Source organism: Mercenaria mercenaria, chromosome 17, assembly GCF_021730395.1.
Source record: "Mercenaria mercenaria strain notata chromosome 17, MADL_Memer_1, whole genome shotgun sequence".
Lineage (NCBI taxonomy): Eukaryota > Metazoa > Mollusca > Bivalvia > Venerida > Veneridae > Mercenaria > Mercenaria mercenaria.
In genome coordinates, this window is record NC_069377.1 from 59867213 (window position 1) to 60151062 (window position 283850).

The following is a 283850-nucleotide window of genomic DNA, read 5'->3' on the forward strand; positions in this document are numbered from 1 at the left end:
AAATAAAATATTTAACTTAATACACACGAAAAAGGAAACCTTCTTTCTGGCGCATTCATCAAACTGGAAACGAAAGGAATTTTCCACGTGATCTCCGACACAAATTGTTTTCTTTTCTGCTCTTTGATTTTTTTCCTGCGTCTTTTTTTCTAGTGAAACTTATTTTTCTCGTTTGTGTTGTCAAATCTGATGTCATTATTATGGGCAAGATCAGACATTAAAAATAAAAAATTTGCAAATCGAAATGAAAAAATCGTTCTACGACATACACTGCACTGGACTGCAGACATCACAAATACTCCGCGCCTGTGGGCGCGGAGAAATAAAGGTTTGAATGTATTTCTTGTAAAAGCACACATCTCATCATAAGAGTCTTATACCATAGGCAACACGAGTTAAACCGGTACTTCCACACCCGGAGCTTGAAATGACAACAGCAATGTTTATGAAAAAAATACTGAAAGCGGTATGAAATATATCTACAGTTTATCATATCAGTATCAGTTGCAAAATACAAAATAGTGACATTTACAAGTACAACCATTGCAAAAGCATGAAATTTACCAATCTCCTGTCTAAAATACTCTAATATATCTATTTCAGTTTGTTGACATCTGGACCACGGGCGTTGCTGGTAAAAAACTTAGAAGACGATGGCTGGGAGATGATTTTTCGTGCCACATCTGGTAACGGACAAAACGCCTATGAAGCATGGACAACAGGTGTTTGTTTTATTTACTTCATTTACACAACGTTACTACTGAGTCCATTTTTTCTACTGAAACCAACGTTTAATAACTAATTCCGTTTTACTGTGTATTTTCCCTGTCATCTGGATCATTTGGCAGTGTGATGCATTACTTGGTACTACAAGATAAAGAGCGGGTTGTTTGCCATTTTATACTTAATACGTACATAATACATAACAAGTGCGTGAATTCAGTTCAGCTCAGCTCAAGCACTAGGGTTGACTCTAGTACCTACTTATTATAACTTCCTCATAGAAGAGCTGGATTCTGCTAACTCTGCTTTGATGAAGGATTGACTGTTCTCGGTCTGTAATGGTCGTACACTTATTGCCAATGCCGATGTTGTGATTGGTCAGTTGCTTTATAGATTTGAGTAATCATATAAGCGTGAGAGCCTACCCTACTGTAGAGATTTTATGTATTTGAATTTGATGTATGACATATATCCATTAATGTTTACCCTATTTTTTCAAACAGTCTTCTGCATGCAAGACATTGTCATTTTTTTCTAATACTTATTATTCACACTTGACTGAGCAACTGATCGCGAAAACTGTTGTCTTTACAAGCTGGCCAGTCAAACTCCGTGACCTTAGAAATAATAGAAATAACCTCTGACGTTAAAATTATTCTTTTTAAATTGAGGCGACTCTCTGGCTGAACGCGCTCCGCGGACTACATATTACTAAACCCGAGCGAGGATGGAAAAGTGGCGCTGTTAAAACATGCCAAACATCTCATTTGTCACAAAGGTTAACATACGTTGTTACCTTCGAATGCATTGTCAATATGTGAAAACAAATCCCATTGCGACCTTTTCATTGTGCGCAACAAATTCAGGCATCGAATGCCAGGATGACACACTCATGAGATTTAGGACAGATACTACTAACTTACAGCCATGAATTACTTGATCAATGACCACTAAGTTTGTTGTGTGCGAGGACGTAGACTGTTAGCGCATCAAATCAGTACATTAGGATGTTAAACAAGAAAAAAGTAAGCAATATATGTCAATAAGGTATAAGCCAGGGCTCCAGTAACCGGATATCTAGACAACCGCCTAAATAACTCGGTGGTATCCGTTTTAGGTGCGAAATTTTAACTTTCCAAACAGACAGTTAAGTGCCGGTCCATTGCACAACTAGGTCACAGGAGCTAAAATAGATTTTTTAACTGAAACCTTTACACTTCTTATCTGAAACCAAAAGGCCTTTGATATTTGGTACATGTATATAGCATTACCTAGATGTCTTCTACCAAGTTTGTTCAAATTATGCCCCTAGGGTGAAAAGAGGTTCTGCCCAGGGGTCCCAAGTTTTACATAGACCTATATAGGAAAAAACTTTAAAAATCTCCTTGTCTGAGAATACAAGGCCTAAGCCTTTTATATTTGGTATGTAGCATTTCCTAGATGTCTTCTACCAATTTTGTTCAAATTATGCTCCTTTGGTGAAAAGAGGCCTTGCCCAGGGGTCCTAAGTTTTACATAGACATATTTAAGAAAAATCTTTAAAAATCTTCTTGTCTGAAAGTACAAGGCCTAGGCCTTTTATATTTGGTATGTAATATTTCCTAGTGGTCTTCTACCATAATTGATCAAATTATGACTCTGGGATGAAAAGTGGCCCCGTCCGGGGCTCACAAGTTTTAAATAGACTTATACAGGGAAAAAAACTTCTTGTCTGAAAGTTCAAGGTCTAGGCCTTTGATATTTAGTATGTAGCATTGCCTAGTGGTCCTCTAACAAGACTGTTCAAATCATGCCCTTGGGGTGAATAAAGGTCCCGCCCGGGAGTCACTTGTTTTACATAGAGCAAAAAGCCTTTATAACTCGGCAATTCTTAGGCCTAGTACTCTCCAACTAATAGGGAGGTTGACATTGAAGTCAAAGGTCAAGGTCACTGTAACCTTTAGTATCAAAAAAGATTATAACTCTGCAATGCTTACGACTAGGACCTTCAAACCTAGTAGGGATGTTGGTCCTGACCAGTAGATGACCCTGAGGGCAAAGGTCTTGGTCAAGGTCACCATGACCTTTAGTACCACAATGCTTGATAACTCGGCAATGCTTGAGGCTAGGACCTTCAAACTTATTAGAGAGGTTGGTCCTGACCAGTAGATGACCCTGCGGGCAAAGGTCAATGTCACCGTGATCTTTAGCACCAAAAAAACTTACAACTCTGCATACTTTGGGTCTAGGACTCTCAAACTTAGTAGGAAGGTTCTTCAAATGAGTCTGACATTCACTGACCTTTACCATGACCTACTGAACTACTTTCTGTATTTGAAGCTACAGCAATTGAATTTGGACCACTTGTACTCTTTTTGCATGATAAGAAACAAGTTCCAAAAATCTCCTTGGCCCGACCTAGATTTGAACCCGGGACATTTAGTTCTCTAAGTTGACACTACCACGTCGCCATAAAAGCTAGCTGATAGGCAAGGGAGTAGAAGTGCCGTATTATACCTCTACTTCACATGGCCCTCTTGTTATCTACAGTACCTAGAAATCAGAGCAAAACTTCTTTTGCCTTAAAGACAAATATATTGCAGTCATTGAAAGGTCTTCATACTTTGTGTCCTACATATCCTGGACTTTACTTTTTGTGCCCCAACAACTCGGTATTAAATTTGGTCTTGTCCTTGCGTCCAATCCTGGGATTCCTCACACTGATGGCCAATATTTAAAACAGACATTGCAACCGAAATTTTACAAGATTATCATTATATATTTATACAGATATGCCCTAGAAGAAACTTTTGCTATGCTTTAACTTGTAAAACTCTTCTTTTTATTTACTAGGTGTTGGTACTTGTGTTGACAAACCGATATCAATGGCAAGGTCATATGCGAGCCACTACAGAAATGGCATAATCTCTAACTGGGCTAATATCGGTATAAAATATGTCAAATATGCCTACTATGATAGCACGCAGGAAGTTGCCTACGTCATATTCAACGCAAGCGGAAGTGACATGAACTCCTGGTTTGACAAGACTCGTGTGATTTCATCCAGCTACTCGGATCTTACTGCCGTCAATAACTTCAACCACTTCTCGATCCTTGGGGATTTCAGGTCAGGAGCACTTGAACGACGTTTTCTCATTAACAGAAGTTATGGCGGCTGTGATGGAGACTATGGGCACCTTGTAGTTTCGGAAAATGAGCCACCTAACACATGTAATTGGGACAAACATCCAACATACCCACAGTTCCTTTATTCCAAGATCAACTCAGTGGACTACTGGGGCAGGAGAATGTTCGGACGTGCTGATTACATGGCAATATTCATAAAAACTAATTAAGCACTTCTTGAACACGTCATACACAACAGGAAATTTATATGCAGACTACAGTTATTTTCTTTGGTTTTACTTTTTTGTTACAGCGGAAATCGTTTATATTCGTAGGGGACTACTTTTCGTAGAAAAGAAATCAAATCCAAACGAACAAGTAAAATTCCCATTCATTTTATATTCAAAATTTAAAGACCCACCACGACCTTATAACCTACTTTTTTCACCCACAAAAACTTCATGAAAATCATTCTTATAATACAGGTAATATACAGCTATACTACAAGTTTTCAGGTGGAAAATTTAGGCCCTTCCTGAATAAATGTGTTTTCACAGGTTAGGGTTAGGGTTACTAACCCTTCATCTGCAAACTTATTCAGTCAATCTCTTTTCAGCATAGTTTTAAGAATATAGATGAATAACTATCTTACACTGTAGAAACAAAATGTGATTGAAATTTAACTAAATACAATGTACATTGATTTCTGTACATATTGCTATATTAATTCAATAAAATGTTCACATTAAACATATTGTCTTGGCATTATATGCCACTGTCAATTTGAAACTAAATACTTGTATATCTCATATTTTTCATGCAAATCATGTATAATTACCATCATGGAAATACAAAAGAATACAGTTATTTTGTGGCGCGTCTTTAAAAGCAGCGAATTCATATCCCGAAGAAATAGCAGTTCTCGCCAAAACCATGAAATTTTCGTGCTCACGAAATTAAATGATTTCACACTAATCGATTAACCCTCCTTGTAAAAGTGACATAATTTTTCTTTCATTTCACATATGCACTGAACTGAAACCGAACCGAAAAAGAGTCCGACTATATGCTTCTACATATTTTCATCCAGAAAATCGGCCAATTATCGGCTAAGATGTGAAAGCCTTAGCCTTTTCCAAAACGAAAAGAAAGCAGTATCAGTTCTGACTTGGTTTCAGTTCGGTGAATATATGAATAGAACAAATCATATTCACTATAAAAGATTTAATTTCATTTTGTCGCGCTTCACCATCGTACAGTCGCGCTTCGTTATCGCCCTGTCGCACTTCACCATCGTAGTGTCACCATCGTACTGTCGTGCTTCGCCATCGTGCTGTTGCGCTTCACCATCGTACTGTCGTGCTTCGCCATCGCACTGTCGTGCTTCACCATCGTAGTGTCACCATCGTACTGTGGCGCTTCGCCATCGTACTGTCGCGCTTCAACAACTTTCCAGGACCGACTTTAATGTATAGAATTGTACAGTCAGTCGGAGGGACGTGTTCTGGATTTAAATACTAATGATCTTGTTTAACATAAATCTACATTTTTATCCAATACGTTTCTTTAATTAAAACTGTAGGGTCATTGGTAAAAAGATAGGGTCGGTTGGTTAAGCGGAAACAAACAACTGTATTCTAGACCTAATTAACACTTTTGCATAAAATTTACCCAAAAGCTTTATAAGCAAAACTTATACAACAGTGTATTTTTATTATTTTTAGCTGACAATATATATGTTAAACGTTTCATGGCTTGAAATATATGAGCTGATTAAACAAGATTTTCTCACAAACAATTGATTACATGTAAATACATTATCATATGAGCCGCATCATGAGAAAACCAACATAGTGCATTTGCGACCAGCATTGATCCAGACCAGCCTGCGCATCCGCGCAGTCTGGTCAGGATCCATACTGTTCGCTTTCAAACCCTATTGCAATTAGAGAAACCGTTAGCAAACAGTATGGATCCTGATCAGACTGCGCGGATGCGCAGGCTGGTCTGGATCCATGCTGGTTGCAAATGCACTTTATTATACCTCTCTTTTGCCTACAATGATAAAATCCCATTACCCGAGAAAGAGATATTTTGACTATCAAAAATATTTTCTACCTTTTTGACACGTGACCAAGCGAAAGTGACTGTCAGGTCATGTGACCGCGCTGATATTTTGAATGTCAAAGGGCAATTAACTGCTTCAATTTTAGCCATATGATTGCCTCTCTTGTACACATATAGTAGTGATGTCACTATTCAATGTGTACACAGGCGTTTACAGCGCTAAAGATGAAACTGTTAAATTAAATGAATTAAAAACATTTTAAACATTTTTATGTACTAAATTTTGTTCAGTATAATAGAATAAATATCATATGGCAGCGTGTGCGACATTGATATTGTCAACCCTCGAAACAGAATGTCACCACTCGGGTTTCGCCTCGGGTGACATTCTGCCCTCGGGTTAACAATATCAATGTCACACACGCTGCCATATGATATTTATATAATGTTGGTTTTCTCATGGTGCTGCTCAATTTTATTTTTCCACAGAGAGGTTAATTTTGAATACAATGTTAGTTTGTTCATAAATAACACTCGGTTGGGTGATATTCGTTTTTATTATCCCTCAAGTAAACAATGTAAAATAGCCATAGACCTACAGAGCCTATTTTAGAATAGTACATTTCAAACAATATAAGGTATGATTTTTTAAATATCATCGTGTCAGATGATATTCATTTGAGAGACACTCTGCCGGGGAATTTTCATTTAAATAAACATTAGGTCTTGTGATATTCATTTCAGTAATACCCATGCCGGAGAGCGTTCCAATTATTTGAACATTGGAAAGAGATGACAATACGGAATTCCGTTAGGGCCATCGCCTTTGAATGTATTGATCTGAAACGCGATACTCGATAGTACGATGATGAAAACGCGAAATCACGAAACCACGATAACGAAAACGCGACAACACGATGATGATAACGCGATACTACGATAACGAAAACGCGATAATACGATAGTACGATGATGATAATGCGATACACTATCGCGTTTTCATCATCGTACTGTCGCGTTTTCGCCATCGTACTATCGTATTATCGCATTTTCGTTATTGTAGTATCGTGATTTCGCAATATCATTATCGTACTATCGCGTTATCACCATCGTACTGTCGCGTTATCATCATCGTACTGTCGCATTATCGTCATCGTACTGTCGCGTTATCACCATCGTACTGTCGCGTTATCACCATCGTACTATCGCGTTATCATCATCGTACTATCGCCTTCCGGTGCCCATGCGCACAGAAGAATTTCCTCTCCAGTGTTCTGGTTTCTATTTATCTTGTTATTTAAGCTCTGTTGAAATTAAAAATGATTTTTATTGCTTGCTAATGGGTTGTAAAAAGTTTTTTCAGCTAAAACCAAATATGTACTTAGGCAAAAACTCTGCAGGTCAACCGGTTTGAGTTTTCTATATAGTATATGATAACAAGAAAAAAAAAGAATGTTATATTGTACCATGATCAGGGCGTTTTTTGTTTGTTTTTATTTTGGTCTGACATGAATATTTTCACAAATATGATGATGAATATTTTCACAAATATGATGGTTTATATTTCAACACTGAAAAGCAAATGCATGTCTTGTAAAGCTCAGGTCATTGATGTTAAATTCCGTAAGACGCATAACAACACTGAAATCGGAGCATTGCAAATATTCGAAGAATATTGTTTGCAGTTTTCATGGCACATAGTTTCTTTTAATGCATCAAAGTCTGGCAATTTTCTGCAAAAATAAAATAAAAAGTAAAGCAGTTTACAACCAAAAGTGAGTTAACGCCCCCTTACTCAGACATTTTATTTATGATTTTACAGGAATGAGAAATGCAGTAAAATTATATCTGCACAGCATTCTGAACCTGTTCAACATCCAACGCGCTTTGTCTCCCTACATTCATTTTCTGTAAATGACTCTTAAATTGACGAAAGGTAAAAAAGCATGGAAAAATGTTAATTATTTTTTGCTTTTGACTAACTAGCAGCTGTAGCTATAGGAGGATCATCAATACAAATCGAGATTTTCACACACTAGCACCCGCGTTCGAATCTGCATATCGCCCTATCGCTAGAGCAGGAGCTGTAGTTCTAAAAGTATAACTTCTAATCTTCTCATTTTTAGCATGCACATGCGCACCGGAAGGCGATGGTGCGATAATGATAACGCGACAGTACGATGGTGATAACGCGACAATACGATGGTGATAACGCGACAGTACGATGATGATAATGCGACAGTACGATGGTGATAACGCGACAGTACGATGGTGATAACGCGATAGTACGATAATGATATTGCGAAATCACGATACTACGATAACGAAAACGCGATAATACGACAGTACGATGGTGAAAACGCGACAGTACGATGGTGAAAACGCGATAGTATATCGCATTATCATCATCGTACTATCGTATTATCGCGTTTTCGTTATCGTAGTATCGCGTTATCATCATCGTGTTGTCGCGTTTTCGTTATCGTAGTTTCGTGATTTCGCGTTTTCATCATCGTACTATCGAGTATCGCGTTTCAGATCAACACATACAAAGGCGATGGCCCTAACGGAATTCCGTACAATACTATACAATACAGAGTTTAAAGTCGGCCCTTAAGTAAACAGAGAAAAGATAGTACGATGGCGAAGCGCGACAGTACGATGGTGACACTACGATGGTGAAGCGCGACAGTGCGATGGCGAAGCGCAACACTACGATGGTGACACTTCGATGGTGAAGCGCGACAGTGCGATGGCGAAGCGCGACACTAAGATAGTGAAGCGCGGCAGTACGATGGCGAAGCGCGACAGTACGACGGACTGTCACCATCGTACTGTCGCGCTTCGCCATCGTACTGTCGCGTTTCGTCATCGCACTGTCGTGTTGTCCCCATCGTACTGTCGCGGTTCGCCATAGTACCTTCGCGCTTCGCCATCGTACCGTCATACCTTCGCGCTTCGCGTTCACAGGGAGCAAGCGCTGGCCCAAACGGCCTTAAGGGAACACCGTAAATGCCATAGATTGTACAAACCGCCTCGATAGCCTATTGGCTAAACGTCCGCTTCAATGCAGGAGGTCATGGCTTCCTCGCTTGACGTTCAGAATTATGAGAATAATTCTAGACCTGGTCAGACGGGCGTCAAGATAATGTCCCTGCGTGCGATATCATTTACGTGTCTATGATATTGCAGTGAGGCAGCACTATAAGTATAAGGTTGGGCATTGTGCATACTGTTACAAGACGACAACTGAAAAAAATGGTTGAAAAAGACGCTAAATACACACACACGCACGCACGCACTCACGCACGGCCGCTCGATTGCATGGACTCACGCACGCACGCACGAACGCACACACGCACAAAAAAAACGAACAACTCATATTCATCACACGTTTGACGTCGCGGGAGTGAAATAAAGAGTTAGTTATATAATTTTGATATTACACTGTTTGAAAAAGCTTTCACGTTGACGTATAGGAGACGTTTGTCGAATTAACTTGGTCTAGATTAGGAAAATAAAATAAAATATTTATGTTTCAGAAGGCAAAACTTACATTTAATAAAAAGAATATTGCATGTGTGTCTTTCCATATTGGATTTATTAAACTCGTTGAATAAATTTTATTATCTTATTCAATTCGTTTAATAGATTCTATATGAAAAGAAACTCCTATATCCTCTCTTTATCAAAATGGAAAAAAATGATGATTAAGGTGAAGCTGATACCAAATGAACATTGAACCGACAACCTTTCATTCTACAGCATAAAAATCTAATTTTTATTTCAAATATGACCCTATTTATTTATTTATTTTTAGCTTCATTGACCTTGACCCTGATCCAATTGACCTCAAATACATTCCCAACCATTTGTGTTTGATAAAAGCTATCTACACACCAAGTATATTGACAATAAGTGTACCCAAACTAAAGATATTGAGTGGAAGCCATTTTTCTATTTTAGTAACATTGACCCTAAAATTCAAAGCTATTTTTTCATATAAGCTTGCTGACACAATGTTTGGTGGCAGTAAGTAAATCCAGACTAAAATTATAAAGCGGGAACCACCTTTTTGATGATCACACTGAGAAAATAAATATATTTTGAGAGAAAAAAATTATTTTTAGTAACTGTGACCTTGACCTTGACCAAATGGCATTAAAATGACCTTTTTATTCACAAAATTTTTTTTTTTGGTCTCATGATGGATTTGAACCGAACATTCCAACATTGTGTGAAGTCTTATCACACACCCATTTGATAAGTTTAAATATTACCAATAATTTGGTGGACCAGTTGTCTATTTGTGTACTGTACACTGAATTAAAGCTATTAATAATAATGTAATAATTCTGTGATAATATCAGACTTTTAATTGTTGTTTTTGTGTTTTTTTTGACAGATTATTTTAGTACGTACTTGACCATGCCAAACATTAAATACCTTTTTTCCAAATTTTTTTGTGATGTAACAGTAAGGATGACAATAACCGAACAACTCCAACGCTCTAGACCACTGTGCCATCGTGGAATTTTCTATAGGCGTTAAGTTGGTCTGCAGTTTGCAGTTTGCAGTTCGCAATTCGAATTGCAAACCGCAAACTGTTTTGCATTTTGCAGTTCGAATTGCAAAATGAATTTTTGTTTTGCCTTTCAGAATTCAAGATTTCAATGTCAATTGCGTTTTGTAATTTGAATTGCAAACTTCAAAATATTTTGCATTTTGCAGTTCATATTGCAAAATGAATTTTTATTTTGCGTTTCAGAATTAAAGATTTCAGTGTCAATTGCGCTTTGTAATTTGAATTGCAAACTTCAAAATATTTTGCATTTTGCAGTTCGAATTGCAAAATGAATTTGTATTTTGCGTTTCAGAGTTCAAGATTTCAATATCAATTGAGGTTTGTAATTTGAATAGCAAACTGCAAAATATTTTGCATTTTGCAGTTCGAATTGCAAAATGATTCAATATGTATTGAACTGCGATGAAGTTGCTCTCAGAAAGATGGTATTGTTTGGTGTTCTCAGACTTGAAAATTTAACGTTTCAATCTTAGTTGCGTTTTATAATTTTAAATTGCAAACTCAAATTTTTGCAATTCAAATTGCAAAATGAATTTTTGTTTTGCGTTTCAGAATTCAAGATTTCAATGTCAATTGCGCATTGTAATTTGAATTGAAAACTGCAAAATATTTTGCATTTTACAGTTCGAATTGCAAAATGGATTTTTACATTAGATTCAATATATGTATTGAACTGCGATGAAATTTTCCAGAAACATGGTATTGTTTTGGGCTTTTCAGGCTTTTAATCTTATTTTCGCTTTGTAATTTGAATTGCAAACTGCAAAATATTTCAAAATATACGCAAATTATCGCAAATAACCTTCAATATCTACAACATCATACATATCTATATTGGTTTTTGATACAGAAAAAAGAGATTCTGTTTCAAGTAACTGGCATTCAGTGAGGCAAGTGTCAAATTACAGTCATTCGTAATACTTAAGACATCCTCCATCCCTATTGTCCTATTGGGGTTTTGCTTAGTCTGCTACATAGCCTGAGATTGTTTTTCGTGAGACCTCGGACGCTTGATTTCGTATCCAGACATTCTTTTTTGATCGTACCAAGTGGGAGCTCGTTGGCGCTAACTACGGTTTGATGGCGGGGATCTTGATTTCTGTTGCCCTGGTATTTAAGGGGAGTCAGAAATGGCATAGCTTTGTGCAACTGATTCATTTATACGGTTTCCAGCATACTGGGGTACATTGTTATTAGAAACTCTTGATGCTTGTGTTCCTGCACATAATATAGTCCCATTATACATTTTTCACATTTTTTTCCGTTCATACTTCTCTTTGCCGAGTAAACTAAACTAACCTTACCTACTTGATTGTGATCTGAGGTCAGTGTATTCAGCCCATATTCTTTTCCTAGCATCGCCAAAAAGACAACTTGTTGAATCTTTACCAGAATTGGAAAAAAGGCATTTGAAATTCGAACTGCAAAATGGAAAATATTTCGCGGTTTGCAATTAAAATTACAAGTACAGGAATGATTTTAAAGCCTGAAAATCATTTTCTCGGAAAGCAAATCGCGGTATATATTTTTTGAACCGCAAAATTAAAATCTAGCATAAAACTGCTGTTCTTGACACATTTCGAGGATGTTTTAACAGGAGAGTAAACGTGTTCTCGTGTTCACGTGCTATTAAAACAGTTCTTTTTATACATGCGCGTTTTATGCTAGAATTGCGTTAACGCATGTTCATTTCCCTCGGGATTCTGCAGATGTTATAACAAGAAAAAAAATGTGCGTTATCCATACATTCATTTTGAAATGCAAAGCGCAAATGAGAATGAAATGTTTAATTACAAATTCTGAAAAGTTCAAAACATTAACATCTTTCTCGGAAAGTGAATCGCGATTAATTTATATCTTAAACTGCGAAAAAAATCATTTTTCAATTTGAAAAGTAAAGCGCAAAATATTTTGTAGTTAGCAATTAAAAATACAAAGCGCAAAAGTGACTGAAAAGTTCGATTTTAAAGCCTGAAATATATTCATTTTTTTAAATACTGAAAAGCTCAAAACATCACAATTCATATATATAATGAATAATAAGTAAAACTTCATTTTGCCATTCGAATCGGAAATCGCAGAAAAGAAAAACGACGTGACTGAAATATTCAATGTTAAAGCCAGAGTTGCTCAAAATATTAACATTTTTCATGGAAAGCGAATCGCGGATTATATATATCTCTCGAACTGCAAAATAAAAGTTCATTTTGCAATTCGAACTGCGAAGTGCAAAATGCAAAATATTTTGCAGATTGCAATTCAAATTACAAAGTGCAAATTAGATTGAAATCTTTAATAATAAGGCCTGAAAGGCAAAAAATAATAGATTATTTCTTAGAAAGAGAATCGCCGTTCATATACATCTTGAACCGCAAAATAAAAATTCATTTTGCAATTCGAACTGTAAAATGTAAAATGTTTTGCAGTTTGCAATTCAAATTACAAAGTGCAAATTGGATTGAAATGTTAAATTTCAAAGCCTAAAAAAAAATGCGCTTCATATGTATCGTGAATCGCAAAATAAAAATTCATTTGGCAATTCGAACTGCAAAATGCAAAATGTTTTGCAGTTTTCAATTCATATTACAATGAACAAGTTAGATTGAATTGTTAAAGTTTCAATCCTAAAAAGCCCAAAACAATAACAGCTTTCTCGGAAAACAACGCGGTTCATACAAATCTTGAATTGCAAAACAAATTCCATTTTGCAATTTGAATCGCAAACTGCAAAACAGTTGGTGGTTTTAAATTCGAATCGCAATCTGCTAAACAGTTTGCAGTTTGCAATTCGAACTGCAAAATGCAAAATAGTTTGCGGTTTGCAATTCGAATTGCGAACTGCAAAGTGCAAACTGCAGACCAACTTAACGCCTATGAATTTTCTAAGTTTTTAAATAAGTTATCCTGACCTTGAACCTGACCCCAATGAAACTATATACAATCCCAACCTGGGATTTTCTATAAGCTACCTATAGGCCAAGTTTAATTTCAATCAATAAATGCAAACTTAAGTTATTGTGCGCTAACAAATTTTTCTATTTTTAGCATAGCGACCTTGACCTTGACCCAAATGCAATCCCAGCCTTTGTCTCCTTACCATCTATCTACAGGCCAAGTTTGGTTTCTATAGCTTGTTCCAAACTATAGTTATTGTGACGCCCGCCCGCCCGCCTGACGACATACCCCAGTCTAATATCTGGGTTTCTACGAAAACCTGGTTAAAAAAACGGAGGGCCAGTGAGAAATACAAATTTGTACTTCTATCGTGAAGAAACTCGCTGTTAGTAATGTGTTTGTTTTACAAATATAGCTGTTGTTCAAAAAATGGACGAATAACACGAAAAAGATTTTTATCTGATTTGCAGCATTGAAGCGATTATCTTATAGATAATGGACCCAATACATCAAATATACTAATTTCTTGTTCAATCCTATTTCTAACGTATGTTTCAAATGTTTAAAAATGATTATTATAGTAGAAAGTATTACTGAATTCATTGTTTCTAGAGCATGCAATCACACGAAAGTTTCTAAATGTCATTAAGAATGTCATAAGCAGGTAACCACTGTTTCGCGCTGAGATGAATATATGAGGTATAAACATGTTAAATATATACCAGGTTGTTGTTTTTTTTAGATGAATAATGATATGACTTTGGGAAATTTTGATATTATTCTTAACTGTCAGATTGTCTAATATTTGAAATTCGTATATTGTAATTGTTACTCTATTGCATGGTAAACATACGATACAAACTATCCAAAGCTAACCCTCCCCCAAGTTAGTCATTAGTAACAATATCAAAGGAGTTGGAGTGAGGGTTGTGGCCGCAGAGGTTAAATTCAAGGGGGGGACGGGGTCTGGGAAGGGTGTGTTCTACTCTCACATTATCTGCTGTAAGACCATTATCTTTTTTTTTTTTTTTGTGGAATTCAAGTTTTAATTATTCTATTAATTGGAGGTTGTTGATTGATATAATAATTAGGCATTTCCCTTAAGTAAATGAACACCAATAGTAATTTATGTCCTGATATGATGCAGATCTTACGAAATTATATTGTTTTTATTTTTACAATATGAATATCGTTTTAAAATTAAATTTCTACCGACGTTCCAAACAACCTTCTTATAGATTTTATTTTCAATTTAGGTATCGAGTGATGTGTTTATTAGGAAACAGTCCAGCCACGTGAAATATTTATTCGAGTGCGCACTAACTATGGCATTGATAGCTGAAGGGCAAAAGTCAGTAAGGCACATCAAAGACATCTTATTTGCTTCAGTAACTTTTATGGCCAGGTCTAATTAGGTGACATCCTCGAACAATGTCACGGTCTTGATCACCAAGGTGTCAGCTATGTTTTATCATGTCAGTTGCATAATAATTACATAACATTTCTGGAATATTACTAAAAGGGGCCTCCGTGTCCAAGTGGTTGAGGTTGCTGACTTAAAATCACTTGCCCCTCATCGATGTGGGTTCGAGCCTAACTCCGGGCGTTGAATTCTTCATGTGAGAAAGCCATCCAGCTTTAGCCAAGTTATTCCTTATAATAAATTGTCTGATCAAAATCTATTTTATAGTGGCAGTACAATTCGTAAAATAATGATAATATAATGAAGGTTTACAAATTGTTCAGCGGTCTTTTCTGCCACGCGTAAATGCGCATGCGCATGAAAATCAAAACATCGGTAGAACTACGGGGCAACCAACCGCATTGTAAACTCGTCTATTCTAAGCAAAAGAATTATTCATGAAATATTAATGTCAGAGTTTTAGAATTTACAAAATATGGTATGTTACGGGTGTCAATGATGAATAACTAGTTTAAGTTTGAGAGAAGAGGAATCAAATCTGTATGAAGATTGTTTGGAGTCCAAAACGAAGCAAACTATAAGCAAATTAGACCTGATTTTTCTGGTCACGAAAGGTAATGAAATATACATCACCACTCACAACCCAGCGATAACACTTAATTAAAACAAAAAAATACAGTAAAATTTATTAAAAGAGGTATAAGTCATCAATAGTGCTAAAGTGATTGACATTGTCATATATAATGCGAATTGTAATGAAAAACAACCAGTTTCAATTTAAACTGAGAAACTGGAACTGAGTACTTTCAAATTTTATGGGGAAGTGCAACAAAACATTAACCTGCAATTCGTTGTAAAAAGGAGACGAAATTCATCAAATATTGTTGTAGGAGTTAATGTATAAACTATCAATTTAACGACACAACAGCATTTGTGAGTTAATAATTAAAGAAAATTGAATATGTGTTATATTCTTCAATTATAATTACAGAACAACATAGGCACTCATTACTATTTCTTTCCAACGACTACAGAAAAAGAGTAGTTCTCTTGAAGCAAGGAGCCTGCAAAGGTACTGTAATATGCTCCCGCCATCGAAACGTCGGCATCCAAGTTGTGAATACAAACATATCTTCTTTACGGATTGATCTAAATAAAACCTTGCTGAAGAATTTAGAGGCGAGGGCACCATAAGTCCTATCTCGAGTAAATGTGAACTGGTGTACAAATGACATTCCGGAAACACAGACAGACGATGTTTGGCTTGGTGCCATAACGACATTTGTCCAGACTGCGTTCGAAGGGCGACCTATTGCGGGTTGACGTTTGACGATTCGACGTTCGGTAGGGCGACGTTCAGCGGGATGCAAAATACTTTTTTATGCAGAGGTCTCGTATTCTATATTCCGGCAAGGCTAATGTTTTCCTTGATGATTTGAAAGAAGGCAATGCATATAATAAATCATTAGTCCTCCACTATGTTTCACTAATAGTGCAGGGAAGTTACCGGTAAGTTGCATCTAGGAGAACGATTCATTACTCGTATAGCTTAAGGTTAATTGTGTTGAAAATTTCGTTTAAACCAAATAAAAGAAACAAGAACTGTCACTATTAGTGACAAATGTCCCCGAAGCGTGCCAAAGAATGCTACAGTTTTCTGCGCAAAATAAATAAACATTTAAATAATGACCTTGACCCGAGAGATCAAGCACATAGCATATTCACAGGCTACAATAATTATTTGCACAAAATGACTTCTAAATCCATAATTTTTTTTATTATATAAACAACAAAAACAAAATGAATGCATGCAGAAACCCGATATGTCAAATTTTGACCTTGTCCTAAGAGATCCGGATCATTGACACGACACATTCTGGGGATTAGATGAACATTTGTGCAAATTAATTTCAAAATCCCTCCATGTTTCAAAACGATATGGACCGGACATGAAAAAATACACATCATTTTGTGACCTTGACCTGAGAGACACGGGCCATTAGCGCGACACACCTTCTCAATATGGTTAACCTTTGTGTCAAATCATTTTCAAATCCCCCTATCAATGTTGAAGTTACAGACCGGCCAAGAATTTACACGGACGCACGCACACACACGCACGCGCGCACACGCACGCGCGCACGCACACACACACACACACACACACACACACACGGACGGATAGTGCGATTTTAATATGCCCACCTTCAGGGGCATAAAAAAATATCTAACTATGCAAATATACGTCGTCTGTAAGGAGAAAGAGGGAAAAGATTTCTTAACTGACATTTTAACTTTTAGTGTTTTGCAAATATCTTTAAATATACAAAGAGCATAGCTACTGATCTATACCGTTTAAGTAACATCCCTATCACTCAAATGTCTACACTGATTGGTCAGTTTTATTCTAACCGACATCAAATCAGAATTTTACAAGTAAACAAATACGAAAGGGATTAGAACGAAAGAAAACTTACTGCACTGATTGGTTAAAAAGGTTCAGTTAAAGTTGTACTTAAGCAACGCACGATTCTTTTATGATTATACTTCGGTGTTTCCGTAGTCCGTAAATATGTACAAATTAAAGTTTTTCTTGTGCTACATATCTATGATATTAGCAGGTGTTAAACATGTCTGCTCGGAGGAACCATATGAATCCAGATATATGGAAGAAAGACTGTTGGAGAAAATGACAGAGATAGATATTAAGATGCAGATAGCGTTAGGAAAATTAGATAAAATGGAAGAAACTAAAAACCGACAAAGGGGCGGCGTCTCAAGGTAGGCAAATTTACATTTCTTATATTATAAAAGGAGACTTACTTATGGAATTAGACATGTGACGTGTTGAAAAGTTACAGCTTGCCTACTAAGACAGACTTACTTATGGAATTAGACATGTGACGGGTTGAAAAGTTACAGCTTGCCTACTAAGACAGACTTACTTATGGAATTAGACAAATGACGGGTTGAAAAGTTACAGCTTGCCTACTAAGACAGACCGAGGGAATACGTAATGCATTATTCTTCCGCCTTGAAAAGAAAAGAATATATTATCTGGTAAAAAGTTCGTTTTTGAAAAATTCTTTTATCTTAGAATAAAAAATCGGTTTTGTTTCATTTCTTTGCGATGGATTTAAAACCACATTCATTTAAATTTGTTCATTTAAACCTGTAATTACACAGCACCACATTGTTATGTTGAGGAAGAAAAATAGTTCTATATGACAATAATAGATTTGTTGACATTGTAAAGGGTGTAAGGAAAGTTCGTTAGGAACGTAAACCACTATAGCAACAGTATGGAAAGTAAGGCGTGTTAAGATTTTATGGATGGTATGGTGATCTATTGTTAACACGCTTGACTGTCAGTCCAGAGGTCCGGAGTCCCAGTCCCAGTCGAGGCACTGGAAATTTCTGAGATGGGGTTGAAAATGTTAGAATAATTGAAACAAAAAAATGTCCAGAAGAAACTTTATTAAAAGATGAAGAAGGGAATAACATCAAAAATGTACAATGTATGTGGAAAATTTGTTTAAAAAATGGGAAAAAGCTGATAAAAAGAATGGAAAAAATCCCTACGATTTCAATAACTCTTATTGGACAATTATGGTTGTGCTTAACTTTAGGATACATTTGTATTTGGCTATGATAAAAAAGAATCTCCCTGAAGCTGACTTTATAATATAATTTGGAACTATTTGTCGTGCAAATATTTATTCTATGAACAAAATGGCGCCGTTCCAAAAAGACCGGCTACAAAAACAACAACAATAAAACGTTCAATGATAAGTCAAATAGTACTAAATAGGTAATCAAGCAGCACTTCCGGGCTAGTTGGATAACGGCGGAAAGAGAAAATCCTCATTTTTTCCCAGTTAAAGTGGCAGTTTCATGTTTTATGTAAGCCAGTTCCTGTTTTTATTTCATTGTGGACTTATAATTGCCATTTTCAAGCAGATTTTCTGCATTTACAGAATTGTAATTTATTTATTTTGTTGGGTTTTACGTAGCACCGACACAATTATAGGTCATATGGCGACTTTCCAGCTTTGACGGTCGAGGGAGACTTCAGGTGCCCCTCCGTGCATTATTTCATCACGAGCGGGCACCTGGATAGAACCACCAACCTTCCTTAAGCCAGCTGTGTGGCTTCCTCACATGCAAAATTCAACGCCCAGAGTGAGGCTCGAACCCACATCGATGAAGGGCAAGTGATTTGAAGTCAGCGAGCTTAACCACTCGGCCACGGAAATGTAAACAAACCTTATTACTCATGCGTTCATACCCACATTTTAGCTGTCAGTTTGGAAGATAGTCCATAGTGTTGACCTGTCAGACAAAAATCTCTCTTGGACGATAGATGAACCCTACTTTTCTTGGTGTTTCTTTTTTTTTTTTTGGTGGCTTATAGGTCGTTTTAAACCACAAGGCTAGTAACTCCTTTTTAAAATGGACCTGGCTATGTGTTACAGCTCCAAGAAGATTGTTAATTTTATATAAAACATATAGCAAATTTATTTACTGCTGTACAGCCTATAACATCAACTTTGTCAGAAATTGAGATTTGTCTAAACATAGGTATAAATGGGCTTTTTGGGACAGATTTTGATAGAAAATGAACATTTCATTGCAATTTTCTGCAAATATTGTGTAAAATTAAAAAAAAATCACATTTTCACTGTTTTGGGTGTATTCTATTCCCCCAGTCCCCCCCCCCCCCCCCAAAAAAAAAAGGCATATTCAGAGCCTAATATTATCCATTCATAGCTATCAGAGTAGAGAGTATATATATTTAACTGTATTTATATGTTATTTGCTTGCAAATTTGAGTACAAAACAAAAGTATAGGGCATAGATAAACTCCACTAGGAGAAATGGTTAAAAGTTATGTCGCGTCAAGTATTTTTGAGGAAAATTGCCGCAGTGACACGCGTTACTGAAAATGCCATTAAACCTTGAAAAATGATTTTATCAAGCTGGAACTTAGTATTTTCATGCAAATAAGTAAAACTGGCACTATTACAGAAAGCAGCTTCTTCTTAAAGGTCAAATAGTACTTAATAGGTAATCAAGCAGCACTTCCGGGCTAGTCGGATAATGGCGGAAAGAAAATATCCTCAGTTTTTTTCCCTGTTAAAGTGGCATTTTCATGTTTTATGTAAGCCAGTTCCTGTTTTTATTTCATTGTGGACCTATACTTGACATTTTGATAGCATTTGTAAGGAGACTTATTACTCCTGTGTTCATACCCACATTTTAGCTGTCAGGTTGGAAGATATTCCATAGTGTTGACCTGCCAGACAAAAAATCTCTCTTAGAAGATACATGACCCCTACTTTTCTTGTGTGTTTTTTTTTTTTTTTTTTTTTTTTTTTTTTTTTTGGTTTATAGGTCATTTAAGAACATACAGCTAGTAATTATCTTTTAAAATGGGCCTGACTATGTGGTGCAGCTCTCAGAAGATTGTTAATTTTATATAGAACATATAGCAAATTTATTTATTGCTGTACAGCCTAAAAGCTAAAACTCTTTTTCATATCGTTAAATATCAAAATAAAACCGATAACATTATGAGAGTTTTCCTTGGACTGAAGTAGTGTGAGCAGGATTTTCATTGTTGTATTTAGTGACCTAATTATTGACAGATCATGACCCATATGCGAAATTGACCTCTAAGTGTCGGTATATGGAATGAAATGCATTGCATACACAAGGTTGTACTTAAATTCAGACTTACGTAGTTGTTCATCCGAAATGACTGAGTTTCAAACTTAGCTAAGATGTTATCAAGACCATTATTCTGAAAAATGTCTAATCAGGAATATGGGCTCTAAATGATAATTTCAAGTTAAATGATGAGGAAGGACTAAGATGTAGCCATGTCTACATTAAAAAGACATAGCCTTGTACCTTTAAGGAGCTGCAGAGTGAGTTACAAACTTAATACATAGAAACAACGACATAGTAACAACACGATACACAACATACAACAATCCTTAACACAATAAAGTGGGTTTTAAAATTAGCATAAATTAACTTTAAAAAGCAGTATCCGGAATTTCGGTTGGAATAAAAGGCCAAACACCCCTATCATATGAAATAAATATGACAAATAACAAAGCCTACAATATAATAAATCAATATTTAAAATAAAATAAAATTAATACACACGAAAAAGGCAACCTTCTTTCTGGCGCATTCATCAAACTGAAAAGGAAAGGAATTTTCCACGTGATCTCCGACACAAATTGCTTTCTTTTCTGCTCTTTGATTTCTTTCCTGCTTCCTTTTTTCTAGTGAAACTTATTTTTCTCGTTTGTGTTGTTAAATCAGATGTCATTATTATGGACCAGATCAGACATTAAAAATAAAAATTTGAAATTTTGCAAATCGAAATGAAAAAACTCGTCATTTACGACATACACTGCACTCGGTACCAAAAAGACATCACAAATAGAAATTAAAGGTTTGAATGTATTTCGTGTAAAAGCACGCATCTCATCATAAGAGTCTTATACCATAGGCAACACGAGTTAAACCAGTACTTCCTTACCCGGAGCTTGAAATGACAAGAGCAAATGTTTATGAAAAAATACTGAAAGCGGTATGAAAGGTATCTACATTTTATCATATCAGTATCAGTTGCAACATACAAAATAGTCACATTTACAAGCATGAAATTTACCAATATGCTGTCTAAAATACTCTGATATATCTATTTCAGTTTGTTGACATCTGGACCACGGGCGTTGCTGGTGAAAGACTTAGAAGACGATGGCTGGGAGATGATTTTTCGCGCCACAGCTGGTAACGGACAAAGCGCCTATGAAGCATGGACAACAGGTGTTTGTTTTATCTACTTCATTTACATAACGTTACTACTGAGTCCATTTTTCTACTGAAACCAACGTTTACTAATACTAATTCCGTTTTACTGTGTATTTTCCCTGTCATCTGGATCATTTGGCAGTGTGATGCATTACTTCTAAAACCGTAGCAATGGTTTGCAAACAAGGAAATAGACTTGAAAACTTCGATGTATATTATAACAATGTTAAACTTAATGTTGTCAATAAATTTTGTTATTTAGGTATGATGTTATCAAGCAACGGAAGGTTTTATAATGCTCAGAAAACATTATCTGGCCAGGCATTACGTGCTTTATTTACACTTAATTCTTTATTTGATGTAGTATCTATAGCTGTTTCTGAAAAATTGAAATTGTTCGATGCTATGATTTTACCAATTTTAAACTACGGTTGTGAAATATGGGGATTTCATAAAGCTCCAGATATTGAGAAAGTATATATAAAGTTTCTTAAACAAATATTACATGTTAGACAACAGACAACAAATGTTACTGTATATGCTGAACTTGGAAAAGTCCCCCTTGATATTATCAGAAAAGAGCGTATTCTTACTTACTGGAGTAAAATTGTTAATTCTCCAGATACTTTAGAGTATAAATGTTTATTAGATAGTAAATTGAAAAATGTTTGTAATTCATGGGCTTTAGATGTTAAGTCCCTACTTGATAATTTAGGTTTTGCATATTTATGGAACGAAATGGCTATTAATAAGCATCAATTAAATATTGTAATTGAAAGACTGTATTGTCAATATTATCAAGAATTTTATGCTAAGGTTGATACTATGCCAAAACTGAGAACTTATAAAATTGTAAAAGATTGTATAGGCTTTGAAAAATATTTATCATGTGTCAAAACAGACGCATATCGTATAGCATTAACCAGACTAAGATGCTCTGCTCATAGACTGGCAATTGAAGAAGGCCGTTTTAGAAATGTAGAACAAGAAAACAGAAAATGTATATATTGTAACATGAATGCAATAGAAAATGAGTTTCACTTTGTACTTGTATGTCCGCATTACCGAGAAATAAGAAATGCATGTCTTCCTAAATACTATTGCCATTGGCCTACAACACAGAAATTTAAAACATTATTAACTACTCAACAATCAAGTGTTTTAAATAAATTAGCCAAGTTTATATATTTAGCAAACATAAAACGTGCAGCTTATACCGATTAATTGTACAGTTCACTGCGATTATTACATATACTGTTCATTTGTTTAAACGTAACATACAACTTTATTTTGCTTGGCCTTAACCATTTTTTGGATTAGCGATGTGCTATAAATATTTGCCCGATATATATTTGACCTCTTTTCAATTACTAGTAATCCGTAATTCATGATCCAATCTAAATTTAGCCGTATGCAGATAAGGTTGTGTGCGTACGAATTCATGTATCGTTTAAAGTTATCATTGTACAGTGTTGAAAATTATTATGTTTCATCATTCATTGTATATTGTCCATACTCTTCTCATGTTTCTTTGTCACCGCTTATGAATGAATGCATAGGCGAAGAACTGTATATATGTTCATGTGCCTAATAAAACATTGAATTGAAATTGAATTGGTACTACAAGATAAAGAGAGGGTTACTAGTATTTGCCATTTTATACTTATTACGTACATAATAAATTCAGCAACAGCAAGTGCGTGAATTCAGTTCAGCTCAGCTCAGCTCAGCTCAAGCACTAGGGTTGACTCTAGTACCTACTAATTATAACTTCCTCATAGAAGAGCTGGATTCTGCTAACTCTGCTTTGAGGAAGGATTGACTGTTCCCGGTCTGTAATGGTCGTACACTTATTGTCAATGCCGATGTTGTGATTGGTCAGTTGCTTTATAGATTTGAGTAATCATATAAGCGTGAGAGCCTACCCTACTGTAGAGATTTTATGTATTTGAGTTTGATGTATGACATATATCCATTAATGTTTACCCTATTTTTTCAAATAGTCTTATGCATGCAAGATATTGTCATTTTTGTCTAATACTTATCATTCATGTCAGGAAGATTAAAGCAGTGAAGGCAGGTCTATTTATAGCGTTGGATAGATCTTCATCATTAAGAAACCGATGGCTATGCTCCTTTATGACGAAGATTTCACTAAGACTCTACTCTATAAATAGTGAATATATTATTCATTTACCATGATCAAGGGCATTGTTCACACTTAGAATTGGTGAGTCACACTTGACTGAGCAACTGATCGCGAAAACTGTTGTCTTTACAAGCTGGCCAATCAAACTCCGTGACCTTAGAAATAATAGAAATAACCTCTGACGTTAAAATTATTCTTTCTAAATTGAGGCGACTCTCTGGCTGAACGCGCTCCGCGAACTACGTATTACTAAAGCCGAGGATGGAACAAAAAGGCGTTGTTAAAACATGCTAAGCATCTTATTTGTCACAAAGGTTAACATACGTCGTTACCTTCGAATGCACGGTCAATATGTGAAAACAAACCCCATTGCGACCTTCTCATTGTGCGCAACAAATTCACGCATCGAATGCCCGGATGCCACACTCACGAGATTTAGGACAGATACTACTAAATTACAGCCATGAATTACTTGATCAATGACCACTAAGTTTGTTGTGTGCGAGACGTAGACTGTTAGCGCATCAAATCACTACATAAGAATGTTAAACAGAAAAAATAAAGCGAATATATGTCAATAAGGTAGGGGCCAGGGTTCCAGTAACCGGTTACCTAGACAACCGCCTCAATAACTCAGTGGTAGAGTATCCGTTTTGAGTGCGAAATTTTAACTTTTCAAACAGATAGTTAAGTGCCGGTCCATTGCACAACTAGGTCACAGGAGCTAAAAAAGATTTTGATATTTGGTATATAGCATTGCCTAGATGTCTTCTACCAAGTTTGTTCAAATTATGCCCCTGGGGTGAAAAGAGGCCCTGCCAGGTGTCCCAAGTTTTACATAGACTTATATAGGAAAAAAACTTAAAACATCTTCTTGTCTGAAAGTACAAGGCCTAGGCCTGTGATATTTGGTATGTAGCATTTTCTAGATGTCTTCTACCAAGTTTGTTCAAAGTATACCCCTGGAGTGAAAAGATGCCCTGCCCGGGGGTCCCAATTTTTAAATATACTTATATTGAAAAAATCTTTAAAAATCTTCTTGTCTGAAAGTTCAAGGCCTAGGACTTTGATATTTGGTATGTAACATTTCCTAGTGGTCCTCTACCAAAATTGATCAAATTATGACTCTGGCCCCGCCCGGGGGTCACAAGTTTTAAATAGACTTATACAGGAAAAAAACTTCTTATCTGAAAGTTCAAGGCCAAGGCCTTTCATATTTGGTATGTAGCATTGCCTAGTGGTCCTCTAACAAGACTGTTCAAATTATGCCCTTGGGTGAATAGAGGTCCCGCCCGGGGTCACTTGTTTTACATAGAGCAAAAAGCCTTTATAAGCAATTCTTAGGCCTAGGACTCTCCAACTAATAGGGAGGTTGGACCTGAAGAGTAGATGACATTGAAGTCAAAGGTCAAAGTCACTGTAACCTTAAGTACCAAAATAGCTTATAACTCTGTAATGCTTATGACTATGACCTTCAAACGTAGTAGGGATGTTGGTCCTGACCGCTAAATGACCCTGAGGGCAAAGGTCATGGTTAAGATCACCATGACCTTTAGTACCAAAATGCTTGATAACTCGGCAATGCTTGAGGCTATGACCTTCAAACTTAGTAGAGAGGTTGGTCCTGACCAGTAGATGATCCTGCGGGCAAAGGTCAATGTCACCGTGATCTTTAGTACCAAAAAAAACTTACAGCTCTGCATAACTTGGTTCAAGGAATCTCAAACTTAGTAGGAAGGTTTTTCAAATGAGTCTGACATACACTGACCTTTACCATCACCTACTGACCTACTTTCTGTAATTGAAGCCACAGCAATGGAATTTGGACCACTTGTACTCTTTTTGCATGATAAGAAACACATTCCAAAAATTTCCTTCGCCCGACATGGTTTTGAACCAGGGACCTTGAGTTCTCTAAGCGGACACTCTACCATGTCGCCATAAAAGATAAAAGCTAGCTGATAGGCAAGGGAGTAGAAGTGCCGTATAATATACCTCTACTTCACATGGCCCTCTTCTTATCTACAGTACCTTGAAAACAGAGCAGAACTTATTTTGCCTTACAGACATATCTGTTGCAGTCATTATAATGTCTTCATACTTTGTGTCCTGCATATCCTGGACTTTACTTTTTGTGCCCCAACCACTCGGTATTAAATTTGGTCTTGTCCTTGCGTCCAATCCTGGGATTCCACACACTGATGGCCAATATTTAAAACGGACATTGCAACCGAAATTTTACAAGATGATCATTATATATTTATATAGATATGCCCTAGAAGGAACTTTTGCTATGCTTTTACTTTTAAAACTCTTGTTTTCATTTACTAGGTGTTGGTACTTGTGTCGACAAGCCGATATCAATGGCAAGGTCATATGCCAGCCACTACAGAAACAGTATCATCTTAAACTGGGCCAATATCGGTATAAAATATGTCAAATATGCCTACTACGATGGCACGCAGGAAGTTGCCTACGTCATATTCAACGCAAGCGGAAGTGACATGAACTCCTGGTTTGACAAGACTCGTGTTATTTCATCTAGCTTCTCGGACCTTACTACGGCCAATAACTTCAACTACTTCTCAATCCCAGGGGAATTCATTTCAGGACATCGTGCACGACGTTTCCTTATTAACAAACATTATGGCGGCTGTGATTCAGACCGTGGGCACCTTGTAGTTTCTGAAAATGAACCAATTAACACATGCAATTGGGACAAACATCCAACATACCCACAGTTCCTTTATTCCAAGATCAACTCAGCGGACTACTGGAACAGAAGAATGTTCGGACGAGCTGATTACATGGCAATATTCATAAAAACTAATTAGACACTTTAAGTCATCTACAACAGGAAATTTATATTACAGACTACAATTATTTTCTTTGATTTTACTTTTTTGTTACAGTGAAGATCGTCTATATTCATAGGGGGGACTACTTTTCGTAAAAAAAATCAAATCCCAACGAACAAGTAAAATTCCCATTCATTTTGTATTTAAATTTTTAAAGCCGCGGATTCATATCCCAACGAAATAGCAGTTTTCACCAAAACCATGAAATTTTCGAGCTCACGAAATTAAATGATTTCACAGTAATCGATTATCCATCTTCGTAAAAGTGACATAATTTTTCTTTCATTTCACATATGCACTGAGCTGAAACCCAACCGAAAAAGAGTCCGACTACATGCTTCTACATATTTTCAACCAGAAAATCGGTCAATTTTCGAATAAGATGTGAAAGCCCTAACGAAAAGAAAGCAGTATCAGTTCGGACTTGGTTTTAGTTCGGTGAATATGTGAATAGAACAAATCATATTCACTATAAAAGATTTAATTTCATTTTGTCGCGAAATTAAAAAAAAAAATACATAGATACACGTAAAATTCTCATCGTATCATAATCTTCTAACAAACGTTTTTCTTCCAATAAATGTAACAACTGAGAATGCATGATCTAAATAAATTTGATATTTACAATTAAGTACTTGTATTCATTATCTTTTGAAATAAAAAGATGTAATACGTGTTTAGAATGGCTTCATTTGGTTTATTAGTGATGATTGTAAACAAACGACAGTCCCATTCCTGAACGTTTGCTTACACTATTCTTTCAAATACTGTCGTTGAACAAGATAACGCGTTATCTGCCGTTTAATTATCCGTCTGCAAATTATCCACTTATTTATTAATTAAGAACTATCAACAAAAACATGTATGCAAAAGTAATTTCAAAACTGAACACTTAGCAATACCATAGATTGTACAAACCGCCTCGATAGCCTATTGGCTGAACGTCCGCTTCAATGCAGGAGGTCATGGCTTCCTCGTTTGACGTTCAGAATTATGAAAATAATTCTAGACGTGGTCAGACGGGCGTCAAGATAATGTGACTGCGTGCGATATCATTTACATGTCCATGATATCGCAGTGAGGCAGCACTATAAGGCTGGGCATTGTGCATACTGTAACAAGAAGACAACTGAAAAAATGGTTGAAAAAGACGCTAAACATACACATACATGGGCGCACGCACACACCCACCCACACACACACACACACACAAACAGCTCGTATTTATCACACGTTTCTAGAATAGAAAAGAAAATAAAATATTTATGTTTCAGAAGGCAAAACTTACATGTGATAAAAAGAATATTGCATGTGTGTCTTTACACATTGGAATTATTAAACTCGTTGAATAAGAAGGCAGAGCCTCACATTTTATTATTTTTTTTCGATTCGTTTAATAGATTCAATATGAAAAGAAAGTTAAGCTCATACAAAATGAACAGAAAATTAAACCCGTTTATTATCAATTATGCTACTAAAGAATTGTCATTTTGTTGACAAATAATGTCTTTGAATACGGAAAAGGGCTAGAGGGAGAGGATCACACTTCCGGATAGTTCAAAGTTTTCATATAACTCTATATAATGCAGTTAAACTAAAGAGACGTGGTGTGATCTGTTTGAGACAAGTGATGTGAAATAGAATTATAACATAATAGATATAAATTACAAAAGTTCTAAAGAATTCTTTTTGTCAAGAAAGTGTCTAATTTTAACGACACATTAGAATAGATAGTTTATTTAAACAAGAGGACCATGATGGTCCTGAATCGCTCACATCCTCCCACATGACCCAGTTTTGAGTATGACGTCGTTTTTTCTATTATTTGACATAGTGACCTAGTTTTTGAGTCATGTGACCAGTTTTGACTTATAGATATTACAAGATAAATTTGACCAATTTACATGAGATCCATGAAAAATATGTCTCTAGAGAGGTCACAAGGTTTCTATATTGACTATTGACCAGTTTTCAAGGTAGTAACCTGTTTGAACTTTACTAGATATCATCAAGGTGAACTTCTCACTAATTCAGAAGATCTCGTGAAAATTGCCTCTAGAGAGGTCACAAGGTTTTTCTATTTTACCTACTGGCCTAGTTTTGACCGCACGTGAACCCAGTTTCGAATATACCTAGATATCATCAAGTTGAACATTCAGATCAATTTTCATGAAGATTCATTGAAAAATATGGCCTCTAGAGAGGTCAAAAGATTTTAATAATTTTAGATCTACTGACCTAGTTTTTGACCGCAGTTGACCCAGTTTCAAACTTGACCTAGATATCATCAAGATGTACATTCTGACCAACTTTCATACAGATCCCATGAAAAGTATGGCCTCTAGAGAGGTCATAATGTTTTATATTATTTGACCTTCTGACCTAGTTTTTTATGGCACGTGACCCAGTTTCAAACTTAAGCTAGATATCATCAAGATAAACATTCTGACCAATTTTTATGGAGATCCAGATACAAGTATGGCCTCTAGAGAGGTCACAATGTTTTTATATTTTTAGACCTACTGACCTAGTTTTTGACTGCACATGACCCTGTTTCGAACTCGACCTAGATATCATCAAGATGAACATTCAGACCAACTTTCATACAGATCCCATGAAAAATATGGCCTTTAGAGAGGTCACAAGTTTTTCTATTTTGACCTACTGACCTAGTTTTTGAAGGCACTTGACCCACTTTCGAGCTTGACTAGATATCATCAAGATGAACATTCAGACCAATTTCATAAGATCCATGAAAATATGGCCTCTAGAGAGGTCACAAGTTTTTCTATTTTTGACCTACTGACCTAGTTTTTGAGGCACATGACGTCGAACTTGACGCTTGATATATAAGATGAACATTCAGACAACTTTCATAAGACAGACTTCATAAAAATGTGAAAAATGTGTACCCTAGAGTAGTTACAGAGAAGGACGGACGGACGACGGACGACGGACACCGCGCGATCACAAAAGCTCACCTTGTCACTTTGTGACAGGTGAGCTAAAAATTATGGACTTCCTCGTCCGCAACCATGATAACAATATAATACAAGTCGAACATATCTGCATAATTATAACTATGCATAGTATCGAGGATGAACTAAAAGAGAATACAGTTGAATATGTCATAACATAGAAAATCAATCGGGCCAGTGTGACGTGCACAGTTGTACTTCTATCTTTTAAACTGAACGTGAAATAACTCGATAAGTGGGTTTGCTTTAAACAGTTAAAACCTGTTTGTCAAAAGTGGAGAAAATGCTAGTTTTGAAATCCAGAAAAATAGTTTGTCAATTGATTTTGCGGCATTCATAACAATTACATTAAGATAATGGGCCCGTAATGTTATCTTCTCCGCATGCGCCCGGCTTTTACGGAATGTCATGCGCCTGTTGATAATGCCGTTGTCTATAATGTGGTTGCAACAATTTTTCACGGACATACAATATACTAATTTCTTGTTAAACTGTTAAATCCTATTTTCGACAAATCTTTCCCAAATATTTGTCAAATATTTGAATATTGATTAATATAGTAGAAACTATTACAGATTTAATTGTTTTATTGCCTCCTTTTCTAGCTCTAACTACATAAGTTCGTGTGCAGAATTGAAAGCAGTGCTTTTATGTATATTATCTATTTGGATAGCTGTTTTGTCTGTTTTTAACATAACAGTAAAGGTACAATAGTACTAAACATAATCCAATAATGACGGAAAGAAAAAAATCCTCATTTTTTCCCCGGTAAAAGTAGCGTTTTTATTCTTTATGTATGTCAGTTCCTGTTTTTATTTCATTGTGGACCTATACTAGACATTTTGGTAGAATTCTCGAGGAGACTTTTGCATTTATAGAAATGCAAACAAACCTCATTATACATGTATGTTACAAAAAAAAATATATTACAGAATTTCTTTTTTTTTTCTTTATAATCTTCAATGATACTTCATCAGAAATCCAATTATTACTGTGTAAGGTTAAAAAAAACTGTAATGGTTCTTGCATATTATTTATGGCAATCGTATTTACTAATTCTTGTTCAGCAGACACAACTCGTTCAAATGATACAAAAAAACATGGGGTCACCAGGCATCGAAATGTTCCCTGTCTGTGGATCGGATACATTAACCACTGTTATGCGCTGAAAACTGATATATTCTTAACATGACTGTGAGAACTTTTAATGTTTTTTTTCTTAACTACCAGGTTATTTTACATTAGAAATCTGACATTTTACCCAGTGCTGAAATAGTACATATGCACATACCCGTAAATGTTCTTTTTTTTTTTCTTTTTCTTTTTTTTTTTTGCAGCTTGTTCAGGCAATTTCGTACGCTTCGTCATTGAACAGCTTTCTGCTAATTAATAAATACTAGTATAAAGAAAACACACATGTCATGTCGTACATTTTCGTGAACATTAATTCCGTCAGTTGATTATGTCGTTACAGGTAATGTAGCAAAAAACATAGTCTAACATAGGAACAGACATATGAAATCATTAGAATTAATGAGGAAAACATAAACGCAGACGACATAATAGAAAAAACTTTAAATAGTAAACAAATTAATGTGCTGAAATCTGTCTCAATCTGATCACCTCGGTCTTTATGCTACGCGAGGAATACGGAGATATCCGATGTTTTGCGATTGCGGTTTTTCGAGGCAATATGGAATAAGGTCAGTAATTCGGTCGAAAATGTGCTTCCGTGGTGTAGAAAGAAGTCCATAATAAATAGATCCTAATTTTCCCATTTTTGCGCAAATTCGTGTAGAACGAGAGCTTTAATCACCGTTTTTCACTACTAGAAGACATTCTGCATGAAATGAGACGGTTTTCATGTTCATACACCCCACATGGCAAGTTTTGCAGATCGAAACCGGAAGTAGGTGTTTATTGCGCGGACGAGAGTAAATAGGTTACATTCTACCAGTTCAATTCCTTATATCATATATAACAACATGATCATTTTAGCATTTAAGATTTCATAATGAACATATGTCATTAGTACATTCTTTGATCAAAAATAGAACACAATATGACATGTTATGTTGAATATAAGAATAATTGTTTGCTATCTATATGCTCCATGTAACAGTTTGCATACCTAGTAACATTTGCAGAATAAACTTCTATCAAAATTACTGCCAAATGCTGTTTTCCAACATCTAAACAAAGCAAAAATTTATTACCCCCTGCACAACTTACAGGTTTACATTCTACCAGTGAATCTTATTATTTGACTATTACACAAACATAGTACCTTCTTTTTAGCACTCTAAGATATTGCCATTAGGACAGAACACAATGACTGGTCATTTAGTAGAATAACATTCTTCTTTCAATTTTTAGAATAATTATGTGACACTTTATGAAAATAGTAAGAAAAATATCTGTTCTAGAGAACTAAACCCTCTTAAAGTGCCCCATGAAAACAGCCGTTTAGCGTTACGCTAGTAGACATTTCGCAAAGAAAAAACTTATACAACGAAAATTTACATGAAATGTATCATGGTCTTTATTTCTTTAATATATAGATATAAACATACGTCAATAATATATAGTTACTGCACCTCCTCATAGTTATCATTTATACCAGATTTCAATCCATAGCAATGGATTACATGTTTTGGACTACTTCAATGTCAAACTGAGTAGTCACTTCCCGTGTTGTGTAAATCCGTCCTTAAAGAAACATTTTTTCATACTCAGAATGTGTTATTTTCATTTAAATTGTACCAGTAACCTAAATGCATGAAAAAAATACCAGTTTCAGTTTGATACAATCAATTTTCAAGGTTTTATGGCTTTTTCAGTAACGTATGCTAGCGCGCCAAATTTCCTGGAAAAAAGCTGTCGCGACAACATTTTTGACCACTTTTCCTTGCTTGAGCTTATTTTTGCCATATTTTATCAAGTTTTACTATAAACTGCACTCAAATCACACACTGTTACTGTAAAATATACCCAAACTAACCCCATACACCTAAAACATACCAATATTTAGTCAATAAAAATGCATTTTTTGAAAAAAATACACCCAAAACAGTGATTTTGAAATATTTTTAGTTTTTCTTCTTTTTCTCTGCTAAATTGCACTGAAATTGTCATCTTCTATCATAATCTGGCCAAACTAGCCTGTTTACAGCCACATCTAAACAAGTTTAAATTTTTACCCCTGCACAACTTATAGGTTACATTCTGCCAGTTCAATTCCTTATTTATTTCATATTAATAACATAACATTCAGACCTCATTTTTAGCACTTTAGAGCATTTCAATGATATGAAAACCATATATGGTCATTTAGTATAACATGTCTTCTTATCAAAAATAGAAAAATATTGACATGTTATGTTGAATATAAGAAAAATAATCTGTTCTGAGAAACATCACCCTCTAAAAATGCCCCCATGAAAACAGCCGTTTAGCAGTTACGCGTAGGTAGACATTTTTCGCAAAGAATAAAACTTATTCCAAGAAATTTACAATGAAAATGGTCTAGATCTATTCTCAATACTATAAGCAATAAACATAAGCCAAAAATTTAACTGTCACCTCCTCATGTCACTCATTATACCAGATTTCATCCATAGCATGGAACTACATTTTGGACTACTTCACATGTAACACTGAGTAGTCACTTCCGGTTTGGTGTAATCCGTCCTAAATATGCGCCATTTTTAGGGTAGCAGACCACAACTGACTGGCATTTCACTAGGAACTACATAACCCCCTATTTTCTTTTCATTTTTTCGTTAATTTGTGATAGAACTTTCATGAAAAATAGGTGTAGGAAAAAGTGATGTTCTCTAAAGATACGTAAAGACGACCTGAAGTTGTCGTTTTTTATATGAAACAAAGAAGGATTTGAATTACTGACCTTTAACCTGGAAAATGACAAACAACTTAAACAATTCATAATAATTTCAGAATCAGCTGTAACAGTGGTCCTTTATTTTCTTTATTATAAATATTATAATACGGTTAATATATATATAGTTATTGCATGCTGACTGATACTTATATTTTTGTATTGTTTTTCATATCCATGTATGAAATTATGTATGATTTTAACCATCTGTATATTGAGACACCTTAAAGAATCAAAGCGAGTGTTTTGTATGATTGCACCCGAATGTGAACAAAATATATAAATAGTCACGTTACACCACATCGGGGAAAAAAACGACTGAAATGTAAATATTGATGACAGCAAAGCATTTTGCATGTTTTGTCATGCTTCAAAATGTAGCATGCAATGATAATAAGCAAAGCGTTCTGTTGAAGTTTTATTAGCAAGTTTGCTCTCGAATATGAAAACAGCAGGTGCAAATAGTCATAATATGCAATATAAAGCACTGGAGGGAATGATACGTATTGATGATGGCAAAGCAGTTTGCTTTTTTTTGCCATGAAGATAGGAAGAGTGGCAATCGTATTTGTCCTTGATTACACAACTAAAACATATTTGATTGCTTAAGCTTGTCTGATTAATCATTTTTGTTGTCATTATGATGAAAATAGGAACATAAGAATTGCTTCTGATGATTTTGGTTGACGTCGTTACATTTTTTAGGCAACCAAAATGTAAATTCTCTGCTACTTGTTGCAGTATTTATATTGTAATAACATGTTGTTGCATGTTTATTATCTCTCAATACTTATATTACACTTTGTTGCCATTGAAACGTGCGCTGCAGTTTTCCCTAAAACTCTCCAGTTTTGGCAAATTTCTGGTAACTTTTTAGTCAGCAAATGTATTGAACACACCAGGAACTGTCACTACTTGAAAGCGCCGACGTAATATTGCTTCTATCAACGCAAAAGGTGTTCAATTGGTGAATGTTTTGTGACCGCACTGAATTAAACTTTAAGTTTATTCACGGACAGAAAAGTAACAATTGATTTGCAAACTTGAACCCTGTGTTTATGGCAGCAAAATCCTTATATGAATATTTCTAGTTTGCCGAACAAATACATCCACGTTATCTACAAGAAATCTTTTCAACATTTCAACATTTGTTTTTAATGTAGTAAACCCGTAACTATCTATAATCGGCAAAATACGTATTCTCCGTATATGAGTTCGGCATTCTCCGTATGTGAGTTCGGCATTCTCCGTATGTGAGTTCGGCATTCTCCGGTATCATGAAAACTTCCATGTGCGCGTTGATCTACATTTATCTCCGAACAATGCCGAATTGCCTAACGAGACTACGTAATCACACGGATATTGCATCGCGAATTCACTAACTGTAATTAAATGAAGATTCTCGAAAAAAAAACGACATTTCCTTAAACAACTAATATTTAAGAAATAGTGTATAGAAAAAATGGTGTTTTAACGTCACTAATACACAAAAAGAGGTTATATGTCCGCGACGTAATTTCATTAGGGAGTTTAACCGATATTGATTGTATTAATTTTAGCAAAACACGATTTTACTTTACATTTTTCTTTCAATTCTAATATACCATAACGCTCTTTCTTGGTCGCAACAAATACATTGATGTTATCGCCCGTTAACATGACGTCATTTTAGCATAAGCGGGTTTTAATAGAAACATGCATATTAGAATATTAGATAACATATCATTGTGTACATTCTTTTATAGCCTAATTTAGATACAAAGGACAGAAAAAAAATGACACAGAAGAAAAGAAACATAATGAATAAAAGTATTATGCTGTATCATTTGGGGAAGAACATGTTTAGAGTTATTTTCTCAGCGTGAAACACTCCAATCTTTATATATATGTAATACGTAACTGTATGTATAGTGATTTAGTACCATACAACCTTCTCCGTTTAAATGTTTTGTATATCAATGTATTATTTGTCTCGCCATTATATTGATTGTAAATCCTCATGGGCCTTTTGGCCTAATGGAATATTTGAAATAAACTTATCAAACTTATCAAACTTATACACTCATTAATAAACTACGAATACATATTTTTGGCAAACATTGCATTGAACATGCAAATATTTTCAAAATGTATTTACAAACACAGATACTGGTAAACGACATCATGAGCTATTGGTACTTTTGTAACAACCCTTCTTCTGATATTTTGTCTACGAAGCAATACGCCACAATTTTCACTTGTATTATATAAAGCATAAAACAAACAGATATTGCCAGTAAAATCATTTCGGCTGTTGCCGTGTGAGCATTATCCTCCACGCGAAAACATCGCGAGCGATACCTGTAGAATAACGCCGCGCGCTTCACGTGAATCCATTGGCCAATCAGTAATCTCTATATGGAAACGACCTCTTCTCGCGGAGGTCATATTGGTCCGATGCCTCGTTCTGGATCGCGTTACAAATATGGCAAGCTGTAGCAGAAGATAGGGTTTCTCTAGTCTCTCCCTGTATCTTGTCTACCTGTACGTAATTTTAATGTTCCAATAATAGAACCGACAGAGGTTTTCGACTCTGTGTATTTCTTTTTGAATTCTATGGCTTCCGTCTGTAGCTGAGCATTCAACTGAAGTCAGTGTTAGATTCTCGATTAACTCGATTTATACCTTCGTTCGATTATTCTATGGGAATTGATTCCATCTCGTACTAGGTAAGAGAGGCATTCTGCATGTATTTAGAGGTGGCTGTTTTAATTACATTTATTTGCTTTGATCTTTTGAAACCTTTTGGTATGGTTTACGTATACGAAGAACATACGAAGCAGGTGTCCGATTACGCGTGCACTTATCCGGGAAAACGTATGTTCGCTGCAAGCGCTGTTTTTCCTGGTCAAATTAAAGCATGCTACATGTAGATTTAAGAATTTTACTGGCTGATCGTTGTTTTGACAGAGGGTGTAGTGTTAAAAAGGGGATTTTTTACTAACTTTTAAATATCCCCGCGTGAACTGTGACAAAATGGCTGCTCTTTCTGGAATATTTTGACACTAATTGGTTTTCATTTTAAATTATAATTATCAGAACAAAATTGAATTATATACATTATATTAGCTTTCCTATTTATGATTAAACAGAAAGAATACAGATAAAGTATGTTTGAAATTTTGGGCAAGGAATGAAGACAATTTAATTTTGGAATATTTTACTTACACATCTTAGTGGTCATTGGTTGCTTACTAGCTACTTGACACATACTTTATTTGTTTACTACATGTATATATGTATTTTCTTTCTATCAGATTTCAATAATTCATTGATTTATTTTGAACAAGGACTCAACATTTAAGAATGTCCATGTTTTATAACAGGCATTTCCCTTTTGCAAGCATTGTGGAGGTTCAAAACACGAAGGCAAATAGAAGTCTACCGCAGTGGTTTAATAGATGTAATGTCTTTTACCACGGGAATATATAAATAGTCTTGGGGAATCGTGCATTTTCATTCATAATGGGTGTAACAAACCAATATAATCGTAAATAAATTTGCCATTTCCTTATACAGCTGAAACACAGTCTATCGAATTCCAATGGATCGACCGTTTTACTTCGAGATAACCGGAATTTTGTGCACGTGATTTCCGTACGGGGCTTGAACATGTCTTCGAGATAACCGAAATTTTGTGCACGTGATTTCCGGACGTGGCTTGAACATGCCTTCGAGATAGCCGGAATTTTGAGAGATATAGATTTTTAACTTATATTAAACATTCACAAAAATATAAACAAATTACCGCCCTTGATATAATTTATTTAAAAAAAATCTACATTTTTGGAGTTTTGTTCCTAAATAGTTAAATAGCAAAAATGTTTTGTTCTTGTTTTTGTTTTTTAGAAACTTGTTTATGTATTCCTTCAAGATTTTAGGACTCCAAATCATGCTGTACAGATAAGCACTGTGTTAGAAACCTCCACACAGTTATAGAACTTATATCAGTTACGGACACAAAGTCCTTAGATACTGGTTTGAGCGTAAAACAGAACTAAACGGTGTTCTTGCTATTCTTTTATAAGTTTCAAAGGTGTATACCTGTTACACAAAGTTAGTTTGCATTTAGTCGGTATATATCAGTTTCAAAAGATTACATGATATTCAAGCCTACAGGTTTAATCGGTATATATCATTTACAAAAACTGGGATTTTCAAGCCTACAGGTTTAATCGGTATATATCATTTACAAAAACTGGGATATTCAAGCCTACAGGTTTAATCGGTATATATCATTATAAATGGATATTCAAAACCTACGTTAATCGGTATTTCATTTGCAAATACCAGGTTTCCAAGCTCAGGTTATCGTATATATCATTTGCAAAACTAAGGTTCCAAGCTACAAATTTGATGTAATATATTACAATGCCTATTCGCGGTCAAAATTTCACGAATTTGAAATTATGTTCGCGATGTTTAATATTCGCGAAATTGTAAAAATGGTATCCTGCTTGAATTAGAATTATACTTATGGTAAAATTTATGCGAGGATTAATTTTCGAGAGATATATGGCCTCTTGAATATTGCGAAAATTAAATCCTTGCGAAAATTTCTGCTTTTACAGTACATAAACTAGAGTATTTAAACCTACAAGTTTTAAACGTATATCATATATCTCTTACAAAAGACAACTATGTTCTGCAAGCCTTCAAGTGACGGTACAGATATCACTTACGAAAAACTCGGTTATGCAAGCTTGTATGTTTTGTAAGGTACTGTGCACTTACGTAAGACAAGGTTTTGCAAGCCTCTAAGTCTTGAAAGTATATCTTACATTTTAAAGGTATGCTTTACTTTAAAAATGTTTATGCAAGCATACAGGTAAAACGTAATATTTCATTTACAAAAGAGTATTTAATGCAAGCTTTAGAGATACACATGTATATATCACTCACAAAGACAAGGTTTTGCGAGCCTGTTTAAAGGTATAGTTTTCAATTAGAACATCCAGAAAGACATAGGTTATGTAAAGCTCCTTTGGATGTGTTTATCATGAATAGGGCGCTACATAAATCTCTGGCATGATATATAAGAGTATCTTTTTGCCAAAGAGGCCATTTAACATTGGGTACAACCCACATTGATATAGATGACTAGCACACTTGACCCTTAACCTTTGACCATTAAGGTTCTTACATTAAAGTCTATGCTAGTATTTCAAAAATTTAGCTGACCCCAACAGGTCTTCAGAATACCGTGTCCTTGTTTATCAAAACTTGGATAGAATTCGTCTGCTTTCTTACACGATCCCAGATTGGAAGCAAAAGAAGCCATTATAATTATTCTTGGTCTTTGACATCAATTTCGTGTCATAAATAACAAATATGTATAAACAACCATTGCAACACTTCAATAACCCTTAAAACAAATGGTTTCTATAGAGCCATGAAATGCATCACAACAACAGTCTTAGGTATATCAAAACCTGCATAGAGCGATTGTGTTTCGTATGGTACCTATTATTATATTGCGTAGTGTTATCTACCAAGAGTATAGAAAACGCATTCCTAATTGATATTTCGTGCATACCATAGTGAATAACGCCAGTAGAATGCTTCTAGAAGTTCTACACGTGTATATAGGATAGTTTTATACTCATATAAATAACCATTCTCTCGAAACCACACACTTCTAAGTCAATTATCAACATCTCATCACCAAGTACTTTTCTTCCTACAGAATATTGGGTAGTCAATCTATTATCAAAACTGACTCAGGTAGATTTTAGTGAAAATTATATAGGCTGCAAGATCCAAGGTTTTTCGTGTGTGTAAATACCTGCACGATCTTTTCGTAATTATTCTTGTGCCAAATGTATTTAATTGCATTTCTTCGAAACAGTATTTACTGAGTATGTGTTTAACATTTCATCTAAATTGTGTATCTGTATTCAATATTTGCATAAGTGTTTCTTTGAACGAAAGTAAATGAGCAAAGTTTCATGTATATGAATAATTCATAGATTCAGTTTTAAAGTCCACATCAAACAAAGTAACGTTATGGGACAATATAATTATATCATTCTTGCTTTCTGTTTTAGCTCAGAAATGACAGAGATATGTAAAATGGTTACGATAATGTTAGGGTTTCCTTATACACCTCATTAAAATATATGCTTATTTCGGAATCATACAAGAAATGAAATTACCGTTCGTTTTAGGATAATTGCAACTATGACTAAATAATAATAATAATAATGATGATGTTAATAATTATGAATTCACGAATAAAAAATGTACCCTTGGAGAAAAACAATCCCAGACAGAACAGGAACTAGTTTCTAGAAATGGAGCACCGTTTTTGAAACATGTTTCTATCAAAAACCCTCGTACTGTACAATGTTATTTTCATAAACAACCTTTGAAAATCACAAAGAATACAACAGGTATTGAAAAGCCACACGCAGGATTTCTTACTTGTAACGGATCAAGATTAAACAGAATAAATAAAACAAAACAATGTTGTTTTTATAACTCTAGTCTTCTTTGTATTAACTTCCCTTTTGTTTCTTATGTTGATTTTTTTTCCAATGAAATGCTGATAACTTGCAACTGACTTCAAGCATTTTCTGTGTCTGTTGTGTAAGTATTTAAATGATTAAACAATAAACAAAAGATAGAGGCAGATAAAAGTTCAATGATGCTCCTGGTATTTATGGAACGCCTCCCTACACATGTCGACAAGTTTTGAACGCATTCCAAAATCTCTTCTCTGATGCTAGCGTCATTAAAAGAAAATTTTAATAAAATCCTAGAGCAAATTCAAAGGTAGATCGAATGATGTTACGTAATTTGCCTCAGCATCAAAATTCAGACAAGGTAATGCGCAAAGACGCATGCATCTGTCTATAGGGTAATGAAATTCGGTATAAAACTGTCGGCGACTATTTAGTTGCTGATTTTATGAACATCATTATATATTTATGACGCCGGAATATATTTCACATGTTCTTGGAAATATTTTTTCTTTAACATAAGCTGCTGGAAGATTTAAAGAAATAACTAGAGTTTTATGCGGCGTTGAACCTGATTTAAGACCTATCGAAGCCGAGAGTAAAAACATACAGATTATGAATAAAAACTATTCTGGCCAATGGAGAAGTTTATATCCGTCTATGAATTAAGATAGTATTTATAAAGGTGCAATTATTTGATTTATTTTTTCGGAAATACAAATGAAAACAGTGTATTTACATATGACACAAAAGGGTAACACGCAGTTTCTTTCTTTGATCATTTTTGAAATTTTGACTTTATTCAAACATAACTGTACAAAACATAACGAGACACACAGAGAAATATATCAAACTGATACCAAAAGAAAAGTAATAAACACTTTGTTTTCAATTGCGCTTCAGAATACACAAGAACAAAGCACTATACTGTACATGTAACCTACGATTTCTGCCATTATTCAGAAAGCATGCCAAGTAATATCATCATTTTTCGACTTAGAGCGTAATAGAACACCCAATGCAATATTCCTAGTAGGAAAATGTAAATAAGCAAAAACGTTAAAATTCAGAGGAAACATGTATGAAGTGTCTGTTGCAGAAGATAAGGTGAAGATTATTTACAGTACAAGAGAGCTGCGAAGAACCTTTGGTGATTTACCGATGTCGTCACCGGGATAGATTTTCTAGATAAATTTCCTGTAATCATAGGAAATACTGGATTTATCGTGTGTAATAAGTATATTTAGCTGATCTGTACTTGATCCTAACCCTTTATGATCACGGAATTTATTCAGTCTACATAACACAGTTGCGTCGTTAAGACATACAGACACTAAATAGGAAAAAGGCACGAAAAAAAAAATGGAAGTCCTATAATGGCGGATTCAAATAGTCCTCAGTTTTTTTTTGATCTGTATATCTATTTTCCTTGTTTTCTTTCCATTGTTTTTGCTATTCACATAACAGGCCTATGCTTGACATGTAGGTAGCATATTCATAATGAAATGATAACATGACACAATTTGTCATGGAAACTTAGATCATACACCACCACTACAATTTGGGGTCTCACTTTTTAGCTGATTTTGCAGTCTGTAGGTTTGACTGAAAATATTTTTCTTGTATCAAACATGAACCCCAATTTTCTTTTGATTATTTTTTCAGCTCTGACAATATCCAAAATGTAAGTTTCAGACATTAAAAATGGGTCCCCTGTGTTGTTTGAATAGCAGTTATTACATAATCATGGCAAATATTCAAAAGAAATGCATTTGCCTATAGGTCAATAAAATTCTTCAGAATTTTGTATTAGACATGATATAATTTGATTTTTAAAAATACAGATTTTGGGGGTAAAATGTCTGTGCACTCTTGTGCAACAAAGTAGAGTATTGTCGGCTGTCGTGTGACTTGCATGGATGTTGCGTGTAATAAATGTATGCCCTTGAGTGCAGTAGCGAAAATACAAGTATAGCCATGCTAATTTGTTGTACAGTCTTGTAAATTGGAGTGTTACGAAAAGGTTTGCCGTGCAACCTTGAAACATACACGAGAAACGTCTTGGCCTCCGACCTAATGGATTAATCTAATTTATTGATAATACTTATACTTCGTACTGACCAATTAGTACATCACTAATAAGCATTTGTGTATGTTACATCTGTTCAATGCTGATTGGCTAATATATGGCAGCTGCTGGTGAATGATGCTCTTCAATGAATGTTGTATGTTCCAGTCGCATGTATACATGCACTTTTAAACAATACCATCTGCTTCAGCACGATAGGCATTTTATATAATGGAACGAAATGAAAGCTCTGCCCATCAACAGTAGTTTTGTTTTCGCAACATCTGCCTTCTGCCTCATTCTGGTATATGGACACGACATTGAGTGGTTGGCACTAGCTGTACAGCGTATAAAAGCAACTCAATGTTTATAGAACAATATTTACATTGACTAGATCAATATATTTTGTATGGAAAGAAAAAAAAGCGTTGACCCTATCCGCGAGATTGCACGCGCAATCTGACGTCATTTACAGAAAACATTAACAGAATGGCGTCGTTCGGAAAACGCAAAATTTGACATCCAACTTTTAAAAAAGAACAGTAAATTATAGCGAAAACAAATTCTTTTTACGGTAAACATCAAAATAGAATCGACACGACTATATTTTTTTTTTTCATTTGAATAAAAACCAGGAACTGAATTTTTATCGGAATGTGAATTACAATTGAACATTGGTGGGTCTTTTTGACTGTTCTTGAAAACATATCCCGACGTTTATTTTGATTTTCTGCCGGGTACTCATTCATGGAAAGTAAACCACTTATGTTTGTAGCAAACTACCGTAAAAATGTAAATATAAGAACTGAATGCTATTTTTGTGCGTTTATATGGTTATAATCCACCTTGGGACATCTTGCAAATCATCCAAGAATCGCTAGCGTGATCCATGGATTTGCAAGAAGTCCCAAGGTGGATTATACTTGTATAAACGCGCAAGAAAAAGCATTCAATTTTTAAGTAAAACACTAAAAACTCGATCAAAATCTTCTTGAGTATTCAAGTAGGCCTAGATGTATTTAGAAGTCGTCGTATGTTTTATTATTTTAAATTTTAGACAAACAATTTTAATAACATTCATTTTATATACGTTTGCAATATTTTGGCACTATTTTCTTTCCCTTGGGATATGTCGAATGCAGATTCCATCTTAATGTAGTTTTCTAGGTTGCGGATGGATACAGAAAACAGCTCCTCATACGCAAATGCATTATCCTATTTCCAGCGAATATTTCAATATATGAAATATGCAGCATCTGATATATTACATATTAGATCTACAACTTCTAAAGTATGATTGAATGCCGCTGTTTAACAAACTGCAATTTTAGGTATAGTAAAAAGCGCTATATTGTTTTCCTAGTTTATTTTATATACCCCCCACCCCCACCCCGCTGTCAAGAGTCAAAACTATTGTCCCAGGTCCGAATAACTGAAGGCAAACAGCTTTGATTATTGACCTGCAAACTATTCAGTACGTGTTTTATTATATCCTTTCCGCAGCCTTAACGTACTAAAACGTATTAGCGTCTGATGGCCCTTTCACGCTCTCCTAGAAACAACATTTATTACACGAAACTTATTTTGAAAATATTTCTGAAATGCCTAGGTCTGCAGCTCTCAAATACGGTTATATCTTACATCTGAGGCATATACTGACACTCTCAGACAACATCAAAAATGACATTTTGAGCGATTTGACGAAGTTCCAAAATTATCAATGTACCCTTGGTCCGTTACGGACCCCTGTGGGATTTGTGTTTATCCAGAACTCAAATATTTTTTCATAGATTAAAAGCTGACATGCTGTACTAAAGCCCAGGTAATTTCAATCCGTAATAAAGTGCTGAAAATTGGCTCCCCAAAAAAGTCCACGTGCATACATTTAGACGGGGTGACCCCTGCGCGTGACCCCTGACTATCTACGAATCAAAATGCGGCTTTCGTTTTCAAGTTTAGCATTTCTACTTTCATTTTATTTACTTCCGGAAATAGCTGAAGGTCGAGTGACGTCATTTTCCGTGTTGTCAAAAAACATACATATGCCTGGCGAGATTGCATAAATATGTGCTGGCCGTCCTAAGGTTATGACATCATAAATTAATTTTCAGTTTTATTTTTAAATCTATAATTTATTACCCAGTACATATGTGTTGAATATTGACCTGTCATATAGCTCAAACTATGGACCGGCGATTTTTGTAAAGAGTCCTGTAATAACATATTTTATATTGTACACACAGTGAATTTCGTAAATTTCCAAACACCTGTTATATACCAATATGCGCAGAGCTCTCAAAAAGATTATGTGGAAAATGAATTATATTCGCTTTTTACAAAAAGGAGAGATGATTCGTTTGTTCTTCACGAAACATATTAGGGCATATGTGATTCAAATCACCCAAGGCGATATTTAATGATATTTAACTTAGTTGATAAACCGTGAAGATTTAAAATGACCAAGACAACACATTCTTGACTAGTTTCGACCTTTATGTCTTCGTCAGAAATAACAACGTACAATACAAACGACGTCACGTCCGTTTGGACGCGAACGTCAACGTGACAAAAAGCGCAAATATAGAATATGTTTGTATTAATGTACATATAGATACGGATCATAATGATACGGCGGGTATTTATCGAAAACATATTTCTTCAATATGAAGTAGAGAAAAAAAATAAAACCCAACATATCTACATGACAAATTTTGAAGTATACATGTGAAATAAACCGTGCACATATATCAGCATTCTGGAGTTTCTACTCGACCTGTTCTATGCAACATGTGTAACATGCACATTCGTTTTAAAACGAGATTTCTTTCTTATTCTAAGCGTCTATGTTAATCGTAATTTTTTTATATTAATAAATACTCATTCAAATGCTTCGCATATTTTCGCTTGTTTCGGATCTTTTCGTAAAAGCAAAACTTCTCAAAATCAACTGCGTCACACAACAGGTGGCGTCTAGTGACACTTAATACGACATGAAATATACGGTTATGCTGGCATGTTGTTGGCAGTAAAATGTTGTGTTTTTTGTGTTTTTTAGATTCTCGCTGTGCAAGTTGTCGATGTATTGATAACATTAGTTCCATTACAAACATATAGCTGCATATATATTGCCGGAGAATGCACGTATTTTCCGTGAAAATATTTGTTATAACTGGTGTAACAATCACTGGCAGTGTTTCAATTACTTTGCTCACTGTAGCCCATCCTTCAGCAAGACTATAATCAACCATGAATATTTTTACAGCATATGAAAGACGGTCAAATATTGATCTAACTGCAGTGGTTCGTTGATTTTTCATTTAAGTGTTGATTTGTTTCATTATAAGATACTATCGAATGTGTGAGGTTCGTTCACTTAGTTCATTTATATTAATATGTTGTTGTTTTAGCAAAGGACATCATCTTGAGACACCAACTCATTGAACGGCCCTCATACATTCTAGAAAGAATAAAAAGACATTTTGAAACAAATCGATTAGATATAGGCCTATTTTGTTGAAATTAGCTGTAGACAGAAATAATAATTGCATGTCTGCAACTTTTTCTAAGAGCGAATCACTGTTAGAGATATAGTATTTCGATTCTAACACGTTATCAAGGATTATACGGTACACCCTTGACGACAGCCACCATTTGTCTGTTTTGTGTGAGTTTCTTTTCCAGCGCACCGCTATGACGTTTGACGTTATGACGTTTGGGTCGTGTTAGAATTTAAGGTAATTGACCCGTAATGATATTCGAAATTTTTCGTTCAATTACGTCTTCTCGTAACGCTATTTCGCCATTCTCCGCCTGCAAATGTTGTTCATAAGTTAGCAACCCGAAATCGCATTCGGAGATAACGTAATCGCACGGATATTGCCGAATGTCATTACGGATTACGGAAAAGGTTACGGGTATTCTTTCTAGAAACATAATTATAATACCAAGGAATAACGGAGTATAAGCCTTCTCAATTTACATTGCTCGTCATGTCTTTGAAATCAAATGACGTTCATGTTAAATATGATGCAGGTACGTCTTCTCGAATATTTTGATATTCAGTCGAACAAAATGCAGAGATACCTGTAATATGCAGGAAAGAAGGACGACAATACTTATAAATAAAAAGTTGAAGACAGAAATTTACGACATAATCTTGTAGTGGGTGTAAACAAAAGTACCTACTCCATATCCTTAAGTCATTCTTGAGAGACTGTAATAAATCAAAAAACTGTGCTCCACTTCACTGCCACTTTGCACATGCTGAGTGAGTCATTTGTAGAATGTGTGCATTTTCTTTTGTTATTCCGAATGCATTTATAAACAAAATGTTCCCTTCATAGACAGAATCTAGCTAGTCTGTTTGTTGCCAGTCTAAGTTTCATTATAAGGGGCCTCCGTGGCCGAGTGGTTAGAGTCGTTGACTTCAAACCATTTGCCCCTCATCGATGTGGGTTCGAAACCTCATTCGGGGCGTAGAATCCTTCATGTGAGGAAGCCATCCAGCTGGCTTACGGAAGGTCGGTGGTTCTACCCAGGTGCCCGCTCGTGATGAAATTGTGCACGGAGGGGCACCTGGGGTCTTCCTCCACCATTATAGCTGGAAAGTCGCCATATGACCTAAAATTGTGTCGGTGCGACGTTAAACCCAACAAAATAAATAAATAAATAAGTTTCATTATAGTTGTTGAGGTCTTTAATATATGACAAATATAAAATAATTTCGTTTGAATAATGGTGTGTTATATAGCGTTTACCAATCTGATTTAGAAGTTTTTACTGTTACATCTAATAACTGTATATCTACTACTTCCCACGTAATCACATTTTGTTACCTGTATATTATATTTGATAATTTATATTCATCAATATAATTGCCTATTGTGTATATTTGTATAATGAAAATATGTATACATATTGTATGTTTTCTTACTTACGCAGTAAACATAAAAACCTTGGATACAATTTGGCATCGAGTTTTTCCCTCATATACATATGAAACAAGTCTATCTAACATATCTTCTCATTAATCAGCCAGGTATACTGTACGCAGCTATTATAAGCTTATACCTGTATGTTTTATGATTCTTCATTTCTTGATTTTTTTTGGGTTGTGCTTTTTTAATTATTCGTTAAAGATTAACTATCAGCATAAAATATACTATAGATTATATTTATGCGCGAGCTTTTTTTAACGATTTAATGTATGAACAAGTACTACAGGCAGTTATTCATGTAAACATAAAATATGCATTAGGTTCAAAATAGTAAAATAATAATGATAATGATAATGATGATGATGATGATGATATAGTTTCATCTAGGAATGCATTTATATGCCGACTCGGGGCTGTATTAAATTCAATATTAAGAATGACAAATTACCCAATGCGCAACACTTTTGCTACTTTTGAATTATCATATCATATATATATGCATAGACATAGTTATTAGTATACGTGCATTACTATTAAAGAGCAATAAAGTATATTTTCACTAAACTTAGGTATAGTTTTTTCAATGCAATTTACGAACATTGTCTTAATTGGATATTCGTCTATTGCCTAATAGCGAAAATAAAGAGACCCACTACAGTTGACGCTTTTACGGTGGCCCGTTAGAGCCATCTCCGCATATTTTGAATTTCAGTTAAGCGGTGTTTAAAAGAATAGCCCGACATTTTTTGCTAGTTACCGGTTTATAAATTCTTTGAAATCCGTCCAGTAATTAATCTCTCATCACCTGTTGAAAGTGGAAATGGAGATATACAATGTTTAAAGTACTGCCAAATCTTGTTTTAGAACTACATTATGGAACATTCCCTGTCAGAAGAACATGGCACAGTCCATCTATTCTGTCAATATTTCCATCCTTGCTAAAATGAATGGATACATGGATTCGAAAGGTTTCAGATTTTAACATTTTTTCTCAAGTTTATTTAGAGAATAATCTATTCTCTTTAAAAACCTATTTTACGTAATATCAACTGAAACATTTAACTATTACAGAAAATCCAAAGAAAGAGCATGGTGTAATTATCAAGGCAATTTTATAAGTTCGAATTTCACACGAGGCATACGTGCAATACCAATAGTTGTATCATAGCTCGGTGTTTTTCTTAACAAATTTGGTGCAGGTAATTCGTATACACTGAGTACAGGGTGCTGTAACTAAAAGTGTGCAGATATTTAATACCCGCACGCTAGTTACCGCACTGTTGTAAAGGAATTAAAGTATGCCAGCTGAACAGTAGACAGAGAAGTGTATTTTATTGATTTTCTGCTCTAGCATTGGTTTATTTTACCTGGGCTTTACACATTTGTAAAGCAAGGATTTTAAGTACTCACTGAACTGCTGTATATGGCAATGTGGAACGCCTACAACTACCATATATGGATGGCTATGATACAAAACAGAAAGAACATTAAAACTCTCGGGTAAACAATTTATACTCGGGGGCTACGCCCCCTCGTACAAATCGTTTACCCTCGAGTTTCAATGCTCTTTCTATTACTTAATGTTTAACTGATTGTTAAGACCTGAACTGCAGGAACTTAGCATTCTTCGATTTTAGTCTTCTACACAACAAAATGTATACTACAATTACCAGAATATTAGCAAAAAACAGGTCAGTTTTAAGACTATTTTTTACGTAAAATAGCGTCGTTAAATACCCATAAAACTGTTGAATTTACCCATTAATTTACATCAAGGTCAATATAACTAGTTTCATGCTTATAAACGTATGTTCGTAATATCTTTTTAAGTGGAGTTGGATTTCCCGGAGAAGTCTGTTCTGATCTGGCTTGGCTTATCAGCCCACTTTTGATGTTATCATTGTTTCTGAGTAAAGTATACAGTAATATTGCGTTATCTCGTAGTATGTAATGCATATTTATCTTCTTTTGAGTTCCGAAAACGGAAACTGTCATGATAAAGGTTCATCTGTCGATTTAAAAATCATTACAAAATTAAGTGAACTATTGCCTGATGCTGAAATTATCAAGTGAACTATTGCCTGATGCTGAAATTATCAAGTGAACTATTGCCCGATGCAAAAGACATGGATCCGTATTCATCAACATTTAAAATCTGAATTAAGTAAATGTACTAAGAATTGAGAAGTTGAACGTTCAAATCAAAGACGTCGGTACATCTTAAATATTCCGCAGTATATAAACAAAAAATGAAGTTACAGTTTTATTAAACAATCAACTTTGTTTAGATAATAAATAAATCCTAGTAAGGAGTTTTCTATTATTCGTTATATTACCCTCTTAACTGACTTTGAAATATTAAGGTTGTGGACCCGTTATCACACTTGGAATCATAGTCTCTGAATGCGATTTCGGCACTTTATCCGGCTGTTATTAAAAGCAATTTTCCATTATGGCCGAAGGTAGCCGAAACCAGCATATGAAAACTAAGTTATGACACGGAAATTGCTGAGTGTCATTACGGATCCACTACCTTAAATGAATCATGAATAATATTTGAGCCGTGCCATGAGAAAACCAACATAGTGGGTTTGCGACCAGCATGGATCCAGACCAGCCTGCGCATCCGCGCAGTCTGGTCAGGATCCATGCTGTTCGCTAACAGTTTCTCCAATTCCAATAGGCTTTAAAAGCGAACAGCATGGAGCCTGACCAGACTGCGCGGATGCGCAGGCTGGTCTGGATCCATGCTGGTCGCAAACCCACTATGTTGGTTTTCCCATGGCACGGCTCATTTAATGATTTACGGCATAAATTGCCATAGGTTGCATGTTTTTTTGGCGGTTGTCTCAAAGACGTCTCATATCGAAATAGAAAGATGTATTTCCGAAAGATATATTTGTAAAAAGTCCTACAACACAACTACTGCCAAATTTTGCGAACAGTAAAAATTGCACAGTTACTACTTATCAAATTAAATTAGTTGAAACGGATTAAGTCATAATTATGGCTGGACTAAGCAATATGATTGGATTGAGCTATATGGCTGCATTGAGCCACAAGCCTGTATTGAGTTACATGGCTGGATTTGGCCACAGGACCGGAATGAGCCACACGACTAGATTAAATCATATGGTTTGATTGAGCCACATGACAAGATTGAGCCATATGATTGGATGGAGCCATATGACTGAAAGGCGAATAAGAGAATCATATTGCTACGTAGTTGCAAATTTTACGAACCATGAATGATTGTTTTGTCTCAAACTAAAACTGACTTAAGAACTTCGAGCAAAAAAAATAAAGTATTACTTGTGTTAAAACGAAGTTATTTGAACTGTGTTATCACAGAATAATTTCATATGAAACTTCCTTGCAGATTAGACAGAACTTCCATTGAAGTATCTACTTTGATTTTATGTTCAAATTTATATTTTCAAAACAGACTTTACAAAAAATCCCCGATAAATCAAAATATTCAAAGTGGTATTCTGTGTTTCGTTTTAGTAGTTTTTGTAAACTCCTTCTAAAACGCGGAAATAGCCTATAGTATTGAATTATGTTCAGAATTCTTTGTCTTAAAGGCAAAGACAAAAGAAATGTAGTTCAAAAGTCATACAGTTCAACTTAATTAAGTCATTATCATCCATTAGAGCTAGGGAACCATGATAGACCTTCGGTAAGCGAGAATGCTAATTTAAGTTAGTGGGATCCATAATGAAACTGCGATTACGTATTCTTCTTAGTCCTGTCCAATAAGGTTGTTACTTTCCTTGAATGAGTTTTCGTTATTCGTAAAAAACTACTTCCGGTGAGCAAAAAAAAAAAAAATCCAAAAAAAAATAAAATCGGCATCCTTCGGCCTTACATGTCAGTCACACTACTACACCGTATAGCGTTAACGGACGTCCAACGTATAACAAAATGTTCAATCCGTTCGTGTCCGTTCGCATGCGTTTCTTTTCTGCGTTCCTTGTCCGGCGATGCTCGTTCAATCCGGTGTAAGGTTTTGAGCATGTTCAAAATTTGGAACGTACACCACCGGACAAAGTTGTCCGTTAGATGTACGGTAGCAATGCGCTGGTGTGCGTTTACTTCGTTACTCGTGCGTTCCATATTCTGTACTTGTCTGGTTCGCATCCGTTTTTGTCCGGTGGACCTGATTCACGGCTGGACTACTAATAAACTTTGATAATGTGGCAATTGAGTCCAATAAGTCCAGGGGTGTTCAAAGATAATCCGTCGTACATCTATTGCAAAGCAATTACATTTGTATTGGATTTACCTGTATTGGACAATAAACAGTGTCGATTGTATTCAGGTCATCTGTCACATTATCAAAGTTTATTAGTACTACCGGGCATGCAGTGGATGTAACGTATGTTCAACGGACGATAACTGACAGATCGTGTTTGTATACAAATTCGTTGTATTTTCTATTTTTAGAACTGATAAAACAAAGGTCGGGTGGGCAGACGCCGAGCGTCCATGTTTTTTTGTAAACAGTGATGTTTTTCTAACGGCTTAAACTTTCTTAAAACACAAATGATATCAATAATTTTTTGATCAATGGAAAGGATATAAAACAAGCAATTTATTGATTACTTTTAATTATTATTTCGAAATAAAATGGATTAATTATGAACGTTTAACTTACAGTGTTTTTTTTTCTAAAACTTTGGAGCATCGTTACGCCGCTATAAATAAAATCATATGTCATTTAAATAGTTTTTCATTTTAAAAAAAAATATTTAGATAAAAAAAATATGAAAATCATAAGTTTTTCAAAACTTTTTGAATTTTTAAAATCCATAAATTAGTGAAAAAGTTATTAAAAATTAAAAATTCCGATCCAATATACAAACGATGTAAAACATTTGTTTAGCCCACCACCAGATAAACAGGTGTTAATGCGTGACGTCATGGCGATCTCTCCTTTCGTCAATTGTTCGAATAACGTTTTTGTAAGTTTCTCAAGCGTTGCGCTTACGTTTTACGCGATACAAGTCCGTTACTAGTACGATGATGTCCGTTAATTGGACGTTGTTTGTCCTGTGTATGTGCGTTGATCTTGCGGTTATTGTGCGTTTTATGCGCCCCATACACCGATCATGAGAGCACCGAGCAGCAGCGGCGGATGCCTTTCGTCCTCGGATAACTTTCTGCCGCAAATTTTCTGTACGCTGGACGTCTGTTAACGCTATACGGTGAAGTGTGACTGACCCATAAAGCGAACAGTCCTCTTATAGGACCAACCGAAGAATCCCGTAATCTCATATACAGAAACGGAAAATGCCGATTGTCATGATAGGTACCGGTATCAACAAACTTTAAGTTGAACAAAAGCTGCAGTGTTAATTCTAAAGACCACGTAGTTAAAAAGAAAAGTCCCAAAAAAAAAACTGTTTTCAGTATGTTTGTTTTTCATCGTTCATTGCTTTGTGTTTGACTCTCAAACTATCGTAGAAATTGTGCAGCAGAAATTGTGAGTTTTTTTTTTCAGGAATAGCAGACGTATTGTGTGTGTGTTGTGTTATTGTTTTGTTTTTGTTTCTAAAGTTGCATGCCAGTTCCTGACTGAAACCACTTGATATGTCCCTATCTGGCAAACTGTCAATAATTAAGTTCATTGTGTCGCAAACGCCATCGTCTGCTTCACGGTTGCTAACAAGTGTTTGTTGAAATGACGTAGATATAAATCTGTTTTGTCTTTGAATGTAAATAATTCAAATTCTACGATTTTACTACAATAGGTAGCGGCCACACTGGCACGCACAGAACTTTTAATTATAGAGACATACCAAAAACAAGAAAATAAGAAAGAAAGAAAAAAGAGAGATAGAGTTGGATGCTGTATGAAAATGCTTAAAATACAACTTTGGAATTTTTTAGAGTTGCTGTTATTTCAAAGGTAATAAAAAAAAGTTCTGTAGTGATTATTTTTTAGCTTCAGCCAATTTTCGCCATGTTTTTTTTTTTTTTTTTTTTTTTTTTGCTTACCAAGATATGGCCACAATCTAAGGTCCACCAGGACGGTATAAGATTCTGTAGGAATTCAGTTTTGGCTTTAAAATTTAAAAAAAAAACTGCGAACACTACTGCTATAAAATACGTAAAAACCTGACTTTAATGGGAATGTAATTTACAAGTTTTGTAAGACTCCAATAATTTGTAGTCAGACTATAAATAGCTTTTCTTGTGACACACCAGTTTGGTGTTAATTTGGACAATAAGCTTTCGTTTACGTTAGTGTCTGTCGGAACAACTGCTGGATGACACCAAAATAGCCCGCTGGGACTAAATTGCTTTGATATTTTATGTTCTGGTATTTTTCCTCATGACCATACTGGTATTTCTCTTGAAGTCATATCTCCGGCAAAATAACCGAGTACATGTTTGTATGGTTCTTTAGTTTTTTATAGGAGAGGGGTGACTATTTTACATTTGTGCTAATGTCTATTGACTACATATCTCTATATATGTACGGTACTGTATGGTTTTGTTGTGGGAAGGCTGTGTTCTTGAATCATGATTGTTCCTATTAGATCCTTTATTCTTGTAGAGTCATAGAAATATCCTTGCTATAAACCATATAATTAGACTTACAGATCCATGAAGCACAAAGGCAGTTTATTGGCGCTATGGCGTGAAATTGTTAATTGAATAAGTCAGCTAATATTAGAATATAAATAATAATACTACTAATAAAAAAAATCAAGTAAAGATACTTTATTAAAAGTTGAAAAATTGAACTGAACTATTTGACACAAACCGTCCATCTAATCATTTAGGTCACAAATGTTACCCAGAAAGTTTTGGACAAACTCCTAACAAGAATTCTGCAGTAAAAACCTCATTGCATAATAATGTCTCCTTTATATCCGCATGTGTTTTGCATATTTCTGTATTATTTTCATAACAACGGTGCCTTGTAACTTTATTACAAACAGATGTAATAACAATCAAATGTGCATTTCAAAGGAATACAGCAGCAATGATGGTGGGGTATGCCCGACTTGCTGGAGATATTTTCTTCTTCAGTAGGTATACTTGCCATCGAAACTATTTCAAGGAACGGCCTAGAATTATGACAACTGTCAATTGATTTAGATATATTAAAATACAATATAATATATTTACTTCGCTGTTAAAAATTATTACAGTTTATAGCCACATATGAAATATTAATGTACAAAAAGTAAGAAAAAATATCGAAAAGTAATGTATAATGAATGTAAAAGTGGAATATAATGAAATGATGAAAAGTAGGGAAACATCAATTCGTGGAAGTTGCTATCCTTGAATTCGTGTATTCACAATGATCAAAGATAGCTCTTTGCAATATTGTGCATTGTTGAGAAACTTAATTTACAGAGAATAATAAAAAAAGGTAATCGCATAATATAGATAAAATATTTAATAATTGCGATAAAACTTTAGTATGACATTTTATAATATTATAAACCAAAAAAAAAAACACTCTTTTTTTTATTTAAGATACTGGGATTTTGTAGTAATTTTGTTTATTTAGTAAGATTGTTTATTTCTCTATTTCTTTGATCTGGAATTCTCTAGTCCTCTGGAATATATTTTTCTGATATTTATGACGAGCTACGCCAGTATGCCGACATTTAATGTACCTTAGTCACGCATATGATATTTTACGTTGATGTCATGGTTTGATTTGCGTTCTGGCACTCTATGATTTAACAAGTCGATTAATCATAGTACTGGAATGTTACTTCTACAAAATACATCAGATGTCATGTTAAAATGGGTCCTCTTGCAAAACTATTTTTCGCCTGCGTGACGTTTAATTGTTTCATGGTGTTACTATTCTTTACTACAAACGCTTCAAAAGTACATAATCACCTGCATATATATCTAAAACAAATCTGTGCAAATTCACAAAATATATAATGGTGTACACCTCCAACGTTTAAACATTGTTTTGCCATTTCTTTTCTAACATGTTCCGGCTTGACGCCGTCTCAGTCAGAAAAAAAAACAACAACAAACAAATATTGCTATGAAGTCATTTGGATAATTCGACGACGTCGTCGGCAACGGTCAAGTGACTTTATAACAGTGCATCAATTTCTAGATATTTACATTCGCCCTATTCTTTTCCATTGAAAATTGTGACGTTCATTTCGTATGAACAGCCAAAAGAAAGTCGCGAAAGTTACGTCGCCGCTGACCACTGTTTTGACGACGTGTGCGTATAGTCAGGGGGAACGTTCCTAAGATGACGTCGCAGTTGTTCCGTCTGGTGAACAGAATGGCCGGGAAGCTGATTTTAATGTAAAATGCAACAAAATGTGGGGAATTAATAATATTATCTTGTTTAAAAATGGAAAGGAAATATAATGTAAATATAAGAAATGAAACTTATTTTTCGGTGTTCATGCGAAATGAACGACAGAATAGGATCATGGATTCATGGATTTGCCGATCCTATTCTGACGTTCATTTCGTATGAAAACCGAAAAAAAGTTTCATTTCTTAATTTAAGCATAGCACGAACTTACTAGTCGCACTTTTCAAGGCTTCAAATGAATGTTAAAACATTTTAGCGGGAAACTTTGAAACATCGATCAGTACGAGATATATTTAGAGTAAAATATGGCAAATGTCTCCTTATCAATAATATGTTTGATATAATCAGAAATCTTTGAAGAACTACAGTTTTTACGTTATACATAGGTATATAGATATATTTAGAAGGTAAACAGTTAGTAATGGAATCCAAGATAGTTTTAATGTGGAGGTGGAAAACACTTTTCATAGCATTTAGTATGATTTATTTGAGTGTTTTATCTCTGCTAATGCTGTTGTTTCAATATAAAACTGGTGTCTGGAATTTTTATACTCATTGAACTGATCTTAAGTAGGTTCAAAGAAAGAGGTGTTTTAGAAGAAAATGTAGACAAAAACTAGGTGATTAAGATTTATTTTGCGACTGTACAGTTTAATTTAAAGTAAAACGGGGGCAACTTTACCTTGATTATATATGGCCAATTAGTATATTCCACGTGCGTTCTATATAAGATCACACGTGCAGAACATTGATGTTTCGTATTCAAATGATTACATAAATATCAATATAAGCCCTACAATAAGAAACCTAATGACCTTCTGATTATTAGAACAATTATTTTATCTCGAAGATCGCGTCTGGAATCACGCCTAGACCCCGGGAAGCCTACATTGTTCACCATAGGGACTCCAACACCCTGGATAGCACTTAGTACCCTTATGCATAGATATTCATCACTTTTCATTGATAAACTTTGTGATGATTGAGAAATTACGAGATAGAAATCTCTCCTCAAAGCGGTCTAAGATGTCTATCTCATTATCTAACGGAATGCGTACATTTCTAAAGGTACAGAAATATGTTTACAACAATATCTTAGCCGATAATATACTGTAAGACTTCTGCCGATTTATTATCTTCTGCTGCAGAGGCTGATCAGCGCGTGCCTCTCTCGCGTACTTTTCGTCTGCTCCTTGTCTATCTTCTTTTTTTTTCGGATTACATTCAAGAATTCTAATCAAAAAGTGCAAAACACCTAAAATTTACACACAGACAGGGTCCAGACAGAGTGATTATATACAAAAATAAACTGGATTAAAAGAAAGTGTTATAGGCTACTTGTAATTTGAAATAAGTAAGTATACCTTTTTTCTTCTTTACCAAGCATAGGATGTATGATTGTAATGAATGAAAACTGATTTTAAAAAATAAGGTAATCAGAAAGGAAGAACATTTTACTCTGTTAAATATCTTCATACGCTAAGAAGTGTGATATCTTTGAAAGCGAAAGGGGTCTAAGAACAAGCATATAAATTAACTAGCAGATAGACCTCCTAGAAATTTAAATTTACAATCGTTTTATTAGGGTGAGCATTACATATTGTTGCTGTTGTTATTGTTAATTAATCATTTAATCAATAAATAATAATAATAATGATCATAATTCAAGTTTTTTTCTTTATGACACACGTAATATTTAAAGACAGCACTTTGCAAGATTCTTAGAGATTACTTTTCGATTTTCATTTTCCAACATCAAATATTTGAACACTTTTTGAGAGAGTTGTACATTGATTACTATTCTGTACAAAGCACACTGCATGTCAGGTGGGGGAAGTTGTTTGCAAAGTATTAGAAAATATCCTGTTTATGGCACTGCATATTACCAAAAGAAACGACTAGTGTGCTGTCCGATATGGATCTATTTCTGTGTATTGGATAGTTTCAACGTCTTTTTTTTTTTTTTTTTCAAACTGTACTTTTCTCTTAAACATTTCTGTAAAAAGAACTATTCTCCCGATTTATCGGGTAGCCACCAATAACCATACATGCACCCCACCAAGTCCACTATACCCTCACCTATAACACCGCTTTATCCCCACTAATAACTCCGCTATACCCCCACATGAAACTCCGCTATACCCACCTATAACTCCGCTATTCCCCCACCTGTAACTCCGCTATACCCCACCTATAAATCCGCTATAACCCTATCTATAATCCCCCACTGTAACCCTGCAAACAACCACCTATAACCCCGTCTCTACCCCGCCAATATCCTCACCTTCACTCCTACTTACGAACCCACCTATATCCCCACATTTTCTAAAGAAAGTGTGTAGGATTTCAGTCCAATAATATTGAACTAAAAGTTTCATAGGATACCAAACAAAGCATTGTGGTAAGCGGTATTTCAATTCCATATCATTCTGTTGAAGGACTGGCAGTGAACATTATATCATCTGGCAGTGAACGCTTTGGCATTTAGACGACTCTAGTAGGAAACCATCATTCTCTTATAACGGTGATTTACAGCAATAAAACCATCCGAATACTGTGATACTATGGTTCAAAAATGTGGAATCATTGTTACCTCGGTTTCTGTAATGAACATCAACATCTTCTTGTTGTGTATTTATGATCTTGTTGGGATTTGTCATTATTCAATTACGCAGCCTTGACAATGGGCCAAAGTAATAGTTTTTATCCTTGAACCCGTTAAGATATCTGTCATGTCTATACTAACAGACTAATACTGTTGTGAAAAATATCTGCAATAGCGACCTACTTCGACTGCAGCGATAATCCGTTTTGACCAAGCCCGACACCGCTCTAAGGCGCAAGGCCAGTGTTTACTTATTTTCGGTTCTGAGTTGAGCGAAAAGCAAAATAGGAACCAGCAATTTGTATCGATAGATTTAGTTGAGGACCGTCCTATCCTCAGTAGCTACCACTATAGTGTCGGTTGGGTAATCGATCAAAGTAGGCCACTATCCTGGCCTTTAAACCTATTAGAAAAGATGGTTTGATAGAGTGAAAGGGGAATATAGTGTATAACTGAAAGAATATTTTAAAACGTACCAAGAAGTATCTTAGTTAAAATGGACAAACTAGCGTCGTGCAGTATACTTTCAGTTCTGATCTGAAAAAAAAATCTCCCATGGAACTGATTGATAGCTTACCTGGCATTCCTGGTTGTAGAAGCGCCAGTGGAGCACATGTGTTATATATCATAACTTATCACATATCAGGGTATCGAATACCGCGTAAAACCGTGCTTAATAATTTGTTGCCGTAATTTTAGTTGCAAATGAGACTTTAGTTTTATTACTTCATAATGAGTTTCGAATGCTGATAGGTTGGATGTAATATATGTCTATACAAACAGTTTTTCCCCATATATATCATGTAAGTAATATGATTAAAACAATGACTGAAAGTAACGCCGATACAATATTCAGGCTATGCGTTTAGCATCTTTTTAGCTATGAACCAATATGCCCTACCGAGCATTAATTCAGGGTTGAACCGGCGTCTCTGTTAAACTACCGCCCACATGCCAAATGGAATGGGTTGCTTGTTTACCTGAAAGAATTTTACAACTAAATATATATTTGTATGTTTAAAGTCTAACACAGACGTTTGTGGGATAATTTTAAGATTCAGACTCAACTCATACAAGTGGCTTGGACACACCTGTTTTCTGTCAGACATGTATTTGATATGCGTTCAAAAGACAGAACAAACATGTTTCTAGAGAACCTAAGTGAACATGTTACATATCTGTACAGGTAGGAATCTGCTAACCTGCATAGTTTTAATACCGAGAATATCGTGTAGACATGTTCAAACAAACAAACTATCAATTCATTTAACAGACACAAACTTCACAAAGTAACAGATAGGAGAAAAGAAAACACGGACAATTGTATGGCACATATGCAATTTAGTTGTGTTGTTTTAAAGAAATAACAACTGAAGCAGCGCTGCTACTTTCTATAATTCTTCATGTACACAAAATCCATTCTGACTATTTTAGGTCGATAATATCATAAATTTGATTAACATCAATTAAAACAAATAAGCGGTATTTGATATATGCAATATTGTGCGTCATGGAACCAATCGTAAATCATCTAAAATTTTACGTTGCCTTAAAAATAGTTTCCACCTCTCGGAAGACCCATTTTAATAAAATTCTTGAAAGAGGTGCAACTAATGCGATTGAAGTTTTGTACGGTAGCAACGGACAAAGTGCTTGCGCGGTCGTTATAAACAGGGTTGTATTTTTACGCGTGGCCGTTATAAAACAGGTTTGTACTCTCATGCGTGGCCGTTATAAACAGGTTTGACTGTATACAGCAAATACAGTCTGTTAGTTACATCATACTGTATTAAACGTATGCAATATACACGAAACCAGATAAAAACATACGTACCTTTTCTTTTATATTTGCTTTTCATGTTTATCAGTGAAAGAAATCAGAAATGTAAGATCTTATAAAGTAATGCGAAATTGAATTTGTTTTGTTTTGTTTTGTTTTGGTTTTAACGCCGTTTTTCAACAGTATTTCAGTTATGTAATGGCGGGCAGTTGACCTAAACAGTGTTCCTGGATTCTGAATCAGTACAAACCTGCTCTCCGCAAGGAACTACCAACATCCCCACATGAATCAGAGGTGGAGAACGAATGATTTCAGACACAATGTCTTTTCATCAAATCGTCACGGAGAACATACACCCCGCCCGGGGATCGAACTCGCGACGTAAATAAAATGTTCCTTGGCGTCATAACATTATGTTGACCAGACAGTTACAAGTAGCTAGTCTGCCATCCCCAAAACCTCTTTTTGGGAATAAAAATAAGCTTTGAGAAAGCGTAGGATTTTGTGTAAAATTCCAAAGCAGTACATTCCACACCATGTGCCCACAAACCGATAATGATATATATATGTTCATTCTTAGCTTTGTTTTCTTACAACTTTAAAGCAACGACCAGACATAGTATATCGGTGCACAGAATGCATTTCACTTATTTAAAAAAACGAGATGAAATAGCATGTATAACTATAATTTGAACAGGAAAATTGGCCTGAACTAATGAACTGGGAATTGCATTCTCGCTACAGAACCGTGCCAATATGAAAACTTATGGCGTATGAAATATGCAAAATGCATCTGACACAAGACATTACCGGGAGACTTTAACCGATGCATGTCACCATATGCCTGCTTAAACGATCTGCATCAAAGCAAGCTTGTATTAATTAACTATCAATAGTTGCTTCTAATCCTAGAAATGCATTTGTTACTGTTTTTGATTAAGTATAAAAAGTACACTGTTTATTTATCTAGATAAAGCAGTGGTATAACATGAATGAAATATTGGCAATTATGGAACGTCAAATTCGTCATATATACAACTGTTGAATTGCGCACCTCCTGTCAAAAAGTAATAAATATCCTCATAAAATGCTGATAATTTTATTTCTAATTTCTTGATAAATAACATAAAAGACGGCTACCTTCAATATTAATTTGCTTAAGATATATCTGATGTATGAAATCAGAAGGCAGATGAAAGAACGTGTACCACTTATTTATAATTAACTGACGATTCATGTGTTTAGGTAATCTCAATCAGATACTCTAATAATGATGTTTATAAATATCCGGTTAAATATCCTATATCACAAGTGTAATGTAAATAAAGTAACATTTCAATCCATTTGGTTGAACACCACTAAATCAGACTGTTCCTTCATTTTGATATTCATTGTGCAATCCACGTATTTGATAATGTTATTTCGACATTTCTTAGACTATCAGATTTCCTGTGACTTTTATAGGAAAAAGGGGGTATCAGCTTTAATGTCGCGGATGTATTTACAACGACCATCTAAATTTACTCTTATGCTGCTCACAGTGTCTCTTCTTGAAACTTTAAAGTCTTATTCTAATATGAAAAAGAAGCATGCAGGTTCCGCCAGAATGTCAGTAGGCTTCCATTTGATGTGGTGGTGATTAGTCTCAAAAGTTTACGAAACGTGACATCACGAGTTCACATTCTATCGTTGATCTTTGTAACGCTCGTACGAACCATAAAAATGGCAGCCTTTTTCAAGATCAGTTTGCAACATCTGCAAGAGAATGTTAAGAATAAACAAAATATAAATTGTTTATTTAGTTCGTAGGCGTAACAACCTCTGTAAGATATAAGTTATATACAAATCATACAGATAGGTAAGATGTTGAACTAGCTATCATTCCCAGTAGATTAACCAGTCGATAAGACAATCGGCTTTGTTCTGTTAGTTCCATTAATTTCCTCGATTTCATACAGTACATTTTATTTTCATGTTGTCTTTTCATACTAATATCGTTTCAAATTTCTAAACACTATTGTTATAAAATTACACTGGATTCCAGATGTAGTTTGTTGTCGCTGCTGCTGGTGCTGCTTTCGGATGTTGTCTGGTTAATAACCGTGATATTAACAATATGTTTGCATAGAACTGTTCTCTAAATACTTTTGCATGACGATGTAACCATACATGTATTACCATTATGTTTGAATGAAATTGATTTATGTAACCATATATGTATTACTAATATGTTTGCATGAAACTATATTGCAACGGTGCTTGCATGTAACTATATTTCTACAAAGTTTGCATGTAATTGTATCACGACATACACAACTACGTTTGCATGATTAAGCTGTCAGTATACAAGTCCTTTTCTGCAGATTCTTTTGTTTTCTCTTTGCAGATAGAAGCGGGTCAGGATGGGTGTGGGTGACGATATTGCCCCACGGTTCACACAAAAACCATCCCTAAAACAAGAAGACAATGGGAACAAACTCGTGTTTCAGTGCGCCCTTGAGGCTTCCCCTAAACCGGAAATCAACTGGTTTCGGGGCCAGACACCACTCCAAGAATCAGATAGGATTAAAATGCGTGTTGACCACGCTGGTGGAAATACATACAATGTCGTCATGGATATTACTGGTGTAACACAACAAGATGGTGGATCTTATAAAGTTGTTGCTAAAAATAAACTTGGTGAAATGTCGGCATCTATTAATTTGAACTTTAATGGTGAGTACCGCTTTAAGTGGATTTTTCTTTGGAATGTCTTAATGCTAATCTTGGATCTATAGTTTGAATGCATTAGGTGAGGCAGATTTTGTGTATTGAAATAAATCGAGATTACTGGTTAGCTCAGTTTCTACGCTACTACTTAACTTCAGAAACCAGTGACAATAGACCGTGCGTGGTCTTCACTAAAGAACTGTTGAAGTCATTGTTACCATGGAAACTGATTGGTTCCGAGCGAAAATGCGCCTAGTTATTCTTAGATATGATTTTCTCTTGAAGACCATGTCCACTGATACATTGAATCTGTAAATGTATAATACGGAATCCTGTTTCCATCGACTTTTCGACTAGACAGATACGCGAAAATTTGAAATTAAGCATCTAATTTCAACTTTTCGTGCTATAAATTTACCGCGAAAAGTCGAAATCTTGATGTTTTTGACCCGACAATTGTCGTGCAAACGTCAACTTTTCGACCTATAATCAAGCGCGTAAAGTAGAAATTAAGAGAGCTAATTTCAACCTCTCGTGCTAAGATATTTCCTCGAAAAGTTGAAAAGTAGAAGTTTGTAACGCGACAATTGTCGTGCAAATGTCAACTTATCGACTGAATTTGTAGGGCGAAAAGTAAAAATTTAAGTCTTAACTTCTACTTTTCGTGCCAGTTCTTTGGCCGATAATTTCGCGATATTATCGCTTAAATTTCGACTTTTCGTTCTAGGGTTAGGGTTAGTTAGTTAGTCCTAGAACGAAAAGTCGAAATTTAAGCGATAACATCGCGAAAATATCGGCCAAAGAACTGGCACGAAAAGTAGAAGATAGGCCACTTACTTTCAACATTTCGCGCTAGATTATGGGTCGACAAGTTGATGTTTGCACGACAATTCTCGGCTCAAAAACTTCAAGATTTCTACTTTTCGCGGGATATCTTTGCGCGAGAAGTTGAAGTTAAGGCTTTTAAATTTCTACTTTTCGCGCTTGATTATAGATCGAGAAGTTGACGTTTGCACAACAATTGTCGTGCTAAAAACTTCAAGTTTACGACTTTTCGCGGTAAATTTTTCTGTCTGGTCGAAAAGTCGATGGCGGAAACAGGATTCCGTAGTATAATGTTTGAGAAATCGTTAGGTTAGAAGTGTCTTTATCAGCAAGTTCTTAAACTTCTGCGAAACGGTAAGATTCTTTGTGAAATAAGCAAAGTGGTACTAAATATATATTAGGCCATACCAAATTGATTAATAGTTCTTCGGAAAATCTTCAAAAAAAATAGGAGCGGGCGAGCGAAATTTTTATTTTATTTTTTTTTTTCTCAATTTTGATTTTTTCAGAGGCGGGTAGATTTTACATGGAGCGAGCGGGCTTTTTTTTAAATTTTTTTTCCCACCTTGAACCCTTGAGGAGGCGGTTATGATTATATATAAAGTTAACATTTCTTTAGAAATAACACAGAAATCAAACATTTACAGTGTGGGTAACACAGTATATAGCTTTTCTATATGTTTTAAAGACTACATGAATGATTTTGCAAATAAATTCTTGCCAAAACTCACTGAATCACTTTATTTTTTTTATTTTGTAATTTTAATTACTAAGAAATGAGTGTCTTATTTTTAATTTTGATTTTTCTACATTAATCTGAAGACGTGCCTTTTTAATGGCAAAGGATGAGGAATATTTAAGACAAAACAGGCACATGATTGTGTTGAATAACATTTCTTCTGAAACACAGTTAGATGGCTTTCACACATGAACAAATTTGTGCCCCTAGTGGAACTCCAACCCATAGAGGTGACAGGGGAAGTAATAAACCACTTGACCAGTGTGACCAAACGGAGTTGGGCATACAGATGCTTCAACATTGCTCGAATCCCTTTGGAATAATTTCTTAACAGATCATGATCAGGCTAGCTTAAGCTTTTGTGGTAGAGATTCATTTCAGGCAAAAATAATAACAGACGGACAAAAAATGATCCCAATATGGCCACCCTTAAAAGTGTTGTTTGTTGTGCTTTGACTGAACTTGAAATTTAGAGTTGGGGGAAGTCTGTTTTTTTTTCAGTTTCTTTCGTTCAATCAATTTACAGCCAATTTTAAATACATCCTGGCATCATGTGTACAAACAGGCAAAACTGGGGTTACAAAAGGACATATTTTGTTTGAAATTATTTTCATATCAACACTACTTGTTTGAAAAGCTAAACAATTTTTAAATTGACTAAATGCGTTTTGATAGAATATCTGACTGCTGTACTAAAGAAGTTACGTTCGAAAAGATTTGGGCCGAGACAATGTGATAGGTCGGTCAGGATCTGTGAACAAATATTTTTTTAAGATAGTAGTTGGCCTCAGCTTTGGGCTCTAGATCTAACATGCTGAATTAAACAACTGATAACAAATGGTTTGAAAACTTTACATCTGAACAATATTTCCAAATATTTTTAACTGCATCCCCGTGCACGTCTTACAAGTCGGGCTTCGTTCTTTTCACTGTATTGAACGAAAGTAGAATGTGCGTATTTCATTACCTACCGGCACATCGAAGGCCATGTGTGGCACTAACACAGACACTCCAGATTTAAAACAAATAATGAACAACACCATAATTCCTGACTTTTTGAGTTTGGATCATACGGATGCATGAAATCCGATCAATATCACTTTGACGCATTAAAACAGCAATAAAACCTGTTTTGCCGTTATTATTCCGGACCGAGTAATCGAAAAAACAATTTTTTTTTCGGAGATTTTTATATACGTGCGGGCGGGTAATTTTTCTTTTTTTTTCTCGGGAATGAAATTATTGATGCGGTAGTTCCGACGAACGACATATCAATTTGGTATGGCCTTAGAGATAAAGCCTATAGACATTCCAGCCACCCATAGCTGACTGTAAAGAAATATGTATTCCGGTCCGTCTTGATTACGATAGGGTTTAGACTGAAGTTTTCGAATATCATGGATGCTTTTTACCCTGCTTTCTGTGCTAGCAATTGCAAATGCATTTGAAAGCTGGGACCCAGGTATTGCAATGTACAGACCCAAACAGACTATTTCTAAAATGAAAGTTATTTGCTTTTTGCATTAACTGGTCATTTGTGTACCAGTATATGTACTATACGGGTCTTTCAGTCCAGTAGCGCAATAAATGGACCGCTGACTAGCTCATACAAAAAAAGTTTACATTGTTAGGATTCTTCATCAGAAATTATATATATATCAGCCGATATACACATAGAAATGGACATAACAAGTGCCGTGCAATCCCATCCAAACATATTCCATTTGGAGAAACATTTGATTGCTGTCTGACAGTAGTTGTATTATCGTTCAGTTTTCTTTAACATTATATTATTGCGTATGTGTCTTTGAGGTAGGTTGTCAAAACAGAATAAATGCAATGTTAATTGCAATAGGCTTTACTCACCTTTTTTCTGTCTTAAAAAAAATGAAAGTAATTATCTCCATGCTATGTTCTAAGAAGTTGGAAGAACAGTTAAGTGTAGCATTGTGTATCTAAAACATCAGCAAAAAACCATAGTTTTTCATCAAATGCAAAAACACTGGTATGACAGACAAGAATATTACAGGTAAACATATAAGCTCCAAACTGGTTATAGACTACTAGTAGCTGCAAAGTAATATCGTTTTGGTTTCTAGTTGGAGTATACCCGCTGATGATTGTACATAGAGGTTACATGATACTGATTCTTCTCCTCATATAATTCATATAAACAATTTTATTCGGATATCATTCTGAAGCATTTCAATAATATGAAACATAAAACATATTCCTTTCCTACCAACATAATATAAAGACACTACTGTTTGATCTACATATTTCGTTACAAGGTTTTCCCTTGATTTTTGTTTAATAAATATTAAATTATCCCATTCATACTATAGGCCTATATCATTCTTTAGAACCCCTAGCCTGGTAATAGGGACTTTATAAATTTAAGAAATATCTTGAATATCTTTGGATTTATCGCCAAAAAGCTATTTTGAGAGGGTATTTTTTTCCATTGAAAATATCAGACATTTTATGTCACTAAAAGTTTTGAATATTGAATTCTGATTTTGTTTCTTGATGAATTGCTGATAAACGTTTAGGATATCTTAGTTGGCACAAAGATGTATAAACTCTTTGGTCAGCATAACAAGCAACCTTTCCAAAATTGAAACTGTGTAAAAATTCGAGAAAAAAGGTTTCATGAGTCAGAGTGTTAAATAGGCTGGAAAATAAATTATGAAGGGTGTGACGTCGACAAAATCAGCCCTTATATTAACAGTAAAAATATTTTTAAAAAGGTGAAAAAAGAAAAGGAGAGACACGATAATGGCGTTCCATAACTGCTTTTTTACGATGTTGACAGAAGCATTCCGTAAAATAATTTGGCGGGAGATGCTGTCAAGTGTTTACTTGCTTTCTTTTCATTCGGCAATTGTATGAGTTATCAACCAGTTTTAATGAAATTGAAATGATATATTTGATTTAACAAGTTATAGCCAGTACTTATCGATAATTTATAACTGGTTTCCGCGACTCTTTATTGATTTATAAATATAGTTTTCTGTTTAAGGTAGTTCTGCATGTTTGATAAACCGGAAGTGATGGCGTAACGTCCGGAAAACGTAGAATAAAGCCTGGATTCGTTAAACGGAAATGAAAATCAGTTTCTTATTTAATGGCAATCCTTGAATGAATGTATTTAACTGTAACAGTAACTATCTTTCTTAAGTTAAAATATGCTTTTAAAACATCTGACATGTTAAATAATTCAAAATAATGTCTTAAAATTAGCTTCAAATAGGCGGTTCGCTTCAATCATGGCCAAATATATCAGAAATAAGCACACGGACCTATACATTTTATTTCACTATATTTTAGGCCATATGTTTATTTATGACTGTGAGAAGTTTCATTAAACTCTATACATTGTGGAAAATTTTCTATTTGCAAAAATGTTACAAAAGTTGCTATTTTCACATAGACTCCCATTATGAAAAATTGCGCTAAGTCCAAATTTTTCAAATCAGTCTACCAAAAAATCGAGCACACTATCCTATCCTTTTTATTTGCTGAATTTTCTAGGTATGGTCTGAAGTTTTGAAAAATCAGAGTTCAATCAAATTCTACATTGTAGAAAAAAAATCGACCTAAACGTTCAGAACTACCTTAACTAGTTTTGGATAAGTATGGATTCATCATTCGTGAGTTAGGAACTTGGGTGTATTTTTTTAATCATAGTTGCTAATATTTCAACAGACTGAGATACAAGGATTCGGGTGTACTCTTTGTAATAAAAATTGAAGTTGTTAAAGTATTGCCATCTTGAACGTGCAAGGTTTTTATTCCTGGATTAAGAGATATCCTTACATGTACAAAAGAGTCCTATTTATATGTAGAAGTGTTAAAATCAAAACAATTATTTTATTTTGTAAGAAGTGTTGTTTTTCTCTGTAAAAGTTCATGCTTCGGTTAACAACTAATCTGAAGTTTCTGTAGAAAGGTAAATGTAAATTTTATTTACCATCGCTTTGTGAACCAATGAACATAAGCTCTGCAGAGCTTTTGAGAGACCCTATTTAAGAACAGTTAAAACCAATTATACCTCAAATTTGCTGGTACCGATTTGCAATTGCGACAAAGTGCCTTGCCCAATTAAGGACACACCGCAATGGGAGTAGCCAATACGTCCACTAGAGATTTTGTTGACATGACAAAATAAAGTTAGTTTTCTATCTTTGAAATTAATTTGCACTTTCTAAATCTAAACCAATGTTGTAATTATTTCATTGATTTTTGTTCCTTAACATTAAAATCTTTCGACCGAAAATATTTTACATGAGAGATGGTGCTTGGCTCAAGAGAATATCTGGTAAGGAAGCAAGGTGCGAACACTGCAAGATTAGAAAATAATTTAGATACTGACTAGGAAAAAAAACTGCATTATCAAACCATACAAAACATTCTGACATTTAGACTAGGACATAAAACCTCCATGCCACAGAAATTTGGGAGTTTTTGTTGTCAAAGGAACAGTAGTAGTAACTCATTCTTGCAAACCAGAGGTCTACCAATACCCTAGTTTCCTGGTTCACCTCTGGATTATGACAAACTTCTTACAGAAGAGAATGCTTAACTTACTTTAAACTTAAATAAATGCAAAGTTTCAATAAAATATATATCTTGTTGCGCAAAGACTGTTTTTCAACTCGCTTGTCAAAATAGGCCATAGACAATTCTTATACATATCTTAATTGAGAAAGAATATAAACAACTTTGAATGTATAGATCTACAACAGAAAGGTGGATTCAGTGGTTATACAAGTGCCGTTGAAGCTTGCGGTGTTGTACAAACTCCATATAGTGCATCTACACCATTTAGCTGATTTATAAAATCTTAATTTTTGTCGAGGATGGCCATAACTTTGAATATCAATTAACTGAACAAGAGCATACTGTCACTCTGCATGAAATCGAAAGAATTCTTACCTTCATACACTGTGCCATTATGCAAAGATTTTACATGGTATAATTATCTATTTGGAACAAAATGCAGGAAATAATTTTGAACACAATGAAAAGACCTTAAGTATATAAAATGTAAACATCTTTTGAACAAGGATAACAGCACAATTAAGTCTGATGGCCCGCCAGTTTTAACGCATCATGTTCAGTAAAAATTTGTTATGAAGGTGAATTTTTAAAGAAGCAGACTTTTGCACTTAATTGGCGCCTTTGGCGTACAATCAGAAAAATACTAGGTTCCTGAAACAGCATATTTTATTGAGATTAATTACTATGATTCTATACACAGTGCACATATATAGTTGAAATATTCAAACCACTATTTATGGGCTGACAAAAATTTAAATGATTTGACTGAATTTACATATAACTAATTTCATTTTTCTTTCTTTTTCAGCACAAACCCAAAACCAGTAAGTATCCATGTTTATTTCATCAGTAAATCAGAAAAATTCTGCGCTTGTGCATAAAAAAAACAACAACAAAAAACCCTGATAATTTGGTAGAAACAAAGACTCATTTTATGAGTATTTTTTGTGTACCATGCTTGATAATTATTATTATTACATACTTGTTTCTATTCCCCATTAAGTTACACTGGTACTGAAAACGTCAATATTTTTCCATACACTGACGCCTGGATTTCATATCGGGTGCGTGATGTAATTCAGTGTGGGTTGTTGCACTATTTTTTTCTATTTAGTTAAGTAATTTGTCAGTCATATTCAGGCTATTGAACAAATTTATGATATTTGCATTATATTTATACGTGTAGATGCGTATGTAATAAAAAGGTTATTATCTTTGCATTCGGGAAATATGCACTCGTTCTTCAGCGTAGGAATATTACGCTCCTAAGATCGCGCAGTATTTCCACTGAAGAACTTGTGCATATTTCCCGATACAAAGCTGATAACCTGTACATCTTTACCCTGCTAAATTTCTATAATGAAATTGTCCATCTTTCAATTTGGACAGTACCATTAACTGTTAAAAGGGGTGTTTACCAGAAAGATGCTGACTGAATGGCGAACAGTGCAGACCATGATCAGACTGCACTGATGTGCAGGCTGATCTTGGTCTGCACTGGTCACAAAGGCAGAATCACTTGCCACAAGCAGGCTTAAGGTTAAAGCAATTAATTGGTTATTTGGGTGTTTTGCATTTTAAATTTGTTTAACTATTACTTCATTCAAAATTTATGATGGTAACTTGTGAAAATTGTAAAATATCTAACAATTTGTAGTATTGAATCGCAAAAAAAAAGTGACATGAAAATTATCCAGTATGTATTTCTTCTGTAATAGTATATCATTATCAGCACCAAAGATGCATGATGATTAATATCGTAAAATGTACAAGAAGTTCAGGAATGCGATTGACTTCCGTCATATCATACAGAGAGCCTGTTTATTCATTGTACGAGATATTTCGCCTGTTTATTTTCCTGGAAAAATTGCAGCAAGATATAAAAGTTTTGTTCTTTCAGCCCGGAATCTAGATAAAGTAGATATTACAGTGACATTCACTGACATCATTTGGCAAATGTAGCGCTTGTCTGTCTGGAGATACCCCCATGATCGAGGAACTCAACTGAGAAGTTTTGTTATTCAGTGGTTTAGAAAAATTCTTTTCATACAAAAATACATCATGGAAAATGTTTCTGTTTTCTCAGAGATTGTTCTTGCTTTATGCCGGATCTTATGTGAATATAGATTTAGATGAATACAATCAAAATGAACGAGTTATGACTGAATAATTGTTATTAATTTTGTACAATTTTTGTTCCTTATTCCATTATAACCGAAATTTCATACATGGCGATGCAGTGTAAACAGATCGGGTTTCAAGACCATCATAATATTATACCCCACTGAACTTTACAAAGAATTCCCCTTATATTCACTTAGTATATAGAATAAAGTGACAACAATGTTAAGTTTGTCCATCCTCCAAAACACTTCAAGTCTCAGCAACATTGTATGCCATTTTAACTAAGAAAATTTACACAAAACCGTTAAATGCATGACATATGTATATGTTTGAGTTGTGGTCTGCATCTTCAAGGCCAAGGTCACAGGCAAGGTCATCTGATTTTTTTTTCATTTAAAGCACTACAGGTTATGTAACTTTTTTTCTGATGTGCTACATTAAGATAATTGATGCATAATGACAATCATTATTTTCCGATTTCATGTTTTCCATAAACGAATTTTGCATTCCTTGTTATGAAAAAGAATTTTCTATTATTATGGCTGTAGGATGTTGAAATCTGATATGGTAGTTGCCTATTGTCATTACAGGTTCATCACTTTAAATTTAAAAATCTAAATATTGCAAATCCTTAGCCTGCTGGTGGCAGGTGATTCTGCCTTTGCGACCAGTGCAGACCATGATCAGCCTGCACATCCGTGCGGTCTGATCATAGTCTGCACTGTTCGCTTAGATTCAGTCAGTAAATTTTCAGTAAATTCCCCTTCAAATAATAAATGGTGTCGCCCAAAATGAATGATGGACCAGTCCATTTTAGAAATTTAGCAGGGTAAGAGTTGAGCAACATTAACGTCTCCTCAGACTTTCTTAAAGTGACATGAAATACTATGAACTAGACAAGTGATATAATATGCAAATAAGTTTTGGTTTGAAAATTGCTCTCGATTACCATGAAGAAGAGGAAAAAGCAACTGAACCTTAATGAAAATTCAAAAGATTTGATGTGCTAACAATGACAAAGTATTTCAATTTTTGTCAATGTTTACACAGTCTCAGTATTGTGCGTTTAATTAGACCTGGCGGGGCGGAGTTAATCTCTGACTTATGCAAATAATGGTAATCTTAGAAAACTAGCAAAATAGGTAGAGCAGTACAGACTAATTGTTTAATTATGTAATCTTTCGGTGACCAAGGACTAAAATTCACCTCTATATTGGTTACAATGTAAGGTAGATGGCCAAAGAAATCAGGTTGCCGAATATACTACATATCCTACACAATAATGCAGTGGACCATCACAAAACCCCGCCCCGCCAGGTCGATTAAAATGCACAATACCATAAAATGCTTCAGCATATTTCCAGCAAGTGCTTGTATTTTAAGGATAACATGGTGTAATAGGCCTCTATTTCATCAAAAGCGTACATACAACTGGATAATGTAAGCTTTAAAAAATGTCAAACGATAGAAATAAGGTGCATATTGACAAGTTATAAAGTGACAGAAGTTTTCAAAAATTTCCTTTAGATTACCTCCCCTGATAATTTTTTTTTTCATGAATTATCTCCCCTGAAAACTAGAAAAAAATATGATTTTCTCCTTTTCCCTACCGGGAATTTTAGATTTCTTTTTATATTTGCATCAGAATCATATAATACAGCTTTCTACCGCAAAATTTTCTCGAAACTCAAGTTAAGATTCTCATAATCAAAGAAATTATATATTTCCCATAGGCATCAATGTTAACTTTAATACCGATTATCTCCCCAAAAAATGATAAAATTTGAAAAATTTCTCGGTGAAAAGTTTTTAATTTTGAATGTCTTTAGAGTGACCAAATTTCATTTAAATATTACCATCAAGTTACAAGATATGAAATATGGCTATTACACCATGTAATCCTTAATAATTTATTTGAACTATGAAGTGTTTTTTAACTGCAAAACATACATGTATTTACGGTTCATAAAGTAACTTTTATCAAATATTTTATGAAGTCACTGATATCTTAACCCTTCATGTTCTTTTTCAGACAAGATGGAATAGCACCAAATTTTACCCAGAAGCCTGTGATCAAACAGGAAGATGGCGGCAAGAGAATGTTGTTTGAATGTCAGCTCACCGCTGACCCGGCACCTACTATCACATGGTTCAGAGACTCCTCACAGCTCAACGCAGGAGGTCAGTTTTAGTATTAACCTTTATCCTGCTCTGCCTTTGTGACTAGCGCAGATCAAAAAAACAAAGACAAATATCAAACAGGGAATGCCACGCAACAAAATCGCAGCCTCCCCAAAACGAAACCTACAGCATGCAGGATCAGCCTGCACGGATCATGGTCTGCACTGTTTTCTATTCAGTCAGTAAATTTTCAGTGAACACCCCTTGGAATAATAAATGGTACTGTTCAAATTGAGTGATAGACCAGTCCATTTTAGAAATTTAGCAGGGTAAAGGTTAAAACAAAGTTGTTCTATCAAGTCAGAGGAATTTATTTATAGACACAGTTATTATGTAGATTAGCTCATTGCTACTGCATTAGTAACATTGTAAACTGATGTTGTGAAGTCGTAGAAATTTGGTGTTACATCACGTTTACAAATTGTCGAAGTTTTATAAAGTTTTAGCAGAATGTGCTCATTTTCTGAAGAGAATAATGAAGCTGAATGAGAAGACTGTACAGGCAGACTGGGACTTGAACCCAGGGCCTCAAAATACCTTTAAGATGCTCTGCTGACAGCTAACCTACCACCTACACATTTTTTCCCTGTTTAAATAATCTGGTCCCATACGGTTTGTGCATACAATAGATCACTGTTATTTCTGTACTGCGGCTTTGATATTTTCAGAGCTTAAAGTAGTATATCAGAAAGAACTCTAGCATTCCATATTTTTTTTACATACACACCAATATATAATGGGCATGTATCTTTTTGGATAAAATTCCTATTACAGATTTGTTTACTCCAGACACCAATATATAATGCACATGTAGCTTTATGGGATAAAATTCTTAACAGATTGCTTACTCTAAACAGGTCGTCTCAAGATGGATACCAAACAGAAAAGTCCAAAAGAATACACAATTACGTTAGAAATTAGTAACGTATCGCCACAAGACGCTGGTAGTTACCGGGTCACTGCCAAAAACGCCCTTGGAGAAAGCAATGCAACCATTGGGCTGAACTTTGACGGTAATGTTTTATTTCGTATCTGTATGCAAACTTCCTATTACGTAGTCATTATACTCTTTTTATTATCAAACCTTAGATATATCTTGTGTGCTTTGATAATTATTTTGTAAAAATAGATATTTAGGTAGTTCATATTATAGTGCATGTTTTTACTTCATAATAATTAACTGTATTTGGTAACCAAAGTAAACAAAATGCTCTAGGCTTGGCCTTTAGATTGTTATATTTATTCAGTTTTAGAACTAAATTTGAAATAATAACTTTAAAAGCTGAATTGTTTTCATACTTTTTTGAAATTAAAAATGTTTTTGTGTTTATAGGCTAGCTTCTTGTCTGTAGGTCAAATTGAATATCTAGTAGAGAAATAAAATAACATTGTTGATAAATCTGTTTCGATTCTGGTAGAAATTTTTTCAGTGAGTCTAATTCATACTTACTTTCTAACAAAATCTAAAATCTTTTAAGCAAGTAATCATATTTAATACTAATTTTTATTTGACGAATTATTAAACCTTTATAAACTCCTGCTGGATAATTCTTTTAACAATAACATTATAACATACCAGTACTTTTAAGGTAGTTCTGTATGTTTGATAAACTGCAAGTCATGACAGATCATCTTTTATCTGGATAGCATAGAATAAAGCCTGGGCTTGGCATACCGAAAGGAAAATCATCCTACATGTAAATGTCATTCTGTGTTTACATTTGTAAAAATGGCAACATTACTTTCTTTCTAAATATGAAAAAATGGTAACAGAAATATCAACATTTGTAATAGTTGCCAAAGACTGTCATAAAAAATTGTCCTACATGTGCAGAATTACCTTAACATAACATTTTATTCATAGATTTACTTAGACAACCAAATATTATGTTTGACTAGCCTATATAGGTTTGAAATGTATATTATGTAGCCATTTTTGTTCGTAGAGTTTCTAGGCTATAGACTACTAGTGTGTGTGGTGTTTTTTATCTTGCGTAATTTTATGTTTCATTTGTATTTGTCTTCGTGTGTAGTCGGAACAGTAGCTGCCAGCCCGCCAAGTTTCATAGGAAAGCCTGTCATTCGTCAAGTACAGAAATCAATTGTATTTGAATGTCGATTAAAAGCTGAACCTGATCCAACCATTACTTGGATGCAGGGTGCAAATGTTATACAGTCAAGTGAACGCATTCTAATTTCACAAACAAAGGACGCTGAAAGTATTCACATACTGACTCTTGAAATTGTTGGCGTCGGAATACAAGATGGCGGTGAATATAAGGTGTTGGCTAAAAATCCACGTGGCGAGGCCGTTGCTACAATTAATTTGAATTTGGAAGGTAAATTGGTCTTGTTGTGATGGAGGTGACCCGTAATGCCCTTTTTTTATACCCCATTATAATCCTGTCTTTTCTTATTGTTTTTTTTTTAAATTTATTTATTTTATTTTAAATTGCTATTTTGTTTTATTTTGTTTTACAATAACTTTGTAAGCAGATAAATAGGTACATCAAAATAACATAGTAGCAAATTATATCTCTGTAAAATTATATTCTTTAAATTGCAATGGAAAAGTAGTTCATCCTAAAAAGTAGTTCCAGTTCATTTTTTAAAATGCAATTATCAGTAAATTAGTCTTTTCCTTTATACCTTTCTTTGTAAAATGTACAGAGAGATTATTTATACTGTTTCTGCAGATTTTCTTATTATTGTTTCATTTAAACTATAATTTACTTTCCTGGTTGCCTAATTTCAGTTAAGTCTGGTAAGATATTTCAAGAATTGACCGTGTAAAATTATCCATACACACACGCTTTCATCATGCTTTATTTGTTGCTTATTTCAGTGACCATTTTGAAATGTGATAAAACAGGCAACTTGTATTATCTTTCTGTGTATATTATTGTTCTTAAACAGGAAGGAAATGTATCTTAAATTGTATGTTTACACATGATTGTATACAAAACAACGAAAAAGCTTTTTTCTGGTTACAGCCAGAGAATCTTTCCAGACACTTAAAATTTCAGGTTAATGGTAGAAAAGAGCTCTCTTTTGTTCAAAATAATTATCTTCTGAACTATTTAAACACATGCATATCTCTTGTATTCAAGGCAGGCAACCAAATGAATTTATCTCGTTGTATCAAAGACTTAGTTTTCAAGTTTTTTTTCCAGGTGTTAACTTATAATTCTTTTTACAGTAGTCATTCTTTAAGTTTCTTGTCACTTTCATTACTCTAAAAAAGAAATGATTTTTCTTTTCATGCATTAGTTCAGTATTTATCTTGAACGTTTAACTTATTAAAGGCACTGGCTTCCAGATAGTATGACAGCAAAAAAAAAGAGCAAATTTTTAGGTATCAGGAAAGTAATGCTATATTTCTTAAGAAAGCTTTGAAACTTTATTACTGACAGGCTATATGTTATGGAAACACACAAGAATTAGTTGTTTTTACTAATTTTTACATTGAAAATTGAAAAGTATTTGTAACGCTTTACTCGAGGTAAACTGCCTTAATTATAAAAAATCTTTATTTAATGTTAGTTTAACACATTTCCTTTTGTGGCGGTATTGGTAGAGACAGCGGAAAGATTTTATTGCTGCGGTGGCCAGGGTTTGATTCCAGACACGGGCATATTTTTTTCTTGATTTACAATTTTTTAGACAGTTTAGAAACAAAAACTCATATTCTAAAGTTTATAATATGACCAGACTTCAATTTTAAAGAAAGCTCATTTTTAGTCAAAATCTTGATGTCAGTGCCTTAAAGTTCTTTTCGATTAAATTTGCAGGAATATTTAAATCTGTTTCAATACTGTTCTGAAAGGGCAGTTTCAGTGCTATTACCCTCCCAAGCAGTGTTTGACTGTTATCCTCCCAGGCAGTTGTTCACTGTTACCCTCCCAGGCAGTGGTTTACTGTTACCCTCCAAGGCAGTGGTTCACTATTTTCCTCCTATGCAGTGATTCACTGTTACCTCCCTAGGCAGTGGTTCACTATTACCTGTCTACACAATGGTTCTCTGTTACCCTCCCAGGCAGTTGTTCACTGTACGATCCTCACCCCAGTCTGTAAACCCAGCCACAATAATTTTCTCCTGTTGAAACATCACTTTAATTTTACTCTTCCCTCTCCCTATGTAAACTGAATGTTCCTCCAAAATAATGAACTTTTTGTCAGCGGAAACAAGGACACACCAAGCATAATATATCATTAAACCAATAATATATACATACAGGATCTATAGAAAACTATCTTTAAAAAGGAAAAGAGGAAATGTAGAAATACATAGTAAAAATAAAATATAGTAGTAACATTTTTATCATAACTTGAATTTTATCAGCTTCAGGGGAATTTTTTTTCAAATGTTTTCCATATGTCACCATGGCAGAAATGCATAATTGGGATCACCTCAGTAATATATACCTCTCTGACTGTTTTTTTTTAGTTTCACAGTGAAAGAGAATATTATAAAAGAAGTCATTCAAGCATTTTTTTAAGAAAAAATGATAGGAGTTGCCAAGTAAAATTGGAGAAGGCATAGAAACTGCAACAAGAAATTTGATTAGTTTCAAAGCAGAGAGATTAATCATGGAGTTTCGTGTCAGAATCTTACCTGAGGCGAATGTTTTCTGTTAGAAATGCATGTTTTGGCACAACTTTCTTACAATATTTTCATTCTTGTTTCCCAAGGCTTAATCAAAGTTCATACATTCAGAAAAAAAGCACACCCTGTCTATGTGCTGGCTTGATTGTTATTTCAACTTTTGACCAGTATATAACCTGTCAAAACTGATAATAAAACATACAAATTTCACTCCTCCAGCCAGTATAAACTTTTTATGTTACATTTTTTACTCCCACGAAGTGATTTCCCTGCAAGATTGTTGTTGACTTGTTTTTACTTACAACAGAGTAGGGAGTTTATCATCATAAATGACCAATTTTGATGGAAGTAACATGAAAAAATATCTTGATGGCTGTTCTTATCTCCACCTATGGGGATTATTTTGTTAATGATCTGCTGTTCCAAGTATATGAATGGTTGTGATTGATTTATTGAGTATCTGAACGAGATCTTAATCAGGTGCATTTAAGCTTAAATAGTATTTTCTTGTAAAATTGTTTATTATCTATAAGGCGTAAAAAAAATTTGTTTCTGTTAACATGCTCAAAAAAATTAGGGTAGGTAGGTTGGTAAATTTCTTTTTCTTTTATTAAGTGGGACTTTTAGGAAATTATTTTTGTGTCAAAAAATGAATACAAATAAGGGGGCTATGCCTTTAGAGTTTTTTAACATCTCTGACCATGTTTAAAGCATAAAAAGTGCAATTTTGCAACTTTTTTTTTTTTTAAACACATTTGTATATGAAATAGGTGCCGAAAATACTCTGCAATATTACATGGGTACTTGATTACTGAAACAAAACTGTACATGAAATAAATAGTCAACCAGCATTATGTCTGTCTGCAAAATTAAAACTTGTATCTTTCATCTTATCATTCTAATGACAGTGGATTTTGTGACAACAAAGGAACAAAAGCTTGCTTCCTTATGCCAACCGTCCTGAAATGCAAAGACTCAGGGATTGTTTTGATAAAAACCATTGTCATGGTTCCAGTGGTATAAAATTGAGTTTGGAGACCAGTCTCAAAACACGTCTCTGTGATTGGTCAATTTCAAATTTCATTTTAGAAACAGCCAATCAGATTTAAGTGTTCTAAGCTTAGACTGGTCCCTTAACTCAGTTGTATAACCTTGGCGCATAAAGGTTAGCAGCTCTCCCTGGCAGTACTGCACATACCGGGAGCTTATGGACAGTACTGTATTTGGCTTCAGTTCAGAGCTGTTGTTTTGGACTGATGTGCAGATATGGAACAGTTATATATGTGTAATAAAAAAATTCAGGCATTTCTGTAAAAATATGATATGTGCAGGACTTTGATTTCTTACAGAGTTAAACTTGAAATATCTATCTTATGTGTGCATGTATTTTCTGCTTTTAAAACATTAATGAACTAAACATGTTTTTTCTTTGATTTTGAAGTGGTTTATAATTGCTAATTTCCTAATGTTTGTTTATGCTGTTACATAGCAGACTCTGTAATAAGTTAAAAACTAATTTGCTAAATTGTTTTCAAGGTTAGATATTAAACTGTAGTCTGGTCTCATAATAATAATAACATGAAATGTGTGCAGTAAGATTTATGTTATTAAAGCTATGTTCTTATTTATTTTTCACAGGTAAAAAGCCTCAGTGAGTATATTTTTTTTATATTATTTTGACATTTTAATTGATTTTTAATATAATTGAATGCCGGAAGTGGCTTATCAGAATTAGAAAAGCTGTAATAAGAGATAATATTTATTTACCTTGTGGAAATTATGTAATATCTTGTGCAATTAATTGAAATGCATTATTAAGTTTTTAATGACTTGCACATGTAGCATTTAAGTCAGTCTGAGCGTTTTCACTTGGTACACTCAAGTTACCCACTCTAGTTACCCGGGTAGAAATCTGTTATGTGTCAGAGTGTACATTATTATGACTTTTACATGCACAATATCATGACTGTATTCTTACCTGAACCAACTGATGTTTACAAATGGTGATCAACAGAACCAAAGAAGTATAAAATACACAGAATGGCAACTGGCTGTAATCTCGCGTGAGCTCGTGTCAGAGCGTGATTCGGCGTTATCTTACTAAAAACAAACATCGGCGAGCATGCAGTTACAATTTGTACCTTTAAAACTACATTTAAAATACATGTTAGCTTCTAAAACAAAATTAGTTTAATGAGAAATGGTCTTAAGACACGAAGTACAGGGTTTTTTTTGCCATCGAAAGAAGCGTGGTCATACGGTGATAATTATTTTACCGATGAATAATTGCTTTCGCATACAAAATGGCGCGTGGAGAAAGCGCCACTTCCAGTAACGAGATCTCGTTTTTTTGTCACGGGAGGTTGGCAAGATTTGCTCTATATGCCTTTCAAGTTGCCAATCTACCGTATTTTCCCGAATTAAGGCCCCCCCTCTAATTAACGCCCCCCACCCATTTTGGAGGGGAAAAAAGTCAACAAGAACGGGAAAAAATCACCTACCTCATTTTTATAAGTCCACATAATAAGTAATTTACAGTACTAAAGTCCAATGTATTAAAAATTTAACACACTTTTAAACAGTCCATGTACCGTAAGTCCAAAACATTTGTACTAAGTACGGTACGTAACAGAAAATTAAACAGTAAATACATTTTTGATTTGTTTTTATACCACTCGCGCACACGCTTCCTGCCGACTTTAAACAAACTTGCAGCAATGTGTTGACGATATACCCTTTTCTTCGGCAGTTTTAAGAACTTTTAATTTAAAAGCAGGCACAGCAGCGTGTCAAACCATTGACATTGTGTATTGCGCAATTAGCTACCTGCATGTACTAAGGAAAATGTTATCGGAGTACACAGCTGTTTGGGTCATGACGTAATGTGTAGTGTCGCGAGCGTGTCAAAAAGCCAGACATGGAATACACGAGGTACCGTATTTAAATGCATAAAGGACACACTGCATTAAATTGGATGCCAAATAATTACGTTTTGGGGGGATTAAACAACACAGAAACACTTTACAGCTAGTTTGAACGATGTTTTTAAGTTTTGTAAAAATTTTCATTTTTTATTTTTTTACCTCAAATAAACGCCCCCTCTTTGGAAAATGTAACGCCCCCGGGGGCGTTAATACGGGAAAATACGGTATTTATTTTATAGCTCTTTGACAGAACTAATATTTTGGTCACTTACATATCAGTTTAGCATATATTAAAATTTGACTTAATTTATGATAAATGGGACTGAAAGGACCTAGAAATATCTGTAGTTTAAGATGGTATCTCATTAAATATTTTACATTTTATGAAAGTTTAGGCAGGCACCTGATAAATGGGTTCTTTGGATCTGTGTTTTGGTTTCCACCTTCATAATTAATGGTGCAGACATTTCTCTCTCCATCAGAGATAATTTTCCTTCACTTTGAAACAACATTGTCTGTGAAAAACTGTTTTAGCAGTTCCTTGTAATTTGATAAGAATGAAAATTAAACTTTATTTCAATATTAATCTTGCCAACAGTGCAGGGAGATTGTAAGTGCACACTTGAAAGGCTTGTTTCAACAGTTGTTTGTAGATTACACTGCAGACTGATATCCTGTCCCAAAAATGCAGACTGGTACCCTCCCAAAAATGCAGACTGGTATTTTGTCCTAAAACTGTAGACTGGTATCTTCTCCCAAAACATATCTTGAAAAGCAGTCTGCTAAAGTCTAATTGAAAAACAATACACTCATTTTTGTTTGAATTACTGTAGATATGGGATATTTTTGCATCGGCTTTTTTTATTGAGTTCATGGTTGGGAGCCTTATACTTGAAAGGATTGTTTCAACAGATGATTGTAGAATATGCAGCAGACTGGTATCTTGTCCCAAAACTGCAGACTGGTATCCTGTTCCAAAGCTGCAGACTGGTATCCTGTTCCAAAGCTGCAGACTGGTATCCTGTTCCAAAACTGCAGACTGGTATTCTGTTCAAAAACTGCAGACTGGTATCCTATTTTAAAACTGCAGCCTGATATCCTGTCCCAAAACTGCAGACAGGTAACCTGTCCCAAAAAGCTGCAGACTGGTATCCTGTCCCAAAATACTGTAGATTGGTATCCTCTCAGATAGTGATGCCATGGGTAGTAGCCATATTTATGCTGTCAAGAATATGTAACACATGTGTTTGTGTTTTTTTAAGACATGACCCAGGTTAATATGATGAATATTTTGAAATCTTGAGTGGAATTTGTGAATATTAGTGAAAATTAAACCATCACAAATATGAAACTACAGTAGTTAATGGCATAGCAGGGATCGAGGGTGGGTTCCCTTATGATTGGGACAATGGACTGTAACATGAAAAAATATCTTGATCTGATCATGAACTGATGGTAAAGTAGAAAAGGAGAGGGTGGAAAATGGTAGAGACTTATGATAGATAGTTGTATTATTTAAGAGTAATGCCTGAATTTAAGGTAATGGACCCATAATGACAATGGGCAATTTCCGTGTGATTTTGTATTCTTGTCTGTTATTTCGGTTTTCTTCTACCATAAATGTAGCTCACACAAGCAATGGTTTCCGTAACAAACTGGGAATGCCGAAATCATGTGGAGAAAATGTAATTGAACAGAAATATTGATTGCCATAACAAGGCCACTACCTAAGTTTGATTTCATTGATAGCACAGTATTATAAGTATATCAGTGTGTGGGATCTCTCCTGATTGTGAGAAATGGACTGTTAGAGTACATAGCCCAGAGATGAGGCAAATGATGCAGTAGAAATGGGGAAAGTAGAAAGCAGAGCTTGTTTAAATGTCTGAAATCTAAAAATGTTCAAAACTGAAATGCATATTAAGGCCTGGTTGTACATATGATTTACAGGGTCCCAACCGGAAAAGCTCCGCACTTCCTTCAGAAACCAACAATCAAACAGCAAGCAAACCAGCTTGTGATGACATGTATTCTTGAAGCAAAACCGGCACCACAGATCAAATGGTTCCGTGAAACTCAGGAACTTGCCCATGGAGGACGTTATAATATCAAACTGGAAAAGGATGCCAAAACACCAGAGGGTTTTATTGCAACTTTACAGATTAAGGTAATAAAAATTATGTAACAATTTGTTTTCTTTTATGTTTTAAAATATTTGAGATGAAAGAAGAATTTGTTATACAGGTATATCACTACTTGAAATTTTTGTGGTGACTGCTGAGGCTATGAATGGAATGACACAAAATGGGGACTGTCCTTGAGACTTTGTTAGAGGTAGCATTTTAGTGCAACTCGACTCTTGTGTATATGATATGTAATCATAAAAAAGATTGTGACTTCATGACTTATATTGTGTACATGTAAATCATTACATAATATTAAGCATAGACCTGTTAATTTAAACGATGTTCGATAAAAAAGCAAGTTGTGGGATACAGGTAAATCTACAAGTTACATAACTATGTAAACACCTGTAAGTAAATTCTGAAATTTTTTTTAATATTAATGTTATATATTTTTGAAACCTTGGATGCATGTTAAAATAAAGAATGTAACCCTACATGTACAGATTCCAATACAAAAATTCCTGTACACATCGTCATATTATGATCCCGGAAATGTATGAAATGATGACCTTGTTGTACGTGTCCATCTGGTAGCAAGGCAATTTAATTCTAAGTTGTTGATAAATTCAGTAATCCATAGCAGTTTTCTTTGAAGCGTAGTAGAAAATGCGTAAGAAACGCAACTGGAAAACAGTCATATAACAAAGCACATTCTTAAAATTCCATAACATTATTTCGTGCCACTTAATTCAATAATTGCTTTTAATAGTTTACAATTCCAATGTTATTTTAGGATGCTTTAGCAATTAAGATCAAATTAGAATTTAAATTTATCTACACTGTACCACTGGTAAAACCCGAAAATAACCAGAATGCACACTTTGGGTGTATGTTTGTTTTTTTACTTTTTCCAAAAATTATGCTTACAGCTGCAATGGTTGTTTTAAAACTTGCGGGTAAAGAAGGAATTTATAACAGTAATTTATCTTACAAAAAAATGTTCCAATAAACAGCGCCATTGAGATATTCTGTAAACTAAGGTTGTGGTATTTCTGGAAAGAATTTCAGAGTTTAATTGCATGATCATGCAGAATGATTGAAATATAAGCGAGTGGCGTGTAAAACTGCATTTAGATTATGTTTGGTAATTTAAGCATCTTTGTTTAAATTTGAACGATGATAGCAAAGCTTGATTTACCTGTTTTATTATCTGAGAAAGAACATGAATGCACGTGAGTGCACATGAATCGCCGATTATTTGGCAAGTATCTCGTGCACCAGACCAGATAGCGTAATTTGACATCTGATGTGTTACATTCATGCGTCTTTTTTTAGTCTGTACACTAATATTCTTTGCTGCATTTTAAATTGAGCATTTACTCCTCAAGTGATGCCAAAACCTTGCCCCTTGTAAATTACACTCCTCGAAATAACCACTTACTTTTATTTATGCACTAAGCAGCCGCTTCAATCTCAAGTTGAATATACTCTATGCCATAGAAGTCTTGCACATGTACGTAGAAAGAGTACATTTTATTTCGTAATTTATTTAACACATCTAGTAAACTGTTTTATATTGAGGCCATGCTTAAAACCTGGAAAGAATTGAGTCCCAGTCTGGCTGCATCCTTGTACACAACCAGTTAGATTATTTTGCACATGTTTTCAAGGCTAAGGAATATATTCATGAAAATTAAAGTTGTTAATGATGATAGAAAATAGAAAAATGCCCCTGTTGCTTAATAAAGTACAGAAAGTTTAAGTGTATTTCTTGAAGTTCATCATTTCCTGATGAACAAATGAACTAATTTAATTATTATGCCAGGAACCAGTTTCTGCTAAACCGGGAACCAGGTTGCAAATTTATTAAGTTGTTTGTTTGAAATGAAAATTTAGTAATTTTCAACTGGTATTAATTTAACAGGAATAGCAACAACAACAACAAATTAGCCGAAAATTGGAATGTGTGGCAGTTTATCAAATTTATTACATTTCTCAAAGATTAGATCTAAACATCTAACTATTTATGAGTGTTAGAGATTTAAAATAGTAAAATTACTTGGCACTATGTACAAAGTTTCATTCACACATCTCAAATGAATTGGTATTTTGATGTAAATTGCATTCCAGGAATAATTACTCCAATCCTACCTTGTTAATATTTCTCGGATAACATTTATTTTCTAAAAATACTTTGTCAAGTTATGTAAATTGTTAACACAGATAAAATACAGCATCCAGACTGCTGTGAAGCTCGAATTTTAGAACTTTTTTGCCCTACTCAGTTACTGTCGAAAGCTGAGGGTGAGCTAGTGGTTAAAGAGCAGGTTCCTCTGTTCTCAATTGCCCATTGTCTGGTATCATTACATCTTAGAACTACTGCTTCACATGAAACACTTGCTAGATCTTCACCAAACTTGGTCTGTAGCATCCTTGCATAAATTTTCATAGCAAAATATAGAAAAAAACAACATTTGTTAGAATTTATCTGTTAGAAGCTATATTCACTTTTAAGACAATTTGTCCATGAAATAAAAATTAGAAAAGTAATATCTCCTTTTGTATATTTGGTCATGTAACCCTAAACACAAGGATTTTTGTTTGTTTGGCATAACAAACCTGACTGAGAATTTTGACTGGCTGTTTTGTCACTTACTTCACCTGGTACATTACTGGAAACACATGTTTAAGTATCATTCACCTATTCTATAAACAGTTATGCCAAGATCCAGTAATTTAACACAGGTTGTAGAAAAATATGTTTTTATGTCATTGCCCTTACTCTCTAGGAAATATTTTGAAATATATTTCTGACAGATCTGTTATCTCATAGAATATGTTGCTTTCTGCTGGATATAGAGGGGTCATTCAACTGTTCTTGTTGTATCTTACATATATTCAACTTGTCTTGATTGTAAGCCTACAATTGTTTCTCTATGTATAGAGGGACGTTGAACTGATTGCTTCTTGGACTCAAAATAAACAATGAACTAACAAAAATTAGCCTAGATAGAAACAATCTGACTAAAGTACTTGATCTTCTAAACGAAGATCTGAGAACGACCCATTCACATTCGTCTTCTGTATATTTTGGATTTCCATTATTGCTATTTTTATGTTATCCAATCAGGCGACTTGTTCGATTGTCAAAGAGTAAGAAAAATATGCAGTTATTCCAGGACTCGAACCCGGGACCCCTCGCTTACAAAGCAAGTGGCCTACCGACTGAGCTAACCAGCTATCTGATACAATACGACATAAGAATTGTAAATATCAAAAGTCAATGCTAGAGGTAGATTTGCAAGATGTTGTAAGCTAGGCTCTGATTGGCTAGTGAAAGGGCCGTCAGAACGAGGCAATGAATAGGTCGTTTTCAGATCCTATGCGTAGCGTAATAGGAGATGTACTTTAGTCAGATTGAGATAGAAAGTGGCTAGTATTTGTCTATTTAAAAGGGCCTCTGTGGCTAAGTGGTAAAAGTTGTAGTCAAGTGCATAGACTCATCATATTAGGTGCAAAGACTCAGGCGGTGCTTGCCGCTCAGCCCGTGGGTCATTGATTCAAGCTCCACTGGGGTCTTGACCACGCCTTCCCATACTGGTTTTTTCTGGAAGCAGACTCAAGAATGGTAAATTTTAAAGAACTCATTAATTCAGACAGGGCATAAATCTTACAGTATATATATACCTGTATTATCAGAATGATTTTCCTGAAGTTTACGTGTAGGTGTGTTTGGCAGATGGGGGAATGGGTTATTAGAATGTGGTGGGTCTTTAAAATATGTAAATTTGTTACCATTCGTTTCTGGACTTATTGCCAGTGTGAATTTATTGGGCACATATATGTTCATTGGACAAATTTTTAGTCTCATCTTAACTTCTGTCTAAGCCATTACCTGAGAGTTCCCACCTTTATGTCATTCTAACATGTATAATCGTCAGACTATATTCATTAAGTTATGGTTCACATAAGAGAACACTCCAAAAGTTTTTATTCAATTTTGTATTAATCTTGATCATTTCTTCTAAATTATCTTCCTTCGTTTATTGCCTGGCAACAATATTAGGTTAATAGCTTAGGTCTAAGATATATGTACTTAGATTTAGATAAGTTTATAAAGTAATTTTTGGAGTACATATTTTATGGTCAGTGGAATGAGCACTGCCAAAGAACTCTCCTCTTTAGAAGTTACATTACTGGTGTACATGTACCCTTATTACATATTAAACATTCAACATTTTTAAAAATAGCTTAATGATAAGAAAAACAGTAAATAAAGACAAATCTTAGTGTTTAAGGATAGTGTAAATTTTACAGAATTAACACTATGGTTAGTAGCCTGTTTAGACAAAGCCAGATACAAAACATAAATTGTGGAATTACTTAAGATTGGTATATCTTTGTGAAGTTGATAAAACAAGTAAACCCAGAAGCTTTTGGAAGCACCTTTAAACTACAGAAAGCCAGATAAAGCTGCAGAAAGGCATGGTAAAACTGCAGAAAGGCATGGTAAAGCTGCAGAAAGCCATGGTAAAGCTGCAGAAAGGCATGGTAAAACTGCAGAAAGGCATGGTAAAACTGCAGAAAGCCATGGTAAAGCTACAGAAAGCCATGGTAAAACTACAGAAAGGCATGGTAAAGCTACAGAAAGCCATGGTAAAACTGCAGAAAGGCATGGTAAAGCTACAGAAAGCCATGGTAAAACTGCAGAAAGCCATGGTAAAGCTACAGAAAGCCATGGTAAAACTACAGAAAGCCATGGTAAAGCTGCAGAAAGCCATGGTAAAGCTGCAGAAAGCCATGGTAAAACTGCAGAAAGGCATGGTAAAGCTGCAGAAAGCCATGGTAAAGCTGCAGAAAGCCATGAAAAAGCTTTAGGAAGCATTGTAAATTGCAGAAAGCCATGATAAAGCTTAATAAAACCATAATTAAGATGCAGAAAACCATGCTTAAACTGCAGAAAGCATGGTAAAGCTACAGAAAGCCAGATAAAGCTGCAGAAAGCCATGGTAAAGCTACAGAAAGCCAGATAAAGCTGCAGAAATCCATGGTAAAGCTACAGAAAGCCAGATAAAGCTGCAGAAAGCCATTGTAAAGCTACAGAAAGCCATTGTAAAACTGCAGAAAGCCTGGTAAAGCTGCGGAAAGCCATGGTAAAGCTGCAGAAAGCCATGGTAAAGCTACAGAAAGCCAGATAAAGCTGCAGAAAGCCATGGTAAAGCTACAGAAAGCCATGGTAAAACTGCAGAAAGCCTGGTAAAGCTACAGAAAGCCATGGTAAAGCTGCAGAAAGCCATGGTAAAACTGCAGAAAGCCTGGTAAAGCTACAGAAAGCCATGATAAAGCTGCAGAAAGCCATGGTAAAGCTACAGAAAGCCAGATAAAACTGCAGAAAGCCATGGTAATGCTACAGAAAGCCATGGTAAAGCTGCAGAAAGCCATGGTAAAGCTGCAGAAAGCCATGGTAAAGCTACAGAAAGCCAGATAAAACTGTAGAAAGCCATGGTAAAGCTACAGAAAGCCATGGTAAAGCTACAGAAAGCCATGGTAAAGCTGCAGAAAGCCAGATAAAGCTGCAGAAAGCCATTGTAAAGCTACAGAAAGCCATGGTAAAGCTGCAGAAAGCCATGGTAAAGCTACAGAAAGCCAGATAAAACTGCAGAAAGCCATGATAAAACTACAGAAAGCCATGGTAAAGCTGCAGAAAGCCATGGTAAAGCTACAGAAAGCCAGATAAAACTGCAGAAAGCCATGGTAAAGCTACAGAAAGCCATGGTAAAACTGCAGAAAGCCTGGTAAAGCTACAGAAAGCCATGGTAAAGCTGCAGAAAGCCATGGTAAAACTGCAGAAAGCCTGGTAAAGCTACAGAAAGCCATGATAAAGCTGCAGAACGCCATGGTAAAGCTACAGAAAGCCATGATAAAACTGCAGAAAGCCATGGTAAAGCTACAGAAAGCCCTGGTAAAACTGCAGAAAGCCTGGTAAAGCTGCAGAAAGCCATGGTAAAGCTACAGAAAGCCATGCTAAAACTGCAGAAAGCCTGGTAAAGCTACAGAAAGCCAGGAAAAAGCTTTAGGAAGCATTGTAAAATTGCAGAAAGCCATGGTAAAGCTTAATAAAACCATAATTAAGATGCAGAAAACCATGATTAAACTGCAGAAAGCATGGTAAAGCTGCAGAAAGAAATGACAAAGTTTAATAAAACCATGTTTAAGATGGAGAAAGCCATAATAAAACTGCAGAAAGCATGGTAAAGCTTGATAAAACCATGATTAAGATGCAGAAAACCTTGATTAAACTGCAGAAAGCATGGTAAAGCTGCAGAAAGCCATGATAAAGTTTTATAAAACCATGATTAAGATGCAGAAAGCCATAAGAAAACTGCAGAAAGCCATGCTGGAACTGCAGAAAGTCATGAGAAAACAGCAGAAAGCCATGATAAAGCTGCAGAAAGGCATGATAAAACTGCCATGATAAAGCTGCAGAAAGGCATGATAAAACTGCCATGATAAAGCTGCAGAAAGGTATGATAAAACTGCCATGATAAAGCTGCAGAAAGGCATGATAAAGCTGCAGAAAGGCATGATAAAGCTGCAGAAAGCCATGATAAAGCCGCAGAAAGCCATGATAAAGCCGCAGAAAGCTGCAGAAAGGCATGATAAAGCTGCAGAAAGCCACGATAAAGCCGCAGAAAGCCATGATAAAGCCGCAGAAAGCATTGTAAAACTGCAGAAAGCATGGTAAAGTCATACCAGCTTAAAGCATGCTCTTTTTAGTGCCATGTCTGAAACCAAAAATTCTAAGTGGATGATTATTGGTGAAAAAACAACTGTTAACAGATAGTTTCCATGTAATTTGATATGAAATTATACAGGTTTTTCTTGAAGTATAATCCAGTGCTGTGGACTTCTAATCTAGGCTTTATTATAAAAGATAGACTATGGATGCTCAAAGATAAAGATAAAAGATGAAAGCCTTAAGGCAGACTGGTGTAGCCATTTCTGTTAAGCAAGTTATGTTATATAATGCAACATGAAAATTGAAAAACAGTAATTATGGTAAAATCATTAATCTTCGTGTTGGACTAATTTTCACAGACTTTGCAGTTGTGCCAGTCCTCAAAATCAAATCCCAACAAAAAATGAAAATTTCTCTGTATTTTATCTTTCGACTTGGGAGTCAATGGATTTAAACCTCCATGAAATAGATGTTATGGCCAAAACCACGAAAGTTTTCAGCCAAAAAATTAAATGCTTTTACAGTATTACATGCAGACCAAAGGAACAATAGCTGGTACCCGACATCAAGATAATGTAGAAGATCTGATCACAGATAGCCTATATTATATTGGAACCAATTAGTCTGATGGTTGCAGATATCAAACTTGGCAGCCAATTGGTTTTTCATGTAATCTTGCTGACTTACTTTCAATTTTTGGAAACGGTGGGGTCTTTGTTTTTGATTTACACATGTAATTTGCATTCTTTCTTGATATGTTTTGATCTCCTCCATTGTGTGAAGAAAAGAGAATCATATAAAAAGGAACCAGAGTCAATCTTAACTTGCAGAATGCTTACTTAGCTCAGAGTCTTTGGAACTTCCAAAGTCAAGAGTTGGGAAAATTGTTTCTGATAAAATCGCTGTTATGTTAAATTAATCAGAAATGTGAAAAATGTGTGCTTAATTTGTTCGGCTAATCACTTTCACCTATTAATTTGATGAAGCAATTTCTTAGGTACAAATAGAGCTGGGAGTGTGTCAGATTTGCTCAGGTGGTGAAAGAATTTACAGTGGAGAAAAAGGTGAAATAGAAATGTGAAGTTTGGAATAAAATTTGTCAAACACAAATGCATTAATTGTGTTCTAGTGCCATAAAAAGCAATTACAAAACTAAATTACATCTTGATTGTTTTTGCTGCATAAAAGTTTAGTACATGATAGTGCTAGATTATGCATAAATAAATGAAATTTCAATTCAGGTGCCGCAATACGGCATACTATTCTGGATAAATGCTCATTGTCAGTGTCACAATAAGATATACTGGATAAACCCTAATAAAAGAGTTCCACAAGAAATGGATGAATGCTAATGAAAATTTCCACTTCATAAATGAAAATTATTGTGTTACAGAATGGAACACTGGATAAATGCCAATAAAATAGCTCCACAAAAATGGATTAATGCTGGTAAAAATTGCCACAAAAGGATAAATGAAAAATTTAGTGTTACAGAAGGGAAACCTAAATAAATACTAATAAAATGTGTTAGAATAGAGCACATATTGGATAAAATTGGGAATAGAGCACATATTGAATAAAATTGCTAATTAAAAATGCCACAATTGGTCAAACAGGATCAGTGCTAATTACACTTGCCACAACAGGACATAATTTATTTAGATAAATGCTAAAACATTTTCAGTAGGATATTGGATGGATCTTAAAATTATTGCAACAAGAGGGCATATTGGATAAATATGTATAAAATTGCCACAATATAGCTTATTGGGCAAATGCTAATAAAATTGTTCCAGTAGGGCATTGTGGATAAATACTGTTGCAATTGTTACAATCATAAATGCTAATAAAATGGATACAGTAGGGCATCCTTGAAGAAATGCTAATGAAAAGTGTCAAGTAGAGCAGGCTGGATAAATGTTAATTTTAACAAAAGAGCAGTTTGACAAAAATGTTGAAAATTCTTCCAGTTATTTATGAGACCATTGAAGTAAGTTTTCCTCTTTTTAATAAAAAGTAGTTATATTATTTTGGCACAATACTTCTAAATCTTTTATTAAAGTTTAGTAATACGCATGCACGTTCTTTTATTTTCTAGAAAAGTTTGTTGTTGGTGTGGTAGGGGTGTGTATCAGGTCTGGATATAAATCAAATACTGGTATTAAAGAAAGCCATCCTTGAGCCTTTTATAACGCTGAAAGAATTTTTTAAATAGGACCATTATTGAAAAAGATATGTCAGTTTGAAATTTAAGAAAATGGCTGATCATGGAGGCAGACATTTTAGTTTGTTGATGACGTCATTTACACACTGCTGAATTCTTTATTTAGCAAATAACCATTTAAATACATTAATTTCTTATCTTTCTTGAGTGGAAGATGTAAAATATGGTAATTTCTTTCAGTTTAGCTGGAAAAAGTAGACATTTTTTTTTTTTTCAGAAATAAGTAAATACAGTTCAAATATGCATCTAGAAATTTAATGAAGGCGCCATTTTGTTTTTTGTTGCCATGGAAACAAAATGGCCACCATTTTGATCAAATATTTAAATGCTCATAACTTTCTCATTTTTAATCTGATTTTAAAATTTCTTTCACTTCATTGAATGGTTAAAGAAATCCTAACAGATGGAATTAACATAATAACAATGTTGCCTTTCCCTTTAAGGAAACATGTTTTCATTGGTTACTTATTGTTATTTACACACTGATTCAGATAACACATGTTACTTCAAAAAGCATATGAAACTTTGTTACTTAGTGAAACATTTCTAAATAGAGAAACATCATATGATATCTCAAAAATTGATAATATTTTTATGGAAACGAATATGATATCGATCATTCCAGCGGATACCCCTGTGATGCAGTGTACATAAAATATTACAGGAAATCTGGACTGTTTTCATTAATTACCAACATACGTGTTCTTCGATTTCAGGACCCAAAACCCGAAGATGGCGGGGCCTATAAATGCACAGCTAATAACGAGAATGGAGAATCTAACGCAAACATCACGCTTAACTTCCAAGGTATGGATCTTAATTTCAGAATTCTAGAATAGGGTTAAATGAAAAGACTATTTCTCAACTAAGTCTGTCTGTATAAAAGATTTGTTTCTGCTGTTAGAAAATCTTTAAAATCTGCTTTCTAAAATGTTCTCAAATTTTGGTAACTGTGTTTTCCTTTATTAATGCCCCCAGGAATTGGTACATTTTACAAAAGAGTAGCATTTAACAGTGGAATTTTCATTTTATAATTCACACTATTATGGATCTACATTTGAACGGAACTATATATATTTGAGAAAGTACACTTGATTGCTAAATAAGAATAAGTTAGGTCTGAATAAGATAAGTTTGAAATATTGGTCCCGATGGTTTATATAAAATAAATTTGGTAGATTTGAGAACTTTTTCATTTACATTTTCCATTTCTAACTTAACCATTACTTAAAAGATATTTCACAGCATCAATACCTCAACTTCTTTTTCTAAGTCTACTTTTTTTCTGAATGGTTTCTAACTATATTCTTAATTGGAAATTCTATTTTGCAGTGTTATTTTACAAGCCGATCAATAGCATTCATTTGATCATTATCATCTATCTACTTATTTTTGCATGAAAGATAAGATTTTCAGTAATATTGCAGCTAAAGCCAAGCCAGGTAAGGAATATAAAAGTATGTTGTTATTATATGACTTTTCATTGGCCGGTTTCAAGTCACGTGACCTAATAGGAAGTGATATTCAGTAATAAAGGTGACATTTTTCAAAACAAATGTAATAAACTCTATAATTATGGAAAAGCACATTTCTTACTGGAATTAGCTTCTGAAATAATTATTGTAATAATGCTGAGATATGTGGACTTGAAAAACTGGGGAAAGAAGTAATGGGGTCATATAATGATATGCATATTGAATGATGCAGTCTTCAATACAGAGTTGTCGTTTTCACTTTCACTTTAGATGCTTTCATCTCTATCATGCAGATATTGCTTTAGTATTAGCCAGCTATAATATTTGGAGAAAATTGCAAATTTATGTAAATTCTAAATATATTTTTTGACCCTTTTTCTGTGCTGTCACCTGTTCTGCTTCTGGCTACACTGTTGTATACATTCTTCTACAGATAGCTTGGGCAGAGATATTTTGTAATGTTTGTTGTCTGCTTTTTAAATTAAATGGATGTTCGACAGTTTATAAGTGATGGGAACAAGCAGTTTTGTGTAAATAGACTGAGATGAAAGTGATGTCAGTAATGACAACTCCGTTAAGGAGACTTAGAATGATAATGATATGAAAAGTCACGTCTTTTGGTCTGATTTCTGACGGTATTCGTGTCTGCGTACTAGTAGATATTCAGACTGTCAGCATTTAGAACCACCATCACGTATATAATGCAGTGCAGCAGTGTATGCATCAGTGCACTCCTATATCACAGGCTTACCGCTATGAAGAACACATTTAAATTATCATAATCGTTATGTGTAATAACCGTAATTTATAGATGCGTAGATGTCGCCTAATTACGCACACAACTTACATATGTTATAAATACTTGGCCGAATAGAAACGCAGCATACAACAAATAAAAGTGATGTTTCAATAGTCTTTTGTAGTCTGAAATTGATCAGATTTTCATAGGTCTGTGACAGTTGATTGTGGAAGTTCGTAATCTATTGTCACTACAAATCAGTTGCTAACATTCCAGTAATGCCCCACAGTGCATATCTAAAATACCATTCAGTATTGCCCCATAATGCATATCTAAAACACCATGTACAGTTTTACCATCGCCCAGTCAGGGAATTGACTGCATTCAGATATGGTTACCAGTGGGTGCAGATATACTGAGTAATAACACTATACACACATTTTATAACAAATTAATATGTAAATTTGTAAATAATGACTAAAACGTATATTCTGCTTTTCACAAAAAAATATTTATGCTGTGCAAGTTGGCTTCTTTGACAATGAAGTAAATGTTTTTGTTTTGAAAAATTGTCCTAAATTCTTTCATAGTGTAATTTAAAATCTCAAGAAAAAATATAAACTACTATACATTGGAGAAAAATACTGTTGAACTTTGTTCACTTGAACTCGGATAATTTGAATGCAACCCTTTGAAATTTGAATTGATTTAATTGTCAGGGAAGCCAGTGCTTTTGAAATAATCATATATTCATGTATTACTAGTTCAAAGTGTCATTTATTGTTTCTATAGCTATTATTAAAAAAGTCATAAGCATCTATTTAGATATTCAGTTTCTTTCACTGCAAGTACTCTAGTTTCAAATATCATCTCTTTATTTGGTAGTAGGCTGTTGACTGGTTTGTGTTTAAAAGAACTTTCAATGTACTAATAAACTTTGATAATGTGGCAGGTGAGTCCAATAAGTCCAGGGGTGTTCAAAGATAATCCTTCATAGATCTATTGTGCAGCAAATATTGGATTTACCTGTATTGGAAAGTAAACAGTGTCAACTGTATTGAGATCAACTGCCACATTATCAAAGTTTATTAGTACAGGTACTACTTTTGTCAGTGTATTAATTGTTAAGAAGTATTTTTCTTAATCTGACTGGGATCTCAATCAAATTTTTTCATATGACACTACTGTCCAGTATATTAATATTGGTTTTTCCAGGAAAAGGACTCGAGAGTGATTCTTTCATCACAATCAAGCTAAAATGAATTAGTATAAACTATAAATGAAAATGATTAAAACATCAGTTTTATGTTAGATAATTGATTATTAGATACTTGGTATAAAAAGAGGACCACCATGAAATAATACATGTACTGGCAGAAAATTAATTATTTTGATCTCATGCCAAACTTATACAGAATATTTTATTGAATATATTACTTCTAAAATTATCTAATTACACTTAAAGCTACATAGTGTGAGACATGTTCATTTCAAAATTGAATGTACTCCCTCATAGTTTGGTTGAAATTTTTCAACATGTTCATTTCAAAATCAAAGCTTGGGTGAAATGTTTCAACATTTTTTTTTTTTCAAAATTAGAGCAACTTGCTGATGGTTGGGGTGAAATTTTTCAACATGTTCATTTCAGAATTAAAGCTGCTTGCTCGTAGAAATGTTCTTTCAAAATTAAAGCTACACTTCCACAGTTTGGATAAAGTTTTTCAACATGTTTTTTTTTTTCAAAATGAAAATTATACGCCCACAGTTTGGATGAAATTTTCAACATGTTTATTTCAAAGTTAAAGCTACTTGCCCACAGATAGGGTGAAAATTTTCAACATGTTCATTTCCTTCAAGTTTGGCCTAGAATGGTTAAATGATAAAGTGAGTGTAAATAAGTGTTGGGTACTAGTGAAAAAGCTCAAAAAATGTTGATTTTCTCCATTATTTCAAAGTGTCACAACTGTTAATTCCATGCTACACAATATTTTTCGTTGTTTTTTAGGATACCATGCAAAAATATGTCACTTTTGAGAGAAAAAGATTTCCATCTAAAATATGTGAACATTCGCTTTAATGCACATTTGTTTAAGGCAACAAAGTATTTAATTTCTCGGGTTCAGTGTCTAAAATTTTCATAGTACAAATTTTTTGTTGAATAATAAAATCAGTTTTAACAATTTGCATGAAAGTTTAAAATGATAAACTACAGACCCACCTTGAAACATTCTTATTTTAAAGAGGTTGAGACACAAGTTTTTGCTATTTGGATGTTATGTATCACTCAAATTTTGCTTGATTTCTCTTCACGTTGCCCTGATTCCTTTTTCAAAAGGTGCATATTCAGACAACCATGCTGTGCAAGTAATATCATTTTCACTTGCCAGTATTTTTTGCAGTAGTTTCATGCCTACAGCATTTGCTTTCAGAATTTTGCATGTTCTTACTGTTTTTACCATTATGCCATCTATAAATGTGTACCTTTTTTGCTGTTAGGCCAAATATTACAAGAGTTAGGTGTTTGGGTCTTAGTTCAGTTTATAAAACAATAAAATGGCAGCAGATATTTTGGGGTCACTCTGTTCTTTATATGTATCTTTAAAGATAACAAAAGCATAGGTTTCTGGCAAAAGCATAAGTTTATGCCAAATCAAAATTAACCATAAGGAGTAATTTTGTATTTACAGTATTTTTCTGCATTTTTTTTCTTCAGGAGCCCAAGCTGGCAAGGCAGGAGGCAAGCCCCCAGTGTTCAAGGAGAAGCCCAAGGTAACCCAGGAGGGTGCTGGCAAGAACCTTCTCATTGAGTGCAAATGTACTGCCAGCCCAAAACCAACATTGACCTGGTTTAAAGACAACAAACCGCTCACAGAAACTAACAGAGTCAAATCTCGCATGTCAGGAACTGGAGAAGATTTTGTCATCAATCTAGATATTCTTGTAAGTCCAAGATTTTATTCTTACAAGTTGAAGGTATTTTTGCATATGAAAGATATATTCTTGGAGGTGAAAGAATTATTCTCATAAGTCAAAGGCATTCTCCTCATAAGTCAATGATATTCTTATAAGTCAAACATATTCTTGTAAGTCAAAGACATTCTTATTAAGTCATTAATGTAAGGTATTAATATAAGACAAGATATTCTCCTAAGTCAAAGTTATTGTCATAAGTCAAAGATACATATTTGCTTAAGTGTAAGATGTTGTGTTGATTGTGTTGAGAGAGATATTCTGGTCAATAAACATATTCATGTAAGTCAAAGACATTTGCATAAATCAAACATATTCTGGTAAGTCAAGGTTGACACAGAACGTAAAATCTTTCATAGAGAAATAGCAGAGGAATTAAAAATGGAATTAAATATCCATTCTCACTTGTTGCAAGTTAACATCATCTCGAAATGACATACATACTCGTTGAATAAAATTGATCAAATGCTAAGCAGAGCCTCGCATTTTATTATTTTATTCAACTTGTTTATTAAATTCAATATGAAAAGACACTCTTGTAATATCCTCTCTATAAATAACAAAATTTACTTTTAATGAAAAAGAACTTTTCTTTGTTTTAGAGTTTCACAAAAGAAGATGGAGGTGTATATAAAGTAAATGCAAAGAATGACAGCGGTGAGGGAACAGCCAGTATCACCATAAATCTCGACACCGGGTAAGTCTAGTCGCTCTCAGGTCTTTATCTATGTTATATTTAACTGTCTAATCACTATCTGGTTACGGTAAGCTGCGTACACACACTTTCTTGCAGTATAAGCCTTGTGTGGAGGCTGCTACTATTGCCGAGTGGTTACGGTGTCGCAGACTGAATCACTAGCCCTTGTGCGTTCAAAACATCACTTTGGTTATAGAATTCTTCATGTGAGAAAGCCATCCAACTGTTGTTTACTGACTGTCATATCCTCCTGTAAATTGTTGTTTAATGTTATCTCCTGTTACTTTCAGTGCTAAACCAAAGCCTGAGGAGAAGAAAGAAGAAGCTGAAGTGAAAAAACCGGCGGAAAAACCTGCCGAGAAACCTGCAGAAAAACCCGCAGAGAAACCCGCAGAAAAACCTGCAGAGAAGGTGGAGGAAAAACCAACCGCTGCCGGACCAGTTCTTAAAGATAAACCAATTGTTAAACTTGAAAATAATGGACAACTGTTAACAATAAAATTTGTTATAAAATCATCAGTAAAGCCAACTGCAACTTGGAATTTTGGAGGATTACCATTGAAAAGTGGTGGGAGATATTTTCTCAATGTACAACCCAACAAGGCTGATAAGGAAGAATTTACCATTTTCATGGAATGCAAATCCGTAAGTTTCTTAATAACCATATACGATGTGAAGAGGTGAAGACATGATGCAATGGCATCATAATACGATGCAGAAACATGAAAACACAACATGAAAACACAGTATGAAGAGACAGTATCAATACTGAACATTTTTCATTGTGTTTTAGTGTTTTCATATCGTAATATCACAATATTGCTCCTTGACCTAAGGGTGAAATTACTGTATTACTGTGACAAAATGCGATATATACATTGCAGTATAGTATTTCCATAGAATTGCCCATAGGTCCACATGACAATACTGTGATAGTATTAATTAAAACAAAAACATGAAACACCCTGAGAAAGTTTGATATTAAGATCACACAATATACTTTCATAATTTTGCCCTTTTCAGAGGGCTAATAGGGCAATAGTACTATGTGAAAATATGATAGAATGCATCCACTGTGGTGTAAAGAGAATACTGTAAACTGACATTACCGCCATAATACATAATACAGCTGAAATAATTTTAGCTTGTTTTTAACCCTTATGCTCGACACGATTGATTCTGCCTTTGCGACCAGTGTAGATCATGATTAGCCTGCACATCAATGCAGTCTGATCAAGATCTGCACTGTTCACCATTCAGTTAGTATCATTTTGATAAGCGCCCCATTTAACAGTCAATGATACTGTCCAAATTGAAAGATGGACAAGTTCATTTTAGAAATTTAGCAGGGTGAGGGTTAAGACTAAAGTTTCTTAAATCTACTTTATCGTACCATACTATTATACTTTTTGTTTGATATTTCAACAGCCAAATGACAGAGATTCTGGTGTATACAAAACTGCTGTGAAGACTCCCAACGGTACACTAGATGCTGAATGCAAAATTAACATCAAAGGTATGTAGGTTTTTACATTAAATGTGGTCGTGTGACATGTCATGGTTTGTCTGAAGACCATGCATTGTTGAATAAAATGTTATTTTGTGGTAATCTCATAATGTTACACTGTAGATGATAAAACAGACCAGAACTCTCAGTTGTGATTTGCTTGTGGAACATCATGATGTTTTTCCTGTTCACAAACATAATTTCCTGTGCTTTGATTAAATACCTTACGATAAGAAAAGAGTGCTATATTTAAGAAAGTGGTTCGATTTTATTTTTGCTATTATTTGTTGAATGGAGTATGCAAGGAAATGATTCTACCACTGACCGTAGGTGCAGACACGTTTGTCCAGCTCTTGGGTAACTTTAATTTAATCTTTACCCTGCTGAATTTTTAAAATGGACTGGTCCATCATTCAATATGGGCAGTACCACTTACTATTCAAAAGGATGTTCACTGAAACTTTACTGACTGAACAGCTAACAGTGCAGACCAAGATCAGCCTGCACATCCGTGCAGGCTGATCATGGTCTGCACTGGTCGCAAAGGCAGAATCACTTGCTGACAGCAGGCTAAAGGTTAAATCTTTAAGCTGGCAGAGTTTCGTTACCATCTAAACAGTTTACCTCAGACCGGATAGTCTGGTCTGCACCTGCAACAAGTAAAAGAATCTTATAAGCTGTAATATTGATGTTGGAAATCTGTCAAAATCCTGCACTGATTAATTAGTATAGCCTGGTCATTGATTAATTAAAATGAAAATAAGATGTATCAATTATGGTCAAAAATTTACCAAAAGCTAACCCTTTTGATTTTGAGCATATGAAAATAATCAGATATTTCTCTTAATTTTGTGATCGCGCTGTGCCGTGGGTGCGTCTGTAAACTTTTGCTTGTGACCACTCTAGAGGTCACGTTTTTAGTGATATCTTTATGAAAGTTGGTCAGAATGTTCACCTTGATGATATCTAGGTCAAGTTCGAAACTGGGTCACGTGCCATCAAAAACTAGGTCAGTAGGTCCAAAAATAGAAAAACCTTGTGACCTCTCTAGAGGCCATATTTTTCACAAGATCTTCATGAAAGTTGGTCTGAATGCTCATCTTGATGATATCTCTAAGGTCAAGTTCGAAACTGGGTCACATACCTTTAAAAACTAGGTCAGTAGGTCAAATAATAGAAAATCCTTGTGACCTCTCTGGAGGTCATATTTTTCATGGGATCTGCATGAAAATTGGTCAGAATGTTCATCTTGATGATATTACAGATAAGTTTGAAACTGGGTCACGTCCGGTCCAAAAGTAGGTCAGTAGGTCAAATAATAGAAAAACTTTGTGACCTCTGTAGAGGTCGTATTTTTTATGGGCTCTGCACGAAAATTGATCAGAATGTTCATCTTGATGATATCTAGGTCAAGTTTGAAACCGGGTCAACTGCGGTCAAAAACTATGTCAGTAGGTCAAATAATAGAAAATTCTTGTGACCTCTCTAGAGGTCATATTTTTCATGGGATCTGCATGAAAATTGGTCAGAATGTTCATCTTGATGATATCTAGGTCAAGTTCGAAATTGGGTCAACTGTGGTCCAAAACTAGGTCAGTAGGTCTAAAAATAGAAAATACTTGTGACCTCCCTAGAGGCCATATTTTTCATGGGATTTTCATAAAAATTGGTCAGAATGTTCACCTTGATGATATCTAAATCAGGTTTGAAACTGGATCACGAGCGGTCCAAAACTAGGTCATCAGGTCAAATAATAGAAAAACCTTGTGACCTCTCTGGAGGTCATATTTTTCATGGGATCTGTATGAAAATTGGTCAGAATGTTCATCTTGATGATATGTAGGTCAAGTTCGAAACTGGGTCATGTGCGGTCAAAAACTAGGTCAGTAAGTCAATTAATAGAAAAACCTTGTGACCTCTGTAGAGGCCATATTTTTCATGGGATCTGCATGAAAATTGGTCAGAATGTTTATCTTGATAATATCTAGGTCAGGTTTGAAACTGGGTCACATGCGGTCAAAAACTAGGTCAGTAGGTCAAATAATAGAAAAACCTTGTGACCACTCTAGAGGCCCTAGTTTTCATGGGATCTGTATGAAAGTTGGTCTGAATGTTCATCTTGATGATATCTAGGTCAAGTTTGAAACCGGGTCAACTGCGGTCAAAAACTAGGTCACTAGGTCTCAACATAGAAAGACCTTTTGACCTCTCTAGAGGCCATATTTTTCAATGAATCTTCATGAAAATTGGTGAGAATGTTCACCTTTATGATATCTAGGTCAACTTCAAAACTAGGTCAGTACGTCTAAAAATAGAAAAATCTTGTGACCTCTCTGGAGGCCATATTTTTCATGAGATCTTCATGAAAATTGTTGAGAATGTTCACCTTGATGATATCTAGGTCAAGTACAAAACTGGGTCACATGCCTTCAAAAACTAGGTTATATGTCAAATAATAGAAAAACCTTGTGACCTCTCTAGAGGCCATATTTTTCAATGGATCTTCATGAAAATTGGTCAGAATTTTTATCTTGATGATATCTAGGTCAAGTTCAGAAGAAGGTCACATGAGCTCAAAATCTAGGTCACTATGTCAAATAATAGAAAAAATGATGTCATACTCAGTTCATGTGGGGGTGGGTGAGCGATTCAGGACCATCATGGTCCTCTTGTTAAAATGTTGAATTTACATGTGTAGTATATGAGTGGCAGAATTTAAAGATAGCTATGCCCACAATGTTTTAAATGTTTTTAGCTCACATGTCACAAAGTGACAATGTGAGCTTTTGTGATCACGCAGCGTCTGTCGTCCGTGCGTGCGTAAACTTTTGCTTGTGACCACTCTAGAGGTCACATTTTTAGTGGGATCTTTATGAAAGTTGGTCAGAATGTTTATCTTGATGATATCTAGGTCAAGTTTGAAACTGGGTCAACTGCGGTCAAAAACTAGGTCACTAGGTCTCAACATAGAAAGACCTTTTGACCTCTCTAGAGGCCATATTTTTCAATGAATCTTCATGAAAATTGGTGAGAATGTTCACCTTTATGATATCTAGGTCAGCTTCAAAACTAGGTCAGTACGTCTAAAAATAGAAAAACCTTGTGACCTCTCTGGAGGCCATATTTTTCATGAGATCTTCATGAAAATTGTTGAGAATGTTCACCTTGATGATATCTAGGTCAAGTACAAAACTGGGTCACATGCCTTCAAAAACTAGGTTATTATGTCAAATAATAGAAAAACCTTGTGACCTCTCTAGAGGCCATATTTTTCAATGGATCTTCATGAAAATTGGTCAGAATTTTTATCTTGATGATATCTAGGTCAAGTTCAGAAGAAGGTCACATGAGCTCAAAATCTAGGTCACTATGTCAAATAATAGAAAAAATGACGTCATACTCAGTTCATGTGGGGGCGGGTGAGCGATTCAGGAGCATCATGGTCCTCTTGTTAAAATGTTGAATTTACATGTGTAGTATATGAGTGGCAGAATTTAAAGATAGCTATGCCCACAATGTTTTAAATGTTTTTAGCTCACATGTCACAAAGTGACAATGTGAGCTTTTGTGATCATGCAGCGTCTGTCGTCCGTGCGTGCGTAAACTTTTGCTTGTGACCACTCTAGAGGTCACATTTTTAGTGGGATCTTTATGAAAGTTGGTCAGAATGTTTATCTTGATGATATCTAGGTCAAGTTTGAAACTGGGTCAACTGCGATCAAAAACTAGGCCAGTAGGTCTAAAAATAGAAAAACCTTGTGACCTCTCTAGAGGCCATACTTTTCAATGGATCTTCATGAAAGTTATTCAGAATGTTCAACTTGATGATATCTAGGTCAAGTTTGAAACTGGGTCAACTGCGGTCAAAAACTAGGTCAGTAGGTCAAATAATAAAAAAACCTTGTGACCTCTCTAGAGGTCATATTTTTCATGGGATCTGTATGAAAGTTGGTCAGAATGTTTATCTTGATGATATCTAGGTCAAGTTTGAAACTGGGTCAACTGCGGTCAAAAACAAGGTCAGTATGTATAAAAATAGAAAAACCTTGTGACCTCTCTAGAGGCCACACTTGTGAATGGATCTTCATGAATATTGGTCAGAATGTTTACCTTGATGATATCTAGGTCAAGTTCGAAACTGGGTCACATGCCGTCAATAACTAGGTCAGTAGGTCAAATAACATGAAAACCTTGTGACCTCTCTAGAGGCCATATTTTTCATGGGATCTGTATGAAAATTGGTCAGAATTTTTATCTTAATAATATCTAGGTTAAGTTTGAAACAGGTTCAACTGCGGTCAAAAACTAGGTCAGTAGGTTTAAAAATAGAAAAACCTTGTGACCTCTCTAGAGGCCATACTTCTCAATGGATCTTCATGAAAGTAAGTCAGAATGTTCACCTTGATGATATCTAGGTCTTGTTCGAAACTTGATCACGTGTTTTTAATAACTAGGTCAGTAGGTCAAATAACAAAAAAGCCTTGTGACCTCTCTAGAGGCCATATTTTTCATGGGATCTATATGAAAATTGGTCTGAATGTTCATCTTGATGATATCTAGGTCAGGTTTGAAACTGGGTCAACTGCAGAAACTAGGTCAGTAGGTCTAAAAATAGAAAAACCTTGTGACCTCTCTAGAGGCCTTACTTTTGAATGGATCTTCATGAAAATTGGTCAGAATGTTCACCTTGATGATATCTAGGTCAAGTTCAAAACTGGGTCATGTGCCATCAATAACTAGGTCAGTAGGTCAAATAATAAAAAATCTTGTGACCTATCTAGCGGCCATATTTTTCAGTGGATCTTCATGAAAATTGGTTAGAATTTTTATCTTGATGATATCTAGGTCAGATTCAACACTGGGTCACATGAGCTCAAAAACTAGGTCACAATGTCAAATAATAGAAAAAAACGACATCATACTCGGTTTAAAACTGGGTCATGTGGGGACAGGTGAGCGATTCAGGACCATCATGGTCCTCTTGTTTTTCTTTTCTTACAGAACTGATGGCTGCAGCTAGAGGAGATCCACCAAAGTTTACCACTAAACTTGCACCTAAGGTAAGTTTCAGATATTTGCAAAGCAATTATAGCCACACCTCATTTTATTTAAACCATATTTGTCAAGTAAGTTGGACTGAAAGATGCAATATACTGTATAAATATTTAATGCTATAAAGTCATTCACTCCACTTGTTTTATGTGGGTCAGTTGTTCATTCAGACCTTTGTTGAAAGACCTAATCCCATTCCTTGGTTACGTCCCCTGTACGTCCATCCTGAGAGTCTTTGAAAATAATTACCATATATTTACTATTAATACCCTCCTTAAAACACTCCGAGACTTGTATTTTCAGAATTTTTTTTAAAGTTTTTAGCAAAAAAACTACATCTAATTAATGAGTAGTGTTTTTTATGTCAGAAGGTAAGAGAGAATGTTGTTTTGACTTTACAGACAGTAGACGAGGGAGAAGCTGTAGAACTGACAGCCAAGGTCACCGGTACTGAACCAATTCAAATCAAATGGACGAAGGGAGGTAAACCATTTAACGGCTCTAACGGAAACAAGATCACTTTTGCCAATAACACAGCTACCCTGAGCATTACTAGTGCTGCTAAAGATGATGCCGGAAGTTACGCCATGGAGGCAAAGAATCAGCATGGAAAAGCATCATGCTCGGCCTCTCTAACTGTAAAAGGTATGGAAATATATGCAACGTTTTCCTGTACTTTTTAGTACCATATTACTCATTCTTAGTTCAGTTTATATTGAAAAGTTTTCCTTATCAGAAATTTAGTTTTGATTAGGAGTTTTGTAAACTCAGATTGCTATATGTGATATTACGGTGATATTACAATAAATGGAAAAATATTATTTTTCAGTCAACATTTCTGATCCTAGGACTTTGAGATATTAAATAATATTAATTCGAAGGCAGTGGACCCATAAAGACTTGGAAATTTACATGTGATTATGTAGTTTCCTTAAGCAGTTTTGGCATTCTTCAGCTGCTGATGGAGTTTTATACGAGCAAACCAACTGGTGAATGTCGAAATCACATATGAAGAATCTGTAATTGATAGTCACTACCTTATGTACTGTATAACCTTTGTTGCTGACACATCGGAAGAGCAGATACTTCTGAACAACAAATTTTTTCCCCAACAAGACAGGCATATGAGTAAATTTGGTCTCCAGATCAACCACCCTTATACAGCAACCATTTGTGAGTGTTGCAAGGGACACTGATCTATGTAGACCACAATATTTTACTCCTACAGTGTAATCTTTCTAGTGCAAACACCATAGAGAAGACAGAAATATGTTTGTTGTCAAGAGGGTGTTGATTTTGAAGGCTTAATTCATATTGTATCTGGTGGGAAGGAAAATATATGTCATTATAGAGAAGTTTTTGCTCTTTGCAGGTGTCAGTTAACAGAGGTTAAACTGTATACAGAATATCACTGAACCATGTGTTACTGCTGTCTCATATATATCTTAGCCTACTGATATATTATATTGTAGACTGAAAATGATAATGGGTCTATTAAAATAGTCATTATTTAGAGGTGTCTGTTCTGAAGAAGCGTCAGTTAACAGAGGGTTATAATGTGTAATGGCTGTTTCTCATGTATATCTTACCTGCTGATCATTAGCATTGTAGAACAAAGTTGAAATTGAACCAATTAATGTAATTCGTTATTGAGAGGTAGTCGCTCTGAAGAAGCGTAGGTTAACAGAGGGTTATAATGTGTAACGTCTGTTTCTCATACACATCTTACATGCTGATCATTAGCATTGTAGAACAAAGTTGAAGTTGAATCAATTAATGAAATTCGTTATTGAGAGGTAGTCGCTCTGAAGAAGCGTCAGTTAACAGAGGGTTATAATGTGTAACGTCTGTTTCTCATATATATCTTACCTGCTGATTTATGATATTGTGGAACGAAGTTGATAATGAGTCTATTAATTTTGTAATGATATAGTGTAATGAATAGTTTGGACGTTTGTCAAAACATTTATACCTGGAAATAAAACTTGCCGGGAAAGTTGTAGAAGATAAATTTCTTTCTATGATACACAGGTGTGTATCAGATGTTTGCTTGAATCATAACTGAATTTATTGTGTAATAATATTACAGATAAGAAACTGGGTAAGGATCTGTATCATAATTACTAAATGTAGTCCCGCTATTTAATTATGATATATTTTGTTTTGATGCCTGTATATTTTGGAGTGATGAGTTTCTCAGTGAAAACATTACTTTGATTATGTTGATGTTGATAAAGTAATATACTTACCTTCCATTCATTTAAAATAAAATTCAGAATTAAACTTCAAAGATATACTAAGCCAATCTTTCGTTAAAATGTTTTATTGCTAAATATGGAAAATCCTCATCACAGACTTTTAACTTGGCAAAACATAAAAAGTAACTGTATATGCAGAGCTGCATTCACTCTCAAAAGTGATGCAGTGACAATGATTTGTAAAAATCATCAACTCTAGATAACAGATGCAAAAACCACAGGTCCCTGAGTGAAAAGGTAGTGTTGTTTTTTTTTAAAAAATATTTTTAAATGAAAAAATAAACGTTCTGAATAAATTCAAAACTTCAAAAGAATGATGAAAAATGCTTTCTTTTACTGGTTTACATTTCATTTTATCACATATCATGCAAGTTGTAAAGTTGAGAGAAACTCATGTCCAGAATATGACATCATAAACAATGTTAGCCATGTTTAACACTGTACAGGGCCTGTATTCATCAATGTTTTATGTCTGAAATTTAGTCTGCAAAATTCTTGTTCTCTGTCATGAAATAATAATAGACTTTAATGAAATTTTACACAATAACAGAATTAAATTTCAGTGGTATAAAGTTAATGTTGGATAAACAAAGTTGAGATGAATTAAATATTGCTCATTCTGAAGACATTAGTCTGAATTTCAGACATTTAATGTTGATGACTGCATGCTCAGAATCTTTAACAGGAATTAACAATACAGCCAGCAAATATTTTAATGTATATATAACCCATATACATGTACATCAAAAAATCTACTGTGGCAATATATTATTCTAGCATTGTAATAACATTGTCCTTCATGTATATCTTGGAGGCAAAATGGGTTTACCATTCAGCCCTCAATTTCTTCTTGTCTTATTTATGTTTAAGCTTTAATTGTACTTTAACAAAACTTTCACCAGGAAAACTGCCCCCCTCCCCCCCCAACCCACCCCCAGAGCCTCTAAACTCCACTTGAGAACCCCTGATTCCCATTTTGTAGCCCCCAATATCCAATATGACAGAAGCCAGTTTCCCCCTTTGGGAATCCCTAAAACCTATCTTGGACTTTTGAATACATTTTAAGCATGCTCAACCAGAAAAGATATTTCCAAGCAAGCATTTGTATTACTATAAACAAAATAATTCCAAGCTAGTTTGGCAAGCGTACATGACCCTTTGTACATAAATGTAAACATGTACGAATAATTGTACACTTGTCTTACATGTTACAGAGTGTTGAAAGATGCTTCTGTTTTGAGAAAAAAGTAGTTCTGGTAACAGTCTAGGTTGTGCCAAGTTACTGTCAAAACACTGCTCTCGAGAAGAGAGACGGAAATAACTTTCTAAACTGAGAACTCACATGAATGATTATCTTGTAAACAAAAAACATATCAGTTGTTTCTATTCAAGACACTGAAGCTACGTTTTTGGTCTTTTGAGATTTTTGCACCATTAAACGCAGCCAGAACTACTTTTTTTGCTCTCTGGGTTTTTTGCACTCTTAGGCACAGGAACTATGGGATTTTTACACATTTAAACGAGGAATTCAGTTAGTATATTTTTGGAACATGATAAATCTCTAATCCATTCAGAAAATTTAAACTTGATCATTTGATTAAATTTTGAACCACAATTTGTGAAAAAAGAAAATGTATGAAATGCACCAGCCACAAAACTACAATTTTGATAGTTTGTATATATTCTGGATTGATGAACATAATTTTTATGAGGAAAGTGCAGTTTCAGCTTTAGTAATTTGCATCATTTTGAGAAACTTTAGGTTACATGTTTAGCAAGAGTAGTTGACGAAAGTTCCCATCTGGTACTGATGCCAGTTGTGCCCATGGCAGGTGATATATACACCTCCCCAGCATCCAGTCTAGACCAGTGCTGCTGGAAACAGTACCAATATGAGTCAGTCTCACTAGCAATGACTGAGCATCAAACCCAGTTCACTGACATTGAAGTCCGGCTGCTAACCACTATGCCACCACTGATTCCATTGCCAGTTTTTCTATAGAGGCCATCAACATTCTGTTTAATCAAGAAAGAATTCTCATAAATTTTGTTTAACACTATGTTGTTGTAAATGTGACTGTAAAGTTGTACGTGAAGTTACGATGTAATGTGTATAAATGTATTAACGCTATAGCAGTATATAGATGCTTTAAACATTGTCTCACCAAATGTGTCTTTAAAACATGCACCAAAACACTACTAAATTTAGCTGCACTGTCAATTTTTACATGTATTATCTATTTTTAAAAATGTGAAGTCTATTTTAAGACCAGTGAGTCATGTTACTATATATAGTTTCAAACTTGCACCACAGTATTTCTAAAATGTTAGTTACAATACTTAGATTTTATATTCATTAATGGTATTTCACTCACAAGGCATCATGTATGCCATTTTGTGTTTCACAAAAAAAGCAATGTCAGTTTAAACTAATATTTTCATTTTTCCATCACGAAACCTAAAAAGAATGGTATTTTATAAAACAGTACAATCATGCTCTCTATTCATCTAAAAAATGCAGGATGTTTTGGTTGAGGTAGTCCACAAAATTTAATCCTATTACCATTTATTTTATGTTTAAAAGACAAAATCTACAAATTCGTACCACAACAATATGCTGTTTTATGGCCAAATTAGCAGAATTTCATTCTGATTTCATTATGTGTAAAGTTTTACTTTTAAGATTTTTTTAGGATAACTTGATTAATAATGTAGTTTTTATAGATAAATTTTTGGTTTTAAACCATGTTAGATTTGTCTCAAAATTCCAGTCTGCAGCGCTCAAACTGCAGTCCAGACTGCGGCGCTCAAACTGCAGTCCAGACTGCGGCACTCAAACTGCAGTACCTTGTTGATAGGAAACAAAAGTATAAGAACTTTAAAATATGATATAACAGAAGTTTTTTATTAGCTGCACTGATTGATCAATGATAATATATTTGTGGGTACATTTGTTAGCACTATATTTGAAGTTATAGTTAACATTACATGCCTTACATAATGTTACTCAAGTACACTTAAAAATGTATCTTAAAAAAAAACTGTGCTTTCAGTCGAATTTATTAGATACATACAAAAACAGGTAGATATGAAAAAAAAATAGTTAGATATGTAAGATGTTTGGCAAACAAAATTTATTCATTTGTTCATACAGAAGACATTTAGGTCTGACTTATGTTAGGAATTTGGGGAACCTCCCATGTGTAACAAGTCAGCCAATGAAATTTATTGATACAAATAATTGCTTTTGGACAAGTGTCAAACCAGTCTAACCTCTGTGAAATAGGTTCACGAACTTCATGAATTTTTACAAATTCATGAATTATTTCTTGAATTATCAAAAAAGTTCATGAACTACAAGGAAAAGTTCACTAACTTAAATTCATGAACTCTCAAGTTCAAGAATATTACTTTCATATCATGAACTTGTAAATGTAGTTCATGAACATTTCAGAAATTCAATTAAATAATTTAAGAAATTCATGAATTTGAAAATGAAGTTCAGATAATGATTGAAATTGTGATTCAGGAACTACAGGGTTATGCTCTGTAAAAATGTTCTAGAACTAGTATTAAGTTCTTGAACATTCAAGAACTTCTGAAGAACTTAAAGAACTGTTCTTGAACCAGCATAACAACTGTTCTCAGACTGTGGTTCTAGAACAATGATGGTTCTTGAACATTGGTTCAAAAACTGCAAAAGTTCAAGAACTTATAGAACTTTACCAGTTCTTGAACAGTTACTGTTGGTCTAGACTAAGAACCAGAATTGTTCATGAACACAGGTACATTAAAATTACTAAAATTCAAAACCTTTTTCTAGTTCAGTACCAGTTCTTGAACCCAATTGTGAGTTTCTGAACTGTTCATTCATTAAACATAAAACTGAAGTTTATTACCTTTTACAAAAAAATGAACAAGTTCATAACTGTTCATGAACATTAAATTCATAATGTCACATGATCAGTTTCCATTATTTTGCTGCATGCTGGGAATTTTTTTGCACATGTGATTCAGCAATTTTTGAGAAGTTTGTGCAGCAAATAGGAAGGAAATATTTATCATACTACAGTTAGGAATGGTTTAAAAGGAACATAAGTATACTGAATATCAAATAAGTAATTATGGTGTTGTCATAAATTGTTCATTTTAAAAAATATAAAATCCTTTTAAAATGTCACAAGTTTTCACGACCATGAAGCAAAGCTAGTATCTGAATTTCAATCTTGAGATTAAAGTAAATTATACATTGTTTAACTTAATGTTTTGTATTTTATACAGCAATTGTTTACTTCTTATCATGCTCCCAATCCCACACTTGTTTACTGTTTTACTCAACATGTCATTTGTTGAGGGTGGAAAATGTCATTGTCACAGTGACTCAGCAGAGACTAAAAAACAGTCTCTGGCCACTAACTGAACAACACTTTGACCTACAGGAATTTTTTCTTGTATCAAGCTCTACTGAAATTGTTCAAAGAATTCCATTACATGCAGATCTTGCAGGTTTCATAGTGTTACACTCCTACCAGGTTACCTTGACTAGTTCATGAATTTGTTCATGAATAAGTTCTTTTTTTTTTTTTTACAAAAATAGTTAATGAATAAATATTCATGAAAATCAAAATTTATGTTTCATGAATATCGAAATTCATGAAACATAAAGTTTGATTTTCATGAATATTTATTCATGAACTATTTAATGAATTTGTTCATGAATTAATTCATGAAGCTCATGAACCTTTTTCACAGGGGATGTTGGCAAGATCTCATGCACTTCTATTCAACAGTCAACTGGCTTAAACATTCTTAATACAATCAAAGTAGGCCTTACTTGTCCACATCTTTCATCAGTTTGATAATAATGCCTCCAAAAACTGTACAATCATGTATATAAGCATGGTCATACGTAGGCTTTACTCCAATTATTTTTACAGAAATGGTGATACATTGTAGATGCTAGCGTTTAATAAACTTGTGGTGTGAAAAGTCAACTTGCCCTGGGTACTAAGTTCCAAAAGAACTCTCAGTGTTTGTAAGGGAGTTTTATCACATCATATCAGTATTTCTGCAAACTTTGTTTTATTTGCAGACAAACCTAAGCTGAAAGTAACAGAACCTGAAGAAAAAATAGTGAGTATAATTTTGTATCTTTATAAGTGATCAGTAAATATTTGTTTCTTAGTTTGTTTACTTAGCTTATCTATAGTCACCACTGGTAATCCATACGGGATACTCCTCCAGAAGATTGTTAGTAATGTAAGTGGGAGGACAGTGCAAGATACAGGAGAAGCTCTAATGCCAGATGCTTCCTTGGTTCTTTATCATGCCAAGTGTAAAGCACCCATATACGAAAATCTTGTCCAAATGTTAGTAAATTAATATTTAGTTGGAGGAGCAGGGGCTTGAACTCATGAGTTCTGGTTTCTTAGTCAGACAGTGTTAGCACTGCCACTGCTCTTAAGTGCTCAGTTTAACACTATTGTGAAAATTTTATTAATATTTATGTTTGTCTGTGATTCAACTAAGAGGCCAGTACAACAGTTTCAGTGGTCAATAGATTGGGAACAACATTTATTTATGTATGGTAAATCAGCAGTAAAGCATATAACTTGTCATTTCTGTATTTACCAAAATTTGGTAAGAGACTGTATTCTATTAAGTGACCCCTTTTTGACAATCCCATTTGTGGTGTCTTTATACAATGAACACTGTACTGTATTTTCTAGGAAAAGAAAGAAGCTAAACCAGCTGAATCCAAACCAGCTGAATCCAAACCTGAGGAAAAAGGTAGACAACTCATGCATGACTTTATACTTTCTAGAGGAGTTGTAGGACCTTTTCTGTACTTGACACTCAGACTACGGTTATGTGTAAAGTTTCTGGTTAAAAGCTTGGAAATGTGTTCAACTGAAAATATAATATACATTGACGTTGTTACAGATATATTCACAAAGCCACAAAGAAGAAACCTTTAATGATTATGAAAAGAAGTTGTTATATTTATGTAGTGTCATTTTGCACCATTAACAAAACTGAAAACTATAAAGGGGCCTCAGTGGCTGAGTAGTTAAGGTCACTCAGGTTCAGTCACTTACTCCGTAAAGATTTTGGTTCGAAACCTTGCTTAGGGTGTAGAATTCTTCATGTGCCGAAGCTATCCTACTGGCTTACATAAGGCCATTGGTTCTAACCAGGTGCCAGCCAATGATGAAATAATGCCAAGAGGGACACCTGGGAGTGGGAGTTGTTTTGACTCTTAACCCATCAAAAAAAATAAAATGAAAAAGAAAGCATTAAAAACAAGGATTTATATCCAATACGAAAAGACATGCTCTAAGAACATGCATCCCTCTCCCACGCCTATCCCCCACAAACTGAAACCAGTATATGTTAGGATGTGAACACAATAAATATGCACACAAAAATGCATAGACAAAGAAAAACACAAACTAGAAGCACAAACATGACCTGAGTTTTGTGTTATGGTAAGAAAAAGTTCTACACTCCATTCTTGAGGCAACTTATTCATGTCCAATTATCTCCCCTTGATATAATTATAAGACTGTTGTGCATTATATTTTAGTTAGTATGTATCAGTGGATGAAATTATACTGTAGGAATGTTGGTCTATGTATGTAAAAAATAGTTAGATAAGATAACAAGTGTATAAGTAAACCATTTTTTTTTAGTTTGAACAATCAGAATTGTTCTACAGACATGCTGTTTATGCTATAATACAGTCTGAAAATTTATTTTAGATCTTTGTACATAAACACAAAAGCTATGCAAAGCTATTGACCATCTATAGTTTAAATTTGTTGGTAATTATAGGTAGGAAGGCAAGTGGAATATTTTACAGTCTAAATATTTTTAACTAAAACTGGAAATTTAAGCTCATCTTAAGCTCGTTTTAAGCTCATTTAAAATGGCAGATTTAAATTCAGCTCAACCCGACTAACCTTTTTTTTTATCTGAATTCACTCAAATATTTGCTACTAGTTTATATGAAAATTAGAGAATACTAAGAAAAGTATGTAGTAACAAGTGGATGTGTATATTTTGATTTGTGTCTGAGCTTTGATATTGTAGGGTTTGTTTTTAGACAGTTTTTTTGTTATTGTAAAGCTGGTTATTTCTCTCATTCTTGTGCATTATATATTTCCAAATTGGCTGAAAAAATGAAAAAGTTATGAACATTTTAAAATATTCTATAAAAACAGCAGCCATTTTGTTTCCATGGCAACTTTATAAGATTTTTTGCTTAAAATTTCAATACAATTTCACAAATCATGCAGTAGAGAATGATGAGAATAAGTGCATGATTGTTTCAACTTCAAAAGGGTCAGGCCACGTATTTAGACTATAACAAATGAAAATGAAAAGCCAAAAATATCAAAAATTAACTAATGTTACACATTTGATATTTATCACCACTATTGGTGAATAATACTTTGCAAAATGAAACCAGCTATACCACTGTTTTTCTTTCATTTCTTAGGTTTAGTTACATTTTGAATGTATCCTACAGTAGAATCCATATTTATTTAGGTTAAGCATTTTCACAACGCTTATGCAGTATAGTCCCCTTTAACCTCACCTCTGAAGAGTTTAAAACAATATACAGTTAAATTTGCCTCACGGACCACCTATATAAAGCAGTCAGCTATCTTCATCAAATTTACATTTTGTTCTTATTTCCGCCTGACTTAAGCAGCCACCTGCACTTGCCTAAAGCAGTCAGTGAGCTGATATATAAACTGTAAATTTTGTTCTAATTCTGCCTTACTAAAGCATTTACCTGCCTTAAGTAGCCACATTGTGTCACTTCCTTGGATGGCTGCTTTTTACAGGTTAGAGTATGTTTTATTTCAAATTAGATATAATTTTTTGTACATTAAACTCTTTTGAGCAAAATTTTCTGTACAACAAATACATTATTAAGGTAGTTGCTCCAGGTAGATTGCACTGTAACACCATTTGACAGTTTTGCTTGACAAAAATTCCATGAAATAACCGTTTCTGTAAACTGTGAAAATGTTTAGCTTTTAGAAATTGCTCTATTTAGTTTATCCCATTTATAGTTTATATTATGTTTATTATAATTTAGATTTTTAGTAGTGTTAGAGTTTTAGTTCTTTATTTTTTATAAAATATGCTAACGCTTCTTAGACAAAAAGCCAAAGGAACCCCCACCCAAAAAGGATGAGCCCAAAGTAGAGAAAAAGGAGGAAACTAAAGCTAAGAAACCTGAAGAAAAGGCCCCAAAGGAGCCTGAAAAACCCAAAGATAAAGAACCTGAAAAGAAAAAACCAGTAGAAATTCAGGTTGATTCAAAAAAAGTTAAAGAGCCATCCCCAAAGCCTGAATCAAGACGAAAACTGTCAAAGAGCCCTTCACCTGCTCCCCCACAAAGGAAAGGGTCACAAGCGCCTTCTATTGTGGTTGCTGATGATGATGTAACAACAGGTATACGATTGGACAGTTCAAACTGGACGGATTTTTGCAACATGCTGCTTAGAAATGCTTGTTATTTTAGTTTTTTGTTTTAATACATTATTTGAATCTGCATCTTACGTTTATTTTCAAGTTTGCAGTAACATGATTTATCTTTACTGACTAATATTTTTTGCAGTACCAGATAAAGCAGCAATTAAAATCGGTGAATTTTTCATGTCAAGCTTTTGAATATGAATTTTTTTCCTGCATTTATCTCCCTTTAAAATTGAAATATTAATCTGGTGTTTGGTTTGGTGTGAAATATTCTTAATGAAGTGAAGTATGTATCACAGAGTGTGTTTTATTTTAACTCAGTGTGTTTCTTAATGTGTTGAATTTTGAGTACAAGTGAGGACATTTTCAGGTAACATGGGGACATTCTTTTATTTAAATAATAGTGTGTTGATTTTTGAGCACAAGTGAGGACATTTTCAGGTAAAATGGGGACACGGAGGCAAGGTGTTTACATTGTACTTTTTATCATATTCTGGGTTTGTACATATATATTATATAGATGTGCTTTTATAGTAAACCTGTTAGTCTGACCTGTCATTCAACAGGGAACACTAAAAAACTGGACAGTCGTAAACCAAAGTTTTACTATAAAAAACCGTCGATCATTGTTGAAGAAGGTAAGATATCTTTTTCTAAACAAAAATAACCAACATTTCTTAAGGATTTAGAATTGAAAAATTCACTTTAAATTTCTGATGGGTGTTAGCTTTGTCTCTTTGGCCAGGGAAAAAAATTAGCAGGAAGGATAAGCTGGTTGCTTTCTGTTACCTACAAGACGGTTTTTGTTAAATAGAATTTGATTTTTCATTAAAGTTGCATAATAAATAAGTAATAAAAAGTAATGAAGATTAAAAAAAAAAAATTGACATGTTGGTTATTGATGCATGATCTGTATTTCTGTCAATTGTATATCGGTCAAAGGCCCTGCACAGAAGAATGCAAATTTTCTTTTTAGTAAAGACAAATGTTCGTTGAATGAAAAAGGAAGAAAAAAATAGAAACAAAAATGTATATGAATAAAGATATATTGTATCCATTTCTTCTGTGCAGGACTTACATGTTCCTGTGGCCTTCCTTAGATATGACCTTGACCTTTAGTCAGTATCGATGTTGCTAGGCAACTGTTGTTTATTTAAAGCTTTAAGTCAGTATTTAGTAGAAGTCGCAAATAGAATATGCAGTACGAAGTTACGCTATTAAATTCACTATAAAAACACACAATTTCCTGCTTTTAGATGCTGTTAGGTACACCCTTGTATTTATAAACTTATTAGGTCATAATTCACTCCCTTCATGTAGAAATAATTAAAATATAGATATGAAAAGACACTTGCAGTAAAAAAAAATTTAATTGTAGACTGGTCATTTAATTCATTATAGGCTAATTAACCTAAAGCTTTCTAGAATGCCCTAAAGATCCTGAATGAAACAGTATATCTTTAATCACTGCTAATTTGACTATGTCAGTGTTGTAAAAGTTAATCTATGTAATGTATAAGTGGTAATATAAATACATATAATAACATTTATACTCACCAAAAATATGTATCATTTGCAATGTAATATCACATGGTAACGAAACTCACTCTTTAACATTTATTTAACATTTTGATATAAATATCAAGAAAAAATCTATTGTTTTAATGATATAAGTATTATTATAAGAGGTAGAGTGTTTGACTCCCAACAGACTGAGTAATGAGTTCAAAGCCAGCAGCAGATCACAGTCTGTATGGTCCTTTACTAAAGCAGGAGTACCAGTCTGAAGTCTATAAAAGTGACTTTTGAGACCAGTCTGAGTATAATGCAGAGCTGCCATTTGCCAGTTTTAACTTTCTGCTTGGAAAAAAAGTCAGTCAGATGCTTGAATTTTGGGACTGGTCCCTACAGTCAGTTTTATAACAGTTGGGACATGGAACCAGTCATTTAACATAGTTGATATCCAGTAAAAACATTTTTAGTGATTTAATGCACCAAGAGTAAGAGTATATAAAATATTTGTTGAATAATTTTGTAATAATGATTATTTTTCATAATTTGAAATTCTCATTTAAATGAAAAGAGTGTATTTTTGGAAGGTCACTGGACCAGTCTGGACAGTCAAAAACAAAGGGATTGTAAAATCCATAAAAGGCACTTCTTTAAATTTGCCTTGATGGACTTGGATGGTAGAAAGTAATTAAAGGATATTAATTTTGGAAAATTTTGTAATTATGATTCATTCATTTGCTAGGAGCTGTGTCATGAAAATTTATTTTTTTACATTTTTATTTAAAAAAAAGGACTTTCTGTATGCAGTTTTACAAAAGAAAAATTCTTTCATTGCTTTCCCATCATTGTTATGTTGGAACTACAATGGATTACTGCATTTTAAGAAAAATCTAATTTAATTTTGATAAATGTCAGCAAGAGGTTAAAATAATCAGCTGATAGAAATTACATTCAGTTCTGTCAGTGTTCAGCCCTTTTTTCTTTCCATTGGCCGAAGTAATGGATACATCTAAATTCAAAGCCACTCCTTAGTAAATTAAATATGAAAGTTCGTTTTGAGGTGATGGAATTCAGTGAATTAAGAAAATTGTTCTATTTCATGCAGTTTGGTATTTTTATCATTAGTTTTAAAGGCACTGGCCTCCAGATCGTACGTCAGTAAAAAAATATAAAAATATTTAGACATCTGGAAATTAATGCTATATTTCTTAGGAATGCTTTAAAACATAATTACTGACAGACTATATGTTGTAAAAATACATGAGAATTAGTTGTTTTTACTAATTTTTACAGTAAAAATCGAAAAGTGTAACGCAAAATTACTCGAGGTATTAACTGCCTTAATATCTATATTTAACGCACACTAACAACAAAATCCTCCATATTGGTGCTGGTAATGACAGCGGAAAAGTTCTTTATTGCTGCGGTGGTCCGGGTTCGATTTCCAACATGGGTTGTTTTTTTCTTGATTTGGCTTTTTAGCTCACCAGAGCACAAAGTGCTCTAGGTGAGCTATTGTGACCGGTCATTGTCCGGCGTGCATCAGTGCATCGTCCGTCAACATTTGCCTTGTGAACACTCTAGAGGCCACATTTGTGACCCAATCTTTATAAAACTTGGTCAGAATGTTAGTCTTGATGATTTCTAGGTCAGGTTCGAAACTGGGTCATGTTGGGTCAAAAACTAGGTCAGTAGACAAGATCAAAAGAAAAGCTTGTGAACACTCTAGAGGCCACATTTTTTACCTAATCTTTATGAAACTTGGTCAGAATGTTTGCCTTGATGATTTCTAAGTCAGATTTGAAACTGGGTAATGTGGGGTCAAAAACTAGGTCAGTCGGCCAGATAAAAGGAAAATCTTGTCAACACTCTAGAGACCACAGTTCATGTTTGAAACATGTTAGAATTAGTCAGAATGTTTGTCTTGATGATTTCTAGGTCAGGTTTGAATCTGGGTCATGTTGGGTCAAAAACTAGGTCACCCGTTCAAATCAAAGGAAAAGCTTGGCCACAGTTGTGACTCAATCTTTTTGAAACTGGGTCAGAAAGTTTGTGTGAATGATTTCTAGGTCAAGGTAGAAACTGGGTCATGTGGGGTCAAAAACTAGATCGCTAGGCCAGATCAAAGGGAAGTCTTGTCAACACTCTAGAGACCACAATTCAAGTTTGAAACTCATTAGAATTTGTCAGAATGTTTGTCTTGATTATTTATAGGTCAAGTTGGAATCTGGGTCATGTGGGGTCAAAAACTAGGTCACACGGTCAAATCAAAGGAAAAGCTTGTGAACACTTTAAGAGGCCACAGTTGTGACCCAATCTTTATGAAACTTGGTCAGAATATTTGTCTTGATGATCTCTAGGCTAAGTTTGAATCTGTGTCTTGTTGGGTCAAAAACTAGGTCAGTAGACCAGATCAAAGAAAGAGCTTGTGAACACTCTAGAGGCCAATGTTTTGACTCAATCTTTATGAAATTTGGTCAGAATGTTTGTCTTGATGATTTCTAGGTCAGTTTTGAATTTGGGTCATGTGGGGTCAAAAACTAGGTCAGTAGGCCAGATCAAAGGAAAAGCTTGTGAATACTCTAGAGGTCACAGTTGTGACCCAATGTTTATGAAACTTGGTCAGAATGTTTGCCTTGATGATCTGTAGGTCAGTATTGAAACTGGGTCATTTAGGGTCAAAAAGTAGGTCAGTAGGCCAGGTCAAGGAAAAGCTTGTGAACACTCTATAGGCCACAGTTGTGACTCAATCTTTATGAAACTGGGTCAGAATGTTTGTCTTGATGATCTCTAGTTAAATTTTTAATCTGGGTCATTTAGGTTGAAAAACTAGGTCACATGGTCAAATCAAAGGCAAAGTTTGTGAACACTCTAAAGGCTACAGGTGTGACTCAATCTTTATGAAACTTGGTCAGAATGTTTGTGTTGATGATCTCTAGGTTAAATTCATGTGAGGTAAAAAACAAGGTCAGTAGGCCAGATCAACTCTGGTGAGCGATATATAGGGCCATCATGGCCCTCTTGTTTAAGATAGTTTAGAAATAAAAACTCATATCATAATGTTCGTAATATCATACCAAACTTCAGTTTTAAAGAAAGATCATTTTTAGCCAAAATCTGGAGGTCAATGCCTTTAAGAATGAAATGAAAAGTAAATTTTTATTTTAAGCTTGTTATTTATAACTAATTTGGTCCAAGTTAAAAAAATAAAATAAAAATAAATAAAATGCAGTAACCATGATAACCAACATATTGTTTTCCTGTGTGCGTGTGTGTGATGATCTCTGACCTTTTCTCAAGATGACACTCTTGACGACAGTGAAAGCGACATAAGCGGCAAAGATAGTCGAGGGATGTCGCCAACTCCACAGACAGATGGTATGTAGAATATTTGTTAAAATTTTGTCCAAAAAGTTCAAATAAAATTTAGGACATCGTTGGTCTCCATTCTAGATAAATAACTAACAAAAAAACTTTTTCATAAGAAGGAAATTTGGTAGTTTCCAGAAATAATGGAGAAGTCAGGGTTGCAAAAATGCAAATGGTGACCATGATGCATTATATTTAAGCTATTGGTTGGAGGAAGCATGTTGTTAGAACTATTTCCGAGATATTTCTCCATCCCATAATGCATTTTTTAATCATTTTTTCGTGGCAACATGAAAGGGAATTAATTCATTCTTCATCATGACATTTTTCAGAAATATGTGCTGTGTGAGTAAGGGGAAGAACTCTAGAAAAGATTCTACAAAATCTGATTGAAAGAGTCTTCTCCCTTGCAGTACTGGATTTTTTTTTTGGCATGAGAAGTGCATGGTTACCATTGCAGTTTATTGTTGAAAAAATCATATTTCATGATGGAAGATGCCAGAAAAATGTTCAAATGACTTGCAAGGTTTAATTGTGAGGCCATTGTAATAGAGTTACAAGATTATCACTGGAATATTTAGGGAAATACTCAATAAAAAAACGCATGTACGCTTATAAGCTTTAAGCCAAATAAAATGACAAACAGCAGGTTTGATAATCTTGGAATTTATTACATAACTGGCTTTCACAAAATATTGTGGAATATATTCTTAAATTCATGACATTACATGTATTTATAATTTTTACATTCCTATTTTAGGTTCTAAATCCTTTTAAAGATATGTTATGCCCAAATTTTGTAATTTTGAAAACATTTACAATTATTACGCAATATTCTGTGTAAAAATTAAATAAACATGGTTGTGTATAGAGATGGCATAGTTTGTTAGGTTGAAAATACAACACACTAACAAATGTGTATGTAAATGCACGCTGTTTAAAAACTGGAAGTGGTGTTAAACAAATGACTCTTACTACATATGGCATTTAATAGTGAGTGTAGCATTACATATTAAGTCACTTCATAAATTATAGCCAATTTAAATATGTTTTCAAAGAAATTTTCAAGATTTAAATCAGTGTTAAATGATGAAATATTTTAGTGATAGATAAGCATTGTGCATCCTTAATTAAAACACAAAAACTTTAAATTACAGAGGACCCTTTGTATAGAGAATTGCTTATTTATTGAGGTCTTATTTTCTAGACTTCAAAATATTACCAACTTCTTTAAATTCCTAAGAGATAAGTTCAAGTTATATTAACCAAAATAGTCTTAACAAATGTTTTGAATATTTATTGGTTCTTGTGCATTTCTGCTTTCTGATGATACTTGAGTTTATATTTGTGTTAGTTTTATTTTACTTTGATAGTTTTAAAACATTTTTGGCTCTTTTTCCTTTATAATTTCTTTCTAAATCTGAACAGTGTCTACAGATGTTTCTATACTTTTATTAATTTTGCTTTGTTTTCTTCTTTTTTTCCATGGTAACATAACAGAAACATTGAAAGATCTTACAGAGGTATGTAAAATTTTTGTATTTATAAATATTTTCCAAACATTCCTAATTCTGTTTTCTTTTTACAAACAGAAAGCTTGTCCGAGCTTGGAGAGGTATGTAACGGTTATGTTGGTTTGAATATATATTCATTTCTTTGGTATATATTTTAGGAATTTTCTTCTGAAGTGTCCCTGGATTTTAAATTTAGAGTAGAGCAATTCTTATGTTTTGCAATCTCGCTTTTTTCACCCCCACCCACTTGTTGCTGTCATGCCGGCAGTGTTGTCAGTCGGCGATTTTTGCATTACTTGCCGCTTTTAAAATCACAATTAATTGTTGCTGCTAGCTATCTTTAACATGTCGTTAAAAAGCACTGCATTAATGCATATATTGAATACAAGGAATAGTGCCGCTAAAACTGCCGTTAAAGCGTGTTGCACAGTTCGGGCGATGGCTGGCGTCAAAGATCAGATGTCAACAGACCAATTAACATCTTATATAATTTACCCTGTTAGGTTAGATCTGTATCATTATAGGGATTCTGTTTTTAGTTACCTTATTCAGCTATATGTATGTATGTTTTCTGTTTTACCCATATATGCTTATACAATTTTTACACAGTGTTATATGTCTTTCTGTTTTTTAAGTCAGCATTTAATGAACAACTATAAGTTAATTCAGACTTGTATCCTTTACTCAAACCCATTATACTGGGGTAGACTCTTAAGTTAGTAAATGAGTATTCAGTTTTGTAAACTTAAAAATTGGAAAACTTGTAAATTTTGTTAAAAATACAGAAAAATTTAAAGAAAATTGTATTTCATATTTCAGTATATGATTAAAGTAGGCAGTTAATAAATGAATTCAAGAAATACTTAAAATTTATATAAAAATGGATATTACGGTATTTAGCCAGTAAGAACTCAGAAAAATGTCCCTGCACTGACTATGCTAGTGTGACACAGAAAAAAGTAAATGACAAAATAGTTACTTGCTGCATTTTCACCTATTACACTGATTAAATTTATCAAATACCTAGATACTCATTAAGAAGAAATTTGAAAAAAAGCATCTTAGTTGATAAACAAGATCTCAGCATTTGGTTTTTGACTTAGATTTTGCTTTATAGTTTTTTAAGAGTTTCAGATCTTGGTGAAAAGCAGTTTGAAAAATATTGAAAAAAAGGTTATAATTTCTACATTTTGACATAAGAAATGTCGTTCAATTTTGCAGGCACCAAAGACAAATGATGAAAGTGATGATGATGATTATATTTATTATGATGAGGTTGGAATATTAGTCCGAACCTACAAGGAAGGATCAGGATTTCCTTTGTTCTCTTGTTTCCTTCTTTTTTTTTAATGTAATATTTTTTTTTTTTATTAACGGTAGTTTTCAGAACACGAAATCAGCTTCTCTTAAAATATAAATGTTTTCTGTTGCTTTTTATGCCCCCGAAGGGAGGCATATAGTTTTTGAACCGTCTGTCGGTCTGTCTGTCCGCAATTTTCGTGTCCGGTCCATATCTTTGTCAACCATGGATGGATTTTCAAATAACTTGGCATGAATGTGTACCACAGTAAGAAGACATGTCGCGCGCAAGACCCAGGTCCGTAGCTCAAAGATCAAGGTCACACTTAGACGTTAAAGGTCATTTTTCATGATAGTGCATTGATGGGCGTGTCCGGTCCGTATCTTTGTCATCCATGGATGGATTTTCAAGTAACTACGCATAAATGTGTGGCACAGTAAGACGACGTGTCACGCGCAAGACCCAAGTCTGTAGCTCAAAGGTCAAGGTCACACTTAGACGTTAAAGGTCACATTTCATGATAGTGCATTTATGGGCGTGTCCGGTCCATATCTTTGTCATTCATGCATGGATTTTAAAATTATTGGGCATGAATGTGTACCACAGTAAGACGACGTGTCGCGCGCAAGACCCAGGTCTGTAACTCAAAAGTCAAGGTCACACTTAGACGTTAAAGGTCATATTTCATGATAGTGCAATGATGGGCATGTCCGGTCCATATCTTTGTCATTCATGCATGGATTTTAAAATAACTACGCATGAATGTAAGGCACAGTAAGACAACATGTCGGGCACAAGACCCAGGTCTGTAGGTCAAAGGTCCTAAACTCCAACATCGGCCATAACTATTCATTCAAAGTGCCATTGGGGGCATGTGTCATCCTATGGAGACAGCTCTTGTTTTTGTAAGTATTGTAACTGCTGCAATCCACAGCTTCTTGTATTGGTGAATAATATAGTTTAAATTGACATTTACATGATTATGCTTTGTAAAAGAAACAAACTGTATGAACAGGCAATTAGGCCTATATAAAACATTTCAGTTGTTGAGAAATCACATAAAACAGCTCTTGTTTGCTTATACCGTTATTCAAGGTAATCTGTTTCATTCTGAAGTCCCATAAAGCTTTTAATTTTATGTTAAAAACAGGTAAAAAAGCCTACAAATACAGAATATGTATAATTACATGGTTAGAAAACCACTACTGTCAGTATGGCACATGTACTTATATTGCCAGAGCCATAAAGGGAGGTAATAAAAACAATAGATTTAATAATACGTTCCGTTATCTCAATGAAGTATTCAAACCTTTGAATATATGTGAGAAAACAGTTATCAAAAGTAAGATTTAACAAGAACTCACTATATTTTATGTTCATCACCAAAAATGTATCAGCCACATTATATACATAGTCATTATGACTCTTTAAGGTACTGAAGTTTTTCAAGTGGCTTTGTTTTATACTAGAAGGTGCAAAGTCAGGCATACCGTAATCAGAATTGGGTTTGGACCCTGCATCTGACACGTTTTAACTACCAGAGACTACTGGTCCAGTTTTTTTCTAACTCTTTGTGATTTAATTTCAGTCACATACACATAAAAAAAATCTAACAGGAAGAAAAAAGAGACAGTCAAATCCTGGTCCTTTCTGAACTAGAAATGCATTGGAAGAATATTTTAAATGTACTGAAATGAGTTTGATTATAACAGTAGCGTGCAGATATTTTGAATTTTATGTTGTAAATAAAATTGCATCAGACTGTCTAAAGTAAGAATAGACAGTTGCCATTTGTATTTATACAATATTCCTGTCTCCTTTTTTGAAGAGTAAGTTTGAAAATTATGATTTTCTGATTGGAGTATTGCTTGCTTAGGTCATTATACGAAATAGCGCTGCGATTTCAAGGTTGCAAGCTTGCAGCATAGCGTGTTTTTAAGCATTTGCGCATAATTATATGTTCTAGTTGTGTTATCAGTCATGTTACACATGTATGCCTGCATTTTCTTGCGTTTTATGAGCAAGACAAGGTCGCCATTCTGCATAAATTTGTTCTAGTCAGAGATTAATATTTAGATTACATGCTAACAAAATATTCTTTTATTATGAAGTCTGAAAGTTTTATTTGAAATTTATTTTAAATGTTCAAGACAGTCTCCTAATGAAATCCATACATGTGATTCACTGTGTGTAATTAAATCTCTTGTATAAATGTACCTTTGTTTGTTAGTGACATTGTTCCAATTGCCGTTTTTTCCCTATTATTTCATTTGGCTAGATACAGTGAATAGATGTTTTACATTTGTTTTTGTTTTTATTTTTTTTTTATATGAAATTAGTTTTTATTTGTAGTAGTAGACAGTATAAGGTATATGGACACCTTTTGTTGGTATTTTAGTTCAATTCTGAGAGAAGTGAAACTAATTTGCATCAAAAAACCTTAGGGCAAACAAAAATCAAATATTGATAAAAAATTAAATATTGTAAACTATTTTTAAAGGTAGTGGACCTGTACATGTGTAATGACAATCAGCATTTTCCTATCGGTTACGTATTTCAAGATTCTCCGTTTGTAATGAAAAAGTAATTTTATGGCAGATTGATGAATAAATAGCATGTGAAGAAAGCATATTCGTAAATTGGAAATTTTTGTTTACTCTCTCCTTCTGTTGAGAGTAAATCAATTATTCTCTAAACTCTCATTACTGGATAAAAGACAACAAACACAAACCATTTAGGAACGAGAATCATATTTGGCAGTATATATCTATACAAATAAATTTCACTGAGCGGGACATCGAGCCCAGACCTCTCCTCTTCTCTTGCTTGACTGTCTGTATTGACTTGTATGGTCTGTATTGGTCTGTATCTTATCCGATGGATAAATCTGAAAAGCTAAAAGGACTTGAATAACTATGTTCGATTATACATTTAATCAAGTGTTGCGTACAATATTTCTGTCAATCCGCTAGGACAAGGGATCTACAAAAAAGACTATATTTAAATGGAGTTCACTCCAAACATATTTATAAACTGTGAATCGCGCTCTATTCAGAGTACTCCCTTGATTTGAGAAAACCTAAAGAAAAGTAAGCTATTATCATATATAAAACATTATACACATTCATACAAACATCTTCCTTAAAAAATATATATTAAAATACTGTCCCATTTTCTTCGACTGCGTATAGATATCTACTTAAAATTATTTCACAATTGAAATTTAAAGTTTAAAAACCGATTCCAGGGAGGGAAGGGTGGGCATGAGAAATAAATGTGTACTGCCAAATAGTCTTCTCTAGATGGTGAAAAACAAGTTACACTCGGTATATATACCCCACTACACAAACGCATGAAATACACGAGCAAATTACTGAACTAAAACCAATACCGTAAACCCAGTCATTTTCGTAACGAGAATAATTTTATGTTGTTATGGGTCCACTACCTCAGAGGGTCGCTGTTTTAGGAGACTAGAATACATTTGTTGTACAGACGACTTATTGCTCAGGAGAAGTTCATTTGTTAAGATTTTTTTCTAAGGCCGTTATAAATGAACTGCTAGGTTATCATCTTAATTTTTCTTGAAATTGAGGAGTGGGAGGGGGGAACTGATAGCAACCTTTGTGAAAAAAAGCAAAAAACAATTAACTATTATTACCGTTAGTTAAATATAAAAAGAATGATGATAAAATGATAAAAGTACTTTAGAATTATTGATGAAAGAATAATTAATTTCTCTGAAAAACTTCTAGATAACAAAATAATTATATATATATTTTTGAAAATAAAAAGAGTTGGGTGGCATGAAATAAATGGGAACAGGATGAAAATTGAGCAACTGATTTATCATGGCCAAATGGGAATGACAGTATGTGCCTTCATTGGGAGGTGTTCTCAGTTCTGAGGTGTCGTTAAAAGGAAAATGGACTGTATCCCGGCAGCAATTTATTGAAGAACAAGGTGTCCAAATATCTTTTTGTTTCAGTTTTTTACATATTTTTCAGTAGAGTAGTTGTTTTTATTTCGATTTTAAGCTTGATTTGATTTTTTTATCAAGACATGTGTTTTATGATTATTATTTTTGATTTTGTGATATGTGACTGTGTCTGTATGTTTATCTAGGAGGATGAATTAATTAAGAAAACTGTGTTGGAGGTATCAGAAAAAAAGGTATCTTGTTGTTTTTCCTTGAGCCAGAAATCTTGTCAGTCTGCTTGGGTTCCATAACACTTGCTGCCAAATAACAACCTTTCTGTAAGGAGAGGGCCAGGTTTAGGATCAAGTAAATATACTGTGAAATCATTAATATTCATGAGGGACAAAATTTTTGTTGATTTCTTGCATATGTCAGTCAATGTAGTTGAATCCCAACCAGTTGGTTTGAATATGTTAAAAGTTTAAATTCCATAATTTTGTATCACCATAAAATAACATTTTATCTGCCAAAACACAAAATTTTGTCCGCATGAAATAGCACTTTTGGTCAAAACCACAAAATCTCATGCTCACAAAATTAACTTATTTCGCAGTATTAACCCTTACCATGCTAAATTTCTATAATAAGCTTGTCCATCTTTCAGTTCGGACAGTATCATTAACTGTTAAAAGGGGTATATACCAAAAAGATACTGACCTAATGGCAAACTGTGCAGTCTGATCATGATCTGCACTGGTCGCAAAGGCAGAATCAGTAGTGTCCCATATGCTAAGGGTTAAATTTAGTCCAAACTTTCTAGCAAACTTGTTAAAAATATTTTCTTGAAAATATGTATATGGTTCGAGTCAGATAAATCTTTTTAATTGTACATGTTTTAAGGTATTTTAGTGAGATCCTCCAACTACACCTGGCCTGAACCTTAAAACATTTCATTTTTCTTGCCTTTAATATTCCAGTTGAACAGATTGATATTCATAATGTAATTGTTTAAAATGCTTTTTCTCCATGATTTGTTTGATTTAATCAGCATGCAGACAATCGTTACAAAAATGTTTCATCTGTTTTCAGAAATATTTCAGTCTTTAAGGTAGTGGACAGTGATGACAGTCGGCAATTTCTGCTTGATTATGTATTCTCTCTGTGAAGTTTTGACTTTCCCGGCTGGTATGAAAAGCCATATGCTAGTACAAGCTAGATTGTTTGACGAAAAATGACAAAACAGCAGACGAGAATACATAAAAGATCAGAAGTTGTTGATTGCCATGCCTGGTCCACAAACTTAATCCATATACTCAGTATACTTAAGGTGGTGAGGTTATGTTAGTGACTTTTTAGCTTGTCTATTAAAAGAATAGGTAGAGCTATTGGACTCCGGATTTGGTTAAGTTTTTGTATGTATAAAGCTGGTGTATCTCAGTACCCACTAATGGGAATGGATTGAAACTTCAGACAATTGTTCATTGTCATGAGCTGATATACATTGTACAGGTTCCATAACCCTGTTTTGCAATTTTACAAAATTATGCCTCTTTTTCAACTTAAATATTCATTCAATTGGCAAGGCTGTTGAATAGTCGAGTGTTGCTGTCCTCAGACAGCTCTTGTTTTCAAGATTTTTATCTGAAAAATTAGACCACCCTTGTGGGTTTTTTTTTTTTTTTTTTTTTTTTTATTATGTGTGGCTCACACTAGAGAACTGGCTTTTCTAACGCCCGATAGACAAATATTTGTCGATCTGGCATCAGAACAGCCATTTATCCAGTGTGGGACTATCCTATGTGTGTGTTATAAATTTCTTACAAATTCTGCAAGTCATCGGAGTAAGTAAATTTAACTAGTGTTCAGTTTTTAAAAAGGGTCATCAGTGGCTCTTTAAGTAGTTATACTGTGGTTCATCTAAAACCTATCCGGTTAATAAAATCTTATACATGGCAAAGAAAAGTATCTTGAATGCTTATTTTTCCATGGATTTCCAGACTTGAAAATAATAATATGCATTTTTTTTAAATATCTTAATTGTATGATAAAAAAAAGTGTACCAAAAGGAAAGGTAAGGTATGGTTTTTAATAAATTACATGAAGAACAGTATGGTAGGGTGTTAAAGGACTTATTGTTATACATGTTTATCTTTAAAAGCAAGGCTGATTGTTGTTTCGTCCAGTGTTCTGTGACATTCTGCTTCTGCTTTTAATTGTTTGATTAATTAATTAATTTATATATTTATTAAAAAATATATATGTATAATCAGCTTTTTATTAACATATCATTCCATTTCAGAGTTTTCTTCATAAAAGTAATAAAACCATAGTATGTAACAAAACAAGCTTTTTTTTTCCAAAACTGATTTACACTTGAGCAGTTGAGTACAAATGGTTAAAAAGTTATATGCAGCAGGGAGTGGTCATTTTAATATAAGTAACATGTAACATGTCCTAGTATAAGGATAGGATGAAAATTTAACAAAGATTGGGCATTAAACTAATAAATTATCAAGTCTGAAAACAAATCAGAGACAAAAACAAAACAGTTACATAAGTCAGAACCGTTCAACACATTTTATTAGAATTTTCTAGAAATGTTACAAGTACCTAGAACATTGATTTCAAAAAGAAAATAATTTTACAATTAAGGCTTTTACAATTAAAGGTGGTCAATCACATTTGAGGAACATTTTCTGACATTTTTCAGTATTTATATATTCTGTTAGAGATTTATTTAAGGAACAAAAAGACCCATTACATAAAGTTAGATACCTGTTGGAAATGTATGATTTATTACTTCTTAAGAAATTTTGTAATTATCTCCCTTTAATACAAAAGTGTTTAAAAAGTGAATTATTTCTTTTAATTTCAATATAATTTCTAGTTTTACATTTGCATTTGATATATATTGGAATATTACAACTACCTGAAACAAAAGGCAAGTTTTGAAACAAAGTGTAGCTTTGGAATTGATTTATTTTAAATCTATCTGGGTTGCGCAACCAAGATAGACAAAGGGAGGTAATAATAATTTTATAAACTTGCATTTCTAATGAATTTGGCAAAATATGTTCTTGTCAATGCAAATCTTTTACAACTCTAATACAGTAGTGCTTATATTCATAACATTCCTTAGGCAATGTATGTTTATTAAATTTATACTTATGCTAAAATAACGCTATCTTGGTTGGGCAACCAGGATAGGAAAATCATAGTTTAAAAATTCTTCCAGTGAAAATCTGATGTGTATTAAGAACTTGATAAACACAAATAAGTGTAAATTATCAGTTGGTAAAGTTTTAAAAAAATCTGAAAGTTGACCAAAATCTGATTAACCACCTTTAAGGTAGTACTTGTTATAACAGTCGTCAGTTTCTGATTGTTAATGCATTCTCCATAATGAGATTTCGGCATTCTCCGATTGTTATGAAAAATAATTTATTGTTTTGAGGCGAAGGATGCTGAAATCACATCCAGAAGTTAATTGCACAGAAATTGCGGATTGTCATTCCAAGTTCATTACCGTAGTTTCGTTTTAAACTGTCATTATTTTATCCATGTAAGCTTGTTTCTTTTGTTACATTAAGTTTGCAGCAGCTGTTTCATACTGAATTGTTTTGTTTAAGCTGAGTTTAACTTTAGCCTGCTAAATTTGACATGGACTGGTCTGTCATTCAATTTGGGCAGTACCATTTATTATTTGAAGGGGAGTTCTCTTAAAATTTACTGACTGAATAGCGAACAGTGCAGACCATGATCAGCCTGCATGAATGTGCAGACTGATCTTGGTCTGCACTGGTCGCAAATGGAATCACTTGCCCCCAGCAGGCTAAAGTTAACTTAAAACACTTTGTTTAATAAAAATACGTAACAACTTGTATATGTCTAAACAATCAATGCTGGATTTGTCTTGTTTTACAACCTACATGTACTCTTGTTTTGAACCAATAATATACTGGCTATTTAAATTCCTGAAAAAATAGCTACCTTTCTCTCCTTCCTGAAGTATGTCTCAATTTTCGAGCGAAGCTTTCTTTGTATCGTGAATAATTGCTGAATTTTGTTGCAAATATTGTAAACATTCTTCTATGTTTAGTCAAAATTTCATTTTTTTATCTTAATAATTAATAAAACTATACATGCATGATTATGCACTATACATGTATACATTTTTTTCTTTTTCTTGTCAGTTATACCAGTTTCTTTGTTGTTTAATTTTTTTAAAAAAAAAGAGCAAAAAAAAAAGCATGAAAAAGCAAGCATGTAAAACAAGGCCTGAATGTGTGATTGAATAGAATGTGTAGAAAGCATTATTATGTGTATATTTTAACAGCACGGAGAAGGTCGCCGCATATCTGTAGTAAAACACAAGGAACCAGAGAAAGCCAAGATAGAAGGACCGACCCACAAGATCAAAGATAAACCATCAAATCAGAGCATCATTGAAGGTAAACTGTGAAATCATTAATATTCATGGGGGACTAATTTTCGTGGTTGAGTCAATCTGCAAATTTTATCCCAACGGACAAGTAAACTGCCCATTTATTTGATGTTCAAATGTTAAAATTCATGAATACATTTCCCCACGAAATTGATGTTTTGACCAAAACCACGAAATTTCATGCCCACGAAATTAAATGATTTTACAGTCTGTTGTCTTTTTAGTTTTTACTTTTACTAAATAAGAATTTGGGCATCTATGACTTTTTTGTCAAGGTCATAAACTTCAAATGACCTTGTCCTTCACCTCAGTGTCTTTGAGTTTCAATCAGGTAGTCATGTTAGTAAGCCGTCAAGCTGGCTGTCAGAAGGTTGATTGTTCAGTGTGCCCATCTGTGCTTGAAGTAATGGCCATTGGTGCAACTTAGGTCACCACTACCGAAAGCCAAATGCCTTATATTCTGAAGTCATAAAAGTTTTGCAGGGGACTAATTTTCATGAATTTTGTGGTTGAGTCAGACCATGAAATTTACTCTGAACATTATGACAGGCAGTAAACGTTTTCAAATTTGAACCCAATGAAACAAAACAAACTTAAATATTTTGTTGAATTCATATTTTTCATGACCAAGACCACAGCCACAATGGTTACAAGTTTTCCAATACAAAGGGGATAACGGTCTTCAGGATATTTCCAGTTTGGACCAATTTCAGTGTGTTGTAAAGGAAAAGGGGAAAAAAAGAGTAAAATCAGTACTGTCAATTGTAAACAAGAATTCACCAGCTTGTGTTCTTATTTTTCAGGTGATCCACTAAGAATGAAAATTCCCTTGGAGGTACTCCCAGATCTGCCACCACCAGCGATAAAATTCTGGCGTGCCGGGCGTGAGATCCGTGAAGACTCTCGTACAAACTATGGTTTACGTGACAACCAAGCCTTGCTTCAGGTGCAGAAGACAAGGTTCACTGATGAGGCAAAATATTCTCTAACCCTGGAACAGGAAGGCATCGTTGTAGACAAAGTTGTTTGGAGTGTCTTCATCAAAGGTACCTAACTCTTCCTTGTGGTCCTTGTCTATTGATTTAGATATTGCTGCACTAGATTTATGAGGTAAACCTGTGCTAAAGGCCACATCTGAACAGAGGCGACCTAGCTCTAAAGACCACTGATTTTGTTTAATATTTCAACAGTTTCAGTAAATTTTTACCAGAGAATAAAGAATAGACCACCAGTCCTGGTGATAAAAAACATTTTTTGCCCCTCCCCAAATGCGGTCTTTATACTTACTTATTTTAGCTTGATTGAGAAGAAAGCTTCAAGCTTATTTGTACCACTCTTGAGTCTACTTACTGGAAACAATCAGTGGTGGTGTCATATGAGGAGGCGTGATTGTGAAACAATCAGTGGTGCTGAAACTGTGTTGAGCGGCGAATATTGTACCATTAAAATTCTGTGCATACTTTTCTCATGTTGAAAAATATCTGTCATGTTTATTTTCTATTTTAGATCCAAAAGACCAAGCCATGGACTTCAGATCCCTCCTTAAACACAGGTATTTATATCCCTTTTCATTTGAGGCATATACATGTATATCATTTCATCACCTACTTTTATTGAAAACAACCCCTAAAAAACGTTGAAAATCAGTCATGATTTTTTTTCTCAATTTTCGTATGATAGGGCAGCAAGAAGGGAAAGTTTGTTCAAGATTACCAATGATATAATATTAATTTGTTTTCAACCTTAACTGTGAAGTATTTAAGAGAAAGAAATATACCATATTTACCCATCTGTAAGATGATCCTTGTATAAGACGGTCCTGTAATCACTTCAAAATCAGTAGGATTTTGCAGATTCTGTTATAAATATATTAGATCAATGATAATGATTCACTTAAAAGACAACACAACACATTAAAGGTGATTTTTAGAGAGGAAAACCTGTCATAGAGACACATAAATACAGTACTTTAGAGAGCTCTAAGACTTTAAAGCGGGATTTGTATTTTGCAAAGTACAAAATGCTATGGATCTTTTATATGGAGCATAATAAAACACTGACAAAAGCTGAGATTTTCTATTATGACTTAAAACTGCAAGAGATTTATTCTTTCCAGAGCAAAAATTGGAAGCAGGTAAAATTCCTTAGGGCATGAATAAAATATCATATCTATTGTAATTCTAAAATATAAATGTATTGTAATTCTCATCTCTGTTCTAGCCAAACTGAGTTCTTTGATCTAAAGATGTCTATTTCTTGTCTTTACAAAATAAATTGCAGTTTTAGGCAGAAAAGAAGTTGGCAATTTGCTTAGAAACAGACATTTTTTCTTTGTTTAAAATCTCCCCCTTTTCAACATGTATCACATCTGAGAAAACTGTTATATATACCGGTAAACACCATTTCTATTGTAAAATCATAGTGCTTGTAAGGACAATTTGTGAAGTCTTTTTACTGATGCCTAAGTGGTGCATTAGCAGAGAAAAAAATGATCAGAAAATATTTTGATAAAAATTTTCAAGTATAAATAATGATGTGGAAGTCAATACAAACCATTTTGACAATCCATATACCAAATTATATTACATCCCAAAGAGATTGTTATGTCCTTAAAACTAATATGATTTTACAGATTATAATCTAGTTGTCTCATGTATCAAACCAGTTAAGGTTATTGTGACATATTAAGAAGTCTGATGGCATTGATGTTGTACGTTTTTTTGTTAAGCAGTGTAGAATAGAATATTCCCCATTTTTATCAATTTTTGGAAGTTTTTTTTGTTGCACATTTTTATTTCATCACTGTTACTCATCAGTTTTGACTTGAATCAATATAATGTTGTAAAACCTGTCATTGCATCATCAATTTAAAACTATTTTTGGAAGTGTACCAGTATTTGGATATTTCAATTTTGGATAAATGGAGTATATGTTTTGCCAATAAAAACTTTGGGATGGACTGTTTTAGATAGGGATGGGTAGGAATGAGAATATAAAAAATAAGTTTCTATAGTCGAAAGACAATACTCTGTAAATAAGCTAACATATCTAGACATTGGGGGCATATCCGAACACTGGGGCATATCCAAGCATAGGGGCATAATATACATGTCACTTAATTTCTTTGTTTAAGAAATAATATATCTCATTTTGTGATTCGTCATCAAATAAAATCATTGTTTGGAGTTCAGATGCAAAGGATCGAATTATATCAAGAGGGCGCAGCACAGATGTGCAGGCTGATCATAGTCTACACTATTTGCTCTGCTGTCAGTATTCATGGTATTGCCAAAATTGAATGGTGGACCAGTCCATTTCAGAAATTTAGGAGGGTAAAGGTTAACAGAAACAATTGGAGCAGGAGATCTGTATAAACTTCCTCTCCTTTTTGCTATGGTTTATTTGGGCTGTCTTTGTTTACATTTATGAATTACTGTGCAATTTCTGAGAAATCCTATAGATTCCTGGAATATATTGACAGAAATTCGGTAGGAGTTAGATATGTTACCTGTGAAATAGTTCATGTTGAAAGGATATTATCGCTTGTGCCTGGCTTTTTTCTGGGATGGGCAGAATTCTAATATAATATTTCCAAACTGCCAGCTTTCGAATTGAATAAAGAAAATGTAAGTTTTCACTTTGATTTTTATCTTACTGCTATTTTTTTCTCGGTTAAGGTGAAGCATAAGGTTGCATTTTTAAAGGTGATTTTTAAATACAGTACAACTTCTTTAGCAGGAATACTGTTTGGAAGACAAAAAAAAACTTATTTGTAGGAGAGAGGTTCTTGCAATGGAGAGGTTTATTTACTCCGACTTTTATTTAGCAGGAAGGAAAATATCTGCTTCTGTAGAGAGGCGTAAATATTTGTCTTTGTAAGGAGGGGTAAAATATAAGCCATGGTAGAGAGGATTAAAACATCTACTGTTGGAGATGTAAAACGTCTACTGTTGTAGAGAGGTGTAAAATGTCTACTGTTGTAGAGAGATGTAAAACATCTACTGTTGGAGAAAGATGTAAAATGTCTACTGTTGTATAGAGGTGTAAAATGTCTAATGTTGTAGAGAGATGTAAAACATCTAATGTTGTAGAGAGATGTAAAATGTCTGCTGTTGTATAGAGGTGTAAAAGGTCTAATGTTGTAGAGAGATGTAAAATGTCTACTGTTGTATAGAGGTGTAAAATGTCTACTGTTGTGGAGAGGTGTAAAATGTCTACTATTGTAGATGGGTGTAAAATATCTACTGTTAAAGAGAGGTGTAAAATATGTGCCATTGTAGAGAGATGTGTTATATCTATCTTTGTAGAAAGGTGTAAAATTGTCTTTAGACATTACTAACGTTTGCTGTATTTTGTTTGCAGGGAGGGTAAGAAGAAGGGAGGAGAAGAAGAAGATATTGACTGGGGCATGCTGAAACCTGGTATGTTATCTAAGTCAATACTTTGTAGTCTCAACTGTCACTGCCACCACCTCTTGCCTACCAGATTTAATTATATTTGAGTACTAAATTACATTATATTTAGATTTGAAAAATTAACGAAGCGATTTTATCAAATATCATAAAATCATTTATAATGTGGCTGGTTGTGACTACAGAGATTTTAAACTTTTTTGAAAGAAAAAAAAAAGACTAAAAGTTTTAGAAATGTCAAATTGGCAAAAATATTTAAATTTTACAATTTGATTCTGCAGAATATTAAAAAGATCTCAGGAAATCAGATCTTATCTTTCTTTTATCATGATTTGTGTATTTATGTATTTCTATTCTGTATTTTGCGATTAACATTTTGAAATACTGCGTAAAATGCCAGCTGCCGATTGCCAGTGTAAAGCAGCATGCTGCAGAAATTGCAGAACAAATTTCAAGGATAAGTTATGAAATACTCTGCTATAGGACTAACCTTTTTATACCCCTGTCTTATTTATGTGCCAACAGGAATTTTTCTCTTCTTGATGTAAGCTAAAAGCTGATAAGAGTCATGATGGCAACTTTTCATCAAGTCCAGCTTCTTATTTGAATTATGTAACGCATTTAGTAACTTGAATTGCTGCAAATATTAGTTACACAGGTTCAAAGGATAGAAAAAGTTGAATTAAAACATGTGAAGAAAGAAAAAACAGGTACGTAAGCTCAGCCCGCCCAAGCCCTGCTGTATGCACCACAATCAGCAATTTTCACTTTATATCATTTTGTCATATCAATTCTGTTGAACATCCTATCACATCAGTTTGTCACTGAGCATTGTAACTTATTAACAGGGATCGAATTTAACTTTTTTTCCCACAAGCAATTTTTTGCTAGTGCCATTTTTTTCCACTAGCAGAAAAATGCAATTATTTAAAGGCTGTTTTACGTGCTAAATTTATTAAGTTGTTTTGTTGTTGTTTGGTTTCACATAAAAGTTTAATGTTCAGCTCCGTTTCCAACTTTTTCACGGCTCGAACAGGCCTGGGAAGTACGAACCAAAGTACTCGATGATTCTTTGGACTTTTGGCTGGACTCTGAAGTTTTAAGTTCTTCCAGGTAACTGCCCGTGGTATCGCTAGCATTTTAGGTCTCCGTGGGTCTTTTTCGCCCAAAGAAACTTGTAATTTTCCTCTCCATTTTCGCAGTTGCGAATCACTGACCAAAACGAAAACAAATATCGTCTAGATGCTTACTTAGATATCCGATAATTACATTTGTATACTGCGATAAGTGTCTACAAGTGGTCATGTGAATATCAGTAAAATAACTATCCCAATGGAGCTTTTAAAGAGCAAAGGACAGTTTGAGCGAATTCATCGATTTTCAAATGTGATCGCAAAAATATTCGAGTGCTATGATTTCCTACTCTCATTTTTGATTCTTACTCGAATTTCGCGAGTTAGCAACCGCTAAATTCGATCCCTGATTAAGTCTAGGTTTTCTGGGTAAGTGATGTTATAATGTCACTTGTCTTGTCACATACAGAACTACTCATGTTCAATCTTTGATCCTTCGGTCTGAAAAGTTCTTTAGAAAAAAAATCAGCAACATTAAACATGAGAAGGCTTAATTGATAATATCCTTTTAATGAAATTATTCTGCAATTGAGCCGTGCCATGAGAAAACCAACATAGTGGGTTTGCGACCAGCATGGATCCAGACCAGCCTGCGCATCCGCGCAGTCTGGTCAGGATCCATGCTGTTCGCTTTTAAAGCTTACTACAATTAGAGAAACCTTTAGCGAACAGCATGGATCCTGACCAGACTGCGCGGATGCGCAGGCTGGTCTGGATCCATGCTGGTCGCAAACCCATTATGTTGATTTTCTCATGGCATGGCTCAATTGTATAATAGCAAATGGTGGCATAGAATGAGTGGAACAAAGGGAAATAACCCTTCTAAACCATATAATTCTATGTAAATCAGTCACATATTTTCAACAAAATCTGGCTTTAAGTTCAAAGGTCAAAGAATACAGATTTCTTTTTAATTAACATAGTCTATTCTAATCATTAATAGATTTTGAAATAACTTTGTACAAATAATGAAAAAGGATTTTTTTAAATTTAAGGCAAGGTCACTTGTACAAGCAATGTGCTGCACCATGTGATTTATGTTTCAAGTCAGTTGATATTTGTTATTTTGATTATCTTTTTTTCAAAAATAGAAGAAACACACTGGTGTGTTCTGTGTTTCAGATACATCTTTGAAGAATGATATAAATGTTAATGATATTTATGGATGGTACATTGAACAAAATTGTTATAAAATGATAATAAAGGGTAGAATGAGTTCTTGCTTGTTGTCAAATTGATGTGAGGGACATAATGTCTGGTCTGGTTCCACACAAATTCTTCCTAGTAGATTTAATTTAAGATTGTTTTCTCTTGTGGAAAGTATTGGAACAAATTCACAGCTCTTTCAACTCTGCTGTTCATTTTGGCAGTACTAAAAACAAATTTTAGCTTCCTACTTGGCATAAAAGATACAATATACCACCTTATAAATGATCCAGGGACATTGCGATTTGCATAAGGTGTGCCCAACTGCTTTTTCGTGGAAAAACTTTAGATAACGCACACACTTCCGCAGTTGGGCCAAGTAATTGAGAAAAGACCTGAGAACTGATGGCAGACACTTTATGTGGAGGAAAGCACTCTCTTTTCTGCCTGTGATGCTCTTAATTAATAAAATAAGGAAAATCTAGGCAAAACATTACATTAATCCAGATGTTTTCTCCATGTGTACGGTTTTGAAAATTCATTTGGGTTGGCCACCCTGTGATTTAAAGCATTTAAAAAACCAGACCAGACATACACAATCCTCCTCAACACAGTTTCTTCACACAGTCTTTCTTGTTTCCAAAACATCTCTTTTGTTTAAGGAATTATTACTCACTTTTTAGTTTAAAAGTGTTTTTTTAAAACATCCACAATTTTAACTCATCAGAAAATCAACATAATATGAATATAAGTGTATGTTTAATAGCTTCAATTGATGTTGTAAAGTAATATGAGCCGTGCCATGAGAAAACCAACATAGTGGGTGTGCGACCAGCATGGATCCAGACCAGCCTGCGCATCCGCGCAGTCTGGTCAGGATCCATGCTGTTCGCTTTTAAAGCCTATTGGAATTGGAGAAACTGTTAGCGAACAGCATGGATCCTGACCAGACTGCGCGGATGCGCAGGCTGGTCTGGATCCATGCTGGTCGCACACCCACTATGTTGGTTTTCCCATGGCATGGCTCATATATCTAATTCATCAAAGTTCAACTTGTTGGTACGTTGCTCCTAATATTTGTTAAACATTTAATGCTTTTTGCCAACAATGGGATAACAAGCACATTCAGAAAGTTAAACTTACAAAACTTAACATAATATAATAATATTTCTAGTTCAGTGTTGTAAATAACACAACCATACTGTATAAAAATAACATGACCATACCCTATAAAAATATTTATAATGATGGTAACATCTTAGGATACCTCTGGGCACCAACATCAAATCCCCGCTATTGGATGTACGCACATATTGAGTGTACTATATACTGACTAAAAGGTTAGGGTTAGTTTAACATAGGTTTAATAGTGTATATTCAATGCGTGCGTACATTCAATGCGGGAGATTTAATGCCAACCTACCTCTGGGTGTTATATTCTGCTGCTCCGATGATGACATGTGGAGCAGCAGAGTACAATACCTGTGGTATTCAACAGCAGATAGGTAAATAGATAAATAAACAAAGTCACCATACAGTTTCTATTGTTATAATTACAAGAGAGCATTTTTCACTTGAGACTGATATGGTAACTGAAATTCAACTGAACTTGGCTTGTTCAAACTATAGTGGGGACCACACCCTGATGTGTATGGAACAGTGGTTACTAAGTTCCAGATCAACTTTCTTTTCTTGTAAAATAAAGTTAAATAATAGTTATCGATTGCCTACCTGCCTGGTGCCTGGCATTAAAAGATAGGAATCGGAAAGTTATGCTGTTCGGTGTATGTACTGGTGTCTCATAAGCCAAATTGGCTGGCCCTTTCAGTAGGGATGACACTATAATAAACAAACACTTTACTTTACTTTTTGTATGAATTGGTTTCACACCAGTTAACCAGTAGCCATGTGATAAAATATTATATTGACCTTTTAAAAAATCTTATGTGTTTTGCAAAGTTAAAAAAATAAAACATTTAATGTCTTGTCTGAAAGTTAATTTTATTGATGTGACTTGCCCTGTTTCGCTGTGGGGAATTACATGTTCAAAATAGTCTCGAATTCAATATAAATTTGGTTTAGAGATTATTTTGATCATGTGACCCCTACATGTTTGTTTTATACACCTTCCTTTTCCCCACTTGACATATGTTGCTGCCATGCTTTATGCACGCATTATTGGTCCAGGTTAAAAGTAGCATTGTTTTCATGTTCTAAAGGAAAGTTCTTGTTTTGTTCCTTGTTTTCATGTCCTAAAGAAAAGTTCCATTGTTGTTCCTTTTCATACCCTCAAATTGTCTTGTTTCTCCCTCAAAATTTTACACCAAATTTTCTCCTTCAATTTCCCTTGACTTTGTTACCCTTTCACGCATTTGAAAATTATTTCAAAAACCATTCAAGAATGACAATGACGTGTAGATTTTGATGTTAAGCAGTTAATTTTAAACAGCTAGTCCAGGTTCGTAAATAAAAAATATGAAGCTCATAAATAAAAATTATACATAACCAAAATATACTGAAAAAAGTGAAAAATATGTTTTCTACAACTAATGCAAAGATTTCGTACACTCTCTAACTACCTTGGTAAAAACTACATTAGAGCCTAAAAAGTTGTTCGGGGGAAAAAAATAGTGTAACGAACTAGTGAAAAACTCATGATTACTGGCATTGATGATATGGAGAAATTGAGCAGGCATGTAGTTAGATTCATCACTGGAACAGCATAACATGGCCACGAGGATCAATCCTGATCAGGCTGCGAATTTTTCTAATTCTTGTGACATGTGTCTAGTAGCCGGTACGTCATATGACACTGTAATGATTCCCGACATTGTGGGTTTGTGTGTTGTATAATATCAATTTGCGATAAATCACAACTTCTTTTAGCTCTAATGTGGGTGTAACAAACCTTTTTATTTTGATTTCTGTATTTTTCACACGTTGTTAATTATACTTTGTTTCAGAAGAGCCTGCTCCCAGTACGTCCACCAATGAGTTTATATATCGGCAGTTTGCGTAGCTTTTGTATTACTGTCACAATTAACACACAAGGAAACTTTATTTACATGAACAATTATGTAAATTTTGTCAGAAATGAAAGTAGATTTTGTTCCTCCTTGTCTTAAGGTAGCGGACAGGAGATGACAACCAGTTATTTCCATTTTAGGTTTGCTCCGTATGTGATTTCAGCATTCTCCAGTTGTTATGGAAACCATTGCTTTTATGAACTACATTTATGGCTAAAGAATGCTAAAATCGCATGGAATTTGCCGAAAGTCATTACATGTCAGCTACCTTAAAGGGGATTTTGTCTTTTTCGTTGTAACAAAAAACACCAAAAAAAGCAAAGAGGGACAAACCAAACAGAAAAAGATAAGAATTTATCTAAGTACTCCATGTAAAGTTCCCTTGAAAATGTATTGTAAAGTCGTTTGTAGTGATTATAAATTAACTGGAAGAAATAGCAATTGTAATACAGAAGTTTTTGTACCTGTAATAGTCTTAAACATTTTATACAGATTTGTAATATAATTTATATGGTGTTTACTGCCATCCAGCGTATTGGGCATCTTCTTCTGTAAAAATAAATATTTCTGAAAAATTTTATTTTAGCAGAAGTATTGAAATTTACATTAGGCCTAAAAAAATATTCAATTTGTTTGTTTCCTGTAACATGCCCCCCCCCACCACACACACACAAAAATATCTTATTTACAATGAAAAAAGAGCAACACAAAGCGAAAAGTATAAAACATAACGGAAATATCAATTTTCAAAAACGCCATAAAAACATTGAGGGTCATGGCAAATTTTTAGGTAGATCGGGATACCAAAAACAAACAATTTCTTTTTAGGCCTTATGGAAAAACTACAGTCAAACCTGGTTATAAAGACCACTCTTGGGAAAGACATTGGAAGGTGGTATTTATTCACAGGTTAAAATAAAATGGAAATGTTAAAATAGGGAAGAAAATCAGCAGTCTTAACCTTTAGACCTTTAGCCTGCTTGCGGCAAGTGATTCTGCCTTTGCGACCAGTGCAGACCAAGATCAGCCTGCACAGTCTAATATCATGGTCTGCACTGTTCGCCATTCAGTCAGAATCTTTTTGGTAAACATCCATTTTAACAGTTAATGGTACTGTCCAAATTGAAAGATGGACAAGTTCATTATAGAAATTTAGCAGGGTTAGGGTTAAGAACCAGATGGTCTCTGTTCAGGTCTTTAGCACAGGTTGGACTGAACATTGCAAAGTAGAATTGTCCAGTAATTCTTAGAGCTATATGAAATTGATTAAAATGTTTTAATTGATATTTCTTCCAGTTGGTTTAAGCTATAGCCTTCTGTAATGTTTAGTATTTGTCTTATTATTAAAATGTCCAAAACCAGCAAGCGCTATAGTTAAAACTGCATTCTTATACCATACTACTGTAGATTTAAGAAAGGGTATACTGTGAAATAATTAATATTCATGGGGGACTAATTTTCGTGGCTTTCATAGTTGGGTCAATCCACAAGATTTAATCCCAATGAACAAGTGAAATTCCCATTCATTTTGTGTTCAAAAGTTGAAATCCACGAATTCATATCCCCACGAAATTGCCGTTTTGACCAAAACTATGAAATTTCATGCCCACGAAATTAAATGATTTTACAGTATAAGTCAATTGCGATGTAGGGTTAACGCACGTTTTTTTGTGTAACAACATCTGCAGAATCCCAAGGGATTGGTTGGTGCACGAGCCCGTAGGGCGAGTGCACCAACATAGCCCGAGGGATTCTGCAGATGTTGTTTCACGAAACAAACGTGTGTTATCGCTATTCTTGCATAAAACATAACTAAAGTGCTGGAAATATCGAAAAAACAAGACTATTCAGCTGACATTAGCCGATCGAAGTCGGCCGTTTCAGGTTGTTATGGACACATGTTTTATTTATGCATTTCCAGGGCATACAGAAACAGTGCATATTTTATACATGTCGAACGGACATTCTCGTTGTGGTAATTTCTTTAATATTAAATATATGTAAAATGACTCCCCCTTTTTCCGATATATCGGTAGGAAGTTTAGCTTTAGAGGCTCGGAATTATGAGAAAAGGGCATCCTGTCTTTACACAATTTGCAGGTGAGGTGCCGACAGAACACAATTCTGCTTGGTTTAAATTAATAGTCTGTCCCTTACGCTTTTTAAAGTTAAATATTGTCGTTTAATAGAAACGTATCGATACCTATATTCTTCATGTCGTTAAATGAAATCTCTAGGCCTATAACTAGAAAATTTTGCTTTGCACCCCACCCCATCGCGATCAAAGTTTGATAAACACAGAAATTTGAATTTTTCCAACATAGATATAATCAACTTAGATTGGATTTATAAACTCAAACATGGTTGGTGAGATCTACAGATAAATTGAAAAATATATAATAAATACCTTTTGTTCATCAAATGTTCATTAACTATGGAAAAATCCTTCAAACTTTACGCTTCATCATGTTTATGCTTTACATTACACACCATTACTACATCAGTAGACTGCATAGATGTGTAAAGTAGACACAAACATTTTTCAAAAGTTTTAGTGTAAGATTTAAAGTTAGCATGTCAACTTTCTCGACTCAAATTAATTTGGAAAACGAAATTGAATTTTTGTAAATGTTGTTTGCCTATCATTTTCAGGGATTAAATCGCCGCGGCGTGTAAACTTACTTCGAGTCAAATACGCGTAATAATACAATAATAAGGAACGTCAATGCAGTCGCGTATCAAGAGGTAGCGCTTATTACAAGTTAAAGTAAAGTTAGGTTGAAAAATGATATTTTTAATAAAAATGCAGATGAAAAGATTTCATAAATCTCGGACCTTTCGACTTCGGCCAAAATTGATTCGGGATCCATAATTTAATTACGTTGGACCCGCAACAGCATATTCAAAACGTTCACCAACAGCGCGTGCTCACGAGAATCTCCTTGTTTGTACACGTTTTTTTCCCTGTTTGTGCATGCCCGAAATTGGCAAAAAACAAAGGTTTTATGCAAGAATAACTTATTGTTGAAAGCATAAGTGCTATGTTTCAAATATTTACATATAAAAGAAACATTTATCAAACACTCACTTGTTACACTTTACCATTATGAGAAATACTGGGTCATAGCTTAGCTTTTTTAATTCAAAATTGATGATGGAACAAATGGTGATGTATATAGAATCATTCATCCTCCACCTCTGATTCATGTGGAGAATTTGTCAGTTACTTGTGGAGAGTGAGTTAGTACTGATGCAGAATTCACACCAGTACATCACTGAAATATTGTTGAAACAAGAAACTTAATAAACTCCAATAAAAAAAATCAAATAGTGTTCTAAAACATTTAAGAATAATTAAAATGCAAATTTACAAGGTTTTCTACCAGACCTAGAATGGGTTTGAAATTCTTATTATCTCATTTCAAGTAGAATAATGGAATTCTAAAAACAACTCAGAAATATATAGTTAAATTACTTAAGATTATTTCTTAAAAATTAGAACTATATCTATTAGTAAAGAATGGCTTCTTTTATTTATTAGTACTTGATGTACCTTGAAAAGATTTTGCTAAGAAAAGCTTAAACTTTTTTTCAAGTGCTTGTGTAAAAATCATGGCAGTGTAATTGACGATTTTTTTTTCTTTTCATAGATATGTGTATGGTAGTGTGGCCATTATATTTCGTAACTCTTTGAGTAAATTAACATTAGATTCATATATATAAATGTATATACATGTATATATTAGATTGCATTATAGCGTGTGCATTAGCTAGCTAGCAAGCTTAGGTAGGTATTAGTTTAAAAATGCTCCTACTGCTCACCTGAGCTAAATGTGATGTGCTTTGAACATATTTAAGGTTAAAATTTTTGGACAGAGCTGTAGAAGCTTGGATGCCTAGGTTTCTTAAAGAATCAAATCTGTTATGAATTACTGATAGAGATCACAAAAATTCGAAAGTCAATATATAGAAAATAGAATTTCTTGCTCAGATTTTATTTTTGATTTGTTAGACACTAATGTTATGCTAATAATATAGCATAATGATACTTGCTTTGAAACTAGAAAGGTCATCTTTTTGACAAATTCTAAAATTTGCTTATTCTTTGGGTCTGCATTGTCAAAATTTATAAAAGTAACTTAGCAATTTGCCAGAATTGGATCAGATGTTTTGAAATTTATGCTCAGGTGAGCGGTTTATACATCAGTGACATTCTTGTTTTCATACAATATATCCATGCAATGCGCAAAGTTTAAAGCTGCTTAAAGCTTAAAGATAAATGTGTGAAGTTGGTAAATCTAGCCAGTTGATGTTAACATGACAGCGAAAAAGCGCAGATTTTTAAGTATATACACAAAAGAGCTGCTTCTGTTAAATACTTCAAATTGATTAAGCAAAACGCGCTACTTAACATTGCTACTAATGCAGATGAAATAATTTTTGCACAGTTTTAACAATACGATTAAAATGTTGCTGATCTGTGAACTTTATGGTATATGTATTACCTGCTCTAGTTTGAATATTTTCTGTGCTATATTTCAGTCGAGCAGAAACGTCGTATGTCACAAATCGAACTCACTAAGATGGCGTTGAAGAAGGTAGAATCAGACAGTGAAGATGAAAGGGTAGGCATATACCATAATATACAGTGTGTTAATTCTTAGGTTCTTAATTTACATCTGAAGTATTTTCGTCATGTATAAACACTTTTTATTTCTTCTAGAAGTATTACAATGTATTGAATAGTTATTTCCGAGAATATTAATTCGCTATTTGCAGCGTATGAATGTGGAGATATACAACGCTTTCAGCATTAACTAGCCTAAGATATTATTAAGTTCATTTAACAACCTTTAAAACGACAACAACAACAAGTGAGTAATTCATTTTTACCAAGAAAAGTAAAGTATCATTTTAGGGAAATAAAAAAGTGATAATTATGATGTTTTGTCAAAGAACTTTAGAGAATTATTCGTCCCAAGCAGACGTATCTCTGCTTTGTATTTTATTATACAGGCAACTTTAGCGTTTGACATTTGAATACACTGAACTTAAATGTGAAAAGAAATATTGAATTAGGGAGTCTTCTGGGGCTGATTTCACAGTGTCTTTGATAATGATTATGTTTGATACAGGGCAAAAATATGTTAATGCATGTTTGATATAGAGAAATAACATTAAAGTTTCACACAAATATTTTTGGACTCGAATCGGGGATGCACAATATACACATGTGCGCATTATGCACGGGTATCTAGGGTATTTGGTCCAGTGTATTCTTTATATATATGGTTTACAAAATAGGGAGAAAACTGAAATATTCTGGTGAAACTCTGCAGCAATATTGATCAGTGAAAAGGTCAATGTTTCTGTGAAGTTTCGTCAGAATATCTATTCATGAAGTCTCTCATTTAAAGGGGTGTATTTCCAGATTTTCATCCTTGTATCAAAATTTTAAGAATAAAGCGATTCATTTAGTTCTGTTACAGAATATATGAATACCGACAAATGAAATCAGTTTATAATTTTTCAAAAATCTGGCATAAATCTGGATATGTGCCCCTTTAATACATGACTGAATATTACTAAATTTGCTGGCGGTCATGTTTTTGCCGTTTGTGTTGTTGAAATATCTAAACCCTTGTGTTTACGATAAGAGCTGAGTATCTTTGGATGTTTTGCTCGAGAGATACGTTTAATTTTGCTAAACATTTTAATTTCGCTAATTGTGTAACATCAACTTTCTTGAATTTGCAACTTCATTGTGTCAATCACCTGATACTGAATCATTCTAGGTTTTGCGATATATGGCATTTTTGTTTAGAATGGCCATAAAATGTAACTCACTCATCATTCTAACTGATTATTCAATATTTCAAATAGTTGTGCTCAATATACCCTTGTTAAAATTCGAAAAATTCTTCTTCAGTTTCATTTTGCAATCACAGCGAAATGTCATGACTAGCAGACTTTGCGGTGTAGTATAATTGATCACAACTTTATAATATTACTAATTATTACCTCAAATTAATGAAAGAAATCAAGTTCTTTGTAGTTAAAACTAATACAATTTTGTCATTTTTCTCGACAAGACTGAAAGGGGTCGAGACTCTGAATCAAGTTCAAGAAGGGGATCGAACGTGTCTGAGTCGAGTGTTTCCTTGCCCGAGTCAGTTATGTTAAAATCTCGCACCCCTTCAGTTGATATAGAGCACCCACTCAGTCGCAGGGGCTCTAGGGCTCTGACCCTAGAAGATGGCTATGAAAATATGGAGATTCGGTGCAAAAGTGGGGCAAAGAAACGTAGAGTTAGTGGACAGTCAGAAGAATCTCCATTTAAAGTTCAGCTCAAACATAGAGAAGCTGGCAAAGAGGCAGGTTTCTGGTTTAGAAATTAATTGCAGTGTTTGGCTAGATTTGAAACAGAAATGTGTGGTAATTGGCTAGATTTGAAACAGGAATATGCTGTGATTGGTTAGATTTGAAAAAGAACATTTTATATACAGTGATTGATTAGATTTGAAACATACATATGCTGTGATTGGTTAGATTTTAAACATAAATATGCAGTGATTGGCTTGATTTGAAACAGAAATGTTCAGTGATTGGCTAGATTTGAAATAGACATATGTGGTGATTGGCCATGTTTTTAATATATTTCCTTAGCCGTTGGAAAGATTCCAGATGTATATATATATCTGGATAGATTAGATTTTCAGATATAAATCTGCAGTGATTTGTTTGTCTAGATTTTTAGAATATTTGAAGATTGTGCGAGACAATGGAAATAAATTTTGGTTCAAAACAGATTATTTAGTCTGAAATTAATGTTGTGTTTATTACAGATGTGTTGCTGACAAAATGTTTTGAATTCATCTTTCTAACAATTTTACAATATGTCCATCTCCGCCTTTATTGCCCTATATATTATCTCAAGATTTTCTGAGGTTCACATGTCTTGACTTTTTACACATGTTTATATGTTTTGATACTTATGTCCTTACAATACATTATGCATTAACAATCGAACATTCATTACTCATACATTTTTATTTTCACTTTCAGTACATTTTGTTACCATTATGAGCTGTGGTCTCTGTTTTTAATTTAAGTTGTTCTGTTTTTAAGTTCTAATTTTATAATTTAGTTAATTAATTATTTACTTAAATATATTTAACGTTCTATGTTTAAAGTCAATTAAATGCTTGTTAAGTTGAAATAACAAAAGGATTCTGTTGATTAATAAAATTAAAAAGTGGAAAAAAAATGGTTAAACTGCATTGTGATGTGCTGTAATATCAGTACTATTTTTGAGTGATTATTTTTTGCTGTATTTCGCAATTTTATCATTTGCAAAAGCTCCGTTTTTAATTATATTATGAGAAAAAAATTTCCACATTATGTGAAGATTAATACTTATGCTGTTTGTACACTTTGCAAGATTTTGGAAAACTAAGAAATAATGAATCAAAAACAGTGATTTATTGTTCAATATAATCCTTGCCTGGAGTTAAGGGGCATCGGAATTATACCATGAGGGTGAAGCCTGAGTAATAAAATAATACACATCGGAATGACAAACAATGATTTTATCAATGTTTTGAGATACATTATTTCGATTCTAACATTCTGGAAAATTTTGACTGTTTTTCGTCAGATTCATATTCAGTGTGTGTCTGGGACTATTTACTGTGACATACAGTGATTTTGTCGTGTAATAATGTTACACTTTCAGCCTTCTTAGGAAAACAAATTGGGACATGCAAAAATGTCTGATATTACAGTACTGTCAAACAGAATAAGTTTTCAAGTATGAAAAATTAGTAACTATTTGGTTGGATCATATGTGTTAGAAGTGAGGGTGTTGTTGGGGGTGGGACAGGTGTTCTTTGTGGGGATAACTTTGTCTTTTTAATGCAGATATTTTTATCAGGTGCACTTATTCTGTTTTACGCCAGATAAAATTAATGTTTTGTCATAACTTATTCATAAACTCACTTTGGCATGAAGTAGAATTTTTTACATGTTTTAATAATAGTTTCTTTTCAGATTTATTGTACATTTAGATTATTTTCATACTGGAAAATTGCTTTCATTTAAGTGATCAATTAACCCAGAGATTTCTGCAGGACTGGAGAATAGGTTTCAAGTTCGCCAATTTCCATGCTTTTGTCTTTATTTGGAGTAAAGTAAAAGAAGAATTACATTACTCTGTTTTATGGAGTTGTAATCAGTTTAATATAGATCTATCTAAAAAAAACATCACAGCTTAAAGTGAAACACAGAACGAGCTCGTTTGTCTGCAGTTTCATCACTTTCATAATCATTCATTTTTCATTGCTTTTATCGAAAAATGATGCCGCCCTGCGAAATGTTTGCTTTGTTTTTTACTTGAATGAGATTCGCAAGATTTGCATTTTGGTTTTAAGGATTGTCTGAATTTCTTGCTCCTTAAAGTCAGATTGGTTTCTATATTTAGAAATTTTACGTTTTCTCTTCCATTTTTAAAATTACACTTAGAGTGGTAGCAGACGTCAATCAGTCGACGAATCAAATAAGCTTGACGTCATGCCCAAAAAGTCTCAATTAACCCCCGAAAAATTGGAAGCCATCGATGCCCAGCAACAGCAGAGACGTGCCTCTATGCAGGGACGACGTATGTCATTGGTCGAGGCCATTCCGGATTGGCCGGCACTCAAACATCCCGAGAAAGAGGTGGAGGTATATAAGACCGTGTTGTGGATATATGTAAACAGTCTCGTGAACAAAAATCATATCCAGTCACATAATACCCAGATGAAAAACTGTTTCAGTCAATTATTGTTGTTTGACTTATGTTGCTTACTGTCGTGCTTTGTATGGTTTCTAACAACCAACTTCCTTTGTTGCTTCGTATTACAGTGGTCTGTTCGATATCCTAATTTATTTCTGCACTTGCGATAGATGTTGTTGATAGATATGAATTTAACAAAAACCTAACTCAGAACACAGTTTGTTCGCAGAAGATTTATTGACACTGAGAACATTTGTAACTTTTGAAATGTTGTCGGACCTCAACAGGGGTGGTGAAATCTGATTTTGACGTACTTGTCATTTTCCACTTGTCCATAACTATAAATGTTATATAGTAAAATTTCGTGAAATTCTACTTGTCCGTCTGGGCTCTTGGACAAGCTGGTCAAGTCGAACAATTGATTTTGCCACCCCTGCCAAAAGACTTTTAGTTTTAACAGTATCCTTTTTTAATTCAGGAAATAAAATTTAATACTTTTTTTATCATTTCTTTTAATATTTGGCTAGAGTTATATCAGAAAATTAATCAATTTACTGAAATCTCCTGCCATTTGGATCAGCTGTTGAACTTTTCCCAATTCTGCATCCTTTCTACTACTTTAAGATAGTGTCAGTTTATCTTGAACATTTTGCAATAATAGAATCTAAATTTAGTAGAAGAGAAGCTAAAGGCACGTTTCCATAGATACACAGAACAGTGGTATCCATGACAACAGGAGATGGCAAAGGGGAAGGAACTCTCTAGGAGCTGTTTGTTGTTACCATGGCGATCCATATCGGAGCAGTACATGAATAGTTTTAGAAGCATGTTAAATATTGTTTCGTCAGTGCTTATTGGTGGCCAGTTTGCTGAGTACAATATTCCGAAGGATAGAATATAAAAAAAATTGTAATTCGTAACCGAATTATGGGCACACTGTGCTCTTTGTCATAAAATTTTAGCGTGTTTGAGAAAATTTTAACTGCATCTTCCAGAGATTTTAAAATATTGTTTTCTTGTAATTGCATTGTGATATTAATAACTTTGTACATTGTTTTTATGTAATTAAATGTATGTTATGTTATTGTGTAGATGATAAACATGTTGTAAGGTGATATTTTGCTGCATGAAGGCTTCAGTATTGCACATTATATGTACCATATCTGTTCTAAAAATACCTTTCTTTATCATTGTATGAATCCTAATAAATATTCACGTTCATTCATTTTCTAGAAGTATATTTAATATTTATGCAGTTTGTATCTTGAGTGCTTGTTCGCATTTTATCACTCATTACATCAGGAGAGTGATGTTTCTTTCTATACATAATACTATGGATACTGTAGACAGTTATAAGTACATTAAAATGCATATTTTAGACTTAGGATTAATGTGTGAAATCTTTACTAATTGCTTAAAAAAATACTAGTCACTTTTATGTGAATAAATATGGTATATACGTATTATTCCAACTGGGTAGAATTAGAAAGAGAGAAAATGAAATAATCAGAAGTTCTGCTGATTTTGTAGTATCTGAAGGATCGCGTCTTATAAAAGGGTCGTCTTATATGGGTAAATACGGTACATACTCATCCTAGATATTACAGAAATTACAAAAAAACATTGCTTTATAACTTTCAAAACAAGTAAATACTGCCATTAACAGAAGTACAAATATCAAAGGAAAAATTGAAATACATTTTCTCTCAAAAATAGTTTAATATAGCGGTAGGTTAGAATTTCGTAGAGGCTTGTTTTTAGTTATTTAGTTTATAGTCTGTATATAATTCCTTAATTTGATATATGAAAAAAAGCTCTGTGTTTTTTTACATGATTATATATTAAAAACATAGCATAATCTAATCGAAATAATTACTTTGTTAAATATAGGATGTATAACCATCTCACAAAGAAACTTGCTGATTTACAGTAAAAATGGGCATTGTTATATATATGAAATACCATTTTTTTTCTTCAAAAAAAAAAATGGTAAGGGAGATAATCAAAGACTGTAGCAGAAGTTGTCTTTCCACTGAATATTTAGTTAGTCCGAGGTTTGTAAACAAATGTCCCATTTTTACTGGAAAAGAAAGTCCTAATGCATTGAAATTTAAAAATGATAAAAAATATTTCTTCTGGTGATTTTTCCATTATGACAAGTGTGGAAAAAGAAAAGTAGTGTGTCATTATTTTACAAAAAAATTACCAAATTGTTATCATTCTTGTAAATTTTCATTGATGCATTAGGAAATAAGCACTTGAATTACGGAAAAAAAATCTCTAATCAAAGCTAATTATATGTGCATATGATTTATGGTAATACGTAACTATGGTACTTTCATAAAGTAACTTTTTTCATTTTTTACTAATCTGTGAAAGATTATGATTCCGTTTTGTATTCTGTTACATTTTCATTTTTCTTTCTTTCCTAATTCAAATGCTTATTAAAATTGTAATGATAAGATTTCAAAATTAACAGAATTTTTCTTTCGTGGCTGACGCTTTCCTGTTTCATATCATTAACGGTTACCGTGTATGATATCCCCACCTGCGGAAGGTTTATTTCAGCCGTATGTGACACTGTAATGGCTGCTAAACTATGTTTATATATATTTTTGAAACAGATGCCAGAAAAATGGATAACCGAACTTGAAGACCAGAAAGTACGGGAAGGTGTGGAAGCTGTCGTGTTTTCAGCGAGATTTTGCAAACCGGATGCTCCGTACCGATGGTACAAAAATAAACTAGAAATATTCCAAGGAGAGAAGTATCACTTTGAGGTAATTGACGATGAGTACAGATGTACAATCCGGAACATCAAACTGGACGACAACGCTCGCTATATACTCGAGTGCGGCAAAGCTCCCCTGAAAACACAGGCTTGGTTATATGTTGAAGGTATGATATGACTAAGTGTATAAGTGGAAAACTTAGCAGCTAGGAAATTTTCACTAATTCTGCAAACTCAAGAAATATGTTTGGGCACTTCAGTTTTCAGCAATCTGCACACAAAATTTCATGTACACAAAATTAAATTATTTTACTTTATATAGAATTGTATAAAAAAAATTCAAACATGCGGATGATACAGTGTTTTTAATCTTGCTGTCTTGGTATTGTAGAGAAACCCCCAGAGTACTTTTTCAACCAGAAGTTGCCAGCAAAATACGGTATTCAGAATAAGAAGGAAGGCATGTTGGAATGTTTTGTCAATGATTCGAAGGCCAAGGTCAAATGGTACAAAGATGGAACTCTGGTCGAGGTAAGATAAAATGTTTTCCCTGCAAAAGATAAAATTGGAATGCAGTTTACGTCATTTAAGCCATATATCGTACCGACATTAACTAGTTCAAACTATACAGTCATACCAAACTCTGCAATAGATTGGGAGCAGATGGACACTAGCCCTTACCCTACTAAATTTCTATTATGAACTTGTCCGTCTTTCAATTTGGACAGTACCATTAACTGTTAAAAGGGGTGCTTACCAAATATTTACTGACTCAATTGCAAACAGTGCAGATCTTGATCAGACTGCACAGATGTGCAGGCTGATCATGATCTATACTGGTCGCAAAGGCAGAATCAATCATGTCCAGCATGATAAGGGCTAGTAAATATTTATCAGTGGATTTGACCTGGTCACCTTGTTTGTTTCTAGCTCCTTAAAATGTGCTGTCCTGACTCCATTATTGTCCCTCGGAGTTCCTTAAAATTATATATAATATCAATGGTGTAAGGAAAAGCATTGTTATGGAAGACATGGATCAGACAGTAATATTCATAATAAAAAATTGTGTACTAAGTAAAACCTGTTGGGTAGTGTGCAAAATTCAGAGTTTTGAATTGAAATATGGCAGGCTGTGAATAAAGAAATCACTTTAATATGCTATAATGTCAGAACAAATATAGCGATAAAGACTCACATTTGTATACGATGAACAAACTTAATAGTAATGCTGAGCGGTTAAAATAATTCAAAATCCTTTCAAATTAGATAAGATTAGAATTAGATATATCCTACATTTTCAATACATTCTTCATTACATATATTAAATAATCAGTTTCCAATACATCCACAGGTGAAATAAGTCCCTTAGACAGTAAATTTTGTAATTTTTTATGAAAAAAATCAAGCTGTTGAAGATTGATAGTGTAAGACAAATATTGAAATATTACAAATTTTGTTTTCTGCATATAAAGTCTCCTCAGTTCAAGGTAGTCCTAATTACCATATATTCCTCTATAAATGCCCTCCCCCTGATAAAGTCTGACCCCCAACCATATTTCCCTTCCCAACCCCATTCCCACCCCCCTCACCTCCCAAAAAATATTTTGAGTTAACTTTGGTTATAATTGAATATCAGCACTACGGTAGTGCTATGTTACAATTCAGATGTTCACTACAAAGTTATTACTATTCTGCAGATGTTCACTACAAAGTTATCATCACTGTTCTGCAGATGTTCACTACAAAGTTATCATCACTGTTCTGCAGATGTTCACTACAAAGTTATCATTACTATTCTGCAAATGTTCACTACAAAGTTATCATCACTGTTCTGCAGATGTTCACTACAAAGTTATCATCACTGTTCTGCAGATGTTCACTACAAAGTTATCACTGGTCTGAAGATGTTAACAACAGTTATTTCTGTTCTCCCAGGCGATCACTACATAGTTGTCACTGTTCTCCCAGGTGATCGCTACATAGTTATCACTGTTCTCCCAGGCAATCACTACATAGTTATCACTGTTCTCCCAGACCATTGCTGCATAGCTATCACTGTTCTGAAGATGTTCACTACATAGATGTTACTGTTCTACCAGACATCACTACATAGTTTTCACTGTTCTACCAAACATTAACTACATAGTTATTCTGCAGTCGTTCACTGCATAGATATCACTGTTCTGAAGGTCGTTCACTGCATAGATATCACTGTTCTGCAAACATTTACTACATAGTTAGTGCCCTTTAGTTCTTCTATAATTTAACGTAATATTATGTATGGTCTTTCAATAGAAAGTTCATCAAAAACTTCTGTTTTTTCATCATCAGAGCTGAGGTATGCTAACTCTTGGTTGTCAAACATTTGTCGCTTGTGATGGAGGTATTTTGAGAGACTTGCATCACCTTGGTGATGAGTTGGTGTCCGTACCGCTTTTCTTCTTTGTTTCTTTGTGTAGAATGTTGTCTGTCCTTGTTTTGGATTGTGGCGATATGCCAAACCAGTGTCGTCTGCAACTGAGAGACCATGATGTTCTTCTTTTTCATAAAGGTTATTCAGCCAACGAGGTTGAATATGGTGGTTTACGACATAGGGTTTCAGTTCCTGTTGATGTTCGGGCTGTTTCTTGGCACTTCTTAAGCTCTTCTTTCTTGTTGGTGTTCTTGTGTGTTTCCTGTTGAATCTCGGCTCATAGTAAGTGGCATTGATCCAGTCCTCGACATTCCTGCGAGGACGGACTGGTCGCTGTAAGCTGATTGGCCATGTTCTGTGCGTTTTTCCATCTTCTGCAAGTTCATCCGGGTACACCAGAGGCTTAAAGTGATCTCCTCTTTTGTGATTTAGCTCAAGCATAAGATCAGAGACGTTTTTTTCGTCAAATTTGGTTCCGTATCTGTCAGAAAACAGATGGAGAGGTTCATTTGAAGGTGGTATCCTTTTTCTGTTCCTTCTTCTTCTAGGAAGAGTGAATTTTCTATTCCGTCGTGGTGCAAAGAACCAAAACAGGAATGTTTGAAGGCAGGTGATAGAACCTTCTGGAATATCTCTCGTACCCCATATACTACGCTTGATATTGTCCTGGGTTGGTCTTGCTGGAACACGCAGTTTGATAAGAAGGTCTCCATTAGTGACGAAAAAAGTTTCAAACATCTGTGCTGTTTCAACAAATATTGAATTTCTTGTAGAAAATCCACTGTCATACAGAATGTTGTTATCAGCAATTGTCAATTCTTGCCCGGCAAAAAGCAGACGACAACTTGAAATAGCGTGACCTGATTTCAGTTCGATCTTCTGTTTCAGATTTTTCAACGTATGGTTCACGTCAACCATTGTTCTATATATGGTCCCATCTGGTGCATGGATAAACACTGGGAACCGTTCTACTTTCAGATACAACATTTTGTCAAAGTTTGTTATCACATCCTTGATCTTTGCATGATCAGGGAGTTTGAACTGTCCTGTAGTTAGTTCACTCAAAGTGGCGTTTGGAATTCCTATTTCTTCTAGTCTTTCTTTAACATACTTAATTGTCTTGGTTGGCGAAACTTTGATATTTTCAACAATCCCATTCCCAATAGTGATTTTAAGTGGAATTCCAAACATCATATCTTTGTCTACATTGGTCATTATAATATTCATCATAATGACGGTGTTTTTTGGCACGAAGCCAATACTTGCAGTGAAGTTCAGTTGGCTTTCATTCCGATACAACCGGATCAGGTCAACAGGAACATCCGTATGCCCATGAAGGATGAAAGCGACAACAGACCATCTATCAAACTGTGATACTCGTACTTCGTAACTTTCACCAAGTTCCGTAACAACCATTATAGTCTGCACATTCATATCACTATGCCTACCAACTGTATTTAGCACCAGAGTGTCTGCATTTCGAACACCATAGAATCCTAGGCAGTAATTCCAGTTAAGGGACCTTTTGTTATGTTGGAAGACTAAGACATGAATTGGCACATAGAGTTCATGCATTGTAACATGTTCTTTGCCATGTTTGCTAAATGTTCGACCAAACACTCTGTAAATTAGATCACTTCCTGTGCTACATTTATCGACATACAGGCGATATGTCTTGCCCCAAAAAGTTTCCACATGAACGATGACGTCAAAATATACTTGAATCAGAACATGCATATTGGTTCCATTTCTGACACGAAACTCATACAATCGCCTAGAGTTTTCTAGCACTTTATCTCTGTACAGAATATCTTGCTGGTCAATTGGAATACCTTTGACACGTTTAATGTATGTTTTTACATCATAAACTGTACACATTGGATCTGCACTAATTGGAAACCTTTTGTTCAGCTGATTGATTTCGACTGTGATGTTTAAGTTCCGTTTTGGTAAAACCATAATAACGCTCCCCGGCTTAAGCAGGTACACGTCTTTCATTTCTCTTGGGAGTTTTTCACCCGCATCCATTACCATAATTTTTTCATTTTCTCTGTTGAATTTCAACTTCTGTTCTGCATATTTGACAAGCTGGAACAGCGTGTCATCTGGTTGAGGTGTGAACAGCGTCAGATTATCAAGACGGTTGTAAGTCCAAATGGCGATTGCTCGTCCAAGAAAACCATTTACGTCAATATCCGTGTACTCTGATAGAAAATCAATAGAATCATCAGAATCGAAGTCGGAATCGCTTGCACTCTCCATTATTGCGTCATACTGAAATAAATTAGAAACTTCATTAAAAATTTCAATCACCTGCATAATTTGTCACTGAATCTGAAACCTACAGCACTTCTAACAACAGCTTTTTCACTATGACAGAATTCTGAAAAATTAAAAAACACAAAATAGAAAAAAAACCTGCTCTTGCAGCAAGTCACAATTGTTTTCAATCAAAAGTCTTTTTTGAACAACATTTTGTGTCCACATATTCCTCTTTTTGTAGAAAAATGTTGAAAAATTAAAGTAAAAAGTTTAAAAAAAAAAATTTAATTACCAGTTACTTCCAAAACTTCTTATCACCGTTGAATTGATACAAGAATTAGCATTTGACATACCAGTCAAATTTCACTCAATATTTTTATCAAACTTCAAAAGATAATAGTTTGATTTCCGATTTTTGGATTTTCTGATCAATTATGATGAGATAGCTGATTTTAAGATCTTTGTTTTTCTCTACGTCAGAAATATGTCAGTTTTGAACTTCAAGTTAATCTCAAAACTAGTAAACAATCACAATTTTCACTTTTTCATTTTATGAATTACTCATACGAAGCACACGTAGAAAGATATAATCATTGGAGAGAGAAAGATAATAAAAATAACGACTTTGTACGACAAAATTGTCCTGCCAAGTTTTATGTCCGGTATGACAATACATCGAAACATTCCAATATAAATGTTACGCCTTATGTTAAAGTTTAGGACCGTTTTTAAAGGAGCATACTCCAATATCTCAGTGTCAGATTTTTAAATTGTTAATTACGACTTATTTGGTATGACATCAAAAACATCACAGTACCTTGTTTCCATTGTTACTGTGAGTCTGTGGCATTTTAGGGACACTTGATAGATTTCAATGAAACAAAACAGTATTGTTCAGTTCAGTATTGTTTAATTTGTTTTGCAAATGAGCACATTATCTGGTATTTATATAGAGAGACCATTCTTTTAAGCGACAACATTTTGGTAGTCCCTTGAGTGGTCGTTACATACAATGTCTACTGTATCTTTAAAAGCTGTAATAATCACCAAAAATAAGTTTGCAGACATTCAAAAAATTTTTTATAGTTACTCCAAATTAAATGTGAATGACACATAACAAGCTATACAGGTTTGTTATGGAAACCATGAAATGAAAATCCTTCCTTGCAATTTATTCAGAGACAGACCAATCAAGTGACAATCTACAGTAAATATATCTTCTTTTTCATTCAAAATTACAAACAAAATTAATATAAGTATTTTTAAAATTTTGACATTAGTGACAAAGGCATACACCTTTAAACATAGTATCATGTGTTAAAAGTTAACGATTGTTTAATTTAAATTTCAACCCTTGATTTAAACAAATTAAATCAGATATCAAAGAATTCAGAAGCTTTTCAGGGCTGAAATTGCATTGTTAGAAAAATGAAGATGTTTAATTCTTTATTTACATTCAATCTATTAGTGTATTGTTGAAATTAAATGAGCCGCGCCATGGGAAAACCAACATAGTGGGTTTGCGACCAGCATGGATCCAGACCAGCCTGCGCATCCGCGCAGTCTGGTCAGGATCCATGCTGTTCGCTTTCAAAGACTATTGTAATTAGAGAAACCATTAGCGAACAGCATGGATCCTGACCAGACTGCGCGGATGGTCGCAAACCCACTATGTTGGTTTTCCCATGGCGCAGCTCAAATGAAGATGTTATAAGTTAATTATTAAATGGGTTTCAAATTTCAGTGTAATCTTTATTTTATCTTTCTACTTTATAATTATGAAGAGATATATTTGGAGAAATACTGAATGAATGAATTTGTTTAAAACAATAGTAAAAATTAAGTTTTCCGAAATTAAAAGATCTTGTCAAACTTTTATTTGAAAATTTATTGTTTTTACACTTCAAGATAATATTATAGTGAAAATTCGATAATTTGGTTTTGTTGATAGACAGTAATAGCCGATATCATGATAATGAAAAAAGGTCACACAAGTGGAAGTAATTTTACCTTTATATTTATATACAATCCTTAACCCTTATCATGCTGGTCACGATTGATTCTGCCTTTGTGACCAGTGTAGATCATGATCAGCCTGCACATCCATGCAGTTTGATCATGATCTGCACTGTTCCCTATTCAGTCAGTGAATTTTCAGTGAATATCCCTTCGAATGATAAATGGTCTTGTTCAAATTGAATGATAGACCAGTCCATTTTAGAAATTTAGCAGGGTAAAGTTTAATAAAAAATTGTAAATTGAGTTTGTCATAGACATGCAACAATAACATGATGGGATAAAATCAAATTATTATATTTCATCTATATTAATGATATACTTGTATTGTCTTTCAAAATAAACAAGAGCAAGGATTACAGAAAAAAATGGATTGAAAATTTGGTTGAAGAAAACGTTATTAACAGATTAAAAAATTGAATTAATCTGTAAGAATATGTTTACAAGAATCTCTGTGTAAATTCTTCTTTGAAAGTTTTGATAATCAGATTTTTAAAGGATGTAGGATAATACACTGTATTTAATTTTTTTATTTTTTGCAAAAGTAACAGTAATTGTAATTTTAAGTGTAATGGGTTAAAGGTGAAGGTCACTTACCTGCATGCTGTATCCCGGGGCCACTAGATCCCGATACAACATCTCGTTGGTTTGTCTATATATCTCCGCCATCGTAATATTTATAAATGTCCCTTTTTGAAAGTACAGCTGTTTTTGTATATTTTGTTTTCCCACAGTTCACCTTATGTTTTATTAAGTTTTTGTTACTTTAATTTTATATCTTCTGACTTGTGAAATAAGACATAAAATGGCCGTTTGGAAATAAAGTTTTTCTCTAAAACGTACTGATTATAGAATGTGACTCTTTGAGTTATGCTTTATGACCCCGATCAGTATTTAAATGACTTTTGTTTGAAGTTTGAAGTGAAATCTTTTGTTTTAAGACAGGGTTGATTACTTGCGGTAATATTGAATTTCTGCCAGTCTTTTTAATATACAACATATCCGATTGCATATTATGGTATTATATTACAGAGGTAGTCAAAATAAGATATATAACATGAAAGTACAGTTTTCTGTGCCCTTTAACCCTATCTTATAAAGAAAGAAACTCTAATTTTTAATAAGTTTATTTTTTAACATTATTAAATGACTCTGTTTGTTAAATGGCCAGTCCGTAGTTTGTGCTTTATGACCCTCTAGAAGTTCAACACCATATTTTGTTGGACTAATCAAATCTTGAAAAAATAGTTATCACATGTTTGACGTCGAGGGAGTGTTATAAAGCCATTAAATAAAAATGATGATACACTAGTGTAATAAAGCATTGACGTCGACGTCATTTATAGTATAGGAAACGTTGGTTAAATTGATTTGTTTATTTAGTAAACGAAAATAGAATTTTTGATGTATCGACAGGAAAGGCTAACATGTGATAAAAAGAATATTACATTTATGACTTTCCACATTAAATTTATTAAACTCGTTGTATAAAATTGATAAAATGCTCGGCAGAGCCTCGCATTTTATTATTTTATTCAACTCATTTGATAAATTCAATATAAAAAGACACTCATGTAATATCCTCTATTTAATTGAAATTTATTTTTGATGACTTGTAATAAATCACTTACTGAATGGTATGCTGTTGAATAGTCAAAACTATTGACCTTTCATCGTTGTGAGCTGGGGCAATAGTTTTGACTATTGACCAGCAAGTCATGCAATATGTGTAGAATATCAAGATAGGGATATAAAAATGCATAATTTTTAAGATGCAATATTCTTGCTTGGCATTAAAGACTGATGATATAAATGAAATGATAAAATAGAGTTGGTGAATAAATGTCTAAGAGACATAACAAATTACATACTGTACTTAGTTAATGCCCTATTTAAAGCAAAAATTGGAACAAAAATGTTACAGTTTATATAAAGTCTAAATAAATGTAGAAATATCTGTCTTTTGCTTAACTACAGAAGTTTGACAATAGAAAGGTGTTACTTTATATGCAGTTTCTCACCATGAAAAGAAAAGCTTTTTTCAGTGGCAGTTTTAAATTTCATGTACTGCGGAACCATTTAATTTCGTGGTCATGAAATTTCATGGTTTTTGCCACAATGAATTGGTAGATTTCAACTCTTGATGGTAAAATGAAGGGGGTTGGGATTATATTTCATGGGTAAAAGCAACCATGAAATCAGCGAAAAGTAGTTCCCCCCCACCCCCACACTAAAAATTAATTATTTTACAGTATATATGTCCCATATTTACCTCATTATTGTGAAAAAGATTGACTTTTTAAGCAAACATTTGACACAGCCAACACTGAGCTTTCTAATGGGACAATATTTTTCACTTCTTTTGTTTACAGTATGATCAAGGCAAGATGGAAATCCGACGAAGGGAAAACCGTTGCATCCTCAGTTTCCCGAAAATGGGCAAAGAATACGAAGGTCACTATGAATGTAAGATCACCGTTGGCGATGCTGTTACAGAGTGTAACCTCAAATGTGATGGTAAAATAATTCTTTACTTATTTAACCTCAGATTTTAGCGAAAACATTTACTGGAGCTTAAACATTTTTACAGTTGTACAGTTATAAAAACATGTCTGGCGCCAGATATGTAGTATGAGAAAAATCATTCATACTAAATGATACGATATTTCAATTACTTGACAAGCTTGAACCTCAAAATTCATTTTATTTTTTCAAAATTGTCTTAATATTTGCAAATAAATGCCACACCCCAATTCAAAATATTTGAGAATGTTAATCTTCATCATGTCCTAAATACAAACACTCAGGTTTCATGAATTCTTGACACCATGAATGAGGCTGCAAACCATGAAATCATTAAATAAAACATACACGAAACTAACACAATTTTCCATCGTCTGAATAAGAAAAATGAATACTTCACAAATACTGCACAAAAAAGAAGTAAATTTTTTCAAACGAGTTTCACCAGAAGTTCAAGGATGGTATTTTATAGTATTTTGTATACACAGAGCCAGAATGGGAATTTATGAAGAAATTGGAAGATGTTGAAGGACAAGAAAGACAGAAAGCCATCTTTGAATGTGATGTCAGTGATCCTGAAGCTGAGGTGTCCTGGTTTAGAGACGAAAAGGTAAGGTCAAGGTCATAGTGCAATTTTAAGGGCCGATTGATAGGTCAAAGGTTGTCTGTGATTGGCTTGACTGTAGAGAATACTATACATAGATTAAATGTAGCAGAAATATGCCCCCTAGATAGCTTGTAGCTTGCTGTAACTCTTGTAGTCAATCCTTCTTCAACAAGCAGTGTAAGTTTTAAAGACACTGGTATACTCTTATTTTTGTTAAGGTTTCAGCTGTGGAAAAAACCCACATCTGTGCTTAACAAAAGCTACCTTGCCAGGTAAATAATTGATGTCATGTTTAAAACCCTGTTACTTCAAAATAGACAAACTAAATTTTAAAAAAACTTTAGAAGCATTTTTATGCCCCCCTTCGAAGAAGGAAAAGTATATTGTTATGCAGATGTCGGTCGGTCGGTCTGTCCGTATGTAGACCAATTGGTTTCCAGATGATAACTCAAGAACACTTTGGTCTAGGGTCATGAAAGTTGATAGGGAGGTTGGTCATGACCAGCAAATGAACCCTATTGATTTTGAAGTCAGTTGGTCAAAGTTCAAGGTCACAGTGACCAGAACATTTAAACCGTTTCTGGATATTAACTCAAGAACTCTTGGGCCTAGGATCGTGAAAGTTGATTGGGAGGTTGGACATGACCAGCAGATGACCCCTATTGATTTTGAGTTCAGTAGGTCAAAGGTCAAGGTCAAAGTGACCTGGAACAATTAAACCGTTTTGACAATAACTTGGGAACGCTTGGGCCTAGGCTCACAAAAGCTAATAGGGAGGTTGATCATGACCAGCAGTTTTTGAGGTCTGTATGTTAGAGGTCAAGGTCACAGTGACACGGAACAGTTAAACTGTTTCTGGATGATAACTTGAGAATGCTTGGGCCTAGGATAATAAAACTTAATAGGAAGGTTGATCATGACCAGCAGATGAACCCTATTGATTTTGAGGTCAGTAGGTCAAAGGTCAAGGTCACAATGACCCAATACAGTAACAGTAGAACTTTTTTTGCCCAATAACTTGAGAATGCTTTGGTCTAAGATAACGTTTGATACGGAGGTCACTTATGACTGGTAAAATACCCATAATTATTGATTTGAGGTCAGTACGTCAAACGTCCAGTGCACAATGACCAAATAATTTCGGTTTCTTGTGCAGTTACTGAATGTATCAAGGGGGGCATTTCATGTTCTATGAGCTCCTGTCTTATTAATGTTGAACAAAGAAATTATAATTTGAACAGTTTATCTAAGCTCTAGAAATGAGTCCTGTGTGACAACTTGAAAAGACCTTTACCGATGTCTTTAAGAAGTAAATTGGCTGTTGAAGTAAGGATTCAGCCTTTTCAGAAATTGAACACATTTCAGATATTTTTAACTATCTTAAAGGCAGCCCTCTGTTACCTTTAATTTTAGAATTTAAACTTTTTGAACTGTAATATCCCTTGTTAGAAAATGAAAATGTGTCTTTCAGGTTGTACATATCCTAGTTTATGTGGCTTTTGGGAAATTTTAAAGTTATGAGAGTAGGGTTTTCAAGTGCTGCTTAAAAAGTTTGAAAAAGTGTCAATATAACGATATTAAAGTTTTGTCCGTCAAGTTCAGTCTGTCAGAATAATTATAAACTTCTAGCCTTTAAAAAAAATTAAAGATTTTATGTGCCCATGAAATACGATTGGCTCGCCTGCAGTGACGGGCAGTGTCCAGAAAGTTGCCCATTCTCTGACTTGAGTGGTTCTTATCCAATTTTCTCCAAACTTGGTCACAGTATTCGTGGGCACGTATCTCAGCCAAGCTCGATATCCAGCTGGATTGTTCAAGTCTCTCTGGAGTTACTGCCCTTGAATGAAACTGATCTTGAGAATTCTGAAAAAGTGTCATTATATATTATGTAGAAAATTTGTAAAAGTGGAGAAGTGTGAAAAAAATGGACAAAAAAATGGAATTATTTTCTGACCACCTGAAAAGCACAGTTTCTTTGACATTGATTGTTATAGTACATGATTGTTGTGTTTGAATCTTTCCCGTAATTCTCTTTAAAAATGAAATCCAGTTTTTGCCAGTACCATTTTAACAGTAAATGAAAACAATGTGGTAAACACTCCACTTGAAAAAGTGTGTCGTTGAAGAAACATTAATTAAAAAAATTCCAGTTTAAATATTGCATAGTCATTTTGCTTGTTTCAAGCTTTTTAGATACTTAGATATTTAGAAAGTGGGGTCATAGGTTCGGTGTGAAAAGTATGGCTCGTCAAAATTTATTCACAAGATTTTTTGTTCATTTTGGGGTTAGAATACATATGTTATCTTTTTTTTAAAAAATCTTTAGAAACATTCACAAAAAGGTATAGTCTGCAGAATTAGTATTTCATTATGTTTTAATGCCCCCGAAGGTGGGGATATGGAAATCACACTGTCCGTCCGAGTGTGCTTCTTTGTAAATTCTTGTCTGGGCTGTAACTCTACCATTCATAAAGGGATTATGAAATAATTTGTTCCCCATAATGAGACAACATGTAAGCGCAAGATCCAGCCCCCTAGCTTGAAGGTCAAGGTCGCACTTAGAGATTAAAGGTTAACATGGTCTGTTTCTTGTCTGGTCCATAACTCTGCCATTTATCAAGGGATTTGAAAATAATTTGTAGCATTCTTTGGCACGCTTGGAGAGGGGTGGGGGAGCATTTGTCACTAAGAGTGACAGCTCTTATTGTAAAGAATATTGAATATTTCACACTGAACAAAGTAGGGAATGTACCTAGTCTAGCATGATTAATACAGTGTCATTTATCTTTAATACTGTGAAATCATTTAATTCTATGCGCACAAAATTTTGTAGTTTAGCCAAAAAAAGCTATATCATGGGGATATAGATCTGCGAATTTCAACTTTACAACATAAAAATGAATGATAATATTAGTTGTCCAATGGGATTAAATTGGGTGGATTGATTTGCCCCACGAGTAATGATGATTTCACAGTATTCAGATCTTACCCATCTCCTTGAGGCTTTACATCTCCGTAGACTTTCAGTAATTCAGCCCGACATCCCCCTAATTCTTCGAACCACTTAATGATGTCCTTCTCCACTGTAGTGAACCTAAATTTTAGTGTTCCCATAAACCCCATATTTTCAGTGTTAAAATCCCCTTGTACCCCATTTCAGTGACCCTGTATATCACAGGTTTTTTTTTCAGAACTCGTGTAGGTATATAATTATTTTACTTGTGTGTACTTTAATACATTTGTTTTTGTCTTTTTTTCTTTTACCGCTTGAACAGGACAATGGCGAATGGACGGTAAATATCATGAAATATCATGACATTCCATACATGCTACATGACATTCCACATATGCTACATGTGCATTTCATTTCAGATCCACTGTTCTTACTTACGAATTATTTATTAATTTACTTCTTCAATTAAATTAATTTGTTTTTTAACCCATCACACAATTACCTTTTTAGTTTCAATTTATTTATTTCTTAAACATCTTTTATCTAACCTAAGTTAATGTTCATTTTCTCAAACCTTTAATTAAAACATAATTATATCTAATCTAAGATTTAGTATTGATCATTTCATGATACTCTTGGTAATTTTTTTAGAGATGTTAAAGCCTATTTCTCTTTTAATGCAAATTTGAGAGTTTAAACTAAGTGAACAAATTAAGCATGTTTTTTTTTTATTATGGGAACTGTTTATTTAGCTGGTGCTTGTTAGGATAGCCCCCAGGGACATGGTTCTGATAAACCAAAAATTCCAACATCTATCAAAAAATATTTCTTATCATTTTAGAATTGCAGATATTCATACTTTTTTTACATGTCATTTCATGCTTTTATATATTTGATTTTCTTTTTGAGTTTGCATTACCACATTATGCTTCAAACTTAGCTTGACACTATACATCATGGCCACAGTATTCATCAGTGATTTAATTCTGAAATTTACACTTTGGCTTTAAAATGCTAAAACTTCTTTTCACTCAGTCGTCGATTAATCAACACAGACCATAATGAAACTTTGCATGAATGTGTACTTGACAGTTACGGACAGTTCCGTATATATTCGCTATAAACAAAGTTATTGCAAAATGAATATTTGGCTTTCTTAAGTTTAGGTCTGCTATTAGTTCCAGGGTTTAAACATTGATGAATATTGTCCCTGAACAATGCTGTTTTAAGCTCCAGTATTTTTGCCTGAAACATAAAGTACTGACCATTGAAGATAAGGTGTCAGTTTAGTACATCAATATAAACATGTTTATTTTTTGTATACCATATTTCCCTTATTAACATTGTGCAAAAGGGGCCTATTTATTAAGGCCCTAAAAATGAAAAAAAAAACTACGTTTATTTTGTTTAGTAAATACAAATGTATAAACTATAAATCCAACTTAAAATGAATGAATTTTAACAATAATTATTATAGCAATACCATATAGTGCTGATATTCACCAGTGATTTAAACCTATTTAAAACAATTTGAAAACAAAGTTATTGGAGAGCCTTTATTAGGTGGGAGGGTGTTAATTAGGGAATATACAGTGCCTGATATAGGCAACAGTGTTCTGGCAGTTATGTAGTGTTCTCACAGTAATCGGTCATTAAAAAAAATAGCTAATTAAATGGTTCCTCCATATCAAAAAATAAAATAGGGTTATTATAACAGTAGCTTGATCTGGGATGCAGTATTTGGCTTGAGTGGATTTTGCCAGATCGGATCTAACGAGGCGCACAAGCGCCAAGTGTGATCCGACCTTGCAAAATCCACAAGAGCTGAATACATCGTCCCAGATCCAGCTACTGCTATAATGACCCTTTTATTATATACCCAGGGTTTCAGAAATCCCATGTCCGGAGCCCGGGGGCTACCAGAAAATTCTGTCGGACTACTAAATTTTTTCAGAGCGTGCCCGCCGGCTACCTTGAAACTCCGTATCGAGTAGCCCGGAAACCAATTATTTAGTCTTCAAATATAATTTTGATAGTTGTCTATAATCCCCTTGGGTGTCAAGAGATACATGCCCCAGGCTTTAATTATCTTACCACCTACTGTCACAATCATACATGTCAAGTTCCCTGGACAATTTTCCAGGAGATATCAGTTGAAAATCCAGGAGATTTGAAGAAAATCCAGTTTTATCGACCATCATTTTTAAGGAAATTCTAGGTTGAATATAAAACTGTAAAACAAATTAGATCTAAACCATTTCCTTTCTGACTAAGTGATTAACTGATTTTGGCAATGGTTTCAGGGGTTGTTATTTGCATTTTAACCCTTATCATGCTGGACACTATAGATTCTTCCTTTGCGACCAGTGTAGATCATGATCAGCCTGCACTTACATGCAGTCTGATCATGATCTGCATTGTATGCCATTCAGTCAGTAACTTTTTGGTAAGCACCTCTTTTAACAGTTAATGGCACTGCCCAAATAGAAAGATGGGCAAGTTCATTATAGAAATTTAGCAGGGTAAGGGTTAAACCATTTTTTAAAAAGTATTGATTTAAATTTATTCGATTATTATCTTTTTATAAGCAGTGGAATTGATGAAATTTACAAGCACACCTCATTTTACTTCATGTAGTATAGTATCCAGTGAATAATATGCAGGTCTTTTTGATATTCCTAGAATTTTAGCCCATGAACAGTACGTAGCTAAAATAGATTGGAAATGAGCCTATTTCACCTTTTAGATTTATATAGTATCAAAAAGTGTTTTTTACTCAATAAAAATAAAATACAAAATCATATTCATAGCTGTTATAAAATGTTTGAACCTATTTCAAGGTGTTGACACTTCTGCCATCAGTGGTAATGATTGCCATCACTCCAATTTATCTATTTAAATGTATCCCTAAATATCTTTTACCACCTAAATCATCCATATCATATTAATAATGTAAACTCGCCAATTAACACAATCTAAAAATAGCCCATACATACACTGTTTGCAGATGTTATCGGAGCCTGACCTTGTTAATCGATAGAGTGATAAATTACGTCAGCCACAGTGTGTAATTACTGATGTTGTTTTGGATTTAAACTGTAAAACTGTCTGGCTAAGGCTGGCATCTGTCCAACATTACACTAAAAGTATATGTTTTTATGGAAAAATGATTTTCCGGGAGATATTTAAGCTTTCCGTACGTCCGGGAAATTGGGTCTGAATCCGGGAAACTCCTGGACAATCCGGGAAACTTGACATGTATGCACAATCGGCAAACAATTAATCGTTTAATCGTACCCGCAGGCAAATGTTTACAAAAACATGTGCAAGAGTGATTTTAGACTGATCCAGAAACATCAAAATCGCTGATCGGTATTGTTTAAAACAATATGCAAACCAGTCTTAAAATTACGTCATTTTAGCGCCACCTGCCAAAGTGTACTTTCGATTTCGCTGACCTCAATATTTATCGAGCGGTCAGAAAGAACAGATATTTGATTTTGAGGCAGTTTAGTGCTTACACTGATTGTTTATGCTTTTCAATTTAAATACTTGCTAACATGCAAAAATCGACCATGATTTTGTAAAATATCAGAAAGTATACAGAATTTTGGACAAACATAAATTCGGATAAATGAATACACAGTGCCAAGAAACTGAGAGACGTTATATACGCAGTTCTAGTCCGTTTATTAAACCAGACAGATGTTTAGAATCGAACAGGATCAACTTTAAATAATTTTGAGATAAATTGCAATTCATACAGCTCTAAGTTAGTAAGTTCTAAGGAATTTGCAAGTTTATAAAAACTGATTTGCATTCCTTTTTTTATTGCCATGTTGCAATAACTATCAGGAGTACTCCTGATAATATTTCTCAGTTTAAAAACATGTAGTTTTATCTTTTAAAATGAGTAAAAGGAATAATGATAATTGCTATTTAAGAGAACAAAATTTATAATAATGTGGGTATGGCTAAAATTATGAAACCTTTAATAATTTAATCATTCCATCCACTGTAGTTTAGAAGCACATAGTAAATAAACCGAAATGGCCATTGCCAAATAAACTTAAATGTTCGGGCTACCAGATTAAAATTTTGGTAGCCCAGTGTGCTACCAGTAAATTTGCAGATTTCTGAAACCCTGTATACCTTTACCATTTTGATTCTTGTTTTGTTCTTGAACGAAATCTTCAATGTTTATCGATATTAAATGGAACTTAGTGAAGTTTTTATGTGCACTTTTTATAGAAATGTGTCGGGTCATGCATGTTAATGAAAATAGTCCGGCAGCATACAATACGGAAGGTACAATACGGAATTTAAAAGGTACAATATGGAATATTTGTCTGTCTGTTCATATTTAATTGTAAAATACAACCCGATTTTATTTTACATAATTTCTATTGGTATATAATAAACATGTTTATATCAAGCTAGTCAACTTACACGTTGTCCGAAATGATTAGTATTTTCACAGCTAAGGGTCATGATGTTTTGCAACCGGGCTATGGATTTTCATCTTTGCTTTAGCTTTATTGAGCACATATATTTTGCTTAACAAAACCATATTATTTTAAGACATACATAAGTTTTTAACTGATCTCTGCTTATAATAATTATTATCTCCCCTTCCCATGAAATATGCTCAAAGTTCAGTTTTTTTACACACTTGTACTAGTAAGCTCACCTGAGCTTTGAAGTATTTGAATTGTGCAAGGCTGAATTTAGTCCCGCTTCAGACTAGAAAGTTTTTTAAACAGAAAAATGCATGCCTCTGTGGTCAACCATTTTCTTAAATTTCAAACTGCCATATCATTTCGATACTGATTCACTTTTGAAAATACTGTAGTAAGTATGTAAAGTAAGTAACAACTTTATTTAACGAGGCTGCATATTGGTTGTCCACTATCTATCATGTGGGCCTCTTAATGGAAGGTTGGGCAATGACATGCATAATAAATCTACTTATTATTTTGTTCAAAATGATTTTCATGTGTCTTGCCTGAAAGTTTTGCAAGTTTTTTATATTTCTGAAAAATGATCTGCATTGCTGCTTATACTTACAAGGGTTAAAACAGTACAATGTATACTTGATTAAAAATTAGTAATTAAACCTTTTTTTTTCATTTTAAAGTTTTCTGCTTTGCTATTACTGGGAAATCATTTAATTATACGGGAACAAAATTTCATGGTTTTGATCAAAACGTCTATTCTATGGGGATATGAATTTATGGATATCAACTTTCGGACATAAAATAAAAAGAAATTCTTTTTGTTCATTGGAATTTAAGTTTGTGGATCAATGCAACCAAAACAGAATCCACAAAAATTAGTTCCCCACAAAAAATTAGTTTCCCCACGAAAACTAGTTATTTCACAGTGTACTGTACAATGCACAGAATATTTGTGTTTTAATTTTATCTAAGGAGGGATGCATGTCAAAACTGGCTGATTACTTTACATTTTGGAGTTATTTTTTAGCTTTAATTTGTTTTATTGCAAGAATTTGTTCAGATTTTAGTATTATGTTTTTAATTTGCTGTATTCATCATTCATTGTGTCATAACTCAGATACACATAAAATATCAACTCCCAGCAGCAATTACCTCCCCTTTAATGATGACACATTGATCAAATGCAGCACAGATTGCATGTGACCATGAAAATCACATGATTCAAGTAATAATTATTTAAATTTTCCATATTTTCACCCATGTTAGCCTCAAATCATTTACAAGTTCTCAAGACAATTTCAGTTAGTAAAATCTAATATCAAATTACAAAACAAAAAAGATTTATCAAAATATGATATAATTGTTTGCAATGGCAGACGTCTTTTTTACCATAAGGGGAGATCACTGTGTAAGAGATTAATAAAGTATAAAATCCTCTCATTAATCTTGTCATCTTACAGACTTTCCTCTACTTAACAGCAAAGGTCTGGGTCCAGTGTTATAAAACTTGTGTTTGGAAACCAGTCTATGAATTCAAGCATTTGATTGGCTGTCTCTGAGCACATTTTTAAAATTGACCAATGGCAGGGCAACATTTTTGACTGGTCTCCAAACTCATTTGTATAACCTTAGAGCCAGGGCATATTTTTGGAAAAAAGAAAAAAGATTTTTTTCTTAGCATAGGGATATGCTGATATTAGATAGGTCAAAATGTTCACATCATATACATGATGTTAAGTTATAAATGAACATTAATTTCATCCCTATAAGAGGTGGAAATATTTTTCTTCTCAGATAAACCACAAACTGTATTTCGCAAACTATTTTAGTCAAATTTTATATCAGTGAAAATTAATAAGACGTTGGTTTATTCTGTTTTTGGTTTTGTTAATAACATTTGTTTAAAGCTTCTTTTTTTTATATATCATAACGCTAAAACTTTCAGCTTCATCTGGCTTGTTACACGTGGGAAGTGCAAGAGTTATCCCTGCCAAAGAAAGCACAACTGCACGTGCTTGATGTAACCAATAAAATAAATTCTTTCACCCCCACATGAATAATGTTCTAGCTCAACAACTTCTTTTTAATATTTGCAGCCTATTTTGTTCTTGTATGAAACATACATTCTGTATTTTATTATTGCGACATGTGCACATTTATGTTCCTTTCTTATATTCAATTCCACTTGTTTAAACATTCTTTTCCTACGTTCCTCTGAAATATGAAATTTACTAATGAACAGTTAATTCCAGGGTTGTACTTACTGTATATGTCAAAATTTGTAATATTCTGTTAAATTCACTTTTAAATTAAATAACTCCTTAATTTCTTTTAAATTAAGTTTTTCAAGAATTCTATTTCATTTATAAAAAAATCTGTAATGTTTTTAATTTATCATAATTTTTATACAAATGTTTTATTTTTTATTTTTTTTTATTTAATGATTTATTACCTAATAAGTATTTTTTTTCTGATTCAGTTATTATGTATTTGAAATTAAAAGTACAGGCATTTATTCTATTCAAATGACATGCAACTTTTTTTTAGAGAGGTTCAGACTTCGTATGTGTTCAGATATTTGTACATGTAGAAATGCTATCATAATATTTTGATAAATGCTTGAGGTGTCATTTAGGCACCTTTTCAACTATGCTCAAATCTCAAATTCAACAATGTTTGAAACCTAAGATGTAAATCTAGGGCTGAGCGTGAAACTATTGTATCTTGTTCTTTATCTATATACAGTTACAATAGTTTCGCGCTCAGCCCACGAAATGTACCTTTAGTTTTCAAGAGAAAGGTGTTGAAAAGGTCTGTCTTTGTTGTATTTCTTTTTGCCTATTTTTATTTCTCTAGTTGATAAGTATCTAGGAAAGAATGCATTTTCTATTACAACACCGTGTTAACTGTCAGATGTGAGGAAGTGGACCAGTAATAATGACTGGTATTTTCCATTAGATTGCATATTGTCTAAATAATATTTTGGCATTGTTTGGTTATTATAAAAAAGTGATTTATTTTCTGTTTTGGTCCAAGTATACCGAAATAGTATACGAAGAATAAGGAATGGCATGGAAATTGCTGAGTGTCGTTACGGGTCAACCATCTCAAAACAATTTTTTTTGTCAGCGTCAAGTGTTGTAAAAAAAAAACTGCAAGGTATTAAAGTATAAATGTTCTCTGTAATCCAGGAGCTGAAGCCCGGCGGTAAATATGAATTTGTTAAAGATGGACACAAACGTCGTCTGCAAATCAAGAACTGCAGTAGTCGTGACGAGGGAAAATACAAGTGTGTCATGCAGAGCAAGGAGACGGTTGCACAACTTTTCGTTGAACGTAAGTTACAAATAATTCTAACACAGCCAAATTTTTTTCCTATTTAACAAGGAAAGCTACAATTGTGATGTTATTATGTGATAAAATCATTGCTGAATATCTTAGTAGATCTGCTTTTCCATGGATTGACCGTAAGTCGTTGGGTTGTAACTGGCAACTTAACAGCTTGCTAAAAATGACTACACTACAAAAAGGCACAAGAATCTCACGGTTAACACTTGTTTACTCTCTTGGTAAAACATACATCCCACCCATATTGTGATCAGAACAGCATTTTTTATGCTAGAATGTGCATATAAAGAATTGCAAGTGCTACAATTTTTTAAAGTCTTTCAGATGTGACTATAAATCAAGACCCCCTGTAGAGATAGAGAACCATGGAAAACTTATGGAATCTGAGTATCTTCTGTATTTAGCACTATCCTTTAACCCTTGCTGGCGGCAAGTGATTCTGCCTTTGCGACCAGTGCAATCTGATCATGGTCTGCACTGTTCGCTATTCAGTCAGTAAATTTTCAGTGAACACTACTTCAAATAATAAATGGTATTGCCCAAATTGAATGATTGACCAGTCCATTTTAAAAATTTAGCAGGCTAAAGGTTAAAACAGGCTTTAGAGGACTTGTCTGTATGGGCAACTAGTGAGACTGTAGATAAACTGAGATTCATTTGTACAAACAAACAGACAAACAATTATTTGAAATTGGAATGATTTTCTGTTTCAGCTGATATTAAATTCTTCAAGAAACTCGAGAATAAGAAGGAGAAAGAAAAGGGCACATTAATGCTGGATTGTAAGGCATCCAATCCGAACAGTGCTCCAGTTAAATGGTTTAAAGATGGAAAACCTATAGACAAAGATGACTCGTAAGTTATTTTAGTTTTGCTTGATGTAATAGTTTTCTTAATACTGTGAAATCCTCTGTTTTCGTTGGTATAAAATTTTGTGGTTTTGCACGAAATGGCTGTTTCAGGTTGAGATTTAGGCCTTGAGAAACAAAAATCAAACAACACCAAATCATAGAAAGAAAGAGCTGTTTAACACGAAAATTGAACAGCATGTAAAGCATGTATATTACTTTACAAAACAAGTGTTAGTGTACTGATATAAACATTGAATTCCAGAAAAGGACTGCCTAAAGGGGCCCTACTTCCGGACAGTCAAACGCCTTTAAAAACTCACCATTTTCAAAGAACTGTTACACATGTTTGTTTGTATGCATTTGCAATAGTGTGCGAGTGGTGAAATTTCACATAATAAGATGGAACACAGTTTTCAGCAATTGTTTATCTTTATTTCTTTACAAATGGCATTCATTTTCAAAGGGAGACAACTTTCTCTCGACGAATACTTTAAATATTCGGAAAAAGTTGTCTCCCTTTGTAAATGAATGCCATTTGTACTTAAAATATTCGGAAAAAATTGTCTCCCTTTGGTGAGTTTTTAAAGGCGTTTGACTGTCCGAAAGTGGGGCCCCTTTAGGCAGTCCTTTTCTGGAATTCAATTTTTATATCAGTATACTGACACTTGTTTCGTAAATTATTAGAATAATTTTGAAATTGACCAATGACATGGCTTCATTCATAGACTGGTCTCCAAAACTGTTAGCAGCACATTCTCGTGGTCTTGGCACCATACTCCCAGGGTCTTGGCTAATGATACAGCCATAAAAAATGAGAATCATTTATATAATGTTTTAAGAATGTGAAATCCATATGCAGACATCCCAACTCTCCTGATCCGATCGGGTTTCTCCCGATTCTGGTTGTAAAACCCGATCACCCCGATCAGAAGTCTCAATCTCCTGATTAAAAAAAACAACAACAAAACAACATAAGCAACAAAAAAAAAAAAAAAAAAAAAAAAAAACACAAAAATTATGAAATAAACCACTTCTTTGCGCCTATCTGATACTGTATCACTACTGACGAGTCTGTAAACAACAGCTTTCTGATATTTTCGCACCTTATTCTACCCGTGCTGATTATTGTTTATTACACGTTTTAACAAAGCCAGGTGTTGATTAATGTGTCACAATTGAAATTAAAATCCAGACATTAGATATCTAATTAAATTCAATCAAATTTAGATTAGAAATTATACTGGCTTTACCTTTTTCCATACATGTGATCTCCCGCGCGGGAGGGTCAAAATCCCGATTTTTTCACCTTGCCTCCCGTCTCCCGACCAAAACCATAATTCTCCCGCCTTTCAAAAAAAAAAACCCCCAAAAACAAGTATTATGACTGGGTTGATATTACCGAGGAGTGCCTTGAACATGTTTACACAGTAAATCAAAGTGTCACCGACTGTTGTGTATTATACATGTTTGACACACATGTAGCTGGAGGAAAGAGTTGTTTTTCACAGGTGAATTTTGATAAAATGATTGTTTGTTTTGATAAGGGATTAGACAATGGCCTTTTCCACCTGTCTCACGGGACCAATATCGGCCCATTCTTAATGCCAATTAGACTCCATTTTTTACCAGTTTGAAGCAAAATACTCCCAGTCATAAGAAATAATTCCCAGTTGAAATGAATTTTTGATTATTCAAAGAAAAGTTTTGTTCGGTAATAAAATCACATAAATAATTGTTGGAAAAACCAACCAATTACTATTTTTAGAACATGAAGGTTATTTCCCCTTTATGCAGTTACGCCATTTTCTTCCAATGTTTACCAAATTAATTTTCTACTAAAAATGGAATAATTTCATTGAAAATTGGATGGAATCACACACTCATTTATTTGATAACACCAATCTTCATTATTTTGGTAAGGGTAAATACATGTTAATGCATTTCTGTTTTCTGTTTTTCATGTCAAAATCATTTATGACCAGTATTTTTATACAAAAGTGGGTGGGGTAAGGAATTTACATAATTTATGAGTTGTGTTCAGACCAATTTTTTTTTCAGCCCTCGAGTAGAATGTTAATGCATGTTCGCCACCATTTCAGACCTAAATTGAGACTGTTTCTACAAATTTAATCTGTTAAGAAAGTTTAAAGTTAGAACAAGGAGCTTCTATAAGACAGCATGCTCGACTTTTCTCAGTGACTGACTCTGAATTAAAGCTTTGCCAGTAAAAGGGGCATAATAGTCAATAGTTTGAATGTAACAGAGATATTGGACATTATATAAAACTTTAACCAAAAAATGTAAGTTAAAAAGTGGCATAACTCTGTCAAAATTCAAATCAAAAGTTATGAGGATTGTTTCTTCTGGTGTAGACTTATGCGTTACTGTGTGGCCTAAAATGTTGGATTTTGTCTCAAAGTTCTGTGTCCGCGCGCTTAATTTATGTCGATAAAAAACCTCCAGTTTTGAGACCCCAACTCCAGCTGAAAAATGGCAAACCTCCAGTTTTGGGATTCTGAACTTATCACATGTATGCTTTTTCTGTAACTTTTTGAAATCGAAAGTAGATGGTCGCCGAGTCAACCTGCTAGGTTTTAAAAGACATTTCTCTTCAATTATTTTGATAAGAGGAAATGTCATGGTAAATTTTTATATCACTTACTATCAAATACTGTTAAACTGTCTTTGCATCATAACAATTTGTCAAACACATCCTTTTAACTGGAGATTTAGGCAAATCTACGAAAGTGTAACAATACCCGGACATTCAATTTTGGATAACAGAATTTTGATCAGTAAAAGTATTTGAGCCAGGGGTTTTAAATACTGGTTGACAGGGATGAGAATCAAACAGTAAATTTTCTATTGCTTGAACTTTTATTCTTTTAGCTATATATATTTTGTTTTGAAAGTTCTAACAGCTGTACTGTTTGTCATGTAAAATTCACCTGGGGAGTCTTCTTTCCAACAAAAGAAATAAAAGTGCAGGTTTAATTCTCAGTGGTGTTTTGAATTTAGACATAGTGCTTAAAGTGCCATAACTATTTAATTTTGCACAGAAGGCTTCATGTATTATTGTTCCAAAACATTAAAAATGCATGAATAATAAGATATAGACAAGTGAATTTTTTTAAGACTTGTGATTTTATAAGGGCAAATAAGTTTATATTATCATTAGATTTGTTAAAAGCTTTGTTATCATGAACATAATTACCGCGGTATAAAATCTCCCACTTGAACACCTCAATCTCCCACTTTGGAAAGCAAAAACTCCCACTTGGCATTCAGAAAAAGTTGGGATGTCTGCATATGAAAACATCTAACTTAAATATTTCTGTTACTGCAGCCGTTTTGAAGTTTCGAAGAAGGGTGAGGTTATGAAATTATTGGTGAAGAACCTCTCGGAAGATGATGCGGGAGAATATGCATGTCAGGTGGGAGAGAGAACCACCAAATGTCAGGTGTCTGTTGAAGAATGTAAGTACGACTCAAGTGTATCAGGAACATTGCTCTGTGTAAAGTTTATTTTCTTACACACAGCTTTCGTCATATGCTAACTATTGTTCATAGGGTAATATTCACAATGGTTATTTTCACTTATATTTTTAAAAGAACAAAACACTGTATTGAATAATTAAAGGCAGCACAATCCAAAAGCATATCAAATTCCAGTATGTGTGTATACATTTCCAACTTGTATGCATATATTGTCAACTTGTATGTATATATTTCCAACATGTGTATATGTTTCCAGCATGTGTGTATACATTTTCAACATATGTGTATACATTTTTGACTTGTGTGTATACATTTCCAACATTTGTGTATACATTTCCAACATCTACTTAAACATTTTCAGCCTACAATTTATACATTTTAAGGTTGTGTTTTCAATTTGCAGTACCAAAGCCTCCCAAGGTCGACTTCAGTCGTGTACCAAAGGAAGTCATCCTGAAGAAGGGAGAGAGATTGCAGCTTGATATACCATTTGTTGGTAAGAACAAAAAATAGAAATAAGTTTGGGGACCAGTCTAATATTGCAGCTTTGTCATTGGTTGATTTCAAGATGGAGCTTGGGATCAACCAGTCAGATAATTGAGATTTTAGACTGGTCTCATATCTCAGTTTTATCAACTTTGACCCAGGGTATTATGTCAAAATTTTGATTATTTTCTTCTTTTTAGTTAAATCTTTTCATAATTTTCTCTTTTGTTTAACAAAATAAATTACAAACAAATAATGTAGGCAGCTGGAACAACAATGTAACCTTCTATCTGAAAAAAGAGCTATGATTTGCAGGAACACCAAAGCCGGTAGCCGAGTGGGCAAGAGACGGTTCGCCGTTGTCAGACCAGGACACTGATATCGAGACGAAGGACAAGTCCACACATCTTGTGATACCAAGTGTTGTTAGAGGAGACACTGGAGAGTATTGTGTTACACTTTCTAACGAGGTCGGAACAGAGAAAGTACCCGTCAATGTTATAGTTCTTGGTAAGTTTGATATCTGTCAGGGGAGGTAACTGGTGGTTTCAGAGCCGGGCAGTGTTATTGTTCTTAGAAAGGTTGAGGTAACTGGTGGTTTCAGAGCAGGGCAATGTTATTGTTCTTAGAAAGGTTGATATTTGTCGGGGGAGGTAAATGAAAAAAAAGTGGTTTCATAAAAAGGATGTAATTAGAACTACAGATAAGGACTGAGGGACATAAAATACTCATAAGATAGGAATGAGCATGATGAAATTGTTATTTAAAACTTACAAGTAATGAAAAGTTTGCCATTACTATTCTTGTATTTTTAAGTCAGTTAAGGAAAGCCAAATGAGAGTTAGTTAAACTAGTGTTGAAAAATGAACACAGAAACACATTGGTCCAGAAAGTGATAAAGAAAGTAACAGACATTGTTTATGTTATTTGACAGACAAGCCAGGTAAACCAAAGGGCCCGCTGGACATTGTTGACATATTTTCTGACCGTGCCGCACTTCTGTGGGATCGGCCAGACGATGATGGAGGCAGTCCTATCACAGGATTTGTTGTTGAAATGAAAGAGGCGGGTAAAGACTGGAAAAAGGTATGATTCTCTGTAAACTATAAAAATGTCATGTGATAGATTTATGGAGAATATTAGGTTACTGTCTGATGAGTTTAGATTTTCAACAAAGATCAGTTGAAGGTATCGTGTAATGGATGTGTCTTTATATTGGAAATTAAGAAGATATCAGTTAACTGTACTGATAGGCTGTAAAATCGTTTAATCTTTTGGGCACAAAATTTCATTGGGTAAAAATGGCTATTTCACAGAAATATTAATTCTTGAATTTCAGCTTTCTGATATAAAATGAATAGCAGTTTTATTTGTTTTTTAGGATTTATCTGTTATTTTGCAGATGGACTCGTCCAACAAATCCACAAAAATTATTCCCGAAAAAAATATTGATTATTTCAAAGTATTGTACTGTCTCCTACCATACCATTTTAATTTTTTTTTAATTGAACTCAGGTTTGCGATACAGATGATATTGAAATTGATGTTGCTGACCTCAAAGAGGGCAACCGTTACACTTTCCGTGTTGCTGCTGTTAACGCACAAGGGCAGAGTGACTGGCTCGAAGCTGACGGTGAAATCCTTGCTAAGGACCCATGGGGTAAGTTTAAAAAGCTGATAGACATACTGAAATTCTGAAAGAAAACTACTTAGATTTGTATCCACACTGTGTATAGTAGATTGAATAATTTTCCTGATGGCTTAATTTTTGCTTAATATTTATGAGTAGAACGAGGCTCGAATTCAAAGCACTTTTGAATATTAAGAGTCATGAACTCTGGATGGGTAATCAGTGAGGAAATGCGAATTCTTAAGAGTGTTGTCATTTATCAAAATGCGGAAATCTTCTGTTGTTCAGATCCTGCTGACCCGCCACGTGATCCAAAGATTATAGACTACGACAAGGACTATGTTGAAGTCGGCTGGTTGCCACCAGAGCGAGACAATGGTGCACCTGTTGATAAATATATCATTGAATATAGGGAAAAAGACAAGGGAGACTGGAAGCCGGTTTGTAAATTAAAACATTTTAATAGAATCCTACCCATTCCATTTCTGTGAAACCATTTAATTTTGTCAGCATGAAATTATCATGGTTTAAGTCAAAATGGCAATTTCATGGGGATGTGAGTTCGTGGATTTCAACTTCTGAACTTAAACTGAATTGTATTTTTACTTCTTTGTTGGGATTAAATTTTGCAGGTTGACTCCACAAAAACTTAGTCCCCGCACAGAAATGGATGATTCTGCAGTATGAACAAGTCTGAGGTTTCCTGTAACTATTTTACTCCCATCATTGTCAAGCCTTTCACTGAAACCCAGCAGGACTCAACAGATTGTTTGACAACAAGTCGTTCTGCAGGATGAGCTGCTAAGAATTTTCCCTCCTCCTGCAATTAACGATAAACGATCTTTATTTGTAATGTCTTTTTATAATGTCTGGTGAATATGGTATCGAATCAGGTCATGGATTATCTAGAGTCTAGCTAATGCGATCATTAAAGGCTATCATAAAGGAACACCACAGATTTTAGCATTGCAAATAATAAATCGAATTTTGTTTTCAATCGGGCTTCTTCCTGTTTTCATTGAATTCAATATAATTTTGGTAAAGATCACACTCTTCCTGCTGGACATGTAATACAGTAACTTTCACTTGTCTGCACCCGATTTCTACTCTTTAACAAGCAAACGAGTGGATTTTTTTTTTATCCCTGCCCAGCATTGTAGGATAGGTAATTTTGGCATTGGCTTTATTTAGTTATTTCATGTTTAGCAGTCTTATACAGATTTTTATGGTTTCTTTCATCTGTTTACAGGGTACAGAGGTTCCAGGAGATGTTGAGAAGGGTACTGTTGAAGGTTTGGTTGAGGGCAAAGACTACGAGTTCCGAGTTATTGCCCATAACAAGGCAGGTAACTCTGAACCAAGCATGGTGTCGCCACCTGTAAAGACAAAGGCAAGAAAAGGTATCAAAATGAGTTTTGTTTGTTATATATACAACACTTCTTAGAAAAATATTGTTAGCGTTTTATGTTGTTTTTATTATATCAGAAACATTCAGAGTTTATTTTTCTGTTAATATATTAAATTCTGTTTAGTCTAAGTCAGATATCGGGATTTTGACTTTCTCACCTGGGAGGTCAAATTTATGGTTTAGAATTCTTTCCACAAAAATTACTTCCCCCATAAATATAAATTAAATGACATCGTAGTACATGGAAAACTGGAGGGATTTGCAAGGATTTTGTTTTGTACTGGATCAAGTTTGTATCATAAATGTTGACAGCAATACCAATTTGATTGACTGTTTGTCTGCTTAGGTGAACATATTATACTAAAGAGTTGATATGCAAAAATATGAAATATGCAATTTCATGTAAACATATTCAATTTCAGTGAAACCAAGAATCACCAACAAGAACGACCTCAAACCAGTCCGGATCAAGGTTGGTCAGGCATTCTCTGTCACTGGCGAGTTCATTGGAGAGCCAGCACCGGAAGTCACATGGTCCATGAAACTCGTGGTAAGCAGTATTTTACTAGCTGTGATTCTACAACTGATACCTGTTTAAATGAGTTTTAAAATTTCCCTCCTCTTACCCAACCCCCCCTTGAATTGAATTTCCAAAAGTTCAGCCCCTTTAGAAAAATATTCAAAAGTTCAGCATCCTTCAAATAAAAATTCAGCAAAGTCATCCACCATGAAGAGAATTTTGAAAAAGATCATTCCCCTTGAAGTGAATTTCCAACAAGATCAGCACCTTTCGAAACATAATCCTCCTTGAAATGAATTTTCAACAAGCTTGGTCAACATGAAACAAATTTTCAACAAGGTCAGCCCCTTTGAATTGAATTTTCAACAAGGTCAGTCCCATCTTTAATAATTTGGAATTAACTGTAATAAATAGCTAGTTTACAAACATGTTAAATATCAAATATTTATGAATCTGCTATTCTGATTGACTGTTAGTTGTAAGAATAAAAAGATGTAACTAAAATGACACTTTGCAAGAATACAAACTTTCAGTTGCTTAACAACGGATTCTAACATAAGAAATAAGCCAAATATGCTAATGAGGCAGTTTAGTCCAGCTTCTCTTGTTATTGTTGATCATTATATATTTGTGACCTATTCAGGATTCTAAAGGAAATATAGCTCAGGTATTGGTATAAGTTAAAATTGTTGTCGCCGCCTGGTAGATTAGCTGATATTTGCGTTCATTTCATCCATTTTTTGTGCTGTCATCTGCTTGCTTTGCTGCTTGCCTTTGAATTCACACAAACATGCTTGCTACATTTCAATAGCTAAGAAATTAGTTACAGTTTTTGTATGTTTTTCATTGAAGTATGAAAAACGTGGGTTGGTTTAAAAGTAGGTTTATAAATATATTGAAAAAAAGAATCCACATATACAACACAACCAGCGTATTTCATATCCAAATGAAAGTTTTTTTAATCTTTAGCCTGCAAGTGGTTCTGCCTTTGCGAGCAGTGCAGACCAGGATCAGCCTTCACATCCAAGCAGTCTGATCATGGTCTGCCCTGTTCGCTATTCAGTCAGTAAATTATCGGTAGACATTCCTTTGAATAATAAATGGTACTGCCCAAATTGAATGATGGGCCAGTCCATTTTAGAAATTTAGCAGGCTAAAAGGTTAAACGGCAGTTCATATCTTATGTTTACAGTTTTTTTTCTATCTTCATTTACAGTTTTAAACAGATCTAGTGTAGTATATTTTTGAACTTGAAAATTTCTTACTAAATGACAGAATCATGTTGCATGAAGATAAGTATAGCCAGTTTTGCATTAAAACAATGGAAATTGTCGACCTTTTGGGTCAAGAATATTAATAGGAACTGAAACGTGATTGTTGCATATAGTTTGAACAGAAGCAATACTTTGGAACTGTAAATGAACTGACATGATTTCAGCTGCATTAATTTGATTGCTTAATTTTCATTTAAACAGTAGGTCAAGAAAAGTTATCAACCCTGTCTTAAAGAATGATTAGGATGCCTTACAAAATTCATAGGGAATGAAGATTTTATTTTGATTTTTGCCAGAAAATTAAGCAGTCATTAAAATTGCCTTATATCGAGGACTGAACAGAAAACTGCTGTAACTTTTAATGAACAACTTGCCACAATTTTCTGCTCAACCTGCAATATTTCATTAGCTTGCAATGCAGTTTATGTCATAAAAGTATAAAAATGTATATGTATACAATCACTTATTGATTACTGTTCCAAAATACATGTACACGTAAAAGCATGCTTTTCACTTAAATGTAGTATTATAGATGTCCATGTACATATAGAGTGTAAGATGAAAACAGCAAAATTGGTATTTGAGGCAGATCCTGTGTAAAAGTTGACAGAAAGTTTTCAAAGAACTAGAAACATTAACATTTATATATGATATTAAAAAAAATGGAATAATATTTTCTTGTTCTAGACTTTTCTGCATAATTTCATAATTTCATAATTCATGCTTAATACTGTAAACCTAGAAATGGTTTCACGCTATTTAAGTTAGCAACTTCGCAATCAGTTTGTCTTCGCGAAATTTTGTAGTCACAAAACTACTTAGTAATTTAACTGTCTACTGTATAGCTACCGTGAAAACACAAAAGTTTGTAGTTTTCATTGGTAGTCAGCTGCAAAGCTTCTCACCGATGTACGCATATGTGGATAATTACTCAAGTTATGTCCAGTCTTACCTTTAATTTTGCCTGCAACTCTTTGTTATGTACTTAAGCTATTTAAGTTTCCGAATATTTCATGTCCAATGTATTCCGTGAATCTTTGTAGCCGCTTAATTGCCTGTTGTCATAAAAACGCGAAATATAGTGTTTGCGAAAATTTCTAGGGTTACAGTACTTAAAGTCAATAAACCATAAGTAATTATTTCAGAGCGTATACTTTATACCATGTGTAAACATCAAATCCACATACCGGTACGCTTTATACCATGTATAAACATTGAGTTCACATATTGTTTGAACCATGTATAAACATTGAATACATATATACTTTATATCATGAATAAACGTTTACTATATATGCTTTATACCATGTATAAACATTGAATCCACAGAAACTTTATTCTGTGTATAAACATTGAAATCAGAAGAAACTTTATACCTTGTATAAACATTGAATCCATATTATGCTCTATAGCGTATATAAATATTGAATTCACACATGCTTTATACCATGTATAAACATCAAATCCACATAAACTTTATTTCATTTATAAACATTGAATCCACATATGCTTTATACCATTGTAACATTGAATCCAGGTATATTTTATACCAATTGTAAGCATTGAATCCACATTATGCTTTTTAAATTTTTCTTTTTTGATTGTTGATTTTTTATTTTGCTGGAAGGCATTGGGACTTCCATTGCTTTTTCATAACAAATAAATCAGAGAAAAAAAACAGGCAGAGCAGCTTCTATTGCTTTTTTTATTTGTCAAATAAATTAGAGAAAAAACAGTTGAACATAACAGCTAGTAATGCTTTTTTATTGCAAAAAAAAAATAAAGAAAAAAACAGTCCTGCATTATTAACAGCTTCTGTTGCTTTTTATTACAAATAAATTAGAGAAAAACTGTCAAACATTACAGCTTCTGTTGCTTTTTTGTAACAAATAGAGAGAAAAAAGTTGAACATAACAGCTTCTATTGCTTTTTATAACAAATAAATTAGAGAAGTTATTATAAAACGATAAGTGTCTACAGTAACATGCTGTACAATATCTTATAGTTGTTAAAAAGAATCTCTGTAGTAGTTTTCAAGGAATATAATTATGTGAAAAATCTAAAAAAGTTTCTCTCAAAGACTGGTAGAGATAAATAGTGCACAATAAGTATTCTCTATTGATGTTTTGAAAATTACATAGTGTGCAGTAATATAATGTTGTTCTATTTTCACTCATTGTGCAAATGAAAAAATAAAGACAAGAATTTAAGTTAGCTGTCCATTCTGCAAGAGAAGTGATGTCTTTTTTTAGGTTTAGGTAACCTTGCAATTTAAGTTATTATGTGTATAAAGAAAACTGTTTCAGTGTTTTAAATGTTAACATAATGTACCATTACTAATTATTGCACAATACAATGGCATGCTACTTTTACCTTATGCTAATGCAGATATTTGGTTTTTAAACCAATTACTGCTGTTACGATCATAATGTTAATCATAAATTATAAATAACCAGCTGCGCAAAAATCAAAATACTGTGAAACCAATTAATTTCGTGGGTATAAGATTTCTGGGCTATATTGTTGGGATATAAATTCGTGAATTTCCACTTATCAAGATAAAAAGAATGGGGACTTTGCTTATTCATTGTGATTTAATTTTATGATTGATTCAACCACGAAATCCACGAAAATTAGTCTCCCATGAATATTGATGATTTCACAGTATGAATAGAATACGGATATTACTGTTGTAAAAGCCAATATATCCCCGATTTATTCTAGGATGGAAAAGAGGTTGTTTTATCTACTGGTGACAACATAAAGATTAAATCGGGTCCGAAGGATTCAGAAATTTCTGGAAAAGACTGCGTGCGTAAGAATACTGGTATCTACAAGATCACTGTGGAAAACAAACACGGCAAAGATGATGCTGAACTGGAAATTGTTATACTTGGTGAGTTATCATTTTCCTGTTTATGATAAAGGTTAAGCTTTTTTTTCCCAGTGTATGATCAAGGAAAACAGATATATTGGATAATTTAAGTGATAGCATGATGTGTTTTGTATTTGGAACAAAAGGGAAAAGTAGACTAGAATGTTGATGTGATTGGGCAAAAAAGATGAATCATGAGAACATTAATATTATGTAAAACAGTGTTTATGTAATGCAGGAAAATAAACAGTGTTTATGTGATTGGGGAAAAAAGGAAAAATTGAACAATGTTACCGGGGGAAAAAGGAAAAATTGAACAATGTTTATGTGACAAATTTTTTTAGGGAAATTGGACAAAGGTAATAAAGGAAAATTTGGCAATCTTTATGGGAATATGAGAGAAAGGGAACAAGAAAGAATATTTATGTGATGTGGGGGAAATCAAGCAAAGGAATCAATGAAATTAGGAGCATGTTTATGTTACAGGGAAAAAATGGGGAAGATTTATCACTGTTTATTTGACAAGAAAATAGAAGAAATTAGGAAATAATAATGACTTGTGCAGTTGAGGGGGCTGGGGTGGGGTAAGGTGTAAGAAAATCGGACAATTAATAGTATGAAAGTCCGAGCCTTGGAAGGTGATGATTGTGCCTTTTGTTGCAGGTCCACCTGGCAGGCCCAAAGGACCCCTTGATGTTGCTGATGTCACAAAGAACAGCGCTAAACTGGCCTGGAAAGAACCAGAAGATGATGGCGGACAGCCTATAGAGTAAGTTCCAAAGATGAAAAATGCAATCTGTCACAATATGTTACATATTTTAAGATTTGTTGATGTTTTCATTTATATGTTCAATATACTGTGAAATTATTCCATTCCATATGAAATTTTATGGATATGAACAAAACAGCTACTTTTGAGGAATATGATTTCAGAGATCTCAACTTTCGGAGATAAAAATGAATAGGAATTCTAAATGCTTGGATTTGATTTTCTTGATTGATCTAACCATGAAATCCACAAAAACTAGTCGCATTCAGGGTGTTTAATTCTGCAATATAGAACAGTGGTTAAATGGTTTTTAGTATTTTGTCAGTACTGTGAACTCATTAATATTTGTGGGCGATTTATATTTATGGATTTTGTGGTTGAGTCAATCCACAAAATTAAATCCTGATGAATAGGCAAATTTTCTAATTATCATATTTTTGAAATCCATGAATTATTGTCCCTATGAAATAGTCATTTTTTTGACAAAACCACGAAATTAAATGCCCACAAAATAAAAAAAAAAATTGCAGTACATGAATCAGTTATGGATTTTTTTAGAATCTAATATAAATGTATTGTTGTTCTCATTTTGAATATATTTGTTGTAGGGGTTATCGTGTGGAGAAGATGGATCTGGAGAAAGGAAGATGGGAGCCGGTTAAAACTACTCGTAAACCGGAACTTGAGGTACCGAAACTTCAGGAAGGTCATCAGTACAAGTTCCGGGTTATTGCCGAAAGTCCAAATGGTGACAGTGAACCACTTGTACTTGAAGATCCTATTACGGCCAAAGATCCATTCAGTAAGTTATAGTCAGAAAAAAATTCTTTTTAAAGGGATCTGAAAGGTTTTTAAGTTTTGTTTCTCAGAATAATTTGTTTGTTTCACAAATAGAAAGTCCTCTGATCTAAAGTACAAAGCATTCTGTGAAAAGAATGTTAAATTTAGGTACAAGTCACGCGAGTATGTTGACTTTTTGCTTTACATAAAGGCAAAGGATATCAATAAAATTGTGTCTTGTGCAGGTTTCATTTCAGATATTTACCGGTAGCAGGACATTGATAAAGTTTGTCGTTCTGCAGGTTTGAAATAGTTTAGGATGAAAACTTGACGTTCATTTCTTTAGATGTTCAATAGAAGGCAGAGATTAACAGCATGTCTTTGTTTCTGCAGATGAGCCATTCCCACCAGGTCAGCCCCAGGCTAAGGAACAGGACAGGGATCACATCACGATCAAGTGGGAGCCACCAGAGAATGATGGTGGGGCGCCAATCACGGGCTACGATATTGAACGTAAAGAACCAAAAAGCAACAGGTGGATTAAGGTTAGAACTGATGATAAATCAGAAACTATGTTAATGTCACCTTTGGAAAATTACTGTATATGCTCTAATTAATGCCCTCCCTAAATAAAACATACCCCCAATATTTATCAAAATTTCAGATGTGAATGTCAACAGTATATAAGTGTTATTATTATCATAATGTCTTCATTTTAAGTTGCATTTATGATTTATGTTTATTTAAAAAAATGTAAATATACGCTCTTTCTTAAAGGCCTTAATAAACGCCATTGGTATGTCCCTGGGAGCGTTTATTAGGGAATATACAGTTGCACATTTTTGATCACATTTTGACTTGTATTGCAAAGAAGCAGAATTGTTCTTATGAAAAAGACTATAAAATGTTACTAGATAAATAATTTTCTGTTCATATACTGTGAAATCCAGTGATTCCATGGGCATGGAATTATTTGGTTTTGGCCAAAATGGCAATTTCATGGGGATTTCATTGGGATATGAATTTGTGGATTTCAGGTTTTGAATATAAAATGAATGGCAGATTTTACTTGTCAGTTGGGATCAAATTTTGTGGAATTTGCTCAATGGTGAAAAGCACGAAAATTAGTCTCCACCCACAAATATTAATGATTTAACAGAATTATATTATTTTAAATTTTCAGCTTAACAGAACACCAGTCAAAGAACCTGAGTATGAAGATGCTAAGGTGACAGCAAACAAGGACTATGAATATCGTGTGATTGCTCACAACAAGGCAGGAACATCAGGACCATCCATGCCTTCCAAGTCAATCACGGCTAAACCGACTAAAGGCAAGTACAGGGAAATACTGATGTCTCAACCATCAATTAAGGTGGTTCTTGGCCATTTTCCTTATATTTTTTTTATACTGTTGAATTTTGTTGTTTTTTTCTAAAACAACAATTTTATGGAATGTGTGTGGTTTTTAGGTTTTGGAGACAAAACGAATGGAATTTTTATGTTTTTGTTTGTTTTTTAATTTCATGAATTAATGCAACCATGAAGTCAATGAAAATTATTGGACCATGGATGTTAATGATTGTGTATTTGGATCACTTGAAATGTTGGAATATTCGTACACTTTATAGTGAACTATCACTTACACATGCCTCGAGAAAAGCTTGTGCACCTATGCTGTCACAGACAGTCACGAGATCCATGGACATTTTCCTTGTATTGTCTGTGTTTGGATTGCTTAAAATCCTGGATTGTTGCAGCACTTTGTTCATCTCCTGCAACCTTGAATGATTAATTTTTATTTACAGTGAAAAACTGCTCACTTGAGCTTAGATAGGTTCCTCTGGGTTCACTGAAGCAATTCAATGGTCCCAGACTGATTTTTCAATATTTTTTGTATTTGCATCTCTCATTTTTTTAGGTCATAAAACATATTTTTATGAGTTTTACATCTGTTATTCCTACAGAGGCACCTAAAGTGGATCTGACAAGCTTGTTTGGTGCCAAGGAAGTGCGTGTGAAGGCCGGTGAGCCGTTGAAGTTGAACCTTGGTATCACAGGTTCCCCCACCCCAACAGTGACATGGTCAAAGAATGGCAAACCGGTAGACAGAGTAAGTTATTAAGACTTTTATACTGTTTGAGGCATTTTTCCTGGAATCATTATCAACATCAGTCCTAAGTACTTAAACACTCGCTTCCAAAGTGTTTGTACCATTATGAAGTATTTATCTGAAGTGCAGAACTTCATGCACATACAGTAAGCAGAAATCAATCAGCTCATAGTATCTTAAAAAAATTGACCCGTAATGATATTTGGCAGAGTACGTATTCTCCTGATGCGATTTTGGCATTCTCTAGTTTTATGGAAAGAAGTGCGCATACAGCTTCAGGTGTTTCCAAAGAGTGATGAATTCCATTAATAGATTGCGTAATCATACAGAAATTACCTAGTGTCATTACTTGTCTATTAACTTAAGATTGAAAAGTTCTTAATTTGTAATTATAGGCCACTACCTCCAACACAGACGATGGGGCAAAGTTGGAAATTCCTAAAGCAGATCGTGGAGACACCGGAAAATACACAATCACTGTGGAGAACGAGAATGGATCCGATACTGCTGAAGTTCCAGTTATTGTTCTTGGTATGTAGAGGGTGTGTCAGATCCTCATTTCTACCTTACATGTACAGTTGAACCTCTATTAGCGGCTACCTGTATTTAGCAGCCACTTGCCTTAAGCTGTCAATCAGATATCTTCCCAGATTGGCAATGTATCAAGTCCTCATTTCAGCCTAACATGCCACTTGCATTAAGAAGCCAATTATGTATCTTCCCAAATCAACATTTTGTTCAAATTTTAACTTGTCTCAAGCCTACATTCTGCCTTATGTGGGGATAATATCTTAGTGCCTTGGCTGGCTGTTTAATACAGGTTTTACAGTATTTGTTTTAAAAACTGACCTTTGTAGTTACAGTAAAACACCTCTCGCTCGAGGTCGCAAGGGGATGAGCAAAATGCTCGAGTTATCCATGGTTTCGAGCGACCCGAACATTGACCAACATAAGTAGAAAGTAGAATTTTGTTTTACCATTTGTCATCAGGATCATTTGCAGAGTATGATGCGTAATAATAACATACTTGTGACATTTAAAAAAACGTATTAAAAACATTATCTATGATAGACATTTCAATATGTATTGTGTAAACGGCACATATGAAGAAGCAACTAGGACTTTTTATTTTCATTTATCAACAAGTGCATATCAAAATTATCGTCTCATTTTTGTGAAAAGTCTATATCATTTCCTTCATTTTCATGCAAACAACTGCTGGTTAAAATACTAAGATTTCATAACGATCAATTATTGATTACTTACAACTTCTTTTCTGCGGGATCGAGAAGACGGCATGTGAAAATTTTTAATTAACCGACACATTCTGACCACCGAAGGTGTGAAAAATTTTGACACCTCTGCTCGAGTTTGCCAGAAGATGCAAATAGTAAATTAATACACAGGGACCAGGTGTCATGCTCAAGCAATCGAGTTATCGATGCTCGACCCAGCCATGGTAATTTCACATAGAAAATATAAAAATATCGGCCGGGACCACATAAATTGCTTGAGCAAGCCCGGGTACTCGAGTCATTGATGCTCGAGCGAGCGGTGTTTCACTGTAGTTATATTAGTTTCTTAGAAAATTGACTTTCAGACATCTATTGAGTAAAAATTTTCAATACATATACAGACAAACCTGTGCTAATGACCACCTGTGATTAAAGACTACCTGTTTCTAAAGACCACTACAGTCAAACCTGTGTTAAGTAGCCTGCTTAAGGAAAATGGTTGCTTAAAACAAGTTGAAAGTTCTATGAAAATTATATCTTGAAAGTTAGCTGGCTGACTGCTTACGGCAAGTGGTTGCTAAATACAGGTAGCTGTTATTGCAGGTTCAGGCTGATATTCATATTTCAGCACTTGAAAAATGCATATAATAAACTTAAAATGAACATGTGAATAGTAATGACTAGTGATATTGTAAGTGCAAATAACGTGATGTTATCAGTAGCTGCTGCATTGCATGCAATTTAATTGTTTTATATTAGGAGTGCTCAAGAGAAGTTTTACATTTTACATGTGTTTTTAGTACCTATATTATAAGCTTCTGATAAGGAATACTATGAATGTAATTACCGCAGTATTAAATCTCCCACTTGGTCACCTCAATCTCCCATATTGGAATGCAAAAACTCCCACTTGTTATTCAGAAAAAGTTGGGATGTCTGGGTTCAGTACTTCTTTCATTTCCAGTTTAATATCTGGAATTTGGAAACAACTGATTGGTTTAATTTTTTCTTGTATCCAAATTTTCATATGTTTTTTTTTGCAGAAAGTAGGGCCACGCTTTTAATACTGGTATATTTTTTTGTGTTACAGATAAGCCAGGAGCCCCTGAAGGGCCTCTTGAAGTGACTGATCAAATGGCAGACTCCTGCAAATTGTCATGGAAACCACCAAAAGAAGACGGAAATGCACCTATTATGGGTATGTCATCTTAAAATCACTTGCCCAGTTTCGCATACAAAAAAAGCTTTTTAAAAGACTCTCTCTGTTTTTGATAACTGAACTTGTATGTAATTTTTAGTCTGATTATTTGTATGTTCTCAGATTTGTAGGTGAAAGAAAATAAGAGAAAAACAAATTGAAAAATTCAAAATCTATCTTTAACATTCCACATTGCTACATGTATAAATGTTGCCTAAAATTACAGTGATATATCATTGTACAGAAATTGCCAGTTTACCCAAGTATTGCCAGTTTACATGGAAATTGCCAATTTGCTCAAAAATTGCCAATTTACATGAAAATTGCCAATTCACATGGAAATTGCCAATAATCATTTCTGATTCACTATCTTAATGAAGCTGAAAAAGGATAACGTATGACTCGATGTCTCTGTTTGCAGGTTATGTTGTTGAGAAATGCGAGGAAGGCTCGGACATCTGGGATAAAGTACCTGGTGTCATCCAGGGTGAATCACACAAGGTAACTAACCTGACTGGAGGCAAGAAGTACAAGTACCGTGTCCGTGCCGAGAACATGTATGGTGTCGGAGACCCACTGGAAACGCACAAGCCTCACCTGGCCAAGAATCCATTTGGTGAGTTAAATTTTAGTTTTTTAATACTGATTTATTATATTGTCTTAAATTTTAGTATTTATGCTTGATCAGTTGTGCACAACTGCAATACTTTGGTTTGAGCTACTCTGTAGACTAAAACAGTCATTGTTAAATGTGATATCGATGTTTTGATGATATCGCAATATCAGTGTTTTGAGGATATCGTAATTACTATGTTTCAACAATATCATTATATTGATGTTTTGATGATACTATGATATCAGTGTTTTGACAATAATCAGATCGGTATATATTGTGTTGATAATGAATTTTGGAATACCAATGCAGCAAAAAAGGAAAATGAATACAATTTGGCCAACTTGAATGAAAAGTTAGTCCCTCAGATACTTTAAGGAAAAATGCTTTTAACTATAAAAGTTGAATTGAACAATGCTTCCTCTTTGTACAGAGTCTTTTTCTCAAAATTTAAAAAATGTTATCTGATATTGAAATTAATTTGGATGGGTCTAATTTTTTTGTGGGGGAAGGTCTAACTTCTGCAAAATAGGATAGGTCTATTTCTTCCTTGGGTAATATCTGCATAAGAGTCTTACTGCTGCATAAATGTGTTGTTAATATTTTGTCACTTGATAAGAGTCATTTGATATTTGTCAGTTGATTTTTGTCAGTTGATATTTTTCAAGCAGGGACAACATACCAATATTACACTTCAGTTAGTCATACTGGACACTACATTTAGGCATACTGAATGCAACATTTAGGCATACTAGACACTAGGCATACTGAATGCAACAGTTAGGCATACAAGACACTGCATTTAGGCATACTGAATGCAACAGTTAGGCATACTAGACACAACAGTTAGGCATACTAGACACAACAGTTAGGCATACTATATTGTTTCTAAGACCCTCATTATGTTTTTAATTGAATATCAGCATTCTATTATCTCATTTATGTTTTTAATCAGATACCCCTGATGCTCCTCAAGACCTGGAGATTGAAAGTTATGACAAGAGAAGTTGTAACCTGAAATGGAAGAAGCCCTTACACGATGGAGGAAATCCAATCAAAGGTGAATATTAAAAAATTATAGTGTTGGTTCATATTTTCTCTGAAAGTTTTCAAAATTTTTTAGCAAATTAGGGTGCAGTGAAATCACTTGATATTTTCTTGTATAGATTTTCTCTGAAAACTGTATATTCTTGCCTGTATGTTATTTTGTATTTTTGGGAATTTCATGCTAACAAGCTTATGCATTACTGTAAAGTAATTTTCATTCATGGGAGATTAGTTTTCCTGGATTTTGTAGTTTCATCAATTCACCAAATGAAATCCAGAAGAACAGATGAATTTAAGATATATTTTATCTTTAAAATTTGAAATCAATGAATTCATGCCGTCACCAAAAAGAGAACTGTTTAGTTTAATGCCAGCAAAGGTAAATGATTTTACATTATTTGATTTTTATTTCTCTGTGATTAAGGTTACATTGTGGAGAAGAAAGACAAGCGTGGTGACTGGATGCCTTGCAACAATTTCCCTGTCAACGATACCAAGTTCCCAGTAATGAACCTTCGTGAAGGACAGATAATTGAGTTCAGAGTGAAGGCTGTGAACGATGGTGGGGAAGGTGCACCAAGCAAACCTACAGCACCCCACACTGTCAGGGATCCTGTCTGTAAGTATCTTGATACAACTTCATAGACCAATAAATCTGGAAAGTTGTTGTGAAATCTGGAAATTTCTTGCAGAATTTGGAAATCTTTTTTCGAATCTTAAAATCTGTTGTGGAATCTAGAATCTGTTCAAGATTCTGGAAAACTGTTGCAGAATCTTGAAATCTTTTATGGAATCTGGAAATCTGTTGCAGAATCTGGATTTTTTTTTGCAGAATCTAGAAATTTGTTGTGGAATTTTGAAATCTCTTGTGGAATCTGGAAATCTATTGTGGAGTAACTGTAGAGTATTTACCTTGCTGGAAATTTTTTACAGTGAAACCTGTGTTAAGCAGCCAGTCAAGGGAATGGCAGAATCTGGCTGCTTAAGACAAGTTGAAATTAGAACAAAAAGTAAACATGGGAAGAAAGCAGATTGTCTGATTAAGGCAAGTGGTTGGTTAATTAACCTTTAGCCTGCTGGCATCAAGTGAATTTTGGTCTGCACTGTTTGCTATTCAGTCAGTAAATTTTCAGTGAACATCGCTTCAAGTAATAAATGGTATTGCCCAAATTGAATGATGGACCAGTCCATTTTAGAAATTGATTAGGCTAAAGGTTAAAGTCCATTAAGCCAGGTTTAGCTGTAGACCAGAAATAACATTAACATTCATGACTGTATTTAATTCTATATTCTGTTCCTTGACAGTTGAAGCTGGAGCACCAGGCACACCAAATGTTGATGAAATCACGAAGAAGTCTGCCACAATCTCTTGGACAAAGCCGAAGAACGATGGAGGCAGCAAAATCCAGGGTTACGTTGTTGAGAAAAAGAAGAATGGTGAAGACTGGGTAGAGTGTATGGAAGTTCCAGAACATCAAAATGCCGCAACCATTCCAAACCTGAAGGAAGGCGAGAAATACCAATTCAGGGTTCGTGCTATCAACTCCCTCGGACCAGGTGAAGCCAGCAAGCCAACGGACATGATTACTGCCAAAGATCAACCATGTAAGCCGTCTTTGGACATGTCAGGGCTCAAGGATGTTACAGTACATGCAGGACAGGAAATCCGCATTAGCGTGCCATACAAAGGTGTGCCGAAACCAACAGCAAGATGGTTCAACGGAGACAATGAAATTGACCACCCAAGATCTACATGTGTTGTAAGTCAAATTTTAGATTGTTTATTATTTATTTACTGAAAATTTCATCAGACAGGGGAATATAAGGTAATCTACAGAGAGACAAACTCTTTGGTTTAGTTACAATGTTCCAAGTTCTTGACATTCAGAACTTTGTCAAAAGATTTGTTTGCAATGTGTAAGTTTGACATGTGTTCTGTTGATATTTCCTCATCTATAATTAGGTAGTTGAGATAGTTTTGTAAACTTTATTAAGCAGTCAACTATGGCAGTGACATGATTTTACTGTTTAAGGCAAGTGGCTGCTTAAGACAAGTTGAAATTAGAACAAAATGCCAATTTAAGAAGATTGCTGACTCCCTGCTTAAGGCAAGTAGGTGCTTAATACAGGTGGCTGTTAAGCAGATTCAAATGTAGTTGCATAAACTTTTAATGTTGTGTTACAGTTGATGATTGAAGGGATGGTTGTTGGTGAAAAACAGGTACCAGCATCTCCTCTTTCCAACAACATAAACCCATTTTGCCTTCATACATACAATAGACCTGCTTTTCTGTTGTAAACATTATAAACCAACTTTACCTTCATATGCAACATTAACCAATTTTACCTTCATATGAAAAATAAACCAGCTTTGTCTTCATGCACCAACTTTGCCTGCATATGCAACATAAAATAACTTTGCATTCAAGAACAAGATCAACAAATTTCGATTTAATTTTCAACATAAACCAACTTTGCCCTCATATACAACATAAACCAGCATTGCCTTTATATACAATGTAAACCAGCTTTGCCTCCATGCACAACATAAACCAATTTTGTTCATGTACATGTACAACATAAACCAGCTTTGCAGTCATATTCCAGATTTGCCTTCATATGCAACATAAATCAACTTTGCCTTCATGTACAACATTAGTCAGTTTTGCCTTCATGTACAACAAAAACCAGCTTTTCAGTCATATACCAACTTTGCCTTCATAAACAGCATAAACCAACATTTTCTTCATATACAACATAAACCAACTTTGCCTTTATATACAACACAAACCAACTTTGCCTTCATATACAGCATAAACCAACTTTACCTTCATTTTAATTTAAGCATTAACCAGCTTTACCTTCATATACCAACTTTGCCTTCACATAGCCCAGCAACCTGATGATTGAGCACAATGGAATATTTGAGAATGTTCATTCTCTCCATTTTAAGGGTATTCCTACATCAATTATGCCTTAAATATCAGAATGCACATTTATTTTTATCTTGCACCCGTGACATTTCAAATATTGCTACACCCCTGGCATGTATGCAGAAGTTGAACCATTACATTTTTATGCATTTTTTTACTGCTTCTTTGTGTTTTTTCTCTTTAATCATTTTTTTTTTGTAATTTTGTAAAATATCTGTAATATTTTTTATTTCATAGTTACCATGGAATCTTAATTTTTGATCATCAGTATATCATTTTTGTTCTTTGTTCTTTTTTTATGATCGAGGATTTTATGCTTCTTGATTTGTAGTAAAGTTACTGCTGCATATTTTTGTTCTATTTTTGAGAAGAATGTTTTATTTTGCTTAGTATAAAGCAGATTGGGTCTCTCAGTTTAGTCTCTGTGATCTTTATTGATCAAATAAACAAGGCCTTCATGTATTTATTTTCTGATATAGCACAGTTCAGAATTCATATACAGTCGAGACTGTTTTAAGAGACCGACTTTGGGAAGCAGCGAAAAAGGTCACATATGACAGGGAGTCTCTTAAAACAGTCTCACTTAACAGGATGACGCTGGTTTCATATATTTTTCCAATTAAAGTACATGAATATCGGATACTTATATATTGGCCTCTTTTAAGGTAGGAGTGGAAAATGATTAAATACTATTTCTTTAATTGCATATCGATAAAATATAAATTTCAAATAATTGCATCATTCGTATGATGTTAAAACAAATTTTAGCTCATGATCTGGCAAGAAAATAAAGGGGAGCAGTAAAATATAAATGTTCCATTTGAACTATTTACACACTGAGGTTTATGATATTTATATTTTTGTGTACTAATTGTTCATTGACATTTATTCGATTATTGACTGCATCTTTAATCTGTGTTTACTTCGTCGTTTCCTCTTAAATACCGCCATTTTTTTGTTTCACCAGGAATAAAGTTGATCTATGCACCGACTCCGAATTCTTCAGCGACTTTATACGCTGGTTTTCCCTAATCGAGCAATTCAAGTGCCTTAACACGCTGTTCTAATGTCAAAACAGTTTTTTTTTTATGTTTTTCATCAGCCATTTTTTGTAAACAAGTAAAAGAACGGTAACTCTATCGTGTAAAATCTTGCGAGGGAGCGTCTCAAAGGCGCTGAAAACGTTCTAATATCGATTCGGGAGCCTGATTTCACAGTCGCTTGTCGCGTAACGCAGGGGGTTGCTTAATTCAGACTCTTTTAAACGTAAATTGCGTCCAGAGCATAAAATAGCGTCGCATATGACAGGGAGTCGCTAAATTCAGGGGGTCATTAAGGCAGTCTTGACTGTACTTAGGAATTGAACCACAAGGGCATTAGCTCATTGTTAAATATCCAAGCATCTGAACGATGAACCATTGTAAATCAGACAATAAACCACAAAGAGGCATTGTTTATTTTCATTCTAACATGCTCACTGAAACATCATGATAAAATTTGTGCTGAACTTCTTTTGTCCAAGTAGGAATGAATGGGATGTCTTGCTGCTATTTGATGTCATAATGTCCTCAAACCGGTCTGCACATAAAGCATTGTTTATCACAGAATATACAATGCTTTACTGCTTTCTTTGTTTAACTAACGGATCAAACCATGTTAGAATTATGCATTTTTCATTGATTATGAAAAAGATAAAGATAGATTAGAACAATATTTTATGACATGTTTGAAATGTTTTATATCTGTAGCTTGAGAAGGATGAGGTTGTATTGAACATCAGGAAATCAGAGAGATCAGACACTGGTAGATACAAGCTACAACTGAAAAATCCATCTGGTCAGGCAGAAGGCACTCTTAATGTTACTGTACTTGGTAAGTTTATTTGCTCTCATTCTCCATATGCAATTTCGGCATTCTGATTTTTTTAAGGAAAAGTGTGTGCATTCAGCAAATAAGGTTGTAGACCCATACTGACTCTCTGCAGTTTCAGTATGATTAAAAACTCTCATATATTTCAGCCTTCTTCAGACATTAATTTAGTTGACATTCACACATGACTCTCCGTAACTGGAGAATGCTGAAATTGCATATGGAGAATATACGTAATTGACCAATTATCATTATGGGTCCACTGCCTTTATCAGGGCTTTAAAAAAAAGTGCAACTGAAAATGAAACAGTTTGGCTTGAAAATGATACATACTCGTAAAACCAATTTCTTATGTGGAACTTCAATTGGTGAGGCTTTTAGAACTTTGGAATAGGCACATAAAATCTGATTGGCAGAACATAATCATGATATTTTGATCCTAAATAGTTTGTTGCTAGTCTGTCAATTTGAATTTTGGAAGGTTCTGCTAGGAGACAGAGAAATTCTTCTCAAACAGTTATTATAACTGTACTTTGTATCAGTGTACCGTTTGGGTATGGAATGAAATTTAATTTATAGAAAATGATCCAATCAGTAGTCATTCAAATTTTCTTCAGACAAACCTGGCAAGCCTGAAGGTCCGCTAGAAGCCTCAGACTTTAGAGGAGAATCTCTTACACTCACCTGGAAACCTCCAGTTGATGACGGTGGTGAGAGAATTACCAGATACATCGTCGAGAAGAAAAAGAAAGGAACAGACAAATGGTCAAAGGTATGTGATCTATTTTTATCTTCTTACAGTTTTTGCTGAAGCCTCCAAATGTCCCTAAATGACTTATTTTAAGCAAAGAGCCAGTTTCATTCCATAATTAAAGCTACCTCTACATATATACTGATATACAGTCAAACCTTTCTGTAAAGACCACCCTTGGGAAAGGAAAAGTGGTCTTTCATTATAGGTGATCTCTCAGCATAGGTATATTTACTCTAGTTTGTTATGTCGGAAGAGAAAATAGTGCACTGTATAATGAGATTTATTCAGAGGTGGCCTTTAACATTGGCTTGACTGTGTACCTGTTTTGACAGGCTTTAAAGTATCAATTTTTTTGGACAAAACTGTAGCAGGTAGATATGCTTTAGGGATTAAGATCTTAGCTTCCCAGTCTTTAGGTAATAGATTTATACACCATTATAGTCATTACAACACCACACCAGGGCTCAAGGTTGTAAAACTAAGTTTGAAGACCAGTCGCAAAACTCAAGCATCTGATTGGCTGATTTTGAGTTCATGTTTGAAATCAACCAATGACAAAGTTGCTATTTGAGACTGGTTCTCAGACTTAATTTTCTAACCGTGATCTCTATACTGACCTTGACCTCTGTACTGACCATGTCCTCTGTAATTACCTTGACCTTGTAATGACCTTGACATCTCTCAGAAGTAGATTGAAGGTGGTTTGAATTTTCAAGCTTCCTTCATAATTGAGCTCAATGAATCTGTGTAATATTGTATACAACATCTTGTTTTGTAGGCTGGTGGCTTTGTTTCCTCCCCAACTTGTGATGTACGCAACCTGGAACCAGGAACCGAGTATGAGTTCCGTGTCATGGCAGAAAATGCAAATGGTGTCAGCGAGCCACTGGTGACCACTGAGCCAGTTCTGGCCAAATATCCATTTGGTAAGTTTGTGTAAAAAAAAAAAAAAAAAAAAAAAAAAAATATATATATATATATATATGTCTAACCTGTATTAAGCAGCCAGTAAATGGAATGACACAGTCTTGTTGCTTAAGGCAGGTGGCTGCTTAAGACAAGTTGAAATTAGAACAAAGGGTCAGTTTGGGAAGTTAGCTGACTGGTTGCTTAAGGCAAAGTGCTGCTAAATACAGGTAACTGCTAAGTCAGGTTCAACTGTATAATCAGTAATCATGCATTGATTTACACATAATTTTCATAACAAAAATACAAGCTAAATTTTATAAATTTAATTTTTTTAACTTTTCCCAATAGTTTATTGAAGAGCACTTTCACAAGTTTTAGTTAAAAAGTTAGAGTTTATTTAGACCCAAAAGTGTTGAGGGTTTTCAGCTTGTTAGGGCAATATCAGTCTAAAATAAAATGCAGTGCTAATTTTAACTTTTTTTTATTCTAGACAAGCCTGGTGCTCCAGGTGTTCCCAAGTGCAAGACTACCACAGACGACAGTATAACGCTGACCTGGTCACCTCCAAAGAGAGACGGAGGTAACCCGATCCACGGATATGTCCTGGAGAAGAGAGAGAAGGGAGAGGATAAATGGACAAGGTATTTTACAAACAACTATATTTTAGGTGGATATGACATATTGTGAAATCATTAATATTCATGGCGATCTTAAGTTTTTGTTGATTTCATATTTGTGCTATTCCACGAAATTAAATCCCAAAGAAAAAGTAAAATTCCCTTTTTTTTCCATTTTGATAATTTGAAACCCACAAATTCATATCCCAGTGAAATAGCTGTTTTAGTCAAAATCACAAAATTTCATGCCCATCAAATAAATGAGCCGTGCCATGGGAAAACCAACATAGTGGGTTTGCGACCAGCATGGATCCTGACCAGACTGCGCGCATGGATCCTGACCAGACTGCAGGGATGCGCAGGCTGGTCTGGATCCATGCTGTTCACTATTAGTTTCTCTAATTCCATTAGGTTTGAAAGCGAACAGCATGGATCCTGACCAGACTGCGCGGATGCGCAGGCTGGTCTGGATCCATGCTGGTCGCAAAGCCACTATGTTGGTTTTCTCATGGCACAGCTCAAATGATTTCGAAGTATTAACCCTTACCCTGCTAAATTTCTTTAATGGACTTGTCCATCTAATTTGGACAGTACCATTAACTGTTAAAAGGGGTGCTTAACAAAAAGATACTGGCTGATTAGCAAACAGTGCAGATCATGATCTACACTGGTCGCAAAGGCAGAATCAATCGTGTCCAGCATGGTAAGGGTTAAACCCGAGATAGTATTCTGAATTCAAAATACTATATTGAAGCATTGGACGACAGGTCATTAGCAAAAATTGGAAATGTGTAACTTGTGAAATATTTAGTTAACCAAGAAATGTGAAAAGTCGAGCAGTTTGTTTTTTGTTTATCTACCAAGTGATCGTGGTTAGCAGTCTGGTTAGCAGGTAGGTCATTATTCACAGGTTGAAGTACTTGAAGAAATGAAACTTATGGTCTTTAAGGCCAAAGGTAATCTTTTGTAAAAGTCTGACCATGCAGCTACCTTTTTATCATTGTACAGATGCAGTTATTCTGACATCCCCGATACTGAGTTCACTGCCAAGGGTCTCACCCCGGGTAAAGAGTACGAGTTCCGTGTAGCAGCTGTCAACAATGCTGGCACCGGAGACTTCAGTAACTGTACCGAACCAATCAAGGCTCAACCTCCTCCAGGTATGCCCTACTTTCTGTAACTTCATCTTTTTACCAGTTTTATCCAAGGCTCAACCTCCTCCAGGTACGTCCTACTTTCTGTAACTTCATCTTTTTACCAGTTTTATCCAAGGCTCAACCTCCTCCAGGTATGTCCTACTTTCTGTAACTTCATCTTTTTACCAGTTTTATCCAAGGCTCAACCTCCTCCAGGTATGTCCTACTTTCTGTAACTTCATCTTTTTACCAGTTTTATCCAAGGCTCAACCTCCTCCAGGTATGTCCTACTTTCTGTAACTTCATCTTTTACCAGTTTTATCCAAGGCTCAACCTCCTCCAGGTATGTCCTACTTTCTGTAACTTCATCTTTTTACCAGTTTTATCCAAGGCTCAACCTCCTCCAGGTATGTCCTACTTTCTGTAACTTCATCTTTTTACCAGTTTTATCTCGGAGTTTATGTTGTACCATAAAAGACTAATTCTAACAAGACCTGATTTATTTTCCTATTAAACAAAGAAGACGGAAACTGTGATGTTATAATGCAACAAAATCTCTGTTTATATGTCATAATTATTGCATCCTGGCATCAAACGTCATAGCAGCGCACTTGAAAAAAAATTCACACAAAACTGGCAAATATCTGGTGAATGTTGTAAAGGATGGAGATGATAATCCTTGACATCATGTTAGAATTGAAATTGAATGGCTTACTGGTCTGTAATATGTTCCAGCTAAACTATTGGTAAGATCCATTTTGTTTTCAGTTGCTCCAAAAGTCAGCCCAGAATTCATGGGTAGAGATATCATAGCAAAGAGGGGCCAGCCGTTTAAAATCAGCATTCCCTACAATGGAAGACCTATACCCACCGTGGAATGGTCAAATGTAAGTTTGTACAAAAATTTTACTCTTTTTTGATTTGTATGTATTGAAATGTTTTGAATATTTTTTAAATAATAATTGCAATTTTAATGATGTTATGCTTGTAAATCTTGTTTATAATAAGGTGTAAAAAAAAAATTGTTTGTTTCCTGTATCGTGACCTACCCTAAATTTTTGGCCTGACCCTAAATGTTTTTATGGCCTTGGAGAATATTTTTTTCAACTTTTGAACAAAAAGTTACAAAACTTCACCTTTTATGCTTTAAACATGGTCAGTGGTGTTAGAAATCAACTTACTGATACTCTAAAGGCAAAACCCCCTTATTTGTATTCATTTTTTGACATAAAAATAATTTCCGAAAAGTCTCACTTAATAAAAAAAAATTCCCCCCCAAAAATTTTTCCGACCTACCTACCCAAATTTTTTGAGCATGTTACTGGAAACAATGAATTTTTTTTTTAGGCCTAAGCCACTAAAGGTGCTCAAGCAAAGCTCAATGTACTGGGGACTGGCCTCTTTTGGCAAAGTGGTAAAAGTTGCTGACATGGAATCACCCACACTACCCTGGGTTCCAAACCTCACTTTTGGTGTATTTGGGTGTAAAGTTCTTTTATGTGAGGAAAAGCAGTGGCTTATGGAAGTCTGGTGGTTCTACCCAGGTACAAGCCCTTGCCCAGAGTACTGTTCTGAGAGGCATCTTCTTCTTTCTTAAAAATATGTAAAGTTGCCACTTGACCTTTAACTCTGTTGGTGTTTCTGATATTACTTATAACCCAACAAAAATCACTAGATAAACTGTTCATATACTGGATAAGTTGATTCTATAAAATGATATTAGAAGAGAAAAAATTATATAACACAGAATGGTTTGAAAGTGAATGAAGAACCAGGCCGCGTAGCATTTGAAAATGACCTCAACAACATCGTCTTGAAATGCAAGAGCGCGGAGAAATCTGATGCGGGAAAATACAACATGGTGATGAGGAATGAGCTAGGAATGGACTCTGTTCCAATAAACGTGATCGTGGTTGATGCTCCCGGCAAACCTGAGGCTCCCTTGGTGGCTTCTGAAGTTACTTCTGACAGCTGTCTGCTGAAATGGAATCCACCAAAAGTATGGAAACTTCTTGAATAGAATCGGTTTTCATTTAGAATTTTCATTTTCTTACTTTTCTACAATGTTCTAACTTTTACCAAAGCCCTAATAATGATATTTATAGGTCATTGATTTGAGTCGAGATTGCATCAGCAGTATTGTGCAATTTTTCTCCATGAAAGAATTGGTGCACATTTCTTCATGCACAGCTAATAATGGTTTTGTAACAAGAGGCATTTACTCTGGAAATGATAACACTTTTGTTTTTAAGCCTGAATAAAAATGAAAATATGGATATAATAAACTTTTTAATGCCACAGAACACGCTAAAATGACATATGACGTTAAAACACCCAATACAAAATTTAGACATCAATGCATGATTCCGTTGTAAGTAGCCGACATTAAAACGAGTACATATATGTAATAAACTATAATTCAGGATGATGGAGGCAGTCCGATCCAGAACTACATCGTTGAGAAGAAGGACATGCGTACTGGTGATTGGGTCCCATGCACGAAGTATTGTAGGGGAACCAGCTACGAGGTCCTCAATCTCTCTGATGGACATGAGTACCAGTTCAGAGTCAGCGCTGAGAACGAGCATGGTGTTAGTGAGCCAGTCATGATGGACCAACCCATCACAGCACAAAACCCTTGGAGTAAGCTAATTCTTGATTTCAAACCCAGTCTGCATCATTTTTCTTGGCTGTGTTATTTGCTTCAAAAGGATCTTTTTATACTATTAGATTTTATTTTGCAACTTTCCTTGGAAAATTGGTGATGTAGAAATGAATGTAGGTTAGTAAAAAATAAAGAATTTAAAGTACTGTTGTTTTGGTAATAATAGCAGTGGTGTAACCTTTACCTTGCTAAGTTTCTAAAATGGACTGGTCCATCATTCAGTTTGAGCAGTACAACTTATGATTCAGAGGGGTGCTCACTGAAAATTTACTGACTGAATAGCGACAAGTGCAGACCATGATTAGCCTGCTTGAATGTCACAGGATGCCAGCAGGCTAAAGGTCAAATTTTTGCTAATATTAGTAGACGGAATGACCTGCAAGTTCATACCTCTCATGCATAGTATGCAGCATTATCTCAAAATGCATAATCAAATAATTATGTGAAAGATTCTAAAATACATGAACTATTTCTATTTTTCTTATCTAACTTATGTAAAAATTGTGAAATTTAGCAAAGTTAATGATATTTTCCTTGTTATTTTAGCTCGTCCAGATGCACCATCTGGATTAACACCTACAGATATTGATGCCACATCTGTCACTCTCAGCTGGCAGAAACCTAAATACGATGGCGGTAAAAAGATTCAGGGTTATGTTGTCGAGTACAAGGAACCAACCTCCAACAGGTGGAAACAAGCTAATGCTGCACCTGTGACGGGAACCAGCTTCACAGGTAATAAAGCGCCATAAAGTAGCTTTGAAATGTTGATTTTTATATTCTTCAAAGGTTGAAATATTTTCACATCAGCTAGAGGTAAAAAACATGACACAGCAATGAGAAAAACTTTGAAATTTCAACAAGATTTATAGGGCATAGTTAAGACATTCCTTTTTACGTGTGTGACTGATTGGACAGCAAGATCGGAAACACAATTTAGAGAGTGAAAAAGCTGTTGAGATGGTCCCCTAACTGAATGGACATTCATTTTCCCAGCTAAATTGTGAATCAAACTCTTGAATATTGTGAGGGTGTTATTTTCTCTCTTTTTTTGAGTCGGCTAAAGCAAACCTTTTGCGAGTCTAGAAAATCAACGATTCTTTAAATGGACCAATAAACAGTGAAGGATGTATTCCATTGATTCTCAAACTTCAAAATGTTCATGCATGAATGAGTTTAAGTTGTTCCAATTTCCTTTGCTATGACCAATATAGATGTAATCTGGCATAGATAAGACTTGTAATTGTGGCAGTATTCTCGATTAACTCAATTCAGTATAAATATGCATTTAAAATTGCGCAGGCTTACAATGCTTTGGGTAACATCCAGCGAAAGACAAAAAAAATTCCACAGCTCTTGAATAAGATGCGTATTACGTAAATTACGTTAGAAATAATGCAATACGTATGTCTAATAATTTATAACGTATTAAAAACGTATCAATTAAAATACAGAAACGATATTAATGCTTTTTTAAAAACAAATTGAATGTCGGATGCGTTAGTAACATGCCATCAGTCTTATTCTCCACATGAGTATACCACGCATCGATATTTCTATAACTTATGGTATTGAATTTTGCAGTCCATACATGATAATTTATCGGAAGAAAGTCTTACTGGTTTGTTTAGCCTACTGATATTACAAAATATTTTAAATTCTATTCTTCGAGAAATAAACAAATCGGCGAAAATTAAATTGTAATTTTTTGTAGTTTTTGATATCGAAAGATAAATGTCAATTTGTTTGGCTGCTTCACAAACGAAACAACTTTTTTAGAAAAATTTAAATTAGAGGTAATTTAACCGTAAACTTCAATGTCAGATACTGCCAATTGCTGCTAAATGTCTTCGTATCATCACAATTTGTAAAATAATTTGTTCAAACTGGAGAAAAGTGTAATCGTATCCGGATATAATATTTTGGGTAAATATCGAGCTGTGTTATGAAATTTTAAGAAAAAAACTAAAAACAAACTGAAACTGGTAGACTATACTGTCAGTACATCAATCATTAGCCGACTCAGGCCATTCAGGCCTTTGATTTTTTGGCCAATCTGACTAAAGTACTTGATCTTCTAAACGAAGATCTGAGAACGACCCATTCACATTCGTCTTCTGTATATTTTGGATTTCCAGTATTGCTATTTTTATTTTATCCAATCAGACGACATGTTCGAATGTCAAAGAGTAAGAAAAATGTGCAGTTATTCCAGGGCTCGAACCCAGGACCCCTCGCTTACAAAGCAAGTGGCCTACCGATTGAGCTAACCGGCTATCTGATACATTATGACATAAGAATTGTAAATATCAAAAGTCAAGGCTACAGGTAGATTTGCAAGATGTTGTAAGTTAGGCTCTGATTGGCTAGCGAAAGGGTCATCAGAACGAGGCAATGAATAGGTCGTTCTCAGATCCTATGCGTAGCGTAATAGGATATGTACTTTAGTCAGATTGATTTTTTGGCTGACAGTTGCACAAATAATACAAATATATAGTAGAAAATTAAGATATTCTGATAAGAATTTCTTCCAAAAATTTGTTTGGAGATTCCAGTTGACAACTTGCACATAGATTGATGTTCATGCTTGGCTTTATGTATTTTCACAGTTGGTGATTTAGACAAAATGCAGGAGTATGAGTTCCGGGTCAAGGCAAAGAATGAAGCCGGTCTCAGCGAGCCAAGCCACGCTACTGAACCCATCCTTACACATCCAAAATTCAGTAAGTTACAAACTATTACATCAAACCTATCCAACACTGTTCTGACGGTACATTCAGGCAATGCTGAATAAGCATAAATAAAAAAACCAACACACACACAAACTTCTGTTGTAACAAATGACAACTGGCTTATTACAGTAATTTGTGCACAAATTGGAAGTAGGCAGTCAGTTCCAAGATACGCGATATGAAATTTATCTAAAATGGAGTACTTCAACTGTAATAAAACATGAAAATATTTTTAATTTCTCCTTTATACAAGAACCTGAATAGAAGTTTTGGGAAAAGATATTTGAGTTTGTAGTATATTGTACTGATATGTTTATTGTTCCTGTTATAGCCAAGCCCCATCCACTATTCTTTACTGATATGTTTATTGTTCCTGTTATAGCCAAGCCCCATCCACCAGGAATACCAAACATTTCAAATGTTGGAAGGAACTTTGTGGAGCTCACCTGGGACAAACCATTAAAAGATGGCGGCAGCAAAATTACAGGTATACCTGTGTGACAATTTTTTTTATAAAGATTTTCAGTGCATGGAAAGCATTACAATGATAATTCCTGTCTTTTTAGTTCATAAATACGTCAAAATTTTTAGACATAGACATAGTTTGCTCCAGTAGATAGACATGTAAGCTACTGAATTTTAACAGCATATTTATCAAGATCAATATTTAGTGGTATAATATCCTGTTTTGACCTGAATAATTGATGTGTCCTTTGTCAGAATAATTTGTTTGAACAAATTGCATGTATCACATCCTTCAATTGTCCAATGCTGAACTGAGTTATTTTTGTACACAGTATTCTTAAAAATAAATGCCTGATGTTTATGTTACTTACAGGTTACATTGTTGAGAAGAAACCTACAGACAGTGACACCTGGCAGAAGGTTTCTGCCATTCCATGTATTGATCGTAACTACCTTGTAGGCGATCTTGTTGAAGGTTCCGATATGGAATTCCGTGTGTCGGCAATAAACGCTGCTGGTCAGAGTGAGCCAAGTGGTGCAAGCAGTCCAGTCAAGGTCAAAGAAAAGATTGGTATGTAATTTGTTAAATAACAGTAATTTTCACAAAATGCACTCTCAGTATTTGGATTTATCGGTTAACATGACTTATGAAAGGTGACAAAAAACTTTTAAAATGACATACATTGTGATAAAATGTTTGTATATTTCAGTTGGTCATGCTCCAGATATTGTAAAGCAGTTGCACAACGTGAGTGCCCCAGCTGGAGGAGAGGCCGTGTTCTCAGTACAGGCCGAGGGCAAGCCAGAACCAGAAATTGTTTGGTGAGTATTTACTCGCAATTACTTGGTCTAGCTTTTATCTGTATTCAGACCAAGGGCAGACTTCAACTGGAAATTGTTTTGAAAATCATAACCATGCAGTGTTCCCAGTGTAAACTGAGGCCATGACTGAAAGCATGTTGGGACAGCTTTATTATGAAATATTTGGTGACACAATGTTTTCTGTTCAGGATGAGAGTAAACTTTGAATGTGAAATGATTGGTCATAAAAAGTAGGTCAGGCGCAAAGTTCTGTTGCTTTTTGATTGGAATATCTAGCCGTGGTGTTTCAGAACAAAGTTGAATTGAAACCCAGTTTATTCATAAAGTTGGAACAGTTTTCTAGTACTATACAAATTTACACTTGTACATTCACATATAATTAGCAGAAAGGTTCATGCAGAGTGATTAGACCAAAAATTGTTTTTCTATTTCTGAAGGCTTCATTTCAGAAAAAAATAACCTGTTACCATATTAATATTTACACTTATAGGTATAAAAATGGTGTACCTCTGGCAAACACTCCCCGAAGTCGAATGAGGAAGGATGGTGATGTATATATAATGACCCTCTCTGATGTCACACCTTCTGACCAGGGAAAGATCTCATGCGAACTGCGTAACACACTTGGCACAGACAAAAGCACTTGCAATTTCAAAGTTGTTTGTAAGTTTATTAAAGAAATATGCTTTCATCACAGGTCAATTTTTCTGTTTTCTTGATGTGAATTATAGGTTAAAGTGTTTAGTCGAAAAGAAAGGTTAAAATTCAAAGAATACAGGTGTGTTATTTTCCTTTTAAATTGATATATGTTTTTAGGTACAATCAAGTATTTTGTCTGGTTAGCAGATATAGTTTTTGTTTGGTTCTACAGATAACTACTCAAAATTTCATTTATATGTAAAAATATTTAGTTAAAAAATTCTGATTTCAAAATAAAGATGCAAGATTTTTATTTTTTCAGGTGATTATTTTATTAATTCAATTATTTTTTATTAGCTCCACCAAAAATAGACAAAGATGTGAAGGATCAGACATTAATGTGTGGTGAACCATGGAAACTCAAACTGCCACTCAGTGGGGATGGGCCGTTTGATGTTGTCATTAAAAAGGACAACAAAGAACTGCCAATCACAGAGTCGCATCGTATGAAGGTCTCGCCATTTGATGATTTCTGCACTATTCAGCTCAAAGGTATCAAACTAACTTAGTATGAGCATTTCAGATATTTTGAAATCATTAAGGTTCGTAGGGGACTAGTTTTTGTGGATTTCGTTGTTGAGTCAATCCGGAAAATTAGTATCCCGGGAAATTAGTATCTCAATGAACAGGCACAGTTCCCATTCTTTTATCATGATAAGTAGAAATTTACGAAGTCTATCCCAGCAAAGTAGATGTTTTTGTAAAAAGCACAAAATTTTGTACCCGCAAAATTAAATGATTTCACAATACATGTACAAATATAAAAAAGTCATCAAAATCCAAAGATTTTCAAGCAAGATTATAATAATACCTCCTCTTAACATAATTATGTCTCCCAAAAAATGTGGGCAGATCCAAGATTAGAACCTTCATCGACTAAGTGACAGTACCTAGTTACAACAAAACTGTGAACGCTAACCACAATTCTATACTGGCATGTTTTTTTATTTTTGCAGAATTGGAGATGGGAGATTCTGGCCAGTACAGAGTTGAGGTCTCCAATGACAGTGGGATGGCAAGCTGTGCCTTCAGGTTGAATGTTGTCAGTAAGTACTTATTGAATATTTTTACAGATGTTACTGCCACACTAACCTGGTAGCATAGTTTCCTGTATCAAGTGAAGGAGGTTGTGGATTCGCTCCTTGGCCACTTCATACCAAAGACTGGTCGTGGAAAGGGCCAGCCTTGATATCATTACGCTAATGCTGTTTGTATAATAATATGCGCTTTTTCTTTCCATACATGATAGACAGTGAATTTAAGTATTTAAGAGTATGAGCAAAAATAAAACCATCACAAATATTATCTACTCTACAGTGTTTATCCAGAATTCTGATATCAATGTTGAAAATATTCTGTTTACTCCCAGATATCCCAAGTGCCCCTGTTGGACCTCTGGATGTATCAGAAATCACAAAGAACACATGCCATCTCTCCTGGAAACCGCCGAAAGACGATGGCGGCTGTAAAATCCTCGGTTATATGGTAGAGAGACAGGAAGTAGAAAAACCGTACTGGACCACCGTCTCATCCAGATGCAAGGTTTGTGTATTCACAGTTATTATTAGATTTGATTCAGAATTTTCAGAAATAGTATGTTGTTTGCAATGTACCGTATATTCTCTAAATAATGCTTCTCCTGCAAATAAACGCAACCACTCTACATTTAAAAAACAAAAAAAAGAATTTTTATTTTTTGTTCTAAGTTAATTTACCGTTATGTCATAAGTGAATACCAGCAGTAAGGTAGTGTTACAATTGTTAATATGCCTTCATTATAGTTGCATTTATAGTTTATATTGACTAAAGCAGTGTAAAACACCCCATTTTTAGGGCATTCAGATGCCCTCCTTTTGCAAAGTGTATTTTGGCCCAGGAGGCGTTAATATGGGAACATACGGTATAAAATATTTAGAAGAATGATGGATGGTACTGTGTGAAGCTTTCATGCTCTCTGCAGTGGCGGTAACTTAACCTTTACCTTACTAAATTTTTAAAACAGACTGTTCCATCATCCAGTTTGGGCAGTTCTTATTATTATTGAAAATTTACTGACTGCATGAATAGCGAACAGTGCAGACCATGATCAGCCTGCCTGGATGTGCAGGCTGATCTTGGTCTGCACTGGTTGCAGAGGCAGAATCACTTGCCAGCAGCAGGCTGAAGGTTAATAATAAAAAAAGAAACTTTGCTTTGGAGAAATTAATCTTTCTTGAAATTCAGAAAAGTTTTGTCCTCGGGGTTTCGGACTTGAAATCTGAGGTGCGCATTAAACATAAGTGCTTCCAATACATGAGTGTTTATAGTATGTATGATTTATGAGAAAGATGCAGACTGCTTAATTGTGTTATATATGGACCCCGGAAATCTAAGCAGAAATAAATTGTATATTTAGCAAGATCATATATTTGCTCAGAGATTTGTTTTCTACTGAAAAGTTTAGACGACGGCTTAGTGAACTTATTAAATCTTTTACTTCAGGACACGGCAATAGACGTCCAAGGTTTGATGGAGAATGGAAAGTACTTGTTCCGTGTTTCAGCCATTAATGATAATGGCCAGTCTGAGCCTCTCACAGCTGAGAGCCCAATCATTGCAAAGATGCCTTACGGTGAGCCATACAAAATAAATACTCCATTACTTCTCACTGTCTTGTCACAAATACTTTAAGCAGATAGCATTGTAGAATTTTGTCATTGATCTTTACAAAATTAAGAAAGATTTGAGACAAAGATTCCACTTTAATATTGCTTTAAAGATTTTGTGCCATTGGCTACCATTTGTCCAATGCTGTCAATTCCTTTATTATAATAATACACAGGGTTTTGTTTTGAAATGTTTATGATTATTAATACCCTAGAAAATCTTGGTGCTTAGGCTACTTTTATTTTAGTAATGTCTGATATGTTTGTTGAATAAAAATTTCTAAACAAAAGTATTGTAAAACATCCCATATTTGCAGAAAGTTTTTGCTAGATTCTTCGGCTTCACTTAACTTGAAAAATTAAAGTGACTGGCTCATAGTTGGGATGAAATTTTCTACATGTTCGTTTCAAAATTAAAGCACCTTGTTTATAGTTACCTGTTTTTGAGACAAAAAAAAAATACTTTTTAGGGATTTTTTTTTTTTTTTTAATTATGAACAGGTCACTTTAAAAGCTGCTTTTAGGCATTCAGAAACTTTTTTCACAAAAAAATTGTTTCTAATTTTACTCAGATGTGCCAAATGCTCCTGGTATACCAGAAGTCGAGGAAGTTGGAAGTGACTTTGTCAGCCTCAACTGGGCCAAACCATCCTCTGATGGTGGTGGTAAAATCACGTCCTACTGGGTAGACAAACGTGAACACGGTAAAGAAGACTGGACACGCGTAAACACACAACCATGTATTACAAATATGATAAATATTCCAAATCTGATCGAAGACAGGAGATACGAGTTCCGTATATTTGCTGAAAATGGCGCTGGCCTGAGTAAACCATCGATGGCTTCAAACAGCATCAAAATCAAAGATCCAAATGGTAATGTATAATGTATATGTTCCACAGTTTTAACGCATTAATAATTCATTTAATCAAAATTTTCAGTTTTAACACATGAATATTCATTAGATTGAAATTTTTTCAGTTTTAATTTTTAACACATTAATATTCTTTAAGGGAAATTTTTTCATTAATGTTTGAAATGTTTAGGAAACGTATTGTCAGGTATGAACATAATATATTCATTAAAATTAATGAATAATCACTTTCTGAAAAGTGGTATTGTATAAAAACGTCTTGTAATATTCTTTGCGAATAGTTGTACTGTTAATGTATTACTGTTTGGATTAGGACAAAATTGCTGTACATTTCTGAATTGGAGGGTTTTTGTAAGACATATATTTTATTTATATTTACAAACAGCTGCTGTAGCTCCAGAGTTTACCGAGCAGCTCAGAAAGGTTCATGCCACTGAGGGTAGGACCGCTAGATTTGAGTGTGAAGTGAAAGGAACACCAAAACCAGACATTGCTTGGTATGCTAACGTTATATTTGGCCGGATTTTTTAATAAGAATAGAATTTTCTTAAAGTGTCAATGAAAAGACTATTTATAGAAATCATGTCATGCCATGTCAAAATGTTTTAGAATGAAAAATGCACAGACAGTGTATCTTTGAGGTAATTTTGTCATGGAGGAGCAAATTGTAAGTGTATCATGCAGTTTTTTTCCTTTTCTTTCTCCTGTTTCAAAGGTGGGGAAGTTATTTAATGCCTGCATTATGTGTTTTCCAAGGTAAAGTAAAATTTGTCCAGTTTCTGTGGGTACTATAAAATTATGTGATAAGGTAATTGTTTACGACCAAACTTATTTTTATATTTGTGACTTTATTACTCCTGCTACAAGTTTCCAGTCTTTCTGTTGGTCTAGATGGCACATGCTGACCTGATATATTTCATAGCATAGTAAACTTCTGATATTAATTTTGATTAAAACAAAATGGCTGCCACATTGCTGGCATAGTCAGATTGATTCAGATCATTTATGAGAAACTTGAGCAGAGCTAGAGTATCCACTTTACAGTATACTGTGAGATCATTTCATTTTGTAGGCACAATTCTTTGTGGTTTGGGTCAAACAGTCAAATTTACAGGGATATAAAATTTGGGATTTCAACTTTCGAACATTAGGTGAATGTGAATTTTGAGTATCCGTTGGAATTTAATTGATAAGTGGACTGACAAACATAAAATCCATGAATATCTGTTGCTCATGAATATTAAATGATTTCACAGTATCTGCCATATTTGGCAAGGTTTCTCCATTCTTTCCTAATTCACATACAGGTTCAAGGGTAGCCGGGAGCTGTTTGATGACAACAAACACGAGATCGTATCTGATGGCGATATGCAAACACTGATCATCAAGGAAGTGTTTGGCGAAGACGCAGATGAATATCAGTGCCGAGCAACAAACAGAGGTGGCTCCAAAACCAGCAGGGCCGACCTTGAAATCAGCTGTAAGTTCAAACCTTGCAGATGCATTGCTATCTTTTTGAAATACTATTTATAAGCTTTTATGTTGGAAATGCAGCTGTGTATAAAACTATTGTAGTTTTATACCAAGATTAGTTTCATATTTTTGTTGCCTAGAGGAGGAACAAGTTTTCTGTACCTTCTCATCCATAAGGGATTAGCAAAATAGCTATAAATAATAAGGTGTTGGTACCATAATGGCAAAAATTGTGTTTGTTTTAATTATGTAAAAGTCATTTATTAGAAGGATAAGTTTGAAGAAAATATCCCAAGTATGTTAAATCAGACCTATTTGCAAGTGTTAAATTTTTGCTAATTCAGTGGTTGTTATTATTTTGTAAAAATTATTCCAGAAAAATGTTCCATATGGCTTGACACCCATAATTAGGTTGTTTCTAAATTCTGCAAAATTTTGATCACACAAAATATCTAGACAGTAATGCAAGAAAGAATTTATTTCAATTCAATGTATATTTTAGCACCACCAAAGATTAATGTTCCTCCGAGATTCCGTGACGTGTCAACATATGAGAAGGGTGAAGATATTGTACTCAAAATTCCATTCACTGGTAACCCTAAACCTACTATCAAGTGGATCCGGGACGGAAATGAGATCTCTGGACATAGATATCACATTGACGTCACTGAACGTCATGCCTTCCTCACCATCAAGTCGGCGGTGAAAGAAGATGATGGCCCATGGAGACTTCAGCTTGACAACGACCTTGGAACTGACTCCGCCCTCATTAAAATACAAGTTAATGGTAAGCAAAAAGTCTTTATATATAGTCAGACCTGTGCTTGAAGATCACTGTCTCTTAAGACAGTTACAGTCAAACCTGTTTTAAGCAGCCAGAGTCACACAGTATGGCTGCTTATGGCAGGTGGCTTCTTAAGACAAGTTGAAATTAGAACAAATGAGCCGTGCCATGAGAAAACCAACATAGTGCATTTGCCACCAGCATCCGCACAGTCTGGTCAGGATCCATGCTGTTTGCTAACGCTTTCTCTAATTGCAATAGGCTTTGAAAGCAAACAGTATGGATCCTGACCAGACTGTGCGGATGCGCAGCTGGTCTGGATACATGCTGGTGGTAGATGCACTGTTCGTTTTCTTATGGTGCAGCATAAATATTGAAAAATTGGCTTACTGGCTGCTTAATACAGGTGAATGCTTAAATACAGGTGGCTGCAGAGACAGGTTTTAACCAACTTAAGAATAAAAATGACCACTACAGCAGTTTGACAATATGGAGATGTTTTTTTTCACTAAACAGAAATGAAAATGCCAATTTAGAGAATAATTAGTTGACTTCATATTGACTGACCTCCAGTAGACTGGCTCTATGCATTAAATCTTACAGAATGACAAAATACAAATTTGAAAATACTGCCAAATCATTTAAAACACAATATTTAAGTTTCCTTTAACTGGATTTGCTCTCAGTCACATAGATGCTTATTGAGTAAAGAATAGGAATGTTTCTCATTGCAGAGTTGGTGCAGCCGTTCTGCGCCTGCGCGGAATTATTTCCATTGGAGCGCACGGCAAAATTACTCATTTTTTTGCATGTCCGCGCGCATTTAGAGTATCAAATGCATAATATACTGACTAGAGGTTAGGGTTAGTATCACCATGGTTACAAAATATATACTTTTAAGATATTTTCTTTCAAATTTAGTTAATCCGGTATATACCGGAGTCTGTAATATATCACAGGTGCACCGACTCTGTATTTAGTCACAGCCTCCCAGAGGATGAATGAAATCTCATTTGTTTAATATGAGGTTTAATAAGATTTTACCCAGTTTATGAGTCCTTCAGATCTGTTTCATTGTATAGATATTTTTTCTTCCAAACATAGATTGTAAAATTTAGATGTACTGTGAAATCATTAATATTTGTGGGAGCGATTTTTTTTCTGATTTCATGACTGTGTCAGTTCATGACATTGCATCACTGCAAAAGAAAAATGTCATTTGTTTTTTATCTTAAAGGTTAAAATCATATCCCCAAGAAATAGTTATTTTCACCAATACTATGAAATGTCATGCTTAAGAAATCAAATGATTTTAAAATAATTTACATGGTTTTAATGAATCATGTTTTATTCACTTTCAGACCGTCCAGAGCCACCAAGATTCCCGACTGTTGAGAATATCAGTGACGAGTCTTGTGTGTTGTCATGGAAACCACCACTTAGTGACGGCGGCAGTTTTGTTACAGAATATTTCATTGAAAAACTAGAACTTCCATCTTCCAATTGGTCTAGAGTAGGAACTAATAGGTACTATCACATGACTCCTTATATAAAGCACTGATATGTAGTTTGTCCTATGTGACAGGTCTGTATTCAACATGTATTTACTGGGCAAATTAGTCAAAAATTTAAAAATCACACAGTGAAAATTAATTTCTGATGTCATGTAAAAAAAAAAGCTATATTGCATAATCATTATTTAAAAAAAACAACAGTTATCAACAGTGAATGCCATTTTTATTCACAGATTAACTGTACATAACGTGACCGGACTTTCCCCAGGCAAACAATATCAGTTCAGGGTTTCAGCAGAAAATTTCTACGGGCGTAGCGAACCTTGCGAGCCCACAAAACCAATTACAACCGAAAAAATTCCAGAAAGCAAGAGAGGCAAACTGGGTATGTGATAACTTTACAGTGCAAGTATGATGTACATTTTTATATTAAATTAAATTAACTAATGTGATATGCAAAATTGTAATTCATGATGACTCAACAGTTATGATATTTGCCTTTCATTTTTTATGCCCCCGAAGGGAGGCATATAGTTTTTGAACCGTCTGTCGGTCTGTCCGCAATTTTCATGTCCGGTCCATATCTTTGTCATCGATGGATGGATTTTCAAATAACTTGGCATGAATGTGTACCACAGTAAGACAACGTGTTGGCGCAAGACCCAGGTCCGTAGCTCAAAGTTCAAGGTCACACTTACAGTTAAAGGTCATTTTTCATGATAGTGCATTCGTGTCCGGTCCATATCTTTGTCATCCATGGATGGATTTTCAAATAACTTGGCATGAATGTGTACCACAGTAAGATGACGTGTTGCGCGCAAGACCCAGGTCCGTAGCTCAAAGGTCAAGGTCACACTTAGACGTTAAAGGTCATTTTTCATGATAGTGCATTCGTGTCCAGTCCATATCTTTGTCATCCATGGATTGATTTTCAAATAACTTGCCATGAATGTGTACCACAGTAAGACAACTTATCATGCGCAAGACCCAGGTCCGTAGCTCAAAGGTCAAGGTCACACTTAGACGTTAAAGGTCATATTTCATGATAGTGCATTGATGGGCATGTCCGGTCCATATCTTTGTCATTCATGCATGGATTTTAAAATTATTGGGCATGAATGTGTACCACAGTAAGACGACGTGTCACACGGCAGACCCAGGTCCATAGGTCAAAGGTCCTAAACTCTTAACATTGGCCATAACCATTCTATGGAGACAGCTCTTGTTTTATCATGTATTGAAAATCTGACTAACTTCCTTGAAGTTTGTAAGATAGCTTACACTTCATCAAAAATAGTCATGAATTTAAAATTGGTTAGTATGAAAGGAGCCTGACTGATAAACTTAACATATTTATTGTTCTGAAGCATTGATTTATTAATTGTATAATAAATGAGGATGTAAAATATAAACATTGTTCAGTTTATATGTTCTTTCTGTTTTATTTTCAGATGAATTTGGACGCAAAATCAGAGGAAAATACGATGGACCAAAGATTGCCGACTATGATAAATTATGTAAGTAAAATGCATTTTGTATGATTTATCCCCCCACCAAAGGTGAAGGGGATATTAGAAATGCTCTCCGTCCGTGCGTCCGTCTGTCCGTCCGTCCGTCCGTCCGTCCGTCCGCAACGATATTTGTCCGGAGCATAACTCCAAAAGTACTGGAGGGATTTTCTTCAAACTTCATACACTGATAGAACACATTGGGAGGAAGTGCAGTGTGCAAGAACAATAACTCTACCTTGCCTATTTTTTGAGTTATTCCCCTTTATCTTATTTTCTTAAAAAAATTTGTCCGGAGCATAACTCCAAAAGTACTGGAGGGATTTTCTTCAAACTTCATACACTGATAGAACACATTGGGAGGAAGTGCAGTGTGCAAGAACAATAACTCTACCTTGCCTATTTTTTGAGTTATTCCCCTTTATCATATTTTCTTAAAACATTTTGTCCGGAGCATAACCCCAAAAGTACTGGAGGGATTTTCTTCAAACTTCATACACTGATAGAACACATTGGGAGGAAGTGCAGTGTGCAAGAACAATAACTCTACCTTGCCTATTTTTTGAGTTATTCCCCTTTATCATATTTTCTTAATGAACTTTGTCCGGAGCATATCTTCTTCATGCATGGAGGGATTTTGATATATCTTGGCACAAATGTTTACCACCACGATGCGGAGTGTCATACGCAAGAACTAGGTCCCTAGGTCTAAGGTCAAGGTCACACTTAGAGGTCAAAGGATACAAGAATAAAAACCTTGTCCGGAGCATTTCTTCTTCATGCATTGAGGGATTTTGATATAACTTGGCACAAATGTTTACCACCACGTGACGGAGTGTCGTGCGCAAGATCCAGGTCACTAGGCCTAAGGTCAAGGTCACAGAGGCCAAAGGTCAGATACAAGAATGACTTTGTCCGAAGCATTTCTTCTTCATGCATGGAGGGATTTTGATGTAACTTGGCACAATTATACACCATCATGAGACGAAGTGTCATGCGCAGTTCCCTTCTTTAGAATTACTTCCCTTTGTTGTTACTTTAAATAGCTTTTATTGTACTTTTTCATTACTAGTCGTAGGGAAAAATCGAGACCACTTTTCTGTAGTACAACAAACATGCTAAATCCAATTTTGAGGTGTATTTTGACCAGTCTCTTCCTGATAAAGATTTTTGTGTGGACTTGCAATTTTTTTTTTTTTTTTTTTTTTTTTTTTTTTTTTATAAAGATTAACTTCCCTTAGTTGTTACTATAAATAACTTATATTGTAACATTTTTATAATTGACCCTAGGGAAAAAACAAGACCACTTTTCTGTGGTACAGCATAGATGTTACTCTCCAGTTTTAGGTGTATTTTATTAATTTTATTATATATAAGGTATCTCTACCTAGTAAGGAGTTTTTTTGTGGACTTTAAAAAAACAAAAGACTTACAATGATTACTAAACAACCACAAAATTAACATTCCATTTGCAAATACAGCTGCTAGAGTAAAGAAATTTGCTTTGACGGGCATATATTGTGACATTCTGGCACTCTTGTTCCCTGTTAGCTTTCCATTCCTTCTTTTTACAGTAGCCATATAGAAAAACATCATAATTATACTCTTCATGAAAATTAATAAAATTTAGCAGTAAACCACCTCACTACTGACTTATTCTTTCTTCCACATCTTAAAACCCCTGATGCGGACCACATCCTTCAATTATGATATGCCCGGTGGGGGGATTAGCCATGTCTGACATGGCTCTTGTTATCTATTAAAGCTGTAGGGATCACTGTAGCCAAGAGGTTGAGGTTGCTGACTCCAAACCAGTTGCCCCTCACCGCTAGGGATTCGAGAACTCGCTTGAGGTGTATAATTCTTTAAACAAGGGTTCCATTCAATGGGATTATTGAAAAATAAAACGGGTCTAAAATAATTTGTTATTTAACATATTTAAGGGTTATTTTGTAGTTTTTCATCAACATTTTTCAAAAGTAAATTTTTCTTGAAGAAGTTTCATGAAAATATAATAAGGACTTTAACTCCTGTTTAATGTATTATTTTGTTTCAGACTATGACCTGTGGAAGAAGTACGTACCACAACCAGTTGAAATTAAATCGGATAGTGTGTATGATTATTACGACATTCTGGAAGAACTTGGAAGGTTTGTTACTAAAATTAGAACTTATTATTTTCATTTTGAACTTGAAAGCTTTGTTACAAAAAATAGAACTTTTTTACCCGCTTGAAAGCTTTGTCACAAAAAAAATAGAACTTTTTTACCCGCTTGAAAGCTTTGTCACAAAAAATAGAACTTTTTTTCCCCTCTTGGAATTTGAAAAGTTTATTACTAAAACTAGAACTTTTTATTGGCTTGAAATGGAGAAGGTTTGTTATGAAAATAGAACTTTTTTCCGTTTGGAACCAGAAATAATTGTTACTAAGAATAGAACTTATTTTTGTTTGGATCATCAAAAAGGTTTTGTATATAACTTTATTTAGGAATTATCTACTGTCACCAGACTGCTGTGTTTAATTTTATGAAAATGTAGATTTGGAATTTATTTTGGGTTCCTTTTACTAAAAATAGTAAAATGATTTTTGCTCCATAACTCTAATTAGGAATAGCATATTCCAACTGAACTTATCATGTAGATTGGTTTATAGGACAGAAAGGGTGAGGGATTGTTTTTGTGGTCATTAAGGTCAGGGTCACTGTTAGATCAAGGTCACTGAAAATGTTTGTAAAACCTAGTTTCTTCATTTTTCAAGAAGTTGATCAATCTTTTGCATATGATCGAGGAACGTGTCCCTGATGTCACAGGTTGAAACACCCTAGGGCCTTGAGTTTACTGTTATCAATAGCTAGAGTATTTTTTCTTGGACCTAAACCAGTCTTATTTAGAATATGTATCCTGTAAAATCTTGTTCAGATAAACAATGATTGCTTCATCATATGGAAATGTACATCTTTTTTTCACGCGTCTAAAATCAAGTTTTTGTATATTTGAATACCTGTTGTTTTTTTTATGTTCAATTCACGTTTTAAGTTTTTCTCCATTATTTCAGTGGTGCATTTGGTGTAGTACACAGGTGTATAGAGAAGGCAACTGGTCGTGTATTTGTTGCCAAATTCATCAACACGCCATATCCTCTAGATAAACACACAGTGAAAAATGAAATCAACATCATGAATCAGCTACATCATCCCAAACTGCTCAATCTCAAGGACGCCTTCGAGGACAAAGCTGAAATGGTGCTCATTCTGGAATTGTGAGTATTAAACACTCTGAGGGCTGGATGAAAAACTGTCTTAACTCCTTCTTTATTTAATGTGAGTTGCAACAGTTTTCCATTTAACCCTCAATTTGTCATTGCTGAGCTCTCCCTATCTTTTGTACAACGGTGTCAGAGATCAGTTAACTATAACACAATTCAAAACAAGCATTGTCAAGGTCAACATTACCAAATTTTCTCAGTACACTGATAATACAGTCCAGGCCTCCCTGCTTAGCTTAATAGGGAGAGCGCTGATCTATGGATTGCAACAGGGTCATGAGTTAGATTCCTTAGCAAGGCGTATGTTCTCTGTGATGATTTGATTACAGACATTGTGTCTGAAATTATTCATCCATGTAGATTTTAATGAAAATTGAACTTCCCATAGTCATCGATAAACATATGGTTTGTAATATGGTGAAATAAGATAAATAGGTCCTTGTGCTAGTTTTTGAGATATTTGCTCAAGATTAAAGAAATTTGAATATTTCAAGCTGATTTTAAGACATTATTTGGAATTATTCAGCATGACATTGTCAGACATTTAATATCATATTTTATCTTTAGAAAGATAATAACATTGACTGTTGCTTTAATAAATTTACTCGTGGGTTGCCATATATTTATAAAACATTTCCGTGTGCTGAGTCCAGGCATCATTCTGTGTTTTCAGGATAAATAATTTTACACCTATACTTCTGGTTTATCAAATGTGCAGAACTACCTTAATCAAGGCAAGGCTATTAGTTAAGGTGTCTGTCACTTAGGTCATGGGTTGAGCCACACTGAGATCACAACCACACCTCATCAAGACTGGTTTTTCAGTATATTTGTTAAGTATAGTTCCTTTTTTGTGGGATTACGGGTGCCATACATTCTTTTCAGAGTTTTATATAAAATGTTTACAATGGCCAGTGTAATTTACTTGCAGTTTATCTGGAGGGGAGTTGTTTGATCGTATAGCGGCAGAAGATTACAAGATGTCCGAGGCCGAAGTGATACATTACATGACTCAAGTGTGTCACGGTCTTGAACATATGCATGAAAACAGTATAGTCCATCTTGATATTAAGGTATGTGTAAACTACAGTTCAGTCAACCTTTTTAAAGTTTGAAAATGTCTTGATTAGATTTGAATTTATTGTAAAAAACTATTTTAGTGGGGTATTTTCCATTGTGCACTGCAGCCATTTTTGACGCCAAAACGTTTTTAAAAGATTAAATTTTGACCTTATTTGTAAATAAATTATTATAAAACTTTCATAATATCTTAATTAGTATGGAAGCAATATATCTGTGCACAATAATGTAAAATTTCTGTTTTATTTTTCTTTCAAAATTATGATTGTACCTGATTTTTACGATGTGAAAATTACATTTTTGAGCATAAAATTTATTAGATTTTTATTAAGAGACCTTTAGAACACTGTATAGTTCATATCTGGATCTTACAGAATGTAGCTTAAATTTACTAAGAAAACCCTGTTATATCCACGGAAATTATTCCCCTATGAATATTGATAATTTCACAGTTTTGATAAGATGTTAAATTAATGTTTTGTTTTATGTTGCATTTCAGCCTGAAAATGTAATGTGTGAAACAAAGAAGAGCAATAATGTAAAACTTATAGACTTTGGTTTAGCAACAAAATTGAATCCTGATGAGATAGTTAAGGTTACCACGGCAACGGCTGAATTTGCAGCACCAGAGATTGTTGACCATGAGCCAGTTGGCTTCTATACAGACATGTGGGCTGCCGGGGTCCTCGCCTATGTATTGTAAGTGACACCATTTTTCCTTTCTTGTAATCGTATTGCAAAGTCTGTTTTCAAACCTTTGTCTCTTTTAGCAATATTTGAAGCAAAAACGTTTTTATTTCAGAAAGCAAGTTAGGGTTGCAAAAAGTGGGAGCAGAAAAACTTATTTTGCAAAATGTATTTAAAAGTTGTTCAATGTATTAAAAAGTTGTTTTATTCAAATTCATACACCAATAACATACAAAGACCAGTTCATGTTTATCTACCAGTTACTGCTGGACACTACAGATGGTAACTAATATAAAAATAACTGTTTTAGACTGAGTGGGTTGTCCCCCTTTGCTGGCGAGGATGACTTAGAGACCCTCCAAAACGTCAAGACGGGAGACTGGGATTTCGACGCCGATGCCTTCTCTAATGTTTCGGAGGAAGGCAAAGACTTCATTAAAAAGCTTCTTGTGAAAACCCCCCAGTAAGTTGATAATTTTTATACGTGGAAGAACAGGATTATGTTGTTTATTCAATTTATCCTGTTGTAGATATAATTGTTCTAGTTTATTGCAGCTGTCACCGTGTTTCATTGCATTGTGGAGCCTGTCCAACAAATTAAACAATGAAGGAAAAGTTATTTTTAGCAGAGAAGAAAAAATTTCTTTTGAGTAAAACAGTGTATATACTTAATGTTTGTAACTTATGTCTAAATAATTTTTTGTAGGGCCTGTATGACTGTACTCTATTGGAACACTTTACTAAATGTTGTAACTTACATCCAATCTGACTAAAGTACATATCCTATAACGCTACGCATAGGATCTGAGAACGACCTATTCATTGCCTCGTTCTGACGACCCTTTCGCTAACCAATCAGAGCCTAACTTACAACATCTTGCAAATCTACCTGTAGCCTTGACTTTTGATATTTACAATTCTTATATCATAATGTATCAGATAGCCGGTTAGCTCAGTCGGTAGGCCACTTGCTTTGTAAGCGAGGGGTCCCGGGTTCGAGCCCTGGAATGATTGCACATTTTTCTTACTCTCTGACATTCGAACAAGTCGTCTGATTGGATAAAATAAAAATAGCAATACTGGAAATCCAAAATATACAGAAGACGAATGTGAATGGGTCGTTTTCAGATCTTCGTTTAGAAGATCAAGTACTTAAGTCAGATTGAACTTACATCTAAATTATAGTTTTTGTAGGTCCAATACAACTATGCTCTATTGAAACACTGTAATAATTTAAATGTTTGTAACCTATCTCAAAATCATTTTTTGTAGGGCCCGTATGACTGTACACCAGGCATTGGAACACGCATGGTTAAAGGGTGATCACTCTAATAGAACTCAAAGAATTCCATCTAGCAGATATGAGAAGATTAGAGCAAAGATTAAAGCAAGATATGTAAGTGTATTGTCACATTACTTTAGATATGTAAATATATTGTCTCATTACTCTAGATATGTAAGTATGTTGTCACATTATTTTAGATATGTAAATGGAATGTCACATTACTTGTGTTATTAGTTAAATGTCTGAAATGTTGTAGAAATAAGAACAACATTAAATATTCTACCAGCAGTGAATAGTGCTTGCTTGAGCAAATTTTTAAAACTCAATAGTTGCATGCTTATTTTATCATAATTTTACCATTGTTTTTTTTCTTCTAGGCTGATTGGCCAATGCCAAACCCAGCTATTGGCCGTATAGCTAACTACAGCTCTCTTAGAAAGCTCAGACCTAAAGAATATAGTATCTATGATGCATATTTCGGTAAGTAACTGAAGGATCACGGCCTGTATTAATCAACGTTTGAATTCTGAAACTTAATTTTAAAAACAAGAGACCTCCATGGCCGAGTGATTAAGGTAACTGACTTCAGATCACTTATTTGTCACCCATGTTGGTTCAAGTCTCACTCAGGGCATTGAATTCTTCATGTGAGGAAGACATCCAGCTGGCTTGTTGGTTCTACCAAGGTGCCCTTCCATGATTAAATAATGCACAGAGGGGCACATGGTGTCTTCATAGGGAGACAATCAAAATCCCCTTGATCAAAATCCCCTCCACTGAAAAATGACAGGGTGTTACAAAATCCCCTTCATACTTTTGCAGGTGGTATCATAATCCCCTCTGTGATTTTTACTTATTTCATCAAGTTCAAATACAACTATACACAATTTAAAAGTCTATTGCATAAAGCACGTAAATACAATGCCTTTAGCAAACATAATTTAATTTTGAGGACTGATATCTATATATCTATAATGAAAATCACAGAGGGGATTATGATATCCCCTGCAAAAGTATGAAGGGGATTTTGTAACACCCAATCATTTTTCAGTGGAGGGGATTTTGATCAAGGGGATTTTGATATACACTCTTCTTCATACACCATCAAAGCTGGAAAGTTGCCACCATATGAACTATAATTGTGTTGATTCAACTTTATCCCCCCCCCACCCCAAGAAAAAAAATGGCAAGTACAGCGTAACTTCTGAAAAATGCACACCCTCGAGACCAGTAGAAAAGTCCAGTTCTTGGAAGTTTAGGTATTTGGAAGTATGGAGTGTTTTGGACAAATACAGTTGCATACCATAAATTAATTGTTCTCCCTGATTTAGAGCAAGTTCAGACACGCAAATTATTTTAATTTTGTCCTGTAGGGAATGTTCAGTTTTACGATATTTCTACATTGTCTTAGTCATTTTAATTATGAAAAAAAAATAATATTTCATGAAATACCATGATTTTAAAAGGTTTATTTATTTTTGTCGAGCCATAGTTGTCCAGATAGCTGTGTTTGATCCTTTGATTGACAGGTTGTGATTCTAATGCGTGTTAAAATAATCGGTCACTGCTAATTGGTTAACAATGGAATCACAGGTGAAATTTTCACGAAGGCACAGATTTGCTTTTGAACAAATATCTACTTGTTTGTGTTATGCGGTTTTTGGAAGTAAAATTGTATTGAAATAAGTCAAATTTTTCGAAAGTGTCTTTTGGTGTTCAGAATTTGGAAGTTCTTTATTTAGATATACGGTTATATAGAAAATAGGAGAAAATTCGGGACCAAGAAAACAGTCTGTTTTTCGGAAGTTTCTGGTTTTTGGAAGGTCCGGTATTCAGAAGTTCCACTGTATTCAGTTTGCCATTAGTTTGTCTATAGTATATTCATACTTCTGAAATTTAGTGGAATTATCATTAGCTCTCCAGAATGAAAACTCCCCAGAGTTTCTTGATTATCTACATATATTTGATAATGCCAGAGGAAAATGAAAATTTATTATTTTAAAGTCATAAATTTCTAAGTTTCAGATATTAAGCGTGGATGAATACAGGCCCAGGTCCTATATGAATCAAACTTTAAAGCCTGAAAGTTAAATTTTAGAATGCTGAATTTTCTATTAGTCTGTCATTATATTATTTAGCATGAAAAACTTGGCCAAATTTCGTTCGTGTAAATTCTCTGTATCATAGTTACGGAAAATTGAATATTTGCTGTTCCTTAGTCTACATCTAAGTTTCAGACTTTTACTGTTAATGAATATGGGTTCAGTTCTGTGTAATTAAAGCTGTATATTAAACAGTTACCAAGTTAGTGTGGTATTGAAATACCCACACTGATAGTAAGAGCACTCGAGTTTACTCTGCCTCTTTACTTAACATTTCATAATCTGCAAAAACTTTCCTTTAAGGTAGTGGGCCAGTACTGACACTTCGCACTGTCCATATGATCATGTACTCTAGGTATGCAGCTCGACATTTTTCGGACATAATATTATAATAAGCTTTGTTTTTTGTGTCCTATAAGCAAAGGCTGCTACACTACTGTGTCCGTGAAATATTCAGGGAGAAAACATCAGTTTACTGTTAGCTCTTGTAAAAAAATGGTAACGCTATAGCTTATAATTTATCCACGAAAATTCTGTTTAAAAAAACTTGCAGCTATGATTCTTAAAACTTTTTCTCTTATAATTGTTATTAAGTTTTTCCTACATTGCTAATCATCTGACGTTGAAGAATAATTGTGAGGTTTTGTATTATAGATCGTCGTGAAGCCATTCCGAAATTCATTCGTAAACCTCGCACCTGTACAGTCACAGAAGGACAAGGTGCTAAATTTGACTGTAAAATCATTGCTGCATCACCACCTATTGTTACTTGGTAAGTTAAAATTTAATTTTACTATAAATCTTTTGTGACTTAGTAAGTCCTGATTTAAATTTTACTCTAAACCTATTGTTACTTGGTAAGTTATTTCATTTTACTATTGTGACATGGTAAGTGAAACTTTCATTTCAATATAAACCTATTGTGATGTGGCAAGTCATGATTTCATTTAACTATCTATCTGTTGTGATTAAACCTATTGTGTCTTGGTAAGTTGTGATTTCATTTCACTATCTATCTTTTGTGACTTGGTAAATTAGAATAAACCTGTTGTTACTTGGTAAGTTGTGATTTCATTTCACTATCTATCTTTTGTGACTTGGTAAATTAGATTAAACCTGCTGTGACGTGGTAAGTCGTAATTTCATTTCATTATCTATCTTTTGTGACTTGGTAAATTAGAATAAACCTGTTGTGACTTGGTAAGTTGTGATTTCATTTCATTATCTATATTTTGTGACTTGGTAAATTAGATTAAACCTGCTGTGACGTGGTAAGTTGTAATTACATTTCATTATCTATCTTTTGTGATTTGGTAAATTAGAATAAACCTGTTGTTACTTGGTAAGTTGTGATTTCATTTCACTATCTATCTTTTGTGATTTGTTAAATTAGAATAAACCTGTTGTGACTTGGTAAGTTTTGATTTCACTCTACAATAAATTACTGTAACTTGTTCTGTCATTGTTTTAACTGTATTTAACCTATTGTTTTTAAATGGCTCTTTGCTTTTATATACAAGTAACAAATGTCAAGTATCATCAGTCCAAATTTTTACTTTCAGGTACTTTGATCAAGTGCAACTCTCACAGAGTGTGAAACACATGCAGAAATATCGCGGTAAGGAGTACGAGCTGAAGATTAGCCGCGTTAAGATGGAGGACAAGGGAGAGTATGTTGTCAAGGCAGAAAACTCCTTCGGAAAACGAGAAGAACTTGGAATACTCAAAGTGGAAGGTATACAGTGTTTTATGTTATATAACAATAGATTATTTAAATATATCTATATTAAACTAAAAGTATTTTTAAAGTTAAGGTTTCCTTGCTAGCCAATACTGTGAAGTCATTAATATTCATGAGGGACAAATTGTTTTTGATTTTGTGGTTAGTAAATCAAAGAAGTTAAATCCCAGTGAACAAGCTAAATTCCAACTCATTTTATGTGCAAAAATCATTTATCCCATAAAAATAATAGTAATTTTGGTCAAAAGCATAAAATTTCATGCCCTCAATGTTAAATAATTTCACAGTATTTCAGTATCTCAAGATCCTTTTACTTAAGCACTTGATTTGTTTAACAAATGATACATGGCATTTACCTTCATTTGCAAGTTACGGACTTCCTGGCCTGTAAACGCATATAGACCAGTTGGCATCGCACAGAATAAAAACTGAGATATGCAAATGACACAAAAAAAGCCATTTTCTTTGTTAAGATAAAAGAATGATTATTTGAATGCAGTAAGGTAATTTTACCCTTAAACTGCACATTTACCCTAAAACTCTGCTTTTACACTAAAACTGTACATTTACCCTAAAACTCTGCTTTTACTCTAAAACTGTACATTTACCCTAAAACTCTGCTTTTTCATTAAAACTTTACAGTTACCCTAAACTGTGCTTTTATCCAAATACCGTGCATATTTTATATAAATGTTATATTTATTATAAGTATTTTATTTTTTGTAGCTGGTGAGAAGCCTATTATCAGTAGGGATACTACTCCAGTACGAAGGTATGTACACAAAATCTCAACCTGTGTTGGCATTTCCTTATTAACATCTTAGTGGGTTGTCGAGTCATTTTTTATTAACTTTAATCATCAGAGACACAGTTTAAATACTGACCCAGATTTGTTATCCTTCTTTAATTTTAATTAAGTCAACTGATAATACAGGTAGTGACAAGTTGATTTGGTATACTTAGTAACTTCATTTTCTTTTTAAAGGTCAAGGTCAGAAGTGAGAGATTTTGAACCACCAAAGTTGGACCATAAGCCTGAAGGTGGCTTTGACCTCCGACCTAGGTTTATCCAGGCTGGTTGCGAGTTCAAGCTCACAACTATCGTCGAGAGTATTCCACCACCTACGGTAAACCTTTTTTTTTGCCATTTTAGAGCAGAAATTTGGCCTGTTTCACCTGTCCAAAAAAGTATGTTGTTTCCCCCCCCCCCCCCCCAACACACACCATGTTTGACAAAAAATCCTCTCATTTTTCTATGTATTCCCATCAAATGTTACATTTTCACCACTGAAAGATATAGGTATTTCAGAAAATCTGTTTACATTGATGAATTAAAGTGAAAACTTCAGAATTGCTAATTTTAAAAAGTATAAAGTTTTTTTCCACTTAATTATAAAAACCTTTACAAGTACAATGACAAATGAACACAAGTTCTTAATATTCAATTTAGCAGTTAAAAAGGCTTGAAAGAAGTGAAAGAAAATCATTAAAATCAAGTTGTATACTGTAAAATAATTTAAGTTTGTGGGTATGAAATGAAAATACTGCAGTTTAATACTTTGACCTGAAGATTATCTTTGACCTTTTATGCTTTGACTTTGACCTTTTTTGGCCTTCAGGTGACCTGGTACAAGGATGGAAAGGAGTTGAGAAAGAATGATCATTATTCGATATCGTACTCCCATGGTGTATGTTCACTGGAGGTTTTACAGTCAGAGGTTGCAGACACTGGTATATACAAATGTGTCGCCATCAATGAATTAGGAGAATTTGAAACTTCAAGTAAAGTTATTGTAGAAGGTAAGTGCTATATAAATATTGCATTTTTTTTCTTACATATGTTTATTAGTAAATTATTTATACTCTTAATCTTGTATACTGTAAAATCATAAATATTTGCAGGGGACTATTTTTGGTTGACTTTGTTGTTGTGTCAATCCATGAAATGAAATCCTGCAAGTTTTCTGTTTATCTTACTGTTAGAATTTTAAATCCACAAATTTAAAACAATGAAATTTAGTACCACACATTTGAATGATTATATAGTAAATCAATGCTAAAGTTATGTTATGTGTGCGTGCTTTTCTTTTTCAGATCGTGTACATACTCCATTCAAAAAGAGGGCGGGTTCAGTATCAGCTGTAAGTAGTTCCGCCTACTCGGGCAGCTACTCGCCAATGTTGGGTAGGTCAGCGTACTCCCGTAGTCAGTACAGTAGTGACTATAGTACCGGTAGAAATTATAACAGCACTAGCGACTACAGCAGCGGTCGGGACTATAGCAGCGGTCGTGACTACAGCAGCGGTCGTGACTATAGCAGAAGTTATAGTACCAAAGACTATGGCGACTATGGCAGCAGTTTTAATAGTAAATACGGAACATCTGGCTATAGCAGTTCCTCTCGTTCTTCCAGGAAATTTGCCGACAGTTCGTACAGCGGCTCGACACGACGCTCATACAGGAGTGAGTCTGTCTCGTAACGTGAAATATAACCCCTAGTGTATGTTGTAATACTAGAAAACTTACTGTGACTAACAAATCAACACCGTAAGCAAACGCTGTCAGTAATTAAGATAAGTGCTTATTCATGTTATATATCAGAACTGACTGTGCAATGATGTCGTATGTGTTCTTTTTCTGGAGGAAATTTTTTTTTGAGAATTTTTTCAATACTGATAAAATAATGAAGTGTTATGGTGTGTTTTAGAGATTAGTAAACAAACGATGTTTTTTGTTATGAAAGAAACAGTTTTCTGTTTAAGAGTTGCTGTTTTATATGAGAGTACATTTTATAATTGTTACATGGGTTTTTTGTTAGAATGGTCTACCAGAGACTATGCCCGCTAATTTCAACTTTCCAACAATACTTTTGTATGATTTGTAAAAAATTCTATGAAAGTGATAGCTGGATTATGAAAAAAGTCAAGATCACAAAAATTCAGTGCACAGATATGAATAGCAATAATCACATTAATGTAGTTGCATTTTGTGCATTTAATAACCCGGTCTGGGCCAATATCTAGACCAATATATCCGTGCTATCAGGTGCTGAAATTTTCGACTGCAACTAAAAATTTTACTGAACCGGGAACTCTTGACTTTTCAATTTTTTTCTCTTTAGTATACTTTCTGAATTTACATACATATTAAAGAGAATCATAAATTATCTGAGAGAGTCAAAAATTTCAGTAATTTAGGTTGCTGGATATTGTATGAATGTATCATAAATACAGCTAACTTTCATAGAATTCTCATTTATTCAAATTTTAACAGTTTATTTATTAATTTTGTATAAACTGCATGCCATTTTACTTTTAGTGCAGTATATCTATACACTGCTTATTGAGGCCTGGTAAAGAAAAATATGCCAGCTGTTATATTGAAGTTTCAGTGTCTAAGTTAACTGTATGGTTTTTATGCTTATTTTGTTATGTTTGACTCGGGACTTTATAATTTTATTTGTATAAATGGAGTTGTTTATATTTCTTAATACCTGATTTTATTTATTTCACAACTTGATTGACTCTAAGCCAGCAGTTTAAATGAAACTTTGCACACGGAATTGAAAGTTTTATGCTCATGTATATAAAGCATTTAAAACATGTTCCATGTAAAAAATGAAAGCTTGTGCGTAATCAATATAACCTGTGTATACAGCAATTCATTTTTAGTCATCAAAAATGTGTACCTTCAAAATGAAGAGTGATTTGAAAATTTTACCTTCAAATTGAAGACTTAATTGAAATTTTACCTTCAAATTGAAGAGTATTCAAGAGAGTTGATCATGTGAGTGAATTTTGTACATAGAGAATATATGTTTTGTCATTACATTTCACTGTGATATGGCTCCCTGTGCTTAGATCGGAATGAATTTCATCTTTTTATATATATATACATTACTTAATTAAATATTTAATAAATGCTTAATTGTAAATTTTTAACATATTGCATATTAGTCTATTAATTTAGCTATGTAACAAAGAACTATTTTTGTTATGTTTTCCAACTTTACGGTAATGTTTTTATATTGTAAATGATTCACCATTAAAAATAGACTAATGAAACACACATGTTTAAATGTTACATTTCACATGTCTTAATGTATATTACTTACAAAAACTTCAGTAATTTAGTTCAGAATTTCAGAGAAAATGTGAAGATTTTTATGCAAATGGTTGATAATTGTAATTGAATCATTCACCAAATCATTATAAGACATAAAAAGCTTTTTTTGTAGAGGTAGGCTATTAAAGACTTCATGATTGAATGTTAGTATTTATGCATTTATAGTACCTATATATGCATCAACATATTTTGCTTTTGTACATTTTCCAGTATATAATGCTATTGTAATAGCTTGGTGACTTGAAAGATAAACCAGTTCTATTCTATTCAAGGACACCAGGATGCTCCTAGTCGCCCTAGTCTCAAACCCAACACCCCGACCCCCTAGTCATTTGAGAAGTTTTCTCAAAGCCCTCTCTTTTTTATACAGGTGCAATACATTTTTATTTATTTTAGTCTGTAAAAGATGAAACATTGTTTGCCGTGTTTGACACATTGTTTTAAGAAAATAAAAAAAATAAACAAAAAAAAGGAAACACTTTTGTTTTTTATCTTTATGTGTAATGACTGTTAAGATTTGCACTTAATGTAAGTTTCACTTAAATGAACTTTGAAGTTGTCCGCCTGTAGCTGAAGATTTAAGTTTCCGTAGCAATTTGTTCCTGAAAAGTTGTTTCTATAGCATCTCGTACCTGAAGAGTAATGTTTCTATAGCAATATATTCATGAAGAGCTTCCATAACAGGTCTTTCCTTAAGAGTTATGTTTCCATAGCAACTCATTTCTAAAAAAGACATTTAGATAGGAACATATTCATGAAGAGTTATGTTTCCATAGCAATTTTTTCCTGGAGAACTCCGTTTCCATATAAACATTTACATGAAGAGTTATGTTTCCATAGCAATTTTTTCCTGGGGAACTCCGTTTCCATGTAAACATTTACATGAAGAGTTATGTTTCCATAGCAATTTTTTCCTGGAGAACTCCGTTTCCATATAAACATTTACATGAAGAGTTATGTTTCCATAGCAGCTTTTTTTCTGAAGAGTTATGTTTGCATAGCAACTCACACATGAAAAGTTATGATTTCATAACCGCTCCTTCCTGAAAAGCTATGTTTCTATAATGTTTCATTCTTCAATGCCATGCTATATACCGGTATATATAACATTTTTGCATGGCCAAAATGTCACTAGATTAAAAAAAGGTTTAGTGATAATAGGTTTAATCAATGTTTAAGTTGCAACTTTTTCCCATCACAAAAAAAGGTAAAAACATTCACAAGGACAAATTTTCACCGATTAATAACATGAAACCAGCAAACATTAATCCCTCTCCTTGTAAGTATTAATCCATGATCTGATACATATTGGTATAAACGTAAAACTGTATGGTAAGTGCATTTTAAAAGTGATAGCTACTACATGTGACCTACGGTGACCACTTTGTCCGTCTGGCCACTTCCTTGTCCCGAGCTCGCTTGCGGAAGTGAAGACACAGTCGTCCAAACGGCTGTTTGGTGTTAAGTGCGTCCATCCATCCGGATTTGTTTGTAGGGACCATAACTTTGACATGCAAGGAGCAATCTTGTATATGTTTGGCATCAATGTTAACCTCAATGAGAGGGAATGTCATGCGCAAACCCCAGATTCCTATCTCACAGGTCAAGGTCACACTTGGAGGTCAAAGGTCATGTCAGATCTTGTCTAGGCCATAACTTTGACATGCATAGAGCAATCTTGCTTATACTTTGCATGAATGTTTACTACAATGAGATGGAGTATCATGCGCAAACCTCAGGTTCCTATCTCAAAGGTCAAGGTCATACATAGGGGTCAAAGGTCATTTTAGAGCTTGTCCGCGCCATAACTTTGATAAATATGGAGCAATCTTCATTTAACTGGCAGAAATGTTCACCTCCATGAGGCGGAGTATCATGTATAAACCTCAGAGAGTGTCAGGCGCAAACCTCAGGCCCTGATCTTAAAGGTCAATGTCACGCCTAGGGGTTAAAGGTCATATAAGTTCTTAGGCCATAACTTTGACATGCATTGATCAATCTTTTTTTCATTTGGCAGATCCCTTTTTAGCTCACTTGAGCCAAAGGCTCATGGTGAGCTTTTGTGACCGCTCAATGTCCGTCATCAGTCGTCAGTTCGTCAATTTTCTAAAAACAATTTCTTTAAAACCACTGGGCAGAATTACACTAAACTTCACAAGAATGATCCTTGGGTGGCACCCTTTCAAAATTGTTCAAAGAATTTAATTCCATGCAGAAATCTGGTTGCCAAGGCAACCAAAAGGAAAAACTTTAAAAATCTTCTTGTCCAAAACCGCAAGGTGTAGAGCCTTGATATTTGGCATATGACATCATCAAATGGTCCTCTATGAAGGTTTTTCAAATTGTGCCCATGGGGTGAAAAGAGGCCTCGCCCCGGGGGTCACAAGTTTTACATAGACTTATATAGGAAAAAACTTTAAAAAATCTTCTCGTCAAAAACCACAAGACCTAGGCCTTTGATATTTGGTACCTAGCATTGCCTTGCGGTCCTCTACCAAAAATCGTTCAAATTATGTCCCTGGGGTGAAAAGAGGCCCTGCCCTGGGGAATCTCAAATTTTACATAGACTTGCATAGGAAAAAAATTTAAAAATCTAAAAATGTAAGGCCTAGGCTTTTGATATTTGGTATGTTGCATTGCCTTGTGGTCCTCTACCAAAATTGTTCAAATTATGCCCCTGGGGTGAAAAGAGGCCCTGCCCTGGGGGTCTCAAATTTAGCATAGACTTACATAGGGGAAAATATTCTTGTCTGAAAGTTCAAGGCCGAGGCCTTTGATATTTGGTATGTAGCATTATCTAGTGGATCTCTAACAAGATTGTTCAAATTATGCCCCTGGGGTGAAAATTGGCCCCGCCCTGGGGGTCACTTGTTATATGAGTTATATAGGAATAAATACTTCAAAAATTATCAGATCATATTTCCTAGACTGTTTAATTATAATTACCTGATGACCCCAAGTATTAGGGGGTCACTTGACTGTGACCTTGACCTACTGACCTACTTTCTTGTTTTTTAAGATACAGCCTTGAAATTTGGATTACATGTACAGTTTGAACACTGATCTTAAAACTGACTTTCAGTGACCAAGAATGTGACCTACTGACCTACTTTCTAATATTTTAGCGTCAGTTTGCCATTTAAACATGTGGCTCATATTACTCAGGTGAGCGATTCAGGGTCATTATGACCCTCTTGTTTGTGGACTTACACTTTTTTTATTGAATAGCTTATTTTGTAACTTTTTTATTATTGGCCGTAGGGATGGTTTCTCAAAATTGTAGGTGTATTTTGACATATCTGTACCTGGTAAAAATCTTTTCTGTGGACTTAGATTTTTTTTTTGTGTAGATGATTGTTTCTGTTAAATTACTTTAGTTTGGGTCAATATATTGAAATGAAACGTGTTTTAATTGGCTGAAATGTTTGAGTAATTCAGGCCGTGTATCAACAAATAATGGATTCTACATTGTTGCTCTTTGGGATTCAACATTCTAGTCATCTTCCTGTCCAGACTACTTGCCACTTCCTTTTTTAAACTACTGGGTACTTCCTTGTCCGGACTAATTTTCATCTTCTTGTCCTGACTACTAGTCACTTCCTTGTCTGGAATACTTTTCTTCTCCTCATCCTGACTATTGCATGGTCACTTCCTGTTTCACACTACTAGTCACTTCCTTGTCCGGACATCTTTTCATTTCTTTATCCTGATCATTGGTCACTTCCTTGTCCTGGCTGGTGAGTACTTCCTTGTCAGAATTACTGGTCACTTTATTGCCCAGACTTACTGGTCAGTTCCTTGTCCAGACTACTGGTCACTTCATTGTCTAGACTACATAAATCAACTTTTATTATGGCATTGTTTAAACCTTGATCCTATTTAAGATAAGATTTTATGTCCAAGTTATTAGTCCTCACAACAAAATATCATTTGAAATTTGTTGCACAGTATCTGACCATCCGTCAAGGTTTGGAGAAGTGAAAAAAGTAAAATAGTAATTTGCTATCTGGACCATAAAATAAGACAAAGGGTGCATTCAAAGAAGAGGGTGTGTATTTTGTTGCTCATGTCCGTTTGTCAGTACGTCTGTAGATCATTTAGCTTTCAGTCAATAACAATTACGTCAGTAGGTTAAATGTCAAGGTCATAGTGAACACCAGACTGAAAATGGTTTCCGTTCAATAACTAGAGCACGTGTGGGCCTACAGTAGTCAAAACTCAATACGATGTTTGCCTGTTGTTAGCTAACAACCACTTTGGGGGTTCAGTTTCCACTCAATAACAAGATACGCTTTGGCCTACTATGGTTACTATTCTCATATAATGTTTGTAAAATACTTTTCATGTGGTCACAACATAACTCTTGAATTAGGTCTAAGGTCAAGATACAGTGACCTCGACCCTGCAAAATATTTTCCATTCAATAACTAGATGCTTGGCCCTACGGACTTCATAGGATGATTGCCAGTGGTCAGTAGATGATCCCTGTTGCTCAGGTTTGATGTGCAATACGCAATAATCGTTCTTCCATTTCCAAGGTCAAGGTCAGCAGAATCCTCTTGGAATTCATCCCTCTGCTGTAAATTTATCTCGTACTTCATTTTCTGTAATACATGCCGAACATTGATCACGGCTTTCTTTTATTTGAAAGCAGAATGAGCCATAGTTTGATCCACATTTTTTAAATGGAGACTGCCAATTTCTATGTCTGTCTATCTTGCAATCCGTCCGTCCGTCAGGATTTGAATTATCATTGGTTTCACTTTGGCTTACATTAGTAGAGGTGAACAGTAACTAACCATGGAATGTATACTGTTTTATTTTTTGTAGGCTTCTCTCTCCTTCGGTATGTTGAAGAACAGTACTTTTCCCCAGCTCGTGCTGGTATATCGACTAGTACCGGCTAGCCCGTTTCCGCATATGACGTTAATCCGACATTCAGTCACTGTTAGACATCAACGGCTAAACTACACATTCAGCCGATATCAAAGCAATATGTATGGAAAGATGTCGGCAAATGAAGGACAGTCTTTAATGTTGCCAGATCTTGTTGTTCGTCTATTTTTCCTTTGACTAATTATTTTGAATACGTTATTGCAATAACTATTTGTCAAAGCTCATTAAATATGACTAAACAATCATGTCAGCATATTTAAATTTGGTTAAATGTAACTGATATTTGCTTGATTTTTTAAATACAGTTTTCCCTTTCAAAACCTTGTTACCATCTTTTGAAAGACGGACTTTCGATATCGGTCTGACACCGGTATGATACGAGAAAATTGCATTTAGGGATTATTAAATCAAACATTATACATCAAGCCGACATTGGACCGATGCAGATTTCAGTATCGGCTAGCATCATACATGTATTACGGGCAACATCAGTGATATCGGTCCAATATTGTTTCCAACATTAAGCCGATTATTTGACCAACATTTAACAATCAAAGCCTTGAGATGTCTGGTGGTTGCGGGGTTTGCTAGAATTATTTTCATTTAAAATGCAAATCTATAAATATACATGTATAAGAAACAAATACTTATGTGCCTCATATCTAAGAAAAACTCTGCCTGACCTTACATGAACAGCTGGAAGTCAGGGATGTAACCATGGGCTGGAATACCTAATCATTGACAGATCTTATATAATCTAAATGGCCAGTGTGAATGGATAGAGGATGAATAAGAACTACTTGATCATTGATAATTCATTCGCATTGTCCATGAATTGGACTACTTTGTGTAGCACATGAACATCCTTCCTTTGGATGTGATTTGGAATCAAATAAAGATACTACATGATTGTCAGAAATACACTTAACTTTGGTAGCGGGATAAACCCCGCAACCAAAAACCATTGGAAACAAATCTTTACATAAATCGTCATATAATATATTCCATGTATTTGTTTCATTTTACTCTTTAGATGATAACGTACCTCCAACATTCACCGAGGATTTTACACCAGTGACGTTGAATGAGGGTGAAAAATTAGTTCTAAAATGCAACGTTTCCGGAAACCCAGATCCTACAGTTGACTGGTTTCTTAATGGAAAGGTAGACATATCGGTTCTTTAAGGATGATGGATATCTTACATTTATATCTGTGCATCGAAACGTATCATTAAAATAGAGGAAAACGCTCATATATTTCGAGATTTATTTATCGACATTTTGTTAAAATTATATTAGGAGCTTTTTGGTCATAGATTAACAGATTTCAAAGCAGCTGTCTTTAATATAGTAAATAACGTAAGAAAAAAGTAACTTCGCTTCTATTATGAACATTGAGTTTATCATTCTACGCTGATTTAGAAACAGTACGCAATGATATTTTTCAGAACTTAAAGCACAATGAAAATGCAAAATTCAAAAATCGAGCGGGACTTTGCACTTTGACTGTACCTAATGTGACGTCTGAAGATTCCGGTGAATATTCATGCAGAGCTAGCAACGAAGAAGGAGATGCCGAAATTCGGACCAATGTGAATGTAAAATGTAAGAATATGCTGTTAAGATTTGATTTAAATTCTGATTGAACAACATATTTTATCTTCAGTATGAATCCATTCTTCTGAAAAAAAAAATTCCTTTCTAGATATAGGGTCCATGTTGGTTCAACCTTAACTTTATATGCCGCTATTTATATCTTCGATCGCTTGCCGCGAAGGGATAGACCTGATATATAATATCGTCTCTCTATACTACAGGTGTTTAACTGAATTTTGTACAACCTCTTTTTAAGGTAAGGTCAATACAATTCCAATAAGCAAAGCGCCGCCGATGGATCTCCCATGGTTTGCCAGACACCCGCAAGGACAAATTCTAACAGATGGTGACGCGGCTATAGTAGAATGTGAAGTCAAAGGTAAAATTTGTTGAGGGCAGAAATAACAACTTTCGTTTGTTCTGGAAAGTAGAATTTTTAAAACTTTACTGAATAAATTTCTTGTTTCAGTTTGCAATCTCCTCGGAATGGAATCTTAATGTATCCCTGAATCTAAGTTATACATTTAAATAAGTTCGTAATTCCACTGAAATTAAATAGTGCACGAATGCAAGAAAATAAGAAAAAGTGAAAATTGTGATTTCCGTTGTAGGAAATCCGGAAGTCATTTGGTATAAGGTCAACGAAGTTATTCAAGATAACGAGGATTTTAAGTATGAAACTTCCGGCGACACACACCGTTTGATAATTGCTGAGGTATTTCCAGAGGACAGTGGGAACTATCATGCGGAGGCATCAAACCAAACCGGAACTTCTTCCAGTCATTTCACCATTTTTGTCAGAGGTATTGCCATCATTGCGTAAACAATTGAATGATAGGAACGCACAGCCGTGTATTCGAATCACTCCGAAAATTATATTACTGAAATTACAGTTTTATTAGCATGATAGGTAACTAATCTATACATTTAATTGCAGAATTTACTCGACCTTTAAATCAAGGAAAAACAAACGTATGTAAGACATTGGCCCCAAACTTCACATATAAGTTACGTTTATTCTGTTCCAAAGGGTCTCAATTTCAGGATTCAGGTTGAAAGTAACAGATTTAACTTAAAAGAAACTCAACATTAGCGACATAATTTTCCGCTTTTGTAACCATGTTCTGTAACAATCTGTCTTACAGTTCCCGACGAGGAGCCGTCGGGTCCCGTGTTTCAAGTGTTTCCCCAGTCTCAGAATGTTGAAGAAGGGGCACCAGTTACATTTACCTGCAAACTGGACAATGTAGATACAGGTATACTCTCTTCGTTTGATAAACAGAAACGTATTTTTGTAATTTACAAGGACCGTATTTATCTGTGGCCTTTGTATTTTCGAACACGCATTTTACCATACCAACTATGAATGCAAATATCTAAATTTCTACATTGTAGTGACCTGGATGAAAGGCACACAAGTTCTGGATGATTTGGGTCGGTTCCGGATAAGCACCGCAGAAAATTCAAGCACTTTTACCATACCCGCGGCAATAGCTACTGACACGGGCATGTTTGTAGTAGAGGCAAATAATGAAAAAGGTACTTCAGCATTTTGTATGTTTCGTCTGTTTACATGGTTCAAGGCTAATTTACATTTCTTCTATCAGATTTGCACAGAAGAAATTAGAGCTTTGTGGAAGCTGTGTCTTTGGAACAAATAGTTATCTGTACTTATTGCTGAGATGTAAAGTTTCCGACAAACGTACATGCATCAAATTGCCATATTTTAGAATGAATACACGTGTTTTTGTTTTTTGTTTTTGCTTTGTTTTTTTGCCATACAATACTGAAATTATTGTAACGCAATGGAAAAATTAAAGGAAGAAAAATTTCTGTACACGCACTAAGTGTATACATCGAGTTTGGACGCACCTCGGTCGTATTTTAGTACTCGGTCAGTAGATGTTCATTTTTTTTTTTATAAATATCTTGCGATAGAAATGTGAGAAATACAACTTTTTATTTCTTCTATTTCAGGCAACACTCTATGGACATTTACCTTGGCGGTTAACGTGAGCGCCTCCCCTTGCGCTGATATTGATGTTCTGAGCCTAATACAGTCCGCGAAATAATCGTGCATGATAGTAGCTGGATTGTATCACTTCCATTTGACACCAAGTTAAGGGACATACTCAGAAGAACAACAATTAATGAGTCCTGACATAGGACTCTCCTTGTATAATATTCTACTTTTATGTTTCTCAAATGAAACACCTATGCAGCAGCCGCTACCTACCTACGTCTCTGCTGCATTTGAAATATTTCTCTGTGTTTTATACTGTTATTATACGTGATTCCGACACTATTTGTGTGTGACTTGTGCAAAGCTTTATTCATGCACCCGTTGTAGTATCCCTCATTCCATATTTTGATTTTTTTTTTGCGATTTCATACATTTTAAACGTATTTTCATTTCGAACTAACCCAATGTCAAAACTGATGCATGCACACATATTTACATGAGCAATAAGAATTTTAATGAGGGTTTGAAATTCCTTACTTGTGCTTGTGTGATTTTTGTTATATTTGAGGTGTAAAATTTCGGAACATTAAAAGTCATAACTATACGTCTATAAATTACTTTGTTTTCTGATTTTGAACTTTATCCGTTTCGCATGGGTGTAGAATTCTGATAGATGAGGCAGCCATCAGTGTGTGTTATCGTTGGAAGGTCGTTGGTTCTTCACAGATGCCCGTTTGAGCATCAGGGGACACATAGGGTCTCCCTTCACCATGAAAAAGCTTGAAAGTCGCCGAATGACCTATAACTGTTTCGGTATAATATCAAAGCTATAAAAATAATCAAAAAGAAAAAACATATTACATGTGCCTGATAACCACCCTGATCAAGACTGGGAACTCTTACCACGTGATTCTCCAGTTTAGAGCACAAACCAGTACTTTCAGTTCCCACTGCAAATAAAACTTTAGGTTCAAGAAACTCCCTTATGTGTCGTATTTTCTTGCAGATTTTACTCGTATCTCTCGTTCTCGGCAAAAAATGATAAAAATTCAATTGAGAGAAGACGATGGATTCCGTTTTAACATTAAATATTGACCCCGTTGAAAATTGACCCCATTGATCAAAATTTAATGTTGAAATGTTGGCGGTGTCAATTCTCAACGTTGAAAAAGGACCTTTTGATCCAAATTCAATGTTGAAATGTTGACGGGGTCAATTTTCAACGTTGAATAAGGACCTTTTGATCCAAATTCAATGTTGAAATGTTGACGGGGTCAATTCTCAACGTTGAAAAAGGACCTTTTGATCCAAATTCAATGTTGAAATGTTGACAGGGTCAATTCTCAACGTTGAAAAAGGATCCATGGGGTCTATTTTTAATGGGGTCAGTATTTAATGTTACACCGGCGCGGGAAGGGAGGAGGTGTAGGCCAAGCTAGAAAACACAAGAAAATGAAATGAGGAAGAATGTAAATTAATTTTGGAAGGGGTTGGGGTACTAACACTTGACTCTCCCTTCACCAAAATGTACCTACACCATACCAAGACCAATACTTATATGAGATTACATGGTAATAGGGGTAGTAGCGGAGAACATATAGAGAAACTTTAACCTGAAAGCAACGCCGCGCCGATAATAGCTATACCAAATTCGGGGCAAATAAATTAACCCTTCGTATACTTCGAAGAGTCAAACAAAACCATTTCCTGAAAATTTCCTTAAACTTACGGTATTTCCTAATTTTTCATTCACTTTTTTTATATTCATATCTTGTTTCCGTGAACAATGCTTTGAGTAGCAGCTTAATGTATACCAAATGATGTATATAGCGTTATTTCTTATAATCTATCTTATTTTCATTGAAACTTGGCTTCTTAGCAACAGCAACTTTTTCCGATGACCATAACAGACAAGTTTTCATGTGAAGCGTTGTTGCGCAATGCCATCAGGGATTTCTATAAGTCAACATTGCTTAATGCGAAACTTTTAGTCCGTATATACGAACTTCATCAAAATCAATAGATGGCAATTACGTTAATAGAAATTTATCACGAAATATGAAGAATTTTTGCTTTTGGGTGTATATTTACCACAGTATTTTAATAATACCATCCTGAATATTTTAAGTGACCAGTTTGAGTAAGTCGTCGTCAGACTAATAATGAAGAATGTGTTTTTAATTGCAGGTATGTCAAAATTTGTAGTGTTCTGTCTCTATTTTCTGAAGTAATCCTGACAGTTTATGTAGGTTCAAGTCGATAAATAGTGTAATCAAGATAAATTCTCTTTTTTTATTATATACATTGTACATATCATGTAAATGTTTTATGTAAATCACAAATATCTAAAACTCTCTTTAAAGTTCTAAATGGTTAAAACAGATAAAACCGGTAAAGTAAATGTCCAAATAGAAAATATACATACATATTACATATGAACCATAAAGGGAGGTAATCAAAATAATGGATTCAATAATATTTTCTACAATGTTTAACAAATAACAAAGTATATGATGAATATATGAGAGAACAATTATTAAAAATAGGAGTTATCAAGACAATAGTAAATTCTATGTTTATAACAAAAACGTGGCAGCCATATTTTGAACAAAGACACCATGAGTTTTTAAGGTAATGGACCGACAATGACAATCGGCAAATTACGTATTTTTGTCTGCTAATTCGGCATTTTCCGGATTTTATGGGAATCCATTTTTCGCGGTGTAGGATATTTACGTCCTAAGTAGGTATTCAGACACTAAACAGGAAAATGACGCGAAGAAATGGTATCGCATAATAGCATATTCAATTGTTTTACTGATTCTACAGTGTGTTTGTTTGACAGATTTTTTTTCTTGCATCAAAAATGACCCCCACTTTCCTTTTGAGTTTGTTCAGCCAGAAATTCCGACTAGAATACGTAATCACACGGAAATTGCCGAGTTCCATTACGAGTCCATTACCCTAAAATCAAAACTTTTATACCACAATAATAGATTGTATGGAAACGAACTATATGATAAAAAGCAATTAATGTGAATCTTTGAAGAAAAACATTATATATATTGCAGGATGGTTGGCACTTGTAATTTGTGAAACAACGGAAGATACAGCCGTGCACTATCAGAACAGAACTAGCGAGCCGTCAAACAGTACTCCGTCGGGGAACATTGATGAACTTCTAGATCGAATGCCGCCCGAGATAAAAATTCCGTCGGCTATTGGAGTAACGATTCTTAGTTGTGTGGCCATTGCCGGCAACATTCTGACAATTTATTCGTACATAACAGATGACCGATTAAGGAAAATATATGATACGTATATTTTGAATCTTGCCGCGGCGGATCTTTGTATAGCGTGCTTTAGCATTCCCTTGTACGTTATTTATTCACTGAAAGGTACATGGATCTTTGGACGTGCGTTATGCAAAATATGGCTTGCAGCAGATTTTACATTTTGTCTGGAAACTGTGCTGATGATTATGATAATAAGTTTTGACAGACTGCTCTACATTAAACTTGGTATACAGTACATTACTAAAATTACGCCAAGAGTAGCGAAACTTTGTATTTTTGCGTCGTGGACATTTTCTTTTCTTGTTTACACTCCAGCTATTGTGTGGTGGGATCACTGGGTGGGGTATTCAACTGTCCAAGATACAGACTGTCACGTGGAATTCGCCTACGATTTTCATTTTACAGTTGGAACAGCTGTTATAGAATTCTTCTTACCCGCTCTTGGTCTAACAATCATTAATGGAGTAATTTACATGGAGATCAGGAGGCTTGTGAAACGTCTTCAGAGAATCGCACCAGAAACATCTGATTCGAGCTGTGCGTGCGCAACAGCCGGAACTACCGGATGCCCTGTGTCACACTGGTCCCATAATTCCCAGAAGATAAAAACCAAACCGTTCCGACACAGACATTCATACAGTTCCCATAACGCTAGAGAAACGCCGAAATTTGGATCTTATGACAAGCGTTCAAGATTGTCATCTCTACCCGAACGAATAGAAGTTAGGCATATCGGCGACAGCTGGTGTCAAAAAGATCGAGGCGTTGCTTTGAAAACTAGAGCACTAACTAGAAATTTTCTTAAAGCAGTTCGTAATCTTGCGTTACTGGTTGCAGTGTTTATTATTTGTTGGGCACCGTATACGATTCTTGCAGTGGTTTTATCAATTTGTGGATACGGTTGTATAAATGCCGTGCTGTATGAATTTTTGTATTGGTGGCTGTGGGTAAAGTCTGCTATAAATCCGTTCTTATATGCGTACAGCAATCCAAAGTACAGAAGCAATTTTCATAAATGTTTAACATGCAAGTGTTCAAATGAAGGTTCCAGGCAATGAAACTTCCTAACACCATTTTATTACTTATAAACAATGCGATAACGTCCCAATATTATTTATTTTTAAATGTAATACAAAAAAATATATATGTCCATATTCTTTACTATCCAAACTGTTTGAACATGAACTGTTTTCGATTCTATTTTGATTTTACTGGCATTTTTCACCTGCTGGTACTTGTTATTATGTATTCATAGTAAAGGCTACTAGGACACAGTGTTACTTTATGAGACGTTTTGGTTTTCAAATTAATCAGTTTTAGAAGGCATTGGTTGTAAGCATGACTGATAAATATATTTGTGAAAGTTAACGCATTTTCTGTTTATATATGCTTACAGCTAAACATAAGACCGACATTTGTCTATTATCAATAAAAAGTAGTTCGGTAGTGAAATATAATATTTATTTCACTGATGTTTTCAGGTATTTCATCAAAGAGCACGTGATAAAGATTTATGTCAAAGTTAATGCAGCTGTATATCTTTATTGGCCCGATTGTACCGATTATTGTTATAATACGGACTGATATTTATGTTTTAAGGAATGTCCGTTCTGCGGATGGGCGAAGTTTAAATTCAATTGCTAAGGAAATGGATCAGTCACCAATACACTAAACAGCCGGTGTTCTTTATACTGTGGTCTATATTCTACATAGCATTTATGTTACATTGTGACTGAGAGAGTGGATGGACCGTAATTAAACTTAAACAGAAATTGGGCATGATTCACACAACACCGGACTATCATGGGCCCGAGCACGTGATCGGTAAACCGAAATGCGCCACGATGTTTCGATTGGGCTAGTCGCATGTCCCGCTTGTGAACCGAATTAATGCACGTGCAATTAGCCCGACTGAAATGAGTACAAATCGAGCGAAATCGGTGTATCAGGCGAAAACGGGGTACATAATCGAGCCCACCCACTTCCTCCTTATACTAAACACAGCTGAGAAACTTCCAATGGCTTGTAGCATACATCAGGATCCATTTTAAATGTCTGTCACTTTTCTTAAGGAATATTGTCAGTGCTGAGTAAAATACAACAGAAACGTGGAGGTCATGTTTAATACATGAAAATATTTTCCGTCACTGTAAAATCTGGCAAACAATGAGACCTAAATTGTAGTGGTAGCATATGTGACCTTAATTTCTTTGACAAATGCAGTTACTCAGTCATGATGAACATGCTACCTAAATGTCAAGCAAAGATCTGGCTGGCGGCTGCAGCAAGATAATGCAATGAAATTAAGGAAATATGCTCTACAGAGCAAAAAAAAAAAAAAAATATTTCAGTCCGCCAGTTCGCGAATACCGTTTTTTTCTAGCCAGTTCGCGAAAACCGTTTTTTTTTCTAGCCATTTTCCTATTTAGTAGCTACATACCTATAGCAGTGTACGTATAGGTGTGTACATTATTACAATATACATCAAAATACATATCGAGTAAAACATACTGACAACGAGGAAAACCAAAGAAAAAAGAACAACATGAACATCGCCTTGAAACGGTTAGTGGCAAACACCTCTAAGGACTTTAAACCCGTTAATTATTGATGCACAACAAACCCCATCCTTATAACCGTCGTGTTTGTAAATTGAATTAAATGCCATAAGTAATATGATGTTGATGATATTTACTTGCTGCCTTGTAAATTCCACCGAGAATTACATTGCAATCCCCGGAGAGGAATAGTTGGACAAACGATTCATAATAGTATAGCATGCCTTATATGAAACAATTCCATAGATATAGTCTGTTAAGGAATTATTTCATCGACGACTGGATATTTACTCATTTTTCAACGAAAAATGTGACCTTGTCATCTACTGAATATAGAGCTACAAAAATTCTTAGTAGTTGCAAATAGTAAGTATGTATAAAAAACAAAAAAATAAAACCCGCACACACGCACGCACACACACACACAACAACAACAACAACAACAACAACAACACGAAACACATCAACAACAAAATGATATAGAAAAGTTGCTACTTAATACAGGAGGGCCGCGGTTAAGCCAAGTTCAACTGTACCGAGTAACTTTTCTTTTAATACTGTAACCAAACTTAGATCTTCTCCTTAGGTAGCATTGGAGAGCTAAATCTGGATAACAAATTCCCGCATGAAAATAATATTCAGCAGGTCAAAAATGAACACACAAGGATAAAGATTTTATTTCTACTTCTTTTAATCTTTCATCCATTCAATTCATCCACACATTTATGATTTTATAATCTGGTAACATTTGGCAATTTTAAATATTTCCTAAAATAAACAGAATACTTTCAATGGATTACACTGGTCGGAGTCCAACTCGAATAGTTCTATCTTTTTCTTTCTTTCATTCGAGGATAAACTTACTATTTATACACTTTACCATTACCTGAACATTTCAGGTATGCCTGAGAAAGGATTATAGACTTAAGTTTAATAAAAATAGACCGTATGTAAATAATGTTGCATAAATGACCTGAACATAGTGGGTAGGACCTGAAAATGTCGTAAATTCATTTAGAATACATGAAGAGAGCATGTTACCCAGAAACTGCAATAAATTTAGATAACAGATTCACATGTATACAGATAACTGACCCTACAACCTCAGGTACTGTGCTTAGCAGACTGATTTATGGATACCTGAAAGTGCAATTAACACCTACTCCAAATTACATGTTATTTATGAAATTAAGTATGTACTTGTATTTAATATAGAGAGAAGGAAAGTAAAGTCCCTGTTATAATTAAAGGTAAAATAAATCTCCACAATCAATAAACTAAAAACTGTCACAATACTTTTACAACGTAACAGTTTTGATAAAGCTGACTTTATTAGCAACAATGACATTTTAGGTGATCTTAAAATATATAGTTTTAATGTACGATCGAGGGAGTTTCAAAAGGTTCTGATCATGTGATACGAAGGTTTTAACAAGCTATTATAAGCTATTTATCTATATATCACGTGATATATTAGAAAAATATCAAGACTGAATTGTCTGTTTTCCAGTTACAGTTACTTACATTTTGCACGTCTTGTCTAGGTGCTGTCTAGGTGCTGCAAGGCTCATGAAGTCAAAGCTTCTAAAACTATACACTATGACATAAAACACATACTCTGTACTGGTTCTTCCCAGGAAAGACGGTTTAGGTATTTTGTTATTGATTTTAAAAAGTTAACTATATAAAGGGACTTTTTGAAGTCCCCCTTTACATATTGTACATGTAATTTGAAACATTGGTTTGCATATTTGCACCAGAGATATCTGAAAGTCAACATTGTTCAAAGTAAATTTTCATTTTAACAAATCGATAGAGCATAGAATAGCAATAACATTAAGAGAAATGTATCACGAAATATAATGACATTTTTGCTTTTGGATAAACATACCGCTGCACTGTCGTGATGACATCTTGAATATTCCCCCAACCCCCCCCCCCCCCCTCCCCCAACAAAAAAAAACAACCCAACTAATGAGCTATCTAGAGTAACACTATCGGGGGACATTGCTTAACCACTGGATTGGATGGCGGCCGAAATAATAATTCCGTCAGGTGGCTGCCAAACATAGGTAGTTGACTCGTCATGACAGTTTGCAATTTCCGTGTGATTTCGCATTCTCGTCAGTTACTTCGGCATTATTCGGACGTAAATGTAACTCATAAATGATGAGCAATGGTTTCTGTAACAACCGGACAATGCCGAAATCACATACGGAGAAAACGTAATCGAACGGGAACTACCGATTGTTATTACGGAAAACTGCCTTAAATTAAAATGAATAAATCGTTGATTCATACGATTTTATTAACAAAAGGTAGCTTATTAGCTGACAGAAAAAAAAAAAAGATGTAGATATGTATGCCAATCTGTCTGTCCGACTGTCCGTCCGTCCGTACGTCTGCCTGTCCAACCCTCCACGGACACATGTGTGCAGTATAAAAGAATAACAACACTGAGTTCAAGTGCGGGGAACCCTTATACAAATAAGTTCAATAATATAAGGGATTACAACACATATGTCCGTCTGTTCAACTATTGATCCCTCTGTCAAAAGTTCTAAACTAGTAGACATAGCAGCAGACATTCGCTTTCATTTATAAGCAGTGTTCCCAAATGATAAATACTTTAAACTGACAAATCCTAGAACAACGCTGTTTCCCGGTCTTCCTTATTGCAGAATCAATGAAATATAGTCCACATATATTACCATCACCTCACCTCTACCAGAAATGTATACGTTTTCATTCTACATTAATGTCCCCAATACTATAATCAAACTCTCTTTTCCCATGTTAGTTTGAAGCCTTACTATTTTATTAGCTTTTCCATAAGAAAGCTGACTTTTCCTTGATTTTTCTTTGAAAACAGCTAGTAATTTTTAACGGTTTTTTTTTTTTAATTTTCAAAATATCTTGATAAGTTTTGCATTCATCGAAGAAAACTACGCTCAAGGAAAAAGTTCACTTATCATTGTAAAAAGCCGCCATTTTGGACACCAAAATTAAAGTTTTAAAATTGTATTTTTATCTATGTCTAGATTTAAATAGTTTCTCCTGTTCAAAAATTAAGATGCAGTCTCTTATGATACAGTGGAAGAATTAATAGAGTGTTACACTGAGTATAGCTAAAACAGCTTAGATTTATGATTATGGTCGTCTGCATATAAATATAGTCAGTTAAGTCATTCAACTAGACTTACGGACACACTGGTTGAGATGGCTAAAACGCTTTCCTAAGGAGGTGAAGGCCCCGGGCCGGATACCAGGCTATTTCTATCAGCGGGCAAGGCACTAAAATTATCGCGATTGCTTGAAGTCTACCCAGCTGTTAGTGGACCAGCATATTCTATCTTCCGATACTGTCTAACCCTTAACAGGGACGCATTGGTCGAAAGGGTGAGTCCTTGGGCTAGGCACTTTAATTATCACAATGCCTCAATCGACCCAGCTGTAAATGGGTACCAGCAAATTGCTGGAGGTTTGGTATAATTGGTTTTAACTGTTCTTAAAATAGGGTCGCTCAAAAGCTCCACAGAGCTTATGTTCATTGTTTCACAAAGCGACCGTAAATAAAATTTACCTTTACCTTTTACCTTTACCTAGGGACGTAGACACTTATATTGCTGGGGATAAGGTATAATTCGTTTTAAAATGTTCTTAAATAGGGTCGCTTAAAAGCTCTATAGAGCTTATGTCCATTGTTTAACAAAGCGACGGTAAATAAAATTTACATTAACCATATACCTTTCGGTCAGAGACCACCAATTCAAAAAAGTACAGGAACTTACTGGGAATGAGGTAAGTGTATACCTGGGAATAAGGTAACGTCTGTGCGTTCTGATTGGTCAGTCATGTAAACAAACCCAGGAAGTGATTATTTTTTCAAAATTGATATTTTTTCACTGCATTTACAATATTTTATCATACATTTTGACAAAATTTGCTACATTTTATGTGTATTGAAGAAAGGTTTTATCAAACGAATTTCTCCCGCCATGTCAATGATGTAAACAGGGGGTCATCTCATTCACACGAAAATTACTTAAATAAAGTATCACTATTCATATGTTTTCCGTCCGATATTTTGGTAGAACTAAGATAGTTCTTGAAAAACTTGTAATTAGATATACATGTTTCGATGTATGGAAGGCCGTACACGCCATAATGTTACAATGTAAGTCTATGGGAAAACAATTGGTGTTCTCTAACCTTTCATCGCCTTTCAGGACGGATTACACCAAACCGGAAGTGACTACTCAGTGAAGTAGTCCAAAATGTAGTTCCATGCTATGAATGAAATCTGGTATAATGAGTGACACGAGGAGGTGACAGTTAAATTTTTGGCTTATGTTTATTGCTTATAGTATTGAGAATAGATCTAGACCATTTTCATTGTAAATTTCTTGGAATAAGTTTTATTCTTTGCGAAAAATGTCTACCTACGCGTAACTGCTAAACGGCTGTTTTCATGGTAGCAAGACGTTTTGACCACCTGACACCTTGACCCCTAATAAAATAAGATGACACCTTGACCCCTTGACACTTTGTCCCCTATTGTCAATTTTTTCATAGTGACACTTTGACCCCTAATTTATTTTTTTTTTATTTTGCTTGGTTTAAGTGAAAAATTTACATGTTATATGTCGATGTGCAGTATTTATAGTTAGTTTTTAGTGTTTTTGTTGAATATTGACAGAGATTCTGGCTCAAATATTTCACATTATTTTACTTTTTTGAAAGGAACAGACATCAGAAAGTAATACAATTTTAATCAAATTATTTGAAGATTTTGACATCACAAGACACATCAAAGAATATGTCACAGGCGATAATGATATATGGTAAGTATAAATGCTGTATTAAAATATAATGACTTTGAATCTCTCAACGATTACTCTCTTATTGTAGATTTAAACATTCATTTAATTTTGAAAAGTACTTAAATATAATTGAAGATAAAAAGTTTTGAATTGCTCTTAGTAGATTTAGATTATCATCACATAATTTGAAAATAGAACGAGATAGATATAACAACATGGAACAAAATGACAGAAAATGTAAATTTTGTAATCTTAATTCTTTAGAAAATGACTATCACTTTCTTCTTGTATGTCCGTTATATGAATGTAAAGATATAAATGTAAAGAATTACGAAGAAAATATTTAAAACCATATTACTGTAGATCATGGCCCACTCTAAATAAATTTGATAATCTGATGTCTACGGAAAATAGAAAGGAATTACTGAATCTCTACAAGATATTGAAAGTTACTTTCATTTTTGAAGCAACACCATTTTCCATTTAACATAGTTATTGTATGTTAGAATGTTCCGGATGTAATAATGATAATAATAGAAAGCTCTCTCAGTATCTGTATTAATATTAAATATGTCTCACTACATGTCAACTACTTGTCAACACTGTTTAGGCTAGAAGCATTTATAAATGCTTAATTGCTGAATAAGTGTCGGAATTACACATATTTGGCAATGTTTGATAAGATGTTGAATGAATGCAATTATTTTCCACTGAGCTGTAAACATTATAAGAGTTGTTGGAAAACTCAAGGACATATTTTATCAACACAAACCAGTGTTTATATAATTGTACATTATAACATGTTTTGTTGCATTAAAAAATGTCAGTGATAAATATGCAAAATGATTTTATAAAATTTACTAAGTATAATAGTATTGTAGTTATTGCAATCAGAATAGATAGATATCAAGGATGTGTTTGTTGATTAATTAATGTAAATGGATATATATTTTGTGGAGTGAAAATTTCACTAATAAGATTTGAACAATTAAAGTCTATGAATGAATAACACTTATTATAATAGCATTTCATTTCACGTTTATCAATTTTTTCAATGTATTTTCATAAAAATGATATTTCAATATTAAATTAATTTCAAATATAAAATTCTTCAAAAAATAACATAAATTACAATTATTCTTTAAACAGATTATCAGTTTTATCTATCATTTAATTTATTGTTTAAAGGCATACTTGAACTCCATCAATATGGTGGTGATTGGATTAAAAACTAATCGAGGTGTGAAAATTGGATTACATTGCACTATAAACTGAAGTGTGCCCCTAATTACTCTGATCTAGGTACAATACAATGAACTTGTGTCCTTTGTTACCTAATGGGGTCTTACCTCCACAACATGCAATAAGTAGGTAACGTATATTAATTGAAATGTATGGTGTTAAAGGATATCAGGCTAATATTTTATGAAAATTCCTTAAAATCAAAATATTTAACTTTTATCTAAGTTGAATATTAGAAGTGTTGGTTTAGAATGAAAATGGTTTAAATGTAAACATAATTGTATCAAAGTTATGTCTAATTTATTAGATCAATTTCAGGTTTGTAGCAGGCTCTTCGGGAGGTCTTCCCAGGTACAGATCTACATGGGTGTGCTTTCCACTGGACTCAGTCCATCATTCGTCACGTGAAGGAGCACGGTCTCGCCAAAACCTACCAGGACAGGACAACCGTTCATCAGCTGATAAGGAAGCTACTTGCTCTTCCATTTCTACCGGGTCGGGACATCGAGAGCGTTCCAACGTCTGAGGGACCGTGCCATGACCAGCTTGCAGCTAATACGGGATCTCTTCCAATACGTCTGGGACCAGTTGTTGGGCTCAAGTTTGTGGATGGTTGACGAGTGGAGTGTGTACAGGCAGCCTGTACGCACAAACAACGACTATGAGGGTTGGCACCGGGGCCTCAACCAGAAAACTGGACGCAGCATGCTCCCCTTCTATGTGCTTATTTGTATCTTTGTTGTGTTTTGTATAATGTTTTATATTTATGTTGTCTGTTTCATGTACTATTGATAGCAATTCTGAATATATAATGTGGATAAAACTAAAACCTCAATGTACAAACTTAGAAACAGATATTGTTTTGGGTATTGTATATGTACCTCCGATGCATTCTAGGTTTTATAATGATGACGAATTTGAGTTGTTTGAATCTGATATTTTTGCAATATGTAGCGAATATGAACATGTTTATATTTCTGGCGATTTTAATGCCCAAACGGCAGAAATGCAAGACTACACTAAAAATGACGATTTTTTGTCAGACTTTTTTCATTTTGACAATGATACCATAAGCTTTTTTGATCAAAGGTCCAAAATGGAAAACAGTGGAATTTCATTAGAGAGAAAATCGCATGATAAGAAGATAAATAATCATGGCTACAAACTTATAGACCTGTGCAAAATTAATAATGTATTTATTATTAATGGAAGGCTGGGAAATAAGCCAAGTAACCTAACCTTCCGAAATGTCTCATTAATTGATTATCTGTTATCTTCAATTTCTGCATATAAATTTTTGTACGAATTTAATGTGACTAATGTAGACAGTTTGATGTCAGATGGGCATTCACTAATTACCTTTAAACTCATAATTAATCAAACGATAACGCATGATACAAGCATGAGTAAACCAAAAAACCCAAAATGGGATCAAACATTATCCCATACTTTCAATGAAAATATTAGTTTTGAGGATATAACTGCAACTGTATCTCAGATGCAAGCAAGCAATCCTGATGATGTAGATCAAAACATGATCGATAATGTTACCTCTAAATTGTCAGACATATTCATACAAAGCGCCCAAAAAACATTCCCCGATAATAAGTCAAGAAATAAAGCGTTTAAAAGTAACTACAAAAAGCCATGGTATGGTAGTGAGTGTGACAAAGCACGAAAAACTTATAACAAGGCTAGAAAAAAATATACTAAGCACCCATCAGAGTACAATAAACTTCATGCAAAAAGTGCATGTAAAAAGTATAAAAATACAATGAACATGTATATAAATAAATACATAAAAATAACCAAAATAAATTAAGGAAAATGCATACAAAGCAACCAAAAGAATATTGGAAGTTCCTTAATACTGTAAAATCGAAAAGCAAAAGGGCTGAAATGCCATCACTTGATTCCATGTATAATTATTTTAAGGATACTAATAATAACCAATACCACGATATGGATGACAGCGATATTCTTAATAATTTAAACATTAGTGATGACGATAATTTATTAAACGCATATATAAGTCAGGAAGAAATTGTTAAATGTATAAATAATTTAAACAATGGTAAGTCTCCCGGCCTGGATAGTATAATTAACGAATATATTAAATCTACTAAGGAGAAAATGTTACCTCTGTATATTGCTTTATTTAACCTCATACTTAAAACAGGTATAATACCGAGAAGCTGGACTGAAGGGGTCATTATACCCATATACAAAAAAGGTGATCCATTAAACGCCGAAAATTATCGGCCAATCACGTTACTTTCATGTGTTAGTAAACTATTTACCTCTATACTAAATTTAAGATTGGGAAAGTTCCTTGACCAGAATAGCATCCTCTCGGAAAACCAAGCCGGTTTCAGGGCAAATTACTCCGCTACGGACCACATATTCACTTTAAACTCCATCATTGAATTATTAAGGCATAGTAAAAAGCAAATATTTACATGCTTCATTGATTTCTCTCGAGCATTTGATTCCGTGTGGAGGGTAGGTCTGTGGAGGAAGTTGATAAAGTATAATGTAAATGAAAAGTTCTTCCGAGTAATACGAAATATGTACTCTAACATTAAGTCCTGTGTCTCTGATGGTAACACTAATTCACAATTTTTTCACAGCAATTGTGGGGTACGTCAAGGGGAGAATTTATCCCCTCTACTATTCTCCCTATTCCTAAATGACCTCGAAGAATATTTAGATCAAAAAGGCAACTCTGGAATCAAGATGCAAGATAATGAGAACGATCTTGTCACCTGGCTAAAAATAATAGTTTTACTTTATGCAGATGACACAGTTCTTGTCTCTGATAATGCTGATGACCTACAAAAATGCCTCAATGACTTTAATGATTATTGCAAAACCTGGAACTTGGTTGTAAATAAAGATAAAACTAAGATTATTGTCTTTGGTGCCAGAAATAATGCTAACTTCTCATTCAAAATTGATAATTCTACACTAGAAGTAGTTGATTCTTATAAATATTTAGGGGTATGGTTTTCTAAATCTGGAAGCTTTCTAAATGCAAGAAAAAATCTCGCACAAACGTCTCGTAAAGCTATGTTCTTATTCTATAAAAGAATTAATAACCTTAATTTACCTATTGATCTAATTCTTAAATTATTTGATCATACGATACTACCAATATTAACATACTCATCAGAAGTATGGGGTTATGAAAATTTATCAATGCTTAATAAAATTCATAATGAATTTTTGAGGAAGCTGTGCAATCTAAGAAAAAGTACTCCACAGTACATGCTTTTAGCTGAGTTTGGAAGGTATCCAATTGATATAACTGTAAAATGTAGAATGATAGGATTTTGGAATAGGCTAGTTACTGGTAAACAAGATAAACTCTCATACCAATTATATAAGTATATGCTTAATCTATCAAATTTCAAATCTAAATGGATCAACCACGTAAAAAATATCTTTGCTGAAACTGGAAGAATAGACATATGGCAAAACCAAGAGCAACTTGAAACAAAATCAATTAAATATATTATTAAAAAGATACTACTTGATCAAAACATTCAAAGTTGGCATGCATCTTTACAAAACTCATCAAAAGGTAAAAATTATGCCCTAATTAAGGATAAAATAGAATTAGAACCATACCAGATTAAACTAGATAAATCTGAAAGTAGGCTTTTAATCAAATTTCGAACTAGCAATACGTATTTTCCCAATGAAGTGGGTAGATGGGCCGGGTTAGCTGTTAATGAAAGGGAATGCCCGTGCTGTGATAGCTTGGAGACAGCTGATGAATATCACCTGCTACTTAAATGTACCTATTTTCATGCAGATAGAAAAACCTATCTGAAACGCTATTATTATGAAAATACGAATGTGTACAAATTCAGTGAACTTCTAAACAACTCTTCCATTAAACAGTTAAGAAATGTATGTAAATTTATTAAAATACTCTTTAAAAAGTTCAAGACATGATCCTGAAGAAGTACTCATGTATTGTATAAAAGCTTTGTCTTATAAATAGGCCTATGTACACTATTTGTCTGAAATTGTAATGCTTGATGTTTGATGCAAACATCCGACTGTTTCCTTTTATGATGGTACCTCAAAGTTGTATTCTACATGTCTACATAATCATTTATGCAGGTGCGAAGTAATGCGCTAGTGTCACTGGTGACGGGGCGCGGACCCGGTGGCGGGCTAGGGGTGCGGCATGACATGGAAATCCATGTGACCATGGAGACTCATGTCGTGCTGGGTATCCCTAGCCGTGGCCTCGGGTGCGTGCTCCCGGAACTTTGGACAGGACCGCGTTATTTCGCATCTATCCTACAACTGTTAATTGCAATTAAGTAATTTAATTCAGACAAAGCACATGCCGACTGAAATGCTATTTTCAAGCACATATCTGCACTAGCTCCTTGAAGATGTGCCCATTTAGCTTCTCAATGACAGCTGAAACCCAGCACAGCATTGTCGCCCATGTGCTTTGTGCGTTTGTTACAAAATGTTTAAAATAATGAACATAATAATGTTTCTAATCAACTTACTAATGAATCTTTTGACATCCAATGATACTCCCATCTGTATTATTATTAATCCACAATGATTGAATATTATTATAATCCTTACTTCTAACAAAACAAATACCAGGTCACCTTTCCACTGTCGGTGCACATAATTTTACCAAGAGAACCAATCAATTGCGAGAACGCACCGATAAACACGCCCATGTGTAGTCATTCACACGTTTAATAGCTTTGACCCAGTGATCGAGTCAATACACATTGTCACGTGACCTGTGTATTCTATATTAGTAAACAAAATACCTTAGTTGAATATAGTCTGTTTCAAAAGTTATAGTTTCCCTTTCCCGCTGACGAAATGCTCCAAAAAAGATCATAATCATAAAAATGGTATTTGTTTTGCGTGTAGGACTGGGATGGGGCTGGAGACACATTCGCAGTACTGTAAAATACTTATTTGCTGTAATGTGGCTGTGCCCTTACCCCCAAAACAGTCCAATCAATGAAAATGTAATTCTACTTCCTAGCATTTTTTAGAACTGAAATTAATAACACCATGTCACGTATAATTGTATTGTATTTAGAGCAAATGTTCGCTCATACATCGTGTAATATGATTTGAGATGAAATAAAGTGGTGTCTATGTCTATGTCTATGTCTATGTAAATAGTGTACAAAGTGTACTTATTAAATGTATTTTATGTGATGTATTTTTTTTATTTGTGTCTTTGTTGTCTTTTGTTTGACTTTTCTGTTTTACAGTTTTCTGTCTTTTGTATAATGTTTTATATTCATGTTGTCTGTTTCATGTAAATAGTGTACAAATTGTTCTTATTAAATGTATATTATGTTTTATGTAATGTATTTTCTTACTGAACTATTTAACTGTATGAAAGAAATATGAGAATGAAAAGAGGGAAAGAATGAGTGAAAGAAATAATGAATGAAGAGAAAAATATTTAGTTTTAGCGTTACTTGTATTTATTTATAAAAATGTACATTTGTGAATAAAGTAGTATACTATACCAATAAATGTGAAGTTTCGAACAGAGAGTTATTTTATTATTTCAATTAGTAAATGAAGTTATTTATATCTATAATTACTAACATGATTAGTAATTTCATCTAAATAATTTCTTAGATAATTGCAAACATTTGTGAAACATCATTTTTAATAATACCAACATGAGTAAACAACACACATAAACCATACTTTGTCACCTACTCATAGTCTAGAACTTGTACAAGTCCATCAATACAGCTTTTATCAATGACTTACATGCACATTAAGAAATTAAACTGCAGAAAAATATACCCCTAGCCACAAAAAAAATATCTAAGGGGTCGAAGTGTCAAATAAAAAAAAGTAGGGGTCAAGGTGTCACTGAAAAAAGGGGTCAGAGTGTCACTAAGGGGCCAAGGTGTCATCTTTGGTAAAATAATTAAGGGGTCAAGATGTCAAGGGGTCAAACTGTCTAACATTCGTTTTCATGGGGGCATTTTTAGAGGGTGATGTTTCTCAGAACAGATTATTTTTCTTATATTCAACATAACATGTCAATATTTTTCTATTTTTGATAAGAAGACATGTTATACTAAATGACCATATATGGTTTTCATATCATTGAAATGCTCTAAAGTGCTGAAAATGAGTTCTGAATGTTTTGTTATTCATATGAAATAAACAAGGAATTGAATTGGTAGAATGTAACCTTTCAAAAATATTAGCGGTATCTGACCTTAGAGAAAAAGAATAGCGGTTTCCAATCCAGATTTTAAGGACCAATCAGATTTAGAAGTACATAAATCATCCAATAAACAGCCTTTTTACATAGAACGCACCTGCATAGCAACCGGAATAAACTTATTTTTTGGTCAAATTAATTTTCAGAGGAGGAAAACAAAATGGATCAAACAAAGAGACCATTATTAATTCCACCAGAGTTTGCAACATATGCGGAACAGCATGGAATATTTGATTTATATAAAGTTAGTAAATTGACTAAATCAGATGACGTGAAAATCATTAGAATCATACGTTTTCGCGATGACAAAATGTTTATGTCATGTTTTTCTTCGAAAGTTATCATGTTATTTGATGCTACAAAATATATTTGTTAAGTAAAGCATATAATAAGATCACCTGCATAAAATACTCGCAAGGGTGTCATGCAGTATTTATAGATAGATAGATATTTCCACGTCCTTATCCAGTATCTCCACTCTAGGCTAATGTAACAGACTGAAAACAACCTAGCCCTGACGGGGAATAGAACCGGGACCTCTCACACCTAAGGCAGACACTCTACCTTGTCGCTATAAAAGCATGCTCAATACATTCTACCCTACTACATAACACTTTCCATTTTAGAATTCTTCGATCCTCACATTCTAAGAGTGAACCTCTCTGTGAAAGGGGCATCCGTGGCTGAGTGGTTAAGGTCGCTGACTTCGAATCACTTTTGTTTGAAGTTCCAATGTGTTTATATCATCTAGTTAGTTATTTACATTAGGAGATCATATAACAGACTGAAAATATTTCAGCTCTGACTTGGGATTGAACCTGGGAACTCTCACACCTAAGATGGACATTCCACCATGTTGCTTTAAGAGCAAGCTCAAGTGCACTAAAGTATAAGTGCACCCTTATACTCTGCACTACTACAATGTTGTTGGAGACTTACCTCCGATAAATCTTTGTGAAAATAGACATCCCTTACAGAAGAAAAAGGCCTGCTGCGTACTCTTGCTGTGTACATACAGCGTATATGATGCGTACATGATGTGTACTGAAATCAAGGGCTTTAAATAGTACGCAGTATATACACCGCACATACACCGATAGTACGTTTGTAGTACACTTTTGACATGCAAATGAGCTCTGCCGCGTACTACTTGCTGCGTACATGCTGTGGACTACATAGTACACAGGATGTACGCTGGAGGAAATTAGTATGCGGGAAATAGTACACAGCATGTACGCGGAACATACACTTTTCACATGCAAATGAGCCTGTGGTGTACTACCCCTGCGGCGTACATGCTGTGTACTCCTGCGGCGTACATGCTGTGTACTCCTGCGGCGTACATTCTGTGTACTCGTGGCCCGAGTCCTGCGGCGTACATGCTGTGTACTCCTGCTGCATACATGCTGTGTACTCTTGTGGCGAAACTGCTGTGATAATGTAAATTCCTTACCCCACCAACTTTCTTATGCAAATGCTGATCATTTGGACAGAAAAAAACAGAAAAAAGATAAGTGACATGCATCAATAAGTATTTACCCTTACCAAAATAATGTAGATTGATGTTATCAAATAAATTAGTATGCTTTTCTTCATCTACTTTTCAATGAAATAAATCAATTTTTGTAGCATGTAATTTGGTAAACATCTGAAGAAAATGGCGTAACTGCATCAAGGGGAAACAACTTTAATGCAACTAAATATAAGTGTTATAAATTTCGAAGTATCTGCGGTGTACATGCAGTGTACTATTTTCTTGTACAAGTCCCTCCTGCGTACATGCAGTGTACTCCTTAAATTTTCAGAGTCTGTGCTGCGTACTTGAAGTGTACTAGTGACCTCCTGCGTACATGTTGTGTACTCGTCGAAATAGTACGCGGCATGTACGCGGCATGCGGTGTATGTAAAATGTACTCCTCTGGCGTACTACTGTGTTCGCGGCATATACACAGCAAATACGCAGCATGTACGCCACAGAGGCTTGCTTCTGTAAGGGATCTTCCAGATGATAAAAACAAGCATTTAAAATGAAAATTTCGAGATTTATGTATTAAGTATCCATAGATTTATAGTTACTGATAACTATTGATTGATGTGTTAAATATAGATTTAGATGAAACACTGATTTGTGATGATCTCCATCCTGTTGAAATGCAGTCTATTTTATTTATAGTGGTCAAAGGATGCTACTTTACTGTGACTATGTATATGTGTCACATCAATGCATTGACTGTCATGTGCTTGTTGCTAATACATTATGAGAGCATATAAACAGCCCCTAGTTATAATAAGTTGCCTGTGATGTAATCATCATAAAATGGCAAAACCAGGATTTTGTGTTAAAAGGGGCAGAATTTTTAGAAGAGTCCTAGAGCAAGGCCAAACAGATTTTTTTTTTTCAGATATATACCTTATACAGATGGTGCAATGTGAAATATATTTGATGCTTTATTTCTAATTTAGCATTCTAACACGATCAGTAGCAATTGCTATATAAACATATAGCGAAATCGCCTATACATGAATCTTCGAAAAAATATGATTGGCTGATACATTTTGCCCCTGTGATTGTAACATAAGACATTCTACTTCTGTTCCATTAACTACAAATTATTTCAGGACCAAACAGTTGAAAACAACATTTCAAAAACATAATCATTATGATAAATAAATCATACTGACTTATGTATAGGGCCATAAAACAAGTTTTGTTCTCTACGAGCGAATTCAGTTAGCTCAATTATGATTCAGCGATGACGTCATAAATGTATGACATAAAGTTTGACGTCATAATGATGTGACGTCATACAAAAGTTAAGCTCGTAACTCGATTCTGTTCATAAATAGTTCGAAGCTGTTAGATTACTAATTTATAAATACTTCTCAAAATTCTGATAAAAAATTTAAAAAGAAACAAATTAACCATGGGGGTAAATTGTAACAGCATATGACCCGAATGACGTGTTACGCTGTAAATGTAGTACTGTAAAATGCGAATTATTTGTGTTGTTAGAATCGAAATAATAAATATGTTCCAACAATTTTATCAGTTAATAAAAAATGAGCAGTCATTTGGATGCGAATAATTAAATACACATCCTAACTCCTGCCCATATTTTATTAACTGATAAAATATAGGAACAGATTTATTATTTCTTAAATCAAAAATACTACAGAATATACTGACATAAATTTCATGAACAATTTAAGCCAGCTGAAAATTTCTTCATGTGATTGAAGTGTCAAGTTTAGACTATCAAAAATCAACAGGCTCACCAGATTTTAGTGCTGGATGTATGCGGGTCTGCTGCCTATCTTGTGCATACCATTTATTGATTTGATGTGTTTATACTTGTTTGATAAAACCCAGGATCTTTATAATGCAAACTTGGTCCTTTTACCAAATTCAATTTTTTTGTTTTTCATAATGTCTTTCAGAGGTTACTGGAGCAGGTTATTATCAACAAGCCAGCAAATCCAATAGCATTCATGATTGAGATGCTGAAACGTGACAACAATGATGGTAAGACAGTCTGAATGAAATAAAAATGTTTCTCATCATGTTAAAGGTACAATGTTTCATAAGGTGGTATAAGAACATTCCTTACTGCCAGAAACTTATGTCACTGCTATAGAAATACAGAAAATACTGATTTGTAAATATAAAGACATTAGGTGTGACACTAATTAAATTCTTTTAAAGTAATTGTAATATTTCACTACATATGTTTTTCTCTAGTGAAAGATATATTATTATTTTACAGTGTGTTCAATGACTAGATTTCACATTTTTATTCCATATTTTAATTCACATTTTTAATCCAAACTTTTATTCATATTTTTGTATTTCCAGTTCCACAGATTGTGATTCTTGGACCACCAGCATCTGGTAAAAGGACAATATCAAAGATGGTGTCTAACAAATTGCGTACAGCCCACCTTACACCAGACAACCTGGTGTCTGAGGCTGAGACAGACTTGAAAACAGAAGCTCAAGTGTTCATCAAGAAAAACCAGGTATATTCAACTTCATAATCTAAGAGTAGTAATGGTAAAATAAAATATCATGTACAAGTAAATTATGTTTAGCTCATTTTTAGAGAGATAGTTTCTGAAGTCAAGCAGATGTATACGTAGATGTTGTTATCTTACAAAGATAAAAAATTTCCCAGAAATTTTTTAACATTGTCCCTGTAGATATAGCACACTTTTGTAAAGAAGAAAAAGTAGCTGCCAATTACAAAGTTGAGATATTTTTCTTGATAATTAGTATTATGATATGTATCTTGGTTGATGTCTGTTTTCCAGGTTGATAAATGTCATCAATCTCACTAAAAGGCAATAAATGTATCATGTTTTCTGTAAAATCAGGAATATTAAAATTTTATACGGGATAATTTTTGCTGATTTATCATTTATAAGTTGATCTTTGCAAAAACTCTGATTAATCCCCCCCCTGCCCCCCCCCCCCCCCCCCCCCCCCAGTGGCGGAGGGATAATAGGAATGGTCTGCGTCCGGCCTTCCGTCCGTCTTTCCGTCCGTCTTTCCTTCCGTCTGTCCTTCCGTCCGTAACAAAATCGTGTCCGGTCCATATCTCCTAAACCCCTTGAAGGATTTTCATGGAACTTGGGTCAAATGATCACCTCATCAAGACAATGTGCAGAACCCATGAGTCAGCCTTGTCAGTTCAAGGTCAAGGTCACAACTCGAGGTCAAAGGTTTGAGCCTGCCATTTTGTGTCCGCTCTATATCTCCTAAACCCCTTGAAGGAATTTTATCAAACTTGGGTCAAATGATCACCTCATCAAGACGATAAGCAGAACCCATGAGTCAGTCATGCCGACTCAAGGTCAAGGTCACAACTGAAGGTCAAAAGGTTTGAGCCTTCTATTTCGTGTCCGCTAAACCCCTTTAAGGAATTTTATTAAACTTGGGTAAAATGATTACCTCAGCAAAACGATGTGCAGAAATTATGAGTCAACCATGCCAGCTCAAGGTCAAGGTCACAACTAAGGGTCGAAGGTTTGAGCCTTCCATTTTGTGTCCACTCTGTATCTCCTAAACCCCTTGAAGGATTTTCATCAAACTTGGGTCAAAGGATCACCTCATCAAGAACTCATGAGTCAGCCATGTCAACTCAAGGTCAAGGTCACAACTGAAGGTCAAAGGTTTCAGCTCTGTATCTCCTAAACCCCTTGAAGGATTTTCATGAAACTTGGGTCAAATGATCACCTCATCAAGATGTTGTGCAGAATTCATGTGTCAGCCATGTCAGTTCAAAGTCAAGGTCACAGCTAAAATCAAAGGTTTATCCTTTCACTATCCATAGCAGTGGCGGGGGATTTAGCTGTCCTTCAGACTGCCTTGTTTTAATTACCTTCAAGTGGAATTTTTTTTAATTACTCTTATACTGAACTGCTTGTGAATGGACATTCTTTAAGTTTTTTCTGAAATATCAGTCTCATGAAATTATCTGATTTTACAATAACTCAGCAGTGAATTACACCCCTGTTTTATTTCAGACTTTGCCTACAGATCTGTGGGTGAAGATTCTTGAAGAGCGTATGAAGCTGTTTGATTGTGTGAAGAAAGGTTGGGTTATGGAAGGATTTCCACAGACACGGGAACAGGCTCAGGCTTTACAGGCAATCGGCATCTTTCCTAAACATTGTGGTAATGTCTTTGAAATTTTGATTTTAATAGAGGAAAAGCTAGAATGATATACGTAGGTAAAAAATATTCTGGAAAATAAATTAGATGCCATGAAAACTTTTGAAATCTTCACTTTAATCGGTGGAAAAAATCTGGAAAAAGATACTTTAGAAAGAAACACTGATGTCAAAAAAAACCCCACTTGAATTAGTAATGATTTTAAAGCTTTGCATATGCTCACTCTCTCCGATGTTTGATTTGACTTAGATACATTTATGTGTAACTTTTCTTTTTCTTTATCCCCATGTTTTGCTTTTAAATCAGTTGTGACTTGAGTCACTTGACTGTAATCACTCGTTAATGTGTACCTCTGTTTCTTTTTTTCAGTAATATTAGATTCTCCAGACACTGTACTGATTGAGAGAGCTCAAGGGAAAAGGGTTGATCCTACAAATGGAGGTATGGTTTTCTTAACCATAATCACAGTCCACTTAGGGCAGAACAACATAAAAAGATTTTATATAACTTAAGACAAATACTGTTCTGTCTCTTAAGGAAAATATGGTTTTGAAAAAAGACAGAGTGACTCGGTCTGTCTGAAGGTCAGTATTTTGAAATAAAAGTTTTCATGATATGTTTATCAGAAAGTCAAAGGTAAGTCAAAGTGTATCTTAGTGATAGTTAAGGCTCATCAGGAAATTAAGGTATCACAAAGTGTGTTTACTAATGGGTAGGGAACACCTTGAGGTTTGTATTTGTTCATTTTAAAAAGGATATGGTACTGGAAAGTAATGAAAAGTACTGATGTATGAAACTTGTTTAAAGTTGCTGAAATGAAACCATGAAGTTCATAAAAGGCAGAACAATTTGTCTAGAGCAAGCAGCTTTGTAAACACTGAGGTGTGTTTGATGTACAGAGGTTGTTGTGCGTAGGAGACTAATTCGCTGAAAAATACCTAATGGGAAAGAAAACCTTTTTGAGGGATGTATACAGTCCTCAGATATGTTGTAAGGACAGGTTTTTAAACTTTATTACATTTATTTTACAGACATATACCACACCACATTTGACTGGCCTAGTAATCAAGATGTTCAGAATCGTCTGAAGGAAGTAGAAGGTTATACAGAAGAAGATATGATCAACAAATTAATTGTGTATCATCGGCATTTTGAGGGCATTTTTGACTGCTACCAGAAATGCTCCAAAACTGTGAATGCTGATCAACCTAAAGCAGATGTGTTTTCTCAAGGTAAGTTTAATTGTTTATTCAATACCATGAAAACTTAGGAGAAGTGGAGCTCGCGGTCAAACACTGGAATGTTTATAACTTTATTTAATCCTACCAGTTTCAAACTACATAAGCCCCATTATCAGGGATACAACACTATTTATTTTATTTAATAGTCAGACAATTTCACTTTAATAGTTTATACTACATGTATTTAAGCTTGACTGTGATGGAATCTGCAAGCTTATTTAAATGAGTCTCAAGTGCCACTCGGAAAGACCGTAATGGTGTCATATGAAAAAATGTAGCTTAAACCCATTAAGGGCTTGAACCCAACTGCCTTAAGTATTTTTAGCTCGACTATACGAAGTATGGAGAGCTGTCCAACTCGACCCGGTGTCGGCATCTGCACTTTGGTTAAAGTTTTGATGCACTTTATCTTTATCTCTGTAGTCTGTATTTACTTGACGGATTTGCTTCATACTTAAAATAGTTATTCCTCATCATTACCAACATCATATGGCACAAGGGCCATAACTCTTGCACCAGTATTTTATTAATAGTCCCCCCTTTTTAGCTCGACTATTCAAAGAATGGTCTAGCTATTCTACTCACCCTGGCGTCGGCGTCGGCGTCACACCTTGGTTAAGTTTTTGCATGCAAGTACATACAGCTATCATTTAAAGGCATATAGCTTTGAAACTTATTTATTCTTTTTCTAGGTCAATTACCAACCTCACTGGGTCAAGTTCCATAACTCTAACATGTATTTTGTTAAATTATGCCCCCTTTTGGACTTAGAAAATTCTGGTTAAAGTTTTACATGCAAGTTACAATCTCCAAAACTAATGCAGATATTGAATTGAAACTTCACATGTGTCTTCAGGGTTAAAAAACTAGTTGATAGCACCAAGTCCCATAACTCTGACCTTCATTTTGGCCAAATTATGCCCCCTTTTGGACTTAGAAAATTCTGGTTAAAGTTTTGCGTGCAAGTACATACAGCTATTACTAAAAGGCATATAGATTTGAAACTTATTTTTTCTTTTTTCTAGATCAATTACCTACCTCACTGGGTCAAGTCCCATAACTCTGACATGTATTTTGGCCAAATTATGCCCCCTTTTGGACTTAGAAAATCCTGGTTAAAGTTTTACATGCAAGTAACTATCTCCAAAACTACTACAGATATTAAATTGAAACTTCACATGTGTCTTCGGGGTTATAAAACTAGTTGATAGCACCAAGTCCCATAACTCTGACATGAATTTTGGGCAAATTATGCCCCCTTTTGGACTTAAAAAATCCTGGTTAAAGTTTTGCGTGCAAGTACATACAGCTATTACCAAAAGGCATATAGTTTTGAAACTTATTTATTCTTTTTCTAGGTCAATAACCAACCTCATTGGGTCAAGTTTTATAACTCTTAACATGTATTTTGAGCAAATTATGCCCCCTTTTGGACTTAGAAAATTCTGGTTAAGGTTTTACATGCAAGTTACTATCCCCAAAACTAATGCAGATATTGAATTGAAACTTAACATGTTTCTTCGGGGTTATAAAACTAGTTGATAGCATCAAGTCCCATAACTCTGATATGTATTTTGGTCACATTGTGTCCCCTTTTGAACTTAAAACTCTTTTGATATTTAACATTTTGGGTAATAATTTCCTGCTTCTGTGACAATATTTCGAATAGTCGAGCTTGGCTGTCTTACGGACAGCTCTTGTTTACTTAGAATTTCAGGTTAAAAGTTTTGATGCACTTTCATTCTATCTCAGTTATTACAAATGGATTTGATTCAAACTTAAAATAGTTGTTCCACATCATTACCCACATCATTTGACACAATGTCCATAACTCTTGCACCAGTTTCTTTATGACCAATGCCCCCTTTTTATTTAGACTTTAAGGTTAATTTTGATGCATTTTCACTGTATCTCTGTAATTATGACCCGCCCCCCCCCACTTGAAGAAGGAGGGGTATATTGTTTTGCAGATGTCGGTCGGTCGGTCTGTTTGTAGACTCATCCGTTTCTGGATGATAACTCAAGAATGCTTGGGCCTAGGATCATGAAAGTTGATAGGAAGGTTGGTCATCACCTGCAGGTGACCCCTATTGATTTTGAGATCTGTCACAGTGACCCTGAACAGTTAAACGGTTTCCGGATGATAACTCAAGAACGCTTGGGCCTGGGATCATGGAAGTTGATAGTGAGGTTGGTCATGACCAGCAGATGACCCCTATTGATTTTGAGATCAGTATGTGAAAGTTCAAGGTCACAGTGACCCTGAACAGTTAAACGGTTTCCGGATGATAACTCAAGAACGCTTGGGCCTAGGATCATGAAAGTTGATAATGAGGTTGGTCATGACCAGCAGATGACCCCTATTGATTTTGAGATCAGTATGTGAAAGTTCAAGGTCACAGTGACCTGGAACAGTTAAACGGTTTCCGGATGATAACTCAAGATTGCTTGGGTCTAAGATCGTGGAAGTTGATAGGGAGGTTGGTCATGACCAGCAGATGACCCTTTTAATTCTGAGGTCAGTAGGTCAAAGGTCAAGGTCACAGTGACCAGGAACAGTAAAACGGTTTCCGGGCGATAACTCAAGAACGCTTGGGCCTAGGATCATGAAAATTGATAGGGAGATTGTTCATGACCAGCAGATGACCCTTATTGATTTTGAGGTCATTTGGTCAAAGTTCAAGGTCAGATTGGACAGGAACAGTTGAATGGTTTCTGGACAATAACTTGAGAACACTTTGGCCAAGGGTCATGAAAGATGATAGAGAGGTTCATCATGACCAGCGGATGACCCCTATTGATTTCAAGGTCAGTAGGTCAAAGGTCAAGGTTACAGTGACCCGGAACATTTAAACCATTTCCAGACAATAACTTGAGAACGCTTGGGCCTAGGATCATGAAACTTGATAAGAGAGGTTGGTCATTGACCTGTAGATGACCCCTATAGATTTTGAGGTCTGTAGGCTAAAGGTCAAGGTCACATTGACCCAGAACAGTTAAATCCTTTCCGGACGATACCTTGAGAACGCTTGGGCTTAGGATCACTAAACTTAATAGGTAGGTTGATCATGACCAGCAGATGACCGCTGTTGATTTTGAGGTCAATAGGTCAAAAGTCAATGTCACATTGAACCAGAACAGTAGAACTTTTGTTTACATTGAGCAAATAATTCCTGTTCCTTGTGAAATTACTGAATGCATCATGGGGGGGGGGTGCGCATTTTGTGTTCGACAAGCTCTTGTTACAAAAAGGATTTGATTCAGACTTAAAATAGGTGATCCTCATCATCACTCACATCATATGACACAAGAGCCATAACTCTGGCACCAATATTTCATGAATTATCCCCCTTTTTACTTAGAATTTTAAGTTAAAGTTTTGATGCACTTTCACTGTAACTCTATTATTACCAAAAGGATTTGATTCAAACTTAAAATAGTTGTTCCACACCATCACACACATCATATGATACAAGGGGGGGGGCATAACTCTTGCACCAATATTTCATTAATTATGTCCCCTTTTTGCTTAGAATTTTGTTTAATTTTGATGCTTTTTCACCATATCTCTGTTGTTACTAAATGGATTTGATTTAAGCTTAAAAAGATTGTTCCACATCATTACCTACACCAGAAGGTCCACAATGCTGGCACCAATATGTTATGAGTAATGCCCTCTTCTTACTTTGAATATCGGGTTTAAGTTGTGATGCACTTATGCTCCATCTCATTCATTACTAAATAGATTTGATTCAAACTTTAAATAGTTATTCCATACTATTAGTCACAGGATATGACACATGGTGCATTACTCTTGCACAAAGTTTCCATGAATTATGTCCCTTTTATACTTATTTAATGTTTTGATACACATTACATGTTTCTTTATCTCTGTTATTACTTAATACTTTTGACAGAGACTTAAGCTATTGTCCAATATTTTCATCCACACTGCAGTCATTAAACACTCCAGTGACAGCTCAAGCTTCCTCAAATGTACCTTATTTCACTATCCAGCATCATAATAGTCAAGCACGCTGCCTCCTTTGAGAGCTCTTGTTTCTGTCTGAAAGTATTTCTCATATGTCATGAAACAATTCATAAAGCCTTCAGAATGTTAATATAATTAAAGAAGCATAAACTTGAAGTTGCAACCCTTTGAAGTGTGCATGTCTCAAAGTGTTCAAAATTAGTAAAAAAGGCAACACAGAAAATGTAGCAGTATTATTTGAGTTGATATTGTTAAGAGTATGTTATAAGTACTAGCTAAATTCATCAAACCTGAAGTTTGTGTATGCTTATGTATGCCTGTATTTTAAACATTCAAAATTGTTTTAAACGTGTAATTTATGTATTCTATGAATTTTTATTTGTCTGATGTTTCCTGTTTACAGTGTATACATTCTTGAGTGGCCAGACTCGTTCCAATGCTCCACACACACCAAGGATTGTGCTGCTAGGACCCACTGGATCAGGGAAAGGAGTTCAAGCTTCACTTCTTGCAAATAAATATAACATTGTTAATGGTAAGTGAAATTGTTGCTGTTAGTACTTCTGATATATTTGCAGGTCAAAAAGTTTGCAAATTTCTAATTCCAGATGTTTCGCAAGCTTAAATATTTGCAAATTGTTGAAAACAGAAGTGGCAAACAGGGGCGTAGCGTGATCAGTTTAGATGTTACTCAAGGGAAGAGTATGGGGAGAGGAATCCCCTCCTCCGGCTTTGTCCGGGTAGCCCCGTGGAAATTCAGAGCAGACCTAGAGAAAGGGTGGCTTCTGGTAACTTTTCTCAACAAAACTATGCTTCCTCAGTTTTGAACAATATATTCACAAACAGCTCTGAATGTAAAGAAAGGTCTATATATAAGTTGATGAACAATACAAGTCAGGGTCAGTGAGAGGGGTGGGGCTGTCATTTTGGAAGGACTTGGCTGTTTATTATTCAGGACCAAATTTGTTATTCAGGCCACACCAAATTGATAAGTTGTTCATCGGATTTTTTTCTGAAAAAATTGAGGCGGCGAGCGAAAAAATAATTGAAATATTTGTTTAGGTTTTTGAGAAAATCAGGAGCGAGCGAAGAGCGAAGAAATATATTTATCTTCATTTGGCTCTCGGCTGACTAATAAAAACCTTAAAATAGAATGCATAGCATTTTTAAATTAAAAAGTAAGTCCCCAGGGATTGAGAAAATCTGAAAAAAATGTATTAACAGTGTCATACAGTACACTGTAATCAAATAATGCATGCTTTTGAAAATTCTGTTAGAAAATATGTAATAAACAACAATGCATATATAACCTTACACCATACTTATCGCATACATAATTATGTGACTTGAATATTTACTGCTATAGATGAAAATGTAGCATTCTTAGCTGACTTTACAAAGTTTTTGATACATCAAATATTAAGTTTTATATAATGACCAATAGCTCTGTACTTTCAAAGCTTCTGACTATCATGCCCCTTTTAGTGGCAAAGCTCTAATTCAGAAAAGTCGAGCATGATGTCTTCTTGTAGCCTACAGCTCTTTTTCTAACTTTAAACTTTCATAACATATTAAATTTGTTGAAACAAAGTCTCAATTAAAGTCTGAAATGGAGATTAACGTGCATTAGCATTAACATTAGTCAACTAAATGATTGGAAAATTTGAAAATCGAAACGGTTCTGAAAACAACTCATAATGTAAATTCCTTACCGCACCAACTTTCGTATGCAAATCATTTGCCAAATGCTGATCATTTGGACAGGAAAAACAGAAAACAGATAAGTGACATGCATCAATAAGTATTTACCCTTACCAAAATAATGTAGATTGATGTTATCAAATAAAGTAGTAAGCTTTTCTTCATCCAGTTTTCAATGAAATAAATCGATTTTTTAGCATGTAATTTGGTAAACATTTGAAGAAAATGGCATACTGCATAAAGGGGAAACAACTTTAATGCAACTAAATATAACTGTTATGATTTATTACAGACAATGTGTGCGTAGTATGTATTTATTTTGATTAAAATCCATTTGAGAACAATCTAGGACTGGAATTATAAGCATTTATACACTTTTACGTCCGTAAAAGGTAGCACACCAAAAAATTTTGGATTGATTTTTTTCAATGGGGCGAGCGCAAGCCAAAAACAAAAAAAAATTATTTTTTTTGTGTTTCTGAAAATATACGAGCGGCAAATCCGATGAACAACTTTTTAATTTGGTGAGGCCTCACAAAGTAAGCAACATTAGCTCTTTTTCCAAACTTATTTGTTGTATACAAAATTTGCATTCACAATACATTTTACTACGGAAAGACAGAAGCGTTAAAAATTGCAGTAATAATACCAATGACGGCCCTTTCCATGAGATTGCACGCATAATCTGACGTCCTTCACCAAAAACATGGACAAAATGGCCTTGTTCCAAACATTCTTTCAAAAGTGGACGCCAAAACATTCAAAAAGAACATTTAATTATAGCTTTAACTAATTTTTCTGACGTCAAAGATCAGAATTGAATGATGCGACTGTATAAATTATCACTGGAGTTAAACATATTTTAACTAAAAACCAGGAACTGTATTTTTATCGGAAGGCGAAATATAGTTGAACGTGGGCGGGTCTTTTTTACTGTGGCTCAGAATTCGATATCTTGAAATTTATTTTGATTTTCTGATACTCCTGGAAAGCAAATCAGTTATTTTTGTAGCAAGCTGTCGTAAAATTGAATGGTATTTTTGTGCGTTTATATGGGCATGAACCACACTGGAAGGCTTCTTGCCAATCAATCAAAAGAATCGCTAGAGCGATTCATGAATTTGCAAGAAGTCCCAGAAAATAGCATTCAATTCTTAAATAAAGTGCACATGTGTGCTTACGTGTAACAGTGGAATATATGCAGATCACCTTGCAATAAATACTCTAAACTGCCTAGGAACTGATCAGACAGCTGAGGACAAACTTTGACTTATGCACAATTTCAAAACAGAAAAATGATGAAGCTATTTCAGTAGATTCTTATTTCATTCTTCAAGTACAAATATTTAATTACTAATGTCGTCTACACATTTCCTTTAATATCGTTTCGTGCACTTAGATTTTCTATTTCAGCCTAAACATCTGTCACAAGACGTTTGTCTCTGTATCATTATTTAATTGATTTCCAAGGATGTATAGATACATTTCACGGAAATTGTAAGTTTTTAAAATCAATGTTCATGGCAAGGACGATTGTTATATCAAAATACAACATGCAAAATACAACTTGTAAACAATTTTGCCACAGATGGCTTAATAACCTAGAAATCAATATAATGCTTACAACATTATTCTTTAACTGCAATATCTAAAAGAGAATTTACTGTAAATGCTGGTTATGAGCATTTATTACATATGTGTATCCTAGGTTTAAAGAAATCAAGGTATTTTCATATTTCAAAGGTATTGAGGTGTAGGATGTATATTCATTTCATGTGTTAAATAAGTTTGATTGATGTATTTTTCCCGGCAATAAATTTTGGGAAATGGGTGTCGGGGCGTAAGAAGAAGGTGACTGGTGTTGAAACTTTGTTTCTCTATACTCCCCCTTCCCATGACGGAGTAAAGTAGGGTTGAGTAGATGCCTCTTAGCATAATGACTGGGATAGTATATTCATAACGTAGTTTATATGACTGATATTGAGTGTTACACTATGGCAATGCGGATAACAAAGCCTAAATGTTAATCTTTGAATTTGTTCTTTTCGCTCCCGTTGATTCTCTTTGATTATGGGATAGATAATTTATTTTTGTTTGAGCGTAGCGAATTAGAAAATAATTAACAAACAATCAAAGCCTTCAAGAGGTTTATTGTCTTAATTTACCACGGTCCAGAGTTCAGAATAGGAATTGAACCACGAGGGCGTTAGTCCGAGTGGTTAAATACTGAAGCATCTGAACCATGGTAACAATGACAATAAATTACAACATTTCTTTCTTTGTTTAACTGGAAATCAAATCGAGCCATGTTAGAATACTTGGGAATTCATAGTTGTTAAAGACTCAGTTGTTTATCCTTCTAAATTTTACTAGTGATGGACAATTGCCATTAAAGCGAATTGTTCTTATAGTCAATAGCAGCTATAGTATACATGTATATGCATCTGAAATCATACGTGTATTTAGAATTTTAAATATATTTAGATTTAAATAAGTATTTACAATGACAGGTGAAAGTGGAGCAAGAAAAAACAACATTTAGAAAATTTGATAGAAATTTTGATAAAAGAGCAGTCTGCCATCACAAAAAATTGTAACAAAGTCAAGGACCAAGACAACAGTATACTCATATGCTATGACATTATCCCTACCCCCATAACCACTCCTGATCAGTTTTGTATTGCTTCTATGGATTTTTTAGCCTTCTTTATTTTTAGATCTTAAATGATACTCAGCTGAGTAACCAAGTATGCCACGCTATGCGCATGGCAAAGCTAAATTTATTATTAACCAGGTTTTCAACGAAAAGCTGAGTTATTAGATTGGGGTATGCCGTTTGTCGGGTGGGCGGGCAGGCCGGGGTGTCAAACTGGTGTTTCCGGTCAATAACTTTTGTTTCGGTAAAGATATTTGAATAAAACTTGGTATGTATGTAGCTTATATCAAGACAAAGGCTGGGATTGATTTTGGGGTTTCTGGGGTCAAGGTCAAGGTCACTGCTACTTAAAATAGAAAAAGGGTTTCCGGTCAATAACTTTGAGGCACATATGGAAGATCGTTTTGGCGAATATGTAGCCTCGTTAAATAAAGTCTTTATTATTATTATTATTATTATTATTATTATTATAACTTAACTTAGGAATGAGCTATCATGATGAAACTTGGTGTATAGAAAACTTATATAAAGTTGTAGCTTGGGATTGGTTTTGGGGTTTCTGGAATCAAGGTCAAGGTCATTGTTACTAAAAATAGGGTTAGGGTTAGGGTTTAGGGTTAGGGTTGTGCTTTAAAGTGGTGCACTGTGATTCAGTATACTTTTTTATTCTTATGAAAAGTGTTGAAAACCTGGTTTCGTGACATTGCCGCGTTTCTTGTTTTTTCTTGACTGTAATGACATGTCCTGGTGAATGTGGAAGTTTATGCTTGCTGATATGTTTGCCTTTTTACTTGAATTTGCGAAGTATGCAAACATTTCCATGTCTCAAACTTTTTTATCTGTACAGTATCAGAGCTACTTAAACATTCATAGCTTATATACTATGTAAATTGCATACCAAGATATTACTATTTTACTGTGACATCAGTTACTTTCGTGGGTATGAAATTTTATGGTTTTAGGCTATTCTGTAGGCACATGAACTCGTGGATTTCAACTTTTGAAGGTAAAATGAATAGGGAATATATCTGTTCATTAGGATTTAATGTCATGGTGTGACGCAACAATGAAATCCAGGAAAATTAGTCGCCCAGTAATATTAATGAATTTACAGTTCATGATCTTTAGATTGCATATTGATTATTGCAGATTATTACATCTAACCGGTAGTCAATGCATATCATGAAATATTATGTGAGTTATTATATGAAAGTAATGTTAAATCCGGATGTACAATTTTGTTTATACAAGGCAGTGGGTTTGCAGATTTTTAGTTATTTTGACACAAAGTGAAAATAAAATACAAATGAATAAATTAAGATAGAGTAAAGTTTCAGAAAATCTGTGAAATCCTGGTCATAAATAGACATATACTGTGAAATCATTAATATTTGTGGGGCACTTATTTTTATGGATTTTGTTGTTTTTTGCACAAAAATATCACCATTCCTCCTTTGCTTCTGATACATACAAAGTTGGCAGTTACTAGTGGAAAACTGGTGTAGAATCTTGGTAGTTACCTGTGGAGAACTGGTGGTTTACAGTAGAATCCTGGTAGTTACTTGTGGAGAACTGGTGTAGAATCCAGGAGCACTGGTATAAGTGCCCGCCATTACATAACTGAAATACTGTTGGAAAACGGCCCAAAACCCAAATCAAACGAAACCAACAAACAATTTGACTGTATATTTCAGTATCCTGTGGCAACTTAATGAAACAAGCAATAGCTGATGAGACCAAACAAGGCTTGGCTGCTCAGGCTTACATTGACAAAGGCATGATGGGTAAGGGTTTTCATCCATTTTAATATTTCTGTTAGTACGCTCGTAATGTGAATAGATAGCAGTATAAAAGTTGTCAAAACTTCAAACCGAAAAGCTTTAATTTTAAAGATACCAATACTTAATATTTTCATTTTCAAAACTCTGAATCAGTCTTTGTTAGATTTATTTTGAATTCAATAATAAAATCATAAAGTGAGAAAACAAAACCATCATGCAGTACAACCTCTCTATAGTGGACACCACAGGGAACACTTTGATATGTTCATTATACAGAGGTTATTGCTCCACAGAGGTTAATGTACTAAGAATTTCATTTATCAGGAAAGAAAATATATGTCTTTATAGTGAGGGATTCGTTCATGGGAGGTGTTGTTAACAGTGTTTAAAAGTGTATTGTGAATTACTGATTTATTACTGATCATTACTTTCTTTTGTAGAGTTTACTTGAACAGGTCTCACTACTGCTTTAACTGTAAGTGATCTAGGATTAAAGTTTAAGCCTTAAACTGACAGCTATTTTGACTTTAAACAACCTAGAGTTAAAGTTGAAGTCTTAATTGTAAAAATATTATTTCCAATTTTCAGCACCAGATAACATAGTGATGACTATACTGTCTGCCCGTCTGGCACAGTTAGACTGTGTGAGTAGAGGATGGGTACTACATGGATTTCCTCGCACACGCGAACAGGCAGAAACCCTGACTAAAGATGGATTTGTACCTAACAGGTAGATTTATACATGGTTTAAGAAATGCTGTGTTTTCCTATTATTATACACCCTTCTCCACTATCACCTCTCCCCCTTATGCAAGGGGATATACTGTTTTGGTCCTTGTCAGTCTGTCAGTAGTTCCGTCCATCCATTCCCTTTCACTGGTAGACCATCTGATTTCCGATTCATAACTTTGACCAACTTTTATCAAACTGCATTATGATTGTAGCTTGTGGCCAGTAGATGACTCCTGTTGTTTTAGGGATAGTATGTCAAGGTCACAGTGATAGTATGTCAAGGTCACAGTGACTGAGACTGCATCAGTTTACACTCAATAACTAAAGAACACTTATAGTAGTCAAATTTTGCAGAATTATTGCCTGTGGTTAATAGGTGACCTGTATTACTTTTTGGGTCAAAGGCCAAGGAGACATTGACCTTGAGAGTGAAAATGTTTCCTGCTCAATAAGTAAAGAAGTCTTATGCATACAGTAGTCAAACTTTATATGATGATTGTCTGTGGTCAGTAGGTGACCCCTATTGTTTTTTGGGCCAGTGTATCAAAGGTTGAGGTTATCTGACCTTTAAACTAAAAATAGTTGTAGATCAATATCAGAAGCATTCGTTGACTTTAGTCCTCCAAACTTTAAAAGGATGAGTTCCTATGGTTAGTAGATGCCCTTTTTGCAGGTGGGGATCAGTATGTTAAAGGTCAAGGTCACATTGACCTCAAGGCTAGAAACAGTTCCTGTTTAATAACTGAAAATTACATACCCATTCTCCACTGACAGGTCGTCAAATGGGGATAGGGGTTGGGCTTGTGTTTCACAAAAAGATACAAACTGACTGATGTCTAAAATCTTGCTTATTTTTCTGTGCCTGGACTTAGTCACTACTTTCTATACTATTTATGATCCAGTAAATAAATAGTTCTTGTTTTGTAGATGTTTATAGTCATCATATTTATATATATTAATTTATATCAAAGGGTTATTATAACAGTAGCTTGATTTTGAATGTATTGGCTTGTGCGCTTTGAGTGATCCACTGCCTTGCAAAATCAGCTTTGACTTGCATACAATACCAAAGATGGAAAAAATATTACACCACGAAGTTTTATTGATGATAAGTTTAGTTGTAAGCCTGTTGATGTTCTTAAATATACTTCAGCTATCTGCTGCACTTTTAATGATCTAAAAACTTAAGAAATTTCAACTTAGCTTTTAAAATGATATAATTTTTTATTGCATTGCTAATAAGTAATCAAAGTTACTATAACAAGATGTAACACAAAAAAAATCTTACATTGCTTACTTAACTTTTTTTTCAGAGTTTTCTTCCTTGATGTACCAAATGATTCTGTGATGGAACGTTTGACTTTACGAGAGACAGATCCTATCACAGGGGAACGTTACCACATGCTTTATAACCCACCGCAATCACAGGATGTGAAAGAGAGGCTGTGCAAGCATCCGTCTGATACGGATGAGAAAGTACGGAAGAGACTTGCTGAGTACCACACATATGTTGAAGAGATTGCTGACTATTACACAGATGCTCAGCATGTTAACGCAGATCAAGATCCACATACAGTGTTTGAGTGCATAGAAAGTATGGTGGTCAATCCATTACCAAAGCATTTCCCATGAGACATGATGTTACCATAGAAACAATTTGTAAGACTGGAGGCATTTCTATTTCCTTTATTATGTGACATAATACTTGACATAATAGTTTGGCACTGTTAAACCAAGTGACTAAATATAGAAGTTGTGAAATATTGACATTGATTTCTTTTTTGTTTTAGCAGAAATTCAAAAATTGAGCTTGAACTTGAGGTCATTGATGAAGCAAACTTATACTGGTAGAATTTACACTGCATACTTGTATCATTTTGGTAGAAAAACAAAATACAGGCATTTTTTTAACAAAGTGCAAAGGTATTATATATTCTTTGTCATTAGATTAACTTAAAAGGAAACCTTTATGTTGAGTTTGTCTGGAATAAAGTTTCATACAATGTATATTTATTGTATATTTATTTATTATTGACAGTGTCGTTACTTTTGACCAATGTTTTAACAATGATTTATCAAAGGTAGCCTTTTCAAAGTTTAAAATAATAAGAAGCAATGTTAAAAGAATGTCTTTACTTTTTTGCATTTCTCATAAGTGTGTTAGATATTAAGAGACACATTCCTTAACTGCCATTCATAGGTTATTTGTTCTGCGCTAATATTTCAACATTTTCCAGTTTCTTCTTCAAAGTCTGTAAAAATCATTGTAGAGGAACCATATTTAACTCGAGTAAATCACACAAGCTGACTTTTTTTACCATAACTTAGAAATGGAATTGCTATAAAATTTTTACATTTGAAGAATTGAAAATATAAGTCTGGAGGAGTTCTGATAAATAATAAAATGCTACCAACAGAGAAAACGGACTTATGACATAGTGTTATCCGTATTTTGATTATTTCATGAATTCTGTTAATGTGATATTTGTTGTTAATGTTTATATTTGATGTTGCAGGTTTATATTTACAAAAACAAGAAGCATATACGTACATGCATGTGATATTTTTCAAATAAAGTTAAACATAATAAATTATATAAAGAAATATTTATTTTTTGTTTGTTATCAGTTTCTTGTTTTTTTCTTCTGAAGAAAAATTAAATCAATTTCAAATTTTCAACTTTTCTGTCCAGTGCAGTAACTGAATATTATTCTGGCATAAAAGGCAGAGATAATGGGTGCTTAACAAAATGGTATACAGTCAAATTGTGCTAAACCCTTACGCTGCTAAATGTCTATAATGAACTGGTCCATCTTTCAATTTGGACAGTACCGTTAACTGTCTAAAGGGGTGCTTACCAAAAAGATACTGACTGAATGGCGAACCGTTCAGATCTTAATCAGACTGCACGGATGTGCAGGCTGATCATGATCTACACTGCTCGCAAAGGCAGAATCAATCGTGTCCAGCATGATAAGGGTTAAAACTATCTGTGAGCAAAAACCTTATTCTCGGCTTCTGTCTAAAACATTGACAATGTGTTTTACTCGGGTTTAAAGTCGCCATGATACAAGCATAGGTCATATAGTGACTACAGCTTTTCATGGCAGAGGAAAAACCCAGCTGCTCAACGCGAGCGGGAACGTGCATAGAACTACCGACCTTTCGTAAGCCAGCTTGAGGGTATTCTGATATGTAAGAACTCTTAACTCTACCCTAGCAAGGTTTTAAACCCGCAGTGGTAAGAAGCAAGTCGGCAACTAACCGCAGTCAGCCGGAGAGGCCCTCTCTTGGACCGGCAACTAACTGCCGCAGTCAGCCGGAGAGGCCCTCTCTTGGACCGGCAACTAACCGCCGCAGTCAGCTGGAGAGGCCCTCTCTTGGACCGGCAACTAACTGGCCCTCTCTTGGACCGGCAACTAACCGCCGCAGTCAGCCAAAGAGGCCCTCACCCGCCGCAGTCAGCCAAAGAGGTCCTCTCTTGGACCGGCAACTAACCGCTGCAGTCAGCCGTAGAGGCCCTCTCTTGGACCGGCAACTAACCGCCGCAGTCAGCCAAAGAGGCCCTCTCTTGGACCGGCAACTAACCGCCGCAGTCAGCTGGAGAGGCCCTCTCTTGGACCGGCAACTAACCGCCGCAGTCAGCGGGAGAGGCCCTCTCTTGGACTGGCAACTAACCGCCGCAGTCAACGGGAGAGGTCCTCTCGTGGACCGGCAACTAACCGCCGCAGTCAGCCGGAGAGGCCCTCTCTTGGACATCGGTTCACAAATAACAAATCTCAGATTCTAGTTCATATCACTTGTCATAACCTACACTTGCTTACAAACATGAATAGTACACTGACGATTTTTTTTAAAGGAACTAGTTATTGTTCTTTCTGCACGACTTTTACTTGTAGTATTCGAAGCCATAAGATGCTGACACAAGGTATGAAATGATCCTCAGGAGCACTCCTGTGTTGCGAGATTTTCACCCCAAGTAGTTGTCCGACAAACCAACCTTTTATAGCGCATAGACAAGAGCCGGTCTTTATGGAATGAATTTTTGTTCTCTGCCTGTTTAGAATAACTCTATATTTAAAATACGTGACACTAGCTTCTGCTACTTGAGATTTGTAAATAGACGAGTGATTCTATAGTGAATGACTTTCTTAACAGTGATGGTAATTTACTTTCTCAAACAAATACAATATACATACAAACTTTTAACAGTTCCGAAATATTATTGAGTCTATTAAAGGGTTTCTGCTAACATGACTTTTCAGCACTTAGCAAAAAAGGAAGAAAACCCACTAAAGTAATTAATAACCAAATACATTTCCCAGTTCAAAAAGAAAATGGAATGAGGAACTTCATTTAGATTCAACTTTAACTCGGGGGTAATGCACATATAAACTTCCTTTCAAAAGTACCAAGGATCCAAAATTACAGTGGTTCCAGTATAAAATCAGTCAAAAGATCCTTGCAGCAAATCACTTATAACAAAAAATGAAAAAAAAAAAATCCTTGAAGTCGTTCATTTAGTAGGTATAATCCATTGGAATAAAGTTCTTTTAACACTACCAAAATATATTTTTACCTTGGCGGTTTCGACAACGGTCTGTTATCTTCCTCACAATTTTCGTACTTCGATGATATTCTTTATACACGAATTTAAGCTAAAATTTAACGCAATTAAAACATGACCATTCCTTAATTTTAAAGGTGTAAAATATTTTTTTTTGTATTTTCAAAATGGGTCATATATCTGGCATAACATTTAACAACATCAGTACATGAACAACATAACTGAATAAAGAATGTCGGTGATCTAGTGGTTAAAGTGACCGCCGCTAAACCTAGAGGTCGTGGGTTTGAGTCCCTGCCTGGATCACGACCACATATCATAAAACACCAGTATTTCTTTCATCATGATCAAGTATTGTTGTTTTTTTTATATAAAACTAAGCTATACTAGATTCAGATGTATACACTTCCTGTTAGGCAAAAGAAAAGCGGAAAATAAGAAGACTACATCAGTTATGTGATTAAGACAACTGAAGTATTAAACTTCCTGATTAGGTTTGTGTACATCTCCTTTTTATATGTTTCTTTATTACTGATGTGTAGTAGAGCAGAAACAACGAATATATGGTAGGCCTACAGGTTGATTTAAATACAAATGTACATACATGTAGACAGACATGTAGACAGACAATCAGACGTATGTACATACATAGCACATACAGATATCTGTTCGTCATCATCCATCCATCCATCCATCCAAACATATATTGCACTATACTGTAAGAGTTTTTGCTTCTGGGTTGACTCAAACATCTGATTAAATGTATAACTATGTTGACGAATATAGATGTAAGCAGTTTTTACAATAAAATTATTAATATTTAGTACAGTCTTCTACCGAAACTAGAAGTACGAAAAACTAAAATTACATGGTACCATCTTTACATGTTTTCTGAAAATTGTCTATACAAGTAAATAGACAGTTTTGTGAAAATGTATCGTTTTGTTTTCAGGCAAACTTACTAAATGATATGCAAAGAAAAATGTACGGCATTCTTGCAGAATTATTCAAATTCCTGACAAAAGATGGAATACCTCGCAGAATTTTGGACTATTTGATATAAAGGTACGATAAATGTGAATAAAATACCGGCCAATAACGTTTGTCCATAGAATCTCTCAAGCATTTATACATCTCAGATTTTCTAAATGAGAAGCATACTGCTTGTATATATATATATATATGTATAGTCTTCCAGCACTTTGGTAACTTTTAATAATTTCCGACAGATACATGGGCAATGTGAACGTTTGATAGAAGCTCATTCTCTCAGACTGATCTGAGGAGGCAACAATTTTGATCCTATGTGTTTACTTGGAAATGTACCATTTGCTAAATATGTATAAAACATTTAATCATGCCGTACTTTGTTAAAAGTCTCTCTCTATATCTATCTAACCTCATTCTGTACATATCGAATTAGACGATTAGTGAATAAGTGCTTTGATAGACATTGCCAAAAGGACTATAGTTTCCGACCTTAGATCTCTCCCGATTTCAAGAATGAACACTCAAAATAAAACAAGTCCAATTCCCAAAGGGAGAATACTGTACAGATACATGCCAACTTAAAGGTTACACACCACTTTTTCAATAAACTTATATCATTTCCAACTTTTTATGGCCCCGAAGGGAGGCATATTAGTTTTCAACTGTCCGTCCGTTAGTTCGTTAGTTACAACGTTAACTTTTTGCATGAAGGCACTTTACTCGCGAACCACTGCACCCAGGACCTTCAAACTTCACATGCTGATAGTACTTATTGAGTATACCGCCCCTACTGACATTGGGGTCACCAGGTCAAAGGTCAAGGTCACAGGGGCCAACGTTAACTTTTTGCATGAAGGCACTTTACTCGCGAACCATTGCACCCAGGACCTTCAAACTTAACATGCTGATAGTACTTATTGAGTACACCACTCCTAATGATATTGGGGTCACCAGGTCAAAGGTCAAGGTCACAGGGGCCAACGTTAACTTTTTGCATGAATGCACTTTACTCGCGAACCACTGCACCCAGGACCTTCAAACTTCACGTGTTGATAGTACTTATTGAGTATACCACACCTACTGATTTTGGGGTCACCAGGTCTAAGGTCAAGGTCACTGGGGCCAACGTTAACTTTTTGCATGAAGGCACTTTACTCGCGAACCACTGCACCCAGGACCTTCAAACTTCACATGCTGATAGTACTTGTTGAGTACACCACACTACTGACTTTGGGGTCACCAGGTCAAAGGTCAAGGTCACTGGGGCCAACGTTAACTTTTTGCATGAAGGCACTTTACTCGCGAACCACTGCACCCAGGACCTTCAAACTTCACTTGCTGATAGTACTTATTGAGTACAGCACCCCTACTGACTTTGGGGTCACCAGGTCAAAGGTCAAGGTCACAGGGGCCAACGTTAACTTTTTGCATGAAGGCACTTTACTCGCGAACCACTGCACCCAGGACCTTCAAACTTCACATGCTGATAGTACTTATTGAGTACACCACTCCTAATGATATTGGGGTCACCAGGTCAAAGGTCAAGGTCACAGGGGCCAACGTTAACTTTTTGCATGAATGCACTTTACTCGCGAACCACTGCACCCAGGACCTTCAAACTTCACGTGTTGATAGTACTTATTGAGTATACCACACCTACTGATTTTGGGGTCACCAGGTCTAAGGTCAAGGTCACTGGGGCCAACGTTAACTTTTTGCATGAAGGCACTTTACTCGCGAACCACTGCACCCAGGACCTTCAAACTTCACATGCTGATAGTACTTGTTGAGTACACCACACTACTAACTTTGGGGTCACCAGGTCAAAGGTCAAGGTCACAGGGGCCAACGTTAACTTTTTGCATGAAGGCACTTTACTCGCGAACCACTGCACCCAGGACCTTCAAACTTCACTTGCTGATAGTACTTATTGAGTACAGCACCCCTACTGACTTTGGGGTCACCAGGTCAAAGGTCAAGGTCACAGGGGCCAACGTTAACTTTTTGCATGAAGGCACTTTACTCGCGAACCACTGCACCCAGGACCTTCAAACTTCACATGCTGATAGTACTTATTGAGTACACCACTTCTACTGACTTTGGGGTCACCAGGTCAAGGTCACAGGGGCCAACGTTAACTTTTTGCATGAAGGCACTTTACTCGCGACCACTTCACCAAGGACCTTCAAACTTCACATGCTTATAGTACTTTATGAGTCCACCAACCCTACTGACTTTGGGGTCTCCAGGTCAAAGGTCAAGGTCACTGGGACCAACGTTAACTTTTTGCATGAAGGCACTTTACATGCGAACCACTTCACCCAGGACCTTCAAACTTCACATGCTGATAGTACTTATTGAGTACACCACCCTACTGA

The 283850-nt window shown here is 34.5% G+C and overlaps 5 protein-coding genes across 31 annotated transcripts in view; 4 read left to right on the forward strand and 1 right to left on the reverse strand.

Annotated features, from left to right (window-relative positions):
• LOC128545938 (uncharacterized) overlaps positions 1–4580 on the forward strand; it is a 7480-nt gene extending 2900 nt beyond the window's left edge. Inside the window, exons 2-3 of the mRNA XM_053528340.1 lie at positions 604–722; positions 3556–4580. Coding sequence (XP_053384315.1) covers positions 604–722; positions 3556–4058 — 622 coding nt within the window. The 3' untranslated portion in view covers positions 4059–4580. The remainder of the gene's footprint in view (positions 1–603; positions 723–3555) is intronic.
• A 12685-nt stretch (positions 4581–17265) lies between these two features.
• On the forward strand, positions 17266–27267 carry LOC128545939 (uncharacterized). The gene is made up of 3 exons (XM_045320864.2): positions 17266–17579; positions 21526–21644; positions 26110–27267. Exons 1-3 carry the CDS (start codon positions 17371–17373, stop codon positions 26610–26612), a joined length of 831 nt encoding a protein of 276 aa, XP_045176799.2. The 5' UTR covers positions 17266–17370; the 3' UTR covers positions 26613–27267.
• An 8794-nt stretch (positions 27268–36061) lies between these two features.
• Positions 36062–240584, forward strand: LOC123537522 (twitchin-like). 26 transcript variants are annotated; one of them, XM_053528322.1, is made up of 103 exons: positions 36062–36220; positions 62109–62437; positions 69367–69382; positions 72715–72863; positions 73721–73876; positions 74897–75202; positions 79108–79120; positions 82344–82560; positions 92199–92289; positions 92910–92924; positions 96410–96636; positions 97269–97363; positions 97654–98008; positions 98792–98879; positions 103872–103930; positions 104324–104567; positions 111273–111313; positions 111910–111970; positions 115240–115311; positions 119486–119563; positions 121055–121077; positions 126494–126541; positions 130624–130738; positions 131535–131777; positions 132238–132283; positions 135094–135152; positions 140386–140400; positions 144991–145073; positions 148969–149169; positions 151846–152119; positions 152344–152483; positions 161016–161160; positions 161655–161776; positions 165049–165066; positions 172375–172519; positions 173245–173386; positions 176729–176859; positions 177284–177376; positions 177682–177876; positions 178301–178452; positions 178882–179026; positions 179285–179436; positions 180246–180396; positions 180827–180954; positions 181568–181591; positions 184923–185094; positions 185737–185842; positions 186451–186644; positions 187016–187167; positions 187806–187956; positions 188590–188735; positions 189131–189266; positions 191061–191168; positions 191590–191784; positions 192737–192841; positions 193253–193447; positions 194134–194588; positions 195014–195049; positions 197510–197633; positions 198248–198402; positions 199163–199310; positions 199784–199934; positions 200919–201070; positions 201815–201933; positions 202794–203045; positions 203470–203689; positions 204258–204446; positions 206321–206434; positions 206826–206930; positions 207282–207479; positions 207619–207730; positions 208221–208393; positions 208727–208921; positions 209386–209475; positions 209799–209971; positions 210911–211040; positions 211647–211949; positions 212334–212445; positions 213256–213428; positions 213924–214208; positions 215567–215732; positions 215953–216104; positions 217171–217236; positions 219284–219377; positions 220283–220486; positions 221424–221565; positions 222072–222271; positions 222570–222722; positions 223532–223655; positions 223922–224024; positions 226301–226418; positions 227209–227381; positions 228114–228159; positions 228373–228514; positions 229007–229187; positions 229482–229850; positions 237442–237572; positions 237857–238013; positions 238261–238383; positions 238616–238807; positions 239150–239260; positions 239400–239543; positions 239982–240584. In XM_053528322.1, the coding sequence occupies exons 2-103, from the start codon at positions 62125–62127 to the stop codon at positions 240074–240076; spliced, it is 14796 nt and encodes a 4931-aa protein (XP_053384297.1). In that variant the 5' UTR covers positions 36062–36220; positions 62109–62124; the 3' UTR covers positions 240077–240584. The 26 variants fall into 26 exon arrangements, with proteins under 26 accessions (XP_053384297.1, XP_053384296.1, XP_053384298.1 ...); XM_053528321.1 differs by lacking the exons at positions 121055–121077; positions 126494–126541 and adding exons at positions 121147–121169; positions 122290–122343; XM_053528323.1 differs by lacking the exon at positions 121055–121077 and adding an exon at positions 121147–121169.
• On the reverse strand, positions 153084–159479 carry LOC123537525 (uncharacterized). Of its 2 annotated transcripts, none has more exons than XM_045321310.2 (2): positions 159241–159479; positions 153084–156639 (listed from the first exon to the last, which is right to left on the reverse strand). In XM_045321310.2, exons 1-2 carry the CDS (start codon positions 159310–159312, stop codon positions 154216–154218), a joined length of 2496 nt encoding a protein of 831 aa, XP_045177245.1. In that variant the 5' UTR covers positions 159313–159479; the 3' UTR covers positions 153084–154215. The 2 variants fall into 2 exon arrangements, with proteins under 2 accessions (XP_045177245.1, XP_045177246.1); XM_045321311.2 differs by lacking the exon at positions 159241–159479 and adding an exon at positions 156920–157277.
• Positions 240585–258222: 17638 nt separating the features above from the next.
• LOC123536547 (adenylate kinase 8-like) lies at positions 258223–278525 on the forward strand. The gene is made up of 10 exons (XM_045319822.2): positions 258223–258386; positions 261581–261665; positions 261996–262159; positions 263666–263816; positions 264183–264254; positions 264845–265045; positions 269449–269580; positions 275097–275186; positions 275772–275913; positions 277229–278525. The coding sequence occupies exons 1-10, from the start codon at positions 258303–258305 to the stop codon at positions 277545–277547; spliced, it is 1440 nt and encodes a 479-aa protein (XP_045175757.2). The 5' UTR covers positions 258223–258302; the 3' UTR covers positions 277548–278525.
• Positions 278526–283850: the final 5325 nt, after the last annotated feature.

What these genes read in the sequence shown, in the direction of transcription:
- LOC128545939 (XM_045320864.2), top strand. Translation starts at nt 17,371, where the DNA reads ATGTACAAATTAAAGTTTTTCTTGTGCTACATATCTATGATATTAGCA. An exon ending in CAAAGGGGCGGCGTCTCAAG is followed by an intron (nt 17,580 to 21,525) that starts GTAGGCAAATTT and finishes TATCTATTTCAG; the next exon opens with TTTGTTGACATCTGGACCAC. An exon ending in CTATGAAGCATGGACAACAG is followed by an intron (nt 21,645 to 26,109) that starts GTGTTTGTTTTA and finishes TTCATTTACTAG; the next exon opens with GTGTTGGTACTTGTGTCGAC.
- LOC123537522 (XM_053528307.1), top strand. Translation starts at nt 62,125, where the DNA reads ATGGGTGTGGGTGACGATATTGCCCCACGGTTCACACAAAAACCATCC. An exon ending in TTTTCATGGAATGCAAATCC is followed by an intron (nt 98,009 to 98,791) that starts GTAAGTTTCTTA and finishes ATATTTCAACAG; the next exon opens with CCAAATGACAGAGATTCTGG. An exon ending in CCTGGCCAAGAATCCATTTG is followed by an intron (nt 191,785 to 192,736) that starts GTGAGTTAAATT and finishes GTTTTTAATCAG; the next exon opens with ATACCCCTGATGCTCCTCAA.
- LOC123537525 (XM_045321310.2), bottom strand. Translation starts at nt 159,312, where the DNA reads ATGGCGGAGATATATAGACAAACCAACGAGATGTTGTATCGGGATCTA. An exon ending in CCCCGGGATACAGCATGCAG is followed by an intron (nt 156,640 to 159,240) that starts GTAAGTGACCTT and finishes AATTTATTTCAG; the next exon opens with TATGACGCAATAATGGAGAG.
- LOC123536547 (XM_045319822.2), top strand. Translation starts at nt 258,303, where the DNA reads ATGGATCAAACAAAGAGACCATTATTAATTCCACCAGAGTTTGCAACA. An exon ending in TGTTCATCAAGAAAAACCAG is followed by an intron (nt 262,160 to 263,665) that starts GTATATTCAACT and finishes GTTTTATTTCAG; the next exon opens with ACTTTGCCTACAGATCTGTG. An exon ending in CATCTTTCCTAAACATTGTG is followed by an intron (nt 263,817 to 264,182) that starts GTAATGTCTTTG and finishes TCTTTTTTTCAG; the next exon opens with TAATATTAGATTCTCCAGAC.